The 221,774-nt window shown below is 52.6% G+C and overlaps 7 protein-coding genes and 1 non-coding gene across 29 annotated transcripts; 3 read left to right on the top strand and 5 right to left on the bottom strand.

The window, feature by feature from the left end:
• Positions 1 to 7,676: 7,676 nt before the first annotated feature.
• Positions 7,677 to 30,414, bottom strand: URM1 (ubiquitin related modifier 1). Of its 3 annotated transcripts, none has more exons than XM_010362007.2 (5): positions 30,292 to 30,414; positions 22,745 to 22,815; positions 11,789 to 11,870; positions 10,390 to 10,438; positions 7,677 to 10,142 (listed from the first exon to the last, which is right to left on the bottom strand). In XM_010362007.2, the coding sequence occupies exons 1-5, from the start codon at positions 30,324 to 30,326 to the stop codon at positions 9,966 to 9,968; spliced, it is 414 nt and encodes a 137-aa protein (XP_010360309.1). In that variant the 5' UTR covers positions 30,327 to 30,414; the 3' UTR covers positions 7,677 to 9,965. The 3 variants fall into 3 exon arrangements, with proteins under 3 accessions (XP_010360309.1, XP_010360311.1, XP_010360312.1); XM_010362009.2 differs by having other exon boundaries at positions 8,959 to 10,034; positions 30,292 to 30,413; XM_010362010.2 differs by having other exon boundaries at positions 9,927 to 10,128.
• An 11,345-nt stretch (positions 30,415 to 41,759) lies between these two features.
• On the bottom strand, positions 41,760 to 62,299 carry SLC27A4 (solute carrier family 27 member 4). Of its 3 annotated transcripts, XM_030920075.1 has the most exons (15): positions 62,284 to 62,299; positions 62,038 to 62,122; positions 61,455 to 61,565; positions 60,209 to 60,375; positions 57,636 to 58,030; positions 54,533 to 54,691; positions 52,857 to 52,926; positions 52,663 to 52,754; positions 50,394 to 50,503; positions 49,905 to 50,114; positions 49,598 to 49,724; positions 47,851 to 47,988; positions 47,479 to 47,643; positions 47,245 to 47,391; positions 41,760 to 42,649 (listed from the first exon to the last, which is right to left on the bottom strand). In XM_030920075.1, the coding sequence occupies exons 4-15, from the start codon at positions 60,367 to 60,369 to the stop codon at positions 42,492 to 42,494; spliced, it is 1,932 nt and encodes a 643-aa protein (XP_030775935.1). In that variant the 5' UTR covers positions 60,370 to 60,375; positions 61,455 to 61,565; positions 62,038 to 62,122; positions 62,284 to 62,299; the 3' UTR covers positions 41,760 to 42,491. The 3 variants fall into 3 exon arrangements, with proteins under 3 accessions (XP_030775935.1, XP_010382181.1, XP_030775934.1); XM_010383879.2 differs by lacking the exon at positions 62,284 to 62,299 and having other exon boundaries at positions 62,038 to 62,266; XM_030920074.1 differs by lacking the exon at positions 62,284 to 62,299 and having other exon boundaries at positions 61,455 to 61,560; positions 62,038 to 62,266.
• Positions 62,300 to 62,712: 413 nt separating this feature from the next.
• Positions 62,713 to 62,804, top strand: TRNAR-UCU. Its single transcript is given in 2 exon segments — positions 62,713 to 62,749; positions 62,769 to 62,804. It is a non-coding gene; the product is annotated as a tRNA-Arg (tRNA).
• Positions 62,805 to 70,199: 7,395 nt separating this feature from the next.
• COQ4 (coenzyme Q4) lies at positions 70,200 to 82,113 on the bottom strand. 3 transcript variants are annotated; one of them, XM_010383877.2, is made up of 7 exons: positions 81,695 to 82,113; positions 81,479 to 81,610; positions 79,352 to 79,448; positions 78,728 to 78,830; positions 71,990 to 72,119; positions 71,330 to 71,423; positions 70,200 to 70,798 (listed from the first exon to the last, which is right to left on the bottom strand). In XM_010383877.2, the coding sequence occupies exons 1-7, from the start codon at positions 81,771 to 81,773 to the stop codon at positions 70,627 to 70,629; spliced, it is 807 nt and encodes a 268-aa protein (XP_010382179.1). In that variant the 5' UTR covers positions 81,774 to 82,113; the 3' UTR covers positions 70,200 to 70,626. The 3 variants fall into 3 exon arrangements, 2 of the variants coding, with proteins under 2 accessions (XP_010382179.1, XP_030775478.1); XR_004053978.1 differs by lacking the exon at positions 79,352 to 79,448 and having other exon boundaries at positions 70,645 to 70,798; positions 81,695 to 81,822; XM_030919618.1 differs by lacking the exons at positions 70,200 to 70,798; positions 71,330 to 71,423; positions 71,990 to 72,119; positions 79,352 to 79,448 and adding an exon at positions 75,188 to 75,934 and having other exon boundaries at positions 81,695 to 81,822.
• On the top strand, positions 82,038 to 96,703 carry TRUB2 (TruB pseudouridine synthase family member 2). 2 transcript variants are annotated; one of them, XM_030919617.1, is made up of 8 exons: positions 82,038 to 82,157; positions 83,214 to 83,345; positions 87,191 to 87,265; positions 89,096 to 89,157; positions 91,439 to 91,520; positions 94,230 to 94,302; positions 94,800 to 94,936; positions 95,921 to 96,703. In XM_030919617.1, the coding sequence occupies exons 2-8, from the start codon at positions 83,273 to 83,275 to the stop codon at positions 96,244 to 96,246; spliced, it is 828 nt and encodes a 275-aa protein (XP_030775477.1). In that variant the 5' UTR covers positions 82,038 to 82,157; positions 83,214 to 83,272; the 3' UTR covers positions 96,247 to 96,703. The 2 variants fall into 2 exon arrangements, with proteins under 2 accessions (XP_030775477.1, XP_010382180.1); XM_010383878.2 differs by having other exon boundaries at positions 82,141 to 82,339.
• A 22,442-nt stretch (positions 96,704 to 119,145) lies between these two features.
• SWI5 (SWI5 homologous recombination repair protein) lies at positions 119,146 to 134,553 on the bottom strand. Its single transcript, XM_030920134.1, is given in 7 exon segments — positions 119,146 to 119,483; positions 122,387 to 122,481; positions 124,194 to 124,315; positions 133,912 to 133,960; positions 134,266 to 134,392; positions 134,395 to 134,448; positions 134,451 to 134,553. Coding segments are annotated over 7 exon segments (615 nt in total). The 3' UTR covers positions 119,146 to 119,418.
• A 74-nt stretch (positions 134,554 to 134,627) lies between these two features.
• Positions 134,628 to 155,173, top strand: GOLGA2 (golgin A2). 7 transcript variants are annotated; one of them, XM_010367787.1, is made up of 27 exons: positions 134,628 to 134,774; positions 136,665 to 136,787; positions 137,776 to 137,856; positions 142,154 to 142,258; positions 142,516 to 142,559; positions 142,679 to 142,742; positions 143,163 to 143,222; positions 143,406 to 143,486; positions 144,355 to 144,393; positions 144,660 to 144,710; positions 144,799 to 144,892; positions 144,989 to 145,095; positions 147,934 to 147,992; positions 148,323 to 148,464; positions 149,303 to 149,392; positions 149,497 to 149,604; positions 149,801 to 149,888; positions 150,259 to 150,596; positions 150,872 to 150,985; positions 151,676 to 151,921; positions 152,006 to 152,081; positions 152,506 to 152,600; positions 152,809 to 153,027; positions 153,115 to 153,217; positions 153,300 to 153,406; positions 153,484 to 153,640; positions 153,704 to 155,173. In XM_010367787.1, exons 1-27 carry the CDS (start codon positions 134,691 to 134,693, stop codon positions 153,940 to 153,942), a joined length of 3,114 nt encoding a protein of 1,037 aa, XP_010366089.1. In that variant the 5' UTR covers positions 134,628 to 134,690; the 3' UTR covers positions 153,943 to 155,173. The 7 variants fall into 7 exon arrangements, with proteins under 7 accessions (XP_010366089.1, XP_030775617.1, XP_010366091.1 ...); XM_030919757.1 differs by having other exon boundaries at positions 153,728 to 155,167; XM_010367789.1 differs by lacking the exon at positions 143,406 to 143,486.
• A 556-nt stretch (positions 155,174 to 155,729) lies between these two features.
• On the bottom strand, positions 155,730 to 209,125 carry DNM1 (dynamin 1). 9 transcript variants are annotated; one of them, XR_004053995.1, is made up of 23 exons: positions 208,855 to 209,125; positions 193,161 to 193,234; positions 192,733 to 192,882; positions 192,210 to 192,413; positions 191,353 to 191,451; positions 191,098 to 191,258; positions 188,975 to 189,117; positions 188,712 to 188,847; positions 188,449 to 188,516; positions 186,903 to 187,041; positions 176,837 to 176,923; positions 171,722 to 171,792; positions 171,459 to 171,510; positions 171,243 to 171,254; positions 168,916 to 169,029; positions 164,755 to 164,864; positions 163,521 to 163,632; positions 163,071 to 163,082; positions 162,249 to 162,419; positions 160,622 to 160,837; positions 160,013 to 160,228; positions 157,845 to 157,881; positions 156,820 to 156,975 (listed from the first exon to the last, which is right to left on the bottom strand). XR_004053995.1 is itself a non-coding variant. In XM_030919766.1 (23 exons), exons 1-22 carry the CDS (start codon positions 209,013 to 209,015, stop codon positions 157,860 to 157,862), a joined length of 2,556 nt encoding a protein of 851 aa, XP_030775626.1. In that variant the 5' UTR covers positions 209,016 to 209,125; the 3' UTR covers positions 156,820 to 156,975; positions 157,845 to 157,859. The 9 variants fall into 9 exon arrangements, 6 of the variants coding, with proteins under 6 accessions (XP_030775624.1, XP_030775625.1, XP_010366093.1 ...); XM_030919766.1 differs by having other exon boundaries at positions 160,596 to 160,837; XM_030919764.1 differs by lacking the exon at positions 157,845 to 157,881 and having other exon boundaries at positions 155,730 to 156,975; positions 160,596 to 160,837.
• Positions 209,126 to 221,774: the final 12,649 nt, after the last annotated feature.

Here is a 221,774-nt window from a genome sequence, read left to right as displayed (position 1 = left end):
ACTTTGGGAGGCTGAGGTGGGCGGATCACTTGAGGTCAGGAGTTTGAGGCCAACACAGTGAAACCCCATCTCTACTAAAAATACAAAAATTAGCTGGGCATGGTGGCATACACCTGTAGTCCCAGCTACTTGAGAGGCTGAGGCATGAGAATCGCTTGAATCTGGGAGACAGGGGTTGCAGTAAATTGAAATTGTGCCACTGCACTCCAGCCTGCGCGACACAGTAAGACTCTACCTCAAAAAAAAAAAAAAAAAAAAAAAGCCAGGCGCAGTTACTTACGCCTGCAATCCCAGCACTTTGGGAGGCTGAGGTGGGTGGATCATGAGGTCGAGAGATTGAGACCATCCTGGTCAACGTGGTGAAACCCCGTCTCTACTAAAAATACAAAAATTAGCCAAGCGTGGTGGCTCGCACCTATAGTCCCAGCTACTCGGGAGGCTGAGGCAGGAGAATCGCTTGAACCTAGGAGGCGGAGGTTGCAGTGAGCCGGTATCACGCCACTGCACTCTAGCCTGGATGACAGACTGAGACTCTGTCCACCCCCCCTCCAAAAAAAAGCCAGTCCTGGTGGGAAGGAAGGGCTTGCTTAACTGGCAGTGTGGACAACTCTGCCATCTTCTTTTTTTATTTTTTTGTTGAGACAGGGTCTCACTCTGTCACCCAGGCTGGAGTGCAGTGGTGGGATCTCAGCTCACTACAATTTCTGCCTCCTGGGTTCAAGCAATTCTTCTGCCTCAGCCTCCCGAGTAGCTTGAATTACAGGCATCTGCCACCACGCCCTACTATTTTTGTACTTTAGTAGAGACGGATTTTCTTTCTTTTTTTTTTTTTTTTGAAACGGAGTCTCGCTCTCTTGCGGGGGCTGGAGTGAACCTGGGAACTGCCTCCCGGGTTCACGCCATTCTCCTGCCTCAGCCTCCCGAGTAGCTGGGACTACAGGCGCCCGCCACCTCGCCCGGCTAGTTTTTTGTATTTTTTTTAGTAGAGACGGGGTTTCACTGTGTTAGCCAGGATGGCCTCGATCTCCTGACCTCGTGATCTACCCGTCTCGGCCTCCCCAGGTGCTGGGATTACAGGCTTGCGCCACCGCGCCCGGCCGATAGAGACGGATTTTCACCATGTTGGCCAGGCTGGTCTCAAACTCCTGACCTCAGGTGATCCGCCCACCTCAGCCTCCCAAAGTGCTGGGATTACAGGCGTGAGCCACTGCGCCCCGCTGACTCTGCCATCTTCCTGAGAGTTGGTTTTGTGTGTGTGCGTATGTGTGTGTGCATGCACACCGGGGGTGTATAGTGGTGATGGTGGAAGCTCATGATCACACATTACTTAACTGCAAGCACATGCAGAGGGTGTTTGGATCCTCCTAATACCCACCCATCTCTAGGGAGGCAGGACAGGCACGATGGATAGGCACAGGGGCTGTCACTAAGATTCAGCCTCCTGGAATCACTTGTCCTGGAAGCCCAAGGCAATGCTGGCTCTTGCTGAACTCTTCCCACAGCCTCCCTGTTCAAATGAATCTCTGTCTTCTATAATCCCCAGAACCTTGCTAATTCTTCAGCTACCATGCTTTCCTGGGGCTCTGCTCTTTCCTTAGAGTTGGCTGGTATTTGTGTCTGTTGGTCCACTTGTCCACTGGATACTGGGTACTTCTGGGGGGCAACGACACTATTTGCCTTTCTCCCTTCCCCTACCTCCAGCGCACACACAGTGCCTTGCAAACATCAGGTCCACTAAGCGTTGCTCACAGAGAATCACTCAGACCGTCGAGAACGCAGCTACAGAACCTGCTCTGCCACCGCCGGCCCTCACCTGGGAACCTGCAGTAGCCTAATTGGTCTCTGGTCATCAAACATGCTCCATCCCCCCGCCTCCCCACCCCCCATTCTCCACACTTCAGTCCCAGCAAACCTTTAAAAATGTAAATCTGAACTTGTCAGACCTTTCAGGATCCCCACCGCGTTTAGGATAAAATCACAAATCCTCCCAATAGCCTAAGTGCCTGGCAAGGTCGACCTCAGCTTTATGTGGAACTTCCCCTTCCTCATTGCGCTCCAGCCGCACCAAATTTCCTTCCTTCTCCGAGCTCGCCAAGTACTTCTTTAGAGCACGCTGTTCCCTCCGCCTGAGACAGTCCTTCACCTAACTCCCCATTCCTCCTCCCCCAGGATCTGCCTCCGTCGCACACTGTGCACCTCCTCCGGGGACATCTGTCCTCTGCTGAGTCCCGGACAAGCACACAGTAGGCATTCCATCAATATCTGTTCAGTGACTGCAGTTAGCAGCCTTCTTGGCTCCTCATTTCCCTGAGGGTGAGGGTGAGGGCAACTCACTTCTCTGCCCAGTACTGATGGGCTTTAAATAGCTCAGTTGGGCGTGGTGGCACATTCCTGTCAAATTTCAGCTACTCGGGAGGCTGAGGTGAAAGGATCCCTTGGGCCCAGGAGTTCGAGAACCAGCCTGGGCAACATAGGGAGACGCCTATCTCAAAAGAATAAATAAAAAAATAAAAATGATTCTAACATACCCTGGGGACGGAAAAGCCCTTCTCCTAGAAGGCAGCTAGGACCTAGCTTGGGAGCCCCCAACGCTTTTTTTTTTTTTTTTTTTGAGACGGAGTCTCGCACTGTTACCCAGGCTGGAGTGCAGTGGCGCGATCTCTGCTCACTGCAAACTCCCCTCCTGGGTTCATGCCATTCTCCTGCCTCAGCCTCCCGAGTAGCTGGGACTACAGGCGCGTGCCACCACGTCCGGTTAATTTTTTGTATTTTTAGTAGAGATGGGGTTTCACCGTGTTAGTCAGGATGGTCTCGGTCTCGGGTCTCCTGACCTGCCCGCCTCGGCCTCCCAAAGTGCTGGGATTACAAGTGTGAACCTCCAGGCCGGGCGCGGTGGCTCACGCCTGTAATCCCAGCACTTTGGGAGGCCGAGGCGGAGGGATCACGAGGTCAGGAGATCGAGACCATCCTGGCTAACACAGTGAAACCCCGTCTCTACTAAAAATACAAAAAAATTAGCCGGGCGTAGTGGCGGGCGCCTGTAGTCCCAGCTAACTCGGGAGGTTGAGGCAGGAGAATGGCGTGAACTCGGGAGGCGGAGCTTGCAGTGAGCCGAGATCGCGCCACTGCACTCCAGCCTGGGCGACAGAGCGAGACTCCGTCTCAAAAAAAAAAAAAAAAAAAAAAAAACAAGGCCGGGCGCGGTGGCTCAAGCCTGTAATCCCAGCACTTTGGGAGGCTGAGACGGGCGGATCACGAGGTCAGGAGATCAAGACCATCCTGGCTAACACAGTGAAACCCCGTCTCTACTAAAAAATACAAAAAACTAGCTGGGCGAGGTGGCGGGCGCCTGTAGTCCCAGCTACTCGGGAGGCTGAGGCAGGAGAATAGCGTGAACCCGGGAGGCGGAGCTTGCAGTGAGCTGAGATCTGGCCACTGCACTCCAGCCTGGGCGACAGAGCGAGACTCCGCCTCAAAAACAAAAACAAAAACAAACAAACAAACAAAAACAAACAAACCAAAAAACAAGTGTGAACGCCCACGCCCGGCCAGCGCCCAACTCTTTTTTACTTTTTTTTTTTTTTTTTGAGACGAAGTCTTGCTCTGTCGCCCAGGCTGGAGTGCAGTGGCCAGATCTCGGCTCACTGCAAGCTCTGCCTCCCGGGTTTACGTCATTCTCCTGCCTCAGCCTCCCGAGTAGCTGGGACTACAGGCGCCGCCACCTCGCCCGGCTAGTTTTTTGTATTTTCTAGTAGAGACGGGGTTTCACCGGGTTAGCCAGGATGGTCTCGATCTCCTGACCTCGTGATCCGTCCGTCTCGGCCTCCCGAAGTGCTGGGATTACAGGCTTGAGCCACCACGCCCGGCCCTCTTTTTTACATTTTTATTTAAAAATGTTTATTTTGGCCGGGTGCAGTGGCTCAGGCCTGTAATCCTGGCACTTTGGGAGGCTGAGGAGGGCAGATCATTTGAGGTCAGGAGTTTGAGACCAGCCTTACCAACATGGTGGAAACCCTTCTGTACTAAAATACAAAAATTAGCCAGGCATGATGGCGGGCGCCTGTAATCTCAAGCTACTCTGGAGGCTGAGGCAGGAGAATTGCTTGAACCCAGGAGGCAGAGATTGCAGTGAGCTGAGATTGCGCCACTGCACTCCAGCCTGGGCAACAAAGCGAGACTCCCTCTTAAAATGAATAAATAAATCATGTTTATTTTTATTTTTGTAGAACTGGGGGTCTCACTTTGTTGCCCAGGCTGGTTTTTTTTTTTTTTTTTTTTTTAGACCAAGTCTCTCAATCTTCCTGCCTTGGCCTCCAGCCTCAGCCTCCCGAAGTGGTGGGATTATGGAGATGGGCCATGGCACCCGGTAATCAGAGACTACTGTTGCCCACTCTATCTTGGTTGTGTTCATGCCAGGCTGGGGTGGGGCTGGGACTGGATTATAATGTTATAAGGTGGCACAGAGTGTCTCCTGGATCCTATCGTTTTAAGTGTGCATTTACGTCCATCCCCTCTGTACCTGCTAAATAAAAGTCTGGGAAACTAGAGTGTGCAGTAAGTCCCACAGCTCTGGGTTTCTAGATCCCTAGTGGGTGCGGTCTCTGGAGGTTGGGGATTGGGGCTGCCTGCCTTCTCCCTTATCCTCCAGCATGGTCTTCTCAGGGGGCGACCCTCTGACCTCCAGAATTCTCCCCTTCCCTCTCCAGCTGGAAGCCCCAGGCAGGAGCCTAAGGAAGGATGGCTCTGCAGTTTCTTCATCTGTGAAATGGAGCTGATAACAGCACTTACTTTCCAGGGTTATTGTAAGGAATCAGTGAGCTACTACCTTCAAAGAGCTTAGTGCTTGGCACACAATACACTCTTTGCTGTTATTATTACCAAATGGAGCATTCCCAGGAGTTGGAATCTGGTTAGCAGGGCTCCCTCCCTGTAAAACCCGGGCTGCAAGAATTACTCCCCACAAGCAACATTCTTTCAACTTTTATAAGAAACTCCAAGAAGTCTATGTGACTCATTTTGAAGTCACCGGGCATGCGTGCAACCACCCACAGATATTTAATGATTGGTTGGGGGGAGGGCACTGGACTAGGCCCTGGAGGCACAAAGATCCGTAGGACCCATTTCCTGTCCTAGGGAGGAGACTCAGACAAACCGATATTCACAATTCAGCCGGGCACGTGGCAAGGCCACCCAGAGATTGTGAGGACAGGAGAGCATTTCAAAGCAAGGCAGCTTGGTGTGCCAGGACAGAGGCAGGGGTATTTTGGGTGCTTGGAGAACCCTGGGGTGAATGGAAGGCAGGCTCTATGGGAAAAATGACCACACACTCCCGCTTTAGGGTGTGAGGTTCATTGGGAAAGACAGGCTGGGCTTTAGGGGTGAGAAGCTGGCTATGTATTTACCCAGTAGACTGAGAACCTTCTCTGCCAGACCAGGCCGGGGGTGGGGCTGGGGGTGCATTAGACCTTGGACAGAGCCCCTGCTCTCCTGGATGGGTGGACTGCCCAATGGAAGAGAGAGTGACAAGACAAGCATTCACAGATTCCACGCCCCTCTCACACCCACCTGCTCCCCTCCCCCCACCCCTGCTGCTAGCCCCCAGGTATCCAGGAGCCTGCTGGAGCCTGGGAATCAAGCTCTGGTCCTTGGTGGGGGGAGGGGGTAGGCTCCAGCTCCCGGGTGGGGTGTGGTCTCCAGGGATGGCATCCTCAGCCCAGGGGTGGGGACTGTACCCCCTTCTCCTTTATCCTTCAGCGTGGTCTTCTCAGGGGGTGACCCTCTGACTTCCAGACTGTTCCCCTTCACCCTCCAGTGAAAGCCCCTGGGCAGGGTCCTAGGGAGGGAGGCTCCAGAGGCCTTTGGTTTCCATGCAGCTGGGAGACAGGGGATGGGCCGTAAAAGACTCTGGGGTTCCCTGGGTGCTCCTGGATTGCTCAGCCAAGGCCGGGGCCTGAGTCAGGTCCAGGGGAGAGCAGGGCCGGGATGCTGGTGCCTGGCCCAGGAGAAGGGAGGGGGCGATGGGCAAAGGGGTCAGGCCGAGGGAGCAGGCGGGGCATCGGGAGTTGAGGGCGCCGAGTGGGGGTGGGAGGACGAGGGGTCCGGCCGGTGCAGAGGGGGAGGCGGCCCCCGGGGAGGGGCACGCTATGTCTTTAAGAGCTGCCTGAGCGCAGGTTGCAGCTGCCTGGCCAGCCCGAGAGACAGCGGAGATTCATTACCCGCCGACACAATGACCATTGATGGCCCCGTGGCGTTATTCAAATCCAGTACCAATTGCAGCCGAGCCCCTTTCTCCGCGCCAGGCCCGTATTGTTGGAGCGGCCCACTAAAAGCCCGCCCCGGCCCCGAGCCGCCAGAGGCGCCCGCTCGGGTTCAGCCCTGCGCCTCGGCAGCCCGCCGGCTCCCAGTCCGGCTCCCCGGGCGCTGCAGGTGACCCGGCGGCGCATTCCAGCACTCTCCGCCGCCCGGGCCACCGCCGCCACCGCCACCGCAGGCGCCCCGGCCGCGACTCAGCCACAGGAAAGCGGAGAGCGCCCGAGCCGGTGCGTGCGCGGGGCTGGGCGGGGGCGGGGGACCCACGAATCCAGCAACCCGGACCCCGGGCTCGGAAACGCGACCCGGCCTGGGGGTCCTGCCTTCCGGATTCCCGGAGAGTCCAGGCTGGGGGCAGGGAGAGGGGAGTCGGGGTTCCCCAGGCCTGACAGAAGAGATTCCCCCTCGACCTGGGGCGGCGCTGAGACCCAACGCGGGCCACTCTGGGGACTCCGGGCCGCGATCGAAGGAGCCACGCCAGGGGCGATGGGGATCCCCGCACAGGGTCAGGATCCGCGTGCTTGCTAATCCACCTTACCGCCAGATGGGCAGCCGCTGCTGAGCGCCTGCGAGGTGGTCCGACGTGCAGCTCCGAGATGTCCTGGTCTGGCGCTTTTTAGGAGCGAAGCGGAACCCCGCAGGAGACCAGGGCCCTGAACTCAGGGGCTTCGCCACTGATTGTCCAAACGCAATTCTTGTACGAGTCTGCGGCCAACCGAGAATTGTGGCTGGACATCTGTGGCTGAGCTCCGGGCGCAACAGGGGCGGGGGCCGCAGGGACGGAGCTCCGCGCGGGCGAGACCTCTCGGGGCGGCGGCTGGCTGGCCCCAGCGCGAGGATCGCGGTCCCGGCCCGCGCGCACAGGGACGCCGGTCCCTGCCACCAGCGCCGCCATCCGCATCCTCGTCCTTCTTCCTTCTCCTCTGCGGGTGACCAGTACCGGCCGGCAGGGTCCTTCAGTCGATCGCGTCTTTTTTCCTCCTTTCAAATTTCGGCCGGAACGAAGCCTGCACGCAGCGGCGGGGCCGAACGTGGTCCGCCCTCAGCCCAAGCCGCAGGAAGTCAGGGGTGAAAGAGGCCGGCCGAATGCGCCCGCTAACTCGTTTCGCAGTTGTTCTAACTTATCACCCCAATACTACCTACCTAAACAAAACAAATCCTCAACCAATCCCTAAATCCCAAACAAACCAACCCCTCCCGCAAGCCCTCCGGACGGGACCGAGAGGCTGAGCCTCCTCCAGCCGCTGCCAGGGTCCGACGGGCAAGCGTCGCCAACGATGCGCTCCAGCCCGGCAATCGCCTCGGCTTTGGAAATAGAACTTGGAAAAACGAATCCTTTTCATTAAAGAAAAATCTTCGGAGATAGCGGGGTTTTATTTGTTTATTTCCTCAAAAGCAGGGATCAGGAGTTGCTTGGGAGAGGGGTGGTTGGGAGCTGCTGGGGGCTGAGCCCAGGTCACTTGTCCCCTGACCCCTTTCCAGCCTGGGGCTAAAAACGACCTGAAATCGTCTGGAGTGCCTTGGCCATGGCCAATTTCAACCACAGTGCTTGCACCCCCATGTGCCAAGAAACCCGGTTTTCCCAGCACCTCCTCCTGCCCTACTCTTCAGCATTAATTGGGGTGTGGTGGGAAAAGGGATATCCCACATCAGGCCTCCCACTCTTTGCAGCCAGAGAAACGGATCCTAGCACCCAGTTTCCAGGACCTGCAATCTGGGGTGTTCCAATCAGGTGCACTGATGGGCTGCTCCTGCAGCTCAGTGGGGTGGAGACAGGGAGGGACCTCCAGATTACAAGAATGGGACAGGCTGACCTTCTGAAAGTGCAGCTATAGGGGCTGTTCCAAGTCTCCTGCTTTGTTCCCTAACATGGAGACCCTGACCTCAGGAACTAGTGAGGGTTGGTCACACAGCCTTTCTGGACAGCACTCAGACCCCAACACTAGCCTTAATTTGCACCCAGACCAGCTCCTCCCCATAGTCCCAACACGGCTGCTCCCACTCCACACAAGCCCAGAGGGCTTCTACCTGTAGTAGTGCTGGAGAAAAGCCCACCAGCCGGCAGGTCATCCATCCCCAAAAGAATGATGTATACACCCCATTCCCCAACACTGCTGGGACAACCTTTTGCCACTTTCATCTCCACAGGGTGAGAGGTGAGAAATTCCACTTTAAATTACTGACATAGAATGAAAAGCAACATTTTGGGTGGGATGACGCTTTTGGTGGGATGTTAGTGCCCTAATTCTTTTTGGGGGTCTCCCTCCAGCAAACAAAGCTCTTTTCTCCAGGTCATGGGAAGGAAAGACCACAGAAAGGTGGCTCAGCAGTCTTATCTATGCCACCCCCATTCTGGGTTGTGAGGCTGCTGGCTGCAGCTGGTGGGACAAAGCCTTGGACAGACGGGTGGGGATGCGTCCTGGGACGCAGACTGGTCAGCACAGACTGACTCTGACACCCCCTTCTCCAGATGGCTCTATTAGACTACCCCGTCTCAGATTGTCTGAGTGTTCACCCCCACCCCTCTTTTGGGTGAAGGGTGAAGGGTAGCTCTGAGGCCCTAGGCTGAGGATGGAGAGGTTGTATCACAGACCATGGCTGGGGGGATATGAGGTGCCACCTGTTTCCAAGGATGAAGCTCCAAGCAAGGCTAGTAAACAACCTAGTCTTTTATTTGCACAAGGCCGGCTGTTGCAAGCACTGAGGCCCCAAGACTTCCAGAAGGGAAGGGGAGGGGGAGCAAACCACTCTGCCTACCAGGTGCTGCCTGCCCCATCCTGCTTCCTGCAGGAGGTGGGAAGGGAGAGAAAATGGACATCTGCACCATCAGGTATCTCCCCAGTTTTCAGCCACTATAAATATTCAGTTGTAGAGGAGGAAACTGAGGCACACAGATCCCCCCAGGCTTCTACTTGCTAGTCCAAGGTTTAACTTACCCCCTCCCCTCATCTCTACCCCCAGCAGAATGAGCTGTAAGCAGCCTGGGGAGGGTCTCAGGAGCCCATCTGGTGGCCTGTGGAGGGGGGCAGGCCAGCTAGGGTCAAGGGCTAGGGGTGGGGGGAGCAGAAGGAGGGGTGTGACTAGAGGAGCAGCTGCTGGCTGGGGGGAGTCAGCACTGAATAGGGGACCCCAGCTGGGGTTCCATACTGATAGCAGTGGGGGACAGGCAGAGCCCTCAGCTGTCCAGACAGGGAAATTGAGGCTGAGAAGCCTCCAATCTTTAGGTAGGGAGGGGCCTTCCTTCAGCTACTCAGGTCCATTCATCTTCCCCATGAAGATGCTGGCTCTGGGGCTGGAGCACCTTGTCAGCGGTCACTCCATGTTTAGAAGGAGGTACAAGGAGTGGAAGGCAGCCAGGTCACCTGGCCACAGAGCCTCCTTCCACTCTTGACAAACCAGAGGGGCACCCTCCCCCATCACAGCTGCTGGAAAAGGGAGTGCTGGGCTCTGGTGCCTGTCTGCCTTCCCCTGCTCACGTGCTTGAGAAAGGCTCATTTTTAGCACCTGGCCTCTTTTCCCTGCCTGGAGGGAGCTTGGGGGACAGAGCAGGGAAGAAGACAGGCAAGGGGGACAGGGAGACCTGGAAGCAGGGCCCAAGTGGATGTCTGATTGCTTCGTTCTCCCCTCTAAGGGTGCCCAGGCCCAGAGAAGGGCCCTCAGCCGCCGTGCAGAGTGGAGATGAAGAGGACGCTGTCCTGGTCCTGAAGCTGATAGTCCAGCTCACCCTGGTGCGGGGCAGAGGAGAGCGGGAGACCCTCAGGGCTACCTTCCCAGTTCCACCCCAGGAGTTGGGAGAGCAGAGGCTGAGGACTGGATGCTCTGGAAGAGACAGACTGTACCAGAAAAATGGGTATCCTATACCTCAACCTGCAAATCTTCAGGATAGAGGGGTACTCCCATGTCCCCAGCTACCCATCCCTTCCTCACCTGGAGTGAGACACTCCAGCAGCCTCAGTGTGGGGCTGGAGTGGGGTGGAGGATTACCCAGCCACTCTATATGTGCCTGAGAGAGGCCCAAGGCTTTCCCACTGAAGCAGCAAGAGCAGGGGCTGGGGGAGGGATGTCACCCGAGGTACTGACCAGTAGCTCCCAGTCGGCATCGTTAATCAGCACCAGAATTCCTGGCCGCCTGTGGGAAAGATAGTGGTGAGTAGCAGGGAGTGAGAGGCAAGAGGCAGTAGCACAGAGGAAGAGAGGCTGAGAGCTTTGGGCTGCAGGAGAGTGTGCTGGGGAGCCTTCCTCCTGGGGTCTGGCTAAAGATCTCCCAGGAAGGGGAGGCTGGTCTGAGTGTGAAGGAAACCAGGTCAGACAGTCATGCATGGTCTTTGCAGCCAGATGGAAAACGGGTGCAAACGCCAGCCAGCACCACCACTCAGACCGCGGGCAGGTCATTTTGTTTCTGAGTATCAGGTTCCTCATCTGAAAATGGGATAAGTGATAGTGTCTGTCCCACAAGGCCTATACGAAAATGAAATCAGCTGATATGTGTGGAGTTCTTGCCACACTGTCACGGTAATCATTAGTGGGACTTTTCAAGGGGTCTAACCTTACTCTCGTTAGCCCTGGAAAAGAACTCCGGCTTTTTTTAGGCCTTTGCATGCCCATCCTGGAGAGGAGGCTGTTTTGCCTCTTCCGAATCAGTTGCCACATGGCAATGTTCATGTGCAGTCCTGCCTGGCATAAGGCAGCGTAGGTCAACATTTGTCAGGCAACTTAGCCTGGCTCCCACTAGTAATGGCCCAAGGAGTGCTGCTGGCCTTAGAGGTGGCCTCCAGGACCACTGGACTATGACCTGAAGGAGGGCTGATCCCCTAGGACCTCACAGTGACCTGTGCTTTGAGGCAAGCACGCGAGCATCACAACTGCACCGGCCACCTTTCACAAGGGGGACTGGCCTTGTTTTAGAAGTAACTTCTTGGCAACTGGAACCTGGTCCTTTCCAAGGAGACTGCTCTGGGCGCCTATGAGGTGTCCCCAGTGAGTGTGTGCATGTGCATGGGTGTGTGCACGCACAGAGTCAATGACTCCTTGGAATTCTAGACCTGTGCTGCACCGTATGGTAATCTACTAGCCACGTGTGGCTATTTAAATACGATAAAATAAAATAGAATATTTAGCTCTTCAGTTGTACTAGCTACATTTTTTCCTCAGCACTTTCTGTGTAGAGAGTAACTGAGGCCCAGAGAAGTGAAGTAAGTCGTCTAAGGTCCCACAGCAAGTCTGTGGCAACCAGAGGGCAGAATCCAAGTTTTCTGAGAAATTCACCAGGCTCCTTTCATCTGGGATTTTAAAAATCCTCAAGAGTTTGGTTTTAGTAACAAGAAAACTGAAAATAGATCTCAGACTATTTTCTGGAGGAGTCAGGGAGGAGAAAGGGGAGAACCAGATTGAGAGAAGGCCAGGACTGAACCTGAGGGTGGGGGCTCAGATATCCGTCCCTCCCTCCACCCCCTTCAGGGAAGGGAGGAATGGGACTCACACGCTGTCTCCCTGGATGAATAACTCTGGCCGCTCTTTTAGCAAATTCTTCTTGATCCAGACGAGCAGGTTCCGGATGTCCCCTGGAGAGGAATGCACAGTACAAACTCTTGTCAAACTCAAATGACACCTGTCCCCCCAGAGCCTTGCCTGGCCCAGAAGGAAATACACATGGGGTTTAGAGGGCTTCTTTTAGACCAGGCTAAAAGATGGCCCATGAACGTGTACATTCCAAAGGTGAGGAAACAGGTTAGGACAGGCCAGTGACTTGCCAGGTGGATCTTCAGAGACAGCTGCACATGGCACTGCTGAAGTCCTGGAGAAGAGGCAATGGGATTTACCTATAGTGGAGGGATTCAAGGCAGATGGTGGGAGGACTGTCGCATCTAAAGGGTTATGAGACAAGCCCCTAACCACAAGTCCTGGAAGCCAGTCTCCAACTGCCATGGCTGGACTTCTGAGAGGACTCTGAAGAGCCCCCGCCACCTTTATCTCTCCAGCCAGTCCCAGATGGGAAGGATTCGGCTTTGCTCTTAGAGGGGTCTGCATATATTTCCCTTTGTGAGGGGAAAAAAACAATTGCTGAGCTGATAACATCAGTTAATTTCCTCTGGCAGAGAGAGAGAAGGATCATTCACCAGCCAGGGATGCTAACAAATCCCTGCTCTACTCCCCTGCCACCACCCCACGCTTCCAGAGCCCTCCAGGCCAGTGGTGGCCAGAGATTTGGGTGACAGGGCCTCTCCTGCTCAGCTAACACTGAGATCTGCCTCCTTGTGGTTCTAGGAGAGCCACCAGTCTCTCTGTATGTCATGCGGAGGCTCAGAGTCACCTGTCTCCAGGGTCACCTCTCCTTTCCTAGGGGCAGCAGTATCGAGCCACAGCACACAGGAATGTGGTTCTATAAACAACTCGAAGCCTATGGTCCTCAACTGTCTGCCCCTGAAACAGGGCCATTCTCCTGAGGCTGCGGAGTTCCTTCTCATTCCCTTAGATGACTTGAGGATAAAGGTCCTAGGGAGACAACTTGCTTCTGGGAAGCCAGCAGAGGGGTTGGGGTTAACCACCCCCATCCTGAGTCAGTATCCACAGGGGTCTGCTGTCCTGGACGAATGCCTGAGACAAAGCTCAGGGCTAAGCTGGAGAAGGCCCAGGTGGGGCCTTGGTTTTCCTGCCTGGAGTCCAGAGTCCAGGAATGCAGGCAAGGGAGAGGCTGCTAGGACTCAGGGAGACTTTGCTTTGCCCCGTCCGGGACCACAGCATGGCACACACACAGCCCCAGCCTTGGGCAGGGAGTTAAGACACACTGGCTGGCACGCGTGCCACCCTCGCTCTGACAGGCCTGCAGCCTGGATGGTCCACTTTGCTCAGTGCCAACTTGCCTGGATCGTATGCCAGCAGAGCACAGGGCCACGGGCAAAGTGTCCATGGACTGAGACTGCCACCTTTCCATTTTAATGTCTCCTTTTAAACAAAGCAGATCAGAGTCTTCATGGTCCCTGGAGCAGGCATGGGATGGGGAGAATGCTGCCTCCAACTAGCTGCAGCCCACTCGGACTCCTGGCTGGGTTCCTCCCTGAGGTCTGGGTTTCAGAGGTTTCCCCTTGGCTCTGAATCCCCTTGGCCTCCATCTTGGCACTGTCTGGTGGGCCGCCAACCCATACATCTTGTGGCCGCTCGATAGAGCCACCGGGGTCTGACACATCCATCAGCCAGCCCTGGCGGGCGGGGGTGTGCCTGTGTGTGTGGAGGCGGCGAGAGGGTCTAGGCAGTGCCTGGCCTGCATGGAACCCGGACTCAATTAGGAGACAGTCCTGGCTCCCTCCAAAGGGAAGGTGCTTCTGCTCTAGTCTGGATAGGCCTGGGGGTGGGGGAAGGGCTAGTGGTCATGGTGGGGTCATCCGAACGATGGCACCAGCATGGAGTCCCAGAGGGATGAGCTGGGGGATGAGTCTGCTGCCCGGTGCTGGCTCATTTATCATGATGCTCCTATTTGCTGAGGTCACTCCCTCCTTCTTCTGCCCACCCCCCACCCAGGCCTGCCCACATTTTTGATAGCCTGTTACCATGGTGAGGCTACCGCATCACCACCCGTATTGTTCCCCCATGCCTGGATTTGGGGGTGGGGAGAGGGGGAACTCATGGCTCCCTTCGCAGGATGCAAGGGCCACTCGGCCTGGCCTGAAACACACCCCCAGGGACATCTTGCTAGGCTTGCTGAGGCACAGACAATATGCAAATAGCCTCCAAGCCAGATGGTCGGCTTCCAAAGGCGCCCAGGGGAGGAGGAAGAGTTAAGCAGAGTCAGGGGCTGGTGGCTTGGGGATGGATGGCTCTGGGATAGATGGGGGCTGGAGACTCTCACTTTCACCTTCCCACTCTGTGTCCTCTTGTCTTCCTTCTCCTACTAGGGGCAGTCTCCCTCCTGGAATCCCATGTGATCACTCAGGAGACAAATATTTATTGAAGCAGCTACTATGTGCAAGGTGCTAGGGAGATGGTAGTGGGCAAGAGGGACACAGAGCTCCCTACCCTCATGGAGCTGGAGGCCAGCAGGAGAGACACACCATACTTAATTGGTTGTGACAAATGCTATCTCCTTCATCTGGGATCAGGAAAGGCCTGGCTGAAGATGTTAAACAGTGAAGCTCAGGTCTGAAGGATGAGTGGCGTGGGAAGCATTCTGGGCAGAAGGATAACACATGGGAAGGCTGGGGCAGGATGGCATGGGCAGGTTGAAGGTAGAACGGAGAAGCTAAGAAGCTCAGCGGGAGATGGGGCCAGGCCTTGAGAACAGGCCTGCTCTCGTAGGGGCCTCTCCCTCCTAGTGAACCTCAGCTGTATCTCCTAGGTATGTGCTTCCTGGGAACCAGGACCCACTGCCCAGGCCTGTGCTTCCATGTGTCTCTGACGTGACACTCGAATCACAATCCGACTCAAACGTATGGCACTACCATTACCATTACTTGAGTGGACAACTGGGGAGGTAGGGAGGGAAGGAGAGAGGAAGAGATTAAAACCATGGACCTTGGAGTCAGACAGGCCTGGTTTTGAGCTAGACTCCATCACTTCCTAGTTCTATGACCTTGGGTAAGGAATTCTTGGAGCCTCAGATTCCTTTTTTGTAAAATGGCCTCAACTTCCTTTTTTTGTAAAATGGGGATGTTAACATTGTCTCATAGGGTCATTGTGGGGGATAAAATAAGACAATATACACAAATCTCTCAGCACTGTAACCTGCATATCAATGCTGTAATTACTCCAGGATCCAGAGGAAGAACCTATACCCCTCGCACTCTCTGGGTTTCTGCACACTCTGCCCAGTGGTCTGGCACCCCAGCTTTAGAGGGCAGGGCAGAACCAACCATGAATCAGATAGTGCTGGGACTGGCTGGGTTTTCTGTGGCATCCAGTATCTTCCCATCAGAAGCTGGAAAGGGAATAAGGGGACGGGAAGAGTAGTGAGGGGTCCTAGATACTGACCTTCCTTCTATTTTAGATGTTTGAACCCACAAGATGTTGGGGTTGGCTAATGCTCTCAGGACAACCCAGGTGGAAGGAATGACACTCTTTGAGGCTAGAGATGCTGGCAGCCAGGCTGCCCCTGGGCACACAGCACCTAGAGGAGGGAGACGGGCACCTAACACAAGGTTTCCAGTGCAGGATGCTTTGGCACCTGGCCTGCCCATCGGGGACAGAGCAGGTGATGAGAGCTGCTGCTCTATGATGGAGTGGTTGAGTTCTGAGTCTACAGCCAGAGGACCTGTGCTGTGTGCTCAATGGCTTTGGCTGGGAAATCACTTCACCTTGCTGCCTGGGTGTCATCCTCTGACAAGCAGGGATAATAATCCAAATACCAAGAGCTGCTGAGGATTACATAAGGCACAACGCCCATGGCAGGCCTGGCAGTGTCACACACACAGGACACGCTCAACAGAAGGCTGCTCTGAGCTGTAAGCCCACAGTGACTTCAGATTCCTCATCCTCTGGGCTCCAGTACCTTCTAAAGGCTGCTGCCAAAGGGAGGATACCCATTGTGGAGAGCACCGACGCAAGCTCCACCAGAATCCCTCCCCCCAGTGGACTTGTCCTACTCTGGGGGACACTGACTGCCCACTGTGGGAGAGCCCCAAAAGGTGTCAGCCTCAGCCTCGCGGGAATGAAAGGGAACAACCTCAAAGTCGTATCTGATACTGACCCTCATCCAGCCTGTCTTTGAACACCTCCAGGGACAGGAGGTCAGCTCCTCTGTGCAGCGGCTCTGATTGTTAAGAGCTTCTTTTCTCCCAAGTAGAAATCTGTCTTCCTGTCATTCCCACCCACTGGGCCTGAATGGTCCACGGGGACCATGCCAACAAATGTACCCCCTCTTCCCCAGGATGGCCCTTCAGATATGGAAGAAAGGATCCCCTAAGTCTTCTCTTCCACAGGTTAAACCGCCTCTGTCCCCACCAAGTCCACCAGGCTCCAAGACAAGCTCTTCGGGGAGCCCACCCCAGGCCTCAGTTGAAAAGGAAAAAGAAAGAGCTGGCAAGGGGGGAGTAACAGAGGAGAGGGGGTGGAGGGAACATCAGAGGGGCCATTTACAAGTGAATGGGGGTAAGAATGGAGCAGTTTGTGGGCTAAACTGGCCGCAGAAGGAGGTTTACAGATGTGCGAGGGGACCTCCTCATTGTTTAATTAAGCAGAAAGTGGATCTTTTCAAAAGCAATTTTGCACAGGGACTGGGAGGGGTGTGGGGAGGAGGGAGGTGGAGAGGGGATCAGCAAACAGGCCCTGAGAGCAGAGAAAGGAACAGCTGGCCCCAGAGAGGCTGTGAAATGCATGCTAAGCAGTTTAAAGCACCCAGGAGCTCCTGCAGCTCCTGCCCTCCCTCACCAGCCACTCTTTAACGCAAGTGGAACAAGCGGAGGGGGCACAATGGCAGGGCAGGGGGAGGAAGACAGGCAGGGAAAGGTGAGGCGGCCAAGTCTACTCTTGGGGCCTGGGCAGGGGGCCTTGGGTCAAAGGGATGCTTGAGTCATAGAGACCAACTCTCAGCAGCCGCAATACCCTAAGTTGGTGGGTGCCTGGCTGGCCCGTTTCAGGAAGATGGCTGTTAAGACATCCCTCCTCTCACATAGCTTCTTACTGGGTCAGCACACTCTGCTTCACAGAATTGTGTATACTTGGATCTTGAAGAAACTTTTCTTATAGATGTCAAAGAGACAACCAGCTCAGTAATGTACAAAACGAGCCCGACTTCCCATCTAACAGATGGGGAAGAAAGAGGCTGGCAGGCATAAGTGATGAGCAACTGCGCGGTCCTAGGCTTCCTCTCTCCCAGTCTCACTCCCTCAGGCCTTTTGCTCATCATTTCTCCCAAAATGACTGGGTTGGAAGCTCTCCCCTGGCCTAGGAGCCACGAGTTCCCTTGTTTGTGAGGCTTGTCACATTCCGAAATCTTACGGCTGCTATTATTTCTGCCGGAACCTCCAAGACTCACTTGGCCAAGTGGCAGCCCCTAGGCTGGGAAGGCTGCCAGATGACATATCTGGGCACGGACTTGGGGGAAGGGTAAGACTCTCCTAGCAGCACCAGGCCCCTGACCCCCAGCTGGGCTCACATGTGCCAGGGTGAGGCCTGGCAGCTGCTAACCAGCTCTGTTGGTGACCTAGGTCACCAACCTAGGTTACCCTGGGTGTGCTGTGTGACCCATGCCTCTGGGCACAACAGGAACCAGGTGTAGGGACTCACAGCCAAGGGACCAAAGACTAAGTGGGCCACTGTGCCTTCCCTCCCACTCCCCTCCTTTCCTCCCAGAGTGGGGATAGGCCCCTGCCTGTTTCCTGAACAGTGCCTGGAAGATGAGGGATAAAAAAATCTGAGTCCCAGCCCAGCCTTCCTACTTGGGTAACTCTGGACAGGCCTCAGGTGCCTTCTTCCTTCTTTTTTAGGGGTCTCTTTTATCTCTTGAGGTTATCACGAAAGTTGAAATAAGTAGCTGTTGAACTCATGAATAAATTAAGGAAAGTGTAAAAATTGGAAAATATAAGATGTTAGAGTGGGGCCGGGCGCAGTGGCTCATGCCTGTAATCCCAGCGCTTTGGGAGGCTGAGGCAGGCAGATCAAGAGGTCAGGAGATAGAGACCATCCTGGCTAACATGGTGAAACCCCGTCTCTACTAAAAATACAAAAAAATTAGCCAGGTGTGGGGGCAGGCGCCTGTAGTCCCAGCTACTTAGGAGGCTGAGGCAGGAGAATGGCATGAACCCAGGAGGCGGAGCTTACAGTGAGCCAAGGTCACATCACTGCACTCCAGCCTGGGAGACAGAGCAAGACTCTGTCTCAAAAAAAAAAAAAAAAAAAGATGTTACAGTGATTCAGGGAGCCTCTTGGGCTAGATGGTGATGGGGTTAGTGGCAAAGTGCTAGGACTCTGAAATTCAGTGGCCTGAAAGCTAGTTCTGAATCCCAGCTCTGCTATTTAAATAACTATGACTTGGGGTGAGACCCCTAACTTCTCTAAATTTTGGTTTCTACCTTTTATTTGTTTTGTTTTTTTGTTTTTGAGATGGAGTCTCGCTCTGTTGCCCAGGCTGCAGCGCAGTGGCGTGATCTTGGCTCACTGCAACCTCCACCTCCAGGGTTCAAGCGATTCTCCTGCCTCAGCCTCCCGAGTAGCTGGCACTACAGGCGCCCGCCACCACACCCAGCTAATTTTTTGTATTTTCAGTAGAGACAGGGTTTCACCATGTTGGCCAGGATGGTCTCGATCTCTTGACCTCGTGATCCGACCACCTCAGCCTCCCAAAGTGCTGAGATTACAGGCGTGAGTCACCGTGCCTGGTGGCCTTTTTTGTTTTTGAGATGGAGTTTTGCTTCTGTTGCCCAGGCTGCAGTGCAGTGGTGCGGTCTCAGCTCACTGCAACCTCCGCTCCCTGGGTTCAAGCAATTCTCCTGCCTCAGCCTCCCAAGTAGCTGGGATTACAGGTGCCCGCCACCATGCCCAACTATTTTTATATTTTTAGTAGAGAAAGGGTTTCACCATGTTGGCCTGGATGGTCTTGAACTCCAGACCTCAGGTGATCTGCCTACCTTGGCTTCCCAAATTGCTGGGATTACAGGCATGAGCCACCACACTCAGCCTTGGTATGTTACCTTCTTAAAGAGACCTCTGGTGACCACCTATTAGTCCCATCCAAGTACTCTTGTTCTCCTCATGCCAATTACTAAAAGTTGTAATGATGCAGTTATACATTCATTTGTTTACTTGTTTATTCCCTGGCTCCATTCCCATTACATTGCTAACTCTATAAGGGCAAGGACCATATCTATTTTGCTCACTAATGAATATCCAGTAACTTAGTACAGTGATCGCACAAAGAGGGCACTAGACATAGATTTGCCAGCTACATCAAAGAATAAAGTACTTTTTTTTTTTTTTTGAGACGGAGTCTCGCTCTGTCGCCCGGGCTGGAGTGCAGTGGCCGGATCTCAGCTCACTGCAAGCTCTGCCTTCCGGGTTTACGCCATTCTCCTGCCTCAGCCTCCCGAGTAGCTGGGACTACAGGTGCCTGCCACCTCGCCTGGCTAGTTTTTTGTATTTTTTTTAAGTAGAGACGGGGTTTCACTGGGGGTTTCACCGTGTTAGCCAGCATGGTCTCAATCTTCTGACCTCGTGATCCACCCGTCTCGGCCTCCCAAAGAGCTGGGATTACAGGCTTGAGCCACCGCACCCGGCCATAAAGTACTTTCTTATTTTGAGAAAGGGTCTGACAGCCTCAGGTCTGTTGCCCAGACTGGAGTGCAGTGGCACGCTACTAGCTCACTGCAACCTCCACATCCCGGGCTCGAGCCATCCTCTGACCTCAGCCTCCCAAATAGCTGGGACTACTGGGATGCACCACCATACTCAGCTAATTTTCATATTTTTTGTAGAGACGGGGTTTCACCATGTTGCCCAGGCTGGTCTCAAACTCCTGGGCTCAAGCGACTCACCTGTCTTGGCTTCCCAAAGTGCTGGCCACTGTGCCCAGACAAATAAAGTATTTTCTACTGTACCTGACAATGCTGAGTACTCAGTCAATGAATGAGTGAAATGGGGCTTGAATTATGAGAATCTGTGGGCCAGGCAGTGGTTCATGCCTGTAATCCCAACACTTTGGGAGGTTATGGTGGGCGGGTCACTTGAGGTCAGGAGTTAAGAGACCAGCCAGGCCAACATGGTGAAACCCTGTCTCTACTAAAACTTACAAAAATTGGCCAGGCATGGTGGCACGTGCCTGTAGTCCCAGCACTTTGGGAGGCTGAGGCGGGCAGATCCGAGGTCAGGAGATCGAGACTATCCTGGCCAACATGGTGAAACCCTGTCTCTACTAAAATACAAAAAACTAGCTGGGCGTGGTGGCGTGCGCCTGTAGTCTCAGCTACTCGGGAGGCTGAGGCAGGGAAATCGCTTGAACCCAGGAGGCGGAGGCTGCAGTGAGCTGAGATCACACCACTGCACTCCAGCCTGATGACAGAGCAAGACTCTGTCTCAAAAAACAAAAAAGCATACAAAAATTAGCCAGGTGTGGTGGTGCCTGCCTGTAATCCCAGCTACTTGGGAGGCTGAGGTGGGAGAATCGCTTGAAACCAGGAGGTGGGGGTTGCAGTGTGCCGAGATTCCACTACGGCACTTCAGCCTGGGAGACAGAGTGAGACTCCATTTCAAAAAAAAAAAAAAAAAAAGAAAATTTGTGGGTTTTCATGTCAGACAAAATCCAGAGGAAATAAATAATAACTTGTGATATTTTAATAAACTTCCAGGCAAGGTCTTTGAGACTGAATCTTTGAGAAGCCTCTTCTGAGAGCACTGTGTGCCCTCCCAAGGCTGCATGGCCATCTGTCAAACTAAGAAATAGTCACCTTTAGCACCCCATGTCTTCCTTGACCAGGGACACACAATCCTGACACTAAACCCCAGCCACATACCCCCTCCCAGCTCAATGTGGGCAGTGCCCTGCTCCTTAATAAGTGTCCCCCAGCCTCCAAGTGTGGCAGACAGACCCCACCCTGTGCCACTGCTCTCCAACCTGAGGGAGGGACAGAAAGGTGTGACAGCCAGTGAATCTGAGCAATAATAATTGATTACTGGCAGATGTGAGTCCAGTTCCAGAAGAATACTGCCAAATCTCACTTGGCCATTTTCTGTTTTTCTCCCCATACATATTCTGATTTTTTTTTTTTTTTTTGAGACAGGGTCTCACTCTGGCACCCAGGCTGAAGAACAGTGGCGTGATCATAGCTCACCGTAGTCTCGATCTCCTGGGCTCAAGCAATCCTTCAGCATCAGCCTCTAAAACAGCTAGGAACATAGGTGCATGCCACTATGCCTGGCTGATTTTTTATTTTTCTGTAGAGAGAAGGTTTTGCCATGTTATTCAGGCTGGTCTCAAACTCCTGGGCTCAGGTAATCCTCCTACCTCAGCCTCCCAAAGTGTTGGGATTACAGGCGTGAGCCACTGCGCCTGGCCTATTTTCTTCTTTTTCTTTTTTTTTTTTGAGATGGAGTTTTGCTCTTGTTGCCCAGGCTGGAGTGCAGTGACATGATCTCGGTTCACTGCAACCTCCACCTCCCGGGTTCAAGTAATTCTCCTGCCTCAGTCTCCCAAGTGACTAGGATTACAGATGCCTGCCATCGCGCCAGCTAATTTTTGTATTTTTAGTAGAGACAGGGTTTCATCATGTTGCTCAGGCTGGTCTCAAACTCCTGACCTCATGATTCGCCTGCCTCGGCCTCCCAAAGTGCTGGGATTAGAGGTGTGAGCCACCATGCCCGGCCTGACTTGACCATTTTCTACCACCCACCTCCAGGAACCTCATTTCCTGTCTCTTAATATAAATGATGCCTTCTTCTCCCCAGAAGTATCTCAGTCATAGGTGGAAACTGGAATCCCATCCCTGAGCCCTTGCTAGAATCCACTGCGAAGGTTACAAAAGATCTGAACACCTGCCGTATATCTCGTCCGCAGCCCCTAGGCTATCCTGACAGTTACCCAGCCAAAGATCTGCAAGTTAATTCTTTAAAACCTCCCAATTGAAAGGCAGGGACTGGTTTTTTTTTTTTTTTTTTTTTTTTTTTTTTTTTTTTTTGTGACAGAGTCTTGCTCTGCCGCCCAGGCTGGAGTGCAGTGGCACGATCTTGGCTCATTGAAACCTCTGCCTCCCAGGTTTAAGCAATTCTCCTGCCCCAGCCCCCTGAGTAGCTGGGATTACAAGTGCGCACCGCTATGCCTGGCTAATTTTTTGTATTTCTAGTACAGATGTGGTTTCGCCATGTCGGCCAGACTGGTCTGGAACTCCTGGTCTCAAATGATCCGCCCACCTTAGCCCCCCAAAGTGCTGGGATTACTGAGCCTCCACGCCTGGCCTGGGACTGGCTTTTGTTCAGGTCTGTCTCCACAATGATGAGCACATGGTCTGCTGCATAGGAGGTGCTCAGTTTATATTTGTTCAAGAAAGATTAACAAGCATTTGTTTTTGTTTGTTTGTTTGTTTTTGAGATGGAGTCTTGCTTTGTTGTCCAAGCTAGAGTACAGTGGCATGATCTTGGCTCACTGCAACCTCCACCTCCCGGGTTCCAGTTCAAGTAATTCTCCTGCCTCAGCCTCCTGAGTAGCTAGGATTACATGCACACACCACCACGCCCAGCTAATTTTTGTATTTTTAATAGAGACGGGATTTCACCATGTTGGCCAGGCCGGTCTCGAACTCCTGACCTTGTGCTCACCGCCCACCTTGGCCTCCCAAAGGGCTGGGATTACAGGCGTGAACCACTGGGCCCGGCCGTGCAGACTCTTTTTATTCCTCTGCCTGCTAGAGAGGCAGCTTAGCACATGGGTGCAGAACACAGGCCTGAACAGGGCTGAGTGTTCCCCAAGGACCAACTCCTGTTCAACGGCCCCAAGAGAGGGGTTCAGAAAGCCAGTACTCACAGGGTTCCTCCTGTCCAGGCAAAGTGACTTGATGTTTCTTAATACCGTCAAACAGGAGCTCCGCACCACCTCTGCAAAGGAGGACCAGAGAAAAAGACAGCTAGGTGAGGTCCTGCAAATAGGAAGAGGTAGCGGAAACGGAAAACTGAGGATAGGGCTGGTAATGAAGCCCGAGAGAAGCAGAGACGAAGGTGCAGAAACACCTTGGGTGCAGTGACCAATTCTTTTTCTTCCCCTTTCTTTTTTTTTTTTTTTTGAGACGGAGTCTTGCTCTGTCGCCCAGGCTGGAGTGCAGTGGCCGGATCTCAGCTCACTGCAAGCTCCGCCTCCCGAGTTTACGCCATTCTCCTGCTTCAGCCTCCCGAGTAGCTGGGACTACAGGCGCCCGCCATCGCTAGTTTTTTTGTATTTTTTAGTAGAGACGGGGTTTCTTTTTTTCTTTTTTCCTTTTTTTTTTTTTTTTTTTTTTTTTTTTTTTTTTTGAGACGGAGCCTTGCTCTGCCGCCCAGGCTGGAGTGCAGTGGCCGGCTCTCAGCTCACTGCAAGCTCCGCCTCCCGGGTTCAGCCATTCTCCTGCCTCAGCCTCCCGAGTAGCTGGGACTACAGGCGCCTGCCTCGTCGCCCGGCTAGTTTTTTGTATTTTTTAGTAGAGACGGGGTTTCACCATGTTAGCCAGGATGGTCTCGATCTCCTGACCTTGTGATCCGCCCGTCTCGGCCTCCCAAAGTGCTGGGATTACAGGCTTGCGCCACCGCGCCCGGCCACCCTTTCTTTCTTAGAGACAGGGTCTCACTCTGTCACCTATGCTGGAACGCAGTAGTGCAATCATAGCTCACTATAACTTTGAATTCCTGGGTTCAAGAGACCTTCCTGTTCAACCTCCGAAATAGCTAGGACTACAGGTGCATGCTACCATGCCACCATATCAGGCTACTTTTTATATTTACATTTACATTTATATTTATATTTATTTATTTATTTATTTATTTATTTATTTATTTATTTTTTGAGACAGAGTCTCGCTCTGTCGCCCAGGCTGGAGTGCAGTGGCCGGATCTCAGCTCACTGCAAGCTCTGCCTCCCGGGTTTACGCCATTCTCCTGCCTCAGCCTCCCAAGTAGCTGGGACTACAGGCTGCCCGCCACCTCGCCCGGCTACTTTTTTGTATTTTTTAGTAGAGACGGGGTTTCACCGTGTTAGCCAGGATGGTCTCGATCTCCTGACCTCGTGATCCGCCCGTCTCGGCCTCCCAAAGTGCTGGGATTACAGGCTTGAGCCACCGCGCCCGGCCTTATATTTATATTTATATTTCACTTTGTTTAGTCTCACTCTGTTGTCCAGGCTGGAGTGCAGTGGTGTGATCTCAGCTCATAGCAACCTCCGCCTCCCAGGTTAAAGCGATTCTTGTGCCTCAGACTCCCGAGTAGCTGGAACTACAGACATGAGCCACCATGCCTGGCTAAATTTTGTATTTTTAGAGAGAGAGTTTCACCATGTTGGCCAGGCTGGTCTAAAACTCTTGACCTCAGGTGATTCACCCACCTTGGCCTCTCAAAGTGCTGGGATTACAGGCGTGAGCCACTGACCCCGGCCCATATCAGGTTAATATTTAAATTTTTTTGTAGAGATGGAATCTCGCTGTGTTACCCAGGCTGATCTCAAACTCCTGGCCTAAAGCAATCCTCCCACTTCAGCCTCCCAAAGCACTGGGATTACAGGCACAAGCCACTCTGCCCAGACCCAGTGACTAATTCCTAAATATGACTTCTAATGTGGTAAAGTAGGATATAACTTTTACTAATAATCAAGTACCGGCTAGGTGTGGCGGCTCACACCTGTAACCCGAGCACTGTGGGAGGTGAGGCGAGATGACTGCTTGAGGCCCGGAGTTTGAGATGAGCCTCAGTGAAACAAAGCCTCGGTGACATAGCAAGACCTTGTCTCTATGTTATTATTATTAATATTATTAGGCGCCCAGCAAATTATCTATTTATTTATTTTTGAGACAAGGTCTTGCTTTGTCACCCAGCATGGAGTGTAGTGGCACAATCACAGCTCACTGCAGCCTTGACCTCCTAGGCTTAAAAGCAATCCTCCCACATCAGACCCCCAAGCAGCTGGGACTATAGGTACACGGCATCACACTCAGCTAATTTTATACTTTTTGTAGAGATGGGATTTCGCCATGTTGCTCAGGCTGGTCTTAAACTCCTGAGCTCAAGTAATCTCCCTGCCTTGGCCTCCCAAAGTGCTGAAATCACAAGCATGAGCCACTGTGCCTCGCCTATTTTATTTTATTTATTTTATTTTATTTTATTTATTTATTTTTTTATTTATTGAGATGGAGTCTCACTCTGTTGCCCAGGCTGGAGCGCAGTGGTGTGATCTTGGCTCACTGCAACCTCTGCCTCCTGGGTTTAGGCAATCCTCTGCTTCAGCTTCCAGAGTAGCTGGGATTATATGCACGTGCCAGCACACCTGGTTAATTTTTGTATTTTTTTTTCAGTGGAGACGGGGTTTTGCCATTGTGGCCAGGCTGGTCTTGAACTCCTGACCTCGTGATCCACCTGCCTCAGCCTCCCAAAGTGTTGGGATTACAGCTGTGAGCCACCGCGCCTGGCCTATTTATTTTTTGAGACAAAGTCTCACTGTCAACCCAAGCTGGTGTGCAGTAGCGTGATCGCAGCTCACTGCAACCTCAACCTCCTGGGTTCAAGCGAACCTCCCACGTCAGCCCCCAAGTAGCGGGACCACAGGCACGTGTCACCACACCTGCCTAATTTTATTTTATTTTTTTGTAGAGACAGGGTCTCCCTATGTTGTCCAGGCTGGTCTTGAACTCCTGGACTCAAGCAATCCTCCCAAAGTGCTGGGATTAGAGTTGTGACTCATCATGCCTGGCTCTGTCTCTAATTATTAAAAAATAAAATAAAGTACCCAAATTTGCAGACTCTTGTTTTCTTGTTTTAACTCCTCTGCCTTCTAGAGAGGCAGCTTACCACACAGGTGCAGAACACAGCCTTTGGAGCTGTTGGCCCCAGTGTGAAGCCCAGGCTCCAACTCTTCCTATGTTGAGACCTTAGATGTGTGACTCAATCTTCGTTTTCCCCTGTTATTAAAATAATTTGGGGGCCAGACACAGTGGCTCACACCTGTAACCCTAGCACTTTGGGAGGCTGAGAGGAGAGGGGGGATTGCTTAAGTCCAGGAGTTCAAGAGCAGCCTGGGCAACATGGCAACACCTTGTGTCTACAAAAAATACAAAAATTAGCTGGGCATCGTGGTGCATGCCTGTAGCCCCAGCTACTTGGGAGACTGAGGTGGGAGGATCACCTGAGCCTGGGAGGTTGAGGCGCAGTTAGCCAAGGTCACGCCACTGTACTCCAGCCTGGGAGACAGAGTGAGACACTGTCTCAAAACTAATAATTAAAAAATATTTTATAACAGAGATGAGGTCTCACTATATTGCCCAGGCTGGTCTTGAACTCCTGGGCTCAAGCAATACTTCTGCCTCGGCCTCCCAAAGTGCTGGGATTATAGGCGTGAGCCACCATGCCTGGCCTTGACTCAATCTTAAGCTTCAGTCTTTCCATATGGAAAAATGTTGAGGAGCCACTGTGAGGCACTCTGGAGATCCTGTGCATCTAAGGGTTTCCTCTGGCCAGATGATGGTTTGAAATGCTCCTGCCCATGCCACCTGCTGCTGACCAGGTAGGCACATCACAGTGCTGGAGGCTGAGAGAGTCCATGGGGCCTGGCATCAACTAAGAACAACTGTTCACGTCGCCTCACCATTTATAAGATGTTCCTCATCTCATTTCATCCTCAGGGAGTCCCAGGGAAGAAGGGAGGAGGTAGATATTATTAACTCACTTTGATAGAAAAGTAGACTCAAGTCTAGAGAGGTTAAGCAACTAAATTGTCCAAGGTTAGACAGGCAGGGGCTGAACTATTATAATTTGAGTCTAACTGATTCCAGCTTAGCACCAGGAGACTGGTCAGAAAAAAAACAGGACTTCCCAAAGGTCAGAAAGCCTCTTGAGGGCAGAGTTTGGTTCATTTCTGTGTCCCAGCACCTGGCCAAGGGAAGGCGGGGACTACAGAGGTGACTGGAGCCAAGTCCAGCAGCTGAGGCTTCTGAGATGAGCGCCAGGGCTCTTTCAGCGCCCCATGCTGCTTCTCCCTCTGGGTCTCCCTATTCCCATCTCAGACTTCTTGTGGATCTTAACTGAAAAGGCCTTACCAGACTTTTGAAGGATGCGATGTCTTCCACCCCACCACCCTTTCCCAATTTCAGGGAACAGAGATGTCCTGAGACAGCCCACTGGGAGGCAAAGGCAAGGCAAGCATTGTCATGGGGAAAACATGGGGCGACTGTCATCCAAACAAGGTCACGCTTTGTTGATGCAGAAATGTGGAGGGGGAGAGGAGGCCCATCTGTGGCCGCGCACAGGGCCATTTCAGCTGCAAGCCCGCACAGAGCCTCCATTTATCCCCTTCCAAGAGCCTCGTTTTCTCCTGGGTGGGGGTTGGCACATGCAGCAGCTGGGGTGGGGGAGGGTGACAGGCAAGGGGCTCAGGAGTTGGGGGTCAGAGAAGAGGGATGGGAACTGAAGGCACTGGGACTCAGGCAAACAACCAAGACTGGCCAAACCTGGTGGTGCCAGGCTCAGAGGCCGAGGCTGTTTTTCCCTTTACAAGCGGATGAAGGGAGAACCAGTCTCGCTCAGAGAGTGACCTGTCACTGCTGAATTCACTGGCCCTCAAGGGAGGGGTTGGCATTTCTGCTGTCAGCACATCTGGAGTGGGGGAAGGTGCATGCCCAGCCTCAAGAGTGATTCAGGGAGGCAGACAAGGGGCCTGTTCTAGCCCAGGAGAGACCCAAGGCCAGACTCTCATAAGATCTGCTATTCAAACTCAACTGACATATCTCCATCTTCCTTCCACCCCCCAATTCTTGGTGGATGTGTTTGTTGATACCAGTGACAGGTACAGATATTCTCAAAACTGCCTTCACCATTTCTAATGTATCTTCATCTTTTAATCTTCTGTATATACACATACATATACATGTACATATCTATTTTGTTTATTTACTTCCTCTCCACCTGCTGGGCTGCAAGCTCTGCCTAAAACAGGGCCTGGCACATAGTAGACACTCAACAAATATCTGCTAAAAGAAAGGAAATGCCCATTTCTCCCAGTTCTTCTCTGACCTCAATGACATTCCCTCCTTTTGCCAATACCTCCCCAACTTGGGAAGGAGGAAGAGAGATGTGTGACGGAGAGAATTTCACATCTGGGCCTTTACAACATGGACCACAGGGACACAAAACACAACTGTATTACATACTTTGAATTCTGCGTGACCTGAGAAAACGTTCTGTTGAGAACAGTTCAGGGGGAAGACAAAGGGTGGCAGACCTGGTCACTGACAAGAAGGAAGGTGTAAGGGGCCTTCCAAAGGGTCTCTGGAGGAGCTAGTGGGGCCAAGAGGGCTATATCTGCTCAGGAGGGAGACCCTTCCAGGACTGGAGTGGGAGTGGGGCCACTAACGGACAAAAGGGAGAAAATGATGGGCGTGTTCGCCTTTGCAAATTTGCTCCAGTTCTGGATAAAGGGTGAATCATGTCTGCTAAGATACATAGGAAATGAAAGAAAGGTCAGGGCGAAAACATGCATCAGCACAAGGACAAAGAGAGAAGGCGCCTGGGTTGAGCATCACGTTGGGCATTCCTGCTTCCTGAGAAGCTGCAATTTTCATGGAACACTGCTGCTGTGATAGGAGGTGATAGAAGGTGGGTGGAGGAATGTTGTCCTGCCTTGCCAGGGGTCATTATTCCAATCTGGGAGGTAAGGGAGACTGAAGTTAGAGATGATTGGGTCAGAAAAAGGGCAACTGTGCTGGTGTGTAAGCTCTGGAAAGCAAGGGCCTGGTCTTCCTCACATGACTTCCCCACTGAGCTAGCATAGTACCTGGCAGAGACATTCTTGATAAACAAAGACCATGTCTGACACATGAGGATGAAAGGCAAGTTGTCCACAGATAAATCTTTTTTTTTTTTTTTTGGTAGAGATGAAGTCTCCCCATGTTGCCCAGGCTGGTCTCGAATTCTTGGGCTCAAGTAGTCCTCCTGCCTCAGCCTCCCAAAGTGCTGGGATTACAGGCATGAGCCTTCATGCCTGGCCTAGATAAATCTTAACATAGCAGCCTGTGGTTTCTCTCTTTCCAGCTCTGCTGAGGCCTGTTAAGGAAGAAGGGATCCTCCTAGAATCCCAGGCTTTAGGGAATGTAGCTGGCCAAGGGTCAGGGAGGCAAAACAGTGAGGAGTCCAGACCAATACAGTTCTAATTGGATCCAAGCAGTCAGACAATATCAATTAAAATGCACTTAGTCATGAGACTTACCCCCCTTCTAAGGGGCAGAAATGCTAAACGCTGTAGGGCACGGACAGACTTCTATTTATCTTTGTATCCTCAGTGTCTGGCTTGCTGCCTGGCACATGGTAGGCACTCAATAAATGGCTGGTGAATGAACTACCCAATTACCGGAAAACATGAAAGAAACAGGAGGCATCCAATGAGAAGAAAGGCACTGGGCAGAGGTTTTAGATTCCCATTCCAGACTTTGCCTTTCACATAGACCTTGGCTTGTTTATCTACCCACACACCCACATACACACCTATTCCCTCTTTTCAACGTGATTCTGGAAAGTACACCACCCATCTTTCAAGGTGTCAGTTTCTTTGCCTTCTCTCTAAACTCTGCAGTTTCTCTCAGCTTTGAAACCATATGATAAACCTGTTTGTAGGAAGCACAAAATAGTGCCTTGAGTAGACTTCCCCTCTGCTCTGTGTTTCTTCAGTAATTGGTGTGTGTCCCAATTTCTGCATTTTTCGTCTTGTGTATACTATACTGTCCATGTTAGTTCCCTTCAGTGTGATTTCTTATTTGTCCTCATATCGCCACCTGACTCAAGTTCTGCAGAAGGCACTCAAGTTCTGCAGAAGTTTACTGACTGTCCTGAAGGAGGCTCAGGTCTGTTTAGTATCCCCAAGTCTTGGGAAAGAAAAAGAAAAAAGTCCCGCCCTGGCCACTACATCCCACGAGAAACAAGACCTTAATAACAATGTAAAAGGGAACTGCTGCCCAAAGAATGAAATCAGTGGGTGGAGGGGTGGTCCTTCTTGGTTCTAGGAGCTCAGATGCAGATGCCAAACAGATGGGATTGGTCCGACACAAGAATGGAAAAGGACATAGAGAGGCTGCCTGCTAACAGTCACGACCTTCGACTCCGACGGAGCACAGGGCACCGAGGGGTAAACAGAGAGCATCTCCCTCCCAATGTGCGCCTCTATTTCCCGACATGCGGCCTCATCGCTAAGGGAGACTGGCCTCTCAGACTCTCCTAGGCGGGTGGCGTAGCTCACAGCGGGTACTGGGACACCCAGTGATTCGGCCGTGTCAGGCCCCAAGGCAGAAGGAAAGGAATTCCGGGCCCGACGACTTCAATCTATCCCCATGGCGCCCCAGCTCTGTGACTCACCCGAACTCCACCTCCACTGACAAGGGCGCTGCCATGTTGAGGAAGCCGAGCTTGCAGGAAACTCCTCTCAACTTCCGGCGCGCCCGCAAATTTCCGGGCGTCTCCGGGCGCCGCGGACGGAAGAGGCGGTGCCCAGGGACAAAGCTTCGTCAGCTGTTGGAGGAAGTCACCGAGGGGAGGGGAGGGGAGGGGAGGGGAGGGAAAGGGGTGGCGGACTCGGGGAAGTGGTGGTGGGGGGAAGGTCCTCGGCGCTGTTGAGGCTGTGAATCGATCTGCCTCCGTCTTTCACCTACTGGGTTCAGAGACCCAGGGTGGGAAGCGCCTTGTACGGGACCACAAGCAGGCGGAGGAGAGCCCCCAGCATCTTTGCGACGTGACTGTGAGCCACGTAACTGCTTATCTTGCATGAGTTAGAATCTCTTCAGTCTACACACCGCTTGGGCGAGCCCATCCACTCGTCTGGTTTGAATTATAAGTGACTCCCAGATCTTTATTTCCGACCCAGAATCTCTCCTGAGCGGACGACTCGCTATCCAGCCGCTTCCTTTGCTGTCGATTTGGATATCACTCGTTCGACAGCTGTTCATTGCCTCCCTGTGCCAGGCATTTTGATGGGTGCTAGTGGTAAAGGGGATGGGCAAGGTTCCTGCCCTATTTAGGGCACTCACAGTCTAGCGGGGAGACTAACTGTAGCCAAATAAGCATGCTAATACTAAGACATGTACAACCTCAAGAAAGGAACTGAAGTTATAGGAACTTCAAAAGGAAAACTGAGTAGACTGGACTTGCTGAGCTCTAAAGCCTGAGTCAACCAGGTGGCTGTGAGGGGAGAGAAGCCTCTAGGAGCATTCCAGTGAGGAAGACAAAAGGCCCAGAGGCTCTGAGTGAGAACATGCTGGAACGGAGAGGAAAGTGGAAGTTAGGGAGCCTTTCATCCGTCTAGAGATGGAACTGCAAAGGTGGGCAGGGGCCAACCTCTGCCTTGTAAGCAGGTAAACATTTCAGTCTCTAGGAGCAGTGGGAGACTACTGAAGGGTTTTGGGAGACAGTGGCATTTTAGAATTGTGTTTTGAAACATCATTTCTGGCTGCAATGTGGAGGTTGATTTGAGGGGAATAAGGAAAGAGACAAGAGCCCAGTTGCAAAAGCCCAGGGCAGGCCGGGTGCGGTAGCTCACGCCTGTAATCCCAGCACTTTCGGAGGCTGAAGCGGGCGGATCACGAGGTCAAGAGATCAAGACCATCCTGGCCAACATGGCGAAACCCTGTCTTTACTAAAAAAATTCGAAAATTAGCTGGATGTGGTGGTGCGTGCCTGTAATCCCAGCTACTCGGGAGGCTGAGGCAGAAGAATTGCTTGAACCCGGGAGGTGGAGGTTGCGGTGAGCCAACATCGAGCCACTGCACTCCAGCCTGGTGACAGAGCGAGAGCGAGACTGTCTCAAAAAAAAAAAAAAAAAAAAAAAAAAGCCCAGGGCAGAAATGGAATGAAGTTGGCCAGGCACGGTGGCTCATGCCTGTAATGCTAGCACTTTGAGAGGCCGAGACAGGCGGATCACGAGGTCAGGAGTTCGAGACCAGCCTGGCCAACATGGTGAAACCCTGTCTCTACTAAAAATACAAAAATTAGCCAGGCATGGTGGCAGTCTTCTGTAATCCCAGCTACTCCGGAGGCGGAGGCAGGAGAATCCCTCAAACCCAGGAAGCAGCAGAGGTTGCAGTAAGCCAAGATTGTGCCACTGCACTCCAGCCTGGGCGACAGAGAGAGATTCTAAAAAAAAAAAAAAGAAATGGAATGAAGTAGATGTCCTGTGGGTATCTAAACACCAACACTTCCAAAACTGAACTCAGCATTGGTAGAGGGTGATGGTGTAGCCTAGTGGTTAAGGGCAGAATGATGTAATAGTTAAGATCTAGGAGTTCAGGTGGGATGGGTGTGGTGACTCACACCTGTAATCCCAGTGCTTTGGGAGGCCAAGGCAAGAGGACTGCTTCAGGCTAGGAGTTTGAGACCAGCCTGGGCAACACAGCAAGACCCTATGTCTATAAATATTTCTTTTTTCTTTTTTTTTTTTTTTTTTTTTTTTTTGAGACGGAGTCTTGCTCTGCCGCCCAGGCTGGAGTGCTGTGGCCGGCTCTCAGCTCACTGCAAGCTCCGCCTCCCGGGTTCACGCCATTCTCCTGTCTCAGCCTCCCGAGCAGCTGGGACTACAGGCGCCCGCCTCGTCGCCCGGCTAGTTTTTTTGTATTTTTTAGTAGAGACGGGGTTTCAGCGTATTAGCCAGGATGGTCTCGATCTCCTGACCTCGTGATCCGCCCGTCTCGGCCTCCCAAAGTGCTGGGATTACAGGCTTGAGCCACCGCGCCCGGCCAAATATTTCTTAAAAAATAAGCCAGGCATGGTGGAGTGTGCCTGTCCCAGCTACTCGGGAGGCTAAGAGGGGAGGATCACCTGAGCCTGGAGGTCAAGGCTGCAGTGAGCCATGATCATGCTGTTGCACTCGGCCTGGGTGACAGAGTGAGACTCTGGAGTGCAATGGCATGACCACAGCTCACTGTAATCTTGAACTCTTAGACTCAAGGGATCCTCCTGCCTCAGACTCTGGTGTAGCTGAGACCACAGGCACTGATAAAGTCCTTCCTTCCTTTGAGTCCACCATGCCTGGCTAATTAAAAAAATTTTTTTTTGTAGAGACAGGGTTTCACTATGTTGCCCAGGCTACTCTCAAACTCCTGGGCTCAAGCAATCTGCCAGTCTTGGCCTCCCAAAGTGATGGGATTACAGGTGTGAGGTACCACATTTGGCCAAAACAATTTTTTTTTTTGAGACAGACTCTTGCTTTCTCACCCAGGCTGGAGTGCAGTGGCATGATTTTGGCTCACTGCAACCTCCGCCTCCCAGGTTCAAGAGAGTCTTCTGCCTCAGCTTCCCTAGTATCTGGGACTACAGGCGTGTGCCACCATCCTGGGTAATTTTTGTACTTCTAGTAGAGATAGGGTTTCACCATATTGGCCAGGCTGGTCTTGAACTCCTGACCTGGTGATCCGCTTGCCTTGGCCTTCCAAAGTGCTGAGATTACAGGTGTGAGCCACTGTGCCTGGCCTGGCCTGGCCAAATAATTTTTAATTAAAAAAAATTTTTTTTGTAAAGATCTAGGAGTGCAGCTACCAGCTTTATATCCAGGTCCTGGCCAGGCACAGTGGCTCACGCCTGTAATCCCAGCACTTTGGGAGGCCAAGGTGGATGGATTGCTTGAGGCCAGGAGTTCAAAACCAGCCAGGGCAACATGATGAAACCCCATCTCTACCAAAAATATAAAAATTAGCCAGGCATGGTAGCGCACACCTGTAGTCCCAGCTACTCAGGAGGCTGAGGCACAAGAATTGCTTGAACCTGGGAGGCGGAGGTTGCAGTGAGCTGAGATTACACCTCTGCACTCCAGCCCTGGGTGACAGAGTGAGACTGTCTCAAATAAAAATTAAAATTAAAAATTAATATATCTAGGTCCTACTATTTTCTAGCTGTGTCTTTGGGCAAGTCCCTTAACAGCTTTGCGCCTCAGTTTCCACATCTGTAAAATGGGAATAATAACATCCCAACCCCATAGGGTTGTAGTGAGGACTGAATAAGTTCTTGGGACAGTGCCTCTTTCCTAAAACAGGTTCTCTCAGCCGGGCACAGTGGCTCACGCCTGTAATCCCAGCACTTTGGGAGGCGAGGCAGATGGATCACCTGAGGTCAGGAGTTCAAGACCAACCTGGCCAATATGGTGAAACCCGTTTCTACTAAAAATACAAAAATTAGTCGGACGTGGTGGTGCACACCTGTAATCCCAGCTACTTGGGAGGCTGAAGCAGAACTGCTTCAACCCGGGAGGCTGGAGTGCAGTGGCGCAACAAGAGAGCTAGACTCCATCTCAAAACAAACGAAACAAAACAGGTTCTCTCTGTGTTCCCCATCTCAGGAATACCACTACCACCCACCAAAACACCCAAGTAAACACCCAAATTATCCTAATTTTCCCTCTCTCATATGGAAACAGTCACCAAATTTGGATGAGTCTCCTTTTTTTTTGAGACGGAGTCTCGCTCTGTCACCCAGGCTGGAGTGCAGTGGTGCGATCTCAGCTCACTGCAAGCTTTGCCTCCCGGGTTCACACCATTCTCTTGCCTCAGCCTCCTGAATAGCTGGGACTACAGGCGCCCGCCACCACACCTGACTAATTTTTTGTATTTTTAGTAGAGACGGGGTTTCACTATGTTAGCCAGGATAGTCTCGATCTTCTGACCTCCTGATCTGCCCACCTCAGCCTCCCAAAGTGCTGGGATTACAGGCATGATCCACTGTGCCTGGCTGAGTCTCTCTTCTAATCTGGCATGCCTCCCCAACCCCCTAGCTCATCACCTCACCTGCACCTGCTTCCTCTCTGGCCTGCCTGCCTCCCACCTCCTCTGGCCTTGGCTTCATTGTACACATCAACTCCATGGACAGCTTTGAGCCCCTTCAATGTGCCAGGCCCTGTTCCTATAAAACAAGGACAAATGAGACACTGCCCTGGTCCTCGGAAAGCAGAGGACTCCTGTGGTACACAGAAAGGCTTCACCCTCACCATGCCATGTGACCCACCCCTCTGTGGAACTCAGCTTCCCTATTCTGTGAAGAGGTTTGGAACCAAATGATCTCCTAAGGTCTTCTCTGCAAACATATTCTAAGATTCTGCTACTGGAATCTAAGCTCCTTCTGGGCAGAGACTTTTCCTGATTCATCTTTGATTATAGCAGGTAGTGCAGAACTCTGTACTCTACAGGGGTTTGCCAAGAGCTTGCTGAACGAGTAAATGAATGAGTGATATCAGTCCCCTGCTCAAAGTCACTTAATGGCTTCCCTTTGCCAACAAGCTAAGGACCTACCTAGAAGGCATACAGAGCCCTTTACAGCCTCTGATTCCAACCCACCTCAGTGTCCTCTGACCTGGAAGCTGCCTCCCAGAGCTGGAATGGAGCACTTGGGAGCATTTGAAGAGCTTCATCCACCTGACAAACATTCACTGAGAACCTATTACACACCAGGGCCAGTGTTGCTGCTGGGAACACAATGATGAACAAAATCTGTTGGTAGGCCATGTGTCATGGCTTACGCCTGTAATCCCAGCACTTTGGGAGGCAGAGGTGGGTGGATTACTTGAGGTCAGGAGTTTGAGACCAGACTGGACACGGCAAAACCCCATCTCTACTAAAAATACAAAATTAGCCAGGTGTGGTGGAGCACACCTGTAATCCCAGCTACTCAGGAGGCTGAGGCAGGAGAATCGCTTGACCCCTGGAAGGGGAGGTTGCAGCGAGCCGAGATTGCGCCACTGCACTCCAGCCTGGGCGACAGAGCCAGGCTCCATCTCAAAACAAAACAAAACCCCAAAACCTGTGGGTCTCCTTGCCTCCTGGGGCTGATATTTAAGGAGACCACATAGAGGGAACCACAAAAGACACAGAGCAATCCATGCTAGGGAGAACATGGGGCCTGTGGGAACCAGAGGTCCCCAACCTAGTCCTGGGGTCCCCAAAGGCTTCCCAGAGGAAGTCACATGGAAGCCCAAGTCTAAAGGAGGTGTTGGGAGTCTATGCAACACTCCCTGCCTACTAGAATCTCCCAGGTGGTCCTCCAGCTTCTCCTGGCAGAGCCCAGAGATTGGTGAGCTCTTTGGGTTAGCCAGCCCACTCTGGATGCCGAGCTGTCACTGATAAAAGTCCTTCCTTCTGACCCAAGCCTACTCCACTCCACCCTTTAGTTAGTAACAATATTAGCGTAACACCCATAATCTTTCAAAGAGTATTTATTGCACGCCCACTTTGCACCTGCCAGGTGCATTACAAGCACCCCCTAATTGCCTCCTCAGAGGGACTCTTCACGATCCCCTTTTCAGATGAGAGCACCAAGACTCGAGCACCAAGACTCCGAACCGGTGGCTTGCCTGAGCATCCGTAAGGCCTCGGCCCCAGGCTTTAGTACCCTCGGGATCCCTGCCCCTATGCACTGACCTTACTGCCTCCCCCTTGGACTAGCCTCACCCAAATGCTTTCCCTTTGGGTCCACACAAAACAGGGGCTTGGGCCCCATTCCCTGTTCCCTTCAGCAGGCCAGCCAGCCCGGGCGCAGGCCTCCGCCCTCTCTGAAGCTCGTAGGGAGACAATGGCGGGGTAGGTGGGGGAGGCGAGGGCGCGGGTGCCCCCCTGCCTGCTGTCCTTTGTCTTCCCGCCTGCTCCCCTCGCGCGCCCCGGGAGGCTGGGAGGCGCCTCTCGGCAGGCTTCCTCCTCCCATTCTTGTGCTAATTGGGTGTCAAGCTGAGATCAGTGAGAAAGAAATCCGCCCAGGCTCGGGTTAAACTGCCGCCAAAGACGAGGGCTGAGCCCAGAATATCATTAGACCAGGAGGAAGCAGGGCCCCCTCCTCGGGGGGAGGGGCTGGCTACGCATTTCAGGCCCCTTGAAAGTCACTCGGTCACCCCCTCCTTTGCTGCCACAGCCTCAATGGGCCCCTCGGAGGTATTTAACCTTCTTCCCAGGAACTGAAAGTGATACACCACGCAGTGGTCTGGGTAGCCACTTGCCTGTCCGGAGGGCGGCTGGACCTCCGGGAGCGCGCGAGGCTGGCCCCTTCCAGCCTCTCCTGGAGGAGCAGAGAATTTGCAGATGGGAACACTGAGTCTCAGGGAAGGGGACTTTCCTCCCAGCTCTGCCATTCACAAGCTCTGTGGTCTTTGGAGAGACTTTGCCTCTCTGAGCCTCAGATTCCTCATCTGTGAAATGGAGATAAAAATGTACCTGCTGGCCGGGGGCGGTGGCTCAAGCCTGTAATCCCAGCACTCTGGGAGGCCGAGACGGGTGGATCACGAGGTCAGGAGATCGAGACCATCCTGGCTAACACGGTGAAACCCCGTCTCTACTAAAAAATACAAAAAACTAGCCGGGCGAGGTGGCGGGCGCCTGTAGTCCCAGCTACTCAGGAGGCTGAGGCAGGAGAATGACGTGAACCCGGGAGGCAGAGCTTGCAGTGAGCTGAGATCCGGCCACTGCACTCCAGCCTGGGTGACAGAGCGAGACTCCGTCTCAAAAAAAAAAAAAAAAAAAAGTACCTGCTTTGGGCCGGGTGCGGTGGCTCACGCCTGTAATCTCAGCACTTTCGGAGGCCGAGGCGGGTGGATCACTTGAGGTCAGGAGTTCGAGGCCAGCCTGACCAACATGGTGAAACCCTGTCTCTACTAAAAATACAAAATTAGCCAGGCGTGGTGGCGGGTGCCTGTAATCCCAGCTACTTGGGAGCCTGAGACAGGAGAATGGTTTGAACCCGGAGGTGCAGACTGCAGTGAGCTGAGATTGGGCCACTGTACTCCAGCCTAGGCAACAAGAGCAAAACTCTCTCTCAAGAAAACAAAACAAAACAAAACACAATAGTACCTACTTTGAATAGGAGGATTTAAAAAAAAAAAAAGGTACCTGCTTTGAATAGGATTTAATGAAATCATGCACCTAAAGCGCCTTGCACGGGGCCTGGCACATAGAAGTGCGCCATACATTGTGGCCATTAATGGGAACCTAAGGAAGTGGATCTGACTTGATACTCGGACCTGCAAAGGAAGCTTGCTCCTCTCTGGAGGCGTGCAAATAGAAGAGCCCACAAAGGATTCTAACAACTGTAACCCCTCTCCCCAACCCTGCAGCCTCGCGCCTGCCCTTATTTATGTATTTATTTATTTGAGACAGAGTCTCGCTCTGTCGCCCAGGCTGGAGTGCAGTGACATGAGCGCTCAGCTCACTGCAACCTCTGCCTTCCGGGTTTCAAGCGATTCTCCTGACTCAGTCTCCTGAGTAGCTGGGGTTACAGGCACCCACCACCATGCCAGGCTAATTTTTTTTTTTTTTTTTTTTTTTGAGACAGAGTCTCGGTCTGTTACCCAGGCTGGAGTGCAGTGGCGCGATCTCGGCTCACTGCAAGCTCCACATCCCGGGTTCACACCATCCTCCTGCCTCAGCCTCCTGAGTAGCTGGGACTACAGGCGCCCACCGCCATGCCCGGCTAATTTTTTGTTTTTGTTTTTGTTTTTTTTTTTTTTTTTTTTTTTTTTTTTTTTTTTGAGGCAGAGTCTGCGGCCCAGGCTGGAGTGCAGTGGCCAGATCTCAGCTCACTGCAAGCTCCGCCTCCCGGGTTCACACCATTCTCCTGCCTCAGCCTCCGGAGTAGCTGGGACTACAGGCGCACGCCACGTCGCCCGGCTAGTTTTTTTTCTATTTTTTTAGTAGAGACGGGGTTTCACCATGTTAGCCAGGATGGTCTCGATCTCCTGACCTCGTGATCCGCCCGTCTCGGCCTCCCAAAGTGCTGGGATTACAGGCTTGAGCCACCGCGCCCGGCCTTGTTTTTGTTTTTTTTTGAGATGGAGTCTCGCTCTGTCGCCCAGGCTGGAGTGCAGTGGCCGGATCTCAGCTCACTGCAAGTTCCGCCTCCCGGGTTTATGCCATTCTCCTGCCTCAGCCTCCCGAGTAGCTGGGACTACAGGCGCCCGCCACCTCGCCCGGCTAGTTTTTTGTATTTTTAGTAGAGACGGGGTTTCACCGTGTTAGCCAGGATGGTCTCGATCTCCTGACCTTGTGATCCACCCGTCTCGGCTTCCCAAAGTGCTGGGATTACAGGCTTGAGCCACCGCGCCCGGCCAATTTTTTGTATTTTTAGTAGAGATGGGGTTTCACCGTGTTAGGACGGTCTTGATCTCCTGACCTTGTCATCTGCCCGCCTCAGCCTCCCAAAGTGCTGCGATTACAGGTGTGAGCCACTGCGCCCGGCCTAATTTTTGTTTTTAACAGAGATGGGGTTTCACCATGTTGGCCAGGCTGGTCCTGAACTCCTGAACTCAAGTGATCTGCCCGCCTGGGCCTCCCAAGGTGCTGGGATATAGGTGTGAGCCACTGCGCCCGGTCTGCCTGCCATTCTTCAATTGGCCCTGGACTTCCAGACCTCTGCATACATGGTTGCTCCCTCCATCTCGAACAATCTTCCTTGAAAGCCCTCCCTGACCAAGATACGCCCAGCTTGGGTGCTGGATTAGGTGCAGCTAAGCACACAGCCTTTGCTTCTTTACCCACCATCCCCCTCTCTGGAGACGGTGGCTCCCTGAGGGCAGATCTGGGACCCAGGTCTCTATCTTGCTCATCTGGCAGTTCCCTGCCCTCCCTGCACAGGGTAGGCCTTTAGAATTTGCTCCATAGGGCCGGGCGCAGTGGCTCACACCTGTAATCCCAGCACTCTGGGAGGCCGAGGTGGGTGGATAACCTGAGGTCGGGAGTTGGAGACCAGCCTGACCAACATGGAAAAACCCCATTTCTACTAAAAATACAAAATTAGCCCAGCGTGGTGGCACATGCCCGTAATCCCAGCTACTTGGGAGGCTGAGGCAGGAGAATCGCTTCAAACCAGGAGATGGGAGGTTGCGGTGAGCCAAGGTGGTGCCATTGCACTCCAGCCTGGGCAACAAGAGCGAAACTCTGTCTCAAAAAAAAAAAAAAAGATTTTGCTCCCTAGATGAACTTACAGGGTGCTCTGTAAACTGTGGGGCACTATATAAATGTCAGGAAATGCCTGAGAAACAGTAGCTATTTTTGTCAGTTAACTTCACAAGCATGTATTAAGCACCTGCTGCATGCATGGAGACAACTCACATGGCCATGGCTGAGGTATGATCAGATGCAGACCCGAGAGCTGAAGGGGTCACAGGCTCACCAGTCCCTGTCCATCATGGAGGGGCTGCAGTGGGGTCCAGGGCAGAAGTGGGAAACTTAGCCTAGTCTAAGTGGGGTTTTAACATCTAAATATATCACCCTTTTCTCTTTTAATTACCACGCATTGAGCAGACACCAGCACCAGGCCCAGTGCTGAGATTTTCGTGCATGATCTCATTGAATTTTCACGACTATCCCAAGATAGGGATTCCCTGACCTCCATTTACAGGAGAGGAAACTGAGGCTTAGCCTGGCAAGTGGTAGAGCTGGGATTTGGATGCAGGCCTGTCCGACTCCAGAGCCAGAGCTCTTCACCACCACTGCATACTGCCTTCCGGTGACTGTGTTCAACCTAGAGGAAGGAGTGCCTCGCTCTGGGAGCTCCTCCTTCTCATTGTGGATAACTCACTACTGAGGGTTAAAAACACAAAGCCGCACTGCCAACCAAGTCCAGGCCCTCGGAAACCCGACCAAAGGCCGTCGGAGGCCTGTCACAGGGTCCTCTAAGTTGGGGACCTGCTCCCGGGTGAGGTGGGAATCAGCCTCTCCATGCTTTCCTCGGCTAAGGGCCAGGAGTGGATTCTCCAAGCTCCACACGCCCTCTGCTGATCACACTCAGGCACGGCAGCTATACCTGCCACATGACCACTCAGCATCGCTCCACAAGGCCCCCTACTCCAGTTAGGCCTCTGCATCTCAAATTCTCCCAAGACAGGCACTGGATTCCTCTGTCTCGCCAAGTGCACTCCCCCAGGGGGCACCCCAGCTTTCAGCCTGGGCACCCTCCGCCTGCACTGTCAGCTGCTGGCCTGGGGCGTGGCCGAGGCAGCTCTGCAGGCATGCGTGGAATGGAGGCTTTCTGGCTTCCCTCGCCTTCTGCACCAGGAGGCAGGGTGGTGTGGCAGGAAGGGCATGGGCTCCATTCCAGCCCCCTCTACTTCCTGCGAGACGTTGGCCATGTAACTGAAAACCTCTAAGTTCTGGTTCTTTCCTTAGAAAGCCCATAGTGGAGATAAAGGTCCAGGGGCTTGCACTGCCCACCGCCCTGGGCTGTGCTGGAACCCCTTCCCCTTGGGCAGTGAGTTTCCAGCCTGGGTGTGACTCCTCCATCGGGGCCTAGGAGACAGCTGGCTCTCCACTGGCACTGCTGGTAGGGCAGCTGTGTTGACTGTTCCAGGAAGCTTCCCTGGTCTCTGTCCAGGCTGCCGGGCTGCCGGGCAGCCCTGCTTTGGCTCTCACAGCAGCCCCCACCCCTGCATATCTTTCCCACCCCTAAACAACTGGGAAAATGCACCTCAGGCAGAGTCAGAGTCCTGCCTGAGGTGAATTTCCTCCCAAGCCCCTTACTCGTGATGGCACTTTTAGCTTCTGAATCCTCTTAACTGATGAATCCCATTTCACAGGTGAGGAGACTGAGTCATTTCCCCAAGGCCACACACTTAGAGTGACAGAGGTGGTTTGGACTTTCAAGCCCACACTGCGAAACGCCTTGCCAGACGGACATGGCCACTGCCCCAGCTGAACCAGCACACTGGAGACAGGGGCTGTGGCATCTTACCTGCCGCACCCTCAGGTTAGATGAGTGAATGAACAGATGAGGTGGGTGAATGGGCCGGGGGGTTGGCATGGGGGATCGAGTAGGCCGCGTGGGGGCTGCAGGGCTCTGGGGTCAGGGTGGGCTTGGGTGGCTTGCACACAGGCTAGGAGGACTCAAGGCAGAATTTATTGACCCCTGAGCCCCCTCCCCCATTCCTCCTTCTGTCATAGCCAGGCCAAGACTGAGATGGAGGTAATACAGACCCATAAGGACTGAAAGGCCCTGCCTGAGGGACAGCCAGGCAGCCACCCAGGGAGGAGGATGGGGAGTGGGGAGAGACCAGGAGTGCGGTCCTGACCTCCTACTGTAGATGGGCATCAGGGGCCACCTATAGATGTCAGGTCCTCTCCTCCCCTCCTGGAGGTGGGAGTGGAGCCCAGTGAACTTGGGCAGCTCTGGGGCTACAATTCTCTTTGGCCACTGGATGGATGTGACCACTGTCCCTGACCACTCTGTTGACTTCCTGAGTCTGGGGACTTCTACCCTGGTTCCATTTATAAGCTCCCTGCTTTCTAGGAAGGGCTTGGTGACCCCTTGTCCTCTCCCTACCCTGACCCAAGACATCATCCTGAGAAGACCCGTCAGTCTCAGCCTGGGAATCAGAGGGCCTGCCCTGCCCAGAAGACGTTAACTTGGACATGAGACTTTCACAGAAAGCCTCTGGAAAGGTTGGGGAGGCAGTGAGTCACTTGGCAGTTTTGGATGGAGGGGGCAGCACCTCAGGATGGAGGTGCCAGACCCCGCTTGCTTTGGTCTGGCCTTGTCCAGGACCCCTCTGGGGCGGAAACTGGGGCTCCGGATCCAGCATCCACCAGCCCTCAGAGGGATGGGGGGAATCACAGCTTCTCCTCGCCTGCCTGGATGCGGCTGTAGGCCTCTTGGTCCAACGGGACGTAGCGGCCCTTCTGGGCATCTAGATAGAACAGCGGGTCTTTCACAATAGCCGGGTCAAAGCCCTCCTTCCGTAGCTCTGTCTTCTGCAACTTGTAGGTCCCTGGGAGAGCAGGGAAGAAGACTCAGTGCAGGGCAGGGGCCTGAGCTCCCAGGAACCCCACCACCAGTGCTGAGGAAGGCAGGGAGCAGGGCTGGAGGACAAACACGGGAGGGAAGTGGGGGAGGAGGAGGCACAGCCCTTTACAGTTGGCAAAGAATGTTCCACCTATTACCTAAAGTAATAGAGCAGCTGTGGCAAAGTTGGGGCCTGGGGACAGCTGCTAGTTACCCACCCACCCCTACTTTGCAGATGGGAAAACAGGCCTGGAGAAGGGAAGTTATTTGCCTAGTATCACATACTGAGTGACAGCAGAGTGGGGACCAGAACTGAGGTCTTCTGACTGTGATGTCTCTCCTTTGAGTACCAACCAGATAACAGTGTGAGCTCATTTCATCTGTACATCAGCCCCACAGGGCAGGTGCTCAACCTTATTCTCTGGATTCTAACATGGAAGTGCTTGCAGATTTTAACATCTCTGAACTAGTATAATTAGCAGCACATATTTTCTTACTCGTATATAGAGTATTCATGGTATTTTTTTCTTTTTTATTGAGAGAGGGTCTCGCTCTATCACCCAGGCTGGAGTGAAATGATGCTATCTCAACTCACTGCAACCTCCACCTCCCGGGCTCAAGTGATCCTCCTACCTCAGCGTCCCAAGTAGCCAGGACTATACGTGTGCACCACTGTGCCTGGCTAAGTTTTGTATTTCTCTATTTTTTTTTTGGAGATGGAGTCTTGCACTGTCACCAGGTCACTTCTGCTTGCAGAAGCAAGCAGTCCAGAGTGCAGTGGCTCGATCCTGGCTCACTACAACCTCTGCCTCCCGGGTTCAAGCGATTCTCCTGCCTCAGCCTCCCAAGTAGCTGGGATTATAGGCACACGCCACCACGCCCAGCTAATTTTTTGTATTTTTAGTACAGACAAGGTTTCGCCATGTTGGTCAGGTTGGTCTCGAACTCCTGACCTCAGATGATCCACCCTCCTTGACCTCCCAAAGTGTTGGGATTACAGGCGTGAGCCACTGTGCCTGGCCAAGTTTTGTATTTCTTGTAGAGACAGGGTTTCACCATGTTGCCCATACAGATCTTGAACTCCTGGGCTCAAGCAATCCACCCTGCCCCAGCCTCCCAAAGTGCTAGCATTACAAGCATGAGCTGCCACGCCTGGCTGCATCTTTCAGTCAATGGTATTAATCCTGTACAGATGAGAAGACTGATGCTCAGGGTGGTAGAAGTGGGATTGGAACCTGGATGAGACAGACTACCAAAAATGGCTACAGGTTCCTCCCTCCCTGTACACACACACCTCTGCTATGTGGCTTTGGCACTTCTGGCAAGGGCTCTACTTTTTCAGCCTCCACTGGCCTCAATCTGGACTGGCTTTACAACCTGCTTGAACCAACAGAAAGTGGTAAAAACAATGTTGTAGGAGTTCTGGGTGAGTCTAGGCCTCGGGGGACCTTGCATCTTCCACCTCTACCCGCTTGGGGGTGCCCTGGGGCTAGTCTAGCCTTCCAAAGGGTGAGAGGCCATGTGGAGCAGAGATGAGCCATCCCAGGTGAGGGCCCAGACTGGCGCTGTCCAATATGACCTCATGTGGCTATCTACATTTCAATTATTAAATAAGGCCGGGCATGGTGGCTCGTGCCTGTAATCCCAGCACTTTGGGAGGCCGGGGTGGGTGGATCACCTGAGGTCAGGAGTTCGAGACCAGCATGGCCAACATGTCAAAACCCCATCTCTAATTAAAAAAAAATACAAAAATTAGCCAGGTGTGGTGGCACGTGCCTGTAATCCCAGCTACTGGGGAGGCTGAGGCAGAAGAATCACTTGAACCCAGGAGGCAAAGGTTGCAGTGAGCTGAGATTACGCCACTGCACTCCAGCCTGGGCAACAGAGTAAGACTCCATCTCAAATAAATAAATAAATAAATTTAAATTCAACAAAATTTAACCCCAAAGTGTTGATATTACAGGCGTGAGCCACGGCATCCAGCCAGCAGCCACCTTTCAAGTGTTCAGTAGCGCTGCCAGGCTAGTAGCTATTGTGTTGGACAGCAGAAACCTAGAACATTTCCATCGCCACAGAAGGTTCTGTTGGACAGTGCTGCAGAAGCAAGCAGTCGAGAGCCAGACACCTGGGTGAGGCCATCTAACTGCCTCCTGCCCCAGCTAAGTTAGTAGGTGATGACAGCTCTTTCAGTGACCCCAAAGCAAGGTCAAAAAGAGAATTGCTCAGCTGCACTTAACCCCTAAATTGCTTACCCACAGAATTATGAATACATGAAGTGGCTGCTTCAAGCCATTTTGGGGCAATTAAGTTTGGCGGTGGTTTGTTCTGCAGCAAAGCGCATCTGAAACACAAGGTCTGAGAGCCTCCCTGCCTTTCCTGGCCAAAAGTGTGGTGCTGCCCAGTCCTCCGGAAGCTCCCGGTCTTGGCCATTAGCCTGGCCACAGTGTCTCCATCCTTCAGAAACACACTGAAGTCCTAAACCCTCCCCAATGCTTTAGGCGCTCCAGGTACCCACTGTCTGGCAGAAGCCACACTGACTAGGGAGTGTCCACCATCAAGGCAGGACTGACATGATGACAACATGGGAGGTGGCCAGGGAAATGTGCTCCAAGGGTGAGCAGCCAGGGGGGGCCCAGAAGGGGCACCAAGGGCTGAGGAAAGCATGGGCAGGTATGGGCATGAACCTCAGCATTTCCTGCCCATCAGGGAACTCTTGAGAGCCACCAATGGGCCAACAGACAGAAAGATGGTGCTGTCCTGTGGGCAACTGCAGGCCCAGGGCCCACCTCCCACCTGGACAACTGCAACAGCCCTCCCTCGTCTCCCAGCTCCCTCAGGGCTGCCTGCAATCCTCTCCCACTCTGTAACCAGCAGCCAGAGAGCTTTGTAGAGCATGAGTCTGACCAGGTTCCCACCTGCTGAGATTCTTTTTTTTTGAGACAGAGTATCATCACTCTGTTGCCCAGGCTGGAGTGCGGTAGCATGATCTCAGCTCACTGCAACCTGTGCCTCCTGGGTCTCCTGGGTTCAAGCAATTCTCCTGTCTCAGCCTCCCGAGTCGCTGGGATTACAGGTATGCACCACCATGCCTGGCTAATTTTTTTTTTTTTTATATTGAGAGAGTCTCACTCTGTCTCCCAGGCTGGTGAGCAGTGGCATGGTCTCGGTTTATTGCAAACTCCACCTCCCCGGTTCAAGTGATTCTCATGCCTCAGCCTCCCAGGTAGCGGGGATTACAGGCGCCCAACACCATGCCTGGCTAAATTTTTTTTTTTTTTTTTTTTTTTTTGAGACAGAAGTCTCACTCTGTAGCCCAAGTTGGAGTGCAGTGGTGCGATCTTGGCTCACTGCAACCTCCACCTCAGGGCTCAAGCTATTCTTCTGCTTCAGCCTCCCAAGTAGCTGGGACTACAGGCACCCACCACCACATCCGGCTTTTTTTTGTATTTTTGGTAGAGGTGGGGTTTCACCATGTTGCCCTGGGTGGTCTCAAACTCCTGAGCTCAGGCAATCCATCTGCCTTGGCCTCCCAAAATGCTGAAATTACAGGTGTGAGCCACCGTGCCCAGCCTAAATTTTTTTTTTTTTTTTGTATTTTTAGTGGAGATGGGATTTCACCATGTTGGCCAGGCTGGTCTCCAATTCCTGACCTCAAATGATCTGCCCACCTCGGCCTCCCAAAGTGCTGGGATGACAGGCGTGAGCCACCGTGCCCGGCCAGCTAATTTTGTATATTTAGTAGAGATGAGGTTTTGCCATGTTGGCCAGGCTGGTCTCAAACTCCTGATCTCAAGTGATCTGTCTGCTTTGCCTCCCAAAGTGCTGGGATTACAGGCATGAGCCACTGCGCCCAGCCTTGCTTAGATGCTTCTGTGGCTCCCTACTGCCCCTGGGACAGTCCCGACTCCTACCCTGTCCTGCAAGGCCCTGGACTTCTGGCCCCTGCTGGCTTCTCTCCCACTTCAATGCCACTGCCTGCCCCTCTACTTGGCTCCAGCCTTGGGGGCCCCCTTTTCATTCCTCGAGCACCCAAGCTCCTTCCTGCTTTAGTGGCTTTACAGTGTCTATTCCTGCAGCCTAGAGTGCCTCCCACCCCCATAAAGTCCTCCCTTTCATTGAGGTCTCAGCTGAACCATCCCCTCCTCAGAGGAGCCTTCTACTCATCCCAAGCGTCCTCCTTTTTGCTTTCCGATCAGCTTGCTGTGGTTCATTTTTCTTCTTTTTATCTGTTTAACTCCAATCTCATGACAGATTATGTGGTCCATTCTTTACCTTTGGAATGCCTTGTCCTAGGCCAGCCACTCTCCTGCTCTAAAACTCCAAGAAGGCAAACGTCCTGTCAGAGCTCACCACCCATATCCTGAGGCTTAGCACAGTGCCTGGCACCTAATATTTGTTCTACTAAGGAACAATGTGTGTCCTCTCTGCTAGCCCCGTCTGCTCACCTCTACATGGGCAGGTCACTTTACCAACTGCCCGGCCAGGCTGTGTGCAGAGGTCAAATGACAGCCAACCGGGTCTCTCCAGAAGGAAACGGGAAGGGACCTGGGATCCGAGAGCTAGAGCAGGGGCAGGACACACCTGTTTTGTGCAGCTCAGGCAGGATGCGCAGGAAGATGGGGCGCGCATACAGGGGCAGTTCCTTCTCCAAGACCTGAGCAAAGCGCTCCAGGTCACAGTTGCCAGTGGGGCTGGCCACGGCAGCCATTCCGGCCCGGCCCTCGGTTCCTGGGGGTGGCAGGGTAGACACTGAGCAGCTGGTGGTGCCCCTGGATGACGCCTCCCCACCCACACCTTGCGTCGGCCTGCACATACCTGGCACCTTGACACCATACACGGCCACGTCAGCCATGTCCAGCAGGCGGCTAAGTGTGCCTTCCACCTCGGTGGTGGACACGTTCTCACCTTTCCAGCGGAACGTGTCCCCAGTGCGGTCTCGGAAGTACAGGTAGCCCAGCTCGTCCATCACCAGCACATCACCTAGGGAGGGGCCGGATGAGGCAGGGCTGGGCCTGGCCAGCTCTGAGTCCAGGGCTCAAGCCAGGGAGGCTTCGCTGGAGCCCAAGGATTTGTTTGACCACAAGGGCCAGGACTAGGGGAGTCCTGGGAAGGTGTCCTCTGGAGGTGGGAGAAGGTCCCCTCCTCCCCCAACCCTCAGGAAGGGGCTATGAAGGGCTGGGGACCCACCAGTAAGGTAGGCCTGGTCCCCCTTCTTGAAGACGTCCTTGGCAATCTTCTTGTTGTTGGCGCCCTGGTTGAGGTAGCCATCGAAGCGGCGCAGGGGGTCTTTCTGGATGATGCGGCCCACCAGCTGGCCCGGCTCACCTGGGGTGGGGAAGGCAGGTTCGGATCTGCCCTAGGCAGCCTTCTCCCACCTGGCCCGTCACCAGGTATACCCTGCGTCTTTTTTTTTTTTTGAAACGGAGTTTTGCTCTTATTGCCCAGGCTGGAGTGCAGTGGTGCAATCTTGGCTCACTGCAACCTCCACCTCCTGGGTTCAAGCGATTCTCCTGCCTCAGCCTCCCGAGAAGCTGAGACTACAGGTGCATGCCAACACGCCCAGCTAATTTTTTAAAAAAGTTTTTTTTTTTTTTTTTTTTTTGAGACGGAGTCTCGCTCTGTCGCCCAGGCTGGAGTGCAGTGGCCGGATCTCAGCTCACTGCAAGCTCCGCCTCCCGGGTCTACGCCATTCTCCTGCCTCAGCCTCCCGAGTAGCTGGGACTACAGGCGCCTGCCACCTCGCCCGGCTAGTTTTTTTTTTGTATTTTTTAGTAGAGACGGGGTTTCACCGTGTTAGCCAGGATGGTCTCGATCTCCTGACCTCGTGATCCGCCCGTCTCGGCCTCCCAAAGTGCTGGGATTACAGGCTTGAGCCACCGCGCCCGGCCTAAAAAAATTTTTTAGTAGAGATGGGTTTCATCCTGTTTGCCAGGCTGGTCTTGAACTCCTGACCTCAGGTGATCCGCCCACCTCAGCCTCCCAAAGTGCTGGGATTACAGGTGTGAGCCAACACTCCCAGCCTGTACTCTGCGTCCTGATCTGATTTGAGTCACGCTGCTTGCCACAGAAATGCCCCACCTCCCCCAGCCCAAGAGCTCATCTTGGCAGGTCGGACAAACTGAGCCAGCGATGTCTGTTCTTGAAACTGATGGGAAGATGAACATAGGTCAGGCTCCTTGGGGACAGCCTAACGAAGCCAGTGCCCCAAGCCCCTGCTCCATGCCGGGCCCCACTCAGAGTTTTATGTTCTTTACCAAACATAATCCTCAGGCCAGCCCCACGGGCGGGTGCGGCATGGGCACAGTTTGTAGATAAGGGGACTTAGGCACAGAGAGGCTGAATACTCGCCCATGACACAGAGCTAAGGAGCTGAGTCAGAATAAATCTCAAGACTCAGGGTCATTTGGAATATGAAAATGAATGAATGAGGCTGGGCATGGTGGCTCACATCTGTAATACTAACATTTTGGGAGGCCAAGGTGGGTGGATCACTTGAGGTCAGGAGTTCCAGACCAACCTAGCCAACATGGTGAAACCCCATCTCTATTGAAAATAGAAAAACTAGCCAGGCATGGTGGCCGAGCCTGTAATTCCAGCTACTCAGGAGGATGTGACAAGAGAATTGCTTGAACCCAGGAGGCAGAGGTTAGAGTGAGCCAAGCTCACGCCACTGCACTCCAGCCTGGGCAACAGAGTGAGACTTCATCTCAAAAAAAAAAAAAAAAAAAAAAAGAACGAATGAATGAATGGACTGATGGACAGATAGAATGGTGAATGAATGAATGGATGGATACACAAAGAAATGAGTAACTTGTAGCTCTAGGAGCAGAGCTAACTGATGGCCACTGGTCAGAAAAGGGCTTCCCATCCACACACACCTGGATTCCTTCCTTTGCAGACCAGTCCCTCCCTCTCTGAACCCCAAGTGGCAGACCTGGCTGGCAGGGAATGCAGACGCCATCGGGCCCCCGGATCAGCTCCATGGTGTCCTCGTTGACACGTACCAACCGGATGGGGTACACGAAGGACAGGATGCGGCTGTTGAAGCCACAGGCCCCCACCTGCGAAGGCCAAGACTTGGGCCTGGGCTCTCTCACCATGGGCCCAAAACTGGACAATGAGGGGGAGGTGGGACTCCAGCACCCACAATCTCACGCTGGAACTCTGCCCTCCCCTCTGCGTCCAGTGCTTTCCGTGGGCCATCCCTGCAGCGGCCTCGCCCGTCCCCAACCTGGCCGTACCTGGCTGTCGAAGTTGCCCAGGCTACAGTTGCACTCCGTGGCCCCGTAGAACTCAGCCACCTGGGGTATGTGAAAGCGGCTGGAAAAGTTGGTCCAGATGGACTGCCGGAGGCCGTTGCCTAGTGCCATGCGAACCTGGTGCTGGTTTTCTGCCTCCCGCGGTGGCTGGTTCAGGAGGTAGCGGCACAGTTCACCAATGTACTGCACAATCTGGGGGTGAACTTGGTGTGATTCGAGGCTCCAGAGGCTGCCCTCACTACACTAGGATTCTCCTGATCCCTCAAGTTCCTACTCTCCCCAGGGGCTGGCCATGCCATCCTTTCACTCTCCAGGTCTCAGTCTCCCCATCTGAACAATGGGGACTTTGCCACAAATGAGCCCTTTGGAATGACTGGCCACCTCAGCTATAAGATAGATGCCCCTGAAGTGTAGTTGGGAAGAGGGTAACAAGGGGAAAGAGACAGTTCACCCTCTTCCACTCTCGCTCACCGTGCACTTGTACTTGATACAATCATCCCAGAACCGGGAGGCTGAGAACTTCTTCCGAATCACCACCGTCATGCCATGCAGCAGGCACTGCCCAATTCCCACGATGTTTCCTGGAGGCAGAGGGATGGCCCCTGAGGGTCAGGGAGATGAAGACCCTCCCCAAACCAGTGATACCGCCATCCAGCCAGGCAGGCCTGCGCTGCCCTGCAGGCTTCTGCACCTCACATCTGCCTGCCTTGGGTGACCTCCTCCAAGAAGTCTCCCCGGCTTCCATCACCAGGCTCTTCCCTGGTGCTGCACTCTTGCTCCCTGCCCCTCTCCTACACTCACATATACACCCGACTGTAAGCACATGGAGGGCAGGAGCTATATTTATTCAAGTTGTCTTCGTGTAAGCCCCTACAAACAGCAGCAATGCCATGCTTATCTGTGGAAACAAAATGAAATGAGACAGGCCCAGATGCTCCATGGGACACTGCCACACACACTGTGAGACTGGTGTGCTCATCCTTTTTTCATTTTTTTTTTTTTCAAATTTTTTTTTCAATTTTTTTTTTTTTTTTTTTTTGAGGCGGAGTCTGGCTCTGTCGCCCGGACTGGAGTGCAGTGGCCGGATCTCAGCTCACTGCAAGCTCTGCCTCCTGGGTTTACGCCATTCTCCTGCCTCAGCCTCCCTAGTAGCTGGGACTATAGGCGCCCGCCACCTCGCCCGGCTAGTTTTTGTATTTTTAGTAGAGACGGGGTTTCACCGTGTTAGCCAGGACGGTCTTGATCTCCTGACCTCGTGATCCGCCCGTCTCGGCCTCCCAAAGTGCTGGGATTACAGGCTTGAGCCACCGCGCCCGGCCCTTTTTTCAATTTATTTTATTTTTTATTTTTTTTTTTTTTTGAGGCGGAGTCTCGCTCTGTCACCCGGACTGGAGTGCAGTGGCCAGATCTCAGCTCACTGCAAGCTCCGCCTCCCGGGTTTACACCATTCTCCTGCCTCAGCCTCCCGAGTTGCTGGGACTACAGGCGCCCGCCACCTCGCCCGGCTAGTTTTTTTTGTATTTTTAGTAGAGACGGGGTTTCACCGTGTTAGCCAGGATGGTCTCGATCTCCTGACCTCGTGATCCGCCCGTCTCGGCCTCCCAAAGTGCTGGGATTACAGGCTTGAGCCACCGCGCCCGGCCCCTTTTTTCAATTTAAAACAACTTTTTTTTTTTTTTTTTTTTGAGACAGAGTCTTACTCTGTTGCCCAGGCTGGAGTGCAGTACGCCATCTCGGTTCACTGCAAGCTCTGCCTCCCGGATTCACGCCATTCTCCTGCCTCATCCTCCGAAGTAGCTGGGACTACAGGTGCCTGCCACCACGCCCGGCTATTTTTTTTTTTTTTTTTTTTTTGTATTTTTAGTAGAGATGGGGTTTCGCTGTGTTAGCTAGGATGGTCTCGATCTCCTAACCTCGTAATCCGCCCGCCTCGGCCTCCCAAAGTGCGGGGATTACAGGCGTCAGCCACTGCGCCCAGCCTAAAACAAAATTTTTCTAGAGACAGGTCTCACCATGTTGCCCAGGCTGGCCTTAAACTCCCAGGCTCAAGTGATTCTGTCTCAGCCTCCCCAGTAGCTGAGACCATAGGCATGTGCACCACGCCTGGCTAATCCTGTTTATTTTTATTTTTAAATTAAATTAAGTGTATTTATTTATTTTGAGACGGAGTCTTGCCCTGTCACCCATGCTGGTGTGCAATGGCGTGATCTAGGCTCATTGCAACCTGTGCCTCCTGGGTTCAAACCATTCTCCTGCCTCAGCCTCCCGAGTAGCTGGGATTACAGGCACCTGCCACCAAGCCCAGCTGTTTTTTGTACTTTTAGTAGAGACGGGGTTTCGCCACGTTGACCAGGCTGGTCTCGAACTCCTGACCTCGTGATCCACTTGCTTCGGCCTCCCAAAGTGCTGGGATTACAAGCGTGAGCCACTGCGCCTGGCCTATTTTTATTTTTTCTGAGACACTGTCTCGCTCTGTTGCCCAGGCTGGAGTGCAGTGGCGTGATCTCAGCTCACTGCAACCTCTGCCTCCCAGGTTCAAGCAATTCTCATGCCTCAGCCTCCCAGGTAGCTGGCTCAAGTGATCCGCCCGCCTTGGCCTCCCAAAGTGCTGGGATTACAGGTGTGAGTCACCACACCTGGTCCAAAGCTGTGTGTTTCTACTGTAGCACACTGCCTGACAGGGGTGGGGTTCCTGGAGACCTGGCTGGTGCTGGAGGCTGAGTGACAGCCCTAGAGTTACCTGCTGAGTGGTAGAGGGGGAGGCAGTCATAGACGATGTCATTGGGCCGCATGCGGAATCCATAGTACACCAGGGCAGCCATGCGGTAATACCTGGGAGGGCACAGGGCCGAGGGCTGAGTGGGCCCTGAAAAGGCAGGAGGAGGCTCCCCAGCCCTGCCTGTGCCTACCCCACCCTGAGCACCTGCCCCTTACCTGCTGTGCACCACGATGGCGGCCTTGGGCAGCCCTGTGGTGCCCGATGTGTAGATGTAGAACAGTTTATCTAAAGAAAACAGATGCGAGTGGCTGTTGGGGGCAGCTCAGGGCTGGGCACAGGGTCACACAGACGGACACCTGGAGGTGTACACCCTTCAACACCTGTTCCCATCACACCCTTGCCAGGAAGCCTGTTCTGATGACCTCAGATACCACTCAGCTCCAACACCAGCATCCATTCCAACAAGTATTTCCTGGGCCCTTGCTCTGTGCTAGGCCCTGCAGGGAGAGAGACATCAGTGAGCAAGATGGGCATGGGCCTGGCCCTCTTGGCAGTCACAGCTCAGTGGAACAGTCAGATGAGGACACAGGCAATTCCAATACTAAGCAGCAAGTGCCAAGGGAGGCCACAGGACCTGTCGAAACCCAGTAGCCACATTCAGCCCAAGCTTGCAGGAAGGGAGGTGGTGCCAGGTAGGCTTCCCGATAAAGGTGACACCTGCCCCAAGTCATAAAGGACAGGGAGGTTAGTTGCAGGAGGTAGGGTGTTGAGGTAGCTTCCGCACTGCTGAGCATTGATCTGCCCCACTCTGCAGCCCTCGACAGGGACTGCCACGCTAGAGTTTCTATGCGAGGCTTGGCCCTACCAGACTTGAGGTTCCCTGGAGGTCAGGACCTCCACAGGAAGACTCCACATGTTTAGAACGCCTGCCAAGACACCTCACGGTCTCTGGCTGCCTGCTGTTTGCCAGCCCTAGGCACTATGAGGGCACCGGGGCAACCCAGCCAGAGTCCCTGCCCTGAAGTAGCTGACAAATGCACCTGAGAGACCAGATTCACATACAAGAGAGAAGTTAAACAGTGCTGATGACAATGACCAGTTACTGAGCCCCTCCTGCCATACCCTAGCTTCAGGACTGGCCCCACTGTATTTTTTTTCATCCCTCAAAGCTACCCATAGAGTAGGTTCTGTTACTGTCCCCAGTTTTATGGCTGTGGGAACTGAGGCTCCAAGGGCAGGGCAAGTGTCAGGGTTCACACAAAGGAAGCAGTAGAGCCAGGATATAAACTCGGATCTGACTCGACAGCCCAAGCTCTGAGCCACCAGGCAATGTGGCTTCACAGGAAAGGCAATGAGAAGAGCAGAAGAACCAGGTAGGCTACAGTATAAAAGAAGAGGGGTGAGAGGCTCAGGGAGGCTGCCTGGAGGCGGGGTCAGGGAGGCAGCACAGCCCTGGGAGAGGATCACAGCTGGAGATCCCAAGGTGTCCTGCACTGAAGAGGCACTTGATGAATATTCAAAGGGTCTTGCTCCTCACCCACCCTCCCACCCAACCCCAAGAAAGCCCAGACCAGGCAGGTTCCTGGAGTCCACAGGATTCTCCATTAGGCATCAATGAAAGTTTGTTCAACAAATCAGACTGGACTTTGTGAGCTCCTGTGTCCTCAGCCCTGTATCTGGCACTGTGACGCACATCAGCTCATGCCACCTTCACAGTAACCCTGGAGCAGCCCAGGTTTACTGTCACCATTTTCCAGATGGAAAAAGGAGGTGATGTGACATGTTCCAGGCACACGGCCAGTTTCCAGAAAAGCCTCCTTCTGGCACTGAGGCCAGTGCTCTGTCCAGGGCCCGTGAAAGCGCCCCTCTATGGGGTGGGGACGGAGCCCACCTGTGAAGCCCTTGTCAGGGCAACTGGGCAGGTGCTTGGGAGCATCTTTCAGCAGAGGGTCCAGGTGTTCTGTGCTTGTAGGCACCGCATTGGGCTCCCAGGAGCCAGAGCAGAAGAGGGTGAGCGAGGGGTCCAGGCTGGCATGGATCTCACAGATGGCTGTGGAGAGACAGGGCAGTCAGCAGGCCAGAAAACCCCATGTTGCCAAGGACCTCTGCTCCCAGCAGGGCTGGCCATGTTGCTGAGGAGACTGACTGGGCAGAAGGAGAGGCAATGAAGCAACTGGGCCTTCAGTGCTGACAGGGGCACCTGCAACGGTTCTATTAGCCATGGGTTAACCACAGAGTAGGCCCGCTTTACCTGCATTCCCTGGTCTCACAGCCCTGGGAAGGAGGGACCAATGACTGCCCCTCTTACAGATGAGAAGATTGAGGCTCTGAGAATGAGAGGATCTGCTCACAGGTAGAATGTGCTGGACCTGGCATGCAATGCCAGCTCTACCTCACACCAAGGTCTGGGCTCCCACTCACTGTCCCGCACTACTTACTCTGTGGGGCACCAGATAGAAGGGAGGAGTGCGGGTCAGAGGCCAGTGGCCGTCCATCCCCTTCCGAGAGTGGGAACCTTCTATCAGGCTCCCGCGTGTGCTGCACAGACATCACATGACCACCCGCCCAGGCAAGGAGCAGCGCTGGTCAGCTTGGCCCCACCTCCCTGGCTTCCTCTTGATTTGCCCAACCCTCTCCTCTTCCCTGGCTGCCTTCTTCCCTCTCCTCTTTCAGCACCATTTTTTCTTTTCTTTCTTTTTTTTTTTTGCTTTTTAAAATAGAGACAGGGGCTCACTATGTTGTCTAAGCAGGTCTTGAACTCCTGGGCTCAAGAGATTCTCCTGCCTTGGTCTCCCAAAGTGCTAGGATTACAGGCATGAGCCACTGTGCCTGCCCCCTTTCAGCATCTTTTTTTTTTTTTTTAAGACAGAGTTTCGGCCGGGCGCGGTGGCTCACGCCTGTAATCCCAGCACTTTGGGAGGCCGAGGCGGGCAGATCATGAGGTCAGGAGATCGAGACCATCCTGGTTAACACGGTGAAACCCCATCTCTACTAAAAATACAAAAAATTTGCCGGGTGTGGTGATGGGCACCTGTAGTCCCCAGCTACTCGGGAGGCTCAGGCAGGAGAATGGCGGGAACCCGGGAGGCAGAGCTTGCAGTGAACCGAGATCGCGCCTCTGCACTTCAGCCTGGGCGACAGAGCGAGACTCCGTGTCAAAAAAAAAAAAAAAAAAAACAGAGTTTCACTCTGTCGCCCGGGCTGGAGTGCAGTGGCATGATCTCGGCTCATTTGGTTCAAGTGATTCTTGTGCCTCAGCTTCCTGAGTAGCTGAGATTACAGGTGTGCACCACCACACCTGGCTAATTTTTGTATTTTTAGTAAAAACAGGGTTTCACCATGTTGGCCAGTCTGGTCTTGAACTCTCGAGCTCAAGTGACCTGCCCTCCTCGGCCTCCAAAAGTGCTGGGATTACAGGCGTGAGCCACCGTGCCCGGCCCCCTTTCAGCATCCTAATGACTTCCCCATTCATTATCCCACAAATACAACAGTGTGGGGAGGAAAAACAGAGCACTGTGGTCAAGCTGAAGATCAAACCCCAGTTCTGCCACTTACCAACTGTGTGACCTTGGGTGAGCTCCTCACAAACCCTTCTGAACCCCAGGCTCATAATCCATAAAACCAAGATCCCTACCTTCCCCGGTCTTTATGGCGATTAGAGCTGCTCTTGGAAAGCAGCAGCGTCAGCACTTTGCAGGTGCCCATTGTGGCAGCAAATAAAATGCAGGCTCTGTGAGGACAGTGGGGAATTAATTTTGTTCCCATTATACAGATGAGCTAGATATGGCCTAATTAGTCACAAGGATGATTACCATTGTACTGAGGGGCCACTTCGCATCAGCCGTGTTGCTAGTGCTTCAGGTGAAGTATCTTTTTTTTTGAGACGTAACCTCTCTCTGTCACCCAGGGTGGAATGCAGTGACGTGATCCTGGCTCACTGCAACCTCTGTCTCCTGGGTTCAAGCGATTCTCCTACTTCAGTCTCCCGAGTAGCTGGGACTACAGGTGCGCACCTCCATGCTCGGCTAGTTTTTTTTTTTGCATTTTTATTAGAGACCGGGTTTCACCATGTTGGTCAGGCTGGTCTCGAACTCCTGATCTCAAATCTGCCCACCTCGGCCTCTCAAAGTGCTGGGATTTATAGGCATGAGCCACCGCACGCAGCGTTGTTTTTTTTTTTTTTGAGACGGGGTCTCATTCTGTCTGCCAGGCTAGAGTGAAGTGGCACAATCGCCACTGACTGCAGCCTCGACCTTAGTCTTAAGTGATCCTCCTGCCTCAGTAGCTGGGACTACAGGTCCATGTCACCATGCCTAGCTAATTTTTTAAAAACTTTTTTAGTAGGCCAGGAGGATTCATGTCTATAATCCCAGCACTTTGAGAGGCAGAGGTGGGTGGATTGCTTGAACTTAAGAGTCTGAGACCAGCCTGGGCAACATGACAAAACTGAGTATCTACAAAAAATGCAAAATTTAGCCAGGCGTGGTGGTGCATGTCTGTGGTCCCAGCTACTCACGAGGCTGAGGTGGATGGATTGCTTGAGCCTGAGAGGTCAAGGCTGCTGTGAGCTGTGATTGCACCACTGCACTCCAGCCTGGGTGACAGAGCAAGACCCTGTCTCAAAAAAAAGTTTCCTAGTAGAGACAGGATCTTACTATGTTGCCTAGGCTGGTCTCAAACTCCTAGGCTCAAGGGATCCTCTTGCCTTGGCCTCCCAATGTGCTGGGATTACAGGTGTGAGCCATTATGCCCAGCCTGAAGTACCTTTTTGAAAACAGTATGAAGTAGGAACTACGGATGAGGAAACTGAGGCTCAGAGAAATCAGTCCCTTTCCCAGGATCTACAGTTTACTCGTGGCACTGCCTAAGCTGTCTGACCCCACTCTGTGCCCTTAACCACTGACCCACACAGCCTCGGCAGGGCTGGAAGGGAGCCGTGGTCAGTGTAAGATCCCATGGAGTTCCTGCTTGTCCCTCACCCCCTTGGGGCTCACCTGAGGCCATTTCGCTGCCAAAGACAAGGGCCCGTGCACGTGAGGTGGTGAGGCAGTGGAGCAGGGCATCCCGCCGCAGGTTGGTGTTGATGAGGGCCGCCTCCACACCGAGCTTGGCCATGCCCAGCCATAGGCCCACGAACTCATTGCGGTTCTCCATGAAGATGGCAGCCACATCGCCTGAGGCCAGGCCCCGGGCCTGCAGGAAGTTGGCTACGCTGCTCGAGTACTCATCCAGCTGGCGGAAGGTCCAGTGGGTATCTGTGCCCTCGAAGATCAGGGCCGTCTTGTTGGGGTGGCGCCGAACGGTAGAGGCAAACAAAATGGGCACCGTCCGCCGCTCCCGCAGGCACTGTCGCACCTTCGCCTTCACCTTCAGGAGCACCAAGCCGCCACTGTGTGTGAGCAAGAGAGGGCGTTGTGCCTGCCATGGTTGGGAGTGAGGGGTCCTGACACCCTACCCCAGGCTGCTGCTTCGCCAGCCTATGCTTCATGAGCCAGATGCCCTACAACACTTCCATCTCCCGGCTTCCGCTGGGAACATGCACCGTCTTACTGATGCCGCTCAATAACACTGAGAGTTCGTGTGATTCCTATCTTCCCTTACACAGAAGGAAATCAAGGCTCATGGTGCCGTGGCCTGCTCAAAGCTTCATGGATGGAGGGTGGCTGAGCTGAGATTTGAACTCTAGGCCTCTCTGGCTCCAGAGTTCAACTCCTACCCTCTCAGCCCGCTGCTCCAGCAGAAACCTCCTAGGTCTCCAGAGCTTCCTGTAAAAGTCCAACCTCCTTGTTTGGGGCCTCCCACAGTCCAGCTGCTCCCCCCACCCACCATGACCACAGTAAATAAAGAATGAATTTACTGGTCTGTCCAGTCTTTCTCCCTGTGTGCCTAGCTGGGATAGGCTTCTGTCTTATACAACACTCCGTCCCCTGGGTCCTGTGCCAGGCAGAGTAGATGTTCAATAACTTTGTGGAATCACTTGGCAACATCCCACTCCTGCCACCTTTTTTTTTTTTTTTTTTTTTTTTGAGATAAAAGTCTTGCTCTGCCCCAGGCTGGAGTGCAGTGGTGCAATCTCGGCTCACTGCAACCTCCACCTCCTGGGTTCAAGCCATTCTTCTGCCTCAGCCTTCCGAGTAGCTGGGACTATAGGCGCCTGCCACTACACCTGGCTAATTTTTTGTATTCTTTAGTAGAGACAGGGTTTCACTGTGTTAGCCAGGATGGTCTCAATCTCCTGACCTCGTAATCCACCCACCTCGGCCTCCTAAAGTGCTGGGATTACAGGCGTGAGCCACTGCGCCCGGCCTTTTTTTTTTTTTTTGAGATGGGATCACACTCTGTCACCCAGGTTAGAGTGCAGTGATGCAATGTCAGCTCACTGCAACCTCCGCTTCCCAGGCTCAGATGATGCTCCCAACCTCAGCCTCCCAAGTAGCTGGAACCACAGGTGCACACCACCGTGCCTGACTAATTTTTTTGTATTTTGGTAGGGACGGGGTTTTGCCGTGTTGCCCAGGTTGGTCTCGAACTCCTGAGGTCAAGTGATCCACTCACTTCGGCCTCCCAAAGTGCTAGGATTAGAGGTGTGAGCCACTGCGCCCAGCCCTGGACTCCATGGCTTTGTTGCTGATGTTGTGCCTTCTGGTTGGGACTCATCTCCTTCCACCACCACTAAGGCACCTCTCAAGTACAGCCACTTTTTCTCCAGGAGGCCTTCTCTGATTCCTGGCTGGAGGCTGTCTCTCCTTGCTCCATGCTCCCAGTTACCACCCTTCCTGGTGTGCCGCTCTGTGCCTTCTTTTGTAATCAACCCAGAATGACAAATGCTGAGCTGCCTGTGCTGGGTGTGGGTCACTGAACTGGGTGCTGGGACACAGTAGTGAGCAACGCTGCACCAGAGTCTCTGCACCAAGGTCTCTGCACCAGGGTCTCTGCCCACATGGGACTGCCAGTTTACAGATGTGCTGTGTCCCTTTCTTTCTCCTGACCAATCTGAGCTTGGCAGATGGGGTCTGCCTTATTCCTCTCTGGACCCCAAAGCTAGCCTGGCACCTAGTAGAGAACAAGCAGGAATAAGTATTTCTGGTACAGGATGTCCCTTGGAGCATATCTGGCTTTCTTTGGGGAGCAGGTTATCCCAGACATCTGAGTAGGGGCCCTGCTCTAGAACTCAGTGCCCCCTGTGCCATCTTGCACCCCTGCCAACCTGAGGGCAGGGCCTTTCCCCAAGGTTCCTCTTTACACTTTCACAAACTTACAGAGTTCTCAGGACCCCTTGCAGATGTCTCAACACACTTGGTGTTCAATGTATATCCTAGGCCAAGCCTGCCCAAGGCCTAGGAACCTCAAGTTAGGGAGATTCCCTGGGAAAAGACTTTGACCTTGGAGATGGAGGTACCAGGTACCATTGCCAGGGGAAGGGTGTGGAGCAGAGGTTGCTGTTCTGGAACTCAGCTCAGCTGCCCTGTGCTGGTAGAGACCATGAGGTCTGGCCTGGGGAGACTTGGGGGACCAGAAGCTCACTGTAGTGTGAGAGACCCCAGGAAAGGCTGGCCTAGGTACTCACAAAATATCGCGCCTGATGGTTTTGATGAAGACCCGGATGAAGCGCCAGCCTCCAGATCCCAAGTAGAGGAACAGCAGGGAGAATCCCACCTGGGTCCAGGGCAGTTTCAGCACCAGCTTGGAGAACAGCAGCACCCCCACTAGAGAGGCTCCAAGCAGCATTGTGGCCTGCAGACACAGAGCAGTTAGCGGACCCAAACACCCACCCCTCCAGGTCTCCTACCTCCCAGCCCAGATAGCCAGGCCACTGTGATCCCAAGGGGACAGCCTGTGGTAAGGCTTAGCCATACTGAGTTGGGTGACTGACCACAGGGGTCCCTTTCCAGGCATGGCCTGGTGGGGGCAGGCTAGGGGCTTGGCACTTGAAATGAGGAATTCCAAGTGTGAGAAGCAGGAGGCTGGTTCTCGTCTCATAGTCCCATCTCTGCCTACCATTCTCCAAGTGACCTTGGGCAAGACCCTTTCACATTTTAGACTTTAGTCTCTGCCCTCTGTGCAATGGGTATAGGGAGACGGTTCTAAGAGGCTTTTCTAGCCAAAACAGGACAGTTCACTCTTGTGACATCCAAGGTCTCTAAACCAGATGGCCTGGGGGTGGGTATCGACTAAGAGCCTCTGGCTCGTCAGCAGTGGTGGCTCATACCTGTAATCCCAGCACTTTGGGAGGCCAGGGCAGGCGGATCACGAGGTCAGGAGTTCAAGATCACCCTGACCAAGATGGCGAAACCCCATCTCTACTAAAAATACAAAAATTGGCCAGGCTTGGTGGTACACACCTGCAATCCCAGCTACACAGGAGGCTGAGGCAGAAGAATTGCTTGAACCCGGGAGGCGGAGATTGCACTGGGGCGAGATTGTGCCACTGCACTCCAGCCTGGGAGACAGAGCGAGACTCCGTCTCAAAAAAAAAAAAAAAAAAAAAAGTATCTGGCTCGACTCCCCACCCAGAGACCCAGGGAGGGTCTGTGGATGACCAGGCCAAGTCAAAGGGGCAGCTCCCTGGAAAAGATACCCTGCTGGGTCCCTGCCCACAGGCTCAGGCATCGCAGTGCGTCTGCTGGTCGATAGAGGGCGACCCAGAAAACGAGTTAGAGCCTGGAGGTGCTTGAGAGGTGACCGCCCAGGGGCAAAGCTGATTGAGGGAGGCGAGGAGGACCTTGAAGATACCACCCCACAACACAGAGACACACACAGACACTCGGATGAATCTTTAGGGTCTGGGACTTAGGGGAAGGCGAACGACTTACTGTGCTTCAGGGGCTGGGCTAAGCTAGGACTCTTGGATTCTATTCCTGGAGCTTGGAGGACTTGCTCAAGGGGACATCTGATGGGGCTGTTTTTCTCCGGGTTTTCCTGTTCTTGGGAGTAGATGAAGGTCACAAATGTGAAATGGCCTGAGAGCCTCCAAGCCAGGATAAGGGAATGGTCTGGACCACAAGAAGCCCTGGGACACCATCTCCCCCGCCCCCTCGCGAAAAGCAAAAGCCGGGGGCGGGGGAACTGAAGCAGAGTCCTCAACCCCAACTCCAGGGTCCAGGATCCTCAGATCTCTGGCCTCCCATAGACCGCCACAGCAGAGGGACAGGAACCTGTCCTGGAAGGATGGCGGATGGGGCAAGAAGAGGCCAGAAGAGGGGGACCAGTTCCCTCGGGCCCCTGTCCCGGGTCACGCGTACCGCCCTCGCCCCTAGACAGCAACGTAACAGTGCGTCTGTCCGGGAAACAACGCCGCAGGGCGCGCCCCCCACCTGGGGTCCGCACCGCCACCTCGCCCGACTCGGCCCGGCACATTTCCCCACCCGGGAACCCACCGGCCCGGTCTGTGCTCACCCGGCGTCGGCTCCGCCGCGCGACGCCCCGTCCAGATGCGGCCCGGTTGCAGCAGAGTAGGGAGCGCGAGGTGCATTAGCCGCCCCTGGGCGCACGAAGCCGGGTCTCAGCAGGACTTAGCCGGCTCTGCGCCCTGCATGGCCCGGCCGCCCCGCCAGCCGCCAGGCCCCGCCCGCCGCGCTCCTCCCCCGCCCGCCTTCCGCAACCCAAACCGGCTGTGCCGGGCCGGAGAACCGCCTGCCGCACCTTCCCCGCGGCCGGCAAGCCACAGAGCCGGCGGCGCAGCGCACCCCCTAGCGCGCCCGGCGCCGCCCGGCCCCAGCCCGCCCTGCGCGCGCAACTGCTTTGGGTGGCGCCGCCGCGCGGCAAGCTGGGAGTTGTAGTCCACGCCGCCCCGCCCCACCCGGCCGAGGAGACCCCCGAGTAGACCTCCGAGTCCGCGAGGAGACAGGCGGACTTCACCCCGGCCCTTCCTCCCTGCCGATCCCGGCCCTTACCCACTGATGTCCCCAGCGCCCGGATGTAGGAAGAGCACCCCAATCCACACCACAGCCGAAAACCCGAAGCACGCGCTCGGGCCCCGGCCGAGTTCAGCAAACACCCAGCACCAAACCTAGAAGCTCGCTAAGAGGGCGATTTCAGGCAGCGGTGAGCGGGCGGCTGCACTCCACAGCCGGCTCTGTGGCGCAATGGATAGCGCATTGGACTTCTAGCTTGAGCTTTGTGTGGTCATTCAAAGGTTGTGGGTTCGAGTCCCATCAGAGTCGAATTTTGATGGCTCCTACTCCCTGACTTCCACCTGCGTGTTTTGAGGACTCCAGGACCTATCTAATAAAGTTCATAAAGAAAATCATAAATCACACCCAACTTTGCTGCCACACAGCTAGAAACCTGGTGTCTGGGTGACTAAGAGGAATCCTTTCTCATACCATGGTGTCTTGTGAGCAGCCTGGCACACCTGTTGGCACAAAGGACACAGATTTGGAGGCCCTTAGTTAACTTCACCATCTATGATCTCTGGTCCCTGCAGTAAATCAGTTAACCTATAAACCTATGCCCTTATTTGTCATGCCACCTGCAGAGCCATAGGCAAGTGGCCAGATTCTTGGCCCTGTTGGGACTCTTGGCCTCTGAAAAATTGGTGTCTTGTTAATTAACCATGTCGGGCATCCACAATTGCCACTTGGAATAGATCCCTCGGAGGCTGAGGCAGGAGAATTGCTTGAACCTGGGAGGCGGAGGTTGCAGTAAGCCGAGATTGTGCCACGCACTCCAGCCTGGGTGACAGAGCAAGTCTCCGTCTGAAAAAAAAAAAAAAAAAAAAAAGACATTCTGGCACTGGCGTGGTGGCTCAAGCTTGTAATCCCAGCACTTTGACAGGCTGAGGCAGGAGGATCGTTTCAGCCAGGAGTTCAAGACCAGCCTGGGCAACATAGTGAGACCCTGCCTCTACAGGAAAAAAAAAAAAAAAAAAAAAAATTAGCCAGGTAGCTCTTGCTTGTACTCCCAGCTACTCAGGAAGCTGAGGTGGGAGGATTGCTTGAGCTCTGGAACTTGGGGCTGTAGCGAGCTCTGATTGCACCACTGCACTTCACCCTGGGCAACAAAGTAAGACTGTGTCTCAAAAAATAAAAATAAGCTGGGCACAGTGGCTCACGCCTGTAATCCCAGTACTTTGGGAGGCTGAGGTGGGCAGATCACATGAGGTCAGCAGTTGAAGACCAGCTGGCCAACATGGCGAAACCCTGTCTCTATTAAAAATACAAAAATTAGCCGGGTGTGGTGGTGCACGTCTGTAGTCCCAGCTACTCGGGGACTGAGGCAAGAGAATCACTAAGAGGCAGAGGTTGCAGTGAGCCGAGACTGCGCCACTGCACTCCAGCCTGAGCAACAGAGCAGCGAGAGCCTGTCTCAAAAAAAAAATAATAATAATAAAATAGGGATGAAATTTTGGTCTGATAAGGATTGGGACCTATTTCTTCTGGAATATAGGGTGCATCCTTTTGGGGACTTGGGTAAATTCCAGCACCACATTCTTCATGGGTATCACCATCAGGAGGCAGAATGTGCAGTGGGATAGGCATGGGCATGGAGTTCAACTTCTCAGCTGAAAGGTCAAGATTCATTTTCTTCTTATATATAAAAATTGGGACATACTAATTAATAATACCTCACAGGGTCAGTGTGATTTGTGGGGAGTATTTGGGTTTTTTTTTTTTTTTTCCTTTGAGACGGAGTCTTGCTCTGTCACCCAGGCTGGAGTGCAGTGGCACAATCTCCGCTCACTGCAAGCTCCGCCTCCCAGGTTCACGCCATTCTCCTGCCCCAGCCTCCCAAGTAGCTGGGACTACAGGCGCCCGCCACCACACCCAGCTAATTTTTTTGCATTTTTTTTTAGTAGAGACAGGGTTTCACCGTGTTAGCCAGGATGGTCTTGATCTTCTGACCTCGTGATCGGCCTGCCTTAGCCTCCCAAAGTGCTGGGATTACAGGTGTGAGCCACCATGCCAGGCCAGGGTTTTGTTTTTGAGACAGGAAGACAGGATCTGGCTCCATCACCCAGGCTGGAGTGCAGTGGTGCAATCATAGCTCACTGCAGTCTCAACCTCTTGGGCTCAATGGATTCTCCCCACCTCAGCCTGGGACTACAGGCACGTACCACCACATCCGGCTTGTGGGGAGCATTTGCAGTAGTGTTTTACATGTTTATAATTGTGGCTTATAGACTCATTAAGCACGAAGTACATACAAGATCAAGATTTAGACAGGAAGATTATCTCTGATTGTTTTCACAGGGCTTGGCAAGTAACAGAAGCTCAATAAACATTTCTTTTTGTTTGTTGGTTGGTTTTTTTTTAGACAGTCTCACTCTGTGGCCAGGCTGGAGTGCAGTAGCACGATCTCAGCTCACTGCAACCTCTGCCTCCCGGGTTCAAGCGATTCTCCTGCCTCAGATTCCCGAGTAGCTGGGACTACAGGCTTGCTCCACCAAGCCCACGCCCAGCTAATTTTTGTAATTTTAGTAGAGACGGGATTTCACCGTGTTGGCCAGGATGGTCTCGAGCTCTTTTTGAGACGGAGTCTCGCTCTGTCGCCCAGGCTCGAGTGCAGTAGCTCGATCTTGGCTCACTGCAAGCTCCGCCTCCCAGGTTCACGCCATTCTCCTGCCTCAGCCTCCCTAGCAGCTGGGACTACAGGCGCCCGCCACCACGTCCGGCTAATTTTTTGTATTTTTAGTAGAGACGGGGTTTCACTGTGTTAGCCAGGATGGTCTCAATCTCCTGACCTTGTGATTTGCCCTCCTTGGTCTCCCAAAGTGTTGGGATTACAGGCATGAGCCACTGCACCTGGCCAACATTTCTTGAACGAATGAAAGGGAGAATGAATTGGAGGCTCTGACCTTATCCACACCAGGATCTGTGAGTATAAACATGAGTACTTCCACATCAACTACTGAGGTCATATACAAGTGGGCAGGTGAGAGTTAGCAGGAGGGTGCTGGTGACCAGCCACTTGCTCTCCTTCAGTCAGGCTTGTCGCACTGGAGAAACCAAAGCAGTACCACCGGACATTGGGTCAGGCCTGAGGGGGAGAAGCAAGAGGGAGAGCAACAGAGAGAACAGGACAGCCTGCCTTTCAGTTGCTTACAGTCTAGCTAGCCACACAGAGGGCAGGTGGGAGTGAGATGGAATAGGTTGTCCCTTACTCAGTGCTCACTGTGCTGGTGTCACACTCATCACGGTACTGTCATTAAAATTTTTTAATTTTTTGAGACAGGGTCTTATTTGTATCATCCAATCACAGCTCACTGCAGCCTTGACCTCCTGGGCTCAGGTGCTCCTGCTACCTCAGTCTCCTGGGTAGCTAGGGCTACAGGTATGCACCACCACATCGGGCTAATTTTTTGCATTTTTAGTAGAGACAATGTTTCATCATGTTGTTCAGGCTAGTCTGGAACTTTTGAGTTCAAGTGATCTGCCTCCCCTAGGCCTCCCAAAGTGCTGGAACTCCAGGCATGAGTCACCACCTCCAGCTCTACCAATAAAATAATTTCAGGCCGGGCGCTGGTGGCTCAAGCCTGTAATCCCAGCACTTTGTGAGGCCGAGACGGGCGGATCACGAGGTCAGGAGATCGAGACCATCCTGGCTAACACGGTGAAACCCCGTCTCTACTAAAAAATACAAAAAACTAGCCGGGCGAGGTGGTGGGCGCCTGTAGTCCCAGCTACTAGGAGGCTGAGGCAGAAGAATGGTGTAAACCTGGGAGGCGGAGCTTGCAGTGAGTTGAGAACCGGCCACTGCACTCCAGCCCAGGCTACAGAGCGAGACTCTGTCTCAAAAAAATAATAATAATTTCAGAGTGGTAAGTGCTCTAAAGAAAATAAACATAGGGTGCGGTGGCTCACATCTGGAATCCCAGCACATTGAGAGGTCAAGGCAAGAAGATAGCTTGAGGCCAGGAGTTCAAGACTGGCCCAGCCAGCATACCAAGACACTGTCTCTACAAAAAAAAAAAAAATTAAAACAAAAAAACACAGCTGGGTCCGGTGGCTCACACCTGTAATCCCAGCACTTTGGGAGGCTGAGGCGGGGGGATCATGAGGTCAGGAGTTTGAGACCAGCCTGACCAACATGGTGGAACCACATTTTTATTAACAATTCAAAAAAAAAAAAATTAGCCGGGCATGGTGGCAGGCACCTGTAATCCCAGCTACTCGGGAGTCTGAGGCAGGAGAATTGCCTGAACCCGGGAGGCGGAGGTTGCAGTGAGCTGAGATCGTGCTGTTGCACTCCAGCCTGGGCGACAGAGTGAGACTCTATCCCCCAAAAAAAAGAAAGAAAGAAAAAAAAAAAACACTTGGCTGGACATGGTGGCTCATGCATGTATTCCTAGTACTTTGGGATGCCAAGGCGGGCAGATCACCTGAGGTCAGGATTTCGAGACCAGCCTGGCCAACATGGTGAAAACCCATCTCTACTAAAAATAAAAATTAGCTGGGTGTGGTGGCGTGCCCTTGTAATCCCAGCTACTCGGGAGGCTGAGGCAGGAGAATCACTTGAACCTGGGTAACAGAGGTTGCAGTGAGCCGAGATCACGCCATTGCAATCCAGCCTGGGTGACAGAGCAAGACTCCGTCTCAAAAAAAAAAAAAAAAAAAAAGAAATTTAGCTAGGCATGGTGGCACACATCCATAGGCCCAGCTACTAGGGAGGCTAAAACAGAAGGATCCTGGAGCCCAGGAGGTCGAAGCTGTAGTGAGCCGTGATCCTGGCACTGCACTCCAGCCTGGGTGACAGAATGAGACTCCATCTCAAAAAACAAATAAGTAAATAATAAACAGATGATAGCATGGAGAGAGGGGGAGGGGGACTAGGGACTGCTTTAGATGGCTGAGAAGCCCAGGAAGGCATCTCTGAGGTGACATGTAAGCAGAGATGTGAATGGCAAGGAGCTCACCATGTAACAACCTGGGGATGGTGCTGTTCCAAAAGGCAGGAAGAAGCCTGGTGTGTTCAGGGAGCAGGATGAAGGCAAGCATGGTTTACTGAGATGGGAGACTGGAACTTTCTAAGCAGAAGTTAGTAGGGCCTCACCGGTGATTACCTATACCCAGTTTGATTTTTCTCCAATCATGAGCTGGTAACACAAATGCCACCCTATGCTCAGACCAGACTCCATTCCCAGCTAAGCCTGAAGCTTTGTGTCCATCTCACGAGTGCTATAAAGGCCCAGGGTTGTTCAGGCACTGCTTGCCTAGAGCAGGTGAGCTACCCAGCTGGGCAGTGAAGGCCATCTGTCTGACCTCCACTGCCACCCTGGCACTGTTGACTTTGGTGAGCTGCAGTGGGGGTGTCTAGGACCCTGGGAAACTGCAGAAACAGCTGGCAGGTCTGCAGAGACTGGTGAGGTATGGGGACTCACTAGCATGGCCTCCTTTTCCCAGAGATTCAAGAAGCTCAGAACAAGGTTTCCCTCCTGAAAAGTCCATGGTTCTGAGGTGGGCCTCCAGCCTCTCCTGCCCTTCCTCTGCCATTGGGATCCCTGAACCAGACGTGGTACGCACAGGGAAGGCTGGGGCCCTGGTATGGCAGTGCTGAGCAGGTCTTCGGATGACCGGTGGTTCCAACCCCAGCTCTACTCCTACTGCCTCATTAGTAAAACACAAGTAAAATACCACCTCCCTCCTTGGGTGGTGACCTTGAGGTGTCAATGCGATAATGCATCTCAAGTGCATGGTACTGTCTGACATATAGGACAGTTAGAAACTGATCATAGATAGGGAAACTGAGGCACTGATAAACGTACCAGGGGGCCTGTGACCTGTGTTTTAGTTACGCCAAGCAATTCTCTGCCTGCCTCTGAGCCATCAATCACCTATTCAAGCAATGAGGAATTGGCCTGAAAAATGCTAAAGCCTCTTCCATCTTGGGGCTTGTCTGGTTCTAAATCCCAAGCTAGGGCCACCCACTCTTCTAATAACTTTCATCCAGCCGGTCCTTGTTCCTTGGCTCTTACCCAAGGAAAATGCCTTTTTGCCACTCCAAAATGAACTGCAGCCTTTTGTGCTTATGAACACAGTAAGAAAAACAGCTCCTGATTGGCTGGAAACAGTGGTTCACATCTGTATTATTTGGAAGGCCAAGGGCGGGAGAATCACTTGAGCCCAGGAGTTCAAGCAGCCTGTGCAACATAGAGACCTCAATTCTACAAAAAATTAAAATTAGTTGGGCAGCCAGGCACGGTGGCTCACGCCTGTAATCCCAGCACTTCGGGAGGCCGAGGTGGCCGGATCACGAGGTCAGGTGTTCAAGACCATCCTGGCCAACATGGTGAAACCTCATCTCTACCAAAAAATACAAAAATTAGCTGGGCAGGATGGCATGCACCTATAGTCCCAGCTCTTGAGAAGGCTGAGATGGGAGAATTGCTTGAACCTGGGACACACAGGTTGCAGTGAGCTGAGATCATGCCACTGCACTCCAGCCTGGGCAAAAAGAGTGAGACCCTGTCTCAAAAATAAATAAAATAAAAAATTAGTTGGGCATAGTGGTGTCTACCTGTGGCCTCAGCTACTGGAGAGGCTGAGATGAAGACTGCTTGGGCCCAGGAATTGAGGATGCAGTGAGCCATGATTATGCCACGCACTCTAGCCTACATGACAGGGCAAGAACTTCTCTCAAAAAAAACAAAAACAAAAAAAACCCAAAAAACACCACCTCCTGCTCCTCGGGTCCTTTCTCTGAAGTCCATCTTTTTTTTTTTTTGAGACGGAGTGGCTCTGTCACCCAGGCTGGAGTGCGGTGGCCGGATCTCAGCTCACTGCAAGCTCCACCTCCCAGGTTTACGCCATTCTCCTGCCTCCGCCTCCCAAGTAGCTGGGACTACAGGCGCCCGCCTCATCGCCCGGCTAGTTTTTTATATTCTTTAGTAGAGACGGGGTTTCACCGTATTAGCCAGGATGGTCTCGATCTCCCAACCTTGTGATCCGCCCGTCTCGGCCTCCCGAAGTGCTGGGATTACAGGCTTGAGCCACCGCACCCGGCCTGAAGTCCATCTTCTGAATGTCCTCTCAGAAACCCCCACAATAGTCCTAGGGGGTGAGCGCCTTAGGATTCCACTTTCCTTGAAATGAAATGGGGACTCAGAGAGGGGAAGGGACTTGCCCTAAGTCCTCTGCTGGAAAACAGGGAGGAGTTGGCCGGGCGCAGTGGCTCATGCCTGTAATCCCAGCACTTTGGGAGGCCAAGGTGGGCGGATCACAAGGTCAAGAGATCAAGACCATCCCGGCCAACATGGTGAAACCCCGTCTCTAAAAATACACAAATTAGCTGGGTATGGTGGCATGTGCTTGTAGTCCCAGCTATTCCGGAAGCTGAGGCAGGAGAATCATTTGCACCTGGGAGGTGGAGGTTGCAGTGAGCGGAGATCTCACCATTGCACTCCAGCCTGGTGACAGAGCAAGACTCCATCTCAAAAAAAAAAAAAAAGAAAAAAACAGGGAGGAGCAGGGAATTTGAATCCACGTCCACCCAACTTTGGCCAGAGGAGAGGGGACAAGCAGCTAAAGCCCAGGCTGGGAGGGGAACTTCTGCGCTACTGCTTGGAAGTCACAAGAGTGCCAAAGTCAGGGGCATCCCTGGGGGAATGGACAAGCAGACACTTGACCTGATGGGAGCCTTTATTCACACACTCGCCTCCCCCTCCGCTTCTCTCTTCTCGGGCTTTTGGAATTGGGTGTAGCACTCACTCCTGTGAGGACACCCAGCCTGGACCCCAGCAAACCTGGCTGGTTGGAAGGAGTCGCAACAGGAGTGCTGTGACATCCCAGCATGAGCCCAGACCACTGATACTGTTCACGCATGGTTCTCCTTGGACAGCTGCTGGTCCCCCTGGGAGTGCCACTGTACTGCTTGCTCCCTGCAGGGTTCGTCCTCAAGGCCACTCAGCAGTGGCTATGACAAATTATGATAAATGTTGTCCAAGGGTCAGTGTTCAAAGAAGAGGAACAAAGGTAGTCAAGGGAGCCCTCTGCCCCCAAAGGAAGCAGTAGATGGGGGAGGTAGGCCAGGCCCTGCTGGCTCAGGAACTCAGGCCAAGCCCTGGATATGCACGGGTGGTGCCGTAATGCCCAGCTCCTCCCGTAGAGCCCTCAGGGACTGCTCCCAGCGCCGCTCATAGTACAGGTTGAGGACACATGGAGCTGTGCGCCCATTCTGAACGGCCCATGGGATCAACTCCGAGACCAGCACTTGCAGGCTCCTGTGGGACAGCAGAGGAAAAAGAAAACATCAAGTCCCTGGGGACCAGGCACTTGACTGCTCAGCACTTGTGCATTTTCTCAGTTTATCCTCACAAAGACCTTGGAAGGAGGTAGTTATTATCCCTGCTTTTCAGATGAGGCAACAGAGCTCAGTGAGGTGGAATCTCAAACCCAAAGCCACACGTCTTGAACATGTTGAAGCTCAGGTTTAAATCATGGCTCCCTCACTCCAGAATCTAACACCAACTTGCCTTCCCACTGACGCTCGTCATTCTGACCATGCACTTAGGCCTGGCCCAAGAGACCCCAGAGTCCTGTGAAATTTATAGGCTTTATTTGCTCACCTGAAGACCCTTGCCCCAGGCCAGTTTCACATCTCTGCTCCATTCTTTCTACCCTTCCTTCCCGGAGAACTGGAAGGGGCTGTGCAGGCGCCTGTGCGCTCTTCCTACTTCTAGGAGCCCTGGTCCCTCTGAGTTTTGTCCTGACACCACCCTCAACCCCGACCCAGCCGCCACTTGAAAACTTACTGAGCACTGAGTTGGATCGGTCCAAAGAGAGCACCCAGGATGCACATGGGCAGGCCAGTCTGGACAGCCTCAAACCATTTCACCACGATCTCCCCTGGGGGTGAGGGATGGGTTGGGAAGTGAACAAGCTATCTGAAGGAGAGGCCAGTGGTGTTCACAGCGGGGCAAAGAGAGGCAACTGTTCCTCCTTAATCTCTACCAGGGTCAGCTGTGCCCAGTCCTGGCCTGTGCTGGGCCCTGGGGCACTTGGCTTGGAGTATGGGAGAGGGCCCAAGAGTGAACAGAAGGGAATAAGGGATGGAAAGGAAGCCTGGGGTCAAGACGCAGAGGATCCCATGACCCCATAAGCCAGGCTAAACATTCCAGGATGGTTCCTGCAGGCCTTAGGGAGCTACTGAGGTTTCAGAGCAGGGAAGCAGCTAAAGCCCAAAAGACACCAGGAGTCTTGAAGATGGGCTGCTGCTACATTAGTGCAGGAGCCCTGAGGGACAGTGGGAGGGAAAAGGGGGACATGTGGCAAAGATGCTACTAAGATGTTCAGGTAAAACAGAAATTAAGGCACCAAGCCAGGTGATGCAGAGGGTGGTGGAGATAGGCAAGCCCTGCCCTGGCCCTGAAGCCACCCCAGGGAGACAGGCTGTCAGGGTTGGGGGCACTCACCCAGGATGTTGGTGGGCATCCCCAGCAAGGTGTGAAGCATGTCGTGCACCTCCCGGTATCGCTGAATCACATACGCTAGCTCCTCATCATCCACGAAGCGGGTGGGTGCTCGGGTGTCTGGGGAGACCCTCTGACAACCATAAGCACCCCCTAGAACCCTTCCTGATGGTTCTCAGGGCCCGATTTGCCAGTCTGTCTCTGACACTGTCACAACTCTCACCAAACTCATACCCTACTAGAAAACTCTGGCGACTAGCCAGGGGCCGAGGCTCATGCCTGTAAATCCCAGCACTTTGGGAGGCTAAGGTGGGCACATCACCTGACATCAGGAGTTCAAGACCAACCTGACCAATACAGTGAAACTCTGTCTCTACGAAAAAATACAAAAATTAGCTGGGTGTGGTGGTGTACACCCATAGTCCCAGCTACTTGGGAGGCTAAGACAGGAAAGTCACTTGAACCTAGGAGGTGGAGGTTGTAGTGAGCCGAGATTGCACCACTGCACACTCCAGGCTGGGTGACAGAGACTCTGTCTCGAAAAAAAAAAAAAAAAATTAAGTTGGGTGTGGTGGTGTGTGCCTATAGTCCCAGCTACTCAGAAGGCTGGGACAGGAAAATTGTTTGAGCCCAGGAGTTTGAGGTTACAGGGAGCTATGACTATACCACTGCACTCAAGCAAGACATTGTCTCTAAAAATAAAAAATGAAGCCCCAAAAACCCTGATCCTAGCACAAGCTGCTCCCAGCTTGGGGTGCTCTCTCCCACTACACCTATCTTCACTGTGATAACTCCTACTTATCCTTCATGACCTGGGTTAAGTGTCCCCTGTCCCCCATCCCTTCCCCCAAACACAGAGAGGCCGCCCCTAACCTACAGACCAAGTGGGTTCATGTTATGGTCTCTGGAAGCATCATTCACCTCTTAGTGGCACTCAGAATAATTGTACCTTGATGTTTAGTGCATGTGAGTATTAATGTCTCCTAGACTTGCACTGTCCAGTATAGCAGCCGCTTGCCACATGTGTCCAAGTGAGATGTGCTGAATATATAAAATACACACAAGACTTCAAATACTTAGTATGAAAAAAATGTACACATCTCAATAATTTAAAAATATTGATTACTTGTTGAAATAATACTTTGGATATATCAGGCTAAACAAGATGCATATTTAAAATCAATTCTAGGCCGGGCGCGGTGGCTCAAGCCTATAATCCCAGCACTTTGGGAGGCCGAGACGGGCAGATCACGAGGTCAGGAGATCGAGACCATCCTGGCTAATACAGTGAAACCCTGTCTCTACTTAAAAATACAAAAAACTAGCCAGGCGACGAGGCGGGCGCCTGTAGTCCCAGCTACTCGGGAGGCTGAGGCAGGAGAATGGCGTAAACCCGGGAGGCAGAGCTTGCAGTGAGCTGAGATCCTGCCACTGCACTCCAGCCTGGGTGGCAGAGCAAGACTCCGTCTCAAAACAAAACAAAAACAAAAACAAAACAAAAAATAAATAAATAAAATCAATTCTAGCCAGGGACGGTGGCTCACGGTTATAATCCCAGCATTTTGGGAGGCCAAGGCGGGCAGATCACCTGAGGAGTTCAAGGCCAGCCTGACCAATATGGTGAAACCCCATCTCTACTAAAAATACAAAAATTAGCCAGGTATGGGGGCGGGCACCTGTAATCCCAGCTACTTGGGAGGCTGAGACAGGAAAATTGCTTGATCCCAGAAGGCGGAGGTTGCAGTGAGCCGAGATGGCTCCACTGCACTCCAGCCTGGGCAACAGAGTGAGACTCCATCTCAAAAAAACAAACAAACAAAAAATTAATTCCACCTTAATTTTAATAGCAAAATTTAATTTTAGTAGCAAAAAAATTAATTTCTTTTTGCTATTAAAGTAGCTGGCAGAAAATTAAGCATTACCTACGTGCTCACATTTATTTATTTAGTCTCGCTCTGTCGCCCAGGCTGGAGTACAGTGGCGTGATCTTGGCTCACTGCAAGCTCCGCTTCCCAGGTTCACGCTATTCTCCTGTCTCAGCCTCCCAAGCAGCTGGGACTACAGGCGCCTGCCACCACGCCCGGCTAATTTTTTGTATTTTTTAGTAGAGACGGGGTTTCACCATGTTAGCCAGGGTGGTCTCAATCTCTTGACCTCGTGATCCGCCCGCCTCGGCCTCCCAAAGTGCTGGGATTACAGGCGTAAGCCACCGGCCTATTTTTTTGTTTGTTTTCTGAGACAGAGTCTCGCTCTGTTGCCCAGGTTGGAGTGCTGTGGTGCAATCTCAGCTCACTGCAACCTCCTCCTCCTCCTCCTCTCGGATTCAAGCAATTCTTCTGCCTCAGCCTCCTGAGTAGCTGGGATTACAGGCACGTGCCACCACGCCCAGCTAATTTTTTTTTTTTTTTTTTTTTTTTTTTAGTAGAGATGGGGTTTCACCATGTTGGGTCAGGCTGGTCTCAAACTCCTGACCTTGTGATCCACCTGCCTTGGCCTCCTGAAGCACTGGGATTACAGGCGTGCCCCACCACACCCGGCCACTCACATTTTATTTTTATTGACAGTATCAAAACAGCCTGTCTGCTACACACGGGCAGGACTGGCTCTGTTTTGCTTATTCTTTTACCTCCAGTAGCCTGATCCAGGGCCTGGATGAATGAACATCTCTTGAACATATGAATAAAACGCCAGTCCTGGGCACTTTTCTGACCCCAGAACTCTCCTCCTCTTACCTGCCCACTGCCTCTGAGTACTCAGTAGCACCCATACAGAGTGAGAACAACCTGGTCTTCCTGTTCCCAAAGAATGGCTTTAGCCTGTTGTGTGAAGCTGAAGGTGATCATAGAGTATCCACCAGGTGCTGGCACCTAGGGTGTCCTTTACAGATATTATCGTATTTCATCCTTGCAATCTTGGAGGTAAATACTGTTATTACCGCAGATATAGATAAAGAAAACAAGGGCCGGGCATGGTGGCTCATGTCTGTAATCCCAACACTTTGGGAGGCGAAGGCCAGCAGATCACTTGAGGTCAGGAGTTCGAGACCAGCCTGGCCAATATGGCGAACTCCCGCCTATATTAAAAATACAAAAATTAGCCAGTCGTGGTGGTGCACGCCTGTAGTCCCAGCTACTCGGGAGGCTGAGGCAGAATTGCCAGGAGGTGGAGGTTGCAGTGAGCCAAGATTGTGACACAGCCCTCCAGCCTGGGTGACAGAGTGAGTCTCAAAAAAAAAAAAAAGGAAAAAAAAAAGGAAAGCAAGGCTCAGAGAGATAAAAGTAATTTGCCCAAGATCACACAGCCAGTAAAGTGGCTGAGTCAGCATTTGAAACAAAGTCTGTAGGATTCCAAAGCCAGTGGCCTTAACATCCATTACTAAAGCCAGTAAGTGCCCTGGAAGATGTATGTGAGGTCCTCTCACTTCTGATGAGGAATCTGAGACTCAGCAAGGTCAAAGGATTTATACAGGCTTGTAAAGCTGGGAAGTGAGCCAGGATTCTCATTCATGCTCCTCCTAATTCTCAAGCCCATGCCTATAGTCTTGATACTACAAGATGACTATACCTCTCACCAAAGTCAGCCTCAGGGAGGGGAGGGTAGCCTCACCTTGAACCTTTATCTAAATCTCTGCGGGGACAAAGGTACTCCTTCACATTCCATGAGCTGCTGATTTCCTTGCTCTACAAGTGTCACAATCACCAGCGCCGTCACAAGTGGGGCTGTGGCTGAGCAAGGTGTCCTGGCAGTCCCATCCCTGCTACCCCCTCCCCTCCACAGCAACAGGGCTAAAGATGGGGAAATTCAGAAGACTTCCCTCCCTGTGTGGCACTTGAGGCAGGTCACCCTGGTGAGTTTCCCACTGATGAGATGACTTGCATCCTGGTGAAATCTGAGAGATGGTTTAAAATAGGGCAGGTGATCGCCCTGTCAAGGTAGCTGTGCAGGAGACTGTGAGGAACAGAACATCGTCTCAGGGACAATAGCCATTTAGAGCAGTGGTTCTCAACTGCCCACTAGGGGACACCTATAATCTCTGGAGACATCTGTGGTTGTCACAACTTGCCAGGGAGGGGGTGCTCCTGGCACCCAGTGGGTAGAAGCCACCATTAAACATCCTATCAGGCTCAGGACCGCCCCCACAACAAAGAGTGATCCAGCCCAAACATTAACACTGCCCAGGCTGAGAAACTGTTCTAGGACAACCTTTGGAGACCCCTCAACTCCTCCAGCCTGGCTGGCTCTGGCAGCCAGGCTGCATAGCCATTTGGCAGGGGTGCCTTGATGGGATGTGTCTGTGTTGGAGGAGGGAGGGAAGATGGGACAGGGACAGGGAAGATGGGCCATCAGGATTCTAAGGTCCTTTACAAATCAGGTCACTTTACTACCCTGCTCAAAACCTTCCACAATTTACCTACTGCTCCTATTACAAAATACAGACTCCTTCTTCTGGTGGCCTGCAGGTCCCAGCTGGGGCTTCCCTTCCAGCCCACTCACTGTCTCCCTGCCACTCACTCCTCTGTGGCCACACTGGTCAACCTTCCTTTTCCTAAACACATGGGGCCTCTGCCCTTGCCACTGCCTCTACTCAGAATGCTGTTCCTCAGCTCTCCACACGGTTGGCTCCTCCTTACCTTCCAAGTCTCCTCAGAGGAGCTGGCTCTGACCACCCCATCAGAAGTGGCTGTACCCTTCCCAACACCAAAGTTGTCTTCTATCACGCTAACTTGTTCTCTTCATAACTGCTAGAACATAAGTTCCACGAAGGCAGGCTTTTTGCTGGTTTTGTCCACTGTATCCCAACTGCCGACAATAGTGCTGGTATACTTTTTTAAATTTTTGAGACAGGGTCTTGCTCTGTTGCCCAAGCTGGAGTGCAGTTGCGTGATTACGGCTCACCACCCTTGAACTCCTGGGCTCAACCGGTCCTCCTGCCTTAAACTCCCTCCCAGGTAGCTGGGACTATATGGGTATACATCACCATGCCCGGCTAAATTTTACATTTTTTGCAGAGACAGGGTTTCAACATGTCGCCCAGGCTGGTCTCAAACTCCTGGGCTCAAGTGATCCACCCACTTCAGCCCCCCAAAGTATTATGATTACAGGCATGATCCAACATGCAAGGACCAGTGCCAGAATATTCTAATTACTTGAAACATTTTACCTGTATTTTTATATGAAATTTTTTGTTTTGTTTGGTTGGAGACAGAGTCTCACTCTGTCACCCAGGCTGGAGTGCAGTGGCATGATCTCAGCTCACTGCAACCTATGCCTCCCGGGCTCAATCAATTCTCCTGCTTCAGCCTCCCAAGTAGCTGGGATTACAGGTGCACACCACCTCACCCGGCTAATTTTTGTTATTTTTAGTAGAGAAAGGGTTCCACCATGTTGGTCAGGCTGGTCTCAAACTCCTGACCTCAGGTGATCCTCCCACCTCAGCCTCCCAAAGTGCTGGGATTACAGGTGTGAGCCACCACGCCCTCCCTGAAAATTTTTTAAAACTATTTTATTGTCTACCTCTCCAAGTAGAATAGAAATGAGGGCAGGGAACTTGGCTGTCTAGTTCACCATTATATCCCCAGTACACAAAACAATGGATGGGCTGGGCACGGTGGCTCACACCTGTAGTCTCAGCACTTTGGGAGGCTGAGGCAGGTGATCACTTGAGGTCAGAAGTTTAAGACCAGCCTGGTTAATATGGCAGAACCCCATCTCTATTAAAAATACAAAAATTAGCCGGGCGTTGTGGTGTGCACCTGTAGTCTCAGCTACATGGGAGTAGTTGAGGCAGGAGAATCACGAATCACTTGAAACCAGGAAGCAGAGTTGCAGTGAGCCAAGATTGCACCACTGCACTCCAGCCTGGGTGGCAGAGTGGGACCCTGTCTCAAAAAAAAAAAAAGCCGGGCGCGGTGGCTCCCAGCACTTTGGGAGGCCGAGACGGGCGGATCACGAGGTCAGGAGATGGAGACCATCCTGGCGAACACGGTGAAACCCCGTCTCTACTAAAAAATACAAAAAACTAGCCCGGCGAGGTGGCGGGCGCCTGTAGTCCCAGCTACTCGGGAGGCTGAGGCAGGAGAATGGCGTAAACCCGGGAGGCGGAGCTTGCAGTGAGCTGAGATCCGGCCACTGCACTCCAGTCTGGGCGACAGAGCGAGACTCCGCCTCAAAAAAAAAAAAAAAAGGATGGCACATGGCAGAGGCTCAGTGAGCTTGCCAATAGTCAGGATGCCCCCTTCCCCCCTCTCCTTGTCCTCCCTGCCTGGGGCTGGAGAGTGCCACACCTGCCATACCGTAGGGAAAGCAATGTCCCTAGAATAAGGGGACACAGTACAGCAGTGAAGAGCATGACCTGGGGTTGATTACTCTCTCCATTAATACTGGTTATGTGAAATTAGCAAGGTGCTTCACTGCTCTGAGCCTCTGTTTCCTCATCTACTAAAAGAGGATAATAACAGAACATACTTGACAGGGTTGTGGGGGGGATTCACAAGATCACGGGTGAGGCTGGCATCAGGCATGCAGTGGGAGGTTAATGAACACTGGCCAGTATTACCATTTGGAGGCATGTTCCCACCCATTTGCCTATCCTATAGAAAATGACAAAGGCTTGGCATGAGCCTGAAGAGCACTCCTGCCGATGGCGGCAGCTCAGGGCTCCTCTTTCCTCAGGGTGTCATGCCTGTGCTATTCCTCTGTCCTGTCTGGTGCCTGCCAGGTACATGGAAGCTGAAAACTCACATTCACATCCAGGAAACGGAGATACTCGCGACCCAGGGAGCCTTCTGGCAGGCTTTGGAGCTTGCCCAGGTCGAGGGTGGACGTGGATATCCGGGGACGCTCCCTGAAAGGCAAGACTTGGGCATTGGGAGGGTGTGGGCAAACGTAGGTGAACGATCCAACTACAGTGAGCTGAGGGGCGGGAGAATGTACAGAGGAGTAATGTGGCCACCACAAGCCTTAATGGAGCACCTACAACTGGCCAGGCTAGTGTCAGAGACTTAGGATATGGGCAGGGGCACAATCTCGGCAGGAAGACAGTCCTCGAATGTGACCAGAGTACTTGCAAAAGGTACTGCAAGGAAAGGGTAAAGCCAGCATGTTATGGTGACTTAATGAAGGGCACAGAGCCCTGGGGCTGAAACTGGGCCAAGGCTATCACATTGCACAACTCTGAGGTCATCACAGTGTATACACATGTATGTAAATGACAGCCCTGGAACTGGGCAGTGCCCAGCCTGTGCAACCATATGTGGCCAGCGTATCAAGAGCTCCCTAGCAGAACAGAACAAATACAATGTGATTCTAGAGACGTCAGAATACCTAGAGATTGCCCCCAGACCCCCAGGCAGAGCTGGGACCTACTGCAGGATCTGGGCACCCTCTGGATCCCTCCTCATCTGGTCCCTGAGGACCTTCAGGGTGCGGTGTCCTGTGGTCTCCCCTAGAACTGCGACCATGTCTGAAAGGACAGAAACGGGCAAAAATGGGGGATGTCATCTTAGGTAAGTTACCTGACCTGGTCTGAGCCTTTGTTTCCTACAGGACAAATTAGGGATAATATCTAGCTTTTTGTTATAAGGATTCAGGCTAAACACTTAGCAAATTACCCAGTGCACAACAAGGGATCAGTATACCTATCTACAGTTCTTAATCTACTGGGGCGGGACAGCTCTGGTTGGCACAACGTTCTAAAGATTTTATAAATCACTTTTCACAATACAATATAATGTCTCCATTGATTGGTAGAGGCTTAGGCATCAGAGATGCTGGGCTACAGCCCAGGTGTGTTCACTATCTAGGTGACCTAGTGCAAATTGCTTCACGTTTCTGTTTTGTTTTTTTCAGACAGGGTCTTGCTCTGTTGCCCAGGCTGGAGTGAAGTGGTGTGATCATAGCTCACTGCTAGGACTGCACGCGTGCAGCTACTTTTTAAAATTTTCTGTAGAGATGAGGTCTTGCTATGTTGCCCAGGCTGGTCTTGAACTTTGGCCTCAAGTGATCCTCCCACCTTGGATTCCCAAATTGCTGAGATTACAGGTGTGAGCCACCACGCCTGGCCCACCTTGGATTCCCAAACTGCTGAGATTACAGGTGTGAGCCACCACGCCTGGCCCGCTTCACATTTTTCAGCCTCAGTGTCCTAATTTGTGAAGTGCAGACAACACCTTTCTTAGCTGGTTAATGTGAGAAACCATGAAAATCATGCATATATAATACTTAGTAGCCAAGTGTAGTGGCTGACAACTGTAATCTCAATACTGGGGTGCTGAGGCAGGAGGATCACTTGAGGCTAAGAGTTTCAGACCAGCCTAGGCAACATGGCAAGATGCTGTCTCTACAAAAAAAATTAAAAAATTATCTGGCCTTGGCCAGGTGTGGTGGCTTATGCCTGTAATCCCAGCACTTTGGGAGGCTGAGGCGGGAGGATCACCTGAGGTCAGGAGTTTGAGACCAGACTAAGCAACACGGCGAAATCCTGTCTCTACTAAAAATACAAAAATTAGCCAGGTGGCACAGGCCTGTAATCCCAGTACTCGGGAGGCTGAGGCACAATAATCGCTTGAACCTGGGAGGTGGAAGTTGCATAGAGCTGAGATTGCGCCACTGCACTCCAGCGTGGGCCATAGAGCAATACCGTGTCTCAAAACAAACAAAAAACTAGTGGCGACATGGAGATACAGTGTTTTCTTTGTTTAAGACAGGGTCTCGCTCTGTCGCCCAGGCTGGAGTGCAATGACGCAAATCACAGCTCACTACAACTCCCCTGCTCAAATGATCCTCCCATCTCAGCCTGGGAATAAAGCCTCATGCAACCAGGCCCAATTAATTCTTGTATTTTTTTTGTAGAGATGGGGATTCGCCGTGTTGCCCAGGTTGGTCTCAAACTCCTCAGTTCAAGCCATCTGCCCGCTTCGGGCCCCCCCTCCCGGATTGGGATTATAGGCGTGAGCCACTATAATAGGGCCTGGCCTATTGTTTTTGTTAGTAGGAATAACAGTACTTCCCCGAACTCAAAAATCCTAGGAGACATGAGAAAAAGACTGTAGAAACCTAGGATGTTCTAGTCACACATCCAGCAAACATTCATTGAGCATTTACTATGTGCCAAGCACTACCCAGAAGGCTGCAGATACAGTGGAAGGAGGCCGACACGGTCCTTGACCTTGGAGTTGATTTTTTAGTAGGCCGTTATCAACTGGTACTTATGAATCATCTAGTTAGTCTAGATGTTCTTAATATGGCTGCATGACAGATTCTCCCAAGTAGTTTAAAAAGACAGACGTTCGGATTCCACGTCCATTTCTCCCTCCATTGCAGATTCAGATTCAATGCGTTTAGGTGGGATCCTGGAATCTGCATTTTCATAAACGTTCCGAGTGGTTACCAGCCGCAACCAGGTTTGGGTACCCCGACCTAGGCTACGGTCCAGTTACCCACAGGAAACCGCTACCAGCCGCCTCGACGGGGGCGAGGCGCGGGCGGCCTTACCGTGGCGGTAGGGGTCATACAGCGCCATCGCCGCGGAGCCGGCGGCGAGCAGCGCTTTCTGCAGCGGGGTGGTGGGGATGTGGTGCGAGTACAGCGGCCCGGCGCCGTCGCTCCTGGCCCGGAGAGGCATTTCTGCAAGGCAAAAAGGCCGAGGTCAGAGGAGCCGGGCGCCCCCAGGTTCCTTCCCGCCTGCGCCCGGAACCCGGCTCCACTTGCCTGCCGCAAGCCGCGGGAGGCCGGGAAGCCCGCGGAGCCCGCGGAGCCGGCGCAGGACAAGCCGCACCAGAGTCGCCATGGCAGTGGGCGTCCGCGGAGGATGGGCTGGCACGGAGAACGCCGCGAGTCTCTTAGGCGACGGAACGTTGGAGGGGTCAAAAATCACTGAAAAACCGATTCTGATAGCATTGCCAAGGCCTTTCGAGGGGGAACATCGCTGCACGGGCAGAAAGCATGTAGGCCAAGTAGACGAAGGAAACGCACGCGAACTGTCTACCGTCTACGTCCACCGATCCAAGACTCTCGCCATTTCACCACGCCCCAGAAAGTGTCTGCAAAGGAGACGCAACCACGGTCACTCTGAGGCTCAGCGCCGGGTCCTATTTACTTCTCCACAGCCGGTTTTCCCCGAAGACTATAAAATGCGAACCTCTTCCGGTTGTGGAACATGGCGGCGCCCACGGTAAGGACCACATTTGGGGGCGGGGCCTTGCGGCACTTCCGTCCAGGTCCAGTGGGTGCTGTCATCTTCAAGTATGGGGTCTGCTGGCTTGTCGCGACTGCACGGGCTTTTCGCGGTCTATAAGCCCCCGGGGCTAAAATGGAAGCACCTGCGGGATACAGTGGAGCTACAACTTCTGAAGGGTCAGTGCCTCGAACCAGACCCACGTTCCCGCTCTCGTTCTCTTGAAAGTCCATCTCCGCTTCTGGTCCTGCCCTCAAAACAAAATCACGTGACCTATTCGCCTGGTCAGAGCGTTTTCCCAAACGTCTGTTCTCTGTGCTTTGTTACTCCTCACTTTCCTCTGTTTTCCGAGGGGGAAAATGACTCAATATTGTTCCTTGTCACACCGTTACTACGTTGTAGAGTCTATTTTAATCCGCTTGTTTCTTTTTTTTTTTTTTTTTTTTTTGGTGACGGAGTCTCGCTCTGTCGCCCAGGCTGGAGTGCAGTGGCCGGATCTCAGCTCACTGCAAGCTCTGCTTCCCGGGCTCACGCCATTCTCCTGCCTCAGCCTCCCGAGTAGCTGGGACTACAGGCGCCTGCCACCTCGCCCGGCTAGTTTTTTTGTAGTTTTTAGTAGAGACAGGGTTTCACCGTGTTAGCCAGGATGGTCTTGATCTCCTGACCTTGTGATCCGCCCGTCTCGGCCTCCCAAAGTGCTGGGATTACAGGCTTGAGCCACCGCGCCCGGCCTGCTTGTTTCTTAACTACTGCTCTTCTGCCCTCTGCACCATAGGCTTCTGCTTTGTCTTCTACATCATACTTCCCTGTTGTCCAGGTGTTTGAACAGAACAGGATATTCCTGGCCAGGCGTCGTCGTGCACGCCTGTAATCCCAACTACTCTGAAGGCTGAGGCAGGAGGATCGCTTGAGCCCAAGAGTTTGACATTACAGTGAGCTATTATGGTGCCACTGTATTCCAGCCTGGGCGACAGAACGAGACCCTGTCTCTTAAAAAATATTTTATATGTACATATATTTGTATGTATGTGTGTATATATTATCTCTGTGCAGGTCTCAATGCCGGGAAGCCTCCCACCCCTAAACAGCGTGTTCGCTTCTTGCTGGGCCCCATGGAAGGCAGCGAAGAGAAGGAGCTGACCCTCACAGCCACCAGTGTACCCTCTCTAGTCAACCATCCACTGGGTAAGGCAGATTTAAGCAGGATGCTGAGTGTCACTTCCCAGGAAATCCCTGAGCAGAGTCATTGTCCCGGTGCTCAGACTCATGTGCCAGGCCCTTGAAGGTCCACAGAGGAGTGAGGTATTAGACCAGGAATTGGCAGACTTCCTTGGAAAGGGCCAGATACTGAATGTTTTCGTTTTCAGGCCATGTGGTTTCTGTTGCAACTGCTCAACTCTGCCAATGTAGTGCAAAACAGCTATAGACAGTATCTAGAGGAGTGAGCCTAGCTGTATTCCGGTAGAACTTTATGAACATTCATATTTGAATTTCAGGTAATTGTCACGTGTCACGAAGTACAATTCCCTCTGAGTCCATGAGTCCACATCCCATGATCCAGCTTCAGATCAGTAATATTTAGGAGAAAAAAGAAACACAAAGTTCCAAAAAGCAAAACTTGAATTTGCTGTGTACCTAGTACGGTGTTGAATCCACTCAAAGTGATGCATAGGCATCATATTAGGTATTATAAGTAATCTAGCCGGGCGCGGTGACTCACGCCTGTAATCCCAGCACTTTGGGAGGCTGAGGCGGGTGGATCACAAGGTCAAGAGATAGGGACCATCCTGGCCAACATGGTGAAACCCTGTCTCTACTAAAAATACAAAAAATTAGCCGAGCGTGGCAGCAGGCGCCTGTAGTCCCAGCTACTTGGGAGGCTGAGGCAGGAGAATGGTGTGAACCCAGGAGGCAGAGCTTGCAGTGAGCCGAGATCACGCCACTGCAAGCCAGCCTGGCAACAGAGCGAGACTCCATCTCAAAAAAAAAAAAAAGTAATCTAGAGATGATTTAAAATATATGGGAGGGCCAGGCCCAGTGGCTCATGCTTATAATCCCAGCACTTTGGGAAGCTGAGGTGGTGAATTATTTGAGCCTAGGAGTTTAAGATCAGCCTGGGCAACATGTGGAAACCCTACTTCTACAAAAGAATACAAAAATTAGCCAGGCATGGGTGGTGCGTGCATGTAATCCCAGCTACTCGAGAGGCTGAGGCAGGAGAATCACTTGAACCCGAGAGGCGGAAGTTGTAGTGAGCTGAAATTGCACCACTGTACTCCAGCCTGGGTGACAGAGTGAGACTGTGTCTCAAAAAAAAAAAAAAAAAAAGGGGGTGGCCAGGTGTGGTGGCTCACTCCTGTAATCCCTGCACTTTGGGAGGCCAAGGTGGGTGGATCACTTGAGGTCAGGAGTTTTTAAGACCTGCCTGGCCAACATGGCAAAGCCCTGTTGCTACTAAAAATTAGCTGGGCATGCTAGCATGCACCTGTAATCCCAGCTACTCAGGAGGCTGAGATACGAGGAGTCACTTGAACCTGGGAAGTGGTCGTTGTGGCGAGCCAAGATCGTGCCACTGCACTCCAGCCTGGGCGAAAGAGTGAGACTGTCTCAAAAAAAAAAAAAAAAAAAGTGTATGGGACGACATGCTTAGGTTATATGCAAATACTATGCCATTTTATATCAGGGACTTGAACATCTACAAATGTTGGTATCTGCAAGGGATCCTGGAACCAATCCCCCTGGATACCGAGGGACAACTGTAGTGTTCTATTTATTTAGAGACAGGGTCTCACTCTGTCACCCAGGCTGGAGTGCAGTGGTGAGATCTCAGCACACTGAAACCTCTGCCTCCTGAGTTCAAGCAGTCTTCCCACCTAAGCCTCCCGAGTAGCTGGGACTACAGGCACAGGCCACTATGCCTGGCTAATTTTTGTATTTTTTGTAGAGATGGGGTTTTCTCATGTTGCCCATGCTAGTATTGAACTCCTGGGCTCAAGTGATCTGCCTGCCTTGGCGTCCCAAAGTACTGGGATTATAAGCATGAGCCCCTGCAACTGGTCTCTTGATTTATTTTGAACCATTAAAAAAATGGAAACGCCATTCTTAACTCATAGGCCACAAAAAACAAACAAGCTAGGTGGGGTGGCTCATTCCTATAATCCCAGCACTTTGGGAGGCTGAGGCGGGTGGATCACTTGAGGTCAGGAGTTCAAGACCAGCCTGGCCAACATGGTGAAACCCCATCTCTACTAAAAATACAAAAAATTAGCCGGGTGTGGAGGCAGGTGCCTGTAATCCTAGCTACTCGGGAGGCTGAGGCATGAGAATTGCGTGAATCCGGGAGGTGGAGGTTGCAGTAAGTTGAGATCGCGCCACTGTACTCCAGCCTGGGTGACAAAGTGAGACTCCGTCTCAAAACAAAACAAAACAAAAACAAAAACAAAAAAACAGTCTTCAGGATTTGACTTGTGGACTGTAGTTTGCTGACCCTTTTTCTATTCTGGGACTCCAGGTGAGAACTGAGACCCTAGGTAGAAGTCCTAAGGTGGGGGTTTTGGGTTTCTGGGAAAGAATGATTTTTTTTTTTTTTTTTTTTTTTTTTTTTTTGGGGTGGAGTCTCTCTCTGTCACCCAGGCTGGAGTAACAGTGGCGCGATCTCGGCTCACTGCAAGCTCCACCTCCCAGGTTCACGCCATTCTCCTGCCTCAGCCTCCCGAGTAGCTAGGATTACAGGCACCTGCCTCCACACCTGCCTACTTTTTTGTATTTTTAGTAGAGACAGGGTTTCACCGTGTTAGCCAGGCTGGTCTCGAACTCCGGACCTCAGGTGATCCACCCACCTTGGCCTCACAGAGTGCTTGGGATTACAGGTGTGAACCACCGTGCCCAGCCAGAAGAGTGATTTTTTTTTTTTTTGAGACGGAATCTCACTCTGTCGCCCAGGCTGGAGTGTAGTGGTGTGATCTCAGCTCACTGCAAGCTCTGCCTCCTGGGTTCACGCCTTTCTCCTGCCTCAGCCTCCCGAGTAGCTGGGACTACAGGCGCCCGCCACCATGCCTGGCTAATTTTTTGTATTTTTAGTAGAGATGGGGTTTCACCGTGTTAGCCAGGATGGTCTCGATCTCCTGGCCCCGTGATCCGCCCGTCTCGGCCTCCCAGAGTGCTGGGATTACAGGCGTGAGATACCGCCCCTGGCCAGGAGTGATTTTTTTAGTGAACAAAGTTGCCCAACAATGGAACTGGTTCTGGTAATGTGCCCCCGTCACTATATGTGATTAAGGCATGTGTCAGGGAATCTAGAGGTTTCACTAGAAACCTCTAAAACCCCTTGGACTTGTGATATTCATTGACTCTATTATATGGTAACAATAGGAAGTATAATGTATTGAGTCGTCACTCTGTACTAGGCATTGTTTTAAGCTTCCCCCAAGTACAATCCTCATTGATACCACCACAGTCCTGTGAGATGGGTCCTATTTTCATTTCACAAGAGAGAAAACTGAGGCTCAGTGTTGACATTTAGTAACATGGCCTGGATTCAGTAGACCCTTAACTACTCTGGATCCTTCCCCTAGATTCCTCTTAATCTATAGAAGTGTAAACACTTCTAGCTCATTCCTGCATTTATTCTTTCAATAGTTCTTTCCTGAGCAGCCAGTGAGTTGACGCACCCAGGTTCTGCCTTAAGGAGCTCACAGCCTCCATTTTCCTCCAGGGACTCTTCTTCACTAGAGCTGGGCAGGGAAGCCCACACTCTGGACCTTCAGTGTTATGCCAGTCTTCTTAGAGCCTCTCACTGGCAGACTGATGATAGGCAGAGTAAGAGGCATCTTGGGCTGCCGTTTGGATCCCAGGGCACTGAGGATACAGTTCAGGGTCCCAGATTCCATGACAGGGAAGCCTGAGAGTCTAGCCTGATGCTAGTTTGGGCTCCATGAGGCTCCATTCTGAGAATGAGGTCAACATGCAGCCCAAAGCCATCCTGGGGTGGCATTTAGTTGAGAAAATGGACCTTGTTTGTTTCTTTCCAGTATGTGGACCAGCATTCACCCATCTCAAGGTTGGCATGGGACATCGGCTGGATACCCAGGCTTCTGGAGTACTTGGTAGGTGATGTGAGAAGCCTGGGGATACAGTGATAAGGCTTGAGAAAAGATCCCGGAGCTACCAGGAGTCCAGTCCACTTCTTACCTGGCACCCATGTCCCACCACTCCTCTCCTGCCCTGATTCCTGCCCCAAGACTGATCAGCTGGGGAGTGGATAGGTGGATAGAGGTAATCATAGGTTAATATCACAGTCACCCACTTTTATTCCGTGATTCTCACACATGATGTAGTTCGAGGCCCTTTATGCACATTTATTTACCACAACAACTTTATTAGGTAGATACTGTATGATTTTATGGAAGAACAAAGTAGGAGTTAGGTGACTTGTTCTGTGTTCCGTGGCCAGTGAATACCCCTGGTCTGGAGAGGGAAAACCATCATTGCATCATGGGGCAGCCAGGCGCGTGACTCTGGGCCCAATGGCCAGGGCCTGCATGTGGCTGGGGCTGGACACACAAAGCCCTAGTCATGAGCCATCTGTGTCCCCAGGGTCAGGTGGTGCCCACATCCTCCAGCCGCGACAGTCACAGTCCCCTTGTCTTGCTTCCTGAGACACAGGCAGGCAGACATGATCTCACGCCCCCTCTCCCTGTTCTGTCTCCCCATGAGTGAATGCAGGGTCATTCTCTCCCTCAGCCAGAGGGAGAAACAGACTGGGAGAAAGGCAGGAAGTGACCACAGTGGCCACTGTTTATTGGGCTCTTCCTCTGTGCTGACTTCACAGCACCCACAGGAATCAGTATTTTTTTTTCCCCCAAGACAGAGTGTTACTCTGTCTCCCAGCTGGAGTGCAATGGCGCGATCTCGGCTCACTGGAACCTCTGCCTCCTGGGTTCAAGCAATTCTCCTGCCTCAGCCTCACGAGTAGGTGGAATTACAGGTGCCTGCCACCTGTAATTTTTTTTTTTTTTTTTTTTGAGACTGAGTCTCACTCTTGTTGCCCAAGCTGGAGTGCAGTGGCATGATCTTGGCATCACACCTGGCTAATTTTGTATTTTTTTTTTTTTTTTTGAGACGGAGTCTCGCTCTGTCACCCAAGCTGGAGTGCACTGGGCAGATCTCAGCTCACTGCAAGCTCCGCCTCCCGGGTTCACGCCATTCTCCTGCCTCAGCCTCCCGAGTAGCTGGGACTACAGGTGCCCGCCACCGCGCCTGGCTAGTTTTTTTGTATTTTTTAGTAGAGACGGGGTTTCACCGTGTTAGCCAGGATGGTCTCAATCTCCTGACCTCGTGATCCGCCCGTCTCGGCCTCCCAAAGTGCTGGGATTACAGGCTTGAGCCACCGCGCCCGGCCTAATTTTGTATTTTTAGTAGAGATGGGGTTTCACCATGTTGGCCAGGCTGGTCTTGAACTCCTGACCTCAGGTTATCCGCCTGCCTCAGCCTCCCAAAGTTCTGGGATTATAGGCGTGAGTCACTGCGCCTGGCCTTCAGACAGTATTTTTACCCCCATTTTGCTGATGGGGAACTTGATACTCAAAGAGGCTACAGGTTATGCTTAGAGCTGCCCCTGATTTGAGTGCAGGTTTGTGTGACTAGGCGAGGGATCTCTTCCTTTGAGGTGTCAGAGTCCCCTGGGGAGCTTGGCAAGGATCCTAGGCCCCCTCCAATCATGAGTCAGATTCAGTGCATATGGGTAAGGCCTAGCAATCTGCATGTGATCCATACCCAGAGGGGCGCATTTGCCTCCTATAGAAGATCTTCTTGCCTTCCTGCTGCCTTTGGCAGCATCAGAAAAGGGAGTATTCTGATGGTGGGGGTAGGGGTGGGGATATTTAGGGGAATGGGAAGGGGGTCCCAGGTGTGAGATGAGGCTGGCTGCTTTTCAGTGCTCGGCGTGGGACATGGATGCAGGCTCCTCACCGATATGTACGATGCTCATCTCACCAAGGTACGAGGGTCTGGGGACAGCCTGCTTCTCCCTTGGTCCTTTCCTGGGGGTCACCAGCAGGATTCTGAAGCTTAGAGAATTCTGTGGGGGAGCACCCAAGCCATCAGCAAGCATATTTTTTAATGATCGTATGCTGCGCAGGGGCTGTAATGATAATAATAACTACTGGCGTTAGTGTATGCCGACCACTCTGTGCTGAGCACTGTACGTGGATTCCCTTAGGGAAGCCTCACAGCCTCCCTGTAAAGTGGAATCTGTTGTTAGCCCCATTTCACAGATGAGAGAACTGAGGCTCAGAGAGGAGATGTCACTTACCCAGGTCACGTAGTTGTTAGGGCTTTAAGAGCTGGCATTTGAACCTAGGTCTCTCCAATACCAGAGCTTGATCATGATGCCATTCCATATTCTGTTCCAAGACTGAGAGGTAGATGTCAGCATCCTGCCCACAAGGGGCTTACCATCCAGAGGTGGGATTGGGGCTCTGGAGCCTGATACCACAAAGTATGTGCGTAGGTGCCACGTTATGGGGCCCACGTTTTTAGTGGTTAAGAGCACAAATTCTGGAGCCAAATGACTTCAGTTTGAACCCCAGCTTCTACCACTCTGACAGCTTTGTGTCCTTGGGTCGATTACCTAATTAATATCTGTGTTTCTCAGTTTCCTCATCTGTAAAATGGAAATGAGGGCCAGGTGTGGTGGCTCATACCCGTAATCCCAGTACTTTGGGAGGCTGAGGCAGGATGATTGCTTGAGCCCAGGAATTTGAGGCCAGTCTGAGCAACATAGCAAGACTCCATCTCTATTTAAAAAATTGTTTTAGGCCGGATGCAGTGTCTCAAGCCTGTAATCCCAGCACTTTGGGAGGCTGAGATGGCCAGATCACGAGGTCAGGAGATCAAGACCATCCTGGCTAACACGGTGAAACCCCGTCTCTACTAAAAAATGCAAATAACTAGCCGGGCGTGGTGGCGGGTGCCTGTAGTCCCAGCTACTGGGGAGGCTGAGGCAGGAGAATGGCATAAACTCGGGAGGCGGAGCTTGCAGTGAGCTGAGATCCGACCACTGCACTCCAGCCTGGGCGACAGAGCAAGACTCTGTCTCAAAAAAAAAAAAAATTGTTTTAAATTATAAAAATTTTTAAATTTGGCTGGGCGTGGTGGCTCACGCCTGTAATCCCAGCCCTTTGGGAGGCCAAGGCGGACGGATCACGAGGTCAAGAGATAGAGACCATCCTGGCTAACACGGTGAAACCCCGTCTCTACTAAAAATACAAAAAAATGCCGGGCGTGGTGGCGGGCGCCTGTAGTCCCAGCTACTCAGAAGGCTGAGGCAGGAGAATGGCCTGAACCCAGGAGGCGGAGCTTGCAGTGAGCCGAAATCGCGCCACTGCACTCCAGCCTGGGCGACAGAACGAGACTCCACCTCAAAAAAAAAAAAATTTTTTTTTAAATTGTGCCTGGGCTCAGTGGCTGCTGCCACTTTGGGAGGCTGAGGTGGGTGGATCACTTGAGGCCAGGAGTTCAAGACCAGCCTGGACAACGTGGTGAAAACCTGTCTCTACTAAAAATACAAAAAAATTAGTCTGGTGGTGTGTGCCTATCCTCCCAGCTACTCAGCGATCCACCTGCCTCTGTCTCCCAAAGTACTGGGATTATAGATGTGAGCCACTGTACCCAGCCAATCATTCCTTATCTGTGGCAGATGGGGTTAGCTGCAGATTCAGAGGAGGGGGAGTTTTTACAAGCCGGGATGAGGAAAGGCCTGATCTGGGCCATGAAATCTTATTCTATTTAGAGGCATGGAGAGAAGCTGACAGAGCATGCTAGAAGGGACTCAGAGTGATAAATTGCCAAGTTAGGTTGAAGAGGAGAGACATGGAGGCCTGGGGTGGCCACAGGGTGGCTGTCAGCGGTCAGCACCTTTGGAGGCTGCCAGTGCTGGTTGTCATGGAAACCAGCCAGCAATCTTGTAGGAAGCCTCCTGACTGGGAGCCAGGTACCATGTCCCGCTGGCTGAATCAGGGCAGCAGCACTGTGAGACTGGCCCTGTTACTGTCCCCAGGTGATGGGAGAGCTTGAATACAAAGAGAGCAAGAGCTGCTGAAGGCCACATGACAGAGCTGGTGCCCTTCTTCATGGGGCCATGGAGCAACTGGGTGGGGGCTGGGCGCATGAGTTCCCTGAGGGAGACCTGGGGACTCCCCATCCCCAGCCTCTGGGGCAGGGGCTACTAGGGCTTAGAGTGGGGTCACTGACGGATCTTTCCCTCCCTGTGCTTGAAGGATTACACAGTGCGTGGCCTCCTTGGCAAAGCTACAGATGACTTCTGTGAGGATGGGAGGCTGGTAGAGAAGACAACCTATGGTGAGAACCGGAAGTGGCTGCTGCTGCCTCCCTCCGTGTTTGCTTTCCCTGAGCCCTCTCCCTGCCCTAGGCCACACAGGCCCCTTCTCAGTTCCACTCCGCACACCAGGCTTGGGCTGAGGCTTTGGCCATGGGATCTGGCCTCCAGGAGCACCCTCTACTCCCCTGCTTGCCTGACTGAAATGTAACGTCACTTCCAAAGACCCTAGTTTCTCTCCATCCATATTGTCAGTCTTTTACCTTTTCCTTTTCCTTTTTTTTTTTTTTTTTTTTTTGAGACAAAGTCTTGCTCTGTCGCCCAGGCTGGAGTTCGGTGGCACAGTCTTGGCTCGCTGCAAGCTCTGCCTTCCAGGTTCACGCCATTCTCCTGCCTCAGCCTCCTGAGTAGCTGGGACTACAGGTGCCCGCCACCATGCCTGGCTTTTTTTTTTTTTTTTGTATTTTTAGTAGAGACGGGGTTTCACTGTGTAAGCCAGGATGGTCTCAATCACCTGACTTCGTGATCCACCCGCCTCGGCCTCCCAAAGTGCTGGGATTACAGGTGTGAGCCACAGCGCCCGGTCTTTCCTTTCCTTTTCTTTTTTTTTTTTGAGACGATGTCTTACTCTGTCGCCCAGGCTGGAGTGCAGTGGCGCGATCTCGGCTCACTGCAATCTCCACCTCCCAGGTTCAAGCAATTCTCCTGCCTCAGCCTTCGGAGTAGCTGAGATTACAGGCACACACCACCACACCCAGCTAATTTTTTGTATTTTTAGTAGAAATGGGGTTTCACCCTGTTGGACAGTCTGGTCTGGAACTCCTGACCTCAGGTAGTCTGCCCACCTTGGCCTCCCAAAGTGCTGGGATTACAGGTGTGAGTCACCGTGCCTGGCTACTGTTCTAAATTTTAAAAAGAGGCCAGGCACAGTGGCTCACGCCTGTAATCCCAGCACTTTGGGAGGCCAAAGTGGGTGGATTACAAGGTCAGGAGTTTGAGACCAGCCTGGCCGATATGGTAAAACCCTGTCTCTAGTAAAAATGCAAAAATTAGCTGGGCGTGGTGACAGGCCCCTGTAGTCACAGCTACTCAGGAGGCAAAGGCAGGAGAATTGCTTGAACCTGGGAGGCGGAGGTTGCAGTGAGCTGAGATCGCACCACTGCACTCCACTCCAGCCTGGCAACAGAGCGAGACTCTGTCTCAAAAAAAAAAAAATAATAAATAATACAAAAAATTAGCTGGGCATGGTAGTGCATGCCTATAATCCCAGCTACTTGGGAGGCTGAGGCAGGAGAATCAGCTGAACCCAGGAGGTGAAGGTTGCAGTTTGCCGAGATCTCACCACTGCACCCCAGCCTGGGCAACAGAGCGAGATTCCGTCTTTAAAAAAAAAGGCCAGGTTCGGCTGCTCACGCCTGTAATCCCAGCACTTTGGGAGGCCAAGGCAGGCAGATTGCCTGATGTCAGGAGTTTGAGACCAGCCTAGCCAACATGGTGAAACCCCATCTCTACTAAAAATACAAAAACTAGCTGGGTGTGGTGGCGTGTACCTGTAATCCCAGCTGCTCGGGAGGCTGAGGCAGGAGAATTGCCGAATTGAGGAGGCGGAGCTTGCAGTGAGCTGAGATTGTGCCATTGTACTCTAGCCTGGGCAACAGAACAAGACTCTGTCTCAAAAAAAGAAAAGGCTGGGTACAGTGGCTCACACCTGTAATCCTAGCACTTTGGAATGCCAAGGCAGGCAGATCACAAGGTCAGGAGATTGAGACCATCTGGCTAACATGGTGAAACCCCGTCTCTACTAAAAATACAAAAAAAAAAAAAAAAATAGCTGGGCATGGTGGCGTGTACCTGTAGTCCCAGCTACTCGGGAGGCTGAGGCAGGAGAATCGCTTGAACCCGGGAGGCAGAGGTTGCAGTGAGCCGAGATTGCGCCACTGTACTCCAGCCTGGGTGACAGAGCGAGACTCCGTAACCAAAACAAAACAGAAAAATAACTTTTGAACACAAGGAAACGATGGATACTGGGGTGTACTTGAGGTAGGACAGGGTAGACAGAGGGATAGAAGCAGAAAAGGTAACTATTGGGTACTGGGCTTAATACCTGGGTGATGAAATAATCTATATAACAAACCTCCATGACACATGTTTACCTATGTAGCAAACCTTCACATGTACCCCCGAACCTAAAATAAAAGTTAAAAAGCAGCCCGGCGCAGTGGCTCACACCTGTAATCCCAGCCCTTTAGGAGGCCAAGGCGGGCGGATCACAAGGTCAGGAGATTGAGACCATACTGGCTAACATGGTGAAACCCCGTCTCTACTAAAAATACAAAAAAATCAGCCGGGCGTGGTGGCGGGCGTCTGTAGTCCAGCTACTTGGGAGGCTGAGGCAGGAGAATGGTGTGAACCCGGGAGGCGGAGCTTGCAGTGAGCCAAGATCGCGCCATTGCACTCCAGCCTGGGTGACAGAGTGAGACTCCGTCTCAAAAAAAAAAAAAAAAGTTAAAAAGAGAGAATGCCCTTACAATGCTGAGTCGTGTATCTTTCTGAGAAGAAGGTCCAGAGCTTTCATGAGAATCTCAAAGGACTCCTAACCACCCCACAATGGGGATCCCTCCAAAATGTCCTGTCTCCATGTTCCAGGGATGGGGCTGGCCTGGGGGGAAGGAGTTTGCTTTGACCAATCCTCAGCAGGTACCTGTGCACTGACAACTACCTGCCTTTTCCAGATCACGTGACCAGAGAGAAGCTGGACCGCATTCTGGCCATGATCCAAGGCTCCCATCAGAAGGCCCTGGTGATGTGAGTGGGGCCCTCAGTGAGGTAGTGGGAGAGCAGTAAGTGCCCTTGGCTCCCATAGGCTCCCCCAAACCTGGGGCAGATTCCTTGGATCTTGTTTTTAGAGTCCAGAACCAGACGGGAGCTACTTGTTGCTTTCTTGGCATTAAGAAATGGTTCTGTGTGCCAGGTCTTGGGTTAGCCAGTGGGAGGCCAAGAAGAGCAAGAGAACCCAGCTGTCCTGCTGAGATAATATGATTTAATGGCAAGGAAACCATCATTGGAGCACAGAGCCCAAGAGCAAGAGCAGCCAAGGAGTTAAGAACTTGGGCTCTGGAGCCAGCTTGCCTGGGTTTCCTGACTCTGCCAGGCATCTGGTGATGAAGGAGGGCACGAAAGGTGGCTGGAGGAGCCACAGTGGCAGGGCACACAAAGCAAATGAGGAACTTACAGAGAGGCACCTTTCCTGCGGGGGAAAGGGTAGGTGGTCTCCCCAGCTGCAGCCCCCTCCTGATCTGCAGGTACTCCAACCTCGACCTGAAGACCCAGGAAGCCTATGAGATGGCTGTGAGAGGCCTGATCCGGCCCATGAACAAGTCCCCAATGCTGATAACTGGCATCCGATGCCTCCACTTTGCACCTCCGGAATTCCTCTTAGGTAGGTTGGCCAAGGAAGTTGGAGCAGTGAGATGGGGCCCCTGGGTTTCGGAGTCACTCAGGAATGCTCTTGCAGAGGTCACTGTTGTCTGGCTCAGCTGAGGCCAGCACATGCCGGCCCTGATCTCTGCAGGCCAAGGCATCAGGCGCCGACTTCCTTCCCAGCCCTGGCCTGGACTTGGCTGATGACAGAGCTAACAGAACAAAAGCTCTCCTATCTCTTGCCAAGTCATCCTTGGAAGCCAGGCCTTACCAAGCAAAGGTTATATTTAGTGGCTCATTTCCAAAGCTGCCCATGTTTGAAGCTGTGAGGGCTCCATCAGACACAACTCTTACCTCCCCAGTCCCACCCAGCTCAGGCCCCTCTTATCTGTGTTCCTTTTGTCTCTCGCTGCCCCTGCAGAGAGAGCATAACATGTTGGTCATGTTAATGCCTGCTCCTCTGCTTGAGCACTGAATTCTCTGTTATTAAGCACTTTCTATAAATGATCTTTTTTACTCCTTATAACTGCCATTTTACAGATAAGGAAACCAAGTCTTAGTAAAAGGCAGGTTGTAACCTGGGCAACATGGCGGGACCCTATCTCTACAAAAAATAAAAAATTAGCCAGTTGTGATGGCTTAGAACTGTAGTCCTAGCTACTCCGGAGGCTGAGGCAGGAGGATCATGTGAGCCTAGGAGGTCGAGGCTGCAGTGATCTGTGATCACACCATTGCACTCCAGCCTGGGTGATGGAATGAGACCCCGTTGCCAAAAAAAGGCAGATTCCGACTTAGCAGGTCCCAGTGGGGCCTGAGGTTCTGCAAGTCTAACATTTCAGGTGGCACCCACAGGGCAGGTCCAGTGAATAGCACAATCTGGAGAGCTAAGGGGTCTTGCTAAGGTTGTCACACACCTAGGAGGTATCCAAGGGGTGTGGGTTCACAACCACACGCTAGAGGCTGTGCTCTCACCACCATGTCTGTCATTGTGTGTCCCTGGCAGAGGTGCAGTGCATGCATGAGACGCAGAAAGAGCTGCGAAAGTTGGTTCATGAAATCGGCCTGGAGCTAAAGACCACCGCTGTCTGCTCCCAAGTGCGGCGCACGCGCGACGGCTTCTTCACGCTTGACAGTGCCCTCCTGAGGACCCAGTGGGACCTGCGCAATATCCAGGATGCTATCCAGGCTGCTGCCCCCCAGGTAGCTGCAGAGCTGGAGAAGAGCTTGGGCCCGCAACTGGACACCAAGCAGCTCCCCAGTCCGGGATGGTCCTGGGAATCCCAGGGCCCAAGCTCTACCTTGGGGCTGGAGAGGGGTGCGGGGCACTGAATGCCCAGGCAGCTGCTGGGGCAGTGAATGGATAAATAGAAGAGCTACTATGAGCTCGACCTGATAGCTGTGCAGAAAGTGAGAACAGGAGCACCTTTTCTACGTGTGACACGAAACTCAAGCTGTAACAGAAAGATCAATGGACTTGACCTAACTGAAAAGGAAAAACTTCTGTATGGAGGAAAAGACAGTAAACAAATGACAGACTGATAGAAAGTATTGGCAGGCCAGGCGTGGTGGCGGGCACTTGTAATCCCAGCTACTCCCAAGGCGGAGGCAGGAGACTTGCTTGAGCCCAGGAGTTTAAGATTGTAGTGCGCTAGGCGGTGCCTGTGAATAGCCACTGCACTCTAGTCTGGGGAACATATGAGATCCCCCCAAATCTCAAAAAAAAAAAAAAAAAAAAATTCCCAATAAATTATGTGCCCATTAAAATTAAAAATTTTTTAAAAATTGTGTTTGCAGTGTCATTAACCAAGGACTAATATCCACAATATACAGAGAGCCCTTAGAAAGCAAGAAAACAGGCCGGGCGTGGTGGCTCACACATGTAATGCCAGCACTTTGGGAGGCCGAGGTGGGCGGATCACGAGCAGGAGATTGAGACCATCCTAGCTAACACGGTGAAACCCTGTCTCTACTAAAAATACAAAAAATTAGTTGGGCGTGGTGGCAGGCGCCTGTGGTCCCAGCTACTCAGGAAGCTGAGGCAGGAGAATAGCGTGAACCTGGGAGGCGGGGCTTGCAGTGAGCCGAGATCAAGCCACTGCACTCCAGCCCGGGCAACAAAGTGAGACTCCATCTCAACAAAAAGAGAAAGGCAAGAAAACAATGACAAAATTAGGCAGATGATATGAAGCATATATCAGAAGAAATCCAAATGGCTAGTAAACCAGAAATGACACTCAACCTCTTTAATACTGGAAGACATAGATGAAAATGAGATGATTTTTGTTGTTTTTCTGTTGTTTTGAGACGGAGTCTCACTCTTGTCGCCCAGGCTGGAATGGAGTAGCACGATCTCGGCTCATTGTAGCCTCCGCCTCCCAGGTTCAAGTTATTCTCCTGCCTCAGCCTCCCAAGTAGCTGGGATTACAGGCGCCCACCACCACGCCTGGCTAATTTTTTGTATCTTTAGTAGAGATGGGATTGCACCATGTTGGCCTGACTTGGCCTCCTAAAGTGCTGGAATTACAGGCAAGAGCCACTGTGCCTGGCCGGAACCTCAGTCTTTTTTTTTTTTTTTTTTTTTTTTTTTTTGAGACGGAGTCTCGCTCTGTCGCCCAGGCAGTGGCCGGTTCTCAGCTCACTGCAAGCTCCGCCTCCCGGGTTTATGCCATTCTCCTGCCTCAGCCTCCGAGTAGCTGGGACTACAGGCGCCCGCCACCTCGCCCGGCTAGTTTTTTGTATTTTTTAGTAGAGACGGGGTTTCACCGTGTTAGCCAGGATGGTCTCGATCTCCTGACCTCGTGATCCGCCCGTCTCGGCCTCCCAAAGTGCTGGGATTACAGGCTTGAGCCACCGCGCCCGGCCTTTTTTTCTTAAAGGTGTTCAGTTTATTGGATGAGCTCCACTCACAATTGTCCTGGATAATCAGTGTGACTCAAAGTCTACCAGTTGACTGATTGAAATGTTAATCGTTTTTTTGTTTTTGAGACAGAGTCACCCAGGCTGGAGTGCAGTGGTACAATATTGGCTCACTGCAACCTCTGCCTCCCAGGTTCACACCATTCTCCTGCCTCAGCCTCCTGAGTAGCTGGGCCTACAGGCACCCACTACCATGCTCAGCTAATTTTTTTGTATTTTTAGTAGAGACGGGGTTGCACTGTGTTAGCCAGGATGGTGTCGATCTCCTGACCTCGTGATCTGCCCGGCTCATCCTCCCAAAGTACTGGGACTACAGGCATGAGCCACCACACTTTGTTTTTTTTTTTGTTTTTGGTTTTGTTTTTTTTTTTTGAGACAGAGTCTCGCTCTGTAGCCCGGGCTGGAGTGCAGTGGCCGGATCTCAGCTCACTGCAAGCTCCGCCTCCCGGGTTTACGCCATTCTCCTGCCTCAGCCTCCTGAGTAACTGGGACTACAGGCACCTGCCACATCGCCCGGCTAGTTTTTTTGTATTTTTTTAGTAGAGACGGGGTTTCACCGTTTTAGCCAGGATGGTCTCGATCTCCTGACCTCGTGATCTACCCGTCTTGGCCTCCCAAAGTGCTGGGATTACAGGCTTGAGCCACTGCGCCCGGCCCACACCTTGTTTTGTTTAAGATGGAGTCTCACTCAGTCATCCAGGTTGGAGTGCAGTGGCGCAATCTCAGCTCACTGCAACCTCTGCCTCCCAGGTTCAAAAGATTCCCCTGCCTCAGCTTCTCAAGTAGCTGGGATTACAGGTATGTACCACCATGCCTGGCTCATTTTTGTATTTTTAGTACAGACAGGGTTTCACCATGTTGGCCAGGCTGGTCTGGAACTCCTGACCTCAGGTGATCCACCCATCTCAGCCTCCCAAAGCGCTGGGATTACAAGCATGAGCCACCACGCCTTGCCTGTTTTTGTTTTTTAGACAGGGTCTTGCTCTGTCACCCAGGCTGGAGTGCAGTGATGCAAACATGACTCACTACAGCTTCATTCTCTTAGGCTCAACCATCTTCCCACCTTAGCCTCCAGAATAGCTGGGACTACAGGCGTGCACACGGTGTCTGGCTTATTTTATTTTTTTATTTTATTTTATATTTTATTTTATTTTGCTTTATTTTTAAAATTAAATTTTATTTCATTTCATTTCATTTTATATTTTATTTTATTTTATTTTATTTTATTTTATTTTATTTTATTTTTATTTTTATTTTTATTTTATTTTATTTTATTTTATTTTATTTTATTTTATTTATTTTATTTTATTTTATTTTATTTTATTTTATTTTATTTTATTATTTTATTTTATTTTATTTTATTTTATTTTTTTTTGAGACAGGGCCTCGCACTGTCGCCCAGGCTGGAGTGCAGTGGTGCAATTTTGACTCATCGCAGCCTCGACCTCCTGGGTCAAGCGATTCTTCCTGCCTCAGTCTCTGGAGTTGCTGGGATTACAGGTGTGCACCACCAAGCCTGGCTAATTTTTGTATTTTTAGTAGAGACAGGGTTTCACCATGTTGGCCAGGCTGGTCTTGAACTTCTGACCTCAGGTGATCTGCCCACCTCGGCCTCCCAAAGTACTGGGATTACAGGCATGAGCCACCATGCCTGGCCTGTTTTTGTTTTTTTTTAACAGTATTGCTCTGTCACCCAGGCTGGAGTGCAGTGGTACAAACATGACTCTGCAGCTTCATCCTCTCAGGCTCAACCATCTTCCCACCTCAGCCTCCAGAATAGCTGGGACTACAGGCGTGCACCACGATGCCTGGCTAAAATTTTTTTTCCAGCTAATTTTATTATTACTATTTTTTGAGACGGAGTCTTGCTCTGTCACCCAGGCTTTAGTGCAATGGCATGATCTTGGCTCACTGCAACCTCCCCCTCCCAGAGTTAAGTGATTCTCCTGCCTCAGCCTACTGAGTAGCTGGGATTATAGGTGTTCACCACCATGCCCAGCTAATTTTTGTATTTTTAGTAGAGGTGGGATTTCACCATGTTGGACAGGCTGATCTCGAACTCCTGACCTTAGGTGATCTGCCTGCTTCAGCCTCCCAAAGTGCTGGGATTACAGGCATGAGCCACCACACCTGGCCCACCTGAGATCAGGAGTTCAAGACCAGCCTGGCCAACATAGTGAAACCCTGTCCCTACTAAAAATACAAAAATTAGCCAGCTATGGTGGCTCACTCCTGTAATCCCAGATACTTGGGAGGCTGAGGCACAAGAATCGCTGGAGCCCAGGAGGTGGAGGTTGCCATGAACTGAGATTGTGCCCTTGCACTACAGTCTGGGTGACAGAGTGAGACTCTGTCTTAGAAAAGAAAAAAAAAGGCTGGGCACGGTGGCTCACGCCTGTAATCCCAGCACTTTGGGAGGTCAGGTTGGGTGGATCACGAGGTCAGGAGTTCAAGACCAGCCTGACCAACATGGTGAAACCCATCTCTACTAAAAATACAAAATTAGCTGGGTGTGGTGGCAGGTGCCTGTAGTCCCAGCTTCCCGGGAGACTGATGCAGGAGAATAGCTGGAACCTGGGAGGCGGAGCTTGCAGTGAGTGGAGATTGCACCACTTCTCTCCAGCCTGGGTGACAGAGTGAGACTTCGTTTCAAAAAAAAAAAGAAAAAACAGAACAAAATCAAGCAATATTTAGATAAGCAGAATCCAACAAAATGGTGAGGAAAAGGCCGGGCGCGGTGATTCAAGCCTGTAATCCCAGCACTTTGGGAGGCCAAGACGGGCGGATCACGAGGTCAGGAGATCGAGTCCCTCCTGGCTAACCCGGTGAAACCCCGTCTCTACTAAAAATACAAAAAACTAGCCGGGCGAGATGGCGGGCGCCTGTAGTCCCAGCTACTGGGGAGGCTGAGGCAGGAGAATGGCGTGAACCCGGGAGGCGGAGCTTGCAGTGAGCTGAGATCCGGTCACTGCACTACAGCCTGGGCGACAGGGCGAGACTCCATCTCAAAAAAAAAAAAAAAAAAAAAATGGTAAGGAAAGCTGGGTGGGAGTGGAGGGTATCAGCAAAACTCAGTTCTTTGGAAAAATTAGGTAACTTGAACCTAGGACCAAATGGGCTGTCACACCACCCCATTTAGAGTCCTTATTGGCATAGAGATGACAAAAGTGGATTCTGGGATGGCCTATCATGATCTCAGGATAGCAGGATAGGGCAGCTCTGAGTCGTGGCCAAAATATTTGGTCAATGTACAGCCTCAGACAGCTGGGAATACCACCCCAAATCACCTGGATAAGAAGATGTTTTCCTTATCCCGTGTCTTTAACTCTGAGAAGGGTGGAGTTGAACAATCAATTATTGTTAAAAATGTACCAAATGTGTAAGCATCATGAGGTGTTTAAGCTGAGTTTTAAAATTAAAATTCTGCTGGGCGTGGCAGCTCATGCCTGTAATCCCAGCATTTTGGGATCCTCACACAGGAGGACTGCTTGAGCCCAGAAGTTTGAAACCAGCCTGGGCAACACAAGGAGACCCTGTCTCTACTACTAGGGAGGCTGAGAAGGGAGGATCACTTGAACCTAGCAAGTCAAGGCAGCAGTAAATGGAGATCTGTACTCCAGCCTGGGCAACAGAGCGAGACCCTATGTCAGAAAAAAAGAAAAAGTCACCCAGCAGGCTGAGCGCGGTGGCTCACGCCTGTAATCCCAGCGCTTTGGGAGGCCAAAGCGGGTGGATCACTTGAGGTCAGGAGTTCAAGACCAGCCTGGCCAACATGGTGAAACCTTGTCTCTACCAAAAATACAAACATTAACGGGCATGGTGACGCTTGTCTATAGTCCCAGCTACTCTGGAGACAGAGATGGGAGAACCATTTGAACCCAGGAGGTGGAGGTTGCAGTGAGCCGAAATCAAACCACTGTACTCTAGCTTGGGTGACAGAGCAAGACCCTGTCTCAAAACAGAAAAACAAACAAACAAACAAAAATCCCACCAGCAACCTTGCTGACAAATCCACAGGCCCCTATGTCTGCCAGTTGCCTACCTGGATGAACTGGGCACCTGGGGGAGGGGCATGGCCCCCAGGCTACTCATCTTGGCCTTCACAGCCGAAGGGCCTGCGTTGAGCCTCAGCTTACTGTGTTTACTGACTGGGTAATGTGACCTCTGTGAAGCTGGTCACCTATCTATAGAATGGGGATTAAAACGACACCCACTTGCTCATTCTCTTTCATCCCACCCACGTGTGTTAATCACATGCTCCTGTAAGCCAGCCACTGCCCTGGGTGCTAGGACTTGGTACTCAAGGACAGATGAGGCTCTAGGTCTCACAGAGATTATGACATAAGGGGAGCAGGCAAGAAGATAATGGAGTGATGAGCACAGGGAGGAGATCTGGCTGGTCAGTGAAGCAGAGGCTGGGGACCTGATTTATTTAATATGTAAGTGTGTATGTAAATTTTTTTTTTTTTTGAGACTGAGTCTGACTTTGTCACCCAGGCTGGAGTGCAGTGGTGCGATCTTAGCTCACTGCAACCTCTGCCTCCCAGGCTCAAGTGATTCTCCCACCTCAGCCTCCCGAATAGCTGGGACTACAGGTGCACACTGTGACACCTGGCTAATTAAGACCCTCAACTCTTAAAAAAAAAAAAGCTAAAATGATAAATTTTACATTATGCACATTTTATCACACCCACATAAAAACCATAAAAACAAAAGAAAAGCTCTTTCTTGACCTCATAACTCTTTACAATTACTGCATTCCTCTGCCTCCTTTAGAGCAAAACTCCTGGAAAGGTTGTCTCTAGTCACCGTCCCCGGTTCCTCTCTTTCAATGTTCCCCTGAATCCATACTAATCAGACGTTCCCTCGCCAACACATTCCTGAAATGACTCTTGTCAAGGTCAACAATGACCTCCTCGTTAAATCCAGCAGCTCCTTCTCAGCAGCATCTCACACAGCTGGTCACTGCCTCCTCCCAAAAGACACTGCCTTCAGGAGGCTCCTCCTGGTCTCCCCGTCTCCCTCCCTGGTTCCTTCTCAGTCTCCTTTGTGGGGCTCCTCCTCTCCTGAGCTCCCCTCTGGCCCTGGCTCTTCCTCTGCCTACACCCAGTCCCTTGGTGACATCAACTCGATATTGCCATGGTTTTTCTTACTGTTTTGATACAGAGTCTCACTCTGTTGCCCAGTCTCGCTCTGTTGTGCAGTGGTGCCATCTCAGCTCACTGCAACCTCCACCTCCCAGGTTGAAGCGATTCTCATGCCTCAGCCTCCCAAGGAATTGGGACCACAGGTGCGAGCCACCATGCCTGGCTAATTTTTGTATTTTTTGTAGAGACAGGGTTTTGCCATGTTGCCCAAGCTAGTCTCAAACTCCTAGACTCAAGTGATCTGCTCACCTCAGCCTCCCAAAGTACTGGGATTACATGCATGAGCCACTGCACCTGGCCACCATAGTTTTTTTTTTTTTTTTTTTTTGAGACAGTCTCGCTCTGTCTCTCAGGCTGGAGTGCAGTGGCACGATCTCCACTCACTGCAAGCTCTGTCGCCTCCCAGGTTCACGCCATTCTCCTGCCTTAGTCTTCTGAGAAGCTAGGACTACAGGCGCCCGTCACCACGCCCGTCTAATATTTTTGTATTTTTAGTAGAGATGGGGTTTCACCGTGTTCACCAGGATGGTCTCGATCTCCTGACCTTGTGATCCGCCCGCCTCGGCCTCCCAGAGTGCTGAGGTTACAGGCGTGAGCCACCACACCCGGCCCACCATGGTTTTTAATAGCATTGATGCATTCACTATACTGATGGTACCCATTTTTACACCTTCAGCCTGACTTCTCCCATGAACTCCATTCCACTGTTACTTTAACATTTCCACTTAGGAGCTGTGTTTGCATCTCAAACTGAACACTTCTGAATCCTAACTCCTCATCTTCCCCCAAGACCGGCTCTTCCCAGGGACTTCCTCACTCCAGCGCATCACAGCTTCACCCTTCTAGTTGCTCAGGTCAAAACCCTAGCAAGATTCCCTTTCCGGCCGGGCGCGGTGGCTCAAGCCTGTAATCCCAGCACTTGGGGAGGCCGAGACGGGCGGATCACGAGGTCAGGAGATCAAGACCATCCTGGCTAACATGGTGAAACCCCGTCTCTACTAAAAAAAAAAAAATACAAAAAGCTAGCCGGGCGAGGTGGTGGGCGCCTGTAGTCCCAGCTACTCGGGAGGCTGAGGCAGGAGAATGGCGTAAACCCGGGAGGCGGAGCTTGCAGCGAGCTGAGATCCGGCCACTGTACCCCAGCCCAGGCGACAGAGCGAGACTCCGTCTCAAAAAAAAAAAAAAAAAAAAAGATTCCCTTTCCTCAGACCCCATATTTATTTGTTTATTTTTTGAGACTGAGTGTCACTCTGTCACCCAGGCTGTAGTGCAGTGGCATGATCTTGGCTCACTGCAGCCTCTGCCTCCCAGGTTCAAGTAATTCTCCTGTGTCAGCCTCCCGAGTAGCTGGGACCACAGGTGCATGCTACCATGCCCGGCTCATTTTTGTATTTTTAGTAGAGATGGGGTTTCACCATGTTGGGCCAGGCTGGTCTCGAACTCCTGACCTTGTGAACTGCCCACCTCTGTCTCCCAAAGTGCTGGGAGTATAGGTGTAAACCACTGTGCATACCCCATTTTTTTTTTTTTTTTTTGAGACAGAATGTCACTCTGTCGCCGAGGCTGGAGTGCAGTGGTGCAATCTCAGCTCACTGTAAAACCTCTGCCTTCCAGTTCAAGCAATTCTCCTGGCTCAGCCTCCCAAGTAGATAGGACTGCAAGTACTCACCACCATGCCCAGCTAATTTTTGTATTTTTAGTAGAGACAGGGTTTCACCATGTTGGCCAGACTGGTCTCAAACTCCTGACCTTAAGTGATCCACCTTGGCCTCCCAAAGTGCTGAGATTACAGGTGTGAGCCACTGCACCTGGCCCATACCCCATTTTATTTTTATTTTTAGTTTTTTGAGACAGAGTCTCGCTTTGTCACCTAGGCTGGGCTCCTAATGGCGCAATCTCGGCTCACTGCAACCTCCACTCCTGGGTTCAAGTGATTCTCCCACCTCAATCTCCTGAGTAGCTGGGATTACAGGAGTGAGCCACCAGGCCCGGCTATACCCCATTATTAAATCATTAGGCTCTGACTTCAAAATACGAGTGTTTCCAGAATCTGACCACTTCTCACCATTCACTTGCTGCTCTTGGTCCTCCTCCACTCAGTGGACAGAAGTCTCCTCTAAAAGTGCAATTGGGTCATGCGCGGTGGCTCATGCTTGTAATCCCAGCACTTTGGGAGGCCGAGGCGGGCAGATTATCTGAGGTTGGGAGTTCGAGACCAGCCTGACCAACGTGGAGAAACCCCGTCTCTACTAAAAATACAAAATTAGCTGGGTGTGGTGGCGTATGCCTGTAATCCCAGCTACTTAAGAGGCTGAGGCAGGAAAATAGCTTGAACTCAGGAGGCAGGGTTTGCGGTGAGCCGATATCGCGCCATTGCACTCCAGCCTGGGCAACAAGAGCGAAACTCCGTCTCAAAGGAAAAAAAAAAGTGCAATTGGATCTTATCACATTTGTGCCCTTCCCATCTCACTTAGAATAGAAACCCAAGGCTGGGTGCCTTTAATCCCAGCACTTCGGGAGGCTGAGGCAGGAGGATTGCTTGAGGACAGAAGTTGGACACCAGCCTGGACAACAAAGTAAGAACCATTTCTACAAAAAATAAAAAATTAGCCAGGTGTGGTGGCACACACCTGTAGTCCTTAGCTGTTTGGGGGACTGAAGTGTGAAGAAAACTTGACCCCAGGAAGTTGATGCTACAGTGAGCAGTGATCCCACCATTGTACTCCAGCCTGGGCAACAGAGTGAGACCCTGTCATCTCTAAATAAATACATACATAAATAAACAGAAGCCCAAGTCCTTAAGCAGCCTGAAGCCCTCATGATATATACCCCTTACTCCACTCCCTCTTAACTTCTCTGCTCTCCCCATTGATGCCCTTGCTGAGTCCACACAGGCTTTTTTTTTTTTTTTTTTTTGAGACAGAGTCTCACTCCTGTCGCCAGGCTGGAGTGCAGTGGCACAATCTCAGCTCACTGCAACCACTGCCTCCCGGCTTCAAGTGATTATCATGCCTCAGCCTCCCAAGTAGCTGGGATTACAGGCATGCCACCACGCCTAGCTAATTTTTCTATTTTTAGTAGAGACAGGGTTTCACCATGTTGGCCAGGCTGGTCTCGAACTCCTGACCTTGTGATCTGCACGCCTCGGCCTCCCAAAGTGCTGGGATTACAGGCATGAGCCACCAGGCCCAGCCCTAGCTTCTTTTTTCTTTCCTTTTTTTTTTTTTTGGTTTTTGAGACTTGCTCTGTCACCCAGGCTGGCTTGCAGTGGCATGATCTCAGCTCACTGCAACCTCCACCTCGGGTTCAAGTGATTCTCCTGCCTCAGTCTCCCAACTAACTGGGATTACAGACGTCCCACCACCATGCCCAGCTAAATTTTGTATTTTTAGTAGAGACGGGGTTTCACCATGTTGACCAGGCTGGTCTGGAACTCTTGACCTCAGGTGATCTACTTGCCTAGGCCTCCCAAAGTGCTGGTATTACAGGCGTGAGCCACCATGCCCAGCCTCTTTTTTCTTTTAATTTGTTAATAGAGATGAGGTCTTGATATGTTGCCCAGGCTGATATCAAACTCCTAGGCTCAAGCAATCCTCCTGCCTCGGCCTCCTGAGTAGCTGGGATTACAGGCGCACTCCGCTGTGCCTGGCCCATGTTGGCTTCTTCACTGTTCCCGATCACACCTGCCCCAGGACCTTTTCCACTTGCTGTTCCCCGGCCTAGAACACTCTTCTCCCAGGGGGCTTCCCCCGGGGAACCACGGCTCCCTCTCTGACCTCCAACAAGTCTCCACTGCACTGATGTCTCACTTTATTCAAAACTGCCCCAGAGGCCATGCCGTGCCTCACGCCTGTAATCCTAGCTACTTGGGAGGCTGAGGCAGGCAGATAGCTTGAACCCGGGAGGCAGAGGTTGCAGTGAGCCAAGATCATGTCACTACACTCCAACCTAGGTGACAGAAGGAGACTCTGTCTCAAAAAAAAAGAAACGTTCCTGAATGCTCTGCTTCCTAGGCCCTGGACCTAAATTTGAATTCATTCAATATATATTTGGGAGAGGCAGGGAGACTCACATTTGGTGAGCTTCAGGTCCCATCCCTCTTTCCTGATTTATTTTTCTCTCTAGCCCTTATCACGATCTGAACAAAGATTTGTTTTTTATCTGGTTTATTATCCGTCTCGTTTCACCCTAGAATGTAAATTCTAGGAGGGCAGAGATGTCTGCTTTGCTCACTTTTGCATCCCTAGAGTTTAGAGCAGTGCCTGAAAAAATACTGTGGAAGGAATGCAAATGCCTGCCTAACTGCAGCTTTCCAGGTCAGCTTTCCCCTCTACTCTCCCCAGCCCACTTCCCTCTCCTAAGTGCCCCCTCTCTACTCATCCCCAGCCCTCCTCAGACCCCACTGCAGCAGTCCTCCCAGGCAGCTGGAGTGTCATATCATTGAAGTCCTACTTTAAGCTATAACAACCTTGCATTCCCCCAGGGCCAGGAATATGCTTGGGACACACGAAATGTCATCATACTAATGAGCTGACATTTTACCTACAACTTTACAGTCATTAAGTCAGTCTCCATACAGATGAGCCCTTCAGAAGTGACTACAGCAGGCATGATATGACCTATTTTATGGATGAAGAAACTGAGGCCAGGTAAGGTGAAGCTACTAGCCCAGCCTATGTCTACATAGTCTATCTCCATGACACGGCCTGTTGAGCTTTCTGTTTGGCCATAGTTTAAAAAACAAACAAGGCCGGGCACGGTGGCTCAAGCCTGTAATCCCAGCACTTTGGGAGGCCGAGACGGGCGGATCACGAGGTCAGGAGATCGAGACCATCCTGGCTAACACGGTGAAACCCCGTCTCTACTAAAAATACAAAAACTAGCCGGGCGAGGTGGCGGGCGCCTGTAGTCCCAGCTACTTGGGAGGCTGAGGCAGGAGAATGGCGTAAACCCGGGAGGCGGAGCTTGCAGTGAGCTGAGATCCGGCCACTGCACTCCAGCCTGGGCGACAAAGCGAGACTCCGTCTCAAAAAACAAACAAACAAACAAACAAACAAAAAAAACAAACAAAAAAACCATCCCTGCCACCATATCATCAATGTCTTGATTTCCTCTGAAACATTCTGTTAGTCCCTGACTAACCCCATCCTCTGACCACTTTTTTTTTTTTTAATTAAATTAAATTTAATTTTTTTTCCCTTGAGATGGAGTTTCGCTCTTGTTGCCCAGGCTGGAGTGCAATGGAGTGATCTCAGTTCACTGCAATCACTGCCTCCAGAGTTCAAGCGATTCTCCTGCCTCAGCCTCCTGAATAGCTGGGATTACAGGCCCACACCACCATGCCCAGCTAAATTTTGTATTTTTAGTGGAGATGGGGTTTCACCATGTTGGCCAGGCTGGTCTTGAACTCCCGACCTCAAGTGATCCACCCACCTTGGCCTCCCAAAGTGTTGGGATTACAGGTGTGAGCCACCGCGCCTGGCCCCTCTGAGCACTTCAGCAGGAGCCTAGAAACTTATCTCAGAGATAGGCTGGGTAACAGGAAGGACTAACATTAGTCACACCAAAGGAGCTCCTATCTGGGTGACTCTGGATACGGATGCTGCTGTGGGTGGTGGAGGCTGATTAGGAGACAAGCATCGCAGGTAGGCGGCCAGGGTGTGGTGAGTGGTGGGGGCGGGGGTGCTGTCCCAGGACCTTCCAGCAGTCACGGGGTCTGTAAAGCAGGCTGAGGTCACAGTGACCTCCTGCCTGCACTCCTCTTCCAGCAGTCCCCACTTCTAACCCTACATGTATTTTCCGACCACCTATGAAATCAGAAGCGAGAAGAGCCCTAAGATGGGAAAACAGGTCTTGCTCCTCCCTGGCAAACCAGCTGGGCAAGTTTGCTGGTTCAAGGGTAGAGGGTGGAGGAGAGAGTACACTCCAGGGAATTAATGGAGCCAGCAAATGCCAGGGTCTGGGAGACAGCTCTAGGGCGAATCCAGATAAAAATCATGCCTGGGTTTGATCTAGCACGGACCACAGCCAGCATTTTAGGATCAGGTGGCTGTGTAGATGTGTTTGAAGATGGGCTGGTTTTGAGGCAGGATTTCAGAGGATGTGATTAGTGGTAGTCAGAAGAATCAATTTCATCAACCATCAAGGTACATGCACAGAACAATGTACCAAGAACACCCAAGGGGCCAGGCACAGGCTCACGCTTGTAATCCCAGCACTTTGGGAGGCTGAGGCAAGTGGATCACTTGAGGTCAGGAGTTCGAGATCAGCCTGACCAACATGGTGAAACCCTGTCTCTACTAAAAATACAAAATTAGCTGGGCATGGTGGCACATGCCTGTAATCCCAGCTACTTAGGAGGCTGGGACAGGAGAATCGCTTGAACCTGAGAGGCAGAGGTTGCAGTGAGCTGAGATTGTGCCATTGCACTCCAGCCTGGGCAACAAGAGTGAAACTCTGTATCAAAAAAACGAAACAAAACAAAAAACAAAAAACACCCAAGGAGTTTATTCAAATATATTTTCGGGCCTGCAAAGTCAGGATTCCTAGAGGTTGGATACCCACATCTTTATTTATTTATTAGAGACAGGGTCTCATTCTGTCATCCAGGCTGGAGTGCAGTGGCATGATCTCGGCTCACTGTAGCCTCGACCTGGATCCTCCTGCCTCCGCCTCCTAAGTAGCTGGAACCACAGGGATATGGTACCACACCTGGCTAATTTTTGTATTTTTTGTAGAGATGGGGTTTTGCTATGTTGCCCAAGCTGGTGTTGAACTTCTGGCCTCCAGTGATCCTCCCATCTCAGCCTCCCAAAATGCTGGGCTTATAGGCACCCAGCCCCAAATCTTTATTTTAAAAATCACTCTCAATCCTAGCAGTTTAGGAAGCTGAGGTGAGCGGATTGCTTGAGCCCAGGAGTTCAAGATCAGCTTGGGCAACATAGGATGACACAATCTCTATAAAAAATACAAAAATGAGTTGGATGTGGGGGCATGCACTACACAGGAGGCTGAGGTGGGAAGATGGCTTGAATCTGAGAGGTTGAGGCTGTAGTAAGCCCTGATCACACCACTGCACTCCAGCTTGGATAACGGAGCAAGACCCTGTCTCAGAAAGAAAAAAAAAAAAAATCCCTCTCAGATAATTGTGATACTCAGAAGTTCAGGAATTAGTACCTGGCCTTTAAAGAGCAAGTGTTTGAGGCCGGGCGCGGTGGCTCAAGCCTGTAATCCCAGCACTTTGGGAGGCCGAGACGGGCGGATCACAAGGTCAGGAGATCGAGACCACCCTGGCTAATACGGTGAAACCCCGTCTCTACTAAAGAATACAAAAAACTAGCCGGGCGACGAGGCGGGCGCCTGTAGTCCCAGCTACTTGGGAGGCGGAGGCAGGAGAATGGCGTAAACCCGGGAGGCGGAGCTTGCAGTGAGCTGAGATCTGGCCACTGCACTCCAGCCTGGGCGACAGAGCCAGACTCCGTCTCAAAAAAAAAAAAAAAGAAAAAAAAAAAAGAGCAAGTGTTTGAAACCCCTTCAACCTGTGAGTCTGCTCCTTAACTGTGCTTCCTTGGGAAAGTGACTTAACCTCTCTGAGCCTCATTTACCTCATTTGGAGAATGAGGACAACTCTAACTGCCTCTCAGGGTGACCATGAGGAACACATGTGATAGGCAGAGCATTAGGCTCAGGGTCTGGCACAGGGAATGTTCTCCAAGTTAGAGTGTGCTCATTAGCTGCCACAATGATTATTCCGCCAAGAACTTTTGGGATTGTGGGATGAACATGAGAAGCTGAAGGAGTCAAAGGTCAGGAGGGACTTCACGCCTGTCCAGAGTTGCTGATGTTAGGAATGAGAGGCTCACTGGAAAGGAAGCCAAGCAGGCTGCCTACAGGAACCAGGAAGGAGGGGCCCAGGCCAAGTCCAAGGCAGAGGCTGTTCATTTCTGGCCACTGACCTGGCCGCTAGGTAAGGGCTCTGGGCAGATACAACATACAAGAAATATAGCAGGGCTCTGTGGTTAAGACCTGAGGCTTAAGGGCTTGGAGAGTGCTGTGTTCTAGTTCTGATTCCTGTTTTAGTCATGCATGACCTCAGATAGGAGACTCAAGAGGCTCCACTGGGGAGGTAGGCAGCACACTATGGCTACTTAGCCAGGTTCTGGAGTCAGATAGCTTCGCTGCTTCTCTGCACGCCCCTGAGCCTCAGTTTGCTCCATTTGGAAATGGGGACTCTCAACCACTCTCTGTTGTTGGGGGCAGTCAATGAGATATTGTGGGGCGTGGTAACTCAGCTCCCCATCTGCCCCACAGAATTGCATACGTGCTGGAGATTGTGGCCATCAATCCCTTATCTGGTGAAACCTTTGGCTCAAAACTGGTTTGGGTGTGTGATTGTTACCTTTCACCTCATTCTCAGGCCCATCCACATAACATGGAACCTGGAGCTTTCCTCCCAATTCCTCCAAAAAATCAGGGTTGGGGGCCCCAACATCCCTTAGCCCCAACCACAGAGGGCACTGGGCCCTTGGCCTGGGCTTCCTCCCTTCCCTCTCTCCCCAAGTGGCCCCTCCTTTTTTTGAGACAGGGCCTCACTGTATCACCCATGCTAGAGTGCAAGGTGTGATCATGGTTCACTGCAGCCTTGACCTCCTGAGCTCGATCGATCCTCCCTACTTCAGCCTCCTGAGTAGCTGGGTACCACCATGCTTGGCTTTTTTCTTTTTTTTTTTTTTTTGAGATGGAGTCTTGCTCTGTCGCCCAGGCTGGAGTGCAGTGGCGCAATCTTGGCTTGCTGCAACCCCCGCCTCCCGGGCTCACACCATTCTCCTGCCTCAGCCTCCCGAGTAGCTGGGACTACAGGCACCTGCCACCACGCCCAGCTAATTTTTTGTACTTTTAGTAGAGATGGAGTTTGTCCTCACAGAGCAGGAAGAGTAGAAGGGAAAAGGGGCACTAGGATGCTCCCCTCAATGTCTTTTATGAGAGCACTAATCCCATTCATGAGGGTAGAGTGCTCATGACTTAATCATTTCCCAAAAGTTCCTACCTCTTAATACTATCACATTGGGTATTATGTTCCAACATATGAATTTTAGAGAAACATATGCATTCAAACCAATAGCAGCTGGTGTCTCCGGGACCCACACCTTTGAGGAGGGGCACTGCTCAGCCACAGGAACAAACTCCTGCTGCTGCAGTGATGAAGCATTACTGAGGTGGCATGCGCAGGAACTGCATGCTGACAGCCTTCCTTCAGAAAAGCAAAACTGGAAGGAGCAAGTTCTGTTGTCTTCCTCCTCCTGACTTTCAGTTTCCGTCTAGTGCCTTCTATTGAAAGAGGCTATCAGGGAACAGCTGGCAAAGCAGACATGTAGTACACAGAGTCCCAGCCCCAGTACCACAGAGCAGAATCTGGAAGGGTTGGTTTTCAGCTAAATAACAATAACTTACCTGGCATAGCTCCTTTTGGGGAGGGGTTGGATTCTCAGCACAATCTCTTCTATTTTAAATGTGATCTATTGTCTTTTGTTACCCTGTTATACACATAAAAAACATCCAGCTGACTTGGTTTCATTATCTCCCTCCTACTAACCCCTCTTATCATCACGGTGTTAGCCAGGATGGTCTCAATCTCCTGACCTCGTGATCCGCCTGCCTTGGCCTCCCAAAGTGCTGGGATTACAGGCGTGAGCCACCGCGCCCAGCCCATGCTTGGCTATTTAAAAATTTTTTGTGGAGGCTAGGTCTCACTGTGTTGCCAAGGTGGTCTCAAACTCCTGGGCTCAATTGATTGTCCCACTTTGGCCTCCCAAAGTGCTAGGATTATAGGTATGAGCCACCACACCCTGCCCAGCTGATGTAGCCCCTTCTGAGCAAAACTAGAGTGGGGCACTATTTGGTGACACTGCTCTGTGACACATTTCTGTGTCAGGTCACCCAAAAATGACCCCTTCAGTCCCCAGGGACAACAGTGCAGGCTGTACTGTGTTAGTATTTTGAACTCTGTAGGTGCCGGATGATAAATATTTTCAAGTAGGGTTGGTACCGGATATGATCAAACAAACCATGTATGTGTACACACCAGGCAGAGTAACCTCTGCCACCTGTTTTCCAGCACATGGGGGCACACCCTGAGGAATCCTCATCTTGTCACTTCAAACTCCTGAGAGGGGTGCTGCCAGAGAACCCCCTCTTCTTTTTTTTTTTTTTTTTTTTTTTGAGACGGAGTCTTGCTCTGTCGCCCGGGCTAGAGTGCAGTGGCTGGATCTCTGCTCACTGCAAGCTCCGCCTCCCAGGTTCACGCCATTCTCCTGCCTCAGCCTCCGGAGTAGCTGGGACTACAGGCGCCCGCCACCTCGCCCGGCTAGTTTTTTGCATTTTTAGTAGAGATGGGGTTTCACCGTGTTAGCCAGGATGGTCTCGATCTCCTGACCTCGTGATCCGCCCGTCTCGGCCTCCCAAAGTGCTGGGATTACAGGCTTGAGCCACCGCGCCCAGCCGAGAACCCCCTCTTCTATGTGTTCTGAGGATTCAGCCTTCATGAATCTGGCCTGGCAGGCTGGAACCTTTCCAACAAGGCCCTCCCAGGGCTTGCTTCCCAGGGCAGTTGAGCACATCTCTGAGTGGACACTGCCCCCTCGAGGCCATGCCCACTAAGACACCTGCGCAAGCTGAGCTCACACAAGAGAAACAGACCCAGGTGGATGCTTTCCTTCCAAGTGTTCTCCCTGGGTGCCTCAAGATTGAATCAAAATGCAGAGCTGGGTTACAATTGTGTCTGGGGAAGGCTTTCATCTTGCACCAAGAATCCAAGCGGACATAGCCTGCAAATTGCCATCCCTGATCACCTTTCAACCAGACCAAATCCCTTTGTGTCCTGGACCAATTAAGTTTTCTGCCTCTGGAATACTCTCCCACATTCTTTTTTCTTTTGAGACAGAGTCTCCCTCTGTTGCTTAGGCTGTAGTGCAGTGGTACAATCTTGGCTCACTGCAACCTCTGCCTCCTGGGTTCAAGTGATTTTCTTGCCTCAGCCCCCTGAGAAGCTGGGATTACAGATGTGTGCCACCAGGCCCAGCTAATTTTTATATTTTTAGTAGAGACAAGGTTTTGCCATGTTGCCCAGGCTGGTCTCGAACTCCTGACTTCAGGTGATCCACCTGCCTCAGCCTCCCAAAGTGCTGGGATTACAGGCGTGCAGCCCTGTCCCACATTCTTACCTGGCTGCCTCCTACTGGACAGACACGGATGTTTCTTCCCCTGGGAAATTTCCCAGTGTCCCATATTGGTTGGATGCAGCTCCAATGTGCTTCCATAGCCCTGTGGCCGTGTTTTATCCGTATTGTCATGGCTGCTTGAGTCTCTGACCTCCCACTGGCAGGCAGGCGAGCACTGTGTGGCAGGGACCCAGATACCGGGGCTCCCCAGCACCTGGCCCTGACAGTTTTTTTGTGTAGGAAGAGGCAAGACCAGCCAGCTCTCCACACAGAGAACATGGTGTAAGGTGAGAAAACCTCAAGGAAGGGCTCACCTCTCATGGGGCTCCCACCCATTCAGAACCTGGCCGCTTCCCTCTCCTCCTCCTCCTCCTTCTCCACCATAAAACCAGGTGGCCAGCCAGGCATAGTGGCTCATTCCTATAATCCCAGCACTCTGGGAGGCTGAGATGGACGGATCACTTGAGGTCAGGAGTTTGAGACCAGCCTGGCAACATAGTTAAATCCTGTCTCTACTGAAAATACAAAAATTAGCCAGGCATAGGGGTGGCTGCCTGTAATCCCAGCTACTTGGGAGGCTGTGGCAGGAGAATTGCTTGAACCCAGGAGGTGGAGGTTGCAGTGAGCTAGAGTTGTGCCACTGTACTCCAGCCTGTGGTGCCAGAGTGAGACCTTGTTTTAAAAAACAAACAAATAGGCCGGGCACGGTGGCTCAAGCCTGTAATCCCAGCACTTTGGGAGGCCAAGACGGGCGGATCACGAGGTCAGGAAATCAAGACCATCCTGGCTAACACGGTGAAACTCGTCTCTACTAAAAAATACAAAAAACTAGCCGGGCGAGGTGGCGGGCGCCTGTAGTCCCAGCTACTGGGGAGGCTGAGGCAGGAGAATGGCCTAAACCTAGGAGGCGGAGCTTGCAGTGAGCTGAGATCCGGCCACTGCACTCCAGCCTGGGCAACAGAGCGAGACTCCGTCTCAAAAACAAACAAACAAACAAACAAACAAACAAACAAATAAAAACACAAAAGACAAACCCATGTGGCCCAGAACATTAAGGGAGGAGAGCAGGTAAGGCACTCATTGTCTCAGGTAAGGCAAAAGCTTGGTGGGACTGGGCCAGGCACGGTGGCTCACGCCTGTAATCCCAGCACTTTGGGAGGCTGAGGCAGGTGGATCACCTGAGGTCAGGAGTTTGAGACCTGTCTGACCAACAAGGTAAAACCCAGTTTCTGCTATAAATACAAAAATCAGCCAGGCGTGGTGGCGCGTGTCTGTAATCCCAGCTATTCAGGAAGCTGAGGCAGGAGAATCACTTGAACCCGGGAGGCGGAGGTTGCAGTGAGCCGAGATCGCACCACTGCACTCCAGCCTGGGGGACGAGAGCAAAACTCCATCTCAAAATAAAATAGATAAATAAAATTTTAAAAAGCTGGGTGGGACCTAAGATACATGAGAGCCTCTGAAGCCCCTCACAGTCCTGGTTCTATCTCCAGTGAGGTCACTTGCGCTCACCCAAGACCTAAGGGAACAGGAGCAGAGCCACGTTCATCAAGGCAAATGCTGAGCGTGTGCGAGGTGCAGATGGAAATGATGTCGTCTGATGTGAATCTGACAAAATCTTGTTCCCGGGGGCATCTGGTTTGGTAAGAGTCTGGTGCAAGGCCTTGTGTGCGGAAAGGGGTTAGACAGACCTGGGTGCTGGTTCCAGCTGCCCCTGACTCACTGGGGGGCTTTGATAGGTCGTTTCCGCTCTCGGAACCTGTTTCCTCATCCAAATGGGAACAATTATGGAACTTAGTTCAAAGGTGGTTGTGAAAACCTGTTGACATGACGAGGAGAGAGCAGAAAGTGTAAGAAATGACAAGGAAATCCCAGAAATGAGAATGCCTGCTGCCTGGGGCCACTGTCACTGAGGCTTGTACTTTTTGTGTGTGTGTTTTTTTTGAGACAGAATCTCTTTCTGTTGCCCAGGCTGCAGTGCAGTGGTGTGATCTCCGCTCACTGCAACCTCGACCTCCCAGGTTCAAGCGATTCTCTGCCTCAGACTCCTTAGTAGCTGGGATTACAGGCGTGTGCCCCCATGCCTGGCTAATTTTTTTTGTATTTTCAGTAGAGATGGTGTTTTGCCATGTTGGCCAGGTTGATCTTGAATTCCTAGCCTCATGTGATCTGCCTGCCTCGGCCTCCCAAAGTGCTGGGATTACAGGCGTGGGCCACCACACCTGGCTGTGTGTTTCATCTAGAAGAGCTGATAGATGGAGACAAGGGTCTGAAGTCTGGACCAGGACCAGAGCACAGGCATGGGACACTTGATGGCAGGGTGTGGGGGTAATGGGTCGCTATCTAGCGTAACCCTAGGAGCCCAGTCGTGGGCAGTTGCCCACCAGATACTCAAAGCCGCCTTTGGAGGTGGGTCTTTGTGGCTGACTCCCTGTGAAATACCTGTGTGCTCACCCTTATTTCCCAGCCTCCCTCTTGGTTAGTTTGGGCCAAGTGACTAGTTATAGACAAGGAGCTGTGAGCAGAAGTTATGTCTCCCAAATATGGGGGAGTTGGTTTGGAGTTGGTGTGTCTTCATCTCTCTCTTCCCTGCTGTGGTCACTCTGGTGGCCACATGTTCTGATGGTATAGCTCAAAATAGAGGAGGGCTACCAGACCCTCATTAAACTGAGACAAACATACCTTTATTATGTTCACCCACAGAGGTTTTGTGGTGGTTTGCTGAGTTGGTTAATGCTAATTACCCTGGTGAATACAGTGCTACTATTATCTCCATTTTATTGGGGCCACGTCAATTGCCTATAGTCACACAGCTTGTAAGTGGGCAGAGCTGAGACTCAAATCCAGGTCTTACTTGTATGGCTGGTTTTTAGAAACCAAGTTTCACCAAGCTGGCCAGGCTAGTCTCAAACTCTTGACCTCAAGTGAGCTGCCTGCCTCAGCCGCCCAAAGTAATGGGACTACAGGTATGAGCCTGTAGTCTGGTCTAAAATTTATTTATATTATTTATTTATTTTTGAGATGGAGTCTCGCTCTGTCAACCAGGCTGGAGTGCAATAGTATGATCTCAGCTCACCGTAACCTCTGCCTCCTGGGTTCAAGTGTTTCTCCTGCCTCAGCCTCCAGAGTAGCTGGGACTACAGGCGCGTGCCACCACGCCCAGCTAAATTTTGAATTTTTTGTAGAGATGGAGTTTCATAATGTTGGCCAGAATGGTCTTGATCTCTTGACCTCGTCTCTGACCTCCTTGGCCTCCTAAAGTGCTGGGATTACAGGCATGAGCCACTGCACCCAGCCTACTTTTTTATTTTTTTGAGATGGAGTTTCACTCTTGTTGCTCAGGCTGGAGTCCTGTGGCGCAATCTCGAGACATGTTTTTTTTTGTATTTTTATTACTGATGGGATTTTGCCATGTTGGACAGGCTGGTCTCGAACTACTGACCTCAGGAGATCCACCCACCTTGGCCTCCCATAGTGCTGGTATTTTTTTTTTTTTTTTTTTTTTTTTTTTTTTTTTTTTGAGACGGAGTCTCGCTCTGTCGCCCAGGCTGGAGTGCCGTGGCCGGATCTCAGCTCACTGCAAGCTCCGCCTCCCGGGTTTACGCCATTCTCCTGCCTCAACCTCCGAGTAGCTGGGACTACAGGCGCCCGCCACCTCGCCCGGCTAGTTTTTTTTTTTGTATTTTTTAGTAGAGACGGGGTTTCACCGTGTTAGCCAGGATGGTCTCGATCTCCTGACCTCGTGATCCGCCCGTCTCGGCCTCCCAAAGTGCTGGGATTACAGGCTTGAGCCACCGCACCCGGCAAAATTTATTATTTATTTATTTTTTTGAGACCGAGTTTTGCTCTAGTTGCCCAGGTTGGAGTGCAATGGTGCAATCTTGGCTCACCGCAACCTCCACCTCCCGGGTTCAAGTGATTCTCCTGCCTCAGCCTTCCAAGTAGCTGGATTGGATTACAGGCATGCGCCACCATGCCTGGCTAATTTTTTTGTATTTTTAGTAGAGACGGGGTTTCTCCATTTTGGTCAGGCTGGTCTCGAACTCCCGATCTCAGGTGATCTGCCCTCCTCAGCCTCCCAAAGTGCTGGGATTACAGGTGTGAGCCACGACGCCTGGCCCGGCAAAATTTATTTTTAACAAGAAAAAAAAATTTACCTCTGGGAACACAGAACATAATTTTTAAACAAAAAGGGGGTCTCTCAGCTGGGGGCAGTGGCTCACGCCTGTAATCCCAGCACTTTGGGAGGCTGGGACAGGTGGATCACGAGGTCAAGAGATTGAGACCATCATGGCCAAGATGGGCGTGATGGCACGCTCCTATAGTCCCAGCTACTCAGGAGGCTGAGGCAGGAGAATTGCTCGAACCCTGGAGGCAGAGGTTGCAGTGAGCCGAGATTGTGCCACTGCACTCCAGCCTGGGTGACAGAGCGAGACTCCATCTCGGAAAAAAAAAAAAAAAAAAGAAAAGAAAAGAAAAAAGAAAGCGGGGGAAGGGGGGTGGTCTCTCTTCGTTGCCTAGGCTGGTCTTGAACTCCTGGCCTCAAGCGAACTCCTGCCTCAGCCTCCCAAAGTGCTGGGATTACAGGCATGAGCCACCACACCTGGCCCACTCTAAACTCTTGCCTGCTTCTTCCCAGCCAAGAAAGGCAGTATTGCAAAGCACTAGCTTGGGTCTGACCTGAGCTCAAATCCCTGTTCTGCCCCTTACTAGCTGTGTGACCTTGGGCAAGTCACTTTGTCTCCTCTCTGAGCCTCAGCATCTTCATCTGTAAGATGGGGATAATTATGCCAATTTCTCACAGGATGATTTTAAGCATCAGAGACAATGGATATAAAGCACTTAGCAAAATGCCTGGCTCATGTAGGCCTGTTCTAATCCAAGGCACGCTCTCTTTATCTTAGGTACTATTGGGGGCTATTGGAGAAGAGGGAATCAGTTTATTGATATGTTTATTGACATATGTTCATTGACAAATAAAGTACATGTACCCCTACACAAGTATCACTGTGACATTTCAGGAACCTTGGAGCTGGGAATGCCCCTTCCTCCCTGTCCGGCTCTTCTCTAGGCTCCTCCTGATTCAGCTTGGGCTCTCTAGAAAAGCGCTTCTGGCATTTTCTTGCTGGAAACTCTGTATTTGTGCTGGTTGAGCTCTCAGCGTTTATCATGTCCACACCCTTCTGTCCCTCGGGACTGTGGACAAGGGGCGATGAGCCTGCTCAGTCATTCATGTCCAGCCCAAACTCTGGATACAATTCTTTGGTGGTGACACCTCGGATCACAGCTGAAAGGAAGGAAGGAAGGCTGAATGTGCAGTGGGGAGAGGTGGGAGGGAGTACAGCCAATGCCCCCAGCCAGTGTCACTGCCCTGACCCACCCAGGACCATCTCTGGCTTCAAGCCGGTCCCCACACTTGTGCGTCACCTAACTGGCCAAGGTAAGCTCTCTGCTGCTCCTTCCAGGCTGCCCCACCGCGGGCCCCGCCTGGCCACGCTGCAGCTCCGCCATGTGCCAGCCACTGTATTCAACAATGGACCTACGAGGACTCCTTGGACCCTCACCCCATTTTGCAGAGGAATGAAACAGCTCCCTCCATTCCATTCTCCACACAGAGCTGCTGGATTCATCTCCTTCAAACGTAAGCTGATTGTATGCTGTGCCTGCTGAACATTCCAGACTCCTCGGCATGGCCCACGTGCTCAAGTTTGCGCCTCTGCAGCCTCTGTGATGTTATTCCTCCTCTGTTCTCCACAAAGGCTGGTCCTTTCTCCTGAGGAAGGGTTCTCCTCAGAGGCCTCCCCTGACTACCTATCTTACCCCCACCGCCCCCCTGTTCATGCCTCAGTATTCTCCCCATCTCTGCCGTTTGTCACCTTCATAGCACCTAACACATTTTGTAATTAACTGCTGAGTCCACTTACTTCCTGGGCATTCCTCCACCCCCAACAGGAAAACAAACCACGTGACAGCAAGAGATCTAAAAGTGTCTGGATCACCAAAGTGTCCCCAGCAATCCTTTTTGAATAAACAAAAAGGACGCCAGGTACGGTGGCTCAGCCTATAATCTCAGCACTTTGGGAGGCCAAGGCAGGTGGATCACTTGGGGTCAGGAGTTCGAGACCAGCCTGGCCAACATGGTAAAACCCCGTGTCTACTAAAAATACAAAAATTAGCCGGGCGTGGTGGCAGATGCCTGTAATTCCAGCTACTCAGGAGGTTGAGGCACTAGAATCGCTTGAACCTGGGAGGCGGAGGTTTCAGGGAGCCAAGATCATGCCACTGCACTCCAACCTGGGTGACAGAGTGAGATCAGTCTAACAAAAAAAAAAAAAAAAGGGAGAGGCCACCGGCTCCAGGTCATATGACCTGGAAGTGACAGGCCTCATGCTGATTCTCGCTGCTAAGAGCTTGTGTTCTTTTTTTTTTTTTTTTTGAGATGGAGTTTGGCTCTGTTGCCCAGGCTGAAGTGCAGTGGTGTGATCTCAGCTCACCGTAACCTCCGCTTCCTGGGTTCAAGCGATTCTCTTGCCTCAGCCTCCCGAGTAGCTGGGATTACAGGCGCATGCCACCACACCTAGCTAATATTTGTATTTTCAGTAGAGACAGGGTTTCACTGTGTTGGTCAGGCAAGTCTCAAAATCCTGACCTTGTCATCTGCCTGCCTCGGCCTCCCAAAGTGCTGGGATTACAAGTGCGAGCCAGCAAGCCCAGCCCTCTTTTTTTTGTTTTTGAGATGGAGTTTCGCTCCTGTTGCCCAGGCTGGAGTGCAATGGCACCATCTCAGCTCACCACAACCTCTGCCTCCCAAGTTCAAGTGAGTCTCCTGCCTCAGCCTCCCGAGTAGCTGGGATTATGCATGTGCCACCACACCCGGCTAATTTTATATATATATATATATATATATATATTTTTTTTTTTTTTTTTTTTTTTTTTTTTTTTGAGACGGAGTCTCCCTCTGTTGCCCAGGCTGGAGTGCAGTGGCCAGATCTCAGCTCACTGCAAGCTCCTCCTCCCGGGTTTACGCCATTCTCCTGCCTCAGCCTCCCGAGTAGCTGGGACTACAGGCGCCTGCCACCTCGCCCGGCTAGTTTTTTGTATTTTTTTTAGTAGAGACGGGGTTTCACCATATTAGCCAGGATGGTCTCGATCTCCTGACCTCGTGATCCACCCGTCTCAGCCTCCCAAAGTGCTGGGATTACAGGCTTGAGCCACCGCGCCCAGCTAATTTTATATATTTAGTAGAGACAGTTCTTCATGTTGGTCAGGCTGGGCTTGAAATCTCGACCTCAGGTGATCCATCCGCCTTGGCCTCCCACAGTGCTGGAAGTACAGGTGTGAGCCGCTGTGCGCAGTTGAGCGTGTGTTCTTAACCACTAGGCTACACTCCCCTCACACCCCCATCTTCTTGGGCCCTGATCACCCCCATCTTTTTATCCATCTATAGTTCCCGCCTCCACTTTTTTCCTCTCCTCCTTTGGGGCCCATTGTCCAATGAAACACAGAGAAGCCCTCCCTGCCATGGAATCCTGGATGCTGAAGGCATTTCTGCAACAAGTGCCAAAACTCACACAGCAACTGGGCAGATAGCCCAGCTCTGAACACTACCCCTGGCTGCTGGTCACTGGCTGCTGAACATCAGAGTGCCCAGCACTCCAAGCTAGGGGATGGAACTGAAGGGTTTGTAGGGGCCACCTGCACATTTGGTCACCTCCAAGGTAGGCTCTCCTAGCCAGCATGACACGCAGGTGTTGGTGCCTTGGCTAAAGCCCTCTAGATAGCAAGCTTTTGTTCAGGGAGGAAGAAAATACTTCTTTAAGTCACAAAGGGTCACCTTGCACTTGCTGCCTCTTTAGCAAGCCAGCCACTTGAGGCATGGATGGTACCTCGATCACTCTGAGTAGGCCCCAGAAGACTGGGGAGACCCTGAGTCCTCAGTCTGGCAGATGGGCAAGTCCCGCTCAAACCTGGCTGCAGCTCCAAAGCAGGTTCTGTACTTGAGGAACAAACCTAGGTGGCCAGGGAGACCAGAGGCTGGTAAGGAGAGGAGCTGGGGCAGCCCAGGAGCAGGCCAACTGCGGAGGGCGTGACAGTTGGCAAGTTAGGAGGCCCAGGAGCAAAAGCCAACACCCCTAGGCGAGATGACACCCTATGATGCCTACTTGTGGCTCTGCAGTCCCAACTACTCACCTAGTTTGCCCATCAGCATCTGCCCCACATCCTTGATGTCATTGTACTCGTGAAGCTGGGTAATGTGGTCCTCCAGTTCATCCACACTGTAGCCTCTGGGATGAGCGATGGAGAGAGGGGGAAAGACAGCTCAGTTAAGAAAGCAGATGATGACCCCAGGCTCAGACAGTAATAAGGCATCTGTAGGGGCCTACTTGGTGCTAGGTACTAGGGATATGGCGACAGCAAGATAGGCCCTGCCCTCATGAAGCTTACAGCAGGGCAGGGCATCTTCCCAGGTCCTCACTCCTGGCAAACGTGCCCTGTCTCCTTAGGGCGATGTCTCCAGCTACAATGGTACCATGTGACCCTGGCCACAGCTGAGGGACTCGCAGATGGGCACATGATCCAAACAGCCAGGTGGATTCCTTCAAGTGTGATATGCACATTCAAAGGCAGCTTAGTCTCTGCCATGTGGCTGGAGCAAGAGGTGTGGGGAACTCCAGGAGGTGTTCAAGAGCCAGTTTCCCCTACACACTGAAAACTCTACCTGCAGAGAGAGAATGGAGTCTGTGCAGAGGGAAGTAGAGGCGGAGAACATGGCTCCAGAGACTGAGAGAGCAACAGCTTCCATCCCAGATAGCTTTCCAGGTCCCAGTTCAGGCCCTCCCACAGCCTAAGCATCTCACTACCTGAGAGGCTGCTGAGATGTCCTGAATCCAGAAGCATAATCTGTCCGTCCGTCTTTCCGTCCGTCCTTCCGTCCTTCCTTCCTTCCTTCCTCCCTCCCTCTTTGCCTCCCTCCTTCCTTCCTTCCTCCCCCTCCCTCTCTTCCCTCTCCCTTTTCTCTCTCCCTTCCCTCTCCCTTCTCTCTCCCTTCCCTCTCTCTCCGTTCCCTTCCCTTCCTTCCTTTTCCTTTCCTTTCTTTTCCTTCCCTTCCCTTTCCCTTCCCCTTCCCTCCTTCTTTCCTTTCTTCCTTTCTTTCTTGACCAAGTCGTGCTCTGTAGCCAGGTTGGAGTTCAGTGGCATGATCTCGGCTCACTGCAATTTCCACCTCCCAGGTTCAAGCAATTCTCCTGCCTCAGCCTTCCAAGTAGTGCACAGTCCTATTTCTATGCTAAGCCAGTGCGACTGGGTTTTTCAGTTACTGGGCAGTTAGAGAGTTAAAAGTTATCTTTTTTTTTTTTTTTTTTTTTTGAGACAGATTCTCAATGCATCACCCAGGCTGGAGTGCAGTGGCGTGATCTCAGCTGACTGCAACCTCCATCTCCCAGGTTTAAGCGATTCTCCTGCCTCAGCCTCTGGAGTAGCTGGGACTACAGGCACGTACCACCGTGCCTGGCTATTTTTTGTATTTTTAGTAGAGACAGGGTTTTGCCATGTTGGCCAAGCTGGTCTTAAACTCCTGACCTCAAGTGATCTGCCCACCTCAGCCTCCTAAAGTGCTGGAATTACAGTCGTGAGCCACTATGCCTGGCCCAAAGTTATCTATTTTTTTTTTTTGAGACGGAATCTCGCTTTGTCGCCCAGGCTGGAGTGCAGTGGCCGGATCTCAGCTCACTGCAACCTCTGCCTCCTGGGTTCCCGCCATTCTCCTGCCTCAGCCTCCCGAGTAGCTGGGACTACAGGTGCCCGCCATCTCACCCGGCTAATTTTTGTATTTTTTAGTAGAGACGGGGTTTCACTGGGTTAGGCAGGATGGTCTTGATCTCCTGACCTCGTGATCCGCCCGTCTCGGCCTCCCAAAGTGCTGGGATTACAGGCGTGAGACACTGCGCCCGGCCCCCAAAGTTATCTTAACCATGATGGGGAACCCAGTGAAACTTACTCAGATATGAACTGGGAGATCTCCTCATCCAGCATGTCCCTCTTCTCCTTCAGTTTCTGAATGTCAAGGTGCAGAGACTCCTCGCTGGTCCCATCAGTCTGGCCAGACTTGGGCGATGGCCTCTGAGAGGCAAAAAAAGTCATCAGCCAGACTGACCAGTTATCCAAAATTCACAGCTTACATGTCCCCCAGTAGTCACTCCCTGATTGTGCTTGCTAATAGGCACCCTAACCCCCTGAATAAGACTGCATTTCCAAGCCTTCCTTGGAATTAGATGTGGCCCTATGACTAAGTTCCAGCAAGTAGAACTTAATCATCTGGGAGGCCGGGCGCGGTGGCTCAAGCCTGTAATCCCAGCGCTTTGGGAGGCGGAGACGGGCGGATCACGAGGTCAGAAGATCGAGACCATCCTGGCTAACATGGTGAAACCCCGTCTCTACTAAAAAATACAAAAAACTAGCCGGGTGAGGTGGCGGGCGCCTGTAGTCCCAGCTACTCGGGAGGCTGAGGCAGGAGAATGGCGTGAACCCGGGAGGCGGAGCTTGCAGTGAGCTGAGATCCGGCCACTGCACTCCAGCCAGGGCGACAGAGCGAGACTCCATCTGAAAAAAAAAAAAAAAAAAAAAAAAAAATCATCTGGGAATTTTTTTTGAGACGGAGTCTCATTCTGTCACCCAGACTGGAGTGCAGTAACCCGATCTTGGCTCATTGCAACCTCTGCCTCCCAGGTTCAAGTGATTCTCCTGTCTCTGCCTCCTGAGTAGCTGGGACTACAGGTGTGCGCCACCATGCCCAGCTAATTTTTGTATTTTTTAGTAGAGATGGGGTTTCACCATATTGGCCAGGCTGGTCTTGAACTCCTGACCTCGTGATCTGCCCGCCTCGGTCTCCCAAAGTGCTGGGATTATAGGCGTGAGCCACTGTGCCCAACCTCCCCCCTACCTTTTTTTTTTTTTTTAAATAGGGTCTTGTTCTGTCACCCAGGCTGAATTGCAGTGGCATGATCATAGGTCACTGCAACCTCAAACTCCTGGGCTTAGGTGATCCATCCTCTAGCCTCAGTCTCCGACAGCGTTGGGATTACAAGCATGAGCCACTGTTCTCAGCCAGTGACTGGGAATTGTCCTCCCAGGAAAAGGGCATGCCTTTCTCTGGCTGGAATGTGGATGCAGTGCTGGAGCTGAGCAGCTATCTTGGATGATAAGGTACAAGTCATACACTGAAGATGGGGTCGAATCAGATGGAGGCCTGGGTGCCAATGACTGCTTAAACCATTGTTATTTGGGGTTTTCTTCACTCCTAGCCAAACCCAATCCTAACCAATGGGCCCGCCCTGGTCCCCAGTCTGACCCCAGAGAACCTGCTCCAGGCCTCCGTCTTGGGCTCTCCTCTCATTTACAATGTCACTGGTGGGTTTTTTTTTTTGAGACAGAGTCTCACTCTGCCGCCCAGGCTGGAATGCAGTGGCATAATCCCGGCTCATGGCAACCTCTGCCTCCGGGGTTCAAGTAATTCTCCTGCCTCAGCTTCCTGAATAGTTGGGATTACAGGTGCACACCACAGTGCCCGGCTAATTTTTGTATTTTTGTATTTTTTTTGAGACGGAGTTTCACTCTTGTTGCCCAGGCTGGAGTGCAATGGCGCAATCTCAGCTCACTGCAACCTCTGCATCTCAGGTTCAAGTGATTCTCCTGCCTCAGCCTCCTGAGTAGCTGCAATTACAGGTGCCCACCACCATGCCCATCTACTTTTTTTTTTTTTTGTATTTTTAGTAGAGTTGGGGTTTCACCATGTTGGCCAGGCTGGTCTCAAACTCCTGACCTCAGGTGATCCACCCACCTCGGCCTCCCCAAGTGTTGGGATTACAGGTGTGAGCCACTGTTCCCGGCCTAATTTTTGTATTTTTAGTAGAGACAGGGTTTTTGCCATGTTGGCAAGGCTGGTCTCAAACTCGACCTCGAGTGATCTGCCCGCCTCGGCCTCTCAAGGTGCTGGGATTACAGGCGTGAGCCACCATGCCCTGCTGTCACTGGGTTTATAATCTCCTTGGATAAAACCCTTCCTTGGGGCTTTCATCTTTGCCCTTTCTGCCTGTAGAAGCTGTGAAGGCCAGTGCCTAGGACACAGCCAATCTTCAGGAAATGTATGTTGGATGAGCTGTCTACACATGATACAAGAAGGGACTGAGGAGGATGGTCTTCCTGGTTTTAGGTTAGTATCTTGTAACCAGTCACTCAGAGGAATGAGTGAGTACCCTCTGCCAGGAACTGACAAAGGCTCCAGGAGTGCAGCAATGAATGAGACATCAAGCCCAGCCCACTGCTTTCATAGAAGGCACAGCCTAGCCTCAAAGAGAAAGTACCCCACAATGAAGTTCTTCCTCCAGATGCTTCCACTTAAAGCTCTACTTATGCATCGCCCCATCAGAAAGCCCCTCTCTGACAGTCCTGTCTACAACGGTAATGTCTCAATCACTCACTATTCCTTTTTCCTGATTTTTAATATTTTTTGAAATTTAATTTTTCTTTCTTTTTTTTTTTAAGACAGAGTCTCGCTTTGTCACCCAGGCTGGAGTACTGTGGCGCCATCTCAGCTCACTGCAACCTCCGCCTCCCGGGTTCAAGCGATTCTCCTGCCTCAGCCTCCCGAGCAGCTGGGATTACAGGTGTATGCCACCATGCCTGGCTAAGTTTTCTATTTTCAGTAGAGACGAGGTTTCAGCACGTTGGTCAAGCTGGTCTCAAACTCCTGACCTCGTGGTCCGCTCACCTCAGCCTCCCAAAGTGCTGGGATTATAGGCATGAGCCACCGCGCCCAGCCTTTTTTAAATTTAATTTTTAAGATGGGGTCTGTCTCGCTCTGTTATCCATGCTGGAGTGCAGTAGCACAATCACACCTCACTGTAGCCTCAACCTTCTGGGCTTAAGCAATCCTCCCACCCTAGCCTCCTAAGTAGCTGTTACAACAGGCATGTGCCATCACACTCAGCTAATTTTTTTTTTTTTTTTTTTTTTTTTGAGGTGGAGTCTTGCTCTGTCGCCCAGGCTGGAGTACAATGGCGCAATCTTGGCTCACTGCAACCTCTGCCTCCGGGGTTCGCGCCATTCTTCTGCCTCAGCCTCCCGAGTAGCTGGGATTACAGGCACCCCCACCATGCCTGGCTAATTTTTTGTATTTTTATTAGAAACAGGGTTTCACCGTGTTAGCCAGGATGGTCTCAATCTCCTGACCTCGTGATCTGCCTGCCTCAGCCTCCCAAAGTGTTGGGATTACAGGCGTGAGCCAACACACCCGGCCACATTCAGCTAATTTTAAAAAAAAAATTTTATTTTTTGTAGAGATGAGGTCTTGCTATGTCACCCAGTTTGTTCTCAAACCCTGGGCTGGAGCGATCCTCACACCTTGGCCTCCCAAAGTGTTAGGATTGCAAACATGAGCCACCGCACCTGGTCTCCTGATGTTTTATAGCATTTTTCATCACCTGACAAGTTATGCATTTCATTATTTTCATTGTCTTACATTGCTTTACACCACTCAACTGTAACCTCCATGAAGGAAGGGACTTTTGTTCACTGCTGATTGCACAGTGTCCACAACAGTACATGGCACATAGTAGGCACTCAATATTAATATTTATCAATGAATGAATGAATAAGTAACCAATAAATGAATTATGTCTGAAGAATGCTTTGAAGTTGAAGTCCAGTGTGCTATGGGAGGGTTTAACAGGGCAACTGGACTGACCCAGGAGTGGGGATAAGGCTTTTCTGAGGAAGTTAAATTTTAAAGGATGAGCAGGCTTTAGCTTGGCAGAAGGGTGGAAGAAAGTATTGCAGACAGAGGGGACAGAACAGTTGGCCCGCCATATCAGTGGGTTTCACATTGAAAATATCTTATGAAAAAAAAGCATGGTTGGCCAGGCGCAGTGGCTCACACCTGCAATCCCAGCACTTTGGGAGGCTGAGGCAGGCAGATAATGAGGTCAGTAGTTTGAGACCAGCCTGGCCAACATAGTGAAACCTTGTCTTTAGTAAAAATACAAAAATTGGCCAGGCGCGGTGGCTCAAGCCTGTAATCCCAGCACTTTGGGAGGCCGAGACGGGCGGATCACGAGGTCAGGAGATCGAGACCATCCTGGCTAACACGGTGAAACCCCGTCTCTACTAAAAACACAAAAAACTAGCAGGGCGAGGTGGCGGGCGCCTGTAGTCCCAGCTACTCAGGAGGCTGAGGCAGGAGAATGGCGTAAACCCGGGAGGCGGAGCTTGCAGTGAGCTGAGATCCGGCCACTGCACTCCAGCCCGGGCGACAGAGAGAGACTCCGTCTCAAAAGAAACAAAAACAAAACAAAAAAATACAAAAATTAGCCAGGCATGGTGGTGTGCGCCTGTAGTCCCAGCTACTTAAGAGGCTGAGGCAGGAGAATCCCTTGAACCTGGGAGGTGGAGGTTGCAGCAAGCCAAGATCACGCCATTGCACTCCGGCCTGGGTGACAGAGCGAGACTCCGTCTCAAAAAAAAAAAAAAAAAAAAAAGTATGGTTGAGTCTGTATTGAACAGGTAGACGTCTTTTTCTGGTCATTACTCCATGGGGGTCCGGGTAGCAATCTCCATGGATACCCAGGGGTGAATGTGTACCCAAATGCCCTTAAGGCAGGAGACAGCACATGTGTTCGGGGGTGAAAGTGGTTTCCACGTGTGTGAATTGGTGAGTGAGGGGACAGTGGTGTGAAAAAGAATAAATGCAAGTGGGTGCAGTGGCTCACGTCTGTAATCCCAGCACTCTGGGAGGCCGAGGCGAGAGGATCATGATGTCAGGAGATCAAGACCATCCTGGTGAAACCCCGTTTCCACTAAAAATACAAAAAATTAGCTGGGCATGGTGGCACACGGTTGTAGTCCCAGCTACTTGGGAGGCTGAGGCAGAAGAATTGCTTGAACCTGGGAGGCGGGGGTTGCAGTGAGCTGAGATCGCACCACTGCACTCCAGCCTGGGCGACAGAGCGAGACTCCGCCTCAAAAAAAAAAAAAAAAAAAAAAGGCCGGGCGCAGTGGCTCAATCCTGTAATCCCAGCACTTTGGGAGGCCGAGACGGGCGGATCACGAGGTCAGGAGATCGAGACCATCCTGGCTAACACGGTGAAACCCCGTCTCTACTAAAAAAAATACAAAAAATTAGCCGGGCGAGGTAGCGGGCGCCTGTAGCCCCAGCAACTCGGGAGGCTGAGGCAGGAGAATGGCGTAAACCCGGGAGGCGGAGCTTGCAGTGAGCTGAGATCCAGCCACAGCACTCCAGCCTGGGCGGCAGAGCGAGACTCCGTCTCAAAAAAAAAAAAAAATAAAGAGAAGAAGAAGAACAAATGCAACCATGAGTAGTGCTATTAGAAAGGAGGAGAGGCAGAGCCCACTTCAAGAGCTTGGGGTTCCTCTGATGATGCAAGGGCAGTTGGAGGAGTTGGTTTGTGGTCCTGGTTAGGAGGCTGAGTGTGATTTCAGACTTGGCAAGTGGGAAGGCAAAGATTCTGCAGGCAGCTTTGGGTATCCTGAGAAAGGTCAGGGCTAGAGACAGGAGAGTTGTGGGCACTGGGATGGGCTGAGGGAGTGGCAGTGAGACCTTGGAGCAGGTGTGTAGAAAGAGAAGGGCAGGAGGAGAGCGGAATCACTTGGAAATGTGTGGGCGAAGGATTACCCAGGTGCGGAGGCAAGAGACTGAAGGCACAAACCATTTCAGTATAATAAAGAAAACAGAATAAGAATAGTCATAATACGAATTAGATATAGAGATGATGATGGACAATTATCAATCATTAGTATAAACATTACTAATCATTAGCTTTTTTTTTTTTTGAGACGGAGTCTCGCTCTGTTGCCCAGGCTGGAGTGCAGTGGCCGGATCTCAGCTCACTGCAAGCTCCGCCTCCGGGGTTTACGCCATTCTCCTGCCTCAGCCTCCGGAGTAGCTGGGACTACAGGCGCCCGCCACTTCGCAGGGCTAGTTTTTTGTATTTTTTAGTAGAGACGGGGTTTCACCGTGTTAGCCAGGATGGTCTCAATCTCCTGACCTCGTGATCCGCCCGTCTCGGCCTCCCAAAGTGCTGGGATTACAGGCTTGAGCCACCGCGCCTGGCCATTAGCTTTTAATATTACTCTTTGTTGCATTACTAATATAACCTAAGAATAACCGGCGGGTTATAGGGTCAGGTGCTAAAGGGACATTGTGAGAAGTGACCTAGAAGGCAAAAGGGGAGCCCTCTGTCATGCCCGCATAAGGGCCGCTTGAGGGTTCCTTGGTCAAGTGGTAATGCTAGTGTCTGGGAAGGCACCCGTTACTTAGCAGACCACGAAAAGGAGTCTCCTTTCCTTGGAGGAGACAGGGATCACTCTGCTCCACCAGCTTCTTGTGGGAGGCTGGATATTATCCAGGCCTGCCCGCAGTCATCCGGAGGCCTAAACCCCTCCCTGTGGTGCTGTGCTTCAATGGTTATGCTCCTTGTCCATTTTCATGTTCCTCTAGTACTCCTGGTTTCTCTTTGAAGTTCATAGTAGATAGCAGTAGAAATAGTGAAAGTCTTAAAGTCTTTGATCTTTCGTTTAGTGCATAGAAGAAAATGCTGACGTATGCTGCCTTCCCTCTCTGCTTTGGCTACCTAAAAGGGAAGGGCCCTCTGTCCCATGATCACATGACTTGCTTGACCTTATCAATCACTTGGATGACTCACCCTCCTTACCTTGCCCCCTTTGTTTTGTATGCAGTAAATATCAGCGCGCCCAGCCATTTGGGGCCACTACCGGTCTCTGCGTCTTGGTGGTAGTGGTTCCCCAGGCCCAGCTGTTTTCTCTTTATCTCTTTGTCTTGTGTCTTTATTTCTTACAATCTCTCATCTCCGCACACAGGGAGAACACCCGCTAAGCTCCGTAGGGCTGGACCCTACAGAAATGCCCACATTTACCTCAGGAGTGGCAGGAAGCAGAGAAGCCAGCCAAGCGGGCACAGAAAAAGAGGCAGGAGAGGTCAGCAGGGTGCTGCTGCAAAGAGGCCCTGAGAGGAGCAAGCCCAACGTACCGGTTAAGAGTTCAGTTCAAGCCCAGGCGAGGTGGCTCATGTCTATAATCCCAGCACTTTGGGAGGCTGAGGCGGGTGGATCACTGAGGTCAGGAGTTTGAGATCAGCCTGGCCAACATGGCAAAACCCTGTCTCTACTAAAAATATAAAAATTAGCCGGGCATGGTGGAGGGCATCTGTAATCCCAGCTACTAGGAAGCTGAGGCAAGAGAATCACTTGAACCCGGGAGGCAGAGGTTGCAGTGAGCCGAGATCGTGCCATTGCATTCCAGCCTGGGTGACAGAGCAAGATTCCGTCTCAAAAACAAAACCAAACAAAACAAAAACAACTCAGTTTCTTAGTTTGAAGACCCCAGCTCTGCCACGTCCTGGCTATATTCATCTCTCTGGAACTCACAGGCCTCACCTCAACATGGGGACAGTAAAGTGTCTGTCTCAAAGGTTGCTGGAAGGAACTGGAAAGATGATATATGTAAAGTAAAGTAAGTTGGTGGGGACAGTGCTCAATAGAGCCTCCTTTTTTTTTTTTTTTTTGAGATGGAGTTTCGCTCTGTTGCCCAGGCTGGAGTGCAGCGGGATCTCGGCTCACTGCAACCTCCACCCTGGGTTCAAGCGATTCTCCTGCCTCAGTCTCCAGTAGCTGGGATTACAGGCATGTTACCACCATGCTCAGCTAATTTTTGTATTTTTAGTATAGACGGGGTTTCACCATGTTGGCCAGTCTGGTCAAACTCCTGACCTCAGGTGATCCACTCGCCTTGGCCTCTCAAAGTGCTGGGATTACAGGCATGAGCCACCATGCCTGGTCAAGCCTTGTTTTTAAAAATGGAAGCTGGGGGCCGGGCGCGGTGGCTCAAGCCTGTAATCCCAGCACTTTGGGAGGCCGAGACGGGTGGATCACAAGGTCAGGAGATCGAGACCATCCTGGCTAACACTGTGAAACCCTGTCTCTACTAAAAATACAAAAAACTAGCCGGACGAGATGGCGGGCGCCTGTAGTCCCAGCTACATGGGAGGCTGAGGCAGGAGAATGGCGTAAACCCGGGAGGCGGAGCTTGCAGTGAACTGAGATCCGGCCACTGCACTCCAGCCCTGGCGACAGAGCAAGACTCCGTGTCAAAAAAAAAAAAAAAAAAAAAAATGGAAGCTGGGACGGTGGCTCATGCCTGTAATCCCAGCACTTTGGGAGGCCAAGGCGGGCAGGTTGCTTTGAGCTCATCAGTTTGAGACCAGCCTGGGCAACACGGCGAAAATCTGTCTCTACTGAAAATACAAAAAAATTAGCCAGGCATCATGGCACACAACTATGGTCCCAGCTATTTGGGATGCTGAGGCAGGAGGATGGGTTGGGTCCGGGAGGCAGAGGTTACAGTGAGCCCAGATCGCGCCATTGCACTCCAGCCTGGGCGACAGAGTGAGACCCTGTCTCAAAAAAAAAAAAAGAAGGAATGAATTAGCATGAATGAGAAAGCCATGATCTGCAGTGAGTTAACCCATGGTCAAAGACAGTGGACACCAACTCACTTGCAGAGAGAAGCTCAATTAGCCCAATGCTTTTGGCAAACTGTGGTTGCCTCCCTGTCATCATCATCTGGGCTCACTGTGGCTTGCCCTTCTGGCCTTGCCTCTGACCTTGCCATCTCTGGGGAGGCTTCTTTGCAAGCCCAAGCCTGGGCTCCCCCTCTCAGAACCATGTGCATACTTGTCCTGGAACTGGCTTTTTGCCTGAGCCTCCTGGAGGGCAGGGGCCATCTGGCACAAACCTGCATCCCAGCAGTTGCTAAATTAATGAACAAATACCAAGTCTTTCCTGATCTAACGTCTTTTTTTTTTTTTTTTTTTTTTTTTTTTTTGAGACACAGTCTAGCTCTGTTGTCCAGGCTGGAGTGCAGCGGTGCAATCTTGGCTTACTGCAACCTCCACCTCCCGGGTTCAAGCAATTCTCCTGCCTCAGCCTCCTGAGTAGCTGGGATTACAGGCCTGCACCACCATGCTCGGCTGACTTTTTTTTGTATTTTTAGTAGAGACAGGGTTTCACCATGTTGGGCAGGCTGATCTTGAACTCCTGACGTCAAATGATCCGTCCACCTCCGCCTCCCAAAGTGCTGGGATTACAAGAGTGAGCCACTGTGCCTGGCCCTCACGATCTAACTTGAGAGTGGTGGTAGTGGTAGTGGTAGTGGAAACTCCATCTGGGGGATGAGAGAAGGTGGAGGCTGAGTTTTGGGGGTGGCTTGCAAAAGAAGAGGAGAGACTATTAGCAGCTAAAGGAGTGGCCAGGGTAAACACCAAGCATTTTCCTGACTGGGGAGCTGTGGGTTTGTTTAAAGCTAGGGCTGAGTAAGGGGTGAAACCAGTGAGCAGGAGAGATGGCTAGTGCTGCACTGGAGTGAAAGGCATCTGTAGAGGCAGGAGACAGGATGGGGAGGGAGAGGAGTTGGCCTAGGACAGGACAGGATAGCACTTATTTGAAGACTGGTGGGCAGGAGGAAAGGAAGGGGAGGGATTGAGAAATGACCTGGAGTTTCTCAGTCGGCTAGAAGATATGGAAGAAGGCCAAGCGGGGATTGGCTGCGGTTGGGATGGGGAGGAGGGCCGCGAGCGCACGAGGGAAGGTCGGGGATGGGAAGAGGGGTGTGGGGGAAGAAATACTCACAGGGGAACGGAAGGCCCCGCGGCAACTTTGGGTAAGTCCTGGTTCAGTCAAGGAGAGGAATCCGAGGGGAAAGGCTGATTAGACCCACAGTCCGCTGTGAGGACAGGGTTACTGTGGGGATGCGGGAGGAAGAGCAGCTGGGAAATAGGAGTGCCTGGGACTGGATCCAACTGCAAAGGGGGCAGATATGTCCCCAGGATCAGGGTAGGGACCCTCTAGGAAGGGAGTGTTCTGAGAGGGAGGTTGTGGGGAGCACTGTGTAGGGGTCCTTGGAGGTGATTTCTGGGAAGGGGAAGTCTGGGGCAGGGCTGTGAGGAGTCAGGAAAGAAACTGTGAAGTCCATTCCTCGCCCACCTCCTGAGCCCTGGGGTCCGAGGCCCCCGGATCAGGGGGTTCAGTGGCGCAAGAGGGTCCAGCGCGGGAGTCGAAGAGCGGCCTCTCAGGTGCGCGGGGCAAGGAACACTGACCCGGAGCTTGATGGGCGCACAGCAAGCTGCGCGCGCACCCAAGGAAAGCCGGCCCCGCCCCTCTCCGAAGTGGGCGGGGACAGCGGTTGCGTGCGCAGCTTTTGTTGTGACGCCACAGGTCCCTCTGGCCACGCCGCTGCCTGGCCACGCCTCCTTTCCGCTTTATCTTTTTCATTGACGAATGGGCTTTGATCTTTGAGGCCACGCCCCTATTCTGCGCTCTAGTACCGCCCTGGTTACGCCTCCTCTGGCTCGGTCGCACAGCTGCGCGGTGGCTGACTGACTTCCGCAGTGGTTGCCGGGATCGCGCTGATGTGGCCCCAACCCCGCCTCCCTCCCCGCCCCGCGATGTCGGAAGAAACCCGACAGAGCAAATTGGCCGCAGCGAAGAAAAAGGTAAAGTGCACCGGGTCGCGGGCCCCCCGGCCCAGCCCCAGCCCCACTCCGATGGCAGGACCACGGCCAGAGTCCCTGCCACTCCTGAGGCACACCGGGCTGGGCTCCCCCCAGCGCCCCTGGGCTCCCCACAAAAGTCTTGTCAGCCAGCCCCGCCCCCTCAGCCGCCCAGCCCCCGCCCTCGCCAGTCGCCCCCGGGTGACTTTGGGCTGGTGACTCCCGGGGCTCCCCGCTCCAGACGCGGCCCTCACCTCCTGCCGCCCCAGGGCTCTTTGGGCTGGCATCTCCAAGGACCTAGCACCCCAGCAACTCAGACCCCTGCCCTCGCCAGTGACTTTGGGCCCGTGACTCCCGGGGCTCCCCGCTCCAGACTCGGCCCTCACCTCCTGCCGCCCCAAACCAGACCTCCCTGGGCGATTTGGGCTCGCGTCTCCAAGGACCTGGGTCCTGGCCCTGCGCTCCCCTCCCCCATCGGGGAGCAGCGACTCGGACGTCGCGCTGATGTTCCCCCCCAGGAGTGGAATGTAGTGACGTCACAATCCCCCTCGGAACCGTAATTAGTGCGCGAGACCGGTCTTTGATCTTAGGACCCAGTACCCTAAGTTCTCATCCCGCTTCTGGTTCCTTTGGTCACAGCATAAATGTCCAGCTGGAAGGGGATTGGGGACTATGGGACCTAGGAGGGAGAGATTTCAGGCTGCCTTACACCCTTAACATAGACACTGATAGTGTGAAAAGCCTACACTTCCCCCGTGAGCTGAAAACATTGGCAGTATCTCTGGGTGGCAATGTGAGAACGGGATTGGTTTTGATTTTCCCCCAGGCTTCTACTCTCCAGAGAGACTAACATTTTTTTTCTGACTTCTCCACCTCATATTCGAATTCTGCGTGGTTCTGGGACCAGAGTGCCCTTCAGTGGTCTCTGGAATGAGATCTGCTTATCTCCTGTGGAACAGGTCTTGGGAAACTGAACCTGACAGCTTGAATCTTCCTCATATCATCTCAGCCTGGTGTACTTGAAGTGCCACAGGATAAATATCTTTCTGAAGCATCAGTTTCCCTTTATTCTCTTGAGAAAAAAAAACAATGTACTTAGGGATGACAGTCACATAAATTTCTAAGAGTATACCAGACTTTTCTCTGAAATGAGGCTTGGGTTGTCCTCTTTCTGTTGAATTCCCAGGTTCAACAGAAAGGCTGCCTTCTGCCATGAGGATACATTGATGTAAAAGTTTCAGAGGCATTGGCGCATTTCTTACATTAACAAACGTGTGAGGATGTATGACTCTAAACCACACGGTGTACAGTTCCTGCCGACTTAATGTTCCAGCCCACATTTTAAGATACATATTTATTTTGAGAGACGGAGTGTCACTGTGTTGCCCAGGCTGGCCTTGAACTCCTGGCCTTAAGTAATCCTCCTGCCTTAGCCTCCCAAGTAGCTGGGATTCCAGGCTTGACTTCTCCACCTCATATTTGAATTCTCCATGGTGGAGTGGAATGTAGTGATGTCGCAATCCCCCTCAGAACCGTAATTAGTGCGTGAAACCAACTTTTGATCTTAGGACCCAGTCCCCTAAGTGTTCTCATCCTGTTTCTGGGATGAGAGGTAGAAAGGTACCTCTGCCTCTGGTTTTGGCCCCTGGCAGCTGCTGATTTGTGGCAAAACCCCAGAGCTTGGAGTCAGAAGACTGAGTTTAAGTTCAATTCTTGCGTTTTTTTAAGCCGTGGTATCAATCCCTCTCAGTCACTAAATGATTGTGACAAGACCTTGTAGACTTGTTGGTGGCGTTAAATCAGATGGTATATATGAGTATTTTGGAAAAATTGTAGGATGTAACTGTAGGGGCTTGTAGATCTCATGAGTATTACTGCTCTTCTTTTCCACAGTTGAGAGAATATCAGCAGAGGAACAGCCCTGGTGTTCCTACAGGAGCGAAAAAGAAGAAGAAAATAAAAAATGGCAGTAACCCTGAGACAACCACTTCTGGTGGTTGCCACTCACCTGAGGATGTGAGTCTTGGCTGGCCAGGCTCCTGGGGACAGGGGGCCCAAGGGGCAGTGGAGGGTAATTGTTATTATTGTGGAAGAGCTGTTGGGTACTGATTAAGAGTTCTGGGTTTGTATCCTACCTGTCCATCTGCTAGGGATGTGATTTAGGGCAAATTGCTTGAGCTTTTTGGGCCTCTCTTTTCACATCTGTAAAGTATTGTTTTACTTACACTTGTGAAGTTTAAATGAGATTTGTTATTATTGTTGTTTTTATGTTAATCCCTAGTACAGGGCCTGCTGTAAACACCCAGGACACTCAGGAAATGGTAGTTGCTGTTTCATTTTCCTCATCTCCAGTCTCAAGGGGAAGCCAGGCCAATGAGAACAGCCACTGGCCATCAGGCTATCCCTTTAGGAGTCATTGAAAGGGCCCCAGGGTGTGGTGAGGAGAGCCCCAGGCACTAGGATTAGGGGAAGATCTAACTTTGGAGTTCATCTTTGCCACCAGCTTGCTGCATGACCACAGAAAAACCACTTCTTCCCCTGGGCCTCAGTTTCCTCCTCTGTAAGATGACATTGGTTAAGATCAGTGTCTTTCAAACTTGTTTTTTAGCTGGAGCCCCCTTTGTTCAAGTGAACCCTTACTCAGAAGTCTGGATTTTAAAATGGAGGTGGAGGTCTGTAGCTCTACTAGATTCACTGCCCACATCCTAGGCCTAAGGAGAAGGGTCCAATGAGCATATTAAGAGCTGCATTGGTCAGGTGACTCCACTCTGTGTGACTGCATCCTTCAGGGGACTTTTCCATCTATTTGTTTCTGCCCCCGGCAAGGCAGCAGGTGGCCATTTGGAAGGATGGCACAGGCCATGGTATTGATCTCCTCCACTCTTCGTCAGCATTTCGTTTCCCTGAACCCACATCTTCCTCCTTCCCTGACTTTCTTGCCTCTCTCTAAGCCACTTCTACCTTTCTCCCCCTGCCCTTGTTTTTCCCTTTTCGCCTCCTGTAGATTCAGGACATTCTGAAGGTGCTGGTGTCCGACCTTAACCGTTCCAATGGGGTAGCGCTCCCCCCATTGGACAAGTGGAAGGTGAGGCAGTGCCGAGACCCCTCTCTGGCTTGCTCTCTCCAGCTGTGCATGCCCCTGAGGCTTCTCTGGTTTGGGGGATACTTTGCCTCTGGCTTAATTTATGTTGCTGCCATTAACCTTCCGCCTGTTTATGTCCGCTTCTTCACTTGCTTGATTGATTGGGTTTTTATTCTTCCCCAAAATCTTTTATCATCTTGGAGAACGTGAGACATACCTTAAAGTTTAACAGTTTAAAGGTAATTTGGGAATAACTTTCAGAGGTGTGTGGGATTTGGGGCTTTTTTTTTTCTTCTTTTTTTTTTTTTTTCCAGAGACAGAGTCTCACTCTGTTGCCCAGGCTAGAGTGCAACGGCATGATCTCATCTCACTGCAACCTCTGCCTCCTGGTTCAAGTGATTCTCCTGCCTCAGCCTCCTGAGTAACTGGGATTACGGTTGCCCACCACCATGTCTGGCTCATTTTTGTATTTTTAGTAGAGATGGGGTTTCACCGTGTTGGCCAGGCTGGTCTTGAACTCCTGACCTCAAGTGATCCACCTGCCTCGGCCTCCCAAAGTGCTGGGATTACAGGCTTGAGCCACCGCGCCCAGCCAGGATTTGGGCTTTTGAATGTCTATTGTGGGTACTCTCAGACTAGGAGAGATGAAAAAAAAAAAAAAAGAAAAAACCCAACGGACCTTTAGGTTTTGCCCTAAAGGCAAAGATCAGTAAACCACATAGAAGTTAGTGATTTTTTTTTAATTAATTCACTTTGGTTTAAGAGTAGGGAACAAAGGGTTAAGAGAAAATGAGTCCACATTATAGCTGGAAGGATTGAAGCTATTTTTTCAGAGGAACTAACTGTAAAAGATGTGAGGTTAACCAAACAGATGAGTGACCAAGACGTTCTGCCCCTAATCTCTCCAAATGGACATTTAGCCATATTCACTGGGCTCTTGACAACAAAGGCACTTTGATAAATAAACAGTGGAGAAAATAGATGAACAAGGTAGGCTGCACACTGAGGGAGGCAGACTCCTTTGAAGGAGGCAAGAGATAATTTTGGACCATTCCAAATGCTCAGCTCAGGGGGAGGTTGGTTCCGAATGGACTCCAGGCTGGAGAAGGTGGCATTTGAGGCTGGCTTGAAGATTAAAGGTGGGTAACATTAATCCATATGGGGAGTGGGGGAGGCCGGGGGAGTGGTGAGGCCATGGCCAGAGTGTGAACTCACAGATCACCTTTCAGGAACACAGGGAGCCTGCTGGTGGGTAGGGCATGGGTGTACACAGGGCTAGGAGACAACCTCCTCTGGCTGTGATTTGGCATTTCCTCCATCTCTGACTCACCTGGGGGACTCCTTCCTGCCAAGCCAGAGGAGCAGGACACAAATAGAGCCTGTTGGAGATGGGTATGGGGAGAGGGACTGAGACAGAGCAGCCTTGGCTGCTGTTAGAGTTGTCCAGTCGTCACACCTGTTACCCTCCAGTTGATCAGGTCTGTCCAGGTGCTGTGACTCACCTTGCCGGCTCAGAGGAGACACTGAGTGGTACGGTTGGGGAGCACAGGCCTAAAAGCGTCATGTAGCTGAGTATTTGGCTTTTGCTCTGCCAATGGTCCAGTGGATTAGGGGGTCTGCAGCCTGTTTCCTTATGCTCTGAGATTCTGTGCCAGCCCAGGTCCCTCTATTCTGGAAACAAAGGCCTAGATCCTCATATTTCCTTCGTGCTGTTTTGTTTTTGTTTTTGAGAAGGAGTCTTGCTTTTTCTCCTGGAGTGCAGTGGTGTGATCTTGGTTCACTGCAACCTCCCCTTCCTGGGTTCAAGTGATTTTCATGCCTCAGCCTCCCAAGTAGCTGGGATTACAGATGTTGCACCATTGCACCTGCCCATGTTTTTTTGTATTTTTAATAGAGATGGGGTTTTGCTATGTTGCTCAGGCTGGTCTCGAACTCCTGGCCTCAAGTGATTCACCTGCCTTGGCCTCCCAAAGTGCTGGGATTACATGCGTGAGCCACCATGCCCAGCCCCTTGCTGTTTTTATACCTTCTCTATATCCATAACTGTTTCCAGTGTAGGTTTTTTTTTTTAATTTCTCATTTTTATTACCATGTAAGTTTTCTACTCCAGGAATGGAGGCCCGTGATTGTAGTATCTTGAGTAGAGCTGATAACATTTCCAGAAGTAGGGAATAATGGAGAGAGAAAAAATACCTTAATGGGATGGGACATTTTGAGGAGAGTAGGCTTTTTTAAAAACTCCATCTTGGCTACAAGACTTAAAATTATGAAATAACTTGATTGCTCACAAAATAATCACGCTATGTGTGTCAAAAAGTCCTTGGCTGAAAAAAATGCTTTTTCAGCCAAGCGCAGTAGCTCATGCCTGTAATCCCAGCACTTTGGGAGACTGAGGAGGCTGGATCACCTGAGGTCAGGAGTTCGAGAGCAGCCTGGCCAACATGGTGAAACCCCATGTCTACTAAAAATACAAAAATTAGCTGGGCGTGGTAGCACACACCTGTAATCCCAGCTGCTCGGGAGGCTGAAGCAGGAGAATCTCGAACCCAGGAGGCAGAGGTTGCAGTGAACGGAGATCTTGCCACTACACTCCAGCCTGGGCGACAGAGTGAGACTCCATCTCAAACCAAAAAAGAAAAAAAAATTTCCCTTCCTCTGAGCATTCCTGTGTCTAATCCTAGAGATCAGTGGGAACCCAGGATGCCAGGAGGGCCCTAAAGACTTGCAGGGTCCATTGCTAGGAGTGCCAGCCTTCCCTCAAGGCTTATGCCTGGCCAGCAGCTGAACCCCTGCTCTGACCTATTAGATTCAGTTGTAGGCATTGTCAAGGCAACATCAGGTTCCATGGTCACAGTAAACTTGCAAAGATGCAAAGACAGCTTGGCTCATCTTCAGTTCCACCAGCCTCTGCAGCACTTGCTCTAAGGAGGGAAGCAGATTTGGGTTTTCAGAGGCCAGGGCTAAAGGGTCCAGCGAGCACGCAGTCCTTTCCCTGGAGAGAGGTGTAGCCACTTCCCCCAGACCCAGCTTCCCTGGAGAGAGGTGTAGCCACTTCTCGCAGACCCAGCTTCTGTGGCCAGGCCCTGGCTCCCTGGTGTTTTTCTCTTGTCCAGCTTAGCTGGTCAGCCAGCTTTTTCCGCTGTCTGCCCATCTGGCCTGTCAGATATTAGAAGACCTCTAGAACCAGAGGCTTGCGTCAAGAGTAAGGCCAGAGCCTGGAGAGAGGCCGGGTGGGGCTCTGATCAAGCAGGTAGGTCCAGTTGGGGGCAAGAGAGAGGCTCCACGTGACCCCAAGTTCTGAATCCTAGGACTGTCCCCAGGTACGATTCCCAGGAAAGAGGCGCCACAACTTCCAAGTTGCCAGGAGCCATAGGGCAGATGTCTTACCTCTGTTTTCTGGGGTGGTTTCTTGGTTGGGTAGATGTTTTTGGAGGTAAGAGGTTTGGGTGGGGGTGGTAGCCATGGTTTATTCTCTTTTTACCTCCAGATAGTTGGGGAGAGGCTTCTAGTTGGGTAACTTTTTTTTTTTCCCTGGAAAGGTCTGAATCAGAAACACAGCCAATAGGCCAGGTTCAATGGCTCACACCTATAATCTTAACACTTTGGGAGACCAAGGTGGGAGGATCACTTGAGCCCAGGACTTTGAGACCAGCCTGGGCAAGATGGCGAGACCACATCTCTATAAAAATTAGCTGAGCTTGGTGGTGTGCACCTGTAATCTCAGCTACTAGGGAGGCTGAGGTGGGAGCATTGCTTGAGCCCAGGAGGTGGAAGCTGCAGTGAGCTATGATTGTGCCACTGCAGGGGAGAAGGGAAGGGAGGACAGGAGTAGAGAGGCAGGCAGATAGCTACGGTGTGCATTGCCCAGACAACTACTTCCTCATCACCATCCTCTGCCCACTAGGGGCCCAGTTAGGGTCACTCTGCAGCACAGACTGGCCTTCTGGAAGAACAGTGCCTTTCTCCTCTCTGACTTTGGCACACCATCCTCCTGCCTGCTGTGGCTGCCACAGGTCAGTGCCTGCTGCTGTCTTTTGCTGAGCTCCAGAGACAGTGAGGTCCTCGTGTTCATGAAGGAGGCTATGTAGCCCCTGCTTTGAGCTTTGGCCATCTGAAATGCTGCCTAGCAGCCCAAGGCCTGGGCAACCATATCCACACCCCTGAGTGGCTCCTAGCATGTGTGACTGTCACTCTGACTGCAGCAACACCTATCCTACCTGTTCCACACCCTTGTGTTCATGGCACTGAGGCACCTTCTGTCCCGCATGGCCCCCTAACCCCCTGCTCTGTTCTGTGACAGACACCCAAGGACAATGCTGATTCTCTACAACCGTCTGATGACACCGTGTTACCTGGCGGTGTCCCTTCGCCTGGTGCCAGTCTCACTAGCATGGCGGCATCTCAGGTTCGTGCCTCCTCCCCCTCTGCCCACTCCCCTCCTGTACCTACTATGGATTATCTTCTCCTTTCACAGGTAGCTTGTTTCCTAAGGCCAAGGGCTCTTCCTGGGGAACGGGCTGGGGGAAGGCTCAGACTAGGCTTTTTCTTGAGGTCAGGGGATATGGAAGATTGTTGGAATGAGTTTGGGAGCTTGATTCACCCTGTCCTGGGTGATTCTTAGCAGACATTGAATGACCATCTCATACGTTTCTTCCCACACAGAATCATGATGCTGACAATGTCCCTAATCTCATGGATGAAACCAAGTGAGTGTCTCCTGTTGGGGCGGCAGTCTCTAGGCCGAGAGAGTCAGGGAGGCCACTGCCCATGACCTTCTTTCCCATTGAGCCACCTGCACCCCTGACCCCTGTGTCTCCATCCCTAGGACTTTCTCATCAACCGAGAGCCTGCGACAACTCTCCCAACAGCTCAATGGTCTTGTTTGTGAGGTACCTCAGGAATGGAGGCCCAGAGTGGGGTGTGGGGGGAAGGGAACTATGATAGAAAGAAACTGAGGCAGGGATTCACAAGAGAAGGAAGATCCTGGGACCAGCCAATGTGCTGGGTGATGTTGAGGAAGTTGGCTCTTCCCTGAGCTTTCTCCCTTGAAGTTGTGCACATGAAGGAGTTGGACCCTGTGACTGGTTGCATCATTTTATCCTGCTGCAGAAGCACTGGATGAGAGGTGCTCGGGAAGGAACGATGGTGGGGAAATATGAACCATGAGAGAAGTTGGCACAAAGGGGTTACGGGACAAAGGGTCCAAGTTAGAAGAGAAAATGTTGCCAATTGCTGGGGAAGAAAGGAAGTCAGAGGGCTTAGACACTGAGGGGACAGAACATCTCCATGTGCACTCTCATCTCTTATAGTCTACGACATGTGTCAATGGGGAGGGCCCTGCATCATCTGCTAACCTGAAGGATCTGGAGGTAAGAGGCCCTGGGCCGTGGCCCAGTGACCCTGGAGGCCAGCCCTCCAACCTCCTCCCACAGCGGGGGCTGGGTGCCCCTCTGCCAGCTGAGACAGCCCACACACCCCCCAGCCCTAATGATTGCTCTCTCTACCTCTCCCCCCAATCCTCCTCCAACTCCTCCTCTCTGCATGCGCCTCAGAGCCGGTACCAACAGCTAGCGGTAGCCCTGGACTCCAGCTATGTAACAAACAAACAACTCAATATCACGATAGAGAAATTGGTAAGAGTCCAGTGGGGTCCCCTGATTCCACGCTGCTAATCCTGGGCTCCAGTTTCCCCTTGGGACCCTGAAGAAAGGGGCAGGGGGCCCCTGGTGCCAAGGGCGAATGGGGAGCTGGGGGGCCCAGGCCTCAGCTGGAGGGACCCCAGAGCACGGAGCATGCAGCATGGCTCTTCTGTTGCTGCCCTCTTTGCCTACTCTCTCTTCTCTAGACACCCCTGCTTGAGTCCTTGTTACACATGCCCTGGGATTGTTGCCTCTTGGGGAAGCACTAGCCTGACTGGTTGTCAGGAGCCCCGTATTTCCACCCTGACTCAGTCCTTAATTTGCTCTTGGATTCGGGATAAGCCACCTCTCCTTCTTGGGCTTACATTTCCTGAGGAGGTAGAGTTAGAGAGTATCAAAGGTCTCTTAGCTCTGAGAGTCGAAGATTTAAAGGCCCACTAGAATGTAAACCTCAGGGCCAAGGGCTCCTGTCTGTCTTTTTCTGTCTGATATCCCTGCTATTAAGAACTGTACCTGGCCTATATGTGCTCAGCAAATGTTTGTTGAATGAATACACCTTTCTAAATCACAAACTGGCAGAGGGTGGGCTTTTCTCACACTCCATCTCTAGAGGTTTATGTTACTGTCCTTTCAAGAGAATCCAGATTCAGACTTTCAGTTCTGTGGCTATGGGCAAAAACCAACAAAGACACAAATCCCCTTTTGTTGGGAGCCTGAGGAGAGTTTAGCAGTTCATGTTCCCATTGGGTCTGAGAACTTTGCCTTTAAAATCCATTCCTGGCCCCTGCCTACCCCTTCCTGGTCTGGGGAATAGGGTTGAGGGGGCCACCCTCAGTCACCTTCCTTTGACTCTTCCCCACAGAAACAACAGAACCAAGAAATTACGGATCAGTTGGAAGAAGTAACGTGATTTCTTTGTTTGCTCACAACATGACAGCTGGGTTTGGGGGGCACTCAAATGTAGAGGCCTGAGTCTCGTCTCACCCACTCCCAGCCTGGGGAAGAAGGCTCACCCCCCAAGATTCCACCCCATCCCCACAGGGTCCCTGATAACCTGGTCCCACGGGTGGGCCTGTCCTGGGGCATTGGTGGCATTCTGGGGGCATGTCCCTTGCTGTGCCATCTCTGCCTCCCTCTAGTAAGAGCTCTGTCTTCCTCTTCCTGTAGGAAAAGAAAGAATGCCACCAAAAGCAGGGAGCCCTAAGGGAGCAGTTACAGGTGAGTGGAGGGGGTGAAGTTCCGCCCTGTCCTCTGGAGAATGTTTCTTTCCTTCTTTTTCAGCACTTGCTTGGGTTTCCTCCCAAAGGTTCACATTCAGACCATAGGGATCCTCGTATCAGAGAAAGCTGAGTTACAGACAGCCCTGGCGCACACTCAGCATGCCGCCAGGCAGAAAGAAGGTGGGCCTCTGGGCACCCCATCATCCTTCAACCTGGCACTTTGACAGGCCTTTAAGGTGAGTCCTTTGGACCCCATCTCAACCTCTCTCATTCCAGGAGAGTCCGAAGATCTGGCCAGTCGCCTGCAGTATTCCCGGAGGCGTGTGGGAGAGTTGGAGCGGGCTCTGTCTGCTGTCTCCACGCAGCAGAAGAAAGCAGACAGGGTGAGTCCAACTGCCTGCCCTGAACCCTGGCAGCCTGGCTTCCCAGATGGAGGAGTGAGCCTAAAGGTCTCTTCTGCAGGGTTGAGTGTCCTGCCCAGAAGGCAGCATGGGCCATTTGTCACTGCTTTTGTGTGTGGTTGTTAGAGGCATCCTGGGGCTGAGTCAGCTGCTGTGGGTGGGTTGGGGGGCACTGTGGGGAGTGAACACTGGACGCAGAGCTCGGAGGCCAAGTGCCTGCCCTGCCCTTACCTGGCTGTGGCCTTGGCCAAGTCCTAGGTTGGGGAATGTGGTATTTGTTCCGTGAAGGTACAGAAGAGTATCTTTAGTACGTTACCATTTGTGTAGCGAGAGGGAACGTGTGTGTGTGTCTGTGTGTCCATATGTTTGTACATATGTACTATGACAATATACATAAAACATGTCTGCAAGGATTCGTAAAAAACTCAGGAGAGAGGAGCAGCATGGCTGGAAGATACTTCCCTTCTGTACCTTCAGAGTTTTGGACTATGTGAATGTATGATCCTTTCAAAAATGGAACAAAAGATTAATTTCCCTCTTCCTATCTGTGCCCCCACCCCCAGGGAACAAATGAACTTAGAGAGTCAGATATACCTGGGTATTCAAATCCTAGCTCTGTCTAAGTCATCTTAGGCAAGCACTTAACCTCTAATACTACATATTTTTCATCTACAAAATACAGGTAATAATATTGCAGTGAGCTGTCTCATGTGGTGGTTATGAGGATTAAATGGGATTATTAGCATGGTGCCTGGTGAAACACTCAATAAAGGTTCAAACAGTGGTAGTAATAATGATAATAATAGCAATATTATCTGATCTCTCTGGGCCTCTGTTAGCCAGCTGTAAATTCAATCTTGGCCAGGTGTGGTGGCTTATACCTGTAATCCCAGCACTTTGGGAGGCCGAGGCGGGCAGGTCACCTGAGGTCAGGAGTTTGAGACCAGCCTGACCAACATGGCAAAACCCTGTCTCTACTAAAAATACAAAAAATTAGCCAGGTGTGGTGGCAGGTGCCCGTAATCCCAGCTACTTGGGAGGCTGAGGTAGGAGAATTGCTTGAACCCGGGGGCGGAAGTTGCAGTGAGCCGAGATCACACCACTGCCCTCCAGCCTGGGTGACAGAGGGAGACTCCGTTTCTAAATAAATAAATAAATAAATAAATAAATAAAAATACAAAAATTAGCCAGGTGTGGTGGCGCATGCCTGTAATCCCAGGTACTCAGGAGCCTAAGAAAGCATCACATGAACCCGGGAGGCAGAGGTTGCAGTGAGCCAAGATGGCACCATTGCACTCCAGCCTGGGTGACAGAGGGAGACTCCATCTCAAATAAATACATATATACATACATATATAAATTCGCTCTCTTTTCCTGTCCCTTCCACTCTTACCAAGCTCAGTATTTATTTTTATTTTTTTATTTTTTTGAGACAGAGTCTCACTCTGTCACCCAGGCTGGAGTGCAGTGGCCGGATCTCAGCTCACTGCAAGCTCCGCCTCCTGGATTTAGGCCATTCTCCTGCCTCAGCCTCCCAAGTAGCTGGGACTACAGGCACCTGCCACCACACCTGGCTAGTTTTTGGTATTTTTTTGGTAGAGACGGGGTTTCACTGTGTTAGCCAGGATGGTCTTGATTTCCTGACCTTGTGATCCGCCCGTCTCGGCCTCCCAAAGTGCTGGGATTACAGGCGTGAGCCACCGCGCCCGGCCTTTTTTTTTTTTTTGAGACGGAGTCTCACTCTGTCACCCAGGCTGGAGTGCAGTGGCCCCATCTTGGCTCACTGCAAGCTCTGTCTCCCGGGTTCACGCCATTCTCCTGCCTTAGCCTCCCAAGTAGCTGGGACTACAGGCACCCACCACCACGCCCGGCTAACTTTTTGTATTTTTTTTTTTTTTTTTAGTAGAGATGGAGTTTCACTGTGTTAGCCAGGATGGTCTCGATCTTTTGACCTTGTGATCCACCCGCCTTGGCCTCCCAAAGTGCTGGGATTACAGGTGTGAGCCACCATGCCCGGCCACCCTTACCAAGTTCTTTTAAAAACAAATGAGACCAGCTGGGCGCGGTGGCTCACACCTGTAATTCCAACACTTTAGGAGGTTGAGGCGGGTGGATCACTTGAGGTAAGGAGTTCAAGACCAGCCTGGCCAACATGGTGCAACGCCATCTCTACTAAAAATACAAAAATTAGGCTGGGTGTGGTAGCTCTCACCTGTAATCCCAGTACTTTGGGAGGCTGAGATGGGTGGATCACAAGGTCAGGAGATCGAGACCATCCTGGCTAACATGGTGAAACCCCGTCTCTACTAAAAATACAAAAAAATTAGCCAGGTATGGTGGCAGACACCTGTAGTCCCAGCTACTTAGGAGGCTGAGGCAGGAGAATGGTGTGAACCCGGGAGGTGGACCTTGCAGTGAGCAGAGATGGCGCCACTGCACTCCAGCCTGGGTGACAGAGTGAGACTCCGTCTCAGAAAAACAAAAACAAAAAAATTAGCCGGACATGGTGGCGTGTGCCTGTAGTCCCAGCTACTCAGGAGGCTGAGGCACTTGGACCTGGGGGGCGAAGGTTGTGAGCTGAGATCTCACCACTGCGCTTCAGCCTGGGTGACAGAGCGAGACTCTGTCTCAGAAACAACAACGACAACAAAATGAGACCAATGAGACCGCGGGCTTGGAAATGCCTTGAAAACATGTCAAGTGTGATTAAGAGTGAAGAAGTGTTACCGTGGAGTGGTTACTGTAGCTATTGTTACTGGTCTGGTGGGCCAGCTGCTCCTCCGCCTGCTATATCCTGACTTAACCTTTCTGTGTTTACAGTACAACAAGGAGTTAACCAAAGAGAGAGATGCCCTCAGGCTGGAGTTATACAAGAACACGTAGGATGGGGGATGGTGGGATGGGAGGTCTGGGGGCCCTTAGCATGGGTGGTGTGCTGGGAGGTGGGGGGGTACAGGTAAGCATGGTGAGGTGGTCATACAGGTTTGCATGTGTGCCCAGCAAAGCTCTAGTGCCAGCTGCGCCACTGACTCATGGTGTAGCCTTGGGTAACTCATGTCTTATCTCTGGCCTGTACATGTGACTTTTGATTCCTGGGGTTCCTTCCAGTGCCACAGTTCTGTGGTTGTGGGGTGAGGGTAGAGGGTGGATCACCAAAGCAATCCTTTCTGTTCTTTGTTCATTCCTTTCTCTATTGCCTCTGGCCATAGCCAAAACAATGAAGACCTGAAGCAAGAGAAATCAGAATTGGAAGAGAAGCTTCGGGTCCTAGTGACTGAGAAGGCTGGCATGCAACTTAACTTGGAAGAACTGCAAAAGAAGTTAGAGATGACAGAACTCCTGCTTCAACAGGCAAGAGGCTGCAGCCCCATGGGTGGTGGGAGCCCCATCCAGCTGGGGCCATGGTCTAGGGATCATGCAGGGCATGGGGAGGCTCCAGCCAAGAGCTGAAAATGTGGGTCCTTGTTCCAGTCCTGGCGTAAAATCCTCTAGAGAGTGCTAAAAATCTACAAATTGGGGACCTGGGGAATCAGAATCTTAGGGTTAGGGCTTAAAACAATTTTTGTTTTGTTTTGTTTTAAAGCATCATGGGTGAAAATCATTATTTTAGAGATTACATTTATATGGCTAGGTCATGAGTCTGTTTGTTTCCTTCTGAGGTTCAAGCCAACACTTTCAGTATTCCATGGTAATAGTAGAGGGTAGAGATTTTTTTTTTTTTTTTTTTTTTTTTTTGAGACGGGGTCTCGCTCTATCACCCAGGCTGGAGTACAGTGGCGCGATCTCAGCTTACTGCAACCTCTACCTTCCAGGTTCAAGCCACCCTCCTGCCTCAGCCTCTCAAGTAGCTGGGACTACAGGCGACACCACCATGCCTGGCTAATTTTTGTATTTGTAGATACGGGGCTTTGCCATGTTGCTGAGGTTGGTCTTGAACTCCTGAGCTCAAGCAATCCACCCACCTCAGCCTCCCAAAGTGCTGAGATTATAGGTATCAGCCACCATGCCTGGCCTGAGATCTTTTTAAAATTATTTTTTATTTCTAAAGCAAAGAAACGTGACAGCAGAGTTGTATTGACTGAGCTGCACGTTGAGCCTAGCCCTAGCCCTAGCCCTAGCCCTTTTAAGGGGCACTGTTGGGAATGGCCTGGGCTCCCCAGATCTAAACTTCTCACTCTCCACCATCCAGTTTTCAAGCCGATGTGAAGCCCCTGATGCTAACCAGCAGTTACAGCAGGCCATGGAGGAGCGGGCACAGCTGGAAGCACACCTGGGGCAGGTGAGGGATGTAGGGAGGGATGTAGAAGGAAGATGGCCCCAGGTGGCCAGGAGTAGGTGACAACCAGTGACAGTCCTTCCTAATTTCTGTGGCCATTCTTGCAGGTAATGGAGTCGGTTAGACAACTACAAATGGAGAGAGATAAATATGCAGAGAATCTCAAAGGAGAGAGCGCCATGTGGCGGCAGAGGATGCAGCAGATGTCAGAGCAGGTGAGACCTGACCCTTCAGCTCCCCTGCAACCTTAGATAGGTCACTTGATCTTTCTGGGCATCTGTGAAATGGGAGGAGCACAGCCAGAGGTGCTCATGGGTCTGGCCTTTGTGGAGGTGGGGGCAGAGAGGGAGATGGTAGCCTGTCCAGCCACCAGCCCCTCTCCAGGGCCCTTTCCTGCTGTGCTTTGGGCAGGTGCACACATTGAGAGAGGAGAAGGAATGTAGCATGAGTCGGGTACAGGAGCTGGAGACGAGCTTGGCTGAACTGAGGAACCAGATGGGTAAGCTGGGGCTGGGGTAACCTGGGAGCAGGACTGGGGTCAGAGGGCTGTGGGGGTGGTTTAGAATGCCCCACGGAGTTGGGTGGATGGAAGGGCTTTGAGGCAGAGGGAAAGAGGTCTGTGCCAGGAGATAGCAAGTCTCATCATCTCCACAAGCCTCAGTGCCCCATCAGCAAAGAGGGAGGAGTGCCCGTTGTCGGCCACCCACAGTTGTCACTATTGGAAAGTGGCTTGGAAGATTGGCTAACATCCGGGTGCAAGGAATCATTAGCAGGGAGGCCACGTTTGGGGAGCCTGAGAGGAGCTACGGACCAAGAGGAGGGTTTTCTTTGAGAATCTAGAGGCCCTTATTGTCTGCTTCCTTTCTCAGCTGAACCCCCGCCCCCAGAGCCCCCAGCAGGGCCCTCCGAGGTGGAGCAGCAGCTACAAGCGGAGGCTGAGCACCTACGGAAGGAGCTGGAGAGTCTGGCAGGACAGCTCCAAGCCCAGGTGCAAGACAATGAGGGCTTGAGTCGCCTGAACCGGGAGCAGGAGGAGAGGCTGCTGGAGCTGGAGCGGGCGGCCGAGCTCTGGGGGGAGCAGGCAGAGGCGCGCAGGCAAATCCTGGAGACCATGCAGAATGACCGCACCACCATCAGCCGCGCACTCTCCCAGAACCGGGAGCTCAAGGAGCAGCTGGCTGAGCTGCAGAGCGGATTCGTAAAGCTGGTGCGCAGCCCCACCTGGAGAACCTACCCTCCCCATTAGCCCTCCGGGCCTTTGTTTTCCTACCTGTAAAGTGGGGCAGTGTAGCCCTCACGTGAAATGGTACTTCTGGAGGCACCTGTGAGCCAGAGCCCTGCTCCGATGGCTGTAGGGGAGAGGGGATGATTTTTCTAACCTGTCTCCACCCTTCCCGGTGCCATGGGAGGCAAACACCAAGGCAGCAAGTTCTGGGGTCTCCAGCTGCAGTGGGTGGCCACTGATGGCTTCTCTCTGTCCAGACTAATGAGAACATGGAGATCACCAGCGCACTGCAGTCGGAGCAGCATGTCAAGAGGGAGCTGGGAAAGAAGCTGGGTGAGCTGCAGGAGAAGCTGAGCGAGCTGAAGGAAACGGTAACCCCACCCCATCCAAGAAGTGCTGGGAGGCGGGCACCAGCCTCTGGGGAGGGGTGGTGTGAGGCCAGAGGCAGCTCCAGCCTGGGGAACAGGTGACCCCAGCACCCTCCGGGGCAGTCCTGTGACTGTTTCTTGCTCCCTGCCATCTGACTTTTAGAGGTGGATAGCCCTGGGTTCCTCTCAGATCTGGACATCATCGTCCCAACTAGAGGCATGGATTTCCCCCGATCATAGGGAAAGAGACAGTGGTATAAGAGGCTCCTTAGGTTCAAACAGAATTCTGGCCTCTGCTCCACTGGTCACCATTCAGCTACTCTGCATCTCTAAGCCTCAGTTTAACTTAAAAAGGAAGTTAGCATCTTCCTTGCAGAGGTGTGGAGGATTAAATGAGATAATACACGGAAAGCATTAGGCATGTAGCACACTTAGCAGATGGTGGTTGGCTTCCTCTGCATTTCCACCAGTCTATGGCCTACAGTCTAAGTGGTGGGAAGCAGGGTGTGAGATTTGAGGCTGGGAAAGAAGGCAGGAGGCTCTAGGCAAGGGAGGCAGTCACTTAGGCCTGGAGCAAGGGGCCAGAGGTCTGGGCAGGCAACAGAGCCTCACAGAGCCCTCGCTACCCTATTTATGGGCCCCAAATCTGAAAGCAGGCCACCACCTGCCCTCACGCCCAGGGTCTTCCTGCAGGTGGAGCTGAAGAGCCAAGAGGCTCAGAGTCTACAGCAGCAGCGAGACCAGTACCTGGGACACCTGCAGCAGTATGTGGCTGCCTATCAGCAGCAGGTGGCCACCTATCAGCAGCTAACCTCTGAGAAGGAGGTGCTGCACAACCAGTTACTGCTGCAGACCCAGCTCGTGGACCAGTTGCAGCAGCAGGAAGCTCAGGGCAAAGCGGTGGCCGAGATGGCCCGCCAAGAGTTGCAGGAAGCCCAGGTGAGGGAGTTGCTGAGGGCAGGGCCCTAAGGGGGATGACCTGGCAACCTCCATGGCTTCTCACTCTCTTTCCTGGCCCCTTAGGAGCGCCTGGAAGCTGTCACCCAGCAGAACCAGCAGCTACGGTCCCAATTGAGCCTCATGGCTCATCCTGGGGAAGGTACGGGAACCTGCTCACAGGAAGAGGAGAGAGCCCCAGGAGGAAGGGGGGACTGTTAGCAGTGTAGAATTGAGTTGGAAGAGACCTTTAGAACAGCTGGTCATTATGCCAATCGAGTATCCACACTAAGTTTGGCATCATTATGGTGACTTCCTGGGAGCAGGGGACTACCAGGTTGCCTAAGGATGGGTGAACCTGCCCAGGTCAGACATGAAGCAGGTCAGAACTCCCATGCTGATTGGTAGTGGGACTGCACCTGGGCAGCATAGCAAGCCCTTGGCTCTTAAAAAAGAAGAAAATAAAACGCTGCTCATTCCCTTCTGGAGAGGGGCTGGCCCAGGGTCACACAGTGAGGGTGGGGGCAGAGGTGGGCACACTGTACCCTTGTTGGGTTGTCTGATGACCCCTCTGGCCACCCCCATAGGAGATGGACTGGACAGGGAGGAGGAGGAGGAGGTGGAGGCGGCGCCTCGGCCCATGCCAAGCATCCCGGAGGACCTGGAGAGCCGGGAAGCCATGGTGAGGCTGACTGCCCCTTCTGCTCTTGGTTTCCTGGCCTTCTGATTTATTCAGACTCACCTCTTTCCTGGGAGCCAGTGGTCAGACACCATTTCACCTGGGACCAACAAGTGCAGCCTCTGAGGCGCCAAGGGAAGGGCTGCTCTCTACCTCCCTGCCTGTTCGTCCTATATATCCTCCTACAAGAATGCACCTCTCTTGCCTGCAGGTGGCATTTTTCAACTCAGCTGTAGCCAGTGCCGAGGAGGAGCAGGCAAGGCTACGTGGGCAGCTGAAGGAGCAAAGGGTGCGCTGCCGGCGCCTGGCTCACCTGCTGGCATCGGCCCAGAAGGAGCCTGAGGTGGCAGCCCCAGCCCCAGGGACTGGGGGCGATTCTGTGTGTGGGGAAACCCACCGGGCCCTGCAGGGGGCCATGGAGAAGCTGCAGGTGAATGAGTCTCTCCTGGCATGGGTCAAGAAGGGTGGGGGTGGGGCAGGTCGCTGCCAAGATGTGACTCCATTGTTTTGGTTCCAGAGCCGCTTTATGGAGCTCATGCAGGAGAAGGCGGACCTGAAGGAGAGGGTAGAGGAACTGGAACATCGCTGTATCCAGCTGTCTGGAGAGACAGACACCATTGGTGAGTGGGAGGCCAGGGCACGGCAGGAGGAGCTGCACAGTGGTCGGAGGGAACCCAGTATCTGAGCCGTGTCCTTTTGCAGGAGAGTACATCGCACTGTACCAGAGTCAGAGGGCAGTGCTGAAGGAGCGGCACCGGGAGAAGGAGGAGTACATCAGCAGGCTGGCCCAAGACAAGGAGGAGATGAAGGTAGGGCGTGGAACATCTCTGTGGGGGTGGAGGTGGGCACGGACATGGGCATGGCAGCTTAGCACCCCTCCCTCCAGGTGAAGCTGCTGGAGCTGCAGGAGCTGGTCTTACGGCTTGTGGGCGACCGCAGCGAGTGGCATGGCAGATTCCTGGCAGCTGCCCAGAACCCTGCCAATGAGCCCGATCCAGGGGCCCCAGCCCCCCAGGAGCTTGGGGCTGCCGACCAGCAGGGTGGTGAGTAGAGCCCTCGGGAGGGGTGGGCAGGCAGGAGCAAGGGAGGGCTTATGTGGCGCTCAGAGCCCTGCCTCTCTCTCTCCAAAGATCTTTGCGAGGTGAGCCTCACCGGCAGTGCGGAGCCCGCCCAAGGAGAGGCCAGGGAGGGTTCTCCCCGTGACAATCCCACTGCACAGCAGATCATGCAGCTGCTTCGTGAGATGCAGAACCCCCGGGAGCGCCCAGGCTTGGGCAGCAACCCCTGCATTCCTTTTTTTTACCGGGCTGACGAGAACGATGAGGTGAAGATCACTGTCATCTAAAAGCCGGCCACTGTCAGCAAAGCCTGAAGAAGGGGGGCTGGAGACCCTGCCCCCACTATATCCCTACCACCCCCTCTCAGTCACCCCTTTACCCTTCCAGTAGCAAGCATAGACCCCTGTCTAACGGGGGTAGACAGGTGCAGATGAGGTGAAGATCACTGTCATCTAAAAGCTGGCCACTAAACTTAAAAAAAAATTAAAGTTATGGGATTAAAAGAAGTTACGGGATAAAGAAGGTTATGGGTAAGTTATGGTATAGAAGTTATGAAAAAAGGCTGGGTGTAGTGGCTCACGCCTGTAATCCCAGCACTTTGGGAGTTCAGGAGGTCAGGAGTTCAAGACCAGCCTGGTCAACATGGTGAAACTGTGTCTCTACTAAAAATACAAAAATTAGCCAGGCATGGTGGTGGGTGCCTGTAATCCCAGCTACTCAGGAGGCTGAGGCAGGAGAATCACTTGAACCCGGGAGGCGGAGGTTGCAGTGAGCTGAGATAGTGCCATTGCACTCCAGCTAGGGCAACAGAGTGAGACTCTGTCTCAAAAAAAAAAAAAAAAAAAACCGAGATTAAAAAAAAAGTCAGGATAAAAATTTTAAAAAGCAGGCCACTGTCAGCAAAGCCTGGAGAAGTGGGGCCGGAGGCTCTACCCCCATCATGTCCCTGCCACCCCCTTCCCAGTCACCCCTTTACTCTTACAGTAGCAAATAAGACCCCTGTCTAATGGGGGGAGACAAATGTGTAGACCCTTTGCCACCTTGGCCAGGGCTGACTCCTTAAATTTCTGGATGATTATGATTGTTATTTAATAGCCAGAGGCTCATAGAATTGACTTGTTTGGAGGAGACCTCATGGCCTCCTTACTCTCACCAAAGCAATTTTTCCCTCAGGGGGGCTCCCATCTTACACAGAGAGGCAGCTGAGGCAGGACAGTGGGGTTAACTGTAGACCAGGTGAGGGCACGGGCTGCTGGGGTGGCCCCGCTTCCCCAGTGTACATATTGTATCTGTGTAACATTTTGTATATTCCAGGGGTAGGGCAGCCCCCTGTATCATACCTAGCAGAGGTTGGAGCTGGCACATGGGGAGGAGGTTCTAATAATTATTTGGGGCTGGGAAACTTATTTATTGATAGCATAGGACAGAGGAAGGAGGCGGGGATGGGGTCGTGGCACCCTGGTGATGCGACTCCTGTTTATTTTGCTTTTTATTTCGGAATAAATGGATTTAGCCATACTGCTCCGCCTGGCGTGTTCCTGTTTCTCTCACTGGGTTCTGGAGTTTGTGCCACTGAACGGGGAGCCCCAGAGTGTCTGAGCCTGCGCAGCTGGGCTGTTGGGACCTTCCAGGCCTGTTACCTGTATGCTGCCTGGTGACATCTAGGGGATTACACAGGGACTACCATGGTACCTATGGGGACAGTTCGGCCCCGATGGCCAACAGGCTCAGAAGCCTGATCTAGCGGTGGCCGGGAAGGCAGGGTGCCAGCACCCAAGGTGTCTTCCGTTCTGTCCTTCTGCCTCCCTTGCCTGCCTGAGCCTGGTGGCCTGTTCTGTCTGTCCCTCCAGAATGCCGGCCACCCCGCAGGCTCCCTCCAGGCTGAGTTAATGGCCCTGCCCCCTAGTGGCCAGAGCTGGCTTCGCAGGATGAGAGCCAACTAAGCTCCAGGGACTTTCCAGGAAAAGTGTCCCTCGGAAAGGATGTGGTCTTTTCACCACCCCCAACAGCACCCTAGTAATGGCTTAGCCCTTCCCCTCCCTTGAGCTCCAGAGAGAACACAACCAGCAGAGGAGACATTCCCCGTCATCCAGAAATAGGTTTTATTCTCAGCCGAGGGACAGCAGGACTGGTAGAGACTGTCAGGCCACACGGCTGCCTGCACAGCACCCCCATGCTTGGTAGGGGGCGGGAGGTATGGCGGGGGCTGGCTGTCCACAGGCTGGGCATGACAGGGAGGCTCACTGGAGGTGGCACACTTCAGAGGGGGATGTCAGGGGACAGCGTTCTCTTGTAGTTGGGCCACAAGACTCCACAAGGACAGCACAGTGACTGATTCCCAGCGCTAGAGGCGAGGCGGTCGGCCATGTGTAGGTGTGTATATATATGAGTATTTATAGATATTTATAGAACAAGGCAAGGGCATACCACAGAAGGGGCACAAGTTTTCACCAATGGTCACGCCTGGAGGTGTCAGCTCACCACTACAACAGACTAAGTCACAGATGAAGGGGGCTGGCTTTGGGGCTAGGGAAGCCACTGTCAAGTCACAGAACAGCCGTCCAGGCAGGCTTGGAAAGGGAGGTCTCCGAGAAGAGGAGGGATCTGTTTAGAGGTCGAAGGGGGGCCTGGGGCTCTCAGGACGGGATGGACTTGCCTGACCCGATCGGCTGGCAGTTGGAGAGAAAGCAAAGAGAAAACGGGAGAGAAAAGCGAGGAGAGAGCTGGTAAGGCAAGTGCAGCACACCGGCAGGGGCCGGCCACACCGCAGCAGTGGTGGGAGGGCCGGGGAGGGGAGGGCGCAGGTGTGGGTGTGGCAAGGTTCCTGGAAAAGAGGGGCTGGAAGGAAAAGGAGAGGAAGATGGAGGGAGGAGCTGTAGCTTCACCGGTATCGCCTGGAGGCTGTGGCGGCCCTCCCCACCCCACACACGCTGGCCTTTCACACAGCACCCAGGCAGGGCACCCACAGTTCAAGCTGATGCTCGGCCCCCTCGGGCTTCCCTCTTCTCTGGTCACCCTGTCTTCCAACCCACCGGCCCAGGGCCACCCCTTGCCTTGGGGAGCCCCACGCAACAGCCACCAGGCCTGATAGAGAAAGAACACTGCTTGAACCAGGAGGGTGAAACTAAAAGGGATGGCTGGAGGGAGCGCCAGAGGCCCTTCTCGGTAGTCAGAAAACCCAGGACCCTCTGAAATGACCCTGGGGGAGGCAGGGAGGGCAGGCAGCTGGATGCCAGTGGCCATAGACTTATAAGTCTAAGAGGGGAGCCTCGGCTGGTCGGGGGGCTGCAGGTCGCGTAGGTGAGGCTGGGCCCTTCCTGCTGGGAAAAGCAGAAGAGCGAGAGTCAGTGGCAGGAGAACGGGGGCGGGCTCACTGGGTGGAGCTCAGCAGGACCAGCAGGCACGGTCGTCCCCTTGGCTGAATGGCACAAGTGACCCTAGGAGCAACAGGCCAAGGTGCGTGGGCCTGCTGGCCGGCTACGGTGCTTCAACTGGGGCCAGGGACACTGCCTTCAGTCACATGCTAGCAGCTATGACGGTACCTGGGAGGGAGGGGAGGGGGCTGTGTGTCCCTGCCTGGCCTGTGAGGTGTGTTGTGGGATGATCATGTGTATGGGACTCTCAAGCTTTTACCCTAGATCACCACTGGATTGCCGGCAGATAGAGGAGGTGGTACCCTGACTATCACCCCTGCTCTGCAGTGGAGTCGGCCCTCAGCGCTGCCAGGCTGGGAGCTGGATGCCTTACCCCAGGAGCATGACTCTGACTGCACACCAGGCACAGTGTGCCCAGGATGACATTCCTAGGCCTCTGGCCGCCTCACAGTCCAGCCCCACACACAACCCCCTCCAAGTTCCCAGCCTTTACACAATAAACCACGAGCTCTCTGCCCTCTCTGACGGCTCCAGAGAGCACCCATGTCTGCCAGCTTGGGCACGGAGCCTGTTCCAAGAGTCCCCAGGCTCAGCCATGGAGGCCTTGGACAGTGGCACTGAGTCCCGAGGCTCGCTAGGAAGGGAGGTGAGAGAGCCAGCGGCACAAGGACAGAAAGAGGAAAGAGCAAGTCTACAGCTGCAGAAGGGAGGGGCGGGGAGCCTGGCTCTGAGGTCCCAGGTGCGTGCCCCGTGTGGAGCTAGTGCAGCGGGGCAGACACACCGTTCATGCAGCAGGCGGTGAGGCATGTACCTACCATGGCTGACGCTCCTCAGGGGTCACTGATAGTGATTCTGAAAGACAGCACGAAATCAACATGGCAGTTCACACGCACGGGTGGGGCAGGCCTGGGGGTGGGGGCACACACACGCACACGCCTGGGCGTGCACACACATGCTGTGAGGCCCCATGGCCCACATGCACACGCTAACACACATGCCCACAAACAACACGCATACGCCTCCTTCCCTGGCACCTCCCAGTGCCCAGCACCCTCACTGGCCGGCGGCGCGTGCAGCACGGATCTGGGGCATGCAGCCACTCAGCACACTGAAGCACACGTGTGGGCGGAGTCACAACACAGAAGCTCACCCGCACACAGAGGCATTTGCACCAGCTCCCTGCACACTCGTGCCTGGCGTGCTCAGAGGACCACCCGTGCTGCTCATGGAGACAAGGCTTGCTTGCTAATGTCCAGCTGTCATTTCTCCACCTAAGAGCCTTCTGTGGTTCCCTACTGCCTACAGCATTGAGCCCCAACAAGTCAAACTCTTCGGACTTTGAAGGTTCTCCATCCTATGCCCCACCCTCCCCACAGAGCTCTTCCTCATTCTGTCTTTGTTCTCTGCTTTGGCCAGTGGCTGTCCTCGATGCAGCCCACACTACACCTCTGCCCACACTGCAGCTCTTTACCCAGATACCCTCCTTGCCACATAAGCCTATCTCAGCCATGCCTCAGACCTCACTGAAGTCAGGTTGCCTTGAAGAAGCTCTCCCAGACTGCTCTTTTCCCCAAGGTACGGTCACGATTTGCCAAAAGTTTCATGTGTGTTAGCAAGACTGGAGTCAGGCTGGCATCAAACCTTACATCACATCTCACACCGCACCATAGACCTGGGTGCCAAATCTGAACTCACGTTGGCAGTTAGCAAAGTGCTCCTACGGCTGCATCTGCAGTTAACACAGCATCCCTATAGCCATTGTCTCCCTCGATCCCCACAGCCACCCTGGGAGAAAGGCAGAATGTCATCATTTGGTAGAAGGGATGCTGATGCTCTGGGAGGGAAAGAGACATGTCTAAAGGCCCAGGGTAAAGCAGCATCTCTGGACTCCCAGTCCAGTCCTCTTGCCCAATACCATGCTGCTTGCCTCTACCCATCCGCTTTGGTCATCAGAGCATCACAGGGCAAGCCCCAATCCCTGCCTCATTTTGGTTTATGGGCGCTAGACCCACAGCCCTACCCTCCAGCCATGCAGAAACAAAACATGCTATTGTCCTGCAGTGTTCTTCCTTAGAAAATGTGGCCAGTGGAAACAGGGCAGATTGGGAATCGGAGTGAACTTCCTTGAAAGAGGGTCATGGGTCAAGAAAGTCAAGCCAAAGGATGCAGTAGAAAGTTTTTCCTTAGAAATCTTTGGGAATGATGCAGGCTTCAGCCACTCCCATCCCTGCCCCTGCTGCCACCCCTACCACATTGGTTTAGACTGGGTAGGGCCAGAAGCGGGGATTGGGGGTGGGGAGGAAAAAAACCATCAGATTGCCCAAGGCCCCAGGCTCCTTCCCCAGCTGCTCCTGTCTTAGCCCGGGCCTGGGTGCCATTCTTACACTCTCACACTCGTGTGCACGCCCACACACACATCACACACCTCTCTAGTCACACAGTCACAGCCTGGTCTCTGCTCCTGTGGGCCAGTGGCTGGACACCCCCTGGGATGGCTCAAAGGAGTCAGGACTGGGAAATGGGGACATCAGGGTAGCTGAAGGAAATCCACACACCCAGAGCAGATAGGTGTTCAGACTCAGACCTAAGGTAGGCTCCGCAGGGGCTGGGAGAGGAATTGGACGGAATGGAGGATGGAGGACAGCAAGAAGAAGAAAGGAGGAGGAATGCAACGTGTGGGCGGCCGCCAAGAGTGAAAATAGAGGGAAGCGCCATGCAAGTGCTGGAAAGAAGGGGGCAGGTGGGACGAGCCCCACAGCCCCCTCCCCAGAAACGACCACCTCCGGGACTCAGCGCTCCCTCGGGGGCAGGCTCCGCCAGCCCTCGGCCACACGTGGCGTGGCTCCGGCACCCAGAGTCCGATTGCCTGGGATGGAAACGGCCGGTTCTGGCGGCCGGGTCCGATGCTCTGGAATCCAGCCCCATTTCCCTCCCGGCCACGCCCGTCCGGCAGCCTCTCCAGCCGCTTTCAGCCCCTACTCACCTGGGGACCCCGGGCGGGGCGCGGTTGGGGCGCGAGGGCACCTGAGGGGGAGGGCCGAAAGGGTCAGGGGAAGCCCCCGGCCTGGAGGGCACGGGGGGCGCCCCCCCCAGGGCGGACCCAGCAGGCGGAGGCCCAGGAGCAGGGCCCCGCGACCCGGGCCGGGCTGGGGGCACGGCGGGGGCTCGGCGCTGCGGCGTGGGGCTGGACGTGGGCGACCTGAAGGCGACAGGGAGCGAGCAACAAGGAGAGGCGAGATGAGCGGCCCTGCCCACACCGAGGCCCCGCCCCAGCCCAGTGCTTGCCACGCCCATGCACGCAAGCCCCTCCCTGCCGCGCCCCGAGGCGGTCGCCGGAGCTTAAGCCCCGCCCCCAGCGGCGCCAACGTCCCAGCTCCACCCCGCCTCGCAGCCAGCTCTCCACGGCAAGCCCCGCCCCGCGGCAAGCCCCGCCCTCTCTAAGCTCCGCCCCTCGCTCCAGGTGGGAGCCACCCCGGTGACGCGGGCGCGCCACTGCCCGGTCCCGGCACTCCTCCCGTGGGCCCCGGGCTGGGGGGCTTTGGGGCCGTGGGGGCCGGCCCTGGTACCTGCGTCCGGCCGGTACGCTCTGCACCTGCAGCCAGGAGTCGTCCACGGGCGGGGGCATGGGCGTGCTGACGGTGGTCGTATTGATGTCGCCGATGATGCTGAGCGCCTCCTTCAGCGCGTGGTACATGCGCAGCATCTCGTCGCGCCGCTGTGCCTGCTCCGCCGACTCCTCCATCAGCGTGTTCTGGTCCCCACACGAGTACAGGTTGGCCAGCAGCTCCGAGAAGATGAACTCCTTGGTCTGCGAGTAGGCAAAGAGGGAAGGAGGTGGGGACTTGATGCCTGTGGCGCCCTGGCCGCCCCACCGGGCCCTGCTGGGACTGTGAGCTGGTATGGCTTTTCCGACGCGGCTCCTACACTGCGTAGACTGGAAGATTCGCCTCCCCACCGCGCTTTTCTCGCTCACATGAGGACACTGAGGTCCACAGGAAAAGTCACCTGACCAAGGTCACAGATCCGGGAGGGGACTTAGGACCTATCACGCCACCAGAACACTTGTCTACTCAGTTTTTGTTTTGTTTTTCTTTGTGTGTGTGTGTGTGTGTGGTTTTTTTTTTTTTTTTTTTTGGAGATAGGGTCTCGCTTTGTCGCCAGGCTGGAGTACAGTGGCAAGATTACAACTCACTGTAGCCTCAACCTCCTGGGCTCAAAGTTATGTTCCAATGTCAGCCTCTCCAGTAGCTAGGACTACAAGCACGTGCTACCACCAACCCCAGCTATTCTTTGTATATATATATATTTTTTGAGAGGCAGTTTTGCTCTTGTTGCCCAGGCTGGAGTGCAATGGCACAATCTTGGCTCACCGCAACCTCCACCTCCCGGGTTCAAGCAATTCTCCTGCCTCAGCCTCCCGAGTAGCTGGGATTACAGGCATGCACCACCGCGCCTGGCTAATTTTGTATTTTTAATAGAGATGGGGTTTCTCCATGTTGGTCAGGCTGGTCTCAAACTTCCAACCTCAGGTGATCTGCCCACCTTGGCCTCCCAAAGTGCTGGGATTACAGGCATGAGCCACCGCGCCCAGCCAACCCCAGCTATTCTTTAAAATTTCTGTGTAGAGACGAGGTCTCACTGTGTTGCCCAAGCTGGTCTTGAACTCCTGGGCTCAAGTGATCCTCCTGCCTTGGCCTCCCAAAGTGCTGGGATTACAGGCATGAGCCACCGTGCCCAGCCCCTCATTATATTTCTTTTTTTTTTCTTTTATCTTTTTTTTGAGATGGAATCTTGCTCTGTCGGCCAGGCTGGAGTACAGTGGCAGGATCTCGGCTCACTGCAACCTCCGCCTCCCGGGTTCAAGTGATTCTCCTGTCTCAGCCTCCCAAGCAGCTGTGATTACAGGCTCACGCTACCACACCTAGCTAATTTTTCTATTTTTAGTAGAAACGGAGTTTCACCATGTTGGCCAGGCTGGTCTCGAACTCCTGACCTCAAGTGTTCCGCCTGCCTTGGCCTCCCACAGTGCTGGGATTACAGGTGTGAGCCACCGTGCTCAGCCCCTCATTATATTTCTATCCGACAGCTCTGGTCTGGACCGTGCCTCCCTCCCTGGACCTGGTCCCATAGGGCTGGTTGGCATCTCCCCCAGGCCAACATGGCCACCTGCGTCCCCAGTGCCACAAGACTTCCCTGCCCCCATGCAGCGGAGCACGCACATTGTTAATCATGAGGTGCATGATAGTTTTGGGCATGAGGTCCCGCACGGTCTTGTTGACAATGGCCATGTACGAGTCCACAAGATTCCGGATGGTCTCCACTTGCCGTTCCAGCTGTGGGTCCATGGAATGCATGAAGCTGTCGGAGCCATTCTCCTCCGTCTCACTGGCCTGCCATGGAGAACACAAGGGCATCAGGGTGGCCAGGCCACGCAGCCAGGCTCCAGGCATCGCCAGGATCTCAGCCCCTCCAAAGGTACCCAGAACATTGAGGCACGGAGAGAAGCGACTGGCCTGAACACACACCAGGCTCTCCATCCCTGTGCCTCTCAGAACCCTAGACTCCCCTGATTCAGCCTTGTCTTGGTTCTGACTCTAGTGCCTAGAATTTGCCTCAATTTCCCAATCCAGAAATTATTATTATTATTATTTTGAAAGAGTCTTGCTCTGTCACCCAGGCTGGAGTGCAGTGGTGCTATCTTGGCTCATTGCATCCTCCGCCTCCTGGGTTCAAGCGATTGTCCTGCCTCAGCCTTCTGAGTAGCTGGGATTACAGGTGCGCACCACCATGCCTGACTAACTCTTGTATTTTTAGTAGAGATGGGGTTTCATCGTGTTGGCCAGGCTGGTCTCAAAATCCTGACCTCATGATCGGCCCACCTCGGCCTCCCAAAGTGTTGGGTTTACAGGCGCGAGCCACTGCGCCTGGTCCCAATCCAGAAATTAGAGAAGAATATCTCCAGGTCCCTTGCTTGAAAACCTGGCTGGAGCTGGTGCCAGGCTGCAGATGCCTGGCAGGAGGCAAGAGAAGGGCACACTCACTTTCTCTTTGTCCTGGGAGGCCCACACACCAACATTGTCACCGCCGCCACCACCAGGGAGCACAGCCGAAGGAAACATACAGAGAGGAAAAGGGGAGAGATTGAGTGAACCTGGGACACTGCACCCCAACTCTCAGGCCACTGTAGACATCGCCACAGTGAAATAGGGGAGGAAAGAGAAGGCAGTCACAAGAAACCACCGTCATAGAAAGGGGAATATAGAAATGCCATCTGCAACAGAGACAGAGACGTGAAACTGCCACTGGAGAAGGATGGGAGGACCAGGAGACTTATCTCTGTTCCCACCCCCAGAGTGGGTAGGGGGGAGGATTCCTATTATTTCTGAGCCAAATAAGGGCTGGGAAACATGACGTGACTTGGCATCACTGAGGATGGTGCCCCAGGGGCCCAGGATCACGCTTGCCCCTCCTCTCCTTGCCCTGCCACTCACCCCAACACGCTCAGGGTATACGCCAGCCCTCAGGAAGGAGGCCTTCCAGCTGTCCACCTCCTCCTGTGTCTCACAGGCCAGCTCCAGCTGCCGATAATCCTTGTAGACATTCCTGCAAGACAGGGCAGATGGTGAGGGCAGATGGGCAAAGCCCCACCCTCCCTGGGGGTTAAAGGCATGCCCAGACTTTGGGGTCACCATGCCTGAGGCCAGCTCATTTCCCAGCTGTGTGACCTGTGCAAGTCCCTTCCTCTCTCTCAGCCTCGGTTTCCTCATTGGGAAGATGGGTTAATAAGAATTCCTGCCTCCTCGGGTCACTGAGGATTCAGTGAAGTGAGTGGCAAAATGCTTAGAAGGGGACTGGACCTTTGATAAGGGGACAGCCATACTCAGTGAAGTCTCTAGCTTGGGGCCCAGACCCCACCAGCTTCCTCTGGGGCTCTCTGAGGACCCCTGTGATGGCAGCTGGACTGAACCCTCATCTCTGAGTAGCAGAGGGCCCACTAGAGTCAGCCTTGGGTCAGGAAGGAAGAGGCCTGGTACTGCCACCGCCCTATAGGAAAGTGAGCAGGAGAAGAGGACCAGGCCTGAATAGGGCCCTTTGGCTCCAGTGCCTGGCAGAGTATAGTGCATGAAGAGCATGTACTATACCAGTGACAATGGAAGGGAGGAAGGGATAGAAGGAGGGAGGGAAGGGGAGACTGGAAGGGAGGAAGGGATAGAAGGAGGGAGGGAAGGGGAGACTGGAAGGGAGGAAGGGATAGAAGGAGGGAGGGAAGGGGAGACTGGAAGGGAGGAAGGGATAGAAGGAGGGAGGGAAGGGGAGACTGGAAGGGAGGAAGGGATAGAAGGAGGGAGGGAAGGGGAGACTGGAAGGGAGGAAGGGATAGAAGGAGGGAGGGAAGGGGAGACTGGAAGGGAGGAAGGGAGGGAGGGAGGAAGGAGGGAAGAAAAAAAGGGAGGGAGGAAGGGAGGGAGGAAAGGAGGGAGGATGGAGGGAAGGAAGGGAGGAAGGAAAGGAGGGAGGGAAGGAGGAGGGAAGGGAAGGGGAGGGGATGGGAGATCTTGACATGATGTGTAGCTCAAAGCAGGAACTCAGTAAGCATCTGTCAGTGGATTCCTTGCTGTGGGGCCTGGGGCAGGTTCCTCTTCTCCCTGGATCCCTGTACCCAGTTTCTACTCAGTGCGGGTGGTTTTGGGACTGCAGCAGCTACAGCCAGGGGCAGGCAGGCACCTCTGCTCCGTGTTAAAGAGGGCAAAGATGTGCTTGCTCGACATGAAGCCCTTTTCCACGTCCCGCAGCTTGAGGTTGTCCACAGACAGCATGTATTTCTTCTCTTTCTCCTGTGGGTGGAGGTAGGAGCAATGAGTGAGGTTGGCACTGTTCTCTGCCACACCTCACTCCCTAAGAGTCCCCTTGACTGGCCCGGGGCTTCTAAGCATCAGCCCCCTCCCACTGTGAAGGTGCAGCTAGATAAAATCCTGGCCACAGGACCGTAGGCCTCCTGGGCACTGCCGGCCCCCAGTGGCGTTCCAGCGGGTCCCACCAGCTCTGCATATATGCCGGAGGCCAGGAGGCTGGTGAAGGGTGGGGAGGTGAGAGTATGGGAGGCTCCCACAATCCCTCCCCAGGCAACTCCTGGATACAAGCCAGGCCGGCCTCAGGCAAGGACCGCACACTCAGGCCTCTCTCGCCCCCCGCCTGGCTGCCTCTGACTTCATTTCCTGACTGCAGAGACCAGGAAGGGGGGCCACCAGCCCCGGCGGCTTCAAAGGGCTGCCTCAGCCCACTCCCCCAAGCTCCCCATGTGTTAGCAATAAGGCAGCCAGCACAAGCCTGGAGATGGTGTGCCTGTGTGTGCAACATGTGTGTGTGTAGTTGTGTGTTTGTGCCAACACATGCAAGCCCAAGTACATATTACCTATTGTGTGTGTGCACATGTATATCTGGGGAGGTGCCCAGCATGAACCACGTGTCAGTGTGAGCGTGTCTGCATCTCAATGTGGATGTGTGCACACTTTGTGGATGTGTGTCGCAATTGTGCAAGCCTACATTTGCACAGCCACGCACAAGCTTATACCACACACTTATACTGGGGTGCACATCTTACCTGCACACCGTGGTACAATGGGCTGTGTGTTTGATTTGTCTAAAGCTGTCTAGGAGGAGTTATGTGTATCTGCACGCAGGCGTGTGGGGTGCTAGGCCCATGAGTATGCTTGGTATGGGCACGTGTGTATGTAGGCTGCTGTGTCCCAGGAGAGGGGTTCAGGGATCTGGGAAGGAGATACCCCAGGATGGGGCCCTGGGAGAGGGGAGGGGTTTTTGTCACCCATGCCCTACTTGCTCACGGGGGTCGTCTGTGTGGGCCTTGGGGACTCAAAGAGCTTGGGCATGAGCCTTGCCTAGGATCTCAGGTAGGGGGCTGAGTTTAGGGGGACCTTGCTCCCCTGTCCTGGCGTCATCCTGCCCACCCCTCTCTGCCCCCCACGCCCCCCTGGCCCATGCAGCCACATAAAGCCCTCTTTATGCCAGGCGGGTGGCCGGGAGCTCCAGAGGGCGGCTGGGGGAGGAGAGGAGGAAGTTGCACACACGGCCAGGGAACATCTGGAACCGTTCGAGAGAGGCCCCGCCACCACCCGCCCTGCGCTTCGGGGTTGGACACTAGGTAGGAGCGGCCTCCTCCCCCCACCCCTCCCTTCCTGCTGGCCGGCCCCCTCCTCAGGCCCCTCCTTCTCAGCCCCAGCTCCCGCTCACCCCTGCCACGTCAAAGGAGGCAGAAGGGGAGTTGGGAGCAGAGAGGGGATCACGGGCTGGCTGGTTTGGGGCTGGGGGGACACAGGCTGGGGTTGGGGGGTTCTTGGATCTCCAGGGGATGGGGCTGAAGCACCCACCGGATGGACAGACACTGCTGCCTGGATGGACCAGAGGACACCTCCACTCCGTCTACCCAGTGTTTAGACTATCTGTTCAGGACTCCCAAATTGTACAGTAGTCTGCACATTGGTTAGGCTGGGCTGGGTTAGACCCTCGGCGCCGCCGCCACTGGAGAGCTGGACCGACCCCTGCCTGCCATCCCAGAACTGGAGCCTGGAGCCAGGGCGTTGGGGCACAGGGTGGGCTGGGAGGAGGCACAGAGGGATGAGGGTGCCACCCTGCTGTGGGACTGGTGGGGGGTAGCGGTGATGGGGGAAGGGTGGCCGAGGAAGACTGAGAGGATGGGGGGGTCAATGGGGACTGGGGATGTGGGCAGCTGCCGGTCTGCCCAAAGAGCCTCCCTCACCCCAAAACCTGAGGGCTGGCGGCTGGGTAGAGAAGTACAGACCACTCTCCCACCAGCCTGGACCACCACCACATCCCCAGTGGTCCTAGTGCAAAAATCCACTCGCATTCAACATACATGCACCTTGATACTCACAGCCCCAGAACTCACATACATGAGCACCCCCATACTTTCAATCTCACACCCATGTCCCAAACAGAGACACACAAGTGCATGCACACACACCCATACACACCCTCACGACTGGAACACTGCCGCCATTCTCACATCCCAAAGACATACACAGATTCTCAAACACCCCATACTCACACCCTCCCTCCAGAGCCCCCTCCCCACACACACCTGCATTTACATCCCAAGTACAGGCACGTGCCCAGAGTCACTCCGTAGGTACACAGATTTCACCCCCAGATGCAAATGCAGACCACATATTCCAAACACACCTAGATGCTTATACCCCAGTCACACTCCTAAAAAACACCCACACACCAGACCCACAAGCCACATATACACACACAAACACACCCTGCCTCCCAGCACCCACAGCCCACAGCCCGCTCCCACCTCCCCACATGCGATTCTGAGAGCTGTTTTCGCACACAACTTAACTCAGATGTACACAGAATCTCCAGAAAGAGCTGCAGGCTCAGACACAAGGACAGGGGACCCCCTCAGTGGCACGCGCCCCTCCCCCACAGTGTCGCCAGGTCTCAGGCCCTCAGCCCCAGGTCACATGGTCTCCCTGGCCCTGTGTAAGGAGCCTCAACATGGGAGACCCCAAACCCATGGGGACATCTAGGCAGCCTGCAGAGTGACCGGCAGGAAGCCGCCCCCTACCCGCACCCCACGCCACCGCACACTCCATCCCTTCCAGGGGCTCCCATGCTGGGGGAGGCCAGGGTTGGGGTAATGAGGTCCAGATGGCTTGGCGCCCCCGCCAGTGACGACAGAGGGCCCCTCCCAAGGTGGAGAGTTGGGGCCCCTGCCCAGGACAAACTTGGAGGAGACAGGGACCTGGGAGGGGGCTTGGAGGCCAAAATCATAGGCCCCACCCAGAGCCCCGCTCCCCCATTGAGGGTGCTGTAGCCTCCAACAGCCCCTCAGGAAGAAGAGGGTCCCTTCCCCCACTCCTTGGCCAGCTGGAGTTCATTACCACAAGCCCACCCCCAGCCCTCCCCATTCTCTCTGGTCACCTCTGGAATCCAGATGTGAAAGCCAAATAGACTCATTCTTAAAGGAGACCAGCAACAGGGGAAGGAGGCGGCAGGGGCTTCTGTGCACCCTAGTGGGCGGGGAGGGTTTTTTTGTGGCAACTCGGCAGGGCCCCCACACTCCTTGCCCCTCAGCCTGGGGGCACTCTGCGCATTTCCCTTGGACTGCAGGGGTCTAGGGGACTGGGGTGCAGGGGTTAACCGGGTGTCTGGCAGCTGGACTCGTGTGTGTCATGGGCCTGTGGGGGCCACAGAGGAGGCGGCACGCCCTGCAGCGGGAAAACAGGAAGGCCGCTGGGCCGCAGGGTCAGGGAGGGGCACCCAAGGCCCCTGCCCACCCTCCCCAGGGCACTTAGCCCCAGGCTCCTCAGTCCTGCTAAGCCATCTTCTTCTTCCAACCTGGGTGAGAGGGTGCCTCCCCCTGAACCCCCAGGGTCACCTGCCTTGGACCCTTGAATCCCAACTCCACCCGTGGATCCTTTTTTTGAGACAGAGTCTCGCTCTGTTGCCCAGGCTGGAGTGCAATGGTGCGATCTCGGTTCACTGTAAACTCCGCCTCCTGGGTTCAAGGCATTCTTGTGTCTCAGCCTCCCTAGTAGCTGGGATTACAGGCGCCTGCCAACATGCCAGGCTAATTTTTGTATTTTTAGTAGAGACGGGGTTTCACCATTTTGGCCAGGCTGGTCTCAGACTCCTGACCTTAGGTGATCCACCCGCCTCGGCCTCCCAAAGTGCTGGGATTACAGGTGTGAGCCACCATGCCCAGCCTGCCCACGGATCTTTGATGAGACATTTTAAAACCCTATTCCACCATCCAGCCCACTCCAAGCCCATAAGAGGGTCTGAGCCTGACTCTGGCCACCAGCCCAGCCCCTTGATGACTACTGGCTCTTGACTCACCTCATCATCCTTGTACCAGGACAGATTCTCAGCGGTCAGCACAAACCAGTACTCCTTGGAGCCCCCTTTCATGATGCCAATATTATTGATAGTCAGCCAGCCCTTGCGGATGACCTGGAGAGTGATGGGGCAGGAGGTCAGCAGACAGGGCCTGAGCCTCCCTGTGGGGGATGGGGTAGGCAAAGAGAGGCATTTGAAACCCCACCACTCCCCCAGCTTTCGGAGGCCTGGCAGTCAGCGAGGGTGGGGGCCAGACCTGCCTTGGTTTGAACCACAAGTGAACAGAGTGGAAGACAGGAAGGCAGAGATCAGCTCAGGATAAAGAGCCTTTGACAGGCAGACCTGGCCGAGTAAGGGACTGGAGGCCTGGGTAGGGGATGAGCTCCCTGTCACTAGGAGTATGCAAGCACAGTTAATGGGGGTGATTGGGCAAGCCAACTGTGAGTCTCATCTGTTCTGAGATGTGTTTCTGACTTTACACATGCTGCTGCTGCCTCTGCCTAGAAAGCACTTCTTCCTTTTAGCCTGGCAAATTCCCACTCAGCCTTCGGGTATCAGCTCAGAATTCACATTCTCAGGCAGGCCCTTCCTGGCCCCCAGTATAAATCAGGATTCCCATAATAATCTTTGATCACTCCCTGAAGTTGACTCTGAAACATGATTTCGATTTTTAATTAACTTCTCTGCATGCGTGTGTGTGATTATCTGTCGATGTAGCCTCCCCTGCTAAATGGTGAACTCTTGGTCACTAGTATATCCCAGCACCTTGCAGAAGGCCTGGCAGATAGTAAGTGATCAATACATATTTGTAGTATGAATAAATAAAAGCTATGATAGTATGGTTCTAAGGGTCTTTGGCTCCAGGTCCCCAGGGGCAAGGGCTGAGCCACAAAGTGCCCAGAGTAACAAGCTAAGGTCCCTTTTCATGGCAGGAAGCAGCTGTCCCCAGGACTGTCCAGAGCCATGGCTACAGTCCAGGTCCTGTGGATTCTACTTTGGAGGTAGGGTCACTGGCCAGGTGCTGGCCATGGATCAGACCAAGAGGATGAGGGAGTTGCTTCTGCTCCCTCCTGGACCCTGACCTCTCCAGATTCTTCTCTGAGCATCGAGAGAAGACCCAAGGAGGCCTGGGGCTGGCGGCAAAGCCCTCTGGGGCCAGGCTTGCTTCTGGAGCCCTCCTTATGCCTCTCTGGCTTCCCTGAGAACCTGGCTGAGAACCCAAGCTGCACAGCCCAGCAGCAGTTGAGCTGAGGGGAGGCCACCAGCTGCCTCTCTCACCCCTTCCCGATCAGGCGAGGATTCCCAAAGGGTCTTGTCACCGTCTCTGGAATTGAGTCCACTGTCCCAGGATGTGACCAGCAGATCTTGCCACCTGCTCCCCACCCTAACCTGTAGTCTTTGTCCTCCCCTTCGGCCACACCCAAACCTGAACTCCTCTCTGCTCGTCCTAAGCCCTCTCTGCAGCCCCACACCAGGGACTTCCTGCTCTCCCAATCCCTACCCTGCATGGAGCTCTCAGGGGCCTTAGCTGGGCCCTACCAGCAGGCCCAGGTCTCCACGTCCTGTCCAGGGGCCAGCACCGTGTAGGCAACAGCTAATGTTGGCCGAATTGAATTATCCTGATACCATGTTCATTCCTCCCTTCATTCTGTTGAGCACCTACTGTGTGCCAGGCATGGGGCTTGAGCTGAGGATTTAATGATAAACGGGACAGACTCAGCCCTCCCCTTGTGGGGCCTGGGAAGGAAATAGACATTAAGCCAATAATCACATAAACACCTAGAGTCTTACAAAGAAACTACGGCCTCTGGAACCTATGGAAAGAAAAGCTGAGGACCCTCGGGCTCATGTGTACAACTGAGCAAGCGCTTCGGACCAGGGATGTTTCCGCAGACATCTAAGGACAGAGAGCAGGAGGCCAGGTGAGCAGTGACTTCTTGACTTCTCTTGACTGCTCATTCGTCTCTTCATTCAAGTCCGGAGGCGATGGTTGTCAGCTTCTTAAAAAAGTGTCTCACTCACGTGCATCCATCCATCCAACAGATGTTTAAGGAGCACCTACTCCATGCCAGGCCCGGCCTTCTCACCCACCCAGCCCCACACGGTCTAGTTTTGCCTGAAGTAGGTGCTTGGCTGGTGCACACAGATGGACGGGTGGATGCGGCTGGGCCTGCCTCTGGCCTGAGGGCAGGTGTGAAATGCCAGGGGCTGGTGTGTACAAGCAGCTTCAGCCAAAGGGTGCCCTCCTACCCACTGCAGATTCCCACTGCCAATGGACCCTCCGCCCCCTCACTACACAAGCCGAGAGCCCCAGTCCTGGTACTCACCAGAATCTCATCCTGCAAAGAGGTAACCATAGCAACCACGAGAGGCATCGGGGAGAGAGGAGAGAGGGTTACTGAGGCAGAGTGGGAGGCTTGTGGCTGGCGGCTGACAGGTCCCTGGCCCCCTTGGGACTCTTCCCCTCAGGGGAGGAGCTCTCAGAGTCTGGCGTCCGTCCGGCACCCTCCATCCCTCAGGCTGGGCTGCTGGGGCCCACTCACCTGGTTCCCTGAAGTCTTCTTCTTGTTCATCTGGTTACTCCTCTGCTGAGCACTAACGGGAGGGAGAGGAGGAGTCTCAGAACTTCTCCTTTCAAGAGGCCCAGCTCTACTGCCCACTGCTTAGTGGGCACAGGACCCAGAGGGTTAACCTAGCAGACCTGGGCTCTACACACACTCACACACTCACGCACACACACATACACACACGTTATTACCTTCTCTGCCCAGGGAGCACTCACTTTTTGCTCAGGGAGAGCACTCACTTGGCAAAGCCTATGAAGTCCTCATGGTTGGTGTTCATGTAAGCCAGCTCGATATCGATGAGAAGCATGACCTTCAAGGATACGTAAGTTGGTGGGCAAGCGGAAAAGACACCGCAAAGTTTTAAAACGCAGCGCAAGCTGGGAGAAAAATACTTGCAGCACATAGAGAAGGTTAGTATCCATAATAAATATAGTCCCTCCCATCAGTGAAAGACAAAAACTGAGCGTGGTGGCTCACACCTGTAATCCCAGCACTTTGGGAGGTAGAAGTGGGAGGACTGCTTGAGCCTAGGAGTTCAAGACCAGCCTGGGCAACATAGGGAGACCTGTCTCTACCAAAAAATACAAAAGTTAGCCAGGCGTAGTGGCATGTGCCTGTAGTCCCAGCTGCTTGGGAGGCTGAGGCGGGAGGATTGATTGAGCCCAGGAAGTTGAGGCTGCAGTGAGCCAAGATTGCACCACTGCACTCAAGCCTAGAAGACAGAGCAAAACCCTGAGAGAAAAGAAAAGAAAAAAGAAAAGAAAAGAAGAGAGGAGAGAAGAGGATGAAAGAAAGAAAGAAAATCACAAATCAAAATAGTCAAGAACATGATGAATAATTCACAGAAGAAATGCATACAACCACTAAGGATGTGTAAAAAATCCTTACCCTCATTAACAAAGAAATGTAAGTTAAAAATGAGGCTTTTAGCCAGGTGCGGTGGCTCACACCTGTAATCCCAGCACTTTGGGAGGCCGAGGCAGGCAGATCACCTGAGGTCGGGAGTTTGAGATAAGCCTGACCAACATGGAGAAATCCCGTCTCTACTAAAAATACAAAATTAGCTGGGCATGGTGGCACATGCCTATAATCCCAGCTACTTGGGAGGCTGAGGCAGGGGAATCACTTGAACCCAGGAGGCGGAGGTTGCAGTGAGCTGAGATGATGCCACTGCACTCCAGCCTGGGCAACAAGAGCGAACTTCATCTCAAACAAACAAACAAACAAACAAAAAGAGGTTTTTTAAATGATCAGCATGGCACAAGTGTTGGGAAATGAGCTCTCTCATATATTGTTGATGGAAGTGTAAATCAGTATCACCTTCTTGTAGGGCAATTTGGCAATATTTAACAAACATAAAAATGCACAGGGCTGGGTGTGGTGGCTCATGCCCATAATCCCAGCACTTTGGGAGACTGAGGCAGGAGGATCACTTGAACCTAGGAATTCAAGACCAACCTGGGAAACATTGAGAAACCCTGTCTCTACAAAAAATAGAAAAATTAACCAGGTGTAGTGGTGCACACCTGTGGTCCCAGCTACTTGGGAAGCTGAGATGGGAGGATCATTTAAGCCCAGGGATGCAGAGGTTGCAGTGAGCCATAATGGCACCACTGCACTCCAGCCTGGGTGTCAGAGCAAGACCCTATTTCAAAAAAAACCAAACAATGCACATATTCACTTCCAGAATTATATCTCACAGATACACTCATCAAGTAAGCAAAGATACAGGAGCCAGAGTATTCAAAGTAGTACAGTTTGTAATAGAGAAAAATTGGGAGCAAGCCAGTGGCTATCTAAGGGTGAAATAGATAATGATACTCTCTAGACAAGAACGCACCCTGCAGCTGTTCAAAAGAACAAGGACCGGCCAGGTGCGGTGGCTCACGCCTGTAATCCCAGCACTTTGGGAGGCCAAGGCAGGCAGATCTCTTTTTTTTTTTTTTTTTTTTTTTTGAGATGGAGTCTTGCTCTGTCGCCCGGGCTGGAGTGCAGTGGCCGGATCTCAGCTCACTGCAAGCTCCGCCTCCCGGGTTTACGCCATTCTCCTGCCTCAGCCTCCGGAGTAGCTGGGACTACAGGCGCCCGCCACCTCGCCCGGCTAGGTTTTTGTATTTTTTTAGTAGAGACGAGGTTTCACCGTGTTAGCCAGGATGGTCTCGATCTCCTGACCTCGTGATCCGCCCATCTCGGCCTCCCAAAGTGCTGGGATTACAGGCTTGAGCCACCGCGCCCGGCCAGGCAGATCTCTTGAGATCACAAGTTCAAGACCAGCCTGGCCAACATGGTGAAACCCTGTCTCTACAAAAATACAAAAATTAGCCGGGTGTGGTGGCGTGCACCTGTGGTCCTAGTTAATTGGGAGGCTGAGGCAGGAGAATGGCTTGAACCTGGGAGGCGGAGGTTGCAGTGAGCCAAGATCAAGCCACTGCACTCCAGCCTGGGCAACTGAGCGAGACTCCATCTCAAAAAAAAAGAAAAAAAAAAAAAAAAAAAAAAAGAACAAGGATAATGTCCAGGTTCCGGCCTGAAAAGACCCTTGCAAACGATTAAGTGTGAACAGATTTGGAATTGAGTAGTGATAAGAGTGACTTTCCAGATGGCACAAAGAATGTCAGGTTCAGACCCAAGCCCCACTGCTTCCTATGAGCTTGGAGTCTGTCCTCAGCCTCAGATTCCACAAATGTAGAGTTTCTGCCTCTTATGGTGAAGACACAGAAGATGAGATACTCAACAGATGTTAGATATTACGATTATCTTCAGAGGAAAAAGGCAAGGCACGCAGCAGGATTGTGGTTTAGGATAAAGATGGAATCTGGATTGTGTGTGTTTGTGTGTGAGTGTACCTGTGTAAGAAAATGCCTGCAAGGTGACACACTAAACTGTTTTGCTTTTTGGGGTATTAGTGAGGCAGAGTCTCGCTGTGTTGCCCATGCTGGAATGCAGTGGCATGATCACAGCTCACTGTAGCCTCTGCTTCCCAGGCTCAAGCGATCCTCCCACCTCAGCCTCCCACGTGTAGTAGCTAGGAATTCAGGTGCATGCTGCCTCACCTAGCTAGTTTTTAAATTTTTTTGTAGAGACGGGGTCTTGCCATGTTGCCCTGGCTGATCTCAAACTCCTGGGTTCATATAATCCTCCCACCTAGGCCTCCCAAAGTGCTGGGATTACAGGTATAAGCCACTGTGTGGAGTCCCAAACTGTTACTAATGGTTATTTTTCAGGAGGAACTGGGGGTGGGGAAGAGTGAATGGAGGGCTATCTCCTTGTAATTTAACCACTTCAATACTGACTGAATCTTTTATTGAGTATTTATGATGTTTGTAATTAAAAAGCAATCAATAAGGATTTAAAAATATGACATCAACGACAAAAACATGAATGAATGGAGATGGCACCATCATGGAGAGATGTGTGAAAACAGGAAATGGGAAATGGGAGCCAGAGGGGCCTACAACAGACAGGTAGGGGCATGGCAGACATGGATCAGGAAGGAGGACTCATCTCTGAGCTCCGTGAGGGCCGCGATGGGCCCTGTTCACCTCTGCTCCATGCAGCTCAGAGGTAGCATTCAGTGGCTATGTTTGTGATTGAAGGAAGAAATGAGTGAATATTTGATGAACGATGACAAAAAGGGTGGGGGTCGCTATGAGGCGTATAATGTGACCCAGAGAACCAGCAAATAGACAAAGAGAGGCCCAAAGAGAGGACCACAAGGATAGACTGCCAGAAAGTGAAGAAAGCCAGACTAGCCTGGGCACTGTGGCTCATGCCTGTAATCCCAGCACTTCAGGACGCTGAGGCAGATCGCTTGAGCCCAGAAGTCTGAGACCATCCTGGGCACCATAGTGAGACCCCCGTCTCTACAAAAGATTTTAGAATTAGCCAGGCATAGCGGCATGCACCTGTAGGCCCAGCTACTCAGAAGGCTAAAGTCGGAGGATCGCTTGAGCCCGGGAGGTTGAGGCTACAATGGACCATGATCATGCCACTGCACTCCAGCCTAGCAGGGGTGACAGAGCAGTACTCTGTCTCCAAAAAAATAAGCATAGAATTACCCTACGGCCCAGCACTTCCACTTTTAGGTATATATCCAAAAGGGTTGAAAGTGGGGACTGAGACAGGGATTTGTACACTCATCTTCATGGCAGCATGATGCACAATGGCCAAAAGGTAGAAACAACCCACATGGATAAACCACGTGTGGTCCATCCATACAATGTAATATTATTCAAGTCTTAAAAAGGAAGCAGCTTTTGACACATGCTACAATATTGATGACCCTGGAAGACATTATGCTAAGTGACAGATACTGTATGACTCCACTTACATGAAGTCCCTAGAAAAGTCAAATTCACAGATACAGGTCAGGCACGGTGGCTCACACCTGTAATCCCAGTACTTTGGGAGGCTGAGGCGGGTGGATCACTTGAGATCAGGAGCTTGAGACCAGCCTGGCCAACATGGTGAAACCCCATCTCTACCAAAAATATAAAACATAAGCCGGGTATGGTGACACATGCCTGTAATCCCAGCTACTTGGGAAGCTGAGGCAGGAGAATCGCTTGAACTCAGGAAGCCGAGGTTGCAGTGAACCGATTTCATGCCACTGTACTCCAGCCTGGGCAACAGCGAGGCTCCATCTCAAAACAAAAAAACAAAAAAACAAATTCATAGAGACAGAAAGTTGAATGGTGGCTGCCAGCTGCCAGGAGCTGGGGGAGCAGGGAATGGGATGTTAGTGTTTCATGGGGACAGTTTCCATTTTGCAAGATGAAAAGAGCTCTGTAGGCCGGGCGCGGTGGCTCATGTCTATAATCCCAGCACTTTGGGAGGTCAAAGTGGGCAGATCATTTGAGGTCAGGAGTTTGAAACCAGGCTGGCCAACATGGTGAAACCCCGTCTGTACTAAAAATACAAAAATTTCCCGGGCATGGTGGCACACGCCACCTCTCAGTAGCCTCCCAGCTACTCGGGAGGCTGAGGCAATAGAATCGCTTGAACCCAGGAAGCGGAGGTTGCAGTGAGCTGAGATCACACCACTGCACTCCAGCCTGGGCGATAGAGCAAGACTCTTCTCAAAAAAAAGAGTTCTGTGGATGGATGATGCTGTGCAACAATGCAATGTACTTAGTGCCACTGAACTGTGCACTGAAACACGGCTAAAGTGGTATTTTAACGTGTATTTTACTACAATAAAAAAGAGAGAGAAGCAGAGAGTCAATATGAGAGGGAGGAAGACTGAGACCGAAGAGACAAAACGAGAAGGAAGCGACCCCAGGGCCAGGAGTGGAAGGCGCAGGCGGCCAGGAGGGGAAGGAACACGCGGCCAGGCCAGGTGCCGCGGGGCTCACCTGCTCCTTGGTGCGGCCCTCGCGCTCCCGGATGTGGGTGGTCACGATGCGCTCCATCTCCTCCCGCAGCCGCGGGTACTGCTGGAGCTGGGGAAGGGCAGGAGGGCAGAAAGCCACGTACACAGGGGGCATGGGTAGGGAGCACCCACACCCCACGAGTCCAGGGATCCGCGGTGCAGGGTGGGAGGCACACACAGAACGCCCACGACGCGGGGAAGAGAGACCTGGGGTCCCAGGACGCTGATGGCACCAAGCCACGGTCACCCCTTTCCCCCAAGTGTGGGTTCCAAATGGCGATTCAAGGGTCTTCCTGGTTCCAGGCCCTCTTCACTGGCCTACCTGGGCAACTTCAGGGCAAAGGGGTGGTTCCCGTGGGAGAAAGGCCATGGGAATGAGCCTGCCCCACTGACTGGTTAGGTCAAGACCTTGGGACTGTTAGCTCCCAGTGTTCCCTCATCCTCAGGGCTACCCCGTGCCTTCCTAAAGGCGTGGAGGGACAGCTAGATGGGGAATCGGGCAGGGGACAGCCTCCGGATTCCTATCCAGGAGGAATCGGGGGAGGACAGGGACCAAGGTGCCAGTTGGCCTCCTGAGTCAGGCTGGGGACAGGCAATGCTCCTTGTCAGAGCTAGGGAGGGGGTTCAGGGGGAACTAGCAGTCACACCAGAGGACATGCAGGAAACACAGGCAAAAGCATGCAAGGGCTGAGGGACATGCGAGGTGGGGGCCAGCAGCATGAGCAGTACCCCGCGGGGCCTGGCTGGGCCCTGGCCCTGGTGGTGGAATCCATTCAGCTGTCTGCCTTGCATGCCCCTGCCTGGCACCACCATCTGTCCGGCTCTGGCCAGCCACACTGTCTCCACCCCACTCCCTTGGGGTAGGAGCTCAGCAGCACCCCTTTCCCCCCAGTTCTTATGAAGGGAGGCTGAAGGGGAAGTTGCTCCATGCCCATCCCCCTCTGCCTGTGAATAGTGCCCTCAGCTCAGTCGGGCTCTGGACACAGCCCAGGTGATTCACTTGACTACAAGGTTCTGCCGGACTTCAGCTCCTCCAGAAAGCCTGCCCCGACTGCCTGAGAGCTGAGTTAGGGGCCTCTCTCCACTCTTCTCCCACTCCACCTCCTCCAATCAACTGGGTTGCAACTGCCCCTGAAACAGGGCTGGGGCAGGGCCAGGCCCATGGCCAGTGCTGGAAGAGGGCGTGTTGGAGAATGAGGGAATGAATGAAGGATGGATGCCAGGGTGAGTGGCACAGGGTCCTCAGCCCTCTGGCCCATGATCAGATCTTCCCAGGGAGGAGACTCAGTGCATTTCTGTTGGTGGGAGCCCACCCCCAGGGGCTCCGGTCCTGTGGGCCCATCCTCCCCACGTGGTGGCCACCTGGGGCCCAGGCAGCGTGATGGGGCAAAGCTGGGAGCGCTCCTCGTCCTTCTTCCCGTGGCTGGGTCAGGCCCTTCAGGTGGGTCCCCCAGTGGAGGAAGAGGCCCAGGGATTGGTGTGCCTGAGTCACAGGTGGTGATTCTGAGGGCAGCATGGGGGCCAAGGAGTTTTGAGGAGGGGCATCGGGAGAGGCAGGAGGATGGGGAGAAAGCGGTGCCCTGGATATCAGTCCAGGGTGCCAACACGAGGGATGCCCACATCACACCCATCATCCTGTGGCTGTGCCAAGGGTGTGGCTGATGTGGCTAAGCTCAGGAGGCCTGAGGGAGGGGCAGCCTGAGACCAGGGGCTTAAGAACAGTGACTAGAGGGAACCTGCGGACCCCACTGCTCCTGAGGCTCAAGGAAGAGCTCCTGCTCTTTGCAGTCTCCAAGTCTGGGCAGACATTTAGGACTGGGTCACCACCAGCAGGCCTCCTCTGAGGTGGTCCCAAGTGCTCCCTCCCAGGGTAGAGTTTGGAGGAGTGGGGAGAAGGAGGGAGGAGGAGGGAGCAATTTGCCAAAGAGCATGACCAATTCTCCCACTAACCGCCTGGATGTCACATGTCTCAAGTTTTCCACGTGTCACCCATGGCAGGGCAGCCTCCACCCCTTTGAGAAGTTCTGTTCCCTTTGAGCAACTTTTTCCATTCTGGCGGCCTCTGAACATTTCCAGGACGTTTCGCCAGCTTTTCAAAAGGAACTTTCCCCTCTCAGCCGTTGGCTGAGGGGACGGTCAGCCTGGAGCCCCCTGGGTTAGCGGTCAGGGACACAGCCCCTGGAGCCATTCAGCCCTGGGTTCAAAGCCAGCCACTGTCTGCTGACTCTCCTTAGAAAAGTGACCAGACCGCTCTGGGCCTCAGTTTCTCCATGTGGAAAACGGGGTAGTAATGATACCTTCCCTCCTAGGGTTGTTGAGAGAACTGAGCAGCACACCCCTTGCCCAACATTAAACTCTTGATTTCACTCAGAGATGGCAAGTCTAATCCCAGCAGGGCTAGGAGTAATGAGAGTTCACTTATTAATACTCTTTAAACCTCTGGCAGGAGTGACTTGCTAAACTTAGAAAACTCGAGGGGAGGAAAAAATACACATACAAAGATGGGTGAGTTTTGACTATAAGGAAAAAAATAATTATGATCCACTAAACCAGTCAAAAGGCAAAAGTGGTGGGGCACGGTGACTTACACCTGTAATCCCAGTACATTGGGAGGCTGAGGCGGGTGAATCACCTGAGGTTGGGAGTTTGAGACCAGCCTGACCAATATGGAGAAACCCCATCTCTACTAAAAATACAAAAGTAGCCGGGCGTGGTGGTGTGTGCCTCTAATCCCAGCTACTTGGGAGGCTGAGGCAGGAGAATCGCTTAAACCCAGGAGGTATAAGTTGCAGTGAGCCGAGATGTGCCATTGCACTCTAGCCTGGGCAACAAGAGCGAAACTCTGTCTCCAACAACAACAACAACAACAAAATGGCAAAAGTATCAGTTTCCTCCTTGTAGACCAAAGCTTTCCTTTTCAAATATTTGCTGATCAGTTTTTTCTGCTCACAAAAATCACACAGATGGCAGGGCACGGTGGCTCATGCCTATAATCCCAGCACTTGGGAGGCTGAGGCAGGTGGATCACTTGAGGTCAGGAGTTCGAGACCAGCCTGGCTAACATGGTGAAATCCCATCTCTACTAAAATTACAAAAATTAGCTGGGCATGATGACACATGCCTTTAATCACAGCTACTCAAGAGGCTGAGGCACAAGAATCGTTTGAACCCAAGAGGCAGAGGTTGCAGTGAGTCGAGATCATGCCACTGCACTCCAGCCTGGGCGACAGAGAAAGACTCTGTCTCAAGAAAAAAAAAAAAAGACAAAGAAAAAAAATCACACAGACTCACTGTAAAAGATTAGAGCAGGACGCCGGGCGCGGTGGCTCACGCCTGTAATCCCAGCACTTTGGGAGGCCGAGACGGGCGGATCACGAGGTCAGGAGATCGAGATCATCCTGGCTAACACGGTGAAACCCCATCTCTACTAAAAATACAAAAAATTAGCCAGGCGTGGTGGCGGGTGCCTGTAGTCCCACCTACTCGGGAGGCTGAGGCAGGAGAATGGAGTAAACCCAGGAGGCGGAGCTTGCAGTGAGCCAAGATCGCGCCACTGCACTCCAGCCTGGGTGACAGAGCGAGACTCCGTCTCAAAAAAAAAAAAAAAAAAAAAAAAAAATTAGAGCATGACTGAAATGTATGAAGTGGGCTGAGCGTGGTGGCTCATGCCTGTAATCCCAGCACTCTGGGAGGCCGAAGCAGGTGGATCACCTGAGGTCAGGAGTTCCAGACTAGTGTGGCCAACATGGTAAAACCCCGTCTCTACTAAAAATACAAAAAACTAGCTGGGTGTGGTGGCGGGCACCTGTAATCCCAGTTACACAGAGGCTGAGGCAGGAAAATTGCTTGAACCTGGATGGCAGAGGTTGCAGTGAGCTGAGATCACGCCATTGCACTCCAGCCTAGGCAACAAGAGCGAAACTCCATCTCGAACAAAACAAAACAAAACAAAACAAAAAAAACTTCATGTTTCTTAGTGCCTACTGCATGCCAGTAATAAAATCTGTGAAGTGAAAATCAAAAGATTCCTATGGTGAATACGCTTTTGGGATTTTATCATTCACATACATTATTTTTTCTCCAAAATACCATATATTCTTTTCTGAAACCTGCTTTTCTTTTTCCCCCAAGGAGTGACAAGCAAATCCCATCTTTTTTTAATGTTTAATTTTAATTTTTTTTGAGGCGGAGTCTCGATCTGTCACCCAGGCTGGAATGCAATGTCTCAATCTCGGCTAACTGCAACCTCTGCCTCCTGGGTTCAAGCAATTCTCTGCCTCAGCCTCCCGAGTAGCTGGGATTATAGGCACCCGCCACCACACCCAGCTAACTTTTGTATTTTTAGTAGAGACAGGGTTTCACCATGTTGGCCAGGCTGGTCTTGAACTCCTTACCTTGTGATCCACCCACCTCAGGTTCTCAAAGTGCTGGGATTACGGGCATGAGCCACCACGCCCGGCCCCCTGCCCTGTCTTTTTTTTTTCCTTTGAGATGGAATCTTACTCTGTCACCCAGGCTGGAGTGCAGTGGCATGATCTTGGCTCACTGCAACCTCCGCCTTCCAGGTTCAAGTGATTCTCCTGCCTCAGCCTCCCGAGTGGCTGAGATTACAGGTGCCCACCATCACACCCGGCTAATTTTTCTATTTTTAGTAGCGACAGGTTTCACTGTGTTGGCCAGCCTGGTCTCAAACTCCTGATCTCAGGTGATTCACCTGCCTCGGCCTCCCAAAGTGCTGGGATTACAGGCGTGAGCCACTGCACATGGCCAAGCTTTTTTTTTTTTTTTTTTTTTTTTTAAAGACAGGGTTTTGCTCTGTCTTCCAGGCTGGAGTGCAGGGGTGTGATCACAATCATGGCTCACTGCAGCCTCGACCTCCCAGGCTCAAGCAATCCTCCCACCTCAGCCAGCCAAGTAGCTGGGACTACCGGCGTGTGCTACCATGCCCAGCTAATTTTTTTTAATTTTTGTAGAAACAGGGTCTTACTATGTTGCCTAGGCTGGCCTCTAACTTCTTTTTTATTTATTTAAAGACAGGGTCTCTAAAATAACCCAGGAGTGCAGTAGTGCAACTGAACTCCTTGGTTCAAGCCATCCTCCTGCCTCAGCCTCCCAAGTAGCAAGGACTGCAGGTACACACTGCCACACCTGGCTAATTCTTAAAAAAATTTGTAGAGACAGGGTTTTGCTGTGTTGCCAAGGCCGATATTAAACTTCTGGCCTCAAGCAATCCTCTTGCTTCAACTTCCCAAAGTTCTGGGATTACAGGTGTGAGCCGTGGTGCCTGGCCTATATAAACATTTTAATGGGTGTGTAATATTCTATTGAAAAGATTTATCACAGCTTACTTAACCATTTTCCTATTGGTGAATATTTAGATAGTCTCCAGTTTTTATTTTTCTTTTTTTCTTTCTTTTTTTTGAGATGGAGTCTTGCTGTGTTGCCCAGGCTGGAGTGCAGTGGTGTGATCTTGGCTCACTACAACCTCCACCTCCCCGGTTTAAGCGATTCTCCTGCCTCAGCCTTCCAAGTAGCTGGGACTACAGGTACGTGCCACCATGCCGGGCTAATTTTTGTATTTTTAGTAGAGACAGGGTTTCACCATATTGGTCAGGCTGGTCTTGAACTCCTGACCTTGTGATCCACCCACCTCAGCCTTCCAAAGTACTGGGATTACAGGCGTGAGCCACCGCACCTGGCCAGATAGTCTCCAGTTTTCCAATATTCTAAATAGCCTGACAATGAATATCTCTGTGGATAGATTTTTGCTTTTCTTTCTCTGCGATTGTTTCCTTAGGATAGATTCCTAGAAGACTGATTACTAGATATAAACATTTAAAAACCATGAAACACTTTGACTCTCATTCCAAAAGGAAAGCAGTAATTATGGTAAAATTTGGAAACAACCCAAATGTCCATCAAGAAGGGACTGATGCCAGATGGTGGCTCATGCCTATAATCCCAGCATTTTGGGAGGCTGAAGCAGGAGGACTGTTTGAGGCCTGGAGTTCAAGAGCAGCCTGGGCAACATAGTAAGATCCTGTCTTAACAAAAAAATTATTAGGCTGGGCAGGATGGCTCATACCTGTAATCCCAGCATATTGGGAGGCTAAGGTGGGTGGATCACTTGAGGTCAGGAGTTCAAGACCAGCCTGGCCAACATGATGAAACCCCATCTCTACTAAAAATATGAAAAATTAGCTGGACATGGTGGGAGGCGCCTGTAATCCCAGCTACTCGGGAGGCTGAGGCAGGAGAATCGCTTGAACCTGAGAGATGGAGGTTGCAGTGAGCCAAGATCGCACCACTGCACTCCAGCCTGGGCGACAAGCATGAAACTCTGTCCCCCCCCCAAAAAAAACCAAAAAATAAACAATAAAAACAAAACAAAACAAAAACAATCAAACAAAAAAATTAGCTGGGTGTGGTGCTACGTGCTTGTAGTCCCAGCTACTTGGGAGGCTGAGGCGGGAGGATCACTTGAGCCCAGTTTAAGGCTGCAGTGAGCTATGATGGTGCCACTGCATTCCACGTTGGGAGATACAGCAAAACCCTGTCTCTAAAAAAGAAAGAAAAAACAACGGGATAAGTACTACAAATACATCTATAAGGATGTTCACTGTAGCATCGTTTGTGAAGGCAAAAAAAAAAAAAAAAAAAAAAAAAGCAAAAAATTTAAACTTAAATGTCCGTCAAGAGGACATTGAACATATAAATCATGCCACATTTCTACAGTGGAATACAACTCAGTAGTTAAAGAGCATGAGACCGGCCAGGCATGGTGGATCACACCTGTAATCCCAGTACTTTGGGAGGCTGAGGTGGGCAGATCACCTGAGGTCAGGAGTTTGAGACCAGCCTGGCCAACATGGTGAAACTCTGTCTCTACTAAAAATACAAAAATTAGCCAGGCGTGGTGGTCCTCACCTGTAGTCCCAGCCACTTGGGAGGCTGAGGTGGAAGTACCACTTGAACCCAGGAGGTGGAGGTTACAGTGAGCCAAGATCATGCCACTGCACTCCAGCCTAGGCAACAGAGTAAGACTCTGTCTCAAAAAAAAAAAAAAAAAAAAAAAAAAAAAAGGCATGAGACCAATCTTTATGTAGCAACACACAAGGATTACACAACACACTGCTCAGTGAAAAAGAATGCGCGGTGGCTCATGTTTGTAATCCTAGCACTTTGGGAGGCCAACGCAGGCGGATCACCTCAGGTCAGGGGTTCGAAACCAGCCTGGCCAATGTGGTGAGACCCCATCTCTACTAAAAATACAAAAATCAGCCAGGGCTGGTGGTGCATGCTTGTAATCCCAGCCACTCGGGAGGCTGAGGCAGGAGAATGCTTGAACCCAGGAGGCAGAGGTTGCAGTGAGCCGAGACGGTGCCACTGCACTCCAGCCTGGGTGACAGAGCAAGATTCCATCTCGGAAAAAAAAAAAAAAAAAAAAAAAAAGGAATGGAGATGATTGATGCTTACTTGAAACTCAATGCTAAGGCGGATGTGCCTCCACCCACCAGCATAGGAAAGTCCTTCAGATACAGGTGAGGCTGGGCTCACCCCTGGCACCTCTGATTTAGCCTGCTGGAGAAGCTCCTGCAGGCAACTGATTCTCTTGCACTCCTCTGGGAAGAACTGCTTTAGACAACCTGGCTAAAAATTCTCAAAATGCCCAAAAGCAGACAAATAGGAAAAAGGCATCTAAAAAGTCACAGACAACTCAAAAGAGGCCGCCCCTGTCTAGCATGCACAGATTACTCACTGTAAAGTGAGTAATCCAATATGCTTTTAGGCAAATTGGTTTTGAGGAACTAGGACAGCTCCCCCTGCCCAGGAGTCCCTGACCTCACACCCTTTCCTCTGACCTTCCTAAATCTGAATCACACTCTGCTTCTCTTTTCTGAGACTCTGTTTTGCCATCTGCAAAATGGGAATAACAACACTACCCACGTCTCAGGGTGGTTGAGAGGACTGAGTCAGATAGTAAGGGCAAGCACTTAGCCTGTGCTTGGCACATAGTAGGTGCTCTTTAAACAGCTGCCATCTCCTTAACATATCTTCATCACTGGCATAGGTACCACCAAGGAGGCTTGGGTTGGAGTCAAGTCTTCTGGCAGGGATGGGGGCCTGGAGGAGTCATGAGTGCAAGTACCCAGGGTTAGAAACTGGCAGGAAACACTAGGGCTGGGTCCCTGTGAGTAGCCGTGAGGCCTGCTCAGGAGATCGTTCTGCCCACGGGAGGCCATGGCCACAAGGAATGGACGGCCAGGTCCAGCCCCGCCCAGGCGGCCGTCATACCTTTTCGCTACACTTTCTGATGGTGGCTGTGAGCTCACTGACTACCATATCCACACACTTGATACTGGGCTCTTTGAGCTTCTGCACCTGCTTTTTCACTGTGGCTTCAAAAGCGAGGTCAGGTGTGAAGAGGCCCGTCCTGCACCCGGGGAGGAGGTGGGGACAGGAGGAGGAGCAGCCGTGGGTGGGGAGGAGAAGTGGGTGAAAGCCAAGCAGAGACAGGAATCCAGGGGTGGAGAGGATGGCACGGGCATGGGGGAAGAGAGAGACATCGACACAGATAAAGAGAGAGAGAACAGAAGACAATGTGAGCGTGGGACCGGCCCTCCCTCGCCACCCGGGGTCGGCACCTCCCAGGTGCTGCCAAGCATCCCCTGGGCTCCGTGGGTATGGCCAGAGGTACGAGGGACCAAGTCCCTGCTCCGTACAATACCCCTATTGAGTTCAGATCCTCTTCCCAGGGATGCTCCCCTGCTCCTCGGCCTCACTGAGGCTGCCTGCTCTCTCCCAGTGCCATCTTTGTCCACAGCCTTGGGTTCTTCTAAGGAGCTGACCCAGGCCAGGACAAGGCCAGGACCTCATCCACCCATCCTGTTCAATTCTACGTTTCCCAGTGTCCTGGAATTTGCTTCATCCTGACTCCAAACCTCAGCACCATTTCCTATCTCTAGGGTTGCCGCGTCCAGTTGCCCAGGCCATGCACTGCACAACTCCAAGGGGCTCCATCCTCATAAATCATGGTGCAGAGGTGGCCTCCTGGAGTTGCAGCATAGCAGCCTGACCTCCACTCTCCAGCTCCCTGCTCTGGTCGTGACCCTCCCTTTCTCTTCAAGGGGCATTCCTTGTCTCTCTTCCACAGGGGTTTGGTGGAATCAAAAGACAGAAAGAGAAGAGGAAAGACAGAAAGAGTGGAGGTGGTGATAGAGAGGGGCCAGGACAGCAGTGGGGAGAGGAAAGGAAGGGAGGCTGGAGGGTGGAATCAAGGAGCACTGGACTTGGAGTCCAGAGCCATGGCTTCAAGTAACAGCTCTGCCACCTCCTGACTACTGTGACTTTGGGCAAGCCACTTGATCTCCTGGAGCTTCAGTGTTCGTGCTGTGAAATGAGCACTGTCCTCCCTGTCCTGCCTCCCTGTGTGGTTCTGTGAGGCTTGGGTGGTGGCGCAGATGGGAGAAGGGCTCTATCCCTGGAAGGCCAAATGTGGATGGAAGGGAGGGAGAGGCCCTGCGTAAGGGTCCTGCGTGAGGGTGAAGTGAGGATGGGGAGGATGAAGGACAGCGGGGAGCCAGGGCACCTGCTAGTCCTGGGTCCTCTGCACCCCTCTGGCCACCCAGGCCCACCGAGCAGTGCCCGAGAAGACCCTGCACTTCACCTGTCTCCAAGGCTAAGGTTTCCCCAGACCCCTCCCTGGAGCTCCCAAAGATGACACCTCTGAGGACAGGGAGGGGGCGCAGGGTCCCCTCAAGCCCTATTCTCTGAGCTGAGGGAGCTCTTGGTGGGCTCTTGGGGTAAACAGCCAACCATCATCCCCGTCTCACCCATGTCCAATCCCTGGGTCCCCAGACCTGGGGCCAGGGGTGGGTGAGGCCCCCTCAGAGGCACATTCTCTCCTGGTCAGTGGCGGCCTGCCTCCCCACCCCGCTGAGGTCTGTACATGCTACCGAGGAGGCGGGGGGGGACATGGGGAGGGAGCGCCTGGCAGCAGTGCAGGGCGGGGCAGAGGCAGTGGGGGCTGGCCCGGGCCTCCGGGTTACCTTCTTGGTGCACTGTCTAACGGTGCTGATTAGCTCCGAGATAACCATGTCCACACACTTGAGACACGGTTCTCGGATCTTCTTCACCTGCTTTTTCACAATGGTCTCAAAGGCCATGTCTGGGGTAAACAGCCCCGTTCTGAACGCCCGGAGCGGGAGAAGGGCACAGTGTCACAGGCCAGTGCCAACCAGGAGGGCCAGGCCAAGGCCCCTCCCCAAGCCCATGAACTCTGCCCGAAGGGCCCTTCCACTACCCCTCTCTGGGCCTCAGTGTCCCCAGCTGTAAAATGGGAGGGAGGGGTTCTAATGAAGGGTTTTTTTTTTTTTTTTTTTGAGACAGAGCCTCGCTCTGTTGCCCAGACTGGAGTACAGTGGCGCGATCTGGGCTCACTGCAACCTCTGCCTCCTGGGTTCACGCCATTCTTCTGCCTCAGCCTCCTGAGCAGCTGGGACTACAGGCGCCCGCCACCATGCCCGGCTCCTTTTTTTGTATTTTTAGTGGAGGCAGGGTTTCACCATGTTAGCCAGGATGGTCTCAATCTCCTGACCTCATGATCTGCCTGCCTTGGCCTCCCAAAGTGCTGGGATTACAGGCGTGAGCCACTGCGCCGGGCCCTAATGAAAGGTTTTCAATTGAGGCTCTTTGGGGCAAGACGAGGTGGTTGAGAGGACTGAGTATCTGATATATAAGTCTTGCTTCCTCATAAGGGTCTGTGCATACAGAAGCTTCTATGGCCAGAAATGGCTTGAAAATTGCCAAACTGGGTTCTCCATAAGAGCCTTTCCAGGAATAGAGTGTTTTGTTTTAAGACTAGGAAAGAGATCTTTTTTTCTGTGAATTGGCCAGTGCAGTTATCAGGAAGTAAATTCCATGCCAAATCTTGGAAATGAACCTGCATGAGAGCAGGGGACACTGGGTCTTGTTCACTGCCTGGCAGAGGGTAGGTGCTTTAAATTTTCCTGCCCAGTGGATTTGTTGGATGAACACAGCATAGATCTGGGCCCCTGAAGGGGATCTAAGCTTTTGAGGAACAGATTCCACCTCCCAATCCTGTTTCCTGCTCCACAGGTTGCCTAGAACGAGGGTAGTGGGGTGGAATGGGACTGACTCTGGGCTAATGTGAATACAGGAGGGTCTGGAGGGTTGCAAAGTCCCCGGCCATCATAAAAGGACACAGCTTCATACTTAGATGCTCCACCCCAGGCCCTACCTAGTGGTTTGGGCATCTTTGCTCAGTCACCCAGGTGGCACTAGGGGAGCTATCTCACCCTGGGGATGGGCCCAGCCCCAGAGGGTGTTTCCCCGGCCACCTGCGCCCTGGGCTGTGCCCAGTTGGCCCAGCAAGTTGCAGTAGGCGGGGTGGCCCGGGTCCACCTCCCCAAGCTGGAACCTGTCATGCAGGGAGCCAAAAAGCTGGGGTCGAGAGGACTGGGGAACAGAGCTCTCAGTCCTTCCTGAGGGAGGCCCACTTCATCACTCCCTGTGCCTCTGTCCCAGACCCCCTGCTTCTGGAGTTCAGCCCCCCTCCCAGGCCCCAATACGTGCCTAATGCCATGGATATTCTTGATAGCATAACTGATCTCCCTTCGAAGTTCCTTCTCGTCAAACTCCATCTGTATAGCAAAGCAGAGAAAAGGCTGGTCAGGGCCTGTCCTCCTACCTGGGAGGTCAAGACAGGGCCCATACCACATCCAGGGCTGGGCATCAGGGCCTCTGGGGTTGGGGTCAGCAAAAGCACACACAGAGAGACTCCTGAGTGAGGGTGAGGGGGTCCTGAGCCATCCTGTCCCCAGGGCTGCCTGACCTACCTTGACCAGCTCAAAGGGGAAGCGCTCGTGGAAGATTCGGTTAATACGGGCTCCCCCTGACAGTTCATAGGTGTCGATCTGATCTCCTGAGCCCTCAATGCGCTTCTCAAAGTCTACGGCGAACTGCTGGACCATCCTGGGGGGAGAGTGGTGTGGCCTGAGCAGGCAGGAGCAGCCCAGCAAAGGGAACCCTGGGAGAGCCCCATGCTGAGAGGCTGGGGGCGGGGATTCAGTGATAGGAGCAGGAGCTGGGGGAGCCTCACTGCAGCAGGGCCTTGGTCTTGCGAGCCGGGTCATCAGGGCGGAAGTTCTTGTACTCCTCCACCTCCTTCTCAATGGACAGCAGCTGGCTCTGCAGCTTGTTCCGCAGCCCCGGCAGCGTGTCCCGGATGTGGTTCGTCAATTGCTGGGGGTAAGGATGAGGAAAGGGTTAAGGACAGATGGTCACAGGGCCAGGAAGGGACTTGGATGTCAGGGGACTGTGTGAACGTGGTGAGGTGGAGAGCTAAGGAGGGCAGCCCTGCCACTGCTGCCCGGACCACTGGCATGAAAGCTGGTTCATAGAAGGAGCTTGCAGAGATATATTAGTTGAATTAATGGGTGCATAATTTTCAATAAAGCCAGAAATCTGGATTTGCATTTGGAATTTCCTGATTTTTGGCCAATTTAATATTTGTATTTTTTTATTTTATTTTTATTTTTTTGAGACGGAGTCTCGCTCTGTCGCCCAGGCTGGAATGCAGTGGCGCGATCTCGGCTCACTGCAAGCTCAGCTTCCCTGGTTCACGCCATTCTCCTGTCTCAGCCTCCGGAGTAGCTGGGACTACAGGCGCCCACCACCACGCCCAGCTAATTTCTTTTTGTATTTTTAGTAGAGACAGGGTTTCACCGTGTTAGCCAGGATGGTCTCGATCTCCTGACCTCGTGATCCGCCCGCCTCGGCCTCCCAAAGTGCTGGGATTACAGGCTTGAGCCACCGCGCCCAGCCAATATTTTTATTTTTATTTCTTTTTTCTTTTTTTTTTTTTTGAGACGGAGTTTCACTTGTCACCCAGGCTGGAGTGCAATAGTGTGATCCTGGCTTACTGCAACTTCAACCTCTGCCTCCCAGGTTCAAGCAATTCTCCTGCCTCAGCCTCCTGAGTAGCTGGGACTGCAGGCACTCGCCACCATGCTCGGCTAATTTTTTGTATTTTTAGTAGAGACAGGTTTTCGCTATGTTGGCCAGGCTTGTCTCGAACTTTTGGCCTCAAGTGATCCACCTGCTTCAGCCTCCCAAAGTGATGGGATTACAGGCGTGAACCACCATACCGTTCCAATTTAATATTTTTAGACGTGTGTCTGAGGCAGGGGTGGCTAGAGGGCTGCCCCTTGGACCCTTTGGGTTTAAAGCCTCCTTTGAGGTCATTCTCAAGTTCTAGCACTCCTCGCTAAGGGCCCCCACACAGTATCTCCCTGAACCTTTACAACAATCCTATGAAACAGGTCTGATCACCATTGTCTCTATTTTACAGATGCAGAAATAGAGGCTTAGAGACCAGGCACGATTACGGCTCGTGCCTGTAATCCCAGCACTTTGGGAGGCCAAGGCGGGCAGATCACCTGAGGTCAGGAATATGAGACCAGCCTGGCTAACATGGTGAAACCCTGTCTCTACTAAAAATACAAAAATTAGCCGGGCGTGGTGGTGTGTGCCTGTAATCCCAGCTACTTGGGAGGCCGAGGCAGGAGAATGGCTTGAATCCAGGAGGCGCAGGTTGCAGTGAGCCTAGATCGCACCATTGTACTCCAGCCTGGGCAACAAGAGCAAAACTCCATCTCAAAATAAATAAATAAAGAAAAAAGAAAACAAAGAAAAAAGAAATAGAGGCTCAGAGAGCCAGAGAGAGTGTCTCAGAGGGGGAATGACAAAGCTGGGAGTGGAACCCAGGTCTTGCCTACACAGACAGACAGACAGACAGACACACACACACACACACACACACACACACACACACACACACACACACACGCCTCAGTTCTGGATGCCCCATTCCAGATGGAGAAAAGTCCTGAGAAAGCCCCTGGGATTCCCTGTCAAGGTCTTCAGCCAAGTATACTTGAATCCTGGCCCCAAACCCAAGCTCTTCCCCATGACACCCTCCACATAGGTCTTGGCCTTCTCCATGTTGGGGACTTCCAGGGCTTCCCTGGCAGGTCCCAGACAGGGGAATGTCAGCGAAGCTTTGCTGCTACCTGGCTGTGGGGCTGTGGGAAAGTTGCTTTGATTTTCTGAGCCTCAGTTTGTCTATCTGAGGCTAACCTCTGCTGGTCACTCTCAGAACACACTTAAATTATCCTGTTTTCATGCTTGTTTCCCCAGGCCCATCCTGGCTTGGTCACCTACCTGATTGAGGACCTTCTGCAGGTAGGGCGTGCCCATACGGTCAGCCAAGTGGCGATAAGATGGATGGGAGAGGAAGAACTTTCGTTCAGCAGCCAAGGCGGCAGTAATGTCCTTCTTGCCATCAATGTCCTTCTGGCTCCGGTTCACCACCCCAATGTAGCCTGTGAACAGTATCAAGGTCAGGGCAACCAGCCTCAAGGGGAGGAGAGGGGTGGGGAAGGGCTGGGGAGTGGTTGAGGGGCATGGCCTGCTTACCTCTGCGCAGGGGGAGCAGCTTGTTCTCCAGCACGTCACGGGCATCTGTGCCCTCGTCCATCAGGTCCAGCTTGGTGATGACCCCGATGGTGCGCTGGCCTGGGTGCACCAGCGGGAGGGCTGTCTACAGCTGCACCCACTCTCACACATGATTCCATGCACTCCCACTCCCGCCCCCCTGCCTCCGCGGTCCCCTTCCCGCTCACTGCCTCCTCTCTTTCCCCCTTATTCATTTTCCACAGAGTAGCCAAAATGATTTTTATTTATTCTTCTTGTTTTTTTATTTGTTAGAGATGGGATTTCACTTTGTTGCCAGGCTGGTTTCCAACTCCTGGCTTCAAGCGATCCTCCCAAGTTGACCTCCCAAAGTGCTGGGATTACAGGTGTGAGCCACTGCACCTGGCCTTTTTTTCTTTTTTGAGACAGGGTCTCACTCTTGCCCATGCTGGACTGCAGTGGTGCGATTAGGGCTCATTGTAGCCTCAATCTCCTAGGCTCAAGTGATTCTCCAGCCTCAGCCTCATGAGTAGCTGGGGCCACAATCGTGCACCACGGTGCCCGCCTAATTTTTAATTTTTTTGTAGAAATGGGGTCTCACTATGTTGCTCAGCCTTGTCTCCATCTCCTGGGCTCAGCCTTGTCTCCATCTCCTGGGCTCAAGCGATCCCCCCGCCTTGGCCTCCCAAAGTGCTGGGATTACAGGCATGGGCCACTATGCCTGACCCCACAATTATTTTTAAAGGTACAAATCTGATCCTACCACTATTCTTAGACCGTTCAGAGGCTCCCCTTTACACTAAGAATAGACAGCCCGCAAGCCTGGGACTTTGTGCATTGGTCACCGGGTGGGAACCTACCCTGGGGGTCCACCTCCTTGGCGACCTTGAGGGCGTCAGAATTGGCCAGGTCAGAGTTGGCAGGGGACACGGCCAGGATGAGGCAGTTCTCCTTGGTGACAAACTGCATAAGCATGTCCCGTATCTGGAACTCGATGTCGGGAGGTTGGTCCCCCACCGGGACCTTGGTCATTCCGGGCAGGTCCACCAGGGTCAGGTTCAGCACTGGACAGAGCGGCGAGAGGGCGGGCTCAAGGCGAGGGGAGTGGCCGCGGGCGAGGTTAAGGAATAGGGCAGGGCTTAGAGGAGCTGCTTGGGAGCAGGGTGGCAGGTGGGCGGGACTAGGAAATCTCAGGGCGAAAGTGGCTGCATGTTGGAGGCGTGGCCGGAAGTGAGCGGAATCCACGGCTGGGTGGAGCTTGGAATAGGATGATGCAGAGGCAGGGTCGCTCTAGGGGCGGAGTCTGCAGGAGGAGAGAGGCACGCAGAGGGGCGTGGCCAAGAGAATGATTCTTAGAGGTTGGGGCGGGGCCAGGGTCCTCACCATGCGGCGAGTAGACGCGGAGGTTGATAGGCACCGGCGAGATGCCCTTGTTGGTGCCGGTGACCCGGTCGGTCTCGGCCTCGATCTCAAGGCGCACCTCCTCGAAGTCGGTGAATTTCTTTCCCTTGCAGTGCAGGAACTCGGCATATTCTGCCCCAGAAGCGGGCAGGGGAAGGGCAGTAGGCATCAAGTTCTGGAACCCCACCTGGGGGTTTTCATCTCCCACCGGTAATAGGACTCCCTAGACACACCCAAGCAGAACCACCACCCACGTCTCCGTTATGTATTTTGATCCCCGCTATCCCTAAGGCGGACGAGGCCCACAGTCACACAGCAACCACGTTTCGTGGCCAGGCTGGCCCTCAGCTTGGGGACGGGGGAGAGGCTGGAGTGGGCAGGCCTGGCTGCTGGTGAAGGAGGGCACGTACCTGTGGTTGCATTGACCAGCTGCAAGACCAGGGGACGTCGGGTGACAATGCCAGATCCTCGAGGCAGGAAGTCCCTGCAATGATTTAGAGGTCAAAGGAGGGTCAAGATATGAGGGTGCGCCTTCTGTCCCAGGGGTACCTGTCCTGCCCCTGGGAGAGCCAAAGCTCCCTCCAAAGTGCTGGCCCCACCACTCCTTAGCCCAAGGGCTTCAGGTAACTAAGGGGATATGGCAGTCCAGAAAGGTGGAAAATACTTTTCCTTAAGTCGCCTGGGTCACAGAATTTATGCATCTGAGCTGCCAAGAGACTGGATCAATTCCTGGATACGTCCTGTGTTGGTTTTGAACCAACAGGAAGTCCCTGCCCCAACCCAGCCACTGCCATTCAGCCCCAGAGAAACTGAGGCATGGGGTTTCCCACATGCCTATGCGTCCAATGCCCACAGAGTTGGTCCCAGGAAACAGAGCTGTAACTTCTCCCCTCCCTTCCGCTGTGGGGCAGGGCAGCATCTCACTTCCCCTTCTCCAGGCCCCATATGGCTAGCATTGAAGAAGAGTGGGGAAGGAGGAGGCAAGGAAAAGGACTCATGGGCTGGGTGCAGTGGCTCATGCCTGTAATTCCAGCACTTTGGGAGGCTGAGGCGGGCGGATCATCTGAGGTCAGGAGTTCGAGACCAGCCTGGCCAACATGGTGAAACCCTGTCTCTACTAAAAGTACAACAAAAATTAGCCGGCAGGGTGTTAGGCGCCTATAATCCCAGCTACCTGGGAGGCTGAGGCAGGAGAATTGTTTGAACCCAGGAGGTGGAGGTTATGGTGAGCCAAGATCACGCCATTGTACTCCAGCCTAGGCGACAAGAGCAAAATTCCATCTCAAAAAAACAAAAAACAAGGCCGGGCGCGGTGGCTCAAGCCTGTAATCCCAGCACTTTGGGAGGCCGAGACGGGCGGATCACGAGGTCAGGAGATCGAGACCATCCTGGCTAATACGGCGAAACCCCGTCTCTACTAAAAAAATACAAAAAACTAGCCGGGCGACGAGGCGGGCGCCTGTAGTCCCAGCTACTCGGGAGGCTGAGGCAGGAGAATGGCGTGAACCCGGGAGGCGGAGCTTGCAGTGAGCTGAGAGCTGGCCACTGCACTCCAGCCTGGGCCGCAGAGCAAGACTCCGTCTCAAAAAAAAAAAAAAAAAAAAAAAAAAAAAAAAAAAAAAAAAAAAAAAACTCATGCTTCTTGGTGCCTACTGCATGCCAGGCGCTGAGTGGGGCTCCATACGGTAGCCCCATGAGGCAGGTGCTGTTATTACCCCCATTTTGCAGATGAGGGAGCTGCAACTTAGAGACATTCAGGTTGCACAGCCAGTATCTGGCAGAGCAGACCCTGGTCTCAGATCTATTTACTCTGCAGTGAGACTCCCCTGACCTTCAGCCCCCTGTGAACCCAGCCGCCTTTGAAGGACTGGACCGAGGGGTCCCAAAGTCATCCACTGTCCCCAGACCTGACAGTCTATAGCTCAGACATCTGCTCATGCCAATGTCAACCTCAGCTGTTCTTTTGGCTGACTCTTGTGGGTGCCAGTTCTCTGTCCAGTCAGCTCTTTTCATCTACCTCCCTCTGCACCGCCCTCCAGGGTGGTGCAAGCATGAGAGTGAAGGCCTCTCCAGGAACCAGGATGTCAGAATTGCCAGTCATGGGATCCCCAGGGCCCAAGAAAGCGGGGAGCAGGCCGAAGCCCAAGGGACCATTGAGACCCAGCCAGTGCCTTATTCATGGAGAGGCCCAGGGAGGGAAAAAGACACACTCAGGCTCTACAGAGCCAGAGGCGGAATCCAGGTCTCTTGCCCCCAGCCCAGAGCCTGACCCAGACTCACAAATCTTCTTGCACCCCAGGGCCAGGAGCAAAGGGTGTTAGGTACAACAGACTAGGCCCAGAGCTCCTAGGTTCAAAGCCCCTTCCTGAAGACTCTCCACTGCCTCGTGTCTGGGGAAGCCGAGGCTGCTGGGGAGGAGTCAGGAACTACACTGGAGAAGGAGAAGGATGGTAAACCCTATGTATATTCATCATTTCTACACACCAGGCAAATGCTTTTCATTCTTGCCAGACAGTGAGCTTTAGACAGGCAGGACAGCCTCTTTCTGTCTGCCACTGTATCCCAGTGCCCAGGACAGGGCTTAGCACACAAAGGGCACTCAACAAATTCTGATTGAATCCTCAAGTCCTCGAATCTGTGCTCTGATGTAGAGATTATCATTTTACAGAGGAAGCAGCCGAGGCTCAGAGAGGTGAAGTGACTCACCCGAGGTCACACAGCCAAGCGGGGATTCAAAGCCGAGTGTCTGTTGGCCCCTCAGCCTGGGAACTTCCTCATTCAATGGTGCTGCCTCAAACCCAGGAAGCCAGACTTGGCTTTTTATGTAATTCAATTAAATTCAGTCTGTGCCGGGCCCTGTGCCGGGCTCTGGGGATGGGAGATGATGAGTCAGACAGTTCCCACCCTGAGGAACTCACAGTGTGGTGGGAGAGACAGACAAGTAAACAGATAATGCAATGCAGTGTGGTATGTGCTAGAACAGAGGTGTGCCAGGCGGCACAGAGGGAGGGGGTTTATTGGGGGGTAGGAGGACTTCCGGTCTCAATCTCTTCCATCCTTTACTCAAAGACTCCTTTGGGGGCGTGACTTCCAGTTTTGGGAGTCCCCCAGGGCTGTGGAGATAGAACAGCTGTTCTCATAGAAGCTGGGGTGGGTGTGGGGGCTGGGGGTCCACCCTATTCTCCACTACCTCCTCACCAGCAACACCATGGTAACAGTAGTTGCCATGGAAACCACGGGAGGGGCTGGAAAGGATGGGACTCCCCATAGAGAGTCCCCCACGCAAAGACATGGACTTTCCCTGGAGTTCTTCCCCGAGAGGCCTCTCCTTGAGCAGATGGGCCCACCCAGCCCTGGTGAGCCTGAGGGGTGGAGGTCTCCAAGGTGCCACATAGGGGGTGTGGGGAGCCCAGGACCCAGCTGGCGAGAATGCTGCGTGGTCAGGGTCTGGGCCAGCTGCCCACTGCCTCCCAAGGGCTGCTTGAAGGACAAGTAGCTTCTGGGAAGCAGAAACTAGAGGCAGGGCCTCCTTAGGCACGCTGGGCTAGAATCTCAAGAGGGCTTCATGGGGAGGCAGAATCTGGATTTTGAACAGATCCTCAGGTGGTTTCCACACTCCCTGTCAAGTTTAAGGACCACCTGCCCCGTGCTGAGGAGCCAGGGCCAGGCTGGCTCCTACATCAGATCCTACATTGGCCTTTCCCTGGCCTGGTGCCTGATGCCAGGACCCGGGAGGTCTGCTTCCCAGTCTCACGCCTAGACCCACAGTGGGGAGGACCAGCAGGTCCCCAGGTCTGGACAATGAGCTCCTCACTCACTTCCGGGTTCCTGCCTGGCACAGGCCCTGCACGTAGTAGGTGCCCAGGCAACACGGGAAGGAATGTGCATGACTCGGCAGCTCCCTAGCTCTTCCCTTTCACCTGGACGCACTGTCCCACTTTAGCGCTCTGTCTAAGGGCCCCCTGGGTAGCCCTCCTTCCCCTGAGTGAGGATCCAGACCAGATCCAGCCTTCAGCTCCTGGTTAGGCTGAGGGAGGACAGAACAGGTGCCCAGAGAAAAGTGTCAGGCCCACCAGCCTCGGAGGCTGCGTGCTGTGCCCGGCGTGGGAGGGGCGGCTGCTGGCATGCCAGTTCTCCCCACTCATTTGGAGCAGATGGTGGGTTCCCAGGGAGGCTGTGCCTGGACATCTGCAGAGGCACCTTCAAACGTGAAGCATGGGGGGACAAAATAAACACCTCTCAGGACCCCCAAATGCCACACTCCCTATCTGAACTGGTGCTGTCACCCTGAGAGGGGTCTGGAGAAACTGAACCCAAGGGCTGACGTGACCCCTACCCCTACCCCTACTCTAGGACCCGAGACTTGGGGCCAGAGCTCCGGGATCCTAGTTCCCAGGCCCTGCTGAATGCAAATGATGCCAGGAAGTAACGCGCTTAACTGGGCATGCACCCACTGCCAGTCATTCTTCTGTGCCTCCTCCTTCTTGGGCTCTGATGTCAGATGGATCCTGCATTAAATGTCCAAGCTGTCATATAGGAGCTGTGTGACTGTGGACAAATGACCACACCTCTCTGAGCCTCAGTTTCCACATCAGTAAAATGGGTTGCTGTGAGGCTTATACAAACTGATGATTGAACCAATGGCAGCTACTATGCTTATAAATAATGATAGCTTGCTGGGCATGCTGAGAGCACAGGCTAGACTCCCACAGCCTCGTCACCAGAAGAGGCAGCAGGGAGAGAGCTGGAGGTGGGTTTCCTGGAGGATGGCAGCGAGTGTGGGGGTGAGAGCAGGACATTTTCAGCCAGACCTTGACCCTGGAGGTGGAAGGCAAGGGGGGTGGGCAGGGTTGCCCTCTGAAGCAGGGAGCTGGGTGCCGGCAAGGGAGTGGGTGGGCCAAGAAATACAGTTGGGAGGAGGTGAGACTGCCCCCAGGCAACAAGTCCCTCTCTGTTCCAGCTGCCCCGGGGGACCCTAGGCAGCCCCACGTCACAGCTCATGAATTTCAAGCTGAGGTTTGAACACTGCAGGGCAGTTCTGGCCTTGGCTTTCCTTGATGTTCTGATGGCCCCACGAGCAGGGACTAGGCTAAACCTGTTTGTCACAACATCCCAGCACCCAGCACTGGATCTGGCATACAGCAGACTCTCAGGACACCCGCATTGACCAAAAGAGTGAATGGAAGATGAGCTCTACCATCGACTTCATTGTGTAGAGGTAGAAACTGAGGTACAAAGGGGAAGAGTCTTGCCCAAGATCATGGTACAAGTTGGTGACAAGGTAGGGCTGGTACTCAGGGCTCCTGACTCCGGGTAGGTGCTCTCTCCACAGCAGTCTTTCTTCCTATTAAGCAGAGCCTACCACCTTCCCTTATTCCTTATCCTCCCATCCTTCCTACTTTCTTTCCCACCCTCCCTCCCTTCCATCCATCCAAGTGTTGATGACTTTATATTTTCTTTTTTTTTGAGACGGAGTCTCGCTCTGTCACCCAGGCTGGAGTGCAGTGGCCGGATCTCAGCTCACTGCAAGCTCCGCCTCCCGGGCTCACGCCATTCTCCCGCCTCAGCCTCCCGAGTAGCTGGGACTACAGGCACCAGCCACCTCGCCCGGCTAGTTTTTTGTAGTTTTTAGTAGAGACGGGGTTTCACCGTGTTAGCCAGGATGGTCTTGATCTCCTGACCTCGTGATCCGCCCGTCTCGGCCTCCCAAAGTGCTAGGATTACAGGCTTGAGCCACCGCGCCCGGCCGACTTTATATTTTCAAAATGGAAATCGATCTCTTTTGCCTCTAATTTTAAAAATCATATGTTCTCCATTTTAAAAGATTCAGAAAATGACCAGGCATGGTGGTTCATTCCTGTAATCCCAACACTTTGGGAGGCCGAGGCAGGTGGATCGCTTGAGGTCAGCAGTTTGAGACCAGCCTGGCCAACACGGTGAAACCCCATCTCTACTAAAAATACAAAAATTAGCAGGGTGTGGTGGCACGCGCCTGTAGTTCCAGCTACTTGGGAGACTGAGGCAGGAGAATCGCTTGAACCCGGGAAGCGGAGGTTGCAGTGAGCCGAGATCCTGCCACTGTACTCTAGCCCGGGTGCCAGAGTAAGACTCTGTCTCAAAAAAAAAAAAAAAAAAAAAGATTCAGAAAATACATGAAATATTTAAAAAATAAAAAGCAATCATCCTCCCTACACCTGATGAGCGCCACTGTAAACATTTTATCATTAATAATCATCATGGCTAAACACTGATGAATTGCTGACTGTCAGCCAGGGACTCTGCCAGGGACTTGAAAATCTACATCAGCACAAGATTTCTTTTTAGGGTGACGGAAATATCCTAAAATTAGATAGTGATGATGCTTGCACAACTCTGTAAATATACTAAAAATCATTGAATTGTGCCTTTAAAATGGGTGAATTATATGGCATGTAAATTATGCCTCAGTAAAGCTGTTTAAGAAAATCTACATCCTTTGGATTGATTCTTGCATGGCTGTGTGAAATCAGAGTGCTAAGTTTCTCCATGTTACAGGGAAGAAACTGAGACTCCGAAAGGTGAAATCACATGTCTTTCAGGCGCCCACATGCACACTGGGTTTTCAGCCCCTTTGATAGCTCTCTATTCACCTAACATATCATAGATATTTCCAAAGTTATTCAGCATGCAGCTACATCTGGATCCTCTCCCCTTCCTTCTTTCCTTCCTTCCCTCCTTCCCTCCTTCCTTCCTTCCTTCCGGCCGGGTCTTGCCCAGTTGCCCAGGATGGAGTGCAGTGGTACGATCATAGCTCACTGCAGCCTCAAATACCTGAGCTCAAGCGGTCTTCCCACCTAAATCTCCCAAGTAGCTGGGACTACATGTGTGCACCACCATGCCCGGCTATGGATCCTTCTTTCTTTCTTTTTTTTTTTTTTTTTTTTTTTTTTTGAGGCGGAGTCTCGCTCTGTCGCCCGGGCTGGAGTGCAGTGGCCGGATCTCAGCTCACTGCAAGCTCCGCCTCCCGGGTTCACGCCATTCTCCTGCCTCAGCCTCCCGAGTAGCTGGGACTACAGGCGCCCACCACCTCGCCCGGCTAGTTTTTTTTGTATTTTTAGTAGAGATGGGGTTTCACCGTGTTAGCCAGGATGGTCTCGATCTCCTGACCTCGTGATCCGCCCGTCTCGGCCTCCCAAAGTGCTGGGATTACAGGCTTGAGCCACGGCGCCCAGCCAAGGATCCTTATTTCTTATCACCAGCATCTTGATGAGAAGGAACCCCAGCTCGGCCACTAAATTATTTCCCTGTTCTGAACCTCAGTTTGCCCATCAGTGAAAGAGGACACAGTCCAGCAGCTCCCTCCTGGGTCTGTTAAGGGAATGCTCTGACATCTGGCAGTAGAAGGACCTAACGGGGGTGCCCATTGGTGGGTCCTGGTTCCTGAGCACGTGCCACATGCTGGGTGCTTTATGTGCTATAGCACTGCATTCCTTCGAAATGGGGACCCAGGTTGGAGGTGAGGGTGCATTCACCTGCTGAGATTTTTCTCCTCGCCCTGGCTAGTGGCCTCCTTCCCCTGAGCTAAGAGAGGCACATGAGACAGAGTGATTAAAGAATAACACAGTCATGACTAGATACATTGTTAATATTAACCATGGTTGGAGCTGCCCTCTGCCAGGAGCTCTGAGCCCAAGGCAAACAGGCTTCTTTCATCCTCTACAGCTTCCCATCTGGGAGAAAACAAAGCCCTACCCTACACAGGGAGGACCAGGTCATGGCGGGAGAGGGTGATCAGGGAAGGCATCCCAGAGGAGGCGTTGGGTGATGTGAGACTTGCAGGAAAGACCCAGTGAAAGAGGAAGACAAGGGCAGGGTGAAGAGCTTTCCAGGGGCTAGGCATGGTGGTTGGAACCTGGAACCTGTAATCCCAATACTTTGGGAGGCTGAGGTGGGAGGATTGCTTGAGGCCAGGAGTTTGAGACCTGGCTTGAGGCCAGAAGTTTGAGACCAGCCTGGGTAACGTAGCAAGACCCTGTCTCTACAGAAAAAAGAAAAAAGAAAAAAAAAAGAAAGAAAAAAGACGCTTCGGCCGGGCGCGGTGGCTCAAGCCTGTAATCCCACCACTTTGGGAGGCCGAGACGGGCGGATCACGAGGTCAGGAGATCGAGACCATCCTGGCTAACACTGTGAAACCCCGTCTCTACTAAAAAATACAAAAAAACAGCCGGGCGAGGTGGCGGGTGCCTGTAGTCCCAGCTACTCGGGAGGCTGAGGCAGGAGAATGGCGTGAACCCGGGAGGCAGAGCTTGCAGTGAGCTGAGATCCGGCCACTGCACTCCAGCCTGGGCGACAGAGCGAGACTCCCTCTCAAAAAAAAAAAAAGAAAAAAGACGCTTCTAGGTGAGAGAACAGCGTATGGAACAGCACCCCAGGAGAGTGAGAGAGTGGGCACAGCCCTGCTTTCCCCACGAACTGTAATATTTTCAGGTAGACCAGGAGGGAGCGGCTGAAAGGAAGCAGGACTGGGTAATCAACCCTCAGGGGCTTGGTTTTGAGGGTTTAGTTTTGAGGGCTGGGAGTCCAAAGATGGCTTCAAGCTAGGAAGATAGATTTGGGAGGCTGGAGAGAGTTCCATGCTGTTGGGCGGGGAATGGGTTAGGGGGGCAAGGGAGGAAGTTACTCTGCTGCTGAGACAAAGGAGCTGGAGTTTGAGGTAGACAGGAGTGAGCTGGGCAGAATCCACAGGGCATGGGGGCCGAGTCATATGGGGAGGATGGGGGAGCCAGCAGGCAGTCGATCTTAGGGCCTCTGGCCAGGGCAATGGGAAGATGCCATTTAGGAGAATATTTTGAACACCTTCCAAGCTCAATATTACTTTTTTTTTTTTTCCCCTGTTGCTTATAGTAATTCTAAGTTGCCAGGCCTGACTTCTCCAAACAATTCTTGTTTCTTAGCCAGATTTCATTCCAGGGAATGGGTGAGAGTGCCAGAGAGTCGCCCAGGAAGAGGAGGAGAGGAGGAGACTCTCCAGTGTGTAGGTGTGTGCACAAATGGGTGGGACTGGGGTGGGGAATAGGGAGACAGAAACATGGAAAGGTATGGACTGGAGGCAGGAGAACCCATGCCTGTTCCTGGCCTGCCTCTGATTCAATTGCTGTGTGACATTAGGCAGATTCCCTACCCTCTCTGTGTCATTTTTGCCATCTAAAAACCTGGCGGCTCATACCTGTAATCCCAGCACTTTGGAAGGCCAAGGCGGGCAGATCACCTGAGGTCAGGAGTTCAGGACCAGCCTGGCCAATATGGTGAAACCCCATCTCTACTAAAAACACAAAAATTAGCCGGGCATCATGGCGGGTGCCCGTTAGTCCCAGCTGTTTGCGAGGCTGAGGCAGGAGAATCGCTTGAACTCAGGAGGCGGAGGTTACAGTGAGCTGAGATTGTGCCGCTGCACTCCAACCTGGGTGACTGAGCAAGACCCTGTTTCTAATAATAATAATAATAATGATAAATAAATACAAATAAAATAAAAACCTGGTTGGAAGGCCGAAGTGTGAGGATCACTTGAGTCCAGGAGTTTGAGGCCACCCTGGGCAATATAGTGAGACCCCATCTCTACAAAAAATAAAATAAAATACTTAGCCGGGTGTGGTGGCGCATGCCTGTCATCCCAGCTTCTCGGAAGGCTGAGGTGGGAGGATGGCTTGAGCTCAGGAGGCGGAGGTTGCAGTGAGCCAAGATCACCCGGCTGTACTCCAGCCTGGGTGACACAGTGAGATCTTTTCTCAAACAAAACAAAACAAAATAGGCAAAACAAAACAAAACAAAAACTTTGAATGATAGAAGACATCAGTACTGTCCTTAGGGGTCCCTCTCTGGACCTCCCCTGGCCTCACCCTCCCCGTGGGGCAAAGAGTTCCCCAGGGGCCAGGGGAGGTGCTCAGCTGGAGCCTGTGCTCCCCTCGTAGGCTACGCTAAGGTGCCCCAGAATTCCCTCTCAAGCAGTTCCAAGCCCACCGCCCAGGCCCACGTGGGGACCAGCTCAGGCCCAAGGTAGGTCCTTTTTGGAGCTGGGATATGAGGGCTGGGGTATTCACAAGTGAACCCTGGAGGGATAAAGAGGGAAATGATGGGGCAGCCCGGGGAGAGGGGACACCTGTGTCCCCACGCCTCCACATCCACCACGGAACTCCAAGGAGTCTGAAATTCTGAATTCAAACCCAGCTGGCCAGGTTGTGATGAAGGTGCATTTGTTATGGTGGGAGGGCAGAATGTATTGCATTTAGCAATTCCTCAGCTTGATTTATAACTGGAATACATAGACATATGGCACGTGGGCGTCCGTTTCTCCATGCCTGACAGTACTGTGTCCATGACCCGCTTCCTCCACTCCTGCCCTGCTCACCCTCTCCGCTCTCCTATCTGCACCCCCTTCCTTGAGTCTGACCCTCTGACCCAGCCAGGGCCTGGGAAACTCGATTCTCCTGGCGCCGAGATCAGATACTGTCTGCCAGGGTCACCTTTCACTCCAGCTCCTCTGGGCCACGGTGGGCGTGGGTTTGGAGAGGATGTCCTCTGGCTGTGGATGGGTGCATTTCCATGCATCCAGCCTCAGGGGTGTGCTCCACATGTGGCCCACAGGCAGTGTGTGCTTAGCATGTGGCAGGTGCATGCTCTGAGCATGCAGAGGCCGGAGCAGAGTATGGCAGCTCTCCAGGTGGGTTGGGGACTGTCAAAGGGCCCCTAACAGGCCCCTCAAGCCCTGCCTCCCCAACCCTCCTAGTCTCACCTCTGGCCTCTGCTCCTCACTCAGCCACACTGTCCTTCATCCTTCATCCGGGTTCTTTTCCCCCTAGGCCTTTGCTCAGGACGGTCCCTGCACCTGCACCAGTCCACGCCTTGGCTTGACCATGTCCTAGTCTTGCTCAGGTCCAGTCTTAAATGCTACCTCCTCAGGAGGCCTTCTGATGGCACAGAAAGCTCCCCTCCCCTCAATGTCAGGTTCCTTGCAACACAGGAGCAGCCTCCTTCAAAACACACAACAAACGTGCTCTTTGTGGATTTCATGTCTGTCTGCCCCGATCAGCTGCAAGCCTCCCAAGCAGGATGGGTCCGGCTGATTCACAGCTGTATCCTCAGGGACTGGCACACGGCAAGTGCCAAGGAAATGTCAGTTCCCTCTGCCCCCTCCAGGTCATCCACACTCTGCCTAGGATGTCTCATTTATCCCCTAATAGTCTTTGGCCTCCATCTCCAAATCTGAGAAATGGGACCGCTATGATGCATCTCGGTGTGTTCAGAGGAAGAAACAGAGCTTAATAGTGGGGAGTGGGCTGTCTCCCTGGCAAAGGCTACGTTTGACAAAGAAAGGGGCTCTCAGAGGCCAGAGACCAGCACCACATCCATGCTGGGATAGAATGCAGAGGAAGGAGCTGAGTGCCATGGCTCTCGCCTGTAATTCCAGCACTTTGGGAGGCTGAGGTGTGTGGATCGCTGGAGGTCAGGAGTTGAGACCAGCCTGGACAACATGATGAAACTCCATCTCTATTAAAATACAAAAATTAGCTGGGCGTGGTGGTGCACGCCTGTAATCCCAGCTACTCGGGAGGCTAGGGCAGGAGAATCACTTGAACTTGGGAGGTGGAGGTTGCAGTGAGCTGAGATCGCACTGTTGCATTCCAAGTCTGGGTGACAGAGGGAGACTCTGTCTCAAGAAAAAAAAAAGGGGGGGGGGAAAAGAATATGGAGGAAGAGACAAGGGCACTAGGGGAGACAGGAAGCCTGGGCGTGGTTGGGGGTAGGCAGAGTCATGGGGAAACCTAAAACCCTTTCCCCCCAGGCTGCTCCTTGGGCTTTGGGCAGAGGGTCGCTCATCAGGACCCCTACCCTACCCTGGATGGAGAAGATCCCCAACCCGTGCCCCCATCCTGGTGCACCTCCCAGCCCGCGCCATACCAGAGGGCTTGCCTGTCTATACCCAGGCAGGGATAGAAGCAGCGCGTCCTCCATGCGAGGCCCTGCCCCGAGTGCTTCCTGGGGATTGTTTCAACACTCACCATAATCTTACAAGGGCTGTGCTATTATTATCCCCATTTTACAGATGAGGAAATAGCAGCTGGGCAGGGTTTGGGGAACATGCCCAGGGATTCTCTGCTTGTAAGTGGCAGAGTTGAGCTTCACACTCAGCAGGTCTGACTTCACCGCATGCTCTCGGCTCCTCCGCCACATTCCCACCGGACTTGGCCTGTCCCAGGACAACCCACTCTTGGCCCTACAGGAGCATTGGGGTGGGGGGTGTAGCAGGGCGGGGGTGATAAAGAGGAGCTGGAGGGACAGCGAGGAGGCCCCTTTGGCCGAGGGCACCAGGCATCTGTTCATGAAAGGCTGGCGTGTGCTGGGTCCACAAACACTCCCCCGTCTACACTTACCCCCAGGATGAGCTCATCTACTCTTGGGTTTAAATCCCATCTCTACACCAACGACTTCCAAATTTTTATTTCCAGCCCGCCTTCCCCCTGAGCTCCCGACTTGCATCACCAAACTGCCAGTTGACATCTTCCACTCAGAAGTCTAACAGGCATCTCAGGCTCAATATGTTCAGAACCAAACCCTGGTCTTCCCCCGTCCCCCCGGTCTGCTCCTCCTTACTCTTCCCGACTCTGTTAATGGCACCAACACCCACCCGGGATCTCAGGTCAAAATCCCAGACGTCATCATTGATTCCTCCTTCCTCACCCTCCACATTCATCCTCCAGCAGGACTTCCTCCAAAATATATCCTGAAACCCACCCACCGTTCTCCTTCTCGTTGCAGCTAAAGCCCTCGTTCAGGACCCCCACTATCCTCTGCCCACTGCAGCAGCCTCCCCACTACTCTCCTGCCTTTTCCCTCACCCCCTCCCCAAGTCACACCCTTGCTAGAATCAGTTCAAGTCACTCCACTACTAAAAAGCTTCCCACAAGCGAGAAAATAAACCCAAACTCCTCACTCCTTGTGGCCTAAGGGATTTGTAGATCTAGCCCCTGCCTGTCTCTCAGGTCCTGTCTCCCCCTTGCTAGCCAAACACCAGCTACAGGGGGTCCTTTCTGTTCCTCAAAGGCACCAAATTCTTTGCTACCCTAGGGCCTTTGCACCTTTCCCTCGGCCCGGAACTCTCCCACCCCTCGGTTCTCATCTCAGATGCCACCTCCTCCTGGAGACTTCTGACCTCCCTTGGGAGAGCAGCCCCGCTCCCCTCCCTGACGTTGACCACATTTTCCAGTTGACTTCTGAGTTTCTCCCTCTGCAATGCAGAGCCTTGGTCTTTTCCACCATAGTACCGAGACATTGTGCACCCTCCACAAATGTTTGCTAAATGACTGAGTGAATTGGCCTCAGTTTTCCCTTCTGTAAAAGGGAAGGGGGTGAAGAAACAGTATAGACCCAGACAAGTTCTAGCAGCATCCTGGGCAGCTGCAACGCTACCTCCATTGCAGAGCTGACAGCAAGATCCTCCTGAGCGCCCAGAAGCCCGGGTGGACCTGGGGCAACCCTGATGTATTTTCCTCTGAAGCCTTTTCCCTGGGGGATTGGCTCCTGGGAAGCCCCAGGAGACAGAATGGCTGTTACTATGCTCACCAGGCTGGGGACTGAGCTCTGTTGGAGAGGTCAGGAGCCCTTGAAGGAGCTGGCAGGCTGAGATGGTGGAACCCACTGAGCCTCAGTTTCCCTGGTCTTCTCACTAGCTTTCAGGGGATCATGAATGCTTTCCTGCCTACTCCTTCACATCAACCTAAGCCCCCTCCCCTGCCCTGAGCCTGCATCTGGACACCCTGCACATCCTCCTGCGGGGACCATGGCCAAGGACATCAGGGTGCAGAGGGCAGCCAGAGGGCCCAGACCTCCTGGGGTACAGTCCACACCCTGCTCTGCCACCCAGCCAGCAAGTACTTGCTGAAATCTGCCGTGGTCAGGGCTGGCCCCTGCATCATGGGCTCCAGGAGGGCAGGGGCTCGGCATGCAGGTCCCCAAGCCTAATTGGCTATCAATGCCCTGTCCCACATGTTTACAAAAGTACCTTTCCACCCATGAACTCAGTGGAGCCCACAGTCACCTTCTCAGGAAGGCAGGGCAGCGGCTATCAGAGTTCCCATTCCACAGATGGGGAAATGGAGACCCGCCCATCTGCTCGTCCCTGTGCCTGGTGCAGGACCCGGCTCTCAGAGGATGTGCAGCGCCAAGATTAGGAACTGGGCTTTGGATTTTAACAGCTGCTGCCCTTCCTGAATGTGTGACCTTGGGCAAGGCATCTAACCTCCAGGGTCTCAGTTTCCTCATCTGTAGGATGGGCATCATGGTACCTGCCTCTTGGGAGCTCCTGTGAGCCTATGACTGACTCAGCTTAGGGGGGTGCATACGATGGGCTCAGTAGATAGGGGCTGAAATCACCAGTTGGTCCCCTCCCTACCCCAAGCCTGGAGCACGCAGCCTGGCGTGGGGCAGGAATTCAGCCGACATTCAAAGGAGGAGAGGTAGGAATATGGTTTCTCCACTCTAAACTGTTGCCTGTCCCTGACTGCCGGCCCTTGGGGAAGGGGCTCATTGTGTGTCTCTTGCCTGGGTCTCTGCAGCTCTGGGAGTCATGTGATCAGAAGGGGGGGTTCTGCAGAAGCCATGGGAGAGACAGATGCCTCCCCCTCTGCTGACCAGATGGGCACGGCCGCCTCCACGGTGGCATTCCAACATCACACACATACATGGCTCCAGTCAGGCCCTCTCCCTCTCACCTCCAGGGCTGGCATGGGTTTCCCAGGACATTTGAGGGGCAGGAACAACCATCCAGTCCCACTGTCCATGTTAGAGATGGGGACACTAAGGCTCAGAGAGGGCAAGTGACTTGCCTGAGGTTTTGCAGCAGAACCTGGCTTGGACAGAACTGCTGTCCCTCTGCGGAGAAGGACCCCTGCCTCCCTCTCCCATGTGCCAGTCACTTTTTTGGCCCTGAAGGTCATTGGAAGGAAGCAAGGGTTTCTGAAGAAGATGGGGGCGAGATGAAAGAGGAGGTCAGTGTAAACTCTCTCACTTCATCTCCCAGTCTGCCCACCCCCCGTCCCACCTCCAGTACCTGGAGAGCTCCTATCTTTCCTCTCTCTCCTCAGCACCAGAAAAACTATTTCTTCCTCCCTTTGGGGGTTTGGGGAGAGCCTGGGGGTCACGACCCTGCCTGCCCCCGTAAACCCAGGACCCTTTGTCTTTGTGGTTGCTCCCCTCTCCGCCACCTAGGCCTCCCAGCGCCTTGTGGGATCAGAGGCGGGAGGGGGATTAGGTTCTGCAAATGGCTCCCCCCTCCCGCCATCCCTGTCTTAGTCATCTCTGCCCTCTGCCGCCTCTCCCTCCATCACGATCCCTCTGGCCAGGCCAAGGGGAGGGCGACACTGAGAGGCGCCCCCCACCCAGGGGCCGTGGCGAAGCAAGGGGCCGGCTGCTCAGAAAAGGGTAAGAAGTGATTTCTCCTCCCCTCTTCCCTTCCTCATCCTGCAGCCCGCGCCTCCCCCCTCCACCGCGCTGCGCACGGATGGCGGCGGGAGCCGCAGAGGTGTGTGTGTGCCGGGGGGAGGCCGTACCGGGTCCTCGATGCCCACGGGACTACGTCCTCTTCTAGGGACTGGGGTGGGGGGCTGACCCCTGCCACGGCCCAGGAATTCCCATGGGGGTAGGAGGATGTCCCCCATAGAGTCCGGTGGGGGGGCCGCTACCCCCGGGTGCTGCCCGCTCCAAGGGACTCCCGGAGCCCAACGGAGGAGCTGAGTAATGCGGGCTCTCTCCATGCCCATGTTGGGGGCGGGGGGCAGCCCTTTGGCCGGGGCTTCTGGCAGAGCGTTGTGTGCCCTAAAGGATGGGACGGAGGAGGGGGCGTGATTCGGCAGCCGGAGGCTTGAGGACGTTTACAGACTAGCGGGGGGCGCTGCTGCCCGGAGGGGCTCTCGAGGTGGGGAGGGCCGCCTCGCTCCGGCTGGGGGCGGGGGGCGCGCCGGCCGCGGGTGCAGCGTCGGGGGCTGCGAGGTCGCCGCGCCGTCGGTGCCCCGGGCAGGGACTCCAGGGATCCCGGGGGTCGGGGGTCGGCGCCTGGGGTCGCGCCGCGCCTACCTGCCTACGAAATTCTCGAGCACCGAGCTCTTGCCGGCGCTCTGGCCGCCCACCACGGCGATCTGCGGCAGGTCGAGGTCCGCGTTCTGGCCGATGGCAGAGAAGGCGTCTTGCAGCCGGTTGACCAGCGGGATGAGATCTTCCATGCCGCGGTTGCCCATGGCTGCGGCGGGCCCCGCAGGCTGCGATCCGGCTGCAGCTCGCGCTCCCGGCTCCGACTCCGGCTCCGCCGCTGCAGCCTCGCGCCCCGACTGCCTGAGCCGCGCGGCCCCCGCCCCTCGGGGATCGGAGCGAGCACCGCTCCCGGAAGCCGCCAGGGGGAGCCCGCGACGCTGAGGGCCGGCCGCCGTGCGCAGGCGCCGGCCGCGGCACCATGGGTGTCGTAGTTTTAACCTTCTGCGGCTTTCGGGGTGCTTTAGCAGTGTCTAGGGTGCGCGGACGGATGCTGCGCAGAATATATTTGTCAATGGGTGGGGTCTCACTCCTAGTACCAGGCCTCTTGGATAGTGGTCATGGCTGTTTCACTCTATCTTACCGATGAGGAAACTGAGGCCTGGAGAGTTGATGGGCTTCCTCTGAGGTCACAGCTTCCTGACCCGGAGTTCCCCTTCACCTCGCGGCTTTCTACCCCTAGATCCTGACTCTGATCTCCAACATGTCCCTTTCTGCCTTTGGTCCTCAGTTTCCTTGTTTCTAGAAGGAGGAATTTGGAGCATGAATTCAACAAATATTTACTAGGTACCTGCTAGAAGCCAGGCCCTGTCCTAGGCACTGAAGATTGAGCAACGAATAAGACAGCCAAGGCCTCTGCCCTCATAGATCTTGCATCAAGCTGGTGAGACCGACAGTAAATGAATAAGCAGATACACGAAATAGTAAAAATGAAAATAGTTTATAGTAAGAGGGATGGAGGAAATAAACAGTGTGAAAAAAGCTATCATTGTGGGTGTGGAAAGTTCACATTGACTTGGGAGGAGTCTGGGGGGACTTCTCTGCAGAAGTGACATTTAAGAAGAGACCAGAACGATGAGAAGGAGCCAGCAGCAAGCAGATCGGGGGAAGAGCATGCCAGGCTGAATGACCAGCAAGTGCAGAGGCCCTGACGCCTGAAAGGCCCTTCTTGGGAGAGTTGGAAGCTCTTGCCCTAGAGAGTGGAAATCTTTGCTCCAGCCCATCAGGATGGTGGTAAAACAGCATAAAACAGTGGGATTCGTCCGGGCGAGGTGGCTCACGCCTGTAACCCCAGCACTTTGGGAGGCCGAGGCGGGCGGATCACGAGGTCAGGAGATCGAGACCATCCTGGCTAACAGGTCTCTACTAAAAATACAAAAAATTAGCCGGGCGTGGTGGCGGGCGTCTGTGGTCCCAGCTACTCAGGAGGCTGAGGCAGGAGAATGGCATGAACCCGGGAGGCGAAGCTTGCAGTGAGCCGAGATCGCGCCACTGCACTTCAGCCTGGGCGACAGGCTCCATCTCAAAAAAAAAAAAAAAAAAAAAAAAAAAAAAGCGGTGGGATTCAAATCCAAGGCTCCTACAATCCTGCCCTGCTTACCCTTTCACACAGAGAGACCATGGGGCCCTGAGCCCAGCCATCCACCTCTGCATTTAAGAAACCTAATTAGTATTCATGGCGGAGGCTAGGAAGGGAAGGCTAGCCTACACTGTGCTTATGGGGAGTCAGTGAGTCATTTCCCCGTGCTGTGAACAGTGTGGGGGCACTGCTGACAAAGTGGTCTGTGAATTGAAGACTGTTCACTTACTCATCCATTTAATGCGTATTTGTTGAGCCAGGTACTACGCTAGACTTCAGAGATAAAGCAGTGAGCAAAATGGACAAAGTCCTTACCCACATGTGGCTGACAATTCAGTGGAAAAAGACAAACTATGCAAATAGGGCAATACCGATGGCCCTGTTAGATGGCGTGCCCTGCAGAGCCAGAAAGCAGGGGCGGGGTAGGGTGGTGTTGCTATTGTGAAGATGGTGATCAGAGAGTGACCCTTGTGGGGAGAAATCTTCGAGGCAGGCATGGAGAACAAGCAGGCCCTCTCCCTAGTAGCACAAGGGAGTGGATTAGGAGCCTAATCTGGGCCTTAAACAAGCTGCATGACCCAGGTCCCTCCACGTCTCTGAACCTCAGTTGACTAATCTGGATAATGGGGATAATAATAGATCAAATGCCTGTGTAGGGTACAGCCCAGGCCTGGTGCTCAGGGGGCCCTTATTAAGCTGCAGCTGTGAGGATGCCAATGATGACAGCTCACCAGACAGCTGGAGCGTCAGTGCCACACAACTTGCATCCTGGCAGCTGTTCCATGCCAACCTGTTATTATGCTCTGAGGACAAAAGAAGGCAGAGATAGGAGCCTGGATGAGTGGCACCAGGAGGGGGTGCAGTTTATAGATGTCTGCCTAGAGGGCGTCATGGCAGGCTTTTAATATTATTTATTTATTTATTTACTTTATTTGTTTTTGAGACGGAGCCTCACTCTGCCACTAGGCTGGAGTGCAGTGGCGCGACCTCAGCTCACTGCAACCTCTGCCTCCTGGGTTCAAGCGATTCTCCTGCCTCAGCCTCCCAAGTAGCTGTGATTACAGGCATGTGCCACCACCACGCCTAGCTAATTTTTGTATTTTTTGTTTGTTTGTTTGTTTTTTGAGGCGGAATCTCACTCTGTTGCCCAGGCTGAAGTGCAGTGATGCGATCTTGGCTCACTGCAACCTCCATCTCCTGGGTTCAAGCGATTCTCCTGCCTCAGCCTCCCAAGTAGCTGGGACTACAGGCACGTGCCACCACACTTGGCTAATTTTTTTGTATTTTTAGTAGAGATAGGGTTTCACCGTGTTAGCCAAGATGGGTTTGATCTCCTGACCTCATGATTTGCCCGCCTCTGCCTCCAAAAGTGCTGGGATTACAGGTGTGAGCCACCACGCCCGGCCGATTTTTGTATTTTTAGTAGAGACGGGGTTTCACCATGTTGGCCGGGATGGTCTTGATCTCTTGACCTTGTGATCTGCCTGCCTCAGCCTCCCAAAGTGTTGGGATTACAGGCATGAGCTACTGCACCCAAACTTTTTATTTATTTATTTATTTATTTATTTATTTGAGACGTAGTCTCACTCTGTCTCCCAGGCTGGAGTGCAGTGTCGCGATCTCAGCTCATTGCAACCTCCGCCTCCCGGGTTCAAGTGATTCTCCTGCCTCAGCCTCCCAAGTAGCTGGGACTACAGTTGTGTGCCACCACACCCGGCTAATTTTTTGTATTTCTTTCTTTCTTTTTGAGATGGAGTCTTGCTCTGTCACTCAGGCTAGAGTGCAATGGTGTGATCTCAGCTCACTGCAACCTCTCCCTCTCTGGTTCAAGGAATTTTCCTGCCTCAACCTCCTAAGTAGCTGGGATTACAGGCGCTCGCCACCATGCCCAGCTAATTTTTGTATTTTTAGTAGAGACGGGGTTTCACCATCTTGGCCAGGCTGGTCTCAAACTCCTGACCTCATGATCTGCCCACCTCGGCCTCCTAAAATGCTGGGATTATAGCTGTGAACCACCATGCCCAGCCAGCTTTTATTATTTTTACTTTTTTCCCCTTAATTGCAATATTGAAAGTTATTGTAAAACCAGACTTCACACAAGTATTTAAAAACTTCTGGTCATCCTCTCACCTAGAGATAACCACTATAGCTTAGGTTTTATTATCTGGCTTTGTTTTTCATATATATACATATTCATTTTGTTTCATTTTGTTTTTACAGAAATGAGATCATACTAAGTATCCTATACTGCTGTATCACTGACACCAGGCCAGCAGCCTGGCATCACATAGAGTTGGTTGAAAAGAAGAATCTCAGGGCCAGATGCGGTGACCCACACCCGTAATCCCAGCTCTTTGGGAGGCCAAGATGGGTGGATCACTTGAGGCCAGGAGTTCCAGACCAGACTGTCCAACATGGCAAAACCCCGTCTCTACTAAATACACAAAAATTAGCTGGACACGGTAGCCCCCGCCTGTAATCCCAGGTACTTGGGAAGCTGGGGTGGGAGAATTGCTTGAACCCGGGAGGCAGGGGTGGTGGTTGCATCAAGCTGAGATCATGCCATGCACTCCAGCCTGGGTGACAGAGCAAGACCTCTCAAGAAAAGAAAAGACAAGGGAAGGGAAGGGAAGGGAGGGGAGGGGAGGGGAGGGGAGGGGAGGGGAGGGGAGGGGAGGGGAGGAAAGGCTTCTTGACTCTCTGTTGAGCTCCCAAAGGTTTTTTGTTCTTTAGAGATAAGATAAACCTTACTCAGCTGCCCAGGCTGGATTGAGCTGCAGAAGCATAATCGCAGCTCCCTGTAGCCTCAAACTCCTGGGCTCAAGTGAGCTTCCTGCCTCAGTCACCCAAATAGCTGAAACTACAAGTGCACACCACCATGGCCAGTTAGTTAAAACAATTCTTTTTTCTACAGACGGGATCTTGCTTTGTCACCCAGGTTGGTTTTGAACTCCTAGCTTCAAATGATCCTACTGTTTTGGCCTCCCAAAGTGCTGGCACTATAGGTGTGAGCCACCATCCGTGGCTGAGCTCCCAAAGTTTTGACCACCAACTGTGCCAGGCAAAAAAAATTTTTTTTTTTTTTGAGACAGAGTCTTGCTCCAGCTCCAAGCTGGAGTGCAGTGGTGTGATCTCTGCTCACTACAACCTCTGCCTCCCAGGCTCAAGCAATTCTCCTGCTTCTGCCTCCTGAGTAGCTGGGATTACAGGTGCCCACCATTATGCCCAGCTAATTTTCGTGTTTTTAGTACAGATGGGGTTTCATCATGTTGGCCAGGCTGTCTTTGAACTCCTGGCCTCAAATTACCCACCCGCCTCGGCTTCTCAATGTGCTAAGATTACAGATGTGGGCCACCGCGCCCAGCCCTGGGCAGATTATTAACAGCAGGAGTGTTTACTGGGCATTTCCTCCCAGCCCATTTACTGTACTGAGGGATTCACCTGTACTGTCTCCCAACCTTGAGAAAGAAGTTTTTTTTTGAGACGGAGTTTTGCTTTTGTCACCCAGGCTGGAGTACAATGGTGCAATCTCAGCTCACTGCAACCTCCACCTCCTAGGTTCAAGTGATTCTCCTGCCTCAGCCTCCCAAGTAGCTGGGATTACAGACACGTGCCACCATGCCCGGCTAAGTTTCACCATGTTGGCCAGGCTGGTCTCGAACTCCTGACCTCAGGTGATCCACCCACCTCGGCCTCCCAAAATGCTGGGATTACAGGCATGAGCCACCGTGCCCTGCCGAGAAAGAAGTTTTATTAGCCTTCTTTGACAGATGAGGAAACTGAGGCACAGAGAGGTTAGTGAAGAACATGTCTGAGGTCACATAGCCAAGAAATGATGGAGTCAAGGTGTGGACGGATGTCAGTTTGACTCAGAGCTTCCCTATTTACACCCTACACTATGCCAGTTCTGGCAATCGATGGTTTTCTCCCAGGGATGCTGTGTGGAGAATACATATTTTTAGTGCACATAAAATAAAACATGAGGCCGGGCACGGTGGCTCAAGCCTGTAATCCCAGCACTTTGGGAGGCCGAGACGGGCGGATCACGAGGTCAGGAGATCGAGACCATCCTGACTAACACGGTGAAACCCCGTCTCTACTAAAAAATACAAAAAAAAAAAAACCTAGCCGGGCGAGGTGGCGGGCGCCTGTAGTCCCAGCTACTCCGGAGGCTGAGGCAGGAGAATAGCGTAAAACCCGGGAGGCAGAGCTTGCAGTGAGCTGAGATCCGGCCACTGCACTCCAGCCCGGGCGACAGAGCAAGACTCCGTCTCAAAAATAAATAAATAAATAAAAATAAAAATAAAAAATAAAAAATAAAACATGAGCCCTTTCTTTCTTTCTTTCTTTCTTTTTTTTTTTTTTTTTTTTTTTTTGAGATGGAGTCTTGCTCTATCGCCAGGCTGGAGTGCAGTGGTGCGATCTCAGCTCACTGCAACCTCTGCTTCCTGGATTCAAGCAATTCCCCTGTCTCAGCCTCCCAAGTAGCTGGGACTGCAGGCGCTCGCCACCAAGCCTGACTAATTTTTTGTATTTTAGTAGAGGTGGGGTTTCACCATGTTGGCCAGGATGGTCTTGATCTCCTGACCTTGTGATCCGCCTGCCTCGGCCTCCCAAAGTACTGGGATTACAGGCATGAGCCACCATGCCTGGCCGAAACATAAGCCCTTTCTGACAGTGCTTGTGTTGTATACTTACACAGTAGGTGCTCAATAAATGCCAGTTGAATTGAGCAGTGGCCTTAGTACATAGCTCCAGGATCAAGTCATCATATTTAGTCACTAAGTCTGCTCCGGGTCTGGCTCTTTGGAGTCATCCATTCATTCATTCATTTTTTCCACAGGTATGGATCAGTGGCTACTTTGTGCCAGATCTCAGCAAGACAACAGGGGGATGAAGAGGTTAATAAGACGCAGGGATCATCCTGCTGGAATGGGAGTCACAGGGGAGGGGTTAAGAGGACCAGGTGCATGGAACAAAGGCACCTGGCGCAGCCTGGGGCAGGGTCACTGCTGAGGAAACAGCTGGGTCAGATTGGGCCTTCTCTACATGGTTGCAGGCTGGGCACCAATATTTCCTATGGGTTTTGGGGCTCTGGCAGTCTAGGCGTCTGTGCCTGTACCACCTCATCTCCTGTTGAAGGGCTCCCCGTGAGCCTGGAACAGGGCAAGTGCCCATCTGTGCTGATCATGCCGTGGTTAGGTCTGAAGCCAGACTGCCTGGTGCTCAAATCCCACCTCTGTCACTTTCTAACCTGATGACCTTGGACAAGTCATTTTACCTTCCAAAGATTCAGTTTCTTCATCTGTAAAAGGAGGATTATAATAACCCCTAACTCATAGGATTGTGTGAAGGTTCAGTAATGTAATAATAACTTAGGTAAATCATCCAACAGTGCCTGGAACGGTGAATAATGAGAGCTACAAATAATGTCATTATAACCATCATCACCACTGCACTGTCCAAAGAAACTTCTTCGGTGTTGTGAAGGTAGTCCAGGGTGTGGCTGGATGCGGTAAGGAAGGAGAGAGAGTCTGTTATCCACAAGTCAGTCCTGTCTGGCAGAGATGGCCAAACTAGAGCCCTAAGTCAGGACCTACCCTGGGTCCCCTGGAAGGTAGGGGCAGCAACAAGCTCGTGCCCATCTGGCTATTCCCTGCCTCTGTCCTCTGCCTTTCACACTCCATTTATTTTTAGGAAAAGGCACAGGTGGGCGACAGCCACTGGGGAGGCCACGTGATAAGCATATGGTCTTATATATTTCACTGCCTCTTGTCTGACTTGGAGCTGTTGCCGAATACAGCCTGTTCCCAGGGATTCTGAGCTGGGGTATCTGGTGGGAGGGCCCACCTTATGACCTATGCTGGGTGTCTCACTGGAACGTGCCTCTGTAGGGTGATGGACATAGATATCAAAGGCACGAAGGGCTACTATGATGAACACTAACCTGAGGAAAGAGGGAGGAAATTGCATCCTGAAGCAATCCATTCATTCACTCATCATTCACTAATTTAATCAGTCTTCACCACACAGACCTGATAACAGACTCTCTCTCCTCCTGAGCTGGGTCCCAAGGACATGAGGACAACTTGGCAGGTGCTTTCTACCATCATGGGCACACGACATTGCTGAGGACAGAAATAGTGCAAGGTGGGGAGGTGGTAGGTTACAAGATAAAGAAGCTATAGTCAATAGCCAGTTAGAAAGAGTACTGGGAAAATAGCAATAATAGCTACCATAGAAACCGTTCAAGTACCAGGTGAAGAGGCCTGTGAAACTGTAACTTAACACAAGGCTTGAATAAATAGAGATGTTCACAGCCGGGCGCAGTGGCTCATGCCTGTAATCTCAGCACTTTGAGAGGCTGAGGCGGGGGGATCACGAGGTTGAGAGATTGAGACCATCCTGGCCAGCATGGTGAAACCCCATCTCTACTAAAAATACAAAACTTAGCCGGGCGTGGTGGCACGCGCCTGTAGTCCCAGCTACTCAGGAGGCTGAGGCAGGAGAATCGCTTGAACCCGGGAAGCAGAAGTTGCATTGAGCAGAGATCGTGCCACTGCACTCCAGCCTGAAGACAGAGCAAGACTCTGTCTCAAATAAATAAATAAATAAATGAGACATTCACCTCATTCTTTTCTCCTTCCTTCCTTCTTCCTTTTTTTTTTTTTTTTTTTTTTTTGGAGACAGGGTCTCGCTCTGTTGCCAAGGCTGAAGTGCAGTGGTACGATCATGGCTCACTGTAGACTTGACCTCTCTGGCTCAAGTGATCCTCTTACCTCAACCTCCCAAGTAGCTGAGACTACAGGCACGCACCACTATGCCCAGCTAATTTTTAGTTATTTGTAGAGACGGTGATCTCCCTATATTGTCCAGCCTGGTCTCGAATTTCTGGGCTCAAGGAATCCTCCCACCTTGGCCTCTCAAAGTATTGGGATTATAGGTGTGAGTCATAACACCTGGCCCATTTACCTCCTTAAACTGAAAAACCGGGGGTAAAGATGTTAGTTTTTCTCCAATTTAAACATATTTAGTGCAACACCAATCAAAATTCTGATGAGGTCCAGGTTTGGTGGCTCATGCCTGTAACCCCAGCACTTTGGGAGGCCAAGGAGGGCAGATCATCTGAAGTCAGGATTTCGAGACCAGCCTGGCCAACATGATGAAACCCCATCTCTACTAAAAATACAAAAAATGAGCTGGGTGTGGTGGCGCACGCCTGTATTCCCAGCTACTTGGGAAGTTGAGACACAAGAATCACTCAAACCCAGGATGCAGAGGTTGCAGTGAGCCAAGATTGCACCACTGCACTCCAGTTTGGGCGAGACAGCGAGACTCTGCCTCAAAAACAAACAAAAATTCAGGTGGGATTTCAGAGGCTGGGGAAGGTTTGACAAAATTCTATAAAGTATCTGAAAAAAATACATAATTGGGAATTAGCAAAAAATTTTTAAAGAATGACGATGTCAGGGGCTTGCACTATCAGAGGTAAACATATTCTAAAGCTATAATCATCAAAGTATATGGCATCATCATGAGAAGGGATAGATAGAGTCCATGAGAAGGGATAGATAGATAAAGTACTGGAGCAGAATAGGTCTGGAAGGCCTGGCACAGTGGCTCACGCCTGTAATCCTAACACTTTGGGAGGCCAAGGTGGGTAGATCACTTGAGGTCAGGAGTTCCAGACCAGCCTAGTCAACACAGTGAAACCCCATCTCTACCGAAAATACAAAAATTAGCCAGGTGTGGTGGCGCATGCCTGTAGTCTCAGCTACTCAGGATGCTGAGGCAGGAGAATCACTTAAACCAGGGAGGCAGAGGCTGCAGTGAGCCGAGATCACACCACTGCACTCCAGCCGGGGTGACAGAGCAAAACTCTGTCTCAAAAAAACAAAACAAAAACACGAGTCCACTCCACTATACACCTGGGATGGTAATGTCCCTGCGTTTTATAAGCTGGTGAGCTCACTTCACATCATATTGTGGGTGTTTATCCTTTGAAAACATAATTTCTGATGGCTGTGCACTGTTCCTTAAAAGGTGACACCATGACTTATTTAGCTATTCCCCTAAAGTTGATTCTTTTCCAGACAGCTATTATAAATAATGTTTTGGCTGAGTGTGGTGGTTCACACCTGTAATCTCAGCACTTTGGGAGACCATGGCAGAAGAATCACTTGAGCCTATGAGTTCAAGACCAGCCCGGGCAACATAGTGAAACCCTTGACTTTAAAAAAAAAAAATACAAAAATTAGCTGGGCATAGTGGCATGGGCCTGTAGTCCCAGCTGCTCAGGAGGCTGAGGTAGGAGGCTCCATTGAGCCAGCGAGGGAAAGGCTGCAGTGAGCTGTGAGCTGTGATCGTTCCACTGCACTCCAGACTGGGAGACAGAGTAAGACCATATCTCTTTTTTTGTTTGTTTTGTTTTGAGACGGAGTTTTGCTCTTGTTGCCCAGGCTGGAGTGCAATAGCACGATCTTGGCTCACTGCAACCTCTGCCTCCCAGGTTCAAGCGATTCTCCTACCTCAGTCTCCTGAGTAACTGGGATTACAGGTGCCTACCACGCCCAGCTAATTTTTTGTATTTTTAGTAGAGACAGGGTTTCACTACGTTGGCCAGGTTGGTCTCGAACTCCTGACCTCAGGCGATTCACCCACCTTAGCCTCCCAAAGTGCTGGAATTACAGGCGTAAGCCACCGCGCCCAGCTGACCCTGTCTTAAAAAAAAAAAAAAAAAGAAAGAAAGAAAAAAGAAAAAAATATATGAATGTTTCCATGAACAACCTGCTATCTTGTAAAAGTCTCATTTCTGATTATTTTCTTAGGCTAGACTCCTACAAGTGGTGTTACTGGGTCAAAGGTGCAAGATTCCTTTTTTTTTTTTTTTTTTTCCGAGATGGAGTTTCGCTCTTGTCACCCAGGCTGGAGTGCAATGGTGCAATCTTGGCTCACTGCAACCTCTGGCTCCCGGGTTCAAGCAATTCTCCTGCCTCAGTCTCCCGAGTAGCTGGGATTACAGGCGTCTGCCACCATGCCCGGCTAAGTTTTGTATTTTTAGTAGAGATGGGGTTTCACCATGTTGGCCAGGCTGGTCTTCAACTCCTGACCTCAGGTGATCCGCCTGCCTCGGCCTCCCAAAGTGCTGGGATTACAGGCGTGAGCCACCACATCAGCCCAAGATTCTTGATATAAAATTTGCAAATTGCTTTCCAGAAAGATGAACCAACACAGGAAGTTAGTGCTGGCTTTCCACCTTCACCAGCACAAGCATTATTTTTAGTTTTTTCACTTTGGCAATTTGTTAAGCTACTTCTGTGCCAGGTGCCAGTGCTAAGCATTATGTAATGTCATCCTTACCACCCCGGGAGGGGGCACACATTTCACCAAGGAGGAAACTAGCTAAGAGGCCTCTCCGCCAGCCAGTGTCACCTAGCCACAAGGCAGTGGAGTCACGATTCAATTCTGGACTTCTCCAACGCTAGCACCCAGATCAAGGTGTCAACGTGCTTGCTTGGCAGCCTGGGCAGTCTTTTATTTTTATTTTTTGAAATGGAGTCTTGCTCTGTCGTCCAGGCTAGAATGCAGTGACGTGATCTTGGCTGCAACATCTGCCTCCTGGGTTCAAGCGATTCTTCTGCCTCAGCCTCCCGAGTAGTTGAGATTACAGGCGCCCGCCACCACACCCCGCTAATTTTTTTTTTTTTGTATTTTTAGTAGAGACGTAGTTTTACCATGTTGGCCAGGCTGGTTTCGAACTCCTGATCTTAAGTGATCCACTCGCCTGGAGCTCCCAAAGTGCTGGGATTACAGGGGTGAGCCACTGTGCCCAGTAGAGCCTGGGCAGTCTTGACTCGCCCATCTCTCCTCACTGCTTCCGTCTTGGTTTTCAAGGGAACGGGTTTTCTAATTGGCAGATTTGATGCTGTCACTCATGAGGTTCACACCCTTTTGCAGTGCTCCCTACCCTTAGGGGATAAAGCCTACTCCTCAGCCCAGCGTTCCAAGTCCCCACCCTCCAGGCTACATGTTCACCCATAAGCGCCGACGTCCCCCGGGCCCCGGACGCGCTCCGGCCTGGCCGAGTCACTTTCGCGCCTCTAAGTCCTAGCTCTTAGGCAACTAGTCCAGGCCGAGTTAGGCTCCTCGGCCGCAACCCGTCTGCCGCAGAGCCAGTCCAGAGCTTTGGAGCGGTGCTCGGCACATGACTGCAGTAATTTATGGACACGCAAGTTCTGCTGCCCGAGCACCCTCAGTCAACGCGCTCCGCCTGCCCTGGTCCGCGCGCCGCCAGCGCCCCCGCGCGCCCTGCCCGCCCAACGTCGGCGCGGAAGCCTGGGCGAGGAGTCGCCGGGCTGTGACACGCGCAAGGCAGGGAGCCACAGAGAAGGGAGACTGAACTGCTACTTAGTCCAGGAGAGGTGGCTCACCCCGTAATCCCAGCACTTTGGGAGGCCAAGGCAGGCGGATCACTTGAGGTCAGGAGTTCGAGACTAGCCTGACCAACATGGTGAAGCCCCGTCTCTATTAAAAAATACAAAAACTAGCCGGGAGTGGTGGCCCGCGCCTGTAGTCCTAGGTATTCCGGAAGCTGAGGGCGGGGGGACCACTTGAACCCAGGAGACAGAGGTTGTGGTGAGCCCAGATGGCGCCACCGTACTTCAGTCTGGGCGACAGAGTGAGACTCCGTCTCAAAAAAATAAAAAATAAATAAAAGAATTACTACTTAGTAGCCAAGGATTGTTACGGCGCGGGGACGGGGGATACAGTCGTTGTTAAAGGGGTCCTTGGGGGCGGGACCATTTTAGGTGCAGGATGAGGGAGCAGGGCTCTCTTTGTCTCTCCCTTTCTTTTTAAAATTTTTATTTTTTAATATTTATTTATTTATTTATTTATTTATTTATTTATTGAGACGGAGTCTCCCTCTGTCGCCAGGCTGGAGTGCAGTGGCGCGATCTCGGCTCACTGCAACCTCCGCCTCCCGGGTTCAAGGAATTCTCCTGCCTCAGCCTCCCGAGTAGCTGGGACTACAGGCAGGCACCACCATGCCCGGCTAATTTTTTTTGTATTTTTAGTAGAGACGGGGTTTCACCATGTTGGCCAGGATAGTCTAAATCTCTTGACCTCGTGATCCGCCCGCCTCGGCCACCACGCCCGGACTATTTATTTTTTTTGACAGCTCTTGCTCTGTCGCTCGGGCTGGAGTGCAGTGGCGCAATCTCTGCTCACTGCAGCCTGTGCCTCGCGGGCTCAAGTGATCCTCTTGTCTTAACCTTCCGAGTAGCTGGGACTACAGACGCCCGCCACCACGCCCGGCTAATGTTTGTATTTTTTGTAGAGAGGGATTTCACCATGTTGCTCAGGCTGGTCTCGAACTCCTGGGCTCAAT

Source organism: Rhinopithecus roxellana, chromosome 16 (assembly GCF_007565055.1).
Source record: "Rhinopithecus roxellana isolate Shanxi Qingling chromosome 16, ASM756505v1, whole genome shotgun sequence".
NCBI lineage: Eukaryota > Metazoa > Chordata > Mammalia > Primates > Cercopithecidae > Rhinopithecus > Rhinopithecus roxellana.
Note: the sequence above shows the minus strand (reverse complement) of the source record. Positions and strands in the feature narration are given on the sequence as shown.

Bases quoted from the DNA above. Each gene is read 5' to 3' on its own strand.
- URM1 (XM_010362007.2), bottom strand. From the start codon at position 30,326: ATGGCAGCGCCCTTGTCAGTGGAGGTGGAGTTCGG. The intron at 11,871-22,744 runs GTGAGTACTGGC...ATTCCTCTCCAG, and splicing joins GCCTGGACAGGAGGAACCCT to GGGACATCCGGAACCTGCTC. The intron at 10,143-10,389 runs GTCAGTACCTCG...TTTCTGGTACAG, and splicing joins ATGCCGACTGGGAGCTACTG to TCTGTCTCTTCCAGAGCATC.
- SLC27A4 (XM_030920075.1), bottom strand. From the start codon at position 60,369: ATGCTGCTTGGAGCCTCTCTAGTGGGGGTGCTGCTGTTCTCCAAGCTG. The intron at 50,504-52,662 runs GTAACTCTAGGG...CTCTGCCTCCAG, and splicing joins CCCCCTCTACCACTCAGCAG to GAAACATCGTGGGAATTGGG. The intron at 42,650-47,244 runs GTGTGTCCTGCC...CTGCTCTCCCAG, and splicing joins GCCTGAGCTGCACAAAACAG to GGACCTACAAGTTGCAGAAG.
- COQ4 (XM_010383877.2), bottom strand. From the start codon at position 81,773: ATGGCGACTCTGGTGCGGCTTGTCCTGCGCCGGCTCCGCGGGCTCCGC. The intron at 79,449-81,478 runs GTAAGGCCGCCC...CTGTCCTTTCAG, and splicing joins GTATGACCCCTACCGCCACG to ACATGGTCGCAGTTCTAGGG. The intron at 72,120-78,727 runs GTGAGTTTTCAG...TATGGTTGTCAG, and splicing joins TCCGTTTCCTGGATGTGAAT to AGGGTCTCCCCAGACACCCG.
- TRUB2 (XM_010383878.2), top strand. From the start codon at position 82,231: ATGGGGTCTGCTGGCTTGTCGCGACTGCACGGGCTTTTCGCGGTCTAT. The intron at 91,521-94,229 runs GTGAGAACCGGA...TGCCTTTTCCAG, and splicing joins GGTAGAGAAGACAACCTATG to ATCACGTGACCAGAGAGAAG. The intron at 94,937-95,920 runs GTAGGTTGGCCA...TGTCCCTGGCAG, and splicing joins ACCTCCGGAATTCCTCTTAG to AGGTGCAGTGCATGCATGAG.
- GOLGA2 (XM_010367787.1), top strand. From the start codon at position 134,691: ATGTGGCCCCAACCCCGCCTCCCTCCCCGCCCCGCGATGTCGGAAGAA. The intron at 144,893-144,988 runs GTGGGCCTCTGG...CTCTCATTCCAG, and splicing joins TGCCGCCAGGCAGAAAGAAG to GAGAGTCCGAAGATCTGGCC. The intron at 145,096-147,933 runs GTGAGTCCAACT...CTGTGTTTACAG, and splicing joins AGCAGAAGAAAGCAGACAGG to TACAACAAGGAGTTAACCAA.
- DNM1 (XM_030919764.1), bottom strand. From the start codon at position 209,015: ATGGGCAACCGCGGCATGGAAGATCTCATCCCGCTGGTCAACCGGCTG. The intron at 192,414-192,732 runs GTGAGGACCCTG...CGCTCTGTCCAG, and splicing joins CCGCGTCTACTCGCCGCATG to TGCTGAACCTGACCCTGGTG. The intron at 160,838-162,248 runs GTGCGTGCTCCG...GCCTACTCGCAG, and splicing joins TGCACCTCATGATTAACAAT to ACCAAGGAGTTCATCTTCTC.